This window comes from Saccoglossus kowalevskii, chromosome 11 (assembly GCF_978046115.1).
Source record: "Saccoglossus kowalevskii chromosome 11, keSacKowa6.1, whole genome shotgun sequence".
NCBI classification, from domain to species: Eukaryota; Metazoa; Hemichordata; class Enteropneusta; family Harrimaniidae; genus Saccoglossus; species Saccoglossus kowalevskii.
In genome coordinates, this window is record NC_140651.1 from 31,425,958 (window position 1) to 31,714,315 (window position 288,358).

General features: G+C 34.6%; 4 protein-coding genes and 1 long non-coding RNA gene across 6 annotated transcripts; 3 read left to right on the forward strand and 2 right to left on the reverse strand.

Annotated features, from left to right (window-relative positions):
• The first annotated feature begins 3,850 nt into the window (after window positions 1-3,850).
• Window positions 3,851-60,340, forward strand: LOC100374458 (unconventional myosin-VI-like). The gene is made up of 27 exons (XM_085505116.1): window positions 3,851-3,960; window positions 21,496-21,640; window positions 24,319-24,388; window positions 28,759-28,832; window positions 30,204-30,333; window positions 32,891-32,996; window positions 33,122-33,278; window positions 33,522-33,686; window positions 33,829-33,909; window positions 35,574-35,757; window positions 36,959-37,103; window positions 37,368-37,617; window positions 40,349-40,421; window positions 40,602-40,729; window positions 41,537-41,632; window positions 42,517-42,808; window positions 44,322-44,452; window positions 45,025-45,232; window positions 46,478-46,630; window positions 47,902-47,999; window positions 48,820-49,028; window positions 49,538-49,696; window positions 50,940-51,038; window positions 53,186-53,289; window positions 53,526-53,666; window positions 55,213-55,464; window positions 56,100-60,340. The coding sequence occupies exons 2-27, from the start codon at window positions 21,527-21,529 to the stop codon at window positions 56,285-56,287; spliced, it is 3,807 nt and encodes a 1,268-aa protein (XP_085361242.1). The 5' UTR covers window positions 3,851-3,960; window positions 21,496-21,526; the 3' UTR covers window positions 56,288-60,340.
• A 10,171-nt stretch (window positions 60,341-70,511) lies between these two features.
• LOC100374305 (sestrin-1-like) lies at window positions 70,512-189,564 on the forward strand. 2 transcript variants are annotated; one of them, XM_085505117.1, is made up of 11 exons: window positions 70,512-71,173; window positions 117,546-117,611; window positions 155,001-155,030; window positions 163,693-163,863; window positions 169,626-169,808; window positions 171,584-171,817; window positions 176,142-176,274; window positions 178,468-178,613; window positions 179,346-179,455; window positions 180,363-180,588; window positions 183,344-189,564. In XM_085505117.1, exons 1-11 carry the CDS (start codon window positions 70,886-70,888, stop codon window positions 183,428-183,430), a joined length of 1,674 nt encoding a protein of 557 aa, XP_085361243.1. In that variant the 5' UTR covers window positions 70,512-70,885; the 3' UTR covers window positions 183,431-189,564. The 2 variants fall into 2 exon arrangements, with proteins under 2 accessions (XP_085361243.1, XP_085361244.1); XM_085505118.1 differs by lacking the exons at window positions 70,512-71,173; window positions 117,546-117,611 and adding an exon at window positions 142,215-143,036.
• On the reverse strand, window positions 76,298-81,143 carry LOC146736630 (uncharacterized). Its single transcript, XR_014930971.1, has 2 exons — window positions 81,062-81,143; window positions 76,298-76,581 (listed from the first exon to the last, which is right to left on the reverse strand). It is a non-coding gene; the product is annotated as an uncharacterized LOC146736630 (long non-coding RNA).
• A 39,803-nt stretch (window positions 189,565-229,367) lies between the features above and the next one.
• On the reverse strand, window positions 229,368-230,888 carry LOC100377112 (uncharacterized). Its single transcript, XM_006813636.1, has one exon. It carries the CDS (start codon window positions 230,886-230,888, stop codon window positions 229,368-229,370), a length of 1,521 nt encoding a protein of 506 aa, XP_006813699.1.
• A 406-nt stretch (window positions 230,889-231,294) lies between these two features.
• On the forward strand, window positions 231,295-235,079 carry LOC100368328 (uncharacterized). The gene is made up of 2 exons (XM_085505346.1): window positions 231,295-232,260; window positions 232,506-235,079. Exons 1-2 carry the CDS (start codon window positions 231,295-231,297, stop codon window positions 235,077-235,079), a joined length of 3,540 nt encoding a protein of 1,179 aa, XP_085361472.1.
• The last annotated feature ends 53,279 nt before the right edge of the window (window positions 235,080-288,358 follow it).

Below are 288,358 nucleotides of genomic sequence, written 5' to 3' on the forward strand. Positions count from 1 at the left end.
AGTTTTTTTTTGACCTTTTGAAATAGAGTTTGTAACCTTAGTAACGGAGACAGTGCAGCGAAGGGTTACCTCGGCGAACTGTTTGAGAAAAGTGAGTCGATTGCTAGCCTTTCCCTTGTGTTTTGATTCATAACCGTTGATATTTGCGACTTTATAACCATTGTATTTAGACTTTATAATCATTGTACTTAATTAGTGTGTTTTACTCTTTTTGATTTATTCCTTTTATTAGTATTGTATTTAACCCGTATGACGATGAGTAGAGAACGGTATCTTTGATTTATGAACGTGTTATGCCAAGAGGCATATCTCAGTTTGGGTGAAGGGATGTGTCATGAATTTGTTTTCGCGTATCTGTTGACCGACTTAATTAGCTGATTATTAGCGAATTGCTGTGTTATGTCTGTCATCGTTTAGGTCTATTTGAAGTTTTGGACGGAACTTGGCTCAGTGGTTTGGAACTAATTACAAGATACCGTCGCTATTCTGACATCCGTAGTTATTAATGTAGTGAACGATTAATCAAAAGATATGACGTATTCAGTGCTTAGTTTGATTGGCTTTATGATTGAAGGTTACGCCCTAGAGTCTTTTTACTGCATTGTAATTGGTCAGAGTTTTGAAAATGAATAAAGAGAGTTTGAGTTGGTCTTGGCGAATACTCCACGACAGACGCGGTCCTGGAGAGACTTGGGGCGAGCCTTGACGCAGTCTTGGGCGAGTCTTGGGTCAGCCTTGTGACAGTCTTGGGGATTTTTCCCCAGGGCGCTGTGTCTTATAGAGTGCTCGATTGATCGACTAAGACGAGAGCTGAAACGTATTTCGTTGTGTGTGTCTTATTTGACTGTAAAGTATAAGTGACTTTCCCGATCCCGTACCTCAAGGGGACGAGATAGAGAGACGAGACGAGTTTCCCCCCTGGCAAGTGTGGAGAACCCGAGAGAAAGAGAGGTTTTCCCTCTGATAATATGTTCACATATTGTACATTGAAAAGTAGTCGTACTATAGCGTTTATAACGTAGAAAATGGCAAAATATAGAATGAAGCAGAGCATAATGGCTAATTTATTCTCTAATTAAACCGAGGTTCCGGGTGTATAATAGGAAAGGTGGCCACCAGTTTTCAAATAATAAGAAATGATATGCTGTGGTCTGTTTGTCCGGGCACTTCAGGGGCGTCGTCGATACCCAACGAAGTGTCCGGTCAGAGCGAGTGCGGATGGTGAATGGCTAAGCCACTTAAAAATCTCCTTCCATCGACCATTCAACATAAAATTCGACAATTTTTAACACACATAACACAAAGTATATACATGTAACTTCATTCACAATTCTGATTAAGAATTTCAATGCAAAAAGTTATAATTTGATTGTGTTTAAAGATTGAATTTTAGTTTATTTTCCCTATTAAAATGGGAGTTGTGTTAATGTGTGACCGAGGATAGACAGGAAACCACATTTTCACATTTTGCTGTTTTTTTGGAGTAACTCGCTGTTTTATGTGACTTGTTCGCCTACTACATACCCATACCACCTTTTCAGTACGTGTATAACATATTGTGATGGAAAGTCAAGTTGATGAGAATTTGTAGGGGGCTGTGCACTGATCAAAGGTTCAGTAGTGAATTGTTTGTTCATGGTATTATAATGTTGGGCATTGCAAACAAAATTTAGCAGAATTTGATATTTTTGTATGGAAAATATTTTGCATACAAACACTTTGAATTGAAATCGAAACCGTCATTTAAATATAAGACCGTATGTTATTGGTTTACCGGTTTAATAAAAAATATAACTGACGTAACCATGGAAAATTAAAATCAAAATGACCGGAAGTGCACTTTTTTTTAGGTATACATGTATATATTTCTTAGCAGGCAATGTCTGGCGAGCGGGCGAAGCCGAGCAAGTTTATTGATTTATTAAAAAAATCAACTCGCGTAACCATAGAGCTGAGCGGGATTCAAGATGGCCTCACGCACGATTTGTGTTTTGCCGTGGATCAAAATGAATATCTAATGAGTACAACTGAAGACAGCGTGGTCAGACAGATTGGAGAATACATGTATTTATATAACCCTTTTTTTTTTATAAGAGAGACTGCACTGACTCGTAATCGTTTTTCATTTTAAACTATTTTTTATATTTTTTTATATTACACTTTATAGCTGTACACTGATACAAATGTTATTTCTAAAGATGCAATAAAACGTTATTATACTATTATTATTATTATTAAATTACTTAATTTGAACTATTTTCAGCTTATTGCCAGAAATGACGATGTTTTATCATGAATCAGCTGTTTTCGCTTCCCATATTTTGTGAAACAATAACAAAAATGGCGGCGGCCACTGCACTATTTTCACACTCTTATGGTATACATATATCTTCCATACTCTTATATATACACATGTTATCTATAAACAAACCTGCGCCCCATTCGACTTGCAACAGTTGGGAGCTTTTGGCGGACGAAATGTCAAAGTTCAAGATAACAGGAGAATAGCTAGGAACTTTAAACTTGGAACACATGTTCTCATATAACTCACAGGACACAGCAAATTTCAGAGACAAAGGATCAAGAGAGTTTGTGTATTCGTATTTTGTACTTCGTAATTGGTACACATATTTCCTACTTGATTCACAATACCTACATTTCGTTATATAACTACAGTGGGGAAATTGCCAGGGTCTTAAGACTTGGCAGACATGTTCCGTGTGTGACTCGCAACAGCTAGCTGCATTTTGGGTACAAACATTCCAAGGCCATGGTTCAGTTTGTGTATATGTGTGTTCAGTATTAGACTACAAGGAAGAATAGCTAGGAACTTCAAAGTAGCACACAGGTTCACTATGTAATCCATATGGCATGACAATTTGTTTAAATCTGATACAAGATTAGTCTATTATTCACTCTTAATTACTGACCATACACTATAAATTCATTCATAATTAATTTACCTGGTCACATGATTAGTGATTTGTATATTTAATTTGATTGCATATAATATGCATGTAGCTCTATATGTCCATAATTCTATTTGTGATCGGATAAAAGACTACAGACTTGCAGCCATCTTGCTTTTTTTTTGTTACTAATTGCAATGGGAACTATGTCATTAACAATGACTTGTTAAATGCCATATGCCTGTATTGGTACTGTGCTTCTAATATAATACATACAGTGTTTTTATTTGAACTGAACTTCATGCCTCCTCGCCACATCAGCACATGGGAGTTTTCTTAGATTTTTTCCGCCACTGCATAGCGCCCTCAATTGATGAATTAATTAAACCTGCAAAATGTGTGCGCCGTCAAATGTTTTAGCTTACTAGTATATGTTTAGCAAGGTTTCACTGTCTCACCGCCCAATTTTTGAAAAAAAAACAATTTGACTAGAACCCTAACCCTTCCATTTTTTTTTTTTTAGTTTTTTTCTTTGCAAGGCCTTTTATTTGAATTTGAGTTAAGTTACTAGAGTATAAAAAATCATTAACAACAACACAAATACAATCATATTGGCGAAAGCTTCATGTCAATGTCAATGTTGTGTTAACCTGTCCTCGCCACGCCATCGTTCAGACTGTCGTGACGTCACCAGGTGTATAAAAAGGATGTGAAGTGGTCCAGTATGGCCGCCGTGACACCTGGCCGGCACACGGCACGCCCCATATCCATACGCAAGAGAAAGAAAAAGCTTTATTTCCCCCCAAAAAACAACAAAATTGCAACCACTAAAGTCATCAGAATAAACTTGAACAAATGTATTAAAATTGTTGTTAGTAAATGCATTTAAAAAAGTAATCGTTTATTGCACTATGTTTCATCGCGGAATGATTACTATGAAGAAATGCTGTTGTTAGGCGATACCGGCAAGTGTCATCCGGTTGGGGAGACCCGTCAACCTAGTTAGTTGCTGATATTCCCCAAGGTTGTATGTTTTCTACAAATTTTGCCGGTAAGAGTACAATTTATATATCTTTCATAATATCGTACGCGGTGTTTGTTTACTCGCAACTTTTAACTTCTGTCGACAGAGGCGGAAACTTGATCAGCATGATGTCGAGTATTCGATTGAAATGTCCTATTCACATACACGCCGGTTCAGTCGTACAGTTACACTGTCTCACTTCCTGGTTCAAATCATATTCCAATATTAGCTTGCTATTCCATTGATATTACAGCGGGTAATTCCACGGTAGGTGGCTCTTATGCCGTGACCCGTGTTTATATAACGAGTCAGCGGTGAGTGCGATGGGGGGTGTGCCCCCATCGATCAATAGTCTGCACTGGTGTGCTGTTGATGATCGCACCAAGTGAGGGTTGAGCGTTTTGTTTTGAATAAAAAAAAATATGACTGCATGTGTGTCAAAATATCGGTGTTGTTTTAGCAGATCTATGTTGTTGCGTGACAGACACCGAATATTAATAACTAGTATCACTCCCTTGGAAGATGGCAAACGAATACTACGAATGATGCCGTCACGTATTCAAAAATTGGACTCCCAATGTGTGGCTAAATAATTCATTACAAATTTACATCGGCGGATTTTCAAACCATTAATTTTAACACTCGAAACTTATACGCTTTAGAGGGTGTTCAATTCATTGATAGCTGCCACAGTCGACCTGATAAGCCGACCTGGCAAAGGTCAACTTCGTTTGTCACAAAAGATACATGCATATATACAATGGGCCATACACATGAAATACACACCCTTTTCTTTATTTGATCGCTCATTATTGTCTACATTCTAATTTTTGTTTCTTTGAGTTCAAATCTATGTTCCCTATCACCCCCACCCTATACTATACTATACTATACTATACTATACTATACTATACTATACTATACTATACTATACTATACTATACTATACTATACTATACTATACTATACTATACTATATGATCATAAAATATCACTGTCTCAGTCAACAGTGTGTGCTGTGGAAATAATTATCTGCAAACCTGAAATGCATTTTTCTGAAAAATGCCTCAGTGCTGAATAAAATCTTTATGGATGCTACATAATTGATCAACCTCAATTTTTGTATAAAAGCAACATAAAATGTTTTTGTTTTTTTCCAATAATTCTATAGTTGATTAGGATTTTAATAATCTAAGTGTTGCCATGACAATATGCATTTCAATGATTTAGCATTATCTAATCGAGGACTTGTATTTCAATAATTGATTTCCTGTAACAATATATCACATCTTATTTGGAATACATATATTAGTTGATAATTGCTTCATTAACACATAAGGAGCTAATTTTTTGCCATCTTAATAGGGACCATTGTTACCATAGTTACTAAGGCACTCTTTAAAGGCAAAGACAAGGTTGTCTTTATCACAGGCCTCTAGATTCCGACCATTTTGTTCGGTATGACATTTAAATATAATCAATGGCCATTTCTGTAACATAAAACAGAATATACAGCACACAATTTAACACTTTGCACATTTGCGATTCAACACCTGCCATATTTAATTATTGTTGTTAAATAATGTATAACTATCACTGCATATTGTGCCAGTCCAAGTGATAAACTGTGCAGTTTGCAGCAGAATGATGCGATTGAAATTGGATATCATTCTGTCAGTGAATCAGTATTGGCCAATAATAAAACAAAGGACATCACATCTGAATTTCAATATAATTGCCGTTTTCTATGTAGTACGTCTGTAGTCAAACAGCCACAATTTGAACTTGTTGGCCAATGGCCACTGGCAGAAAAAATTTACCTTGAGGGCTGTTTAATCTGACTGATCTGTTACAACTTTTGGAGATTTCTCGACCTTAAAATTGAAATTAATTATTAATTATGCGAATTGTTCACTGTATCATGTAAATCGTTGTAATATATTGATAGTAAACACTAAGTACGCAAGCTGAACAGATGTTTATGAGTTGACTTTACTGCATATGTATGTACACTGTACACGTACTCTTTACTGCATATGTATGTACACTGTACACGTACTCTTTACTGCATATGTATGTACACTGTACACGTACTCTTTACTGCATATGTATGTACATGTACATGTACACGTACTCTTTACTGCATATGTATGTACACTGTACACGTACTCTTTACTGCATATGTATGTACACTGTACACGTACTCTTTACTGCATATGTATGTACATGTACATGTACACGTACTCTTTACTGCATATGTATGTACACTGTACACGTACTCTTTACTGCATATGTATGTACACTGTACACGTACTCTTTACTGCATATGTATGTACACTGTACACGTACTCTTTACTGCATATGTATGTACACTGTACACGTACTCTTTACTGCATATGTATGTACACTGTACACGTACTCTTTACTGCATATGTATGTACACTGTACACGTACTCTTTACTGCATATGTATGTACACTGTACACGTACTCTTTACTGCATATGTATGTACATGTACACGTACTCTTTACTGCATATGTATGTACACTGTACACGTACTCTTTACTGCATATGTATGTACATGTACACGTACTCTTTACCGCATATGTATGTACATGTACACGTACTCTGCTAGATTTTTAGATATCCTGAGTTCATTTTTAGTTTACCTTGTTCGTTTTAATGATCAGGACTTTCCGTATTTTGTATACATCTAGTTTTTACATGTATGTATGTTGTACATGTATAAACAAAAATACCTTATTTGCTTTATAAGAAATACATCTGTAGATGACAGCTTGCCAACTAAAAGCTGAATTTATTGTATACTTGATCATTAAAATATGACTTGCATGTATTTTGACCAGACACATCTCTGTAATTTACGTAAACCCATACCTTATTCTGGTATTTTGACCAGACACATCTCTGTAACTTGCGTAAACCCATACCTTATTCTGGTATTTTGACCAGACACATCTCTGTAATTTACGTAAACCCATACCTTATTCTGGTATTTTGACCAGACACATCTCTGTAACTTACGTAAACCCATACCTTATTCTGGTATTTTGACCAGACACATCTCTGTAACTTACGTAAACCCATACCTTATTCTGGTATTTTGACCAGACACATCTCTGTAACTTACGTAAACCCATACCTTATTCTGGTATTTTGACCAGACACATCTCTAATTTACGTAAACCCATACCTTATTCTGGTATTTTGACCAGACACATCTCTGTAACTTACGTAAACCCATACCTTATTCTGGTATTTTGACCAGACACATCTCTGTAACTTACGTAAACCCATACCTTATTCTGGTATTTTGACCAGACACATCTCTGTAATTTACGTAAACCCATACCTTATTCTGGTATTTTGACCAGACACATCTCTGTAATTTACGTAAACTAAATATTTTAAGATTTTTGACTAAACGATTTGAGTTTATCACTATAATCATTTTTAGATTTTTGGTAAATTTTAAAATAAATCTCAAAAGTTTATTTATTGACAAGTAAATATGGAATATCTAAATGCTTCTTGTTCTCATTTGCATAATATCAACATTATTTGTGAAAATGACAGGTTGTTAGATTTAGTACGACAATAATTGCATTGACACAGCTGGGAACAATGCTACAAACATAGGTTAATATCAATTTGTATCTATTTTTTTGTAATTCTTCCAATTATCCAGTATATTAACATTTCTGAAAATCTGAGAATAATGCTTCATGTTACTGTCAAAATCTTCTGATTAATTATCTGTGTAGTCTGGTACAAAATATGACTTAAATGAATCATTGACTTCACCTCCAGTCATGTCATCGGACCATGGATTGCCATGGTAATGCTAATTATTGCTACCAGATGTCAGTGATGGCTTTCTTTCCATACCAACAATGTATAGATTAGTTTGCCTTCTAACTAACTTTACACCTAAATTTGAGAACAAATGGTGTTGGTCATCATAAATTTTGAGTTTATTTTCTTGAAAAACTAGTCAAATTTTGAGCAGAATCACACAATTTTGCATCTTGAACTTAGTGAATGAGTACATCATGTACATGTACAATAATGGGAATGAAGGGTACATTTTCTAACCTCTGTAAGACTTGGTTGTATTCAACACAAACTGTAAAATTTTCACCTAGCAGTTTAATTTCTTTAAATTAGTATGAATAATACTGAACAGATGGCATCTTTTTACCATTTATATGACGTAAGATGCTTAGGAACTTTATTTAATTAAACATTAATCTTCTTTTGAGTCTTTCAAGTGATGGTCTTGGTTACAGCAGTGTAACCAGGGTTCTTAGTTAAAGTTGTTAAGCAGATTAAGATTTGTAACTATTTTATAAAAGTTTAAAATTTGTTTGAATTTGTGTGTGCTTCTAAATACTAGTATCGATATGCAAATGTTAATGCAACAGATAGATGGACTTAGTCTGATGTAATTGTGTGTGCTTCTAAATACTAGTATCGATATGCAAATGTTAATACAACAGATAGATGGACTTAGTCTGATGTAATTGTGTGTGCTTCTAAATACTAGTATCGATATGCAAATGTTAATACAACAGATAGATGGACTTAGTCTGATGTAATTGTGTGTGCTTCTAAATACTACCGGTAGTATCGATATGCAAATGTTAATGCAACAGATAGATGGACTTAGTCTGATGTAATTGTGTGTGCTTCTAAATACTAGTATCGATATGCAAATGTTAAGGCAACAGATAGATGGACTTAGTCTGATGTAATTGTGTGTGCTTCTAAATACTAGTATCGATATGCAAATGTTAATACAACAGATAGATGGACTTAGTCTGATGTAATTGTGTGTGCTTCTAAATACTACCGGTAGTATCGATATGCAAATGTTAAGGCAACAGATAGATGGACTTAGTCTGATGTAATTGTGTGTGCTTCTAAATACTACCGGTAGTATCGATATGCAAATGTTAATGCAACAGATAGATGGACTTAGTCTGATGTAATTTAAAAGTCCATTTTGGAAAATTATTCATTTTTAAACTTCCAAAACATTGCATTTTTTACGTTTATTGTATTAACTTTGTGCTTTGTGCTTTACATTTAGTACAAAGTGATCCACCTCTATGAGAAGTCTGCTTCTAATAGAGTAGATTTAGCAGAAAAACAAACTCAATAGCTTGCCTGGAATTCCATATGCCACGTACAGTGCATGTTTTGAAGTTGTTGAAATTCTCTGGTTGCCCTGGTGATTTCATATCATCCAGGTTGTAATACTCATGATGTTAAGACAGGGAACCTAAGAGATATGGTACAATGTCTGTAGAGTTATAATATTTCTGTTCAATTTTCGTAGAAAAAATGCGTAATTGTTGACACATGTCAATATGCCGTGGCTTGTACAAACAATCATTAAAATTAATATTATCCGGGTCAAATGTTATGTAGCTCCATTTATTGTTGACTAGAATAAGTGAAAAATCTGGGATGCAAGTGTAAATACTGGAATTGATTTTCCCTGATGGGATGATTCTGTGAAAATAAAATCCAGCAAACTTACATTTTACATTTAACTCGTCAAAACATCCAAAAAGTCTTTTCTGCGAAAATTAATTCCAGCTAAAATAAATAATTTTACTGTATTGTCACAGGTAACCAAACAGGTACTTTATATGACCTGATAATTGAATAATATAATTTCTATTTTAAAATTCTTACCTAATAGCATAAATGATAATTAACATATTTAAATTATTTTCGCTTCCATATAATAATCAAGCCATATGCGTGATCCTAATGTAAATTCTTCTTGACATGCTAATTTGCATGATTAATTGTTTAATTTCAAAATATATTTCTTAGTGTATTTTATGGTGTGATGACTTGAAAGCTTGTTCATTCTATCAACTATGTATTTATGCATGGATATTTCCTTACTTACTTCCTTATCTAAAATCATACTCGTACACTTCTTCTTTGTGCCAGACATTAAAGGGCGTCCGTCAGCGGGCCGCACATGTGTTACATTTGTGTTGATGTATGTTGATTTTCCCATAATCCAGTGCACTCTTCTAATGAAATAACAGTTACAAATTTTGATAAGGGTGCGGCTTGATATCTTCCAATCGCCAAAGAAATTACCTAATTAAAGCTTGGTAATGTCTCAGTTTGTACTTGTTGGTCTACACAACAGTCAAAGTCGCTATTTTTGTTTATATGAGATCCATATCTTGCTCATGTGTGGTGGAATGAACACCACCCTTTAAACATGAAATGCAAAATTTGCTCTGTACTGTCATCTAGATTGTATTAGTCCCTGTTCAGATGAAAACAAAGACTTGTGGATTGACCTCCATGCATTCGTTTGTGTTTGTGTTCATCTGTTTGTATCCAACATATCTCACACGTGCTTGGGCCGATCAAATTCAAACTTCACATATACATCGGACATTATATTAGAGATATGCATAAGTATTTTATTCATGATCTGATTCAATATGATAGCATCACATTTTTACCATTCCGGAACCAGATCTCAGTCGTGCTTAGGCACATTCTGTTAAAACTTTGTACATACATGTATGTATATGGTACCTTATTATATTTTTCCGATTGGTTTCAAAATGGCTGATTTTGCTTGAAAGAATGCTGTTCCTGATCCATATATTCAACATGCCTGGACCGATCAAATCCAAACACATACATCAGACATATCGGACAAATGCACATGCAATGGCTGACTGCATGGTGGTCATCTTGTTTAAATGAACACAGAGCCACCTCTCAAATTTAATCACATACATCACACATCACACATCAGCTTGTATATACATGTATATTATCTTGTGTGACTTGTTTTTACCCATTTTGCTGATCGCTAAATGTGTTGAATAAAAACTGAATGAATATGCAAGATTAAGAACCTAGTGAATATAGCTGAACATATGAAATCTGCTAAAATTAATACAATATACATTTATGAAAACGGACATTACTGTTTTCTTATTCATTTTATGATAAGTCGACTTTGTCGAGCGGAGCTTATCATACGAGTGATTGTCCGTCGTCTGTGTCCGTCGTCTGTGTCCGTCGTCGTCCACGTCAATGTTTTACATTTTCAACTTTTTCTTGAAAACTACAAGCCTGAATGCTTTAATACTTGGTGTATATGTACCTTGGGTAGCGCATAACCTTTGTACCTAATTTTGATTTAATTTTTTTTTATGTGAATTTTATAAATATTATTTGTCTACTCTATCCACTTTGTCCAAAATTAAAATGAATAATTATATTTACATTGTTTTTCTGTGTAGTCGAACATGTGTCCTATGATATCCCATGGTTCTACCGGTACATACATGTACATATATAAATATAATGTGCAATCTTGAAGCAAGGAATTTTGATTATTGAAAGTTATGCAATAGGATGGTTATTACAGTTGGAGATGCGCATGGCATTCCTGGGCAAACTAAATATATGTCATTGTACTAAATAAACTGGTAGATATTATAGTCTCTCAAGTTTTCTGATATATTTAGACAGAATGTCTAATAATTACAAGTTTAGTCTGGTCTAAAATTAACATAGAAAAACATGTAAAAATTGTATTGGAAATTCAAGTAGTATGGAGAAATGCAGTTCACTAATTGAAAACTTAACACTATAACCTAAGTACAGTTAAATATTAAATAAGTAAACAACATGGCACTATGTATAAAGACAGTCATCAAATATTTACATGTAGTATTGCTGTTCATAGTTGTCACAAACTGATATTTAATTAATTCGCAGTCACTTCAGGATTGAAAATACAAATAAATTGATCAGTACTATTCATTATTACCCAATTTATTATCACTTTTTACTGAACTAAAAAAAAAAATGTTAAATACATCACTGGTGAAATCAATGAATGGTAAATTTTATCAATGATTCGTTTCTTACCTTATAATGTAAATATTCTGATGGCATCTAGAGACGCTTATCAACTACCAAAGTATATTTCAGTCAAAATTTAAACGTTATGGTCAAGTTATTTAAAAGTGTAATGATATACGATACTGTCTTCTCTATTTGTTTTGGATTGTGTTTACAAGAATAAATTCATGGAATTTGGGATTGATGATAATCTGATTGAAGAACTGTAAATCAAAAGATGTAATGAAATGCAGTCAACACTCAGTACAGACATGTATCTGTTAGCATTGCTCTCCAATGTCATCTTGAAAGGGGTGGGACCTAGGTGCATATTAAAGAAGTTCAAGGCCAAAGAAAATATTTTTTTTTTTTTCAGTAAACATGTCAAAATAATATTACAGATGGTCAGTGACACTGACACGCAAATTTGTCACGACATAGCTACATTTACATACATGTATGTTCATTTCCATGCACATTGTTAGCAAGCATTTTAACAAATCAAAATGTAAAATAAAAAGGTCAATTGACTTCCTATAAGAGTGTTCCCCAAAAAAATTTCGGATTTAGGTGCTTGTTTTCAGTAAAATATTAATAACGATTTCACCGATATTCAACATGGTGGCTTACCCAATTGCCTCCTACTTCTGGAAAAATCCGTTTGGAGAATATATATTAAAATAAAATAAAATATCTTGTATTTTGAGGGGGGGGGGGGGTAAATGTCAAATTCAGGGTTTCCTAATTAGGATGTATCTTGAAATATAGTCTTATGTACATGCAAGTTGATCAATATGGTAAATGATTCCTTTTCCCTCCAAGAGGGAAGGTTAAATTTTAGTCAATTTTAATTACATGTAATATCTGACTTTAGCAACAGGCTTTGCACTTTTTATATAAATAAATGTGTTTTCGCTTATTGCTAAATACTATAAACCTTAATCTGTAATTTGTGACACTCACATATTGCAATTTTTGTCTAATTTTTTTGTTTTCAAATTCTCAAAAATGATGATCAACCCAAAAATGTCCAACCCAATTTATAAAGTTTATTTTTTGAAGAACGCGACCATTTTTAATTAACTGTCATAATAATTACATGCTTAATCAAACATCATAGTCTGTTAGTAGTTTAGTATGACAGTCAAATCTAACAACTCTTACATATCCTTGAAATCTGTATTTTACAGACGGTGTTCAATTTTGTCAGACAGATGGAGAGAAGATCTACTAATGCATTGTGTGTTCCCGCAGGCTTTAATACTCTGTACATGCTATTTTCAGATGAAATCTTTTATTCGTTTATGCACATCTGTGTTATTATTTATCTTGTGCTGTTTCAAAAAATTGCTGTTAATCAATGTTAAATAATATTGTTTCCTCAAATGAATCTAAAAAGATTTGTGATTTTTTGTTTCCTCAAATGAATCTAAAAACATTTGTGATTTTTCGCAAAGTTATACATGTTTTCTAACTTGAAGCAGCAGGTGTAATATCACATCACAGCATAAAATTCACCATCCAGAAAAAAATTCATTAATAATGTAATCTTGAAAAAGATACATTTACATGTGTATATCCATAGTTGCAAGTAATTCAAATATTGTCTGTTAGTTACTTTGGCTTCTGTTCATCCATTCAAAGTCAGTGCAGACAACATGAATTGATTTCTTACAAACTTTAGTACAGCTTTGCACATTTCAATGAAACTTGGTACAAAGATCCTATGTGACATTGCACAGACCTGATAAATTTTACATTAAAATCTGCGCTAATTAATTACCTAATTTGCATAATAATTAGTTTCAGCTTTCCCATTGATATCTCAAGTAATAATCGTTATATTTCAATGAATCTTTACTACTTAATAAATGCTGTTTTTGGTTTAAATTTATCAATAATAATTACCTAATTTGCATAATAATTTAATTTTTGGCTTTTCTTTTAGAGTTAATCATCACATTCTAATGAAACTTGGTACATGTTGTAGTTTTGGGTTGAAATCCTTGGATATGACTACTAAAAGATTAATACTGCGGATCATGTTGTTTTCATGTTGTGTATCTCAAATTAGCAGACCATGAAGCTTTTTCTTAGGTTAATCTTAAATTAATCTTAAATTAATCTTAAATTAATCTTAAATATGCCTCCATTACTCTCAGCGCACGAGAGTTCTTTCTAAGCTTTCTTATAATTTGGTCTCTCTGTCCATGCATCTGTGCGTCTGTCCGGAGTCGTATCTCAAAATCCCTTGGACCGATTCCGTTCATTCTTTGCATGTGCCTAGTACTTTATGTGGGACATATGCACATGCAGTGGTTTAGCGATTCGATTCAAAATGGCCGACTGGCAGCCATCTTGTTTTTTGAAAATAGTGTATTTTGGACATGCTTTGGCAGTTTTCTTTCAAACTTGGTACATAGATTATACATGTTAGGATACATGTTCATGACGATTTATTTCATAATTAGATTAAAGATGGCTGACTGGCAGTCATCTTGTTTTTTTGAAAATGTTGTATTTTGGACATGCTTTGTCAGTTTTCATTCAAATTTAGTACATAGATCATACATGTTAGGATACATGTCCCCGGCTGTACGTGAGTTCCTGAGTCTGTCTGTCCGTCCGTGTGTCCGTCCGTGTGTCCGTCCGTGTGTCCGTCTGGCCGTGCGTCAGTCTGTCCAGAGTCATATTTCAGAATCCTGTGGACCGATTCTGTTTATTCTTTGCATGTGCCTAGTACCTTATGTGGGACATATGCACATGCAGTGGTTTAGCGATTCGATTCAAAATGGTCGACTAGCAGCCATCTTGTTTTTTGAAAATGTTGTATTTTGGACATGCTTTGTCAGTTGTCATTCAAATTTGGTACATAGATTATACATGTTAGGATACATGTTCATGACGATTTATTTCGCAATTGGATCAAAGATGGTCAAATGGCAGGCATCTTGTTTTTTGTTTTTTTAATGCGGTATCTCTTTATGCGTGCTCTGTCAGTTTTCATTTAAATTTGGCACATGCATGTACTTTATACATGTTAGGATGCATGTCCATGACAATTTGTTTCAAAATCTGGTCAAGGATGGCCGATTGACAGCCATCTGACTTTTTCGTCTTACTACTATATTTCCACAATTTATGTACCATTTTCATTCGTATTGGCACATACATCATACATATCAGTGTGTTCATAATCAGATCAAAGATGGACGAATAACACGTGTTTTGATGTAAATAAACAATCTGTTGTATACGCCACTTGGAACTAAAGTTTCAAAGACAGGCTCACGACAACCCCTCTGCTTTAATATGACGAGCACAAAGAGAACTTTCCAAAATTTTACGGGGACTGTGTCATTTTCAATGACTTGTTTACTCATAATTGTCTTGATGGTACTGTTTTCTCTGCCATGTATAATGCATACAAATTTAGAGCATGAGACAATTTTATATCTTTTGTGGAGTGTGTCAAATTGAAAGGATACATTCAGTATGTATACATTTTTAGCTCCACTGTCGACTTTGTCGAGCGGAGCTTATCATATGAGTGATTGTCAGTCATCGTCGCCGTTCGTGTCAATGTTTTACTTTTTCGACTTCTTCTTGAAAACTACAAGCCTGAATGCTTTGATACTTGGTGTATATGTACCTTGGGTAGATTTGTTCATTTCATGATGATATCTTCTATGCTCTAATTTTGGTGAATATTTTTGTCATTTTTGGTAAAAAGTGATATTTTTGACCTCGTGTTAAAAACCGTAAGTCCAATTACTTTGATATTACATATATAGGTACTAAATGTGGACCTCTCCCAGATTTGTTCATTTTGTAATGATATCTTTAATTCTCTAAATTTGGTGAATATTTTTGTCATTTTTGGTAAAAAGTGATATTTTCGACCTCGTGTTAAAAACCATAAGTCCAATTGCTTTAATATTACATATATAGGTACTACATGTGGACCACTTACAGATTTGTTCATTTCATGATGATATCTTCAATTCACTAATTTTGCTTAATATTTTTGTCATTTTTGGTAAAAAGTGATATTTTCGACTTCTTGTTGAAAACCGCAAGTCCGATTGTTTTTATATTACGTATATAGGTACCACATGTGGACCTCTTTCAGATTTGTTAATTCCGTGGTGATATCTTCAATTATCTAATTTTGATGATTATTTTTGTCATTTTTGGTGAAAAGTTATATTTTTGAATTCTTGTTGAAAAGTTGTCAGTTTTCGGCGTGACATTGCAAAATTGCTGTCCCCAGTTATGGATTCGCAAGCTGCTACAAAATATTTATAAAGCCAAAATAACGTGATTTCAACCACTCTCCAAGGTACGGGTTGCTACAATATTGCAACATTGTTTTCATTGTCAACGACGCTAAAGCCAAACGAGTGCGACACTTGCTTAGCGGTTCTCTTTATACAATTTGCTTGAATCGTTTCTAAGGAAGCACAAACCAAACGGTCGTCCCTTTTTAGGGCCATGACACATTTTAAAAAAGAGAACTACCGTTTCTGCTTTAATATTTTTTATAGACTTGGTGACTGTTATGATTCTGAAAAAAATCAGCGGTGAACGAGCTGCCCTGAAGGCAGAAAGCTGTCACAGCTAGTTTGCGTTCACCCCTTGTTTTACGCAATTAAGTATTACGACAGACTTCAAGAAAGTCAAATAAGTTAATTAATACAACCACAGTCAACGAATAGAAAATAGTTTTTTTGTTTTGTGTAGAAAAAGACCCCCTGGGCGTGTGCCCGGATATGACCTCAACTTCTTTATTGTGTCAAAAGTGGGGGGTGGGCGTTTGTCCAGGCATGGGCTCTTACCCGGATAAGTACGGTAAATAAAAAATTAGATGTACATATTAGAGAAGCCTGAAAAAAAGTCGTTTTGTATTCTGTTACAAAATATTAAAAATGAAATTATGGTGTTCAATTTTTATTTCGGTTTATGCATTATAGGAGGGCATTGCACATGTATTTAATCATGATGACACTCACTTAAAAGTAACGACAAAAATAGCTCCAACTTCCTCTAGTGGAGTTGTACAGACATCAATAATAATGATAATCAAATCAGTATACGTATTTCCATTCATGTGAGATCTACATTGTGTCTCGTATCAAGTGTGAAACACAGAAAATAAATGTGAAAATAAATGCAAATATAATAATAATAAAGACAGAATATGATATTAATGTACAGTGTTATCTATGAATAATTATCCAGCTTAAAAAATTTGAATCAATAGGTCATCCTGCATCATGCAGTACATGCATGTATGCGTTAAATATTAAATTATCAGTTTGTCAATAAGACTTGTTATGACTTGAATTTACACTGATTAACATGTATGTATGACTGCAAAACTGTGTTTGAACTACAATAATTATTTTCACGGTTGAAGAAAATATCGGTAATATGCATAGTTAATTAATATTCTAGTACATTGTGTTTTGTTCGCTTTTTTTTTTTTAGCAAGAAACGTTTGATGGCGTGGTATAATGAACACTTAATTAATTCATAATTGCCATGCATGTCTCCATGATATATTTACATTTATTTTGTTTGTAACTGTATGATTTATTTAATTGTAACTCCTCCACAGACATTAATTGGAAAGAAAGCAGTCAGCAGGCAATGTGCTATTTATACATGTTTAGATTCAGTTGTACACTACAAAGAGGTCATTGATATCTTGGTGATTGTAAGCATTCCAACCACTAGTCAACAAAGTAACCACATACAATTTATGTACACAGCATCAATGAAAAAGGAATAAGGCAATTTATTTATTTGAATATGCATTAAAATACATTCCATTATTTCTTATGCATATGTGATTTGAACTCATTTTTAAGGAATCTGTCCTGACTGGCTGTTGGTAGATATTTAAGTAACTATTATTTTTCCTATTTCATATTTTTGTCTATAATTTCTTCATTATTGGCTCAAATGGAAATACATGTAATGTCTAATTAGCCAAAGGTTTTAAATGAATAAATAATTCAAATAATAATAATATAGTTGCATCTTTAGAAATGCAAGTTTCTATCAGTATGTACCTATAACATTTTATGAAAGAATAAATACATAAATATTAAAAATAATAATACAATAATAATGTGGGTTTATTTTATGAAAAGTGACAAAAACTGTCTTTGTCGTCATAAAGTTATTCATCAAAATAATGTAAAATGCTTAAAAAATGCAATGGTTGTCATGGTACAGTTTGTGTAAACAAACCATGTATGTGTTGTATACAATGTATATTGTATGGAACTCATATTAAACTTGATGCATCGTGATGATCATCGTCTTTTAATTTTACGAGAAACCAAAAAATGTGAGCATTTTATAGCAGTGAAAGCATGCTGGAAACATTTGCAAAAAATAACAATGAGAATTTAGTGGCCACCAATGTGAGAGAAGACTTCTTTGAGTAATTCAATTTTTTTTAGTAAAGTGAATTTATCTGTGTCTGTATGAAGCTTGAGATTACTTGTATTTGAAAGAAAATCATGCCACGGGGAAATCTGTTGCATGCGTTTATCTCCTGATGAGAAAAAAAGAACATTTATCAAGACTCAAAATGTCAATAGAATTGGAGTGAATTGCATATTTATCCCTTAAATATTATAATATTACTTCATCAAAATTACGGCATGAATATTTTGAAAAGGTTCTATAATTCAATTTCCTTTAGTTCTACTTACACTCTAACAGCTGCCTCAGTTAAAACCACAAAATAATAATACAACATACAGTATTACATGCATTAGACACACATTTTATGTATAGTTTTATAAATGTCATTTCAATGTTTACTTTTGATATTCCTTTTAGTGTTCCTTCATATTAATATCCAAAACTGGATTCGATTAAAATAACGATATTACTTACCTCACTCACTTACTCACTGACTCACTCACTCACAGGAACATTTGTACATAGAACATTATTAGTTTATGTGATTTAATCAAATATGCTCTGAACAGTGTACATAATCTCATCAAATCTGACAAGAACATAGATATAGATAGATATTTTATTTGGCATGATTTAATATTAAGGACAACATCCAATAAATCAATGGTCATGAAATCAGTTCAAAACAAACAAAAAAACAGACATGTACATTATGGCTATTATATGTATACGTGTCTGTGTATAGAATATGCAGCAACTACAACTTATTGTGGAAACAATAATTTAAATTACTTATATGGTGTTTTCATTAAATTTCACTAGTAAATTTAACTATTTAAGTGCTGTATAGGTTTAAGTGATTGGTATTGATTTGTCTACTGTACATAGTTGAACTATGAAAGCAACTGTTTGGGCAAGTGAGAAAACGTTTGATGACCAGTTAAAAAATACATAAATGTAGAAAGCATTATGCTTCCTTATGGCAAAAGGACAAATGGGTGCTCTAGTCTATGTGGGAGTTGGCAGGGGTGTCAGTGATACTGGAAAGGACAAATGGGTGCTCTAGTCTATGTGGGAGTTGGCAGGGGTGTCAGTGATACTGGAAAGAACAAATTGGTGCTCTAGTCTATGTGGGAGTTGGCAGGGGTGTCAGTGATACTGGAAAAGACAAATGGGTGCTCTAGTCTATGTGGGAGTTGGCAGGGGTGTCAGGGATACTGGAAATGACAAGTGGGTGCTCTTGTCTATGTGGTAGTTGGCAGGGTTGTCAGTGATATTGGAAAGCACAAATGGGTGCTCTAGTCTACGTGGGGGTTGGCATGGGTGTTGGTGATACTGGAAAAGACACATGGGTGCTCTAGTTTACGTGACTGGAAAGGACAAATGGGTGCTCTAGTCTATGTGGGAGTTGGCAGGGGTGTCAGTGATACTGGAAAAGACAAATGGGTGCTCTAGTCTATGTGGGAGTTGGCAGGGGTGTAAGTGATGCTGGAAAGGACAAATGGGAGCTCTAGTCTATGTGGGAGTTGGCAGGGGTGTTAGTGATACTGGAAAGAACAAATGGGTGCTCTAGTCTATGTGGGAGTTGGCAGGGGTGTTAGTGATACTGGAAAGGACAAATGGGAGCTCTAGTCTATGTGGGAGTTGGCAGGGGTGTCTGATACTGGAAAGAACAAATGGGTGCTCTAGTCAATGTGGGAGTTGGCAGGGGTGTTAGTGATACTGGAAAGGACAAATGGGTGCTCTAGTCTATGTGAGAGTTGGCAGGGGTGTTAGTGATACTGGAAAGAACAAATGGGTGCTCTAGTCCATGTGGGAGTTGGCAGGGGTGTCAGTGATACTGGAAAAGACAAATGGGTGCTCTAGTCTATGTGGGAGTTGGCAGGGGTGTAAGTGATACTGGAAAGGACAAATGGAAGCTCTAGTCTATGTGGGAGTTGGCAGGGTGTCAGTGATACTGGAAAGAACAAATGGGTGCTCTAGTCTATGTGGGAGTTGGCAGGGGTGTTAGTGATACTGGAAAGAACAAATTGGTGCTCTAGTCTATGTGGGAGTTGGCAGGGGTGTTAGTGATACTGGAAAAGACAAATGGGTGCTCTAGTCTATGTGGGAGTTGGCAGGGGTGTAAGTGATACTGGAAAGAACAAATGGGTGCTCTAGTCTATGTGGGAGTTGGCAGGGGTGTTAGTGATACTGGAAAGGACAAATGGGAGCTCTAGTCTATGTGGGCGTTGGCAGGGGTGTTAGTGATACTGGAAAGAACAAATGGGTGCTCTAGTCCATGTGGGAGTAGGCAGGGTGTCAGTGATACTAGAAAGAACAAATGGGTGCTCTAGTCTATGTGGGAGTTGGCAGGGGTGTCAGTGATACTGAAAAGAACAGATGGATGCTTTTGTCTTTCTTGGGCGTTAGTGATACTGGAAAGGACAAATGGGTGCTCTGGTTTACGTGAGAGTTGGCAGGGTGTCAGTGATACTGGAAAGAACAAATGGGTGCTCTAGTCCATGTGGGAGTTGGCAGGGTGTCAGTGATACTGAAAACAACAGATGGATGTTTTGTCTTTCTTGGGCGTTAGTGATACTGGAAAGGACAGATACATGTATTCTTTTATGGGGGGGGGGGGTGTTGGCAGGGGGGTCAGTGATACAGTATAGGACAGATACATGTATTCTTTTATGGGGGGGTGTTGGCAGGGGGGGTCAGTGATACAGTATAGGACAGATAGATGTAGATGCACTTGTCTTTGTGATGGGTCTTTTAGCATATGTATTTTAGAATAAAGGTCTGTCCATGTTGTCAACATCACAGTAGAATGCCTATACATGTAATTGGCAGGTCAACACAAAACAATATATATACATGTTTCTGCCTTCCTTATTATTCTGCTGTCTTATAATTTACATGTCAAGCCATTCTAGAGTTTAACCTTTTCACCACCAGACTTTCTCATCCAAATTTGTCTGTACTTTTTTCTTATATTTCTGGAAATGAACCCCAATTTTAAGGCTAACAGACAAAATTTGAGTCAATTTTCAGTTTTTACTCAAATAATTTGGCTATTTTTTCCCAACCTTCTTACGTGCAAACTATAAACGGAACTATTTTGTGAATTTGTGAAATGCTTAAATTTTAATTCATTACAAATAGATGTTTGTTAGCATTCGTTAAATGTTTGATCACAATTCTCTCTTTACAGGCTAGGTCTGAATTGAAATATTGAGTTAAAGATGGATGAGAATCAGAAAGTGTGGGCCCCAGACCCCATGGATGGGTTCAAGATGGGAACAATTGTTGACATTGGAAGTGAAACTGTCACTGTGGAATTATTTGAAAATAAGAAGGTAAGGTTAATTGTTTTGTTTGTATCAAGTTTGTACATAGACCCTAGAAATGTGCTTAATCTTTTTGCCACCAGACTTCCTTGCCAAATTTTTCTGCACTTTTTTCTTCTATTCTACAATAAATGTTCTATGTATTCTGCAATGTTCTGTAAATGACGCCTAATTTGAGTCAACAAAATTTTGTTATTTTTGTCCCAACCTTCTCAGTGTTCTCCCCAGGATGTAAACAGCGTGGCAGTGCCGCCACAGTGCTTCGATTTGCCGCCACACCGGTCTGACACCGCCACGGTGATTAGCAAGACCGCCACAGTGCTTTTTTTCATTGGGGATCTCGTCACGCTGGTCGGCCCGACCGGCACTCAAAATTAGCGACCACCACGGAAACGCTTCTGACCAGGACTATTGTCTTTTTGTTATTATACCGACCGACAAGCATCCTGCCAGTCGTGAATAATAATTTGTAAACAATAGACATAGTCGTGCGATGTGGTAGCGGCTTTAAACAATACAAGTCAATTTTGTAAAATTAGCACCTCTTTGTTTGTAAGTAAATATTTTCTGACGATAGACGCAGTCTTTAGATTGAAAGCTAAAATTCTTTCAAAATCAATTCCACCCCGATGTAACATGGGCAAAGCGGAGTTCACGATCAGTTTACGCTACTCAAGAAAAAACGACGTGTTTATTGCGTGATTGGGTAAAATACATTTGAATTGTTATCATCGTGAATCATGTTAAAACTCTTCTTTCAAGACTTATTTTACATGCTAATCACCTCTTTCGAAAACCATCATGCAATTTTCATCTGAAATCCATACCAACACATCGTGCTACAACATCGCTTTACTTCCGCAATGTAATTTTTATGATCACGATCATTCAGAAAACTTTGGGTTCTACCGACATTACCATGCGGCATTCTGATTGGTTAATGGCGTTTTTGACCCACCGGGTCAAAGGACACATGCGGTCAACTAACGCGTTACAGCTATCATGGCGGGTCTGTGTTTTTCACCGAAGTGATCAAGTGATCAAAAATAATTTCTCCCGATAAAACTAGTTCAAATTTTACGTTTTTTTCTTATAAAAAAAAGAAGTGCATGGCATCATAACTGGGTAAGAGGAATTATTGGTATAACTGGTGTATAACATCGCGAAGTAAGTTACCGGTATGTCACGTCGTAACTTTGATGATCGTTTGGAAGTGTTATTTGTTTGTTCATTTACTGTAAATGTGAACGTTGTAGAAGCTGATAGTCGAAATAATAACCAGCAATCTGCCAAATAATTACGTGGTCGGTTTTTTGAAGGAGAATTTTGTAGCAAATAAGATCATGAAAGTCTTGAACATAATCCTGGCTGGAACGTTTCAGATGAGTTTCATTTAACCTTTTACAATTTATTTGTTTCTTTTTAGTCTGCAGCATTTGCATTTCAAGAATGTTTCATTTTTAAATTCAAACTCTTCAAGTTGTGAAACGTAATTTTTTGAATGCAAAAAAAAATATTTGCACTGTGACGGAGCTCATTAATATTACAAAAGTGCCCAAAAAAAGTGTTTATAACACTGTGAAGCAAATAAATATCTGCCACTTTGTTTTTGAAAATATATGATGTTTATTGTGTGGGTGTAAATGTGCTTTGGTGAATTTCTATTATTATGTAAATGTATGCAAATTATATGCAAATTTTGCCGCCACAGTGGTTTAAATTCCTGGGGAGAACACTGCTTCTGAAGGAAAGTGCTGACTATAAACAAAACTATTTTGTGATAAATAGAAGGAACTGGTAATGAAAAGGTTATCGTAAATGTGTCTATGGTCAAAATAAGTTGTATATTAATGAATAAGTATACAATTAATGCAACTGTTGACCTTACATGTACATGCACTGCTGTTGCAGATGCGTTCCTGATAGAACAAATATATGGTATTAAGAAAAAATGTGCAGTTAAAAATTTAGCTGTTATCTTTCATGGCATTTGTCAGTCAATGACTTTTTCTGGGGTCCCAGGGAGCCACAGTGACTTTCACTGGTATCCTAGGGAGCCGTAGTGACTTTCACTGGTGTCCTAGGGAGCCACAGTGACTTTCATTGGTGTCCTAGGGAGCCACAGTGACTTTCACCAGGCTCCTAGTCAGTGTTCTAGGGAGTCATGGTAATTTTCACTGGAGTCTTAGGGAGTCACAGTGATTTTCACTTGATTCTAGGGAGTTATTGTGACTTTTACTAATGTCCTAATGTGTCATAGTGTAATTCACTGGTGTCCTAGTTAGTCCCAGTGACCTTCACTGGGGTCCTTGAGAGTCTCAATGTCTTAGGGACTCACAGTGGCTTTCACTGGGGTCCTTGAGAGTCTCAATGTCTTAGGGACTCACAGTGGCTTTCACTGAAATCTTACAGAGTCAACCCTAGGGAGTCACTGACTGAATGTCATCATTGAATAATTATTGAATCTTGAACATTGATAGCAGTAAAAATAAAATGATTTAAGTGTTCAGTACGAGAGTGAACTTATCATAATTGACACTTCGAATTTGTTTCCCTCCTACTTTGCACCATTTTCACATATTTTTGTAAATATTTTCTGATAATTTTGGACCAAATTGGATATAATTTCCCTATTTTGGAAAAGGTTGGAGGAAGCTATAATAAAAATAATTCTACTTAATTTGTAGCAAGTAACTGCTCTTTATGACAGAGTGTTTCCTGCTGAGGAAGATGAGAACAAATCAGTGGCCGACAACTGTGAGTATGTCTTGCATTTCAAATTAGCTTTCCCACAATACATTGCAATTGATGACACATTGTCTGTTGATTCTGTTTATTTACCACAAAAATAAGCCAATATTTCAGCTTTCTCATTCAATCCAACAATTGCCAAGATAGTGATTTCAAAACTTCAATTCTTGGCAAATGTCTATTGATACCAGAGTCTGTGGTGAATCATTAATCAAAGACAAGTTCCAACTGTGTTCATACATTGACATATATAATCCCTTATTTTGGCTCAGAAAATTCTAAAATGACCTGAAATTGTTTGGTGTTTAGCATACCTTTTAAAAATAATGTTATAAATTACATTGTTACATTTTGTGGAAACGATTGGATTACTTTATGTAAACTATCATGAGAAATCTAATAATAATTTGCACATCAGTGATTCAAATTATACAGTGATACTTTATTATTCCTCTTCTGTGCAGAAGGTAACCACCATTTAGTTAACCACCTGATTTGTGCTAAAATGATATTTTTTATTTTCATTCATGGCAGAAAATGCACACATTCAGATCATTCCATACTTAATAGACTAATTTTTAGTTCCATCATTACCTTAGAAACTTGAGCACTCTGATGCAAAAAATTTAATCTGCATGGAGAATTGATTTTGCTATGGTAACGTTTGCTAGCTTATCAGAACACAGAGAATCAAGGAAACCAGTGAATAAATATTGCATGCTAGAAATCAACCACCAATTGTCTACAATCATGTTATCACTGTCTATACTTCAACCATTTATAAAATGCCATCTCCAAAAATAATCATTTATTTGTGGTTTAATCAATAAAAGACTTACAGTAATGGTAAATGGCATACATGATTTACATTCTGTCTTGAGGGCATGTTGTGATTACTCTGTGCTGACTGTTTTAATCTATGTCTAGCTTCACTGTCATCAACCTGGAGGATGAGCTGCTAGTGTGAATAGACATGTTGTGATTACTCTGTGCTGACTGTTTTAATCTATGTTTAGCTTCACTGTCATCAACCTGGAGGATGAGCTGCTAGTGTGAATAGGCATCATATCACAATTAATTTTAGTGGAAAAGCTATTATTGATAAACTTTCTACAGGCAATAAATCTTTTTTTTTTCTGTACATCAGGTACATGTACTGGTAAATTCTTTAATCAATCAGGGTTCTCCTTCCATTGTAAAATAAAGCCTCAAACCATAAATTTTTATTTATTTTTATGCTATTATGTCATACATGTAATTTTACAAAAATATTACTTTTATTTTGATCCTTTTTTGAGGGGAAAGTCAACCAACAATATTTGCAATATTTTTTTTTGGTAATTTTTTACTATTTTTCTAAATTTCTTTTTGTACCAAATTGACATAATTGATGTCCGTCTTGATCAATTATTTTTGAAAAATATTGTAACTAGAGCCACTAAAATAGATTCATCACCCACCCTCTTTGGTTTTGACACAAATGTTATGAAGTTAATCCCCCTTACTGACTGTTTGAAAGTCTGAACAGAATTTATGATCTATATTTATACTCTAAGATCAATTATGAATTCAAATAGCAGTCAAAGTAAAGTTTCCTTTAAAAATCAGTGTCATTTTCACTATGCAAATGAGTTTGGGGATCTTTTCATTTTCAATGTATATGATGTGACTTGAAAAAAAGATTATGTGGTTTAAATCAAATGTATAACAAAAATATATTATTCCAAGATTCTGTCTGAATTATGATATTTCTGGTTATATTGTAATCCTATTCTCCTACTGGGAAATTTTTTTTTTTAAACTGAAAAATAAATTTGTCTAAAAAAATAATGAAAAAATTCAAAAAAAATAAAATGCGTAAAATATAATAATATAATATTGTTAAAAAATTATTACTTCCCTGAATTTTCCAGATGGGAAATAAAAAATTTGAAATCAATAATTCAGCTTTGTGGCAAACAAACATGATATGTATCAACAATCTGTTGAGATACCTTCTTATATTCCCATCTTTATTGTAAGTTGCCTTTAGGCATGTCATTACTAAACCGACCACACCCAATTTATTTGCGCTCCATGATTTCTTTTTTGAAAGACTACTTTTTTTTTTCTTACTTAAATGAGTACATGTTGAATTGTCTTTTAACTCACTGTTTGAGCAAGACCCAGCAGCCTGTGAAGTGTTCCTTTTTGTGATTTTCACTGGAATCTATATTTAATAATAGTATATTTTCTCTAAAAAAAAAAACAAATTCGAAGCAAATTTTTTATTGGTGTTGAAATATATTGACAATAAGGTACTAAAAGCTTAATAATGTGAACCTGTAGAATTAGTAGATTTTTATCGATAAGCATTTTTTTAAACAAGATTATGTCCCAGCACAACATTGTATTTTTGCATAAATTGTATGACAATCAGGTTGCATTAATGTAGGACAACAGTTTTTTTTTTGGGGGGGGGACTTTGATTTTTTTATATTTATAAAGATCTGTTATTCATGTGAATCAGAACACTAAACTACACATGTATGAAAGGAAAATTGGAAAATGTTATAGCAGTGAGAATTTAAAAATATCTGGAAACAGTTATGATTCATGAAAGGTGACAAAGTAAAGGCACACTAAATATTACTAAATATTTTTATTTATGCAAATATATTTAAATTCTGAAATCATTCCGCTCAACAAATTTGATGTTTTTAAATAAATTTCCCTATTTTCTATAAACATAAATATTCTTTTTCTATCTTTTAATCAATCCAAGTCTACTATATTAATAGTATACTTCATAAAGGTATTGTGCTTGTTCCCATAGTAACCAATAATCCTCACATTCTCTAGTGGCCATTTTGAATTGAAAGATTATGCAATTCAATGCTTATATTAGGCATATAATTAAAGAATCTTCATGAGAGTCACGATTTCTTTTGTATCTATACTTCATAAATAAAATCCTTGCTTCTTCAGTTTTTTATCATCCTCCTGCACAATCCTTTAAAATTGTCTACTTAGGTTTGTACCTTGTGTGTTTTCTGTCAGTCACATGTGCAATCAACTAAAAAGGTTCTTTTATCGTAATTTGCATGAAAATATACAAGTATCCTAGATGATGCAGAGAAGATTCTGTTTCCATGGTGACACTCTAATGATGCAGACAATAGCTGCCTTGACATTGAATCTACTTTTGTATAAATATAAAGCCATATACAGCTTCCTGTGATTTGTCGTTGGCAGCCTGGCAAGCTGACGAATAGGTTGTTCTTTTGTATCTTAGCTGCATTGAAAGTGGTTAAAATTGAATTCTCAAACCATTTGTGAATCGCTCTATTTTTTTCATCCCTCATCACTTAAGTGGTATTGATTACTAAACATATGAAGTTCAATGAAATCATGAACTTGTACCTTGAGTGGCACTCTGATTGTACATCCCTTGATTCTATAGCCTATACATGTATGTGTTAACTATCGGTGTGGCTAAAAATGTACACAGTTTTCAGAGGAGGCACTTTGAGAGAAAATTTACTTCAATGAATGCCAAAATGTAAAAAAGGATTTAGTGATTTTCCTTTTAAACCCCTTTTCTGATTATATAACTTTGATGAGTGATTTAATAAATCCTCATATTTCACTGTTACAAGATAAAACCCCTGTTCATTTTCAGTAATTTACAGCTATGAATATCAAAGTACTGATTTTAGGCCAAATTCGTAATCACGGTAACATTGGTCAAGATTTTCGTAAAAATCTAGTTAGATTCAAGGACAGGAAGAAAAAGTAAAAGTTCCCTGTTAATAAATTCATGTCAGTCTGTTTATATCAGGCTTTTTGTATTTACTTAGTACGTACTGTCTTATTACTTTGACAGCCAGTTAGCACCCAAAATTTGAGTACCCAAACCTTTTTAATTCTTTTGTCAGTGCTTTGCGAAGAACTTCAAGACTCTGGGAATCTCAGATTTTCCAAAAGAAATTATGGTCATTAGTTTTTGCATTATTAAATGAACACATAAAAGAACACTACCATGCATGCATATATGTATATGTATGATATATGTAATAATCTTCATGATTGAAATATATATACATGTTCTCAAGTTTTTACTAGACTGCTCTCATCAAATAATGTTATGCTAGACTGACTGGAATCTAAACAGTATTGTCTGTACCACAAATACATACCATTAGTCATCCTGGCAGATTTTATGTGCATTAATAAGGAAACCATGACATGTGTAATGACCTGGATTGCTTTAATATGTTGAAGGGGAATGTAATAGTGCCCTCTTGTGTTGAATTTTTATTGTCTTTTGTTTTTAGCTAATAAAAGCGACAGGTTACCCTTGTTTATGAGACGTGTGACTATTTTGTTTTTTACAGGTGCCTTAATGTACCTGAATGAAGCTACACTACTCAATAATGTCAAATTAAGATACAAAAAACAAGAAATATATGTGAGTATTAATATGATATGAATATGATAAAGATGAATATAGATGCAGTGACTTACACCAATTTATGAGAATTCCTTCACAAATTTCTTTGTGGGTATGCTTGACTAACTTTGTAAACAATCGTTATCATTGGTTTTAATTGGTCCTGTGTTCATACATGTATAAAGACTAAACTGAGCCGGCATTATCATTGGCTGCTATGTTTTTTTAAAATACTAGCAATGAATGGAACTCCAGAGTGAGGCTGACAATGAGGGCATGCTTTTAAGGCAGCTAACACAAGCTAAAACCGTTTCTGTCAGTACAGGGTGCTGGTTGAGAATTTTCATTTAAGGACATCTTAAACTAAATCGGCATGCACCACCTTATCTTGTTCATGCATGTTTCAACAACGGCTTATCTATAAAGCTGGTCTCCAAACTGGCTTTTTGGCATGCATGTGAACACAGTATGTATCTTTAAACAAGAAATGTCTGATAAATGTTTTTATCATCTGCTCTGCAAGCTGAAAATGATGTTATCCCTAAACAATGCGATATGAAGTTTACATGAGTAAACTGATCTTTTCTGAAGTGCCAAACTCTCTCGATAAAAGATGTTTTTAACTTAGCTGACAATAACAAGTTAAAATAAAGATTAACAATGAATGAAAATTGGTTAACACAAGAAAACAGTTATATGACCAAGCTATCATTGAAAAAAAACAACGACTTGTATTCAGAATATGGAGGCCAATATTGTTTTAGGGTGATGGGAAATGTCAAATTCTGAATAAAACTGTAAATGTGAGTAGACTAAAAAGCAGCAGCAAACAGTTTTGTAGTCAATATTGTCATTCCTCATTCACTTGACAAAACAATGGGAAGTTGACAATTTGAAAACACAATCAAATTTTAATTAGGCTCATATTTTGCTAAATTTCTGTTCTATTCTTAAGATGTTATAAAAGAAAACACCTTTATTAGCTTTTCCTGACAGCCGAATGCAATATTCAACTTCCTCTATATTGGTTTTGAATAAATTCATTATCTATTTATTTTTAGTATTTATTATTATCATCATAATATTTATTATATTTATTATTTGAAAGATCATGTACTAGACTAGTTAAAGAGAACTATTTCAGTGATACTCACCATAATCAGGTCATTTCAGATTTACTTATTTATTCAACTTTATGAAAAAAAAAAATATTTTTTGTTTTTGCTTATGATGAAATAAATTAATTTATGTGGATAGAATCAAATGAAATCACAAAACAATATTACAAAGTATGTTACTACATAGAGTAGTTCCCTGTTGTCCTTGTCTTAAATTTGCCTATATTTATAGCTTAATAGTCAAAGTTGATTAATTGACATTTCTTTTCAGACTTATGTTGCCAATATTCTGATTGCCGTCAACCCATACTGTGAGATGCCACAATTATATTCAAAAGAAACAATTAAAAAATACCAAGGCAAATCACTAGGAGTTTTACCCCCTCATGTATTCGCAATAGGTAAGTTAGTTTCAACTCTTTGATGTATGACTTCATTCATATCTATGTTTTCACTTATTATCAGAAGAAGTTCTATTTTGTATACACTGCTATCATTCTTCATCAATTTGTTCATGGCTATTACAGCTGTTCTGAGAATTATTCGGACAGTCAGTTAGCAAAATGACTTGCAACTTTGCAAAACATTTTGGTCTTTGCCCAAAATAGACTTGTCGGTGCTATTTGAGTGACGGGCGCGTGGTTTGGGATTACTATTTCATAGGGGTTGTCGACTTGGTTAATTGTAAGTATTATCTAGCGTGCGTTCACAGCAACCATTCTTTATTTTTGACTCTCGTGTGCGAAGCACAAAAGGGAGTCTTTGCAGTTACCCTGTCTGTATGTATGTATGTATGTATGTCACTTTTTTTGTTCCACCGTTATCTCAAGAACCACTAATCAAATTTTGGTGAAACTTGGTACATAGATGCTCTGGGATAATGCCCAGAGTTGATTAGGTTTTGGTAAAAATGTATGAATATTAATTACCTAATTTGCATGATACTTAGCTGATTTTTAGCTGTTCCAAGACTGTTCCACTTATGTCTAAAGAACCACTCATTGGATTTTGATGAAATGTGGCACATGGATGCTCTGAACTAGTGCGCAGATTTGATTAGTTTTGGGTAAAAATCTATGAATATTAATTACCTAATTTGCATAATAATTAACTGATTTTAAGCTGTTCTATGACTGTTCCACTGATTTTTTGAAGAACCACTCATTGGATTTCAATGAAACTAATGCACAGATTTGATTAGTTTTGGGTAAAAATCTGTTAATATTATTATTTACATAATGATTAATCAATTTTCGGCTTTTCCACTGATATCTCAAGTACTAATCATAACATTTCAATAAAACTTGGTACATAGGTGTCATATGACACTGCACAGACCTGATAGTTTTTAGGGTAATATCAGTACATATTAATTACCTAATTTGCATAATTAATAAATTTTCAGCTTTTGATATTTCGAGTAGTAATGATCATGTTTCAATGAAACTTGGTACATAGTTACTTGAGGACTGTGCAGAGACGTAATTAGTTTTTGGGTAAATATTTGTGCATATTAATCATCTTATTAGCATAATTAGTTAATTTTCAGCTTTTCACCTGATATCTCAAGTACTAATCATCACATTTCAATGAGACTTGCGATATAGATATTCTAGGACTATGCAGAGACCTGATTAATTTTGGGATAAATAATTGTGCCTATTAATTACCTAATTTGCATAATTAGTTAATTTTTTGCTGTTCTATGGCTGTTGCACTGATGTCTGAAAACCACTCATTGGATTTCAATGAAACTTTTAAAGAGTACCCATCACATTCAATGAACCTAAGACTATGCACCATATTAGTTTTTGGTAAATATTTATGCTTCTTAATCACCTAATTAACATATTTAATTAATACTGATATCTCAAGTATTGATCATCACATTTGAATAAAACTTGGTCCATAAATGCTCTAGGACAATAGACAGCCTGATTAATTTTGGGTTAAAATCTGTTCATATTAATTCTCTAATTAGCATAATAACTAATATTATTTTGGTTCTTATCACATTTCAATGAAACTTGGTACATTGTGCAGACCTTATTAGTTTTACACTTAAATCTGTTCATATTAGTTACCTTATTTGTATAATTAGTTTTCAGCTATTCCATCAATATCTCAAGTATAAGTAATTTTGAATTAATTTTTAATGTGTCTCCAAAACTCTCAGCACACGGGAGTTCTTTCTAAGCTTTCTTTGATTTATAATTATATTGTAATTATTTTCAGCAATTTTGAAAATCACAAGTTGGATGTTGCTTAAATCTGTCGAAAAATGTCAACCCCTCGCTCATTTTAGTCAGTTGGACCTGTTACAAAAATGGACTAGACATAATAACTGTCGTTCAGTTATACCCCGTCATTTTCAAACTGTTGAAAAAGTGATTCGATCAAGGAAGGCACTTTTGATTTGACAAACTCCATCAAACCATTATAATAGAGTTTTCCGTCTGTGTATCCCTGACGTACTCACAGCACCAGTAATGTAAAAACAACTTTTAGTTTGGCCCAAAACTGTCGCGAAACTGCAGCGCGTCCCGCTAAGAAACTTTACTTTGAGCCTTCCCGCCAACGACGAGTTCATTAATACCTGGGGTTACTCAACACTCAGGAGTTGTTTTGTAAATTACGCTATGTCAGGTGGACTCAAATGGTTATAACAATTTAAAATAACACTTTGAATGCATATACAACATATAACCTGTTAATATATGGTAACCAACACGTGTCGTTTTGAAAACAGTGTTTTACCCACATCTTGCAAGATAATGGAATGATTCCAATTGTGGGCATGCCAATACAATGGCGTCATCAAGTCTAGATTGGAAAAGACCCAAGTGTTTTGCAAAGTTCCAACATATATTGCTAACTGACTGTCCGAATGATTCTCAGAACGGCTGTAACAGTGATGCATTTTGTATCCCATAATTCATCTTGTTTTCATCTTTACAGCTGACAAAGCATTCCGTGATATGAAAGTGTTTAAACAAAGTCAGGCCATTATAGTGAGTGGAGAGAGTGGTGCTGGCAAAACAGAATCTACTAAGTATATTCTAAGGTACTGATTTCAACATTTATTGTCTGTCCTGCATTTCTTCCAGCATGCTCGTTTTTAGATGAAGTGAATTTCTGTTATTAGCAATGAAATAATCTATATACTGAAATTCATTGTCTGTTCATCAGGTATTTGACGGAATCTCACGGTTCGGGTGCTGGTGTGATAGAACAACGAATAGTAGAGGCCAATCCACTGTTAGAAGCGTTCGGTAATGCCAAGACGATGCGAAATAATAACAGTAGTAGATTTGGTAAATTTGTAGAAATGCATTTTAGTGACAAGGTGAGTAATTATTTGAGTTCATAAACTGTATATGCTAAGACCCACACTGATGAAAAATAGTCACATTCCGTATTAACTAAACTATAACTGCCCTTACGACATACTTCACTATAACCTTAAATGGTATGTTATAGCGACTGGCTTTTAAGCTAGTTACAAAAGACATCAGCTGATTGGTTCAGTTTGTATGCCTGAGCAACCAATAGGAATTAACTTTATAAATGACTTTTCTTGCACATATAGAATGTAGTAGTTGGTGGATACGTATCCCATTATCTTCTTGAAAAATCTCGTATTGTGATGCAAAGTCAGGAAGAAAGAAACTACCATATTTTCTACAGAATGTGTTCTGGTGCTCCTGACGAACTACGAAAGAAGCTAAAGATCACCACTCCTGATGACTACCATGTAGGTTCAATTATCTTTTGATAGTGCCATCAATGCTAAAGTAACCTCAAATGTCAAGAACTGTCATCTGGCAAAATAGAGGAACTGATTATGTTTCACTGCTTTGCTTTTGACTAAATTTAATTGTCTTTTTTGTTGTCAGTATTTAAAACATGGCTGTACACAGTATTTCACAACTAAAGAGAGCTCTGGCAAGTTGAGTGGAAATCGTACAAGTGCCCAGGTAATGTCAACTATTTTATACATACACATGTTCAGTATTTGCTTTGATATACATGCCATGTTAAATAATATTGGATGATGTCAGATTATTTGCTGATTTGAGTAATAATGGATGTACTCAATCTTTGAGTGCAAGGTTTTCATGGTTTAACTATGTTTTAATTTGCATTTGAGTCTATTTTGCTTACTTTTGATTTGTTCATCTTTCATACCATTCTTGCTTTGATTCATAATTTACCAATTTTGTCATTTTTTCATTATCTGATTATTATTTTCATTTCTTCATAACATTTCTTTTCTTTACCATGAGTACTTACTTTTCTTTTTATTTCCATCACGTAAGTAATTAAGTACTGTCAGAGGTACATTACTTGGGGTTTGCAACGCGCATAGTACTGTATGGTGACATCATGTCAAGATCCCATTCAAGTCTCATCTCGTAGATAGCGAGACTGATGCTACGACCTGCTGACATGAAATAGGCAGTTTGTAATAATCAATAAAAAAATGTATTACCACATTCATAGTGAAAAAATGTGATACATCGAAAATTTACAGAAAATATAGTTATCGTAATCCGTCATATCGTGAGCAGCTATTTTGATCCACCTGGACATCCCAGTATCCTAGTTACCTCGGGCATGCGCATTCACATTTTGAGTTGGAACGCTTCTGCGAGAGCGAGATTGAAACGGGATCTTGGTATCATGTCACCGTAGTTGCAAACCCCAAGTAATGTACCTCTGGTACTGTAGACTTTTATTACAAACATCATATTTGTTTCAATCCCACAGAACAGTATGTCATTAATGTTGTATTTGCAGTAACAAAAACTTGCATGTTGATTTTATTGTGATGTGAAAACTAAATGTTGTCTTTTTACATATCTGTATTTGTGGTAACTGAACATGGTCCCATAGTCTTGTAAGTGGTTGCCTAGATACAAGCAGCCATCTTGGAAGGCTATTTCCTTGATGTCTAGGAACTTGCCAATTTTTTTTTTTCAAAATAATTTTGTGATCGGTGCTTAAAATTGTATGTACCCTAGTGTAAAATACTTTATTTTAGCTGGAGTTTTTGCTGAAAAGACTTTTTGGGTGTTTGAAGTAAAGTTTATTTACACTGATTGTTGAGTGGAATGAAAAATATAGGAAAAAAGGTGGATTTAATTTTCACTGAATCATCTCTAAAGCAAAAATAAATTCCAATTAAAAATAAAATATTTTACAGTATATAGGTTTATTTGACTGTGAAGAATGATGAATGTAACTCAGTTGAACTTGTTACTCATGAAACTTAACTTTTTTAACTTTACATGTGAAACGCAGTCTGGAATTATCTCAAAACAACAGATTCAGAGAGACACAGAGAATCTGTTTAAATTTAGAATTAAACATTCCTGAGATATTAAGCATGAAATAAATATTGTTATATGCACATACATGTATCAAGCTGTGTCTGTCAATATGGACTTTCAGTAATCTGTACATTTCATCTTTAGGTTCAGCAGTGTAATAAGTCAATATTCTATGTAAATGTTTATACACAGGTCAAGATCAATTCATTATGCACTCAATGTATAGGTCTATATCAATGCATGTTACACTGTATCAGGTCATTATCAGTATATATTACTCTCTAATTTTATCTTATCACTCTTTACAGCACAAAAAGCAGGGTGGTTTGGGAGACATCATACTGGATGACCCTAAAGATTTCCTTAAAGTTGACCGTGCTATGGATAAGCTGGGAATATCTAAGGAAGAAAAAATGGACATATACCGTATTGTCGCCGGCGTTCTGCATCTTGGCAATATTAAAATGGAAGAAAGTTCTGAAGATACAAAAGGTTTCTTTTTTTTTCTCAGTTATAAACATTTACAATGACTAATAACTTATTGGTGATTTGTATTGGTTTACAACATAATTTCTAGTGACACCCAGAAAAATGGTATATCTGAGAGACCCGAGACCCCCTGAGTAGACTCATGGGGGGGGGGGTGTCGATCTCTCTGCATTCAAATGATATTTACCAACCTATTTGTGCATAATTTTTATATCCTGCTTTATTTATTCATTGCAATTATTGTTTTCATATTCTTTTCATCATAGCTGCATCCTCAACTATCTCTGCCTTCCAAGGTCTCAATTTATTTTTAATTTCATTCAATATTTGTTATTAATTTTAATCATTTGTATGTGGTCTATCAATATTATTTTCATTGTTTATTTGTGGAAAAATCTGTCATTTTCTAAGTTGCGAGAAACAAGAAAGTAAACGATGTGTTCATTCATGTCAGTTTATTAAAAAATATTATTCGTGGAAATTAATCACAAAGAAGTAGTTTTTAGTTTAGTAAACATAAAGTAAAATGTGATTGGCATGCTTTACCACTTGTATGTAAAAATAATGAGAGCACAAACAAATTTAATTCAATTTCAATCTAAAAATGAAGTTTGTTTTTGTATATTTTATATTAATAAAATTATTTAAATTATTTAAATTTTAAATGATTTATTTAAAATTAATTAATATATTTTATTTTAATATAGCAACTTGTATGAGGTTTATTCAATTTTTATTTCTTTTTTCTCTATAGACAAGATGGATAATGCTGAATTCCTGATTTAAATTTTTTTTTCTTTAAATTTATAATCTCCAAATCAAAGCTGATCAGTATTCTTGTGTATAATTTGCTTTCAGAAAATATCTCTTGAAAATATACAAAAAAACTCAGAAAATGCACATTCTGCACAATGGCAAAAGAACTACGTGAAATATTTTTTTCCTTCACTTAGTTTTTGCTAATTTTTGCTTTCATTGATGAATTTGCTGTATTTTTTTTTTCCTCTGAGTGATATTTTTCTCTGAGAAATAGGTGTGCCGATTTTTTATTTTTTTTTATTGATTTCTGCAGGATTTTTTTTTATGATTTTTTTCTTGTACAGCTTTTGTTTTTCAATTTTGCCTTTGCCCCAGAGTTTTTAATGTTCCACTCCTTAATAAAGTTACATTGTGTACTAACACTTTATGTATCTGTGCACCCTAGGTGGTAGTATGGTGTGCCCCACAGCTGAGGAATCTCTCAAGACAACTGCATCACTACTGATGGTAGCAGCTGATGATCTGCGTGAGAGCTTAACCACTCGTATTATGCAGACAGCTAAAGGTGGCGGTAGAGGCACACTTATCAAGTAAGTTTAACTTGTTTCAGAACAGAATTTATAACTGGGGTTTCTTAAAAATGAACAGGCTTGGTCATTACCAGTATTGCCTTGGATATTTTTGACTAGAATCAAGCATAACAATGATATTATAAAACTTTGACTATTGAAATGAATAAATAAGCTGATAATACTAATATAAAAACTTATTTGTTTAATCGCCTACCTATGATATCATTTTTGTACTTTTCCTAACGAGCAGAAAATTCAGGGTTTTTTTTTCTATGATTACAGAGTACCACTACGAAAAGACCAAGCCTCTCATGCTCGTGACGCCTTGGCTAAGGCCATCTACTCGCATTTATTTGATCACATCGTAGAACGTGTTAACCAGTGTTTTCCTTATAAACAGTCGAATTGTTTTATTGGCGTCCTCGACATTGCTGGATTTGAATACTTTCAGCTCAACAGCTTTGAACAATTCTGCATCAATTACTGTAATGAGAAACTCCAGCAGTTTTTTAACAAACGAGTCCTCAAAGAGGTGGGTGTGTATTAAAAATTGTGTCTGCCATGTGATCCTTGGCAAATATTGCACATTATTATATGCCTAGTAACCTATGTCACTGAGTGCTACAATAAGTTTTGTTATTTTAAACTGCTTGACCTATCCACCTGATCAATGAAAATACAAAGCAAATAATCAGAGTATATACAATATACATGAACTTAAATTCCGGTCTTTTGTTAACCTTATTATTTAACATTATGTTTCAAAGACTCTGCAAAAGAAAAGGTTGGTTAAACTAAAACTTTCGCTTTCAGAACTGATTTGCCTCTAGGCACTGTCGGTGACATAATAATTAAACTTCACTGACACAAAACTTTCCTATGCATTCATAAAAGCTATCAAAACTCTCTAGCAAATGTATTTGTGTAGTCATGTTAGGAATATTTTCAGAAAGTATTATAACATGTAGTATTGACAAGAAGATGTGATCAGCAGCTGGGATATTAACGAACTGACAGAACTTGTAGATAACAACTGCCGACTTTTACTTGTATATAATCAGTGAAAGTTCTGAATGCCTGTTAATCCTGACCATCATGTCCCAGTACCTTGAAACTCAGACTGAGATTGAAGTGGCAGACAACAAGCGGTGTGGGTGATGGTGAATCCAAAGTTTCATTTAAATGTTAATATACAAACTAGTGTATCTCGGGCGCAAACCCAATACTGTATAAACACAACTTTAGATTGTGTTGTTTTGATAGTTTTATCGTTTTAGCCCACAAAAAGAGTATAATATTAATGTCATGCTCAAAATACCTGAATGTTTGTCACGTCCCAGACACCTTATATCTATACCTTCACTATACGATTCACTTGGATGTAAATTCCTGTATTTTGTGAATAACCGTACCATAACTATTTGACAAGATGGTTGGTAATGCATGTACAATTTATATTTCATATTATAATGTGCCAATTTCCTTTTTTCAATATATAAGATTTTAGATTGGTCACATGTGATATATACTGCACATGTGAAATATATTGTTTATGTCAAATTAGAACATACACTGCACTTGAGTAGACTTTTAGAAATGGAAAACAGGCAGGATATTTCTTCAATGATTTCTTTCTGCACAATTTTTTTTTCAATCCTGCTTTTACCTCTTGAGTTTCTAATGGTCCACTCCTTACCTATGTATTCTAATGGTCCACTCCTTACCTATGTATTCTAATGGTCCACTCCTTACTTCTAATGGTCCACTCCTTACCTATGTATTCTAATGGTCCACTCCTTACCTATGTATTCTAATGGTCCACTCCTTACCTATGTATTCTAATGGTCCACTCCTTACCTATGTATTCTAATGGTCCACTCCTTACCTATGTATTCTAATGGTCCACTCCTTACCTATGTATTCTATTTAATGGTCCACTCCTTACCTATGTATTCTATTTAATGGTCCACTCCTTACCTATGTATTCTAATGGTCCACTCCTTACCTATGTATTCTAATGGTCCACTCCTTACCTATGTATTCTAATGGTCCACTCCTTACCTATGTATTCTAATGGTCCACTCCTTACCTATGTATTCTAATGGTCCACTCCTTACCTATGTATTCTAATGGTCCACTCCTTACCTATGTATTCTAATGGTCCACTCCTTACCTATGTATTCTAATGGTCCACTCCTTACCTATGTATTCTAATGGTCCACTCCTTACCTATGTATTCTAATGGTCCACTCCTTACCTATGTATTCTAATGGTCCACTCCTTACCTATGTATTCTAATTAATGGTCCACTCCTTACCTATGTATTCTAATGGTCCACTCCTTACCTATGTATTCTAATGGTCCACTCCTTACCTATGTATTCTAATGGTCCACTCCTTACCTATGTATTCTAATGGTCCACTCCTTACCTATGTATTCTAATGGTCCACTCCTTACCTATGTATTCTAATGGTCCACTCCTTACCTATGTATTCTAATGGTCCACTCCTTACCTATGTATTCTAATGGTCCACTCCTTACCTATGTATTCTAATGGTCCACTCCTTACCTATGTATTCTAATGGTCCACTCCTTACCTATGTATTCTAATGGTCCACTCCTTACCTATGTATTCTAATGGTCCACTCCTTACCTATGTATTCTAATGGTCCACTCCTTACCTATGTATTCTAATGGTCCACTCCTTACCTATGTATTCTAATGGTCCACTCCTTACCTATGTATTCTAATGGTCCACTCCTTACCTATGTATTCTAATGGTCCACTCCTTACCTATGTATTCTAATGGTCCACTCCTTACCTATGTATTCTAATGGTCCACTCCTCACCTATGTATTCTAATGGTCCACTCCTTACCTATGTATTCTAATGGTCCACTGCTTACCTATGTATTCTAATGGTCCACTCCTTACCTATGTATTCTAATTAATGGTCCACTCCTTACCTATGTATTCTAATGGTCCACTCCTTACCTATGTATTCTAATGGTCCACTCCTTACCTATGTATTCTAATTAATGGTCCACTCCTTACCTATGTATTCTAATGGTCCACTCCTTACCTATGTATTCTAATGGTCCACTCCTTACCTATGTATTCTAATGGTCCACTCCTTACCTATGTATTCTAATGGTCCACTCCTTACCTATGTATTCTAATGGTCCACTCCTTACCTATGTATTCTAATGGTCCACTCCTTACCTATGTATTCTAATGGTCCACTCCTTACCTATGTATTCTCAGGAACAAGAATTATACAAGCGAGAAGGTCTGGGTGTGGCGCATGTAAGTTACGTGGACAACCAAGATGTTATAGGTATGTAGTCACCCCACATATAAGTTTCTGAATTTTATGGCACTGTTATTATTGTGAGAATCCTAATGAATTAATCAATTATAATATTTTTGTTATTGTTTGTTTGTTCAATGTGTTCCTTTAATTTCAATTTCTTATCTTTTATTAATTATCATATTTTCTTTTTTCATTTATCTATAGACATGATAGAATTAAAACCAGGTGGTATATTGGACCAGCTGGATGAAGAGAGTAAACTACCCAAAGCAAATCCTAATAACTTTACGGCAGTGGTTCATAAAAAGCATGATAACAACTACAGAATTGATGTAAGTGTCATACTACATGATCTCATCTTTATTTTTAACAAAGATTTGATGGTATCAGTGTTCAGACAAAATCAATTGATTCTCACTTTAAATCTGCAGTACTTTTGCAGTTAAACACATTCCACTCATGGTCAGGTTTAAGCTAAATTCTAAGAGCGTAATAATATGCAGCATAGACCAGATTAATCCAACTTTTTGTGTAAACAAACCACAAAATAAATGTGGGAGTGCAGTAGCTCTGAAACAGAGATAATTTAATTTCATCTCAGTAATGAGTGAATTAACTCATTGTCTCTGAAAAAGAAACATTTCATTTGCCGATTTGATGTCATCAGCAAACCCTCTCGCAGCGTTGATACAAGTACTTGTCTACAAAACGTACTTTACATCTATTCAATACTATATTAGGAAAACAACTGAATTTACAACGTGCATACATGCTTTTAATCATGGAGGTATTCTAATAAACAGCCATAACATAAATACATGCCCAATTAATTGTCGGAGCTCACTATTTTCAAATTTTGCTGTTTAATTTGTAACATTTTTTGAATTTTAAAATAATAATAACCAGCTGCTAATAAACATTGCATTTGTTGATACATGTGATTAGTATCTTCCCCTGTTTAATTGAAGACTGCACCTAAATACTTGGGGTCATAATTAAATGATGACAATTTTATGTCTATTTAACCAAATACATATAATTTATCATTGGTTACAGAGTTACTGTTCCAATCATGTTACAAATTCTCTGACTTGACAAATACAGGTTCAAGTGTAAACTTTTATCTAATTTTATTTCAGATTCCCCGTAAATCAAAACTAACTGCTCACCGAAACCTGAGAGAAGACGAGGGATTTTTGATCCGTCATTTTGCCGGTGCTGTCTGCTACCAAACTGTGAGTTGCTATTTGATTAAATTTATAGATTAAAATTTTGGTAGAAAAAATAGTGACATTCAAAGTGTTCTAGTGACTTCTTGACATTTGAGCAACCCTGTCATTACTGCATATGTGAGTAGGAAAGGCTCACACAACATTAATTGTTTACAATATTGATAGAGACAAGTTTTTAGAGTTCTGCTAAGTCACTTTGCACATTCACAGCCAAGCTAGACAATTCTAAAAATTTTCAAAATTATGTGCCATAATTAAGGTTGTATGTAATGATAAAGGACTACAGTTACGTAACTATGTATGGTATGTAATGTGCACAGAATAGCATAGACTATCCAGAAAAATAGAATGCACACATTTTAAATGTTATTCTGCCAGGTGACAGTTCTGGACATTGAATGTCACTGTTTTTTATGTGCTAGTTACATGACATGTTCACTGTGCAGCTACAATTTAATGTGGACAGTTATGTTTCAAAGTTAATCTATTGAAATTGCAATCAAAGCATTGATTAAGTATGTGAACAATTCATATAGACTTTGAATTCCAATATGTAGATATTCTTAAAAATTGATAGTATATGATCTACCTACCTACCTACCTACCTACCCATAGAGGGCAGTGTTGACGTCTACCCTGTGTAACAGAACTGAGGGCTGTATTACACTAGATAAAAACTTGCATATTTTATATATATCTGTAATTAATTTCTACAGTGAGGGTTTTGTTGCTCTGGTGGTTATTGTAAGTGTCTGCTGGCGTCAAGTCAAAACAAAAGTATTACTATTTGTAATAAAATAGAAGGTTTGCTTCCCATCCACTCCACTCCACTGATTTGGTAATCTTAAAGATGAATATTATTGTGAATATTTATTTTTTATTTACAGTCTCAGTTTATTGATAAAAACAATGACGCTTTACACGCCTCATTAGCGTGCCTTATGCAGGAGAGTAAAGATGGATTCGTCCAAAGGTTGTTCCCGGAAACGCAAGGTTCAAAATCAATACAGAAACTATCCTTCATCAGCGTTGGCAACAAATTCAAGACACAGCTGAGTCTGTTAATGGAAAAACTTGAGGGGAATGGTTCTAACTTCATTCGTTGTATTAAGCCAAATCTAAAGATGGTTGGTAAATTGTTTGAAGGTGGCCAGATTCTCAACCAGTTACAGTGTGCAGGTAAGATTTTTAGTCCCCGTTCGGACGCAGTCCGAAAACGGGGACTTATGTTTTGACCTTCGTGTGTCCGTGCGTGTGTGAGTGCGTCCGGACCTGTATCTTAGAAATGCCTGGACCAATCACAATCAAACTTCACACATACATCATACATGATATTATACATATGCACGTCAATTTGTTTCACGATCTGATTCAAGATGGCCGAATGGCGGCCATTTTTGTGCTAAAAATCATCAAAATCAAGCATTTCTCAGCTGTTTACAGATGGATTTTGTTCAAACTTGGTATATACATTAGACATTATAGGATTTTGATGCACATCATTTTGTTTTACGATCTGATTCAAGATGGCCGAATGGTGGCCATTTTTGTGCTAAAAAATCCTAAAAATCAAGCATTTCTTGGCTGTTTACAGATGAATTTTGTTCAAACTTGGTATATACATTGGACATTATGGGACCTTGATGCAAATAATTTTGTTTTTTAGATAAGATTCAAAATGGCTGACTGGCGGCCATTTTGTTTTAATGAATGTGGTTCTCGTGCCATATCTCTGACTTGCTTTCACTGATTATGTTCAAATTTTAAATATTCATTATACATCATGTCATAGATAAACAGATATATTGGTTTGACTATCCTATTCAAAATGACCAAGCTAAAAAAAATCAAATATCAAGCATTTCTGGCATTTATGGATGGATTTTGTTTAAACTTTTATTTTAAATCGTTTATTTTTCAGATCAAATTCAAAATGGCTGTCTGACGGCCATTTTGTTTTAATGAATGGGCTTCTAGAGCCATATCTCTTAAATGCTTTGACTGATTATATTCAAATTTTATATATTCGTTATATCATGTTATATATATACATGTATTCAAAATGTCTGATTTTGAATGCTGTTCCGGAGCAATATCACTCAGAATGGTCAAGTAATCCCATTCGTGACATGGTTATATTCCAGCTATAATAATACTATAAACAAAACTATATATCTTAAATTTTAAACTAACGGTGACTGTGCCATGCATGGCTTGTTTGTTTAAATTTTATGTTTAATCATTTACTGCCAATCATGCAAATGTCAAAGTGACAAGTACTAAAAAAAAATAATTGGCCTGAGCTCATTTTTATCTGTTGAGCAGTCATATCAGAAAACTTCTTTTTCTATTGTGAGAAAACTACAATACAAGGTACCATATTTCTGCTAATTTAAGTGTTGATGACTCTAATTTTTTCATGAGGCAAGATCGAAATATTAAATAAAAATTTGGTTCAAAAATAGGCACTTCAAATAGTTGACATTTGCAATTCAAAAACAAAAAAAATTTATATTACACATTCATGACTATACTAACAGTAAAATGTTAGTTTGTTACAAAATTCTGGTAAAACTAGTCTTTGTTAGAAAACACTATGTAAAACAATATCTACCATGTTTTTTTTAATGCATGAATTTTCGCCTTATTTAGAATAGTTTCCAGTACACTATTTTGTTTTGTTCACTTTCAGGAATGGTGTCAGTGCTGGATCTCATGCAAGGTGGTTATCCATCACGTACAGTTTTCGCCGAACTCTATAGTCTCTACAAAAGATATATGCCACCTGAATTGGTACGACTTGATCCAAGATTATTCTGTAAGGTAAGTCTATTCACTGGTCACTTACTCTACCTCATTCACTACCTCACTACAGCACTGATTCATTCACTCACTCACTCACTCACTCACTCACTCACTCACTCACTACCTTGCTCCCTCAGTGACCTCGTTCACTAACTGAATTAGTCACTCAACTGACTTGGTCACTTGCTCACTAACCTACTCGCTCACTACCCTACTGACTGACTCTGTTACTAGTCGCTCGCTCACTCACTCACTCGCTCGCTCACTCACTTACTCACTTCATTTTAAAGGTAATTAAGCCACAGTTTATTCTTACTGATTGCTAAATAAGTACATTTCCTATCTGTTTAACCATCTACAACACTCACACATATACTGACCTATCATTGAGCAGTTTGATTGCTAGATAAGTACATTTCCTATCTGTTTAACCATCTACAACACTCACACATATACTGACCTATCATTGAGCAGTTTTAATGGGTTATACCATATTTAATTTTTTTTTTTTTTTCATTATGATGTAATTAAAAAATATTATTATTATTATAATGTACACAAAAAAACTAATCTATTTGTGTCTCTTCTAGGCTCTTTTTAAAGCTCTTGGTCTTGATGACAATGATTACAAGTTTGGTTTAACCAAGGTGTTCTTTAGACCTGGTAAATTTGCGGAATTTGATCAGCTGATGAAGTCAGACCCCGATCACTTGGCCTACTTAGTCAAGAAAGTCAAAAGATGGTTGATATGTACACGGTGGAAGTATGCACAGTTTGGTACTCTGATGGTTATTAAATGTAAGTAATTGTGAATGATATACTTGTTAGAGTTGTATATAGTCTTTTAGGGGCTATCGTTAAAACTGATACACAGAAATTGTAAGTCGTTTGATTTGGGGGGGGGTGAAAGTTTATTGTGTCGAAAAATGGTCTAAATTAACGAAATACATTAGACGTTTGAATTTAAAATTGTCACCAGTCAAACTACACATTGGACAATGATTGTGGATTTGTGTTTGACACAAATCTTAGTGTGTAAATACATACCATCATCAAGCCCCCCTCCGGAATGTTTGACCTACAGGGCCCCCCTTTCCTAACCAATCACCTATCTCTGTATAGAATGTTGCACACGGAGCGTAAGCGTCCTTTCCTTGAAATTCCTTCATTCCCGCTCAGTCATTGTTAAGACTTCATACTGGAAGCTTATACACATTTCGCTATCCCACCGCCATCCCCATCATTCCTCCATGGTCTTCCTTAGTCATCATGGTGGAAACAGTCTCTTCATTACCTTTACCTTCTTGGATGGGCATAGAATAGAAAAAAATAAATATACTGTCAAATCTGCATTAAAAGTTGCTGCTTCTATTAAAATGGTACAATGCAACAAAGGGGATGTGGCTTCTATTAGAGCATCTACACATATGTACACATGTGTACAAATGTTTGGTTCTCAATTGTCCAAAAATAATGGGTGTGACTTATATTAAAGGTGCAGCTTTTAATACAGATTTTACAGTACTAATGCACGATTTATTTTGCAATACTTCCTATTCTCTGCCACAGACTAACGTCACACTTCACCGTGGAATTCTATAGGGCATTCACATGCTGAAGAAAGCACATTGAAACCTGCTTGTAAAACATGAGTAGCTAATTTAGTTTACCTTGTAGTAATGTTGTATATTCAAATTTAAGAACATGGATACAAACACTTGTTTACATTGCAGCATTGTGACCTGAAATTAACATTACCCAGGATTCCGCTCAGTCGAGTATTTTTAAATTGCCAGTAGTTCTACTAGTAAAATTAGTCAGTTAACACTGGCTTAGGTTCATACTGTAAACCGTTTTTGATTCTTGGAATTTTCATTACGCTGTGGGCGCCAGTAAAATTTTTACTGCTACAAAAATTTGTCTGGTGTGGAATTGAAGCAGTTTATAATATATTAGTTTTCATTCACATCCTTGCAATAGTTGCTTGATAATAATACTGGGTACATTGAGTGTATTTTTCATATTTCCTGTTTTATTTCACAGTGAAGAACAAGTTATTGTACCGTAGAGCGGCTTTGATCAAGATACAGAGCTGTATACGTATGTACAATGCGGTGAAGAAACACCGCCCTCGCTACAAGGGATTACGAAAAGTCGGTACTCTACGTACACAGTTGGATAGCATGAGGAAAATAGGTGAGGGTTAAACAATTTGATTTAGAAAAGGGGTCTGTAAAAAAACACCAGTTGTCAATGTAAAGAGTTGCACAATATCAGTACCCTATTTGCTCTATTAGAAGGGCATCTCCAATAGAAGTGCATGTAAACCAAAAATTACATTTGTTGTATACTCAAATATTAAAATATGACTTATTTTGACCATAGACACACCTCTGTAATTTAAGTACATGCCCCACTAATAGAACCAATTCACTACTCTGACCACAGTTGAACAACATAGAAAAATTGGTAAAGGCTCAAACATGTGATATTATGGGAGGGGATGAATATGAACTTATAGGTCCAGTGCTGTAAAAAAAACAGTGTGCTCTCTGCACAATATTACAGAAAGTCAGTATTCTACATACAGTTAGTTGAATTATATGGTGTTGTAACTAAGTATCAACTCACACCTCTGATCATTGGGACGTGATGCTTTAAAGCTACATTACTCACAAGAACAAAAATCTTTCTGTCATGTTTGAACTTTGTAAAAAACATTTTCCTGCTATTTTCTTTGGGGAAAGAATTTCTTTAACATACTAACCCTAGCCCTACCCTCCGACATTCACCCTCCTTACCCTCCGGCATTCACCATGTTTAATTATATATACCTCTCCTAAGGACATTTATAGTTATCTAAAGGGGGTATTTACAATTGAATTAGTGGGCTTGGAATTAGGATTACGGATTGGGGTGCAAAAGGAACTCTTTACCTTACCAAGTTTTATGATCACTTGTTTTACTGATGCCTAAATGATCTAGGTAATGCCATTATAATAGTAAAATAGTGACACATCCCTATCATATGGAATATTGTTTACTGTAAAATACTCCTAGCTGGAATTAATTTTCGCTGATTAGACATTCTGGGGGTTTTGTATGGAATTTATTTTCACTGATTTTTGACAAGTTGAATATAAAATATAGGAAAAAAAGTATATTCACTGGATTGTATTTTCACTGAATCATTCGTTCAGCAAAAATAGCGAAAATAAAGTATTTAGAGTATATGACAACATGAACTATATGTCAAACACAATATACAATGATATACATGTCTGGAATGTTGCCTTGCACAAAAACTTTTTTCAAAAAAAAATCATACATACTGTGTAAAGTTAACATTTGAATTTATTGTTTCTTGATAATTAGTGAATTAAAACTAAGTGAATATTCTTTGCAACATTAAAGATGGTGAATATTTCTTGGTCATCTACTCATTATTTTTAAATTCTACTTTTCAGTGGATGGTATTAAGGGAGATAAGAAAACGAAAGAGAAATTAACGAAAGACGTGAACAGTGTACAACTGAGTATGGACTCCCTGGTTAAGAAGATTAAGGTGAGCTTTGCAATTACTCGTCTCATTTCACTTTTACCCAATCTTGAATGTTCATTTTCAATATCTCTACAGTGAAAAAAACAAAACATGTAGTTTGGGATAAATTAGGAATACTGTTCATTTTTAGCATGCATTAAATATTGAAAATATCGTTCCTTTATTTCCATATTCCAGGATAACTTTTATTTTGTCTGGTGTCAACTTTTCTTGAAAACCACTACATGTACTTTATTTGTTCCATTAGAAGCACACAGATGCCATTTAATGTACTGGATCATTAGACCAAATAAAAAAAATAATGCCAACCTTTTATGACCAAAATTGAAAATAGGTACACCTTTCAGCTGTACTTGAAATTCTTCATTGTTTTAACTAAAATGCCAACCTGTTCATGCAAGATGTGGTGTATTATTAAAAATACTAAGTATAGTCCAAGCAGCATTGCAGAATAATAAATTGAGAATAATTAATTTTCACAGAATACAACAATTATGATAAAATAAACCTGACCTACGTACCCTGCTTTTGTTTTCAATGTTACCAGAAACACACTCTTAATTTTATTTGACCCTCAAAATATAACTTACTGATAGTATGACTATAGACACTCCTATCATTTACATAAATACCCATATTCCTAATACAGCTAATATGGTATTCAGATTGCTTGAATAGTGTGTATTTGCAATATCTGCAATAATCAATTTTTTACTAATATTTTTGTGATTTATTTGTGATTTTTTCTGCTCTGTCATTTCAAAAATGTGCTTGTTAAAAATGAGTTATATTTAATTGTTTTTTCGCAAAATTCCTTTTTCAGACAACTTATATGACCAGACAGCAGATAGACTCTGCCTATTTTGATCTGGCAAGCAAGATGAACAAAGAGTTGGAAACACTGTCAAAGCGAAAAGCTGAGGTGGAAGAAAGAGAAAGACTCCGCAAAATCCAGGAACAGATGGAATTGGAACGTAAGAAAAGGGAAGAAGAGGAACGCATCAGAAAAAAAGAGGAAGAGGAGAGAAGAATGTGAGTTCAGTGAATATATAGTTTGTGTCAGCCATATTGGATTTTCTTTTGACTATTCTTAAATTGACCTCTGATTTAGATTTGACTTTTCAACCTTTTTTTTCATGAAAAACACAGTTCTTAATTGGTACTAAATCAAATTTGTGTTTTTTCAAACTTGTGAATTCAAGTTCTCTATTCAGTAAAGGTAAAAAGTGACTACTTCATTATTTATTTATTTATTTTATATTCAGTAATTTAAAATTGTTGACACCAGTCTTCTTCCAAAACGTTTTAGGGTCGTGAGACCGCTATTCTGTGATTTATGCTGATACTCGTGCAACATGCCCACAACTCTGAAGACATCCTACCTTGAATTATCTGATTTTTATCTTATTAGAAAAAAAGCATTATAGATTCTACTTTGCGGTGAATATTCTGTTAAAACTTTCAAATAAAAGATTCTCAATTTTTAAAGCAAGGTTGAGTTTATGGGTATGGGTAGTAAATAAATGTTTTTGTGTGTACAGCAAAGCGGAGATGGAGGCCAAGAGAAAACGAGAAGAGGAGGAAGCAAAAAGACGCGCAGAAGAAGAACGTAAGAGAAAGGAAGAGGAGAAGAAAAAACTTGACGCTGACCGTAAATTGCAGGCGGAGAAAAAACGACAGATGGAAGAAGAAAAGAAGAGGTAATTAAACAAATCCTAAAACTTGTCGTGACTCTTCGTTGACCCCAAAAGTCACACATCCTGGGACTTTACATAAATATTACCGGATTCTGTTGTAAATTCGTCCATCTGAAAAATCGCCCTGGGCGCTTTCACGGCTGGTGGGCCCTTATTTGGAGTTCAAATTTTCCAACAAATTTTAGGAGGGCTTATATTTTCATTGAAAAATCCACCTACGCCGATTTTCAACACCAGCAGTTGAACCACCCAAAACGAAAGAAACTATTGCAGAAGCTAATCTAAAATACATTTTTTTCTAGCTGGATTAAAAAGTTTAATTAAAAAGTTTCAAATAACAACGAACACAACTGCATTGCTTAGTAGCAAATGATCGCAGTAGCATAATCCGGTCGAGCTGCGTTTTACAAATGTTGATTATTATCTAGTGATGATTATAATAACGTACAAAAAATAAATTCGTTGAATTGTTATGAAATGCAAATAAATTTCAACTTATTCCATCGTAAGTGACTGATTCCGATCGCATTTTCAACACTTGATGCTGTAGAAATGAATATCCGCAATGTTTTGACCTGAAATGGTGTTCTTTGACCTGATAGGTCAAATCGATAATTAATCAATGAAAAAGGATGGATGATGCCAACATGTTAAAATTACCATAGCTCATTTAAATATGTTAATTTATTGAATGCAGCACGGAAGAGATTTGGCGATGTTGTTGTACGATCTTTTGCTTGGATTTTGATGGGAAAGCGGCATGATTTGTTTTTAAATAACAAATATTAGTTGTTTTCAAAAGATAAACTGAGCATTTGAAGAATAATTTAACATTGTTTACAGCGATAACAGCTTATTGTCGAAACGAAGCTAACCCATTCACGCTAGTTGCAATAAACATCAATACTCTTGAATAAGCGTCAATGACTAGGGCGAAACTTTTAGGCATCAGAAAAGATTAAAATAATACCTTAAAACACTGCCGAAAAATCGCCTTGGGTGGTTTCTTGGTCCCATTCTATTTTTTTTAAAAACCCGAACTGCCGTTTAACTGCCCTGGGCGAATTTACGGCAGAATCCGGTACAATGAATCTCATTAATATGACGAAGATATCTGGATGTCTAATGTAGATTTGTTACTGATAAATTTAATAAAATGTATACTAATAATTTAAAATCATAACTGGATCTTGTCATCAAATTCTCTTCATGTATCTCTATAATGTTCACATTTCTTTCGCTTCAGACAAACTCAGTTGGAACAGGAGCGACGTGATTATGAGCTTGCATTGCGTCTTGCACAGGAAAATGAGGCCGAAGTGGTACAAGAAGAGCCCCTGCAAAGGTAGGCAATATGCTAATCAACTACTCTGCAAGAAACTTGTTTTTTTTTGTTGTAGTGCAAAGATAGAATTAAGAAAACAACAAACCAAATATTGTATTAGTAACAACTTTAATACCACTGTAACATCCCTCCTCTGTGCGTACAGCGCCCTCTAAGTTATGTTTACTTTCACTACTTGTATAGCGCCCTCTAGCTTATGATTATAGCATATTGTTAAATAATTTTGTTTTTACCCTTCATTGTTGTCTAACAACTCGCGTAACCTACGGCAACTAACAGAATTGGTCAACAATGTTAACAATTTCAACAACACCTGTCTCTTTGATATTTTTTTGTTATTTATTTATTTTTATTTTTTCATTTTTTCCTATGCCTATGTGTACTTGTACTAACCTGTTCTTGGTATTGCATGTGTCTACCAGCATCTGTTATTTATATCTGATTTAACAAATCTATGAATATTTTTTTTTCTTTGTCTTTGTTTTCACTTTACTTTTCTCCAGCATTACACCAGCGGTGTCTCCCATGCAGCCGATATCTCCAATGCAAGCTATGCAACCAATGCAGGCTTCCCCAAGGTGCTAACAATTCTAACAAACAAATTAAAACAAATTAACTTTCATACTAAATACTCATTATTCATAACAACATTGACCTTTCAACCCCACAATCAACTTTAATCACTTCTTACAAAATAAACCATATTTTTTCAAAAATTTGTATCAAAACTAGTTGACAATTTGAAATTAGGTTTATTTGGTCTATAAGTAACTAAATTGTAGAAAAACACATATAATGTGCAAAATTATATAAAAAATGTTGGTGATATAATGATTGTGTTCACTTCATGTGGTTACATGTAGCATTGTGCCATACGTGTTATGTATAAATACTTAACTGATTATACAATAGAACTTGCTGTTTTACTGTTAAAAATCTGTAAATATGCTGAAACTAACTAATTGGGAAAATTAATGCTCTTACTGTGCATATTATAAAATCATCATAGTAGTAAAAGCAGTAGTAAAATTGATATTTTTTCAATATTTTATATCAAACTATAAATTTAAGTGGGAAAACAATTATAATTATTTCCATGGAAATAACTACTGTAAACTGCTTTCATTTCCTGACAAGTGAAAATCATGCAGTTTACATTATTTTTCTATTCATTCCATCAAGAAAACTCATGATTATATTTTTGATTTTTTTTCGGCAATTTGCAATCTGAAATATAACCTACTATCATTAGATTCCTAAACAAAACTAATATTTTATACTGCCAGCCTTTTTCATACAATCAATGATCACTTAACATAATGATGTTATACAATGTACCACTTTCTAACAAACATATCCATTCTCATTCTAATTTCATTCTATGTCAAATTGTTATCCCTGAGGTCAAAGGTCACCTGTGGAACATTTCATCATGAGTTGTAACGGTTATCATTTCAGGAATCATTGAAGCATAATGTAGTATACACCATTGGAAGTTATGGTGATAGACCTTGTGTTATAATAAATATCATACTTATCATAGAATTCATTATATTTCTGTACGACCAGACCCCAAAATAATACTTGCTTCGTGGATTTTTCAAGAGAAAATCCTAGAGCCGTGAGCAAATTTTGAATTTATGAAGAATAAAAATTGTTATCTCATGAAATGCGCAAGACACTCTAAATGAAATCAGAGACTATTTCTAAATGAAATCAGAGACTATTTCTAAATGAAATCAGAGACTATTTCTAAATGAAATCAGAGACTATTTCTAAAAAAACATATAGAATTAAATCTGGTTGGAAAATCATGGTCTGAAAAAGCTTTGTCGTTTGTATAAACTCAAATCTTGTATTTCCATATCAAGCAACAGGCCTCCAATGACCGAGCAAAACGTCACAAACTTTAAAAAAAATACATATAGAAATTTTAAAACGGCAAATCCCTGGAGCAAGTTGTTTATTGGGTCTGACCTGTTGAAGTTTCAGTGGTACAAATTTTAACCCTTGTCCTGCTATTTCCATGTATTTTTATATGTACATTGAATTGACCAGATAAGGGTTTAATGAATTGATATTTCAATAGCATTTGAGTGATATTGATAACATGTATGTACATTCATGTCTATATTTTCATTACTTAGATCGGAACAGGTGGTTGCTCAAAAGCAAACCAACTTACTGAAGAGATATGACCTTGGTAAATGGAAGTATGCTGAACTTAGAGATGCTATAAATACATCATGTGGTAAGTAACAAGTTGCTTAAAAAAATTGTGTCGCTGTAGCCCAGTGTATTTTGTCTTACGTGTAAATCGTAAATTCACCCATGACATAAACTTGACTAAAAATGTGTAGAAGTAATATTACTTGAGGTCTTCTGTACCATATGTGGATATTTTCAATAAGCTTGTACTGTTTTCATTGGTCAATCACTTGACCCTGTTGGGGTACATTCTGTTAAATATTCACGTTTGTTTTCCAGAGATTGACATGCTTGAATCTTGTCGAGAAGAGTTCCATCGTCGTCTTAAAGTTTACCATGCATGGAAGTCTAAGAACAGAAAACGTAATGTAAAGAACGAAACTGCCGATCAGAGGGCTCCTAAGTCAATTATTGATACTGGTACGTAGTAAATTTAATTGAAAAGTATCTACCATATTTGTTTGACTTTGCTTCCAGCATACTTAGCTTCAAAATTAAGCATCTTGACTAAGCATCCCCCCCTCTCCCCAAAAAAACATGCAAATGACAATTTTACATCACCAAGTGCCAGATTAGAGAGTTTCTTTAGGGAATGAATTCTACAACATGTTTACAATGAAGAAACAGAAATAGTCACAATAAAGATGCACATTTTATTAAAATATTATTTATGTACAAGAATTGCAGAATTTACAATGTAAAAATTATGAATGGGCTGTGGGAAAACAGTAAAAATCAAGATGTTCATCATTATCTTTGTTTTCCCGATACAAAACAATTTCCGCCATGTTTTCATGCACGATTTGACCTGCAATAGCACTTGATAGGTTAAGTCTGTTATAACCAATCAGAATGCTGTGTTGTACCAATGTAGTTTTCCGAGAGTATGGACGCCAATTTGGACGAGTTTGGTGTTAACATAGAACGTTTTTTTCTGAATTTAGAATTGTAAAGTTCATGTTCACCTGTATAATTTTATCAGTAAATCCCTGTTCTGTTTTGTTATGGGACAAACTCTGGATAATCAACAATAATCCTATTACCAACTACAATATAATGTCTACTATGTCTCTGCATATTATAATTGTACCCAATAGTCAAATTAACCATACCATATTTGTGCTGATGTACAAGTCCATATAACATACTGTTGTTTGTATGGTCACAATAAGTCATAGGTAATTTGATGAGTCGATATACAAACCCAATAAGTCATAGGTAATTTGATGAGTCGATATACAAACCCAATAAGTCATAGGTAATTTGATGAGTCGATATACAAACCCAATAAGTCATAGGTAATTTGATGAGTCGATATACAAACCCAATAAGTCATAGGTAATTTGATGAGTCGATATACAAACCCAATAAGTCATAGGTAATTTGATGAGTCGATATACAAACCCAATAAGTCATAGGTAATTTGATGAGTCGATATACAAACCCAATAAGTCATAGGTAATTTGATGAGTCGATATACAAACCCAATAAGTCATAGGTAATTTGATGAGTCGATATACAAACCCAATAAGTCATAGGTAATTTGATGAGTCGATATACAAACCCAATTTTTGGTTTATACTGTAAACTCATTCATTATTTATTGGTTTTTAATTTTGCTATTTTCATTAAAAAAATAAATAATGTAGAATAATAGAACGCATTGTTTCTATGCCAAATTTGTGAACTTAAAACCCAATGAAATTACTCAAAATAGTAAAATTAAATGCCAGCGAGATTTGCTTCTATTAGAGCAAATGTGGTATTATCTGAATAAACTGATATACACACACCATATAATTGATCAGATGTGAGTACCGATAAAACTGTAACTTTAATTTTGCAAGCAACAAAAATTTCAGTGAAAATTATGCAATTTTGTAGCCAAGAAACCTTCTTTGGGTGTATTGTCAATATAGTTTGTATTGAAAGTTAATTCTACACCTTCCCACATTTCGCCTTACAGCAACAGAGCAGCAAGAAATGGGTCCACTCATCCCGATACCATTACCAACACAAGCTGCTCCTGTCAAGAAGCCAGTTGCGCCAGTCAACAATGAACAACGATTTTTCCGTGTGCCATTTGTACGTCCCAGTGACCAGCATAAAGATCCTGAGTTCAAAAAGAAAGGATGGTGGTACGCTCACTTTGACGGACCCTGGATTGCTAGACAAATGGAAGTACATCCTGATAAACAACCAGTATTGCTTGTTGCAGGTAAATTATTATTTGTTATGCATGTTCAGGGCCAGCATATTTATTTGACTGATGGATTCCTGATGGTACCAGTACCTGGAAGATTAATACAGTAAACAGTTTATTATCCATCATCAACTATAGTTTTATCAGCAGTTGTTGAGACTATTTTTTATTCCACTTTCGCTCAACAATAAAAAGGAATACCTTACAGTTGTTTGTATGACGTGTGAAAAAGTCTGTGTGACATGTGTGTACATCCTGGTACTTTCTTCTTGTTTATAGAAAGTCTACACCCAGACATACCAGAATGTGTTTTTTTTTTGGGGGGGGGGGGGGTACATGAAGTACCAGCATGTATGACATTTAGGATGTCTGGCATAAAATACCAGAAATACCAGGATGTGTGACCTTTTGGGGGTCATGCATAAAATATCAGGATGTGTGACCTTTAGGGGGTCATGCATAAAATACCAGGATGTATGACCTTTAGGGGGTCATGCATAAAATACCAGGATGTATGACTTTTACGGGTCATGAATAAAATGCCAGGATGTGTGACCTTTGGTGAGGTCATGCTCTAATTCCATGTTTTACCTTCATGAGCAATATGAGCAAAATTTTATGTGAATAATTATTGTCCCTTCTCCTGCCAGGTAAAGATGACATGCAGATGTGTGAGCTGAGTTTAGATGAGACTGGTCTGACACGTAAACGTGGTGCTGAGATACTGGAGCGAGAGTTTGAACAAGAGTGGGATAAGAATGGTGGACGACAGTATTTACTTCTAGCGGTGCAAAACAAACAAGCCAGGCAGACATACGCCACTCAAAAATTACACTAAGGAAGCCTACACTGTCATCTTATTTACCTGCCATTTTTACTAAAGTTTATATAATACCAATGGTTAGTTTAGGTTGTTTGAATGGTTACTGCTAGTTAAAAAAGTTATTAACTCTAACATATCAAGCATTGCTATTGTGATAACTCAATTCATGCACCCAGTTAATTATCAACAAATATTCATAATGATTCAAAAAATTTTAAAATTGTATTTTTTTAGTCGAGACTATTACTTTTTAGTCCCCGTTTGGACGAAGTCCGAAAACGGGGACTTATAATTCGGTCTCCGTCCGTCCGGAGTCATATCTCAGAATCCCTTGGACCGATTCCGTTCATTCTTTGCATGTGCCTAGTACTTTATGTGGGACATATGCCCCAGTGGTTTAGCGATTCAATTTAAAATGGCCGACTGGCAGCCATTTTGTTTTTCTAAAATGTTGTATTTTGGACATGCTTTGTCAGTTTTCATTCAAACTTGGTACATAGATTATACATGTTAGGATACATGTCCATGACGATTTATTTCGCAATTGGATCATAGATGGTCAACTGGCAGGCATCTTGTTCTTTATTTTTTATGCGGTATCTTGAACGTGCTCTGTCAGTTTTAATTCAAATTTGGCACATACATGTACTTTATACATGATAGGATGCATGTCCATGACAATTTGTTTCAAAATCTGGTCAAGGATGGCCGATTGACAGCCATCTGACATTTTGGCCTCACTACTATATTTCCGCATTTATGTACCATTTTCATTTGTATTTGGCACATACATCATACATGTCAGTGTGTTTCATAATCAGATCAAAGATGACCGAATAACGGCTGTTTTTATTTTTGGCCATATAATACACGGAACACATGTTTTGATGTAAATAAACAATCTGTTGTATACGCCACTTGGAACTCAAGTTTCAAGGACACGCTCGCAACAACCCCTCCGCTTTACTATGACAAGCACAAAGAGAACTTTCAACAATTTAATGGGGACTGTGTCATTTTCAATGACTTGTTATACATAACATGGCACAAATATATTTCATATCAAGAGAATCATGAAAAAATAAAACAGGCTGTTTATTTTTTGACAGGTTCATGTACTTTCTGCAAAGATCTATCGATGTTCATTGTGCTGTGTGTGTGTAAGTTTTTGGCACAGCCTGTCAACGCTATCATGGCAAATGGTCATTATCTTTTTTATCCCCCCCCCCAAAAAAAATGAAAAGCTATTTTAGTGAAAACAATAACAAAAAATCTTTTAATAGCACAGAAGAAAAGAATCAAAGAATTTCTATTTGTATGGTATTAATTCCTACTCTTGAAAACACAATTATTAGTACTGTTTCAATGAGGTCCGAAATACAAGATCTTGTGGATTGTGTATGTGTCTGTCTGTATCCAGGCATTTCTCACTCGTATATGGGCCAATCAAGTTCAAACTTCACATACCGTACATCAGACATTATATCAGACATATCACTTACACATCCATTTGTTTCATGATGTGTTTAAAGATGGCTAAATGGCAGCCATTTTAATGCCAGAAATGCTGTTCCTGAATCAGATCTCACCAGTGTGTGAGTAAACAGGTTTAGTTTAAGCATTGAATTTTACTGGATTTTAGATTTGGCTCAAAATTATTATCTGGTAGCCATTTTGTTTGAAGGAATATAGTTCCTGATCTACATATTCAACATGCCTGGACCGATCAAGTCCAAGCTTCACACATACTTCAGACATATCGGACAAATGAATATGCATTTTTTTCACCATTGAATCCAAAATAGCTGACTGGCAGTCATCTTGTGTAAAAAAAATGCAGTTCCACAGACCCATATTAAACTTCACACATACATCATACATTAGGTCATATATATATATCTCAAATCTATAATACAAACAGGAACTATGTCATTAACAGTGATTTTTTTTTTTTTTTCGGTAATAACTTACAATGCTGATGGGGAGTTATTAATCTTAACTCGTATTAGTACTCTGAAATCTCTTATATTTCAACTGGCAGTTACCAATCATCACCTCATCAACCATGATTAACTAAGCTTAACTATCTCAGTAACTGGCAGTATTTGCAGTATCTACCTACCAAACTGTTGTAACCATTAAGGATGTGTAGAGGTCCTGGTATTTGATTTCACCTTGAACATTATTTTTTTCAGTTCAATATAAATTATTTCAATTTTTTATGAAACCAAATAATAATAATAATGACATGACAGAAAAACTGTATCCTTGAATCCTGTATTTGAAAAATAATAATGTTGACATTTTGTTTAAAATCAAGAGCCCAGAAATCAACACTGTCCTTGCTTTATGTTTGCGTGCAATCAAAAAACGTTTTTGAAAATAGGTTATTAGTTTTCTCTTTTATGTCAGTAAGTTTACTTAAAATTTGAATCATAATTGTTTTGTAATTTTCAATAGCAATTTATTGTGTTAGTTGTTTTTACCCTTTATTTGTTCCAGTGAAACACTGAGGTGTGCGCAATTCAAATTTGAGAAAGATTCACAAATATTCATAGGTTTTTGCCTTAGTAGATAAATCAGGTTTTTTTATTGGTTTAGTAAACAATTTGGAGAGTGGGATGATTATGAATGCACAACACTAGATGGCGCTTTTAGTGGGTTCCCAAATCCACTTATTGTGATACATTATGCCTATAAGAGTTACCTTAAATACCAAATAGTTGCAACATGTTACCCCTAGACAGCGTCCTCTGGTGTTGGTGATTTTTATGAAGTTAGTTTTTTAAAGCCTTACAGGTGTGTAAACTGTATGTATATTTATGATGAAATAATTATAATTCTATTTTCCTGCACTTAGTAATATAATTAAAATATTCAGTATCTCTATTACGGTCGATAAATTGTAATTATGCGAAACAATAATTATATCTAAAGTTTATTGAATATTAAGTACAAGTGGATGTTTCATTTAACTTTGTTTACGATTATTCATTGTAAGACAACTACAAACATTTCGAAATAACTACAAAGGAATTACCAAACCAGTGTGTTATCTGTTGGTTAGTTATTAGTGTCTGCACGATTTGAAACGATTGAACTTAATTTAATTTGAAAATATTGTGTATGGTACTGGTACTTGTTTTTAACAAATTGACCTCTACTGCAGATTCCTCTTTTGATTACAATAGCAATGTATTCATGATTTTATTTGCAAATCCTTTATCCATGAAAAATTGCAGGAAATATATTGTGTATATTTATTACGTTCATTACTGGATTGCAGTTTGCTACAATGTTTTTTGAATACATATTTTGATAAGGAGATTGTAGTATAGTCATAACAACTTTTGTGAAGACCTGAACTTAAGAACTGGATAAAAATACATTCCTGATACTTGTAATTTTAATGTTTTGATAAAATTGGTTTTAAATTTAATGATTAGAATAACTTTAAAGAATAATGCATCACTTGACCTTTGACTGTGACCTGGGTCATAGGTCAATCTTTGGCAGGAATAGGACAGCTAGCTGAAATGTTGCCTGTATGTACTGTAAATGCATTAATTATTCACTGGGTTTTAATTTAACTATTTTTGCTGATAAGTAAAATCTGCTCATCTAAATTTCTGTGAACATTCAACATTCCTTGACAAATTTGCGTAATTTAAACACAGTCAATATGCTCAAAACATCAAAATAGTGATATTAAATGTCAGTGAAAATAAATGGTTTTACAGTAATCCTATAGTAGTGATGGAATGTCTGAGGCAAGTTCATTATTTTCTGGATGTAGAAAGCATAGCATCTATCATAAATTTTTTATTTTTTTTTTCTGGGGGAAAAAAACATCTAAAAAATTTTAAAAAAAAATCTACATTGCTCTGTGTTAAGAGACACATCAGCTGCTCAGAACAAGTCAAGGTGTGCATGGTTTATTAGTTCATATCATGTAAATGGGTTGGAATGAAATGTATTACATTGTAGAAAGAATTTGTGTACAGTATAGAATTTGTGTTGTCATGGCAATAGAAATGTGTATTAAAATGTTGTGATTATTACATATTGGATGGTGTTTTCATAGTTTCTTTATTTTGTTTATAAAGTGTCAAAATCATTACAATATGAACCATGCATCATATGCCATGGTTACTAGATGTGCTGAAGCATTTGTTTTCAGTACACAAACTTGTTTTTGTGTGCATGTTGAAAAGTAGTCACTCTAAATTTTAATATCATTTTAACGAAGTCCGAAAACAGGGACTTTATAATTCGGTCTCCATCCGTCCGTGTGCCCGTCCAGAGTCAAATTTCAGAATCCTGTGGACTGATTCCGTTCATTCTTTGCATGTGTCTAGTACTTTATGTGGGACATATGCACATGCAGTGGTTTAGCGATTGATTCAAAATGGCCGACTGGCAGCCATCTTGTTTTTTGAAAATGTTGTATTTTGGACATGCTTTGTCAGTTGTCATTAAAATTTAGTACATAGATCATACATGTTAGGATACATGTCCCAGACCGTTCGTGAGTTCCTGAGTCTGTCCGTCCGTCCGTGTGTCAGTCTGTCCAAAGTCATATTTCAGAATCCTGTGGGCCGATTCCGTTCATTCTTTGCATGTTCATGACTATTTTATTTCGCAATTGGATCAAAGATGGTCGACTGGCAGGCATCTTGTTTTGTTTTTTTATGAGGTATCTTTGACGTGCTCTGTCAGTTTTCATTCAAATTTGGCACATACATGTACTTTATGCATGTTAGGATGCATGTCCATGACAATTTGTTTCAAAATCTGGTCAAGGATGGCCGATTGACAGCCATCTGACTTTTTGGCCTTACTACTATATTTCCACAATTTATGTACCATTTTCATTCGTATTTGGCACATACATCATACATATTAGTGTGTTTCATAATCAGATCAAAGATGGCCGAATAACGGCTGTTTTTATTTTTGGCCATATTACTACTACACGGAACACGTGTTTTGATGTAAATAAACAATCTGTTGTATACGCCACTTGGAACTCAAGTTTCAAGGACACTCTTGCGACAACCCCTCTGCTTTAATATGACTAGCACAAAGAGAACTTTCAAAAATTTAACGGGGACTGTCATTTTCAATGGCTTGTTTTATTATCACTCGTGTGCCAGATGTAGTTGTATTATGGAACTCCATGATTTTTACTGACATCTCCTAGGTTTTTGTGATCCACGACCTTTGTATGTACACTGGGTCGCAATATATAATATCAATGTCTTTCATTGGTTGAGGCTTGATGTTGTCATACTCAATTTTTTATTATAATGGCAAGTAATTGTTTCAATAACAAGATTAGTTTTAGATGACCTGAGGCCACTATGATTCAGTTCATATTGGTCAATCAAAGCAAATAAATAAATAAATAAATAAATAAATACGAGCATAATTATTTGAAATTTTATAGACTCGACTGTACCTTTAAAATTTATGCAAATCATAAAGTGTAGATGTAATGTGGTCAGATTTTTTTTACAATTGACGAGTCTGGCTGCTGCATTTTGAACAGATTGGAGTTTATCTAGCTGAAATTGAGGGCATCCATAAAATATAATATGTTACAGTGGCCTAATCTTGGCACAAATGCATGGACTATCTTTATCCAATAGAGTCCGAATTTTACTAATGCGGTTTAGAGCAAAGTAAGTTAACAATTAAGAAACTGCTGAATAGAATTGACTATGACCAACTTGTATCTTCAAGTGAGATTCTATTCAGCAGTCAATTCTATTCAAGTGAGATTCTTTCATGCACCAATAAAATTAACAAGAATTTAAATAAATTATTTGAAAAAAAACAGTGGGAAATGAAATCCATATTGACAATAGAAAGCAAATTGAAGCTAAAATCTTCTTGATATCACTAATGTGCGTAGCTAGATTTAGAGTTAGTAATGATTGTCTTAAAACTGGCAAAGATAAACAGATTGTAGTTAATTCTAGAACACGTGACAAAAAGGAGAAATTCATATCAATAATTTTGGAAACAGTATTGAGAATGATAAATGTATTTATCACTTGCTACAGCTCAATTCATTTAAAGCGTCCTGTTTGATATGGGACTCATAGCGACGTATACAACGCGTGTAAAATACATTGTTTATTTACATGAAATTTGAACACGCGCTGCGCGCCGACCACCGCGCTTTAAGACAGCAGACAGTTAGTCTGTTTTAAAATGAGTTTGGAGCTTTGTACTTGTTTTTTTAATTTCAAAAGTAGAACGTTTTTTTACCATCAAACACCCCTGGTGGCAATTGACCACGGGCGCTGGATTGGGATTTTACTTCCAGAACATTGAAAGGGTAGCTGTAGATATCTTTAAATTTCTGTTTTTGTTGTCACATTGATCAACTTACGCCAATGCAAGATAGTTAACTACATTGTATCAACGGTGAGTGTATATAGCCATGGACGTACCAGCCCACTCGGCAACTCGTCTCCCTCGTTGGTCAGCCGAAACATGAACTGCGCCCTCGCCAACGGGCATGTAGTTTTCGGCGACCCAAAACCCCATTCATTGTACTCGCAAATGAAAATGCAGAAATATATAACAGAAACGTTGTATACCAAAACAAACTAAAAACGTGACCAACTTGTCACGTAAGGTAGGGTAGGGAAGGGTGTTGTATACAGCTCAAATCACTTAATTAATTTAAGTTCGTTACCATTCGAAACATTTATTGTCGCATTATCGTAGTTTGAGTATTTTTACATATTTAATATAATGTACGCATAATTTTTGCTCTTAAACCACGTCAATAAATAGACATGATGTTGACGTGAGTGTGAACGTGATAGAAAACATCACTTTATTACGTAACTTCTACAATGTTAGCTTTTGTCCGACTTAGAGGCATTCTCACCTAGGGTTATTCTACCGAGAATATAAATAGGACGCGCAACTATTTTAGCGCCAGTCTTACCGCGTTGTGTTGTTGTGTTTTAGAGTAGTATACTGTTTATGCAAATTTCTGGTAAAGTCTCCAGTATATCAGTGGATATACAGTATATGACGTAATAAACTATTCTACGTGTTTATTACATACGTATACGTTTCTAGTGATTGATATGTTTGCCTATCTTTTCATTTCTTACTTATTTTGGATATAACCCCACATATAGTAATGGACGTAGCACACTATCGCTACTATCACTACTCAGACTCAGGTCTAACAGTATTATATAGGATAAGCAGGCTATCCATTCCATGGAAGTATCAGGGGGGAATTCTTCTCTCTGGGGTTCTCCACACTTGTCAGGGGGGAATCTCGTCTCGTCTCTATATCTCGTCCCCTTGAGGTATGGAATCGGGAAAGTCACTTATACTTTACAGTCAAATAAGACACACACAACGAAATACGTTTCAGCTCTCGTCTTAGTCGGTCAATCGAGCACTCTATAAGACACAGCGCCCTGGGGGAAAAGTCCCCAAGACTATCGCAAGGCTGACCCAAGACTCTCTTAGACTGCGTCAACACTCGTCCCAAGGCTCTCCAGGACTGCACTTGACTGCGTCTATCGTGCTGTGCTTCCCAAGACCAACTCAAACTCTCTTTATTCATTTTCAAAACTCTAACCAATTACAATGCAGTAAAAAGACTCTAGGGCGTAACCTTCAATCATAAAGCCAATCACACTAAGTACTGAATACGTCATAACTTTTGATTAATCGTTCACTACATTAATAACTACGAATACTAACTGTCAGAATGAGTAGTCTGAATAGCGACAGTTATCTCGTAATTAGTTCCAAATCACTGAGCCAAGTTCCGTCCAAAACTTCAAATAGGCCTAAACGATGACAGACATAACACAGCAATTCAGCTAATAATCAACAGATACGCAAAAACAAATTCATGACAGAAGTGCAGAGATAGTGCTCTGCTAAACAGAAGGTGTCTTGTTGTTAAACTAGGCTGCTTATTGGGTTCCATTGATCGTGATTGTGAATGAACTGGAGAATAGTGAAAAGAGTGCAAGTAGCAACCCCTATTTAGACAGAGACAAATCTTTCAAAATGAAATCACAAAAGCCATTAGACTTCTTAAAAGTAACAATGAATTGTTAAAGTATGGTGAACATCACTTATTAGATGCAATACATTCTTTCCGGTCAACAGTTCGGATTCAGGCATGATTGTCGAACTACAGACAATCTTTTCATACTAAAATCCCTGATAAATAAATATCTCTACAGTGGTAAGTCTGAGAGCGCCAATAAACAAAATAACACTAATATTAAAAAATCAAATAATTTTAAAATTATATGCCTGCTTTATTGACCTTAGAAAAGCCTTTGACAGTGTGTGGCATGATGGTCTATTCAAAAAAATAATCAAATATGGTATAACAGGGAAAATGTATAAAACTATGAAAAACATGGACAGTAAAGTAAAATATAAAGTTAAATGTAAAGAAGGTTTAACAAAACAATTTCAGTCCAATATTGGTGTTAAACAGGGATGTAATCTTAGTCAACTCTCTTCAATCTTTTTTTAAATGATCTGCCCACTATTGTCAATCCTAATACCTGTGATCCTCCTTATTTAGAAAACTCGCATGTCAGCTGTCTACTCTATGCCGATGATATTGTGATATATTCTAAAACTAAACAGGGATTACAGACATGTCTTGATAGTTTGGCATTGTATGCTAAAACATGGAAGCTCTCTGTCAACACTGACAAAACCAAAATTTTAATTTTCAATAAATCAAACAGACGTTTGAATAATGAAACATTTTTTCTTGGAGGTATCGAACTTGATACAGTTAAATCTTATAACTATCTGGGACTAGTCATTAGTGCCAATGGTAGGTTTAAGGATGGCCTAAAAAACCTTAAACGTAAGGCTCAAAAAGCTCTGTTTTCAATGAAAGAAAAGCTCAATTCAAAACATAAGTATAAAAGTTTCAATTTCCCTTTTTGACAAACTCATCAGACCTATCCTCGTTTATGGTTGTGATGTTTGGGGTGATGAGTTCTCCACGAAATCACCTTATTATCGTTATTGTCGGTATCTATGTATAGCGAGTTAGGCAGATACCCCCTAGATGTATATATATATATATAACAATTAAGTATTACAGTCGGGCCATGAATTCTAATAAAACTCAAGGAAGTTTTTGTGGTTAACAAAAATATTAAAAGTAAATTATGGTATCTAGAAGTAACATCGTTATTAAACAATATTCAACAATATCATTCAGTTAACAACTGTGATGAAAACATTATTATACCAGTAGCACAGTTCATAAGTAAAAGCTTCGAAGTCAGGAAGCAGGGTCTTACTTGACATCTTAATGCCTGCTGTCAATTTAGTAATTTTATATTAGTTAGTAATTTAGAGATTTTGTATTATTTAGTAATTTAGTGATTGTATTTGTTATTTAGTATATTGTTTTTATATATTTCTTTTCCTTTTTCCTTGTACTTTGTGACCAATAAGTAAATAGATAAGTCAATCACTGACATTGCAATGAAGTTCAATACAAAGAATGAAGCAGGGGTACGGAATCACAATGCCCTGTCAATATTAAGATAGCCTGTACTAAAATTCTGATTCACAACACAACTTGACGAGTTAGTGTAGAAAGACATAATCCGATTTCTAAGCATCTGGTCAAAATTACCGGTTTAAGGACATGTAGAAGGTTTTAGAATTCAATTGCCATATTGAGCCTGGCAGATTTTTGTTTTAGTATACTGCATGATACCTTAAGCCTGATCCAGTCTTTTCAGCTCCATGCTTTGATGAAGGCAGATTGCAGCCTGAGAGTATTTGGTAACGTGATAGGACACCATTTGTAGTGTTTCTGGTTGCAACTGAACTATTTATAAGTAGGCCGTGTTCAATACATTTGAAACGTACTTTCCAATCATGTTCGTACTGCTAGATATGTGTTAGTACGTCCATGTTCCAATCAATGACAGTTACACCCTAAACAGAGGGACTGTGCTTTAACCCATCGCAACCTATAGAATTTCTACTTTCCTGTAGAATATTTGCTTTTCAAAACTTTCGCTAGATCTGTGCAGACTTTTCTCTTCACCCCGATCCCATATTCTATTATTCACCCCTAACTTCACAGTACACTAATATTATTGTTGGCATTGACACGACTGAATACTCATATATCACGTGATATATCATACATGTGACCTAGTTACGGCAACAATCAATGTCAAATCCGGTTGAAACAATGACAATACATGAGTGTGGGCGTGGTCGCATCTACAAAGCAGTGTTTTCTCCACTCGCCGACCATGAAAGTCCAATCAATCAATAGATCAGTCAATCAATAAAGCAATCATTGCATTGAATTGTTTTCCATTTAACATACTGAGTACGTCTAGCAGAGGAAACCATCGGTAGTGATGTTTGATGCCTAAACTATGCAATGCTATTATAGTACAACGCATACGTTCATGGTGAGAATATTGGTATTGTTTAGCATTCTAATAAATATTTAGCATCTACGCAGTGCTTACCAAGCCTGGATTTGAACGAATCTAAAGTTGGTGACGAGATACTGTAAAAAGTTTTAATTATTAACATTTCTGAAGCTGAAGCAATGTTGTCTATGTTCAGTGTTACATGTTCTTTTCTTCAACTTTAAACTATGCCCTCTAGTGGCCTTGCAGACGTTATGTATTACTATTACTATAAGGACAAATATTACAGATATGACAATAAATAACTACCATACAAAGACCAGGATTCCACCTCACATTACCGTTGTACGTTCTTTTTATAGTTTATATGCTGCTCTCCCAGTTTGTGTGGACTGTAGAAAACCTCATCTGACCTTTGACCCCTGTAAGCATTCCCATTTTGTAACAATAATGTTTATTGCGTTCGTTCAAACAAACAAAATGAGAAGGAACAAATAAAATAAAACAAAAGATAAAAAAAAGTGTTTTTCATAATTGTGTCGGTGAAATATTTAGTTTACAAATGCATGTATATGATGATATAGCTTTGTCGCTTTAATTTTTCCTCCCTGGTTTTTCTATTTATATTATTGTTTTCTCATCTTCATTATTTATAAATATTTTTAATAAATGTGGAGGTGATATCCGCTGATAAAGTTTTTTTTTTCTTTCTCCTACGAAAAGTTCCCACGTTAACAAATAAAATGTTCTTCATCCTCTATGGCGCTCTTCTCACAAAATAAACACTTTCTGTCAGATATATCTGTGTTATTATATTTTCATGTTTTTATTTGTAGTCTGAGCACTAATCCTTAATGTTTACATTGATGACCTGTGATGGATGTTTTGAGTACGTCACGGTGTAAGTAGTTTTCAAAGCCAAAGTCTGTTTTCAGTTCAAGTGCGCAATTTATTTTTGTCATTTATTCTATCGTTTTCATTATCTATAATCTGTTTTCCATTTTTTTTCCTAATTTTGTTTTAGTTTTTCTGATATTACATTATCTATAATTACATTGATCGTTTTTTGCATTTTTCCTTCACGCCACAAATGGTCTATATCGAAGTTTTAAAACAGACATCCAGTTGTAGATGCCACAGTTGTCTAGTTCTAAGCCGAGACATGTTGTTTATTCTAGACCAGTATTTGCTCATCTGTTTTATAACTACATATGTATATATCAGGGTACTTGTATACATGTGGAAAACCTCTGGCTGACCCATTCTCACTCTCACGTTTTTTGGGAAAAACGTCTGTTATTCGGGAGTTGTCTCTGACCGTCTTATTTCTCAGCAGATAGTGCCGTACATCATCATCGTATGTCAGTGCGCATGCGTTTTGCAGTACTGAAATCAGACTAACATATTGATCTGGAAGTGAGGAACAGTGGTCATGAAGTTGGTGAGGTCAAAAATAATTCCTAATTTTCGAGTTGTTAGTTTTTTACGGAATTCCGCTAGAGGGCGCATCCAAAATACCCGGATAACGAAACTGAGTGTGGTTGTTTTTATTGAAGTTCTGTATTCTTACATGCGTAAATCAATAGATTGGAAAAGCAAAAAAGTTCCACAACTCCGCAAATTTCTTCAGGATCGTGGTATAACTTGCAGCAATGTTCGTAAAGCTAAACTTTTTGAACTTGTTGAGTTAGCAAACGAGTTAAATGTTCGCCAAGACTCAAACAATCGTCGTCGTACTGTAAAACACAGTGAGTCGACGATAACTCTGGTAGATCCGTGTAACGTAAACACTTGGCAAAAAAAAAAAACCTTCATACTTTGCCTTTGTTTGAAATAGCTGATATGTTCGCATATTTGTTGCATCGAAGTGACTGGACAACAGCCAGACTGAAAGAATATCGACTTGATAATGGTTATTTACTTCATAATTTCCGTAAAGCTTCATCATGTGCAGAATACAGAATTTATTTTCATTATGGCAGAGTGTATTCGGCAATGATCCATGAAGGAAAATCCTTACAAGCCATGGTTTATTATTAAATCAAACTCTAAAATAGTTTCTGGTGTTTGTAACTGTGTAGTGTAAGTTTGATTTAATATTTTATTAACCAGGCGATCAGCAGATGCAGTTACCACACGTTTTTTCCTTCCGTAGTTATTTTAACTTCAACTTCGCAACAAATGCCATCATAAGGATTCTGAACAAGAAGATCGATGAGGGAATCGGTAACGAGCGAATTTTTCATCAAATCCGATTCAATGTTTTCGTTTGCGCTCGTCTCGGGAAGCTGACAGAGTCTTCGTTTTTCAATCGATGTATAACTGCGGTTGAAAGACGGCTGTCTCCAGTTATTGAACTAAAAAAATACTGGCGCAGGATGGAAAATGCCGTGAACAAACTCAGGAATATAGTTTGGCGTCCACTCAGGTTCCCGACGACGCATTCGAATCCACTGGCGTTGAAGTGTTGATTTCTTGGACGAAAGAAATGTATGAAAAGTTACGCCTTTCATCTCAGGATATTTCGCTGTTTTTTTCTTTTTAATCGAACCCCAGGAATAGCCTATGGCATTACAATACCAGTTAACCATTTTAACCAATTCTTGCAAAACGTTTGTAAAAAATAAGATTTCGGCAACAGTAACTACTAGTATATTGCTTACATCAGACGCCGCTCAATTTTCAACCCCACCACGAACGTTGAACGGACTGTCATCCGGGTACTTTGAGAACGCCCTCTATCGAATTTTGTGAGAAAAATAGTAACTCGGAAATTAGGAATTGGGCCCCTCATCCCTACCCATTGTGCTTGAGCCCCAAGTGAAGTGTGAATGTAATTGTATCAACATTAATTAAAACTCATAATTAAATTTGATAAATGATACGAGTATGCAGCTATACAACCTATTTCAGAAAGGGAACAATAAATGTATGCTCGTAATAAAACAAAACAAAACGAAAATCTAATATACCAGAACTTGAAAACGCCGCTTCACGATACCAATTCAGACACAGACGTGGCAAATACAAACGCAGAGGGCAGCAAACACGAGTACTGTGTACTGACGCTGCCGCGTGGATCCATTTGAAATTTGGAACGACAGACGGATTTGGGGGGGGGAAATATTGCATATGGAATGTATATATAAAACAATTGGGAGAACTATCGGAAAAATGGAGTAACCCTCTAAATAGCTATATCACACGAATATAATTTAATTGAAAGCAGGAACGAAATTATTGTCGCGGCGTCCGGCTCCGTGTATGGTATTCCTAGTTAGTTTATGTTTCCATTTTAGTGTACGAGGCCACTTTCTGCAGTTTAAAATAAAATAAGTATTTTTTGTCATCATATTACTACTACGTACGTGTCCAAAACGCATTTGCTGTATTTTATAACCTCCAATTCACGCTGGAAACGCGTGCACATTCCACGAGAATGATATCACTACATGATATTGAAAAAAATCTTTATATTGTAGAAAAAAAATTGATGGTCTCTTTGTAGAAGGAATGGGTATAATTTATTTTAGTTTTATTTATGGAATTGTAAAACACCAACACTGGTATACAGCACTATGCTCGAACTTGTACAACGCAACGTTTCGCAAACATTCATATCTAATATGTGTTTAGAGCTGAGTTCAAGAGTTCCAAAGAGGTTCAGCAATACATATGCAAATATTTAATGTCATCTGATCCGTGTAACCGAATCGTGATTGGCTAATTTCTGGAGGTAAGTCCTAAAGTTAATTTATGCTAATTTTATTAATTTATTCATGAATCCGGATTTTCCATAATGTCGGGCGCTTTCGTATGTTCAAGTATCTCGATGGATATTCGCTGTTAAAAATTCCTGTAAATTGCAGATTTCAGTGACCCGGCGTTTGGTTTCATCGTTCACTGTTTTCTAACTGCTCACTCGACCTGCTGTATTCATCCCTGGTGATTCGAGATTAAACTTTCAGTCATTCAGTAGCGAACATTTGGACTCTTGTCAACGGACGATATTTTTGTGCGCCGAGTCAGCTTAGTCGCTACTTTGTGTGTCTATCACGGTATCCAGGAATTTTGTCACTGGGTAACCCAGACAAATCGGATCTGTGAGACTGTTGTCGTGGGGATTTATCAGTTACATATCAGTGAGACTCTAATTTCGAACTGGTTTAAGTGTTTAATGGCCGAGGAAAATTCAACGCCACCCGAAACGGAAACAGCACGATTATTGACGAACATATCGAGTCGGGAACCCGCCGTCCGATCTCAAGCCTTGGACCAAATCTTTTCGTATATTGAGACTTTATTGGAACCGACGTCCCCTCCAGAAGCCTGTGAAGAAAACCACTCTCCATGTCAAGCTAACAAACACATTGTTTACTCTTTAGCCCAATTATTACGGCTTGCCGTGCAATGTCCTTTTGAGGATGTGCGTGCACGGTGCTCGTCTGTGATCAACGATTTGAAGGTAAGCGTGCCCCCTTCTAATTTCTATACGGTTGAATCCCTGTCCATACATCTACGGTCGACCGTCGTCTCTCGGAGTAAATGCAATAAATGAATTAGGGAATGATTTAATTACTGTATATTTAGTAACATCGATAACATTTAGGTGATTTGGCAGTGCGCATAACAGCAATTTTACTTTGTGCAGCGGTTCTAATAGTTTCTTCATTGAGTAATAACGTGTTTTCACGTGGCTAGTGCCACTTCCGGTGTCTTTATAACACCCATACTCGTTCCACCACTATATTTTATTGCAGTGTGGATCGTTAGTATTGATTTGCATTTAACACAGTTTTAATTTGTTTTGTGGGCTGGTGGGTGAACTGCTTGCTGAGGCCCGGTTCAGGAGGTTTCGAGTTACAGGGCTGTTAGCCTGTAGCAGCTCAGTGTTGTAATATACATGTATGTAACTGTCGATTCAGCTGTAGTGGTGCTGTGTCAGATTGATTTCTTATAGTACGATGCATTGTTATACGCGTTTGTTTGAACAGTAGTAAAACTTGAGTGCGGTGACAATGCGCTCACAAAGACTGATGTGAACTCTTACTACTCACAGTTCTGAATCTAACTTTGAGTTGACTGAGTTTATGTACCACACATACACAAACTGTGACCTCAGTTTGAACTCGATCTCTGTTCTCAGTCATTCTGTCATGGCCTTACCCTTACCTTGTAACACTGCCTATTCCACCCCATTGGTTATCAAGAACAACAAGGCCATGTCACGTCCTTGGTATTTGGTTACTGGATCATCATAGGAAGCTTATGAAAATGACTAAATATAATTATTATTACTGTGTTGATAGTATATGAATGGAGTGCAGGATAATGAAATCTAGGCACATCATAATTATACTTGGCTTTTTCCTTAGTTACATTCTTGGACAGTTTTGCATAATATTATTGCTGTTGGGGGTCTTGACCTCTGATTCAAAAATGTTGGTGTACTCTTGCATAATTTTGGTGCTTGGCAGTATGATCAAATTGATTCCTTGGATCTATCTTGTTCTTTCTTATCTGTTTGTTGCTCTACATAGCAAGTGCCAAAACATTGTTCCGGTGATCTCCAAAAATATGACCATTATTCATAACATTTCCCAGCTGAAAACTGACACACATTTTTATTAATATATTTTAATGTAGCTCCTTTTAAAGGCATTGGTTGCCACACTGCATCATGTTTGATAGACACATACAATGCATGTAAAATGCATTGTTCGTTTAAGTAAGTGAAATTTGAAGACGCGCTGCACGGTGACTACCGTTCTTTAATGAAAAATTGAATAACTGTGTTCAGGAGTGTCGTATTTAGCTCCTAGGTCATTTTCAAAAGCAAGACCTGAATATTTTTTTCCAATGACAATGCAATTCTGGGCAATGATATTTCATATGGAGTTGTTGAGTCCCAATCAACGATAACAGCGCACACAAAAATGCAAAGGCTCATGGGTAAACATTTGTAAACAAAAACACGTCATCGCTGTCTGCCGCATGTGCAGATGACGACTCTCCCTGCTTTAAAATGTGTTTGTGCAATAACCTGTGTCTTGTCCAGTCTTCTTTTATGTCTCAGTTAATAAATTAAATTGGTTTAATGGTTGGTAGCAATTAATTGCTTGTTTTATTCACATACTTCACAAGGCATATTTGTACATTGACAGCCTTGAACGACAATTTCTAAATTTGGCTGTCTACTCTAACCCTTGCATGTCCATGCAGTAACTGTTGTTTTGTCCAATCTAATTATATATACTATTAATCCAATTATTAAATAAATTGTGTGATTGGGGTTTTGGGGTCTTGGGATTATTATGTAAAATATATTTGATGGCCTGAATTTGCTTGCTTTATGGTTAATGTGTACTAAATTTTCATGGTTTTCAATACATCAAAAAAGTGGTGATTTTTTAAAAAACTTTTCGGTTGATTGTGCTAATGCTTTTGTTCCAACGCACATGGATTCTCAAAGCTTCACTTTCGTTCTAAATAACTTCTGCCGACGGCGCCATTTTTCAGAATGAGGGTGTACCTGGATGAATCACCAAATTCTAAACCTGAATGAAGCCCAATAACCCAATACTGCTTTAATACATTTAACATAAACAAATTTACAAAAGCAAAATTAAATTTGTTTACAAATAAACCCAATGGAAAAATAAAATCTAGTACCCCCCCCCCACACACACACCCACACATAAAATTCTTACAATCTGAACAGGAATTGGTGATTATATTCAGCATACCCTGGTTGGGAAATAAAAATATATCTCTGTTTGTACCAAATTGTAGAAAATTAGCAAACATTGCCGACACAAAGTGTTGCTAAACTTATAACTGCATTGTCAATAAAATCTGTATTGTGAGTAGTGACCTAAGGTAATATTTTATAGCTGACAAGAAGAAACTGATAGCTAACAGTTGGATGCTCACCCCATTTTTCACATGCATGGATGCTTCCTCTATTATGTTTTGTGTCCATAACCAACTGTAAGCAGCTTTAAATTTCAGAAGAGACATTTTTTTTGTACCAGTTGACATTTGCACATATTATTAACAGTGACAGTACATGAATGTATCTGGATATCATAGTTACTGTAGTATCCTGTTTTGCTGTAAAATATTTTATTTTCACTATTTTTGCTAAAAGGATGATTCAGTGAAAATAAAATCCAGCCAAAATACATTTTTTCCTATATTTTACTCATAAAAAATCAGTGAAAATAAACTCTATAAGAAACAAATTAATTCCAGCTAAAATACAGTATTTTACAGTAATAACAGGAAACAACATTTGTCTTGTTCTGTTGAAGGTGCACATTCAATGATAAGCTTCCCTAGTCGTCAATGTCAAATTACTTCTTAGATATAATGATTATCAGTTGAAAGTATTGTGTCCTCACTTGAAAAAAGGAAGTCCGAAAACGGGGACTTATAATTCGGTCTCCGTGCATCTGTGCGTCTGTGCGTCCGTCCGGAGTCATATCTCAGACTCTCTTGGACCGATTCCGTTCATTCTTTGCATGTGCCTAGTACTTTATGTGGGACATATGCACATGCAGTGGTTTAGCGATTCGATTCAAAATGGCCGACTGGCAGCCATCTTGTTTTTTGAAAATGTTGTATTTTGAACATGCTTTGTCAGTTTTCATTCAAACTTGGTACATAGATTATACATGTTAGGATACATGTCCATGATGATTTATTTCACAATTGGATCAAAGATGGCCGACTGGCAGCCATCTTGTTTTTTGAAAATGTCGTATTTTGGACATGCTTTGTCAGTTTTGATTCAAATTTAGTACATAGATCATACATGTTAGGATACATGTCCCCGACCATCCATGAGTTCCTGAGTCTGTCCGTCCGACCGTCCGTCTGTCCGTGCGTCAGTCTATCCAACGTCATATTTCAGAATCCCTTAGACCGATTCTGTTCATTCTTTGCATGTGCCTAGTACTTTATGTGGGACATATGCACATGCAGTGGTTTAGCGATTCGATTCAAAATGGCCGACTGGCAGCCATCTTGTTTTTTGAAAATGTTGTATTTTGGACATGCTTTGTCAGTTTTCATCAAATTTGGTACATAGATTATAAATGTTAGGATACATGTCCATGATGATTTATTTCACAATTGGATCAACGATGGCCGACTGGCAGCCATCTTGTTTTTTGAAAATGTCGTATTTTGGACATGCTTTGTCAGTTTTCATTCAAATTTAGTACATAAATCATACATATTAGGATACATGTCCCTGACCGTCCATGAGTTCCTGAGTCTGTCCGTCCGACTGTCCGTGTGTCTGTGCGTCAGTCTATCCAACCTCATATTTCAGAATCCTGTGGACCGATTCCGTTCATTCTTTGCATGTGCCTAGTACTTTATGTGGGACATATGCACATGCAGTGGTTTAGCGATTCGATTCAAAATGGCCGACTGGCAGCCATCTTGTTTTTTGAAAATGTTGTATTTTGGACATGCTTTGTCAGTTGTCATTCAAACTTGGTACATAGATTATACATGTTAGGATACATGTCCATGACGATTTATTTCGCAATTGGATCAAAGATGGTCGACTGGCAGGCATCTTGTTTTTGCTTTTTTATGCGGTATCTTGAACGTGCTGTCAGTTTTCATTCAAATTTGATACATACATGTACTTTATACACATACATCATACATATCAGTGTGTTTCATAATCAGATCAAAGATGGCTGAATAACGGCTGTTTTTATTTTAGCCATATTACTATGACACGAAACACGTGTTTTGATGTAAATAAACAATCTGTTGTATATGCCACTTGGAACTCAAATTTCAAGGACACGCTCGCGACAACCCCTCCGCTTTAATATGACGAGTACAAAGAGAACTTAACGGGGACTGTGTCATTTTCAATGACTTGTTTATTATGGTTCACCATTTGTGTTTGTGATGTGATGTTCCATCCATCTAGTAGCTGTAGTGCTAGGTTTTCAATTGAAAATAAAAAAAAAAAAATCTTAAGGTAGCTACTAGGGAAATACGGAGTTGAACATAAAGAATTCCTGGAGAGCCATGCATAAAGCTATCCCCCATAAAGTATATACTGTATTAGCCCGGGCACGCGCCCAGGGGCCTGAACATACAAAATCGAGAAAAATTGGGGGTGGGCGCTTACCCGAGGACCACCCCAAAAAAAATTTAAAAAAGTTGTTTTTGTGATCGTATGATAAGGTCAAATAAAGGAATGCTTTCGTACACTTTGTACACATACTTATTTCTTGATTTATGCGAGGTTTCAATAAACGTGAGCACTCGGTCAATAACTGTGGGAACACTAAGACACAGGGTAGATTTTCAAGAATAAAACTTGTTTTATGTCAGCGAATGAAGTTGTATTACTCGCTGAAATTGGCTACAAAGTATGGTAAGTATTGTAATCAATGCACGGTTACCTTTTTTAGTAACCGTGATCAGTGCAAGGCGAAACGGCCGGGAAAAACTACCGCTTGTAATCAAAGATGGCGATGATCTCATTAGCATCATTTTGTTCACGCACGTATTGATACATCGCATCGTAATTACTGAAGAATAGCAGACAGGGTTATGAAACAAATAAACCTTTTATTACTGATGCGAATTGTTTACAAACTTTTGTGAATACATAAACATATCCAAATGGCGATACATAAAAAACAGACTGAAAATAAACTCTGGTCGACCTCATTAACATGATTTATTCACGTACCCACACACATGACAAAATTATGATGCAACAAGTTCCCATTGTCGGCATGCCTCATTATGGTTATCGTAATGGACTTGAGGTCGGCAAAATGTTTTTTCTTCAACGACAGAAAAATAATCCACATGACCGTAATGCCATAGCTGTGATGAAGAATGGAAAGAAATTAGCTACTTTACGACGTGATGTCTCAAAAGTGCTAGCCTCCTGTTCACAGTCAGCTGGCATCGGTGTCGCTGGGTGTATATGATAAAGGGAAGTTGTGCAACCAAATTTGCCGAGTTCGCAATTTTTCGCCAATAAAAAAATAACTAAGGCGAAAACTCACGGTTTTTCAGCATTTTTTTAATAAAGACAAATTATTCTCTATCAATAATCCGCCCAAAACAGGAACATTTCTACTAATTCTTGTGTTTTTTCAACGTTTTTTGAAAAACCTGCGATTAGGCTGCGAAAATAGAACATTCCGGAGGGGTGAAACGGAAGAGCCAAACTTAACGCGTAAAAATAAAACGCGTATTTTGACCTCTACGTGGCCAACCAATGGCTGGACACTAATACATTTGCGGTCGTTGCCATAAAGCCCTGCGCCCATCGCCTGGCGATGCTCTTTCGTTTCACCCCCTCCGGAATGTTATTTTTTTATCGGCGAAAAACTGCGAACTCGGCAAATTTGGTTGCACAACTTTCCTTTATCATATACACCCAGCGACACCGATGCCAGCTGACTGTGCTCCCGTTATGGATTCACAGTCAGCGAAGTTTTGAAACCAAAGCTAAGTGCTTCAAACCACTCACCAAGGTATGGATTATTGCAATATTGGATTCATCGTGAATGAAGAGAAAGAAGAACGTGTGCGCCACATGCTGCGTGGTTCATCTTACGTCGTTAAGTTCCAATGAGTTTTTGCGTAAAAACACAAACAAAACGGTCCTTTTCAGGGCCACCACACACTCCCAAAAAAGAACTACCGTAACAAACACACTATTGATAATCCCGCGCTATCTTGAAAACGCTGTGAGATATTCGTCCAAAAATGTGTGAATGAACAAAGTGTGAACTGTTTTCTAAAAGTGCGTCTAGACATTTTTATCGGGTATTATCTCTTTACCATGTGTCCATCCTATTTCCCGTGCAATTATTGAATCTTGACTGACACCTTTCAGGAGTTCTTATTCATGCAAAAAAAAAGATGTGACTAAATCTAGACATACTTTGTTAGATCATGGCCTCAAACATCCGGTGTATAAATTTCAAGACGCTGATGCGAACGCAGAAGATTTGAGGGCTGGACAAATGAGTTGTCCCAGGTCGCACTACCAAGTGGAGAAAAATGCCAAAAACATGTTTGTGACACTTTTTCGCCAATAAAGTCAAAATTTTGGTTCCAAGCCATTTAAAAAATTGGTAATTTGGTGCCCACTACTATATCCTCGTCGACGATATAGTCTCATCAAGGACAATCAAGTGAAAATGGCTAAAATCGATAAAATATAACGATTTGTCGTGGTCTCCCGTTATACAAACTCCATGTGTCAATAGTTGAATAATCGATGTCAAGTATCGAGGGCGTGGCTTAGTTGTTATGTAGATCAATAAACATTGCGGTCTGCTAATACCGAGAGCTTATTTATCCACAATTTAGTTAGAAGTGGTTGAGATAAGACCCGAGAGATAAGAGCAGTATGATGAAGAACACTAGGAAACGAAAAGGTTTGGCAACCGGAGACAACCACGAATCTGAACAACAAAGAAAGAAATGCAAGAGTATCACCTCGAGAGTTTTCGACGAAGCCCAAGAAACAGTCATAAAAGGAAAGATTGGGTAATACGGGATCGATATCTCGTATTTTACTAAATAATATAACAAATTTAATAACATGTAATAAATGCAACGGTAATCGCGAAAACTCGACCAAACTTTCATATCCCAAAAATCTTGGTGATTCGCACCAACCCTGTCTGATTACAGGTTTCTGTACTCCTGTACTCGTCGAGTGTGAGCGAGGTCAGGTTTGCTTCCACGGAATTTGCATGAACTAAAATAACATTTACGTCACTTGTATTTATTGTTATCTCTATGAAATTTATTATTTAATAAAACAACATCAGAGTTTGTATTTGCTTTTGAAAAAATGTCGATTTGAATAACCATCACAGTTTTATTAGTCCCCGTTCGGACGCAGTCCGAAAACGGGGACTTATGTTTTGCCCTGTGTGCGTCCGTGCTTCCGTGCGTCCGTGCGTCCGTGATCACCTGTATCTCGAACATGCATGGACCGATTGAGTTCAAACTTCACTCATACATCACACATTATATGGGACATATGCACATGCATTTTTTTCATGATCCGATTAACGATAGCCGAATAGCGGCCATTTTAAGGCCGAAAATGCATCAAAATCGCACATTTTCACCATTCCGGACCCGGATCTCAGTTATGCATGGACGGATTTTGTTCAAATTTGGTACATACATTAAACATAATAGGACCTTGATGCACGTCATTTTTTTTTTTGGATCGGGTTCGAAATAGCCGACTGGCGGCCATTTTGTTTTAAAGAATTCAGTTCTGGATCCGTATCTGAGACATGCTTGGATTGATCGAGTTCAAACTTCACACACACAAGGTACATCATGTCACAAATATGTATGTGCATTTGTTTCATGATCTCATTAACGATAGCCAAATGGCGGCCGCTTTAAGGCCGAAAATGCATTGAAATCGCACATTTTCACCATTCCGGACCCGGATCTCAGTTATGCATGGACGGATTTCATTCAAATTTGGTACATACATTAAACATAATAGGACCTTGATGCACGTCATTTTTTTTTTCGGATCAAGTTCGAAATAGCCGACTGGCGGCCATTTTGTTTTAAAGAATTCAGTTCTGGATCCGTATCCGAGACATGTCTGGATTGATCAAGTTCAAACTTCACACACACAAGGTACATCATGTCACAAATATGTATGTGTATTTGTTTCATGATCTCATTAACGATAGCCAAATGGCGGCCGCTTTAAGGCCGAAACTGCATTGAAATCGCACATTTTCACCATTCCGGACCCGGATCTCAGTTATGCATGGACGGATTTCATTCAAACTTGGTACATACATTAAACATAATAGGACCTTGATGCACGTCATTTTTTTTTTCGGATCAAGTTCGAAATAGCCGACTGGCGGCCATTTTGTTTTAAAGAATTCAGTTCTGGATCCGTATCCGAGACATGCTTGGATTGATCGACTTCAAACTTCACACACACAAGGTACATCATGTCACAAATATGTATGTGCATTTGTATCATGATCTCATTAACGATAGCCAAATGGCGGCCGCTTTAAGGCCGAAAATGCATTGAAATCGCACATTTTCACCATTCCGGACCCGTATCTCAGTTATGCATGGATGGATTTTGTTCAAATTTGGTACATACATTAAACATAATAGGACCTTGATGCACGTCTTTTTTTTTTTCGGATCAAGTTCGAAATGGCCGACTGGCGGCCATTTTGTTAAAGAATTCAGTTCTGGATCCGTATCCAAGACATGTCTGGATTGATCAAGTTCAAACTTCACACACACATGGTACATCATGTCACAAATAGATATGTGCCTTTGTTTCATGATCTGCTTAACAATAGCGAAATGATGGCCATTTTAAGGCCGAAAATGCATCAAAATCACGTATTTTCACAATTCCAGAACCGGATCTCAGTCATGCATGGATGGATTTTGTTCAGATTTAGCACAATGTGTTGTACATATGCAGGTGCATTTCGGTCATGATCTGCTTTGAATGTATATGTCACTCAAATATGAACGGAACGGGGACGTGTCATTGACAATGACTTGTTTGCTTTTAGGAAGGTCGATCCAGAATAAAACCGGACGCAACATTTTTGCCGGTCATTGAGAGAAACAGTTTGCATATAAAACAAAGAACAGCCCCCATTGCGTGAATCCGGTTCCGTGATTGCTTAGACGCTTGACTTGTGTCACCGTGGAGCCCAGTGAGGTGTTTCTGTGTGACAAGTAGGCCTACAATAAAACAAAATAAGTCAAAATTTACAGACTGGGGCGAGTACAGTATGATTATTACTAGAACGAGTACAGAAGTTACTCAAATGTCTGGGTTTACGTATTACCAAGGACGTACATGTACTAGTCTAGTACGTCCATGGTATTACAGTACCCCGCAGGGAGCTGTAATGAACGGGGGTGCCTTTGTTTCCCGGAGTACGTTTTACATCGGCCAAGCTTCCATGCATTTTTTAAAACAAAGATTGAGTAAATAAATAAATTAATAAGAAACTAAGCTCGCAAGCTCCCAACTTTAACACTTATTTGACTTCCTGGTTTGCGTATTTTTAAGCGACGTAGGCCTATTCGCAGTTTATTTTCCCCATGTAGACACTGCCAAAATCACAATTTCACCGCATTGATTTCCCAAAAGACAGCGTCCAGTAATACCAGTCTCACACATTTGAGACGAAGTGGTACACATTTCGAAGACATTGGTGATGTTGGCGTTGTCAACTTCCTCGTTGTCCTGCTCCGAGTCGCTATCAAACCATTCTATCGGTTGGTTCAAATAGGAGCCCTTATCACTTACTTTTAAAAGACGTTTCTTTTCTTCGCTCATCGGTAAAGATCTCTTTCGTTTTGTCATAATTATGGTGTCCCGTATATAGTTTCGAATTGAATACTAGTAAATGAATGAATGCACTGTTGTTTTACCAAAGTATAAATGCTACAGATTAACGGACATGCTGGTATAAGATTATTTGTCAACAAGGGGTTTTAGTAGGGCGCTGCGCCCTGCATAGGAAGTCGTGCGCCCTGCATAGGTAGTCGTGCGCCCTGCATAGGTAAACGTGCGCCCTGCATCGGTCAACAAGCGCCCTGCATTCACATTTCCCGTCCCGATCAAATACATTGTATTGTTAGTTGAGTATTCAGTGTTCTCCACGAGGGGTTTAAGAGGGGCGAAGCGCCTCTCTTTAATTTATTTGCACCCCTCTTCTATTTGTAGCGCCCCTCTATTTATCTTCAGCACCCTCCTTTGTTTTTGGTGACAGGCTGTTTCACAGTCCCGGATGATGTCCCGACAACGTTATTGAGAGACCTCTTAAAACTGCAGGCGATAAAACAAAGAACTAAGAGATAGATAGTGGCATAGGTGATAACTAGTACAATGGATTGGATGTCTGGGGAAACACTGGCTGAATAAATAAACAAAAAACAATGAATGGATGCGGGAAGTGATTGTCACAAGCATTGCGTTAATCATGCAATGGGATAGTCAAAACAAGTTTTCTCATCATTCCTGAATTAGCTGAGATACTTAAAAACAGGAGAACCAGCAACAATTTATTGGTCCAATTGCTTGTTACTTGCCTTTTATTGGCGAAAAGTAAAAAGAATCATCAAATAAATCACCAAAACAAAACGTCACGGTATCTGATTTGACCTTTGTCCTCAGTACCCACAATGCAATCAACATAATGATTAATTTATTTATAGTCATCGGATTCGATTTTTTCTTTTTCTTTTAAATGGTAATTTTGTTATGTGAAAATATTTTTCTTATTATTACTTGGGGTTTTCAACTATTACAATATCTCAGTGCATTTATAAAATCTATGAAAATGGAAATATTTGAAAGAAAATTTAAAAGAAATAAATGAAAGGCTAGAATTTCACAACTTGTTCCATTACACTTTTACAGAGAATAAAATTGATATTCTTCATTTGTCAAAGTTTATATTTTTTTACACATCAAGTGGTTTAACTTATTCATCAAAATAATTCAAGAACATTAATATGGTACTTGTACACAGTATTTAATTGATGTAAATATAAAAGTGCTAAGAATTTCCTTTGAAATGTTTGATTAGTATACTAATTATATGCAAATTAAATATGCTAATTATATGCAAATTAGCACCCCTCTTTAAATTTTATTTGTGGAGAACACTGATTACCATAACCTAAATCGGCTTTTATGGGCGTTAGGTTGTCACTCACGACTAGTTACACAAATGTCTCAAGTGGATGTTTACAAACACTTTAGACACAGCTAGTTTATTTTCGCTTTTAAAAGTTGATATTTACAGAAACCACGACTGATTTTTACTTTTTAACACATCGGGACGATGTGTATTAGTTAGATGAAACTTCGTGAAAAATATCACAAAAAAGGCCAGAAAATGATATATTTCCCTGATTGCTACCTTAATGGTCATGTGTGTCTCTGGACTGTAGTTTCTATTATTTGCAGAAGACTCAAGAATAATTCAATGAAAATAATTTACATCCAAGAAGTTGATCATTAAAAACTTTGGGGAAGGGATCAGCATATAGAAAAATTTGAAAAAAAATTTGTGCTTTATAAATAGATATCCTCGGGCGAAGCTACGTCACAAGACGTTTCACGTTGCTAAGACGTGCACCACTGTAGCACGTATTTCTATGGGCTCTGCGCGCTGCTGAGGAGCACCAAGCGAAGAGCTGGGGAAAATAAAAACAAACAGGAACTCAACTTTGAAGTAATCCTGAACAATCAATTTTATATGCGTTGCACATGCAGGGGTAATCTTGTTACACTGTTCAGGGGAGTCTCAACAACCATCCCAGGGTACCGTTTTCTGAGAGTTTGTGGTCTTTGTTTTCACCGTGATGGTTGCCATGCGGTGAAAATGCCCGGATGTCCGCCCGCGAGAATAGAAAAATATAGAAAAGCAAAAAAACCTACAGCAACATTGTAAAAAAATCTATTTCTAAACTCTTTAGTAAAGGAAAAAAATTTGCTCAGTAGTACCATCTCCATAAAGTGTTGATATAAAGTATAATAGTAGTACTAAATAATCAGCCTATGTATTTTCCCTATCTGTATACATTTTTGTGGGCAAAACATTCTTTACTTAATTTGTTGGTGATGTTATTTGGAAATCAGGCTGAAATAAAAGTACTGGTAAACCTTTGCTATTCGCAATAATCTATCATTTTAAAATCACGCATACAACCAGTGTCAAAACTGTTTAGAACGACCTTTGCCTGAGCTATAGTCATTGGTGATGTCATTGCGAGAGTGCCTCCAAAAATAGAAGTGAGATATATCTGTCAGAAGTGACAAATTCTGTGCATTCAGACCTAGCGTTTTAGCGTTTGTAAAGTGTATAGTTATGGCATCTTTGCTATGTTTGTCTGACAGTACTGATACACAACTGTGCATGGTAAGAGTGTTTTATTGATTAGTATTTCATGATGTGTCTTCTCTCTCTCATCTTTGTCTGGTATTTCCTGTGCATGAACTGAAAATGGAGGACACTATTGCCCACTTTCACAAGAAGAAAACGGGATGTTTTGTGTAATCAGATTGCATAATTGCTCTTCAGTCAAAATTAATTAATGCATTTTGTGGCATGTCTAAATTGCATTGTTGTTTTGAAGTAACAATTACACATCCATTCCTGTAGTAGATTATTCTATTCTATTGTATTTTATTCTAAAGTGGAGTCTATTATTCTTAAAAGTTTCAGAATTTTAATTCATATTCCAGGCAATCTAGAATACCTATGACTTGTGGAGTAATGGTCTTTGTATGTCTTAGATTGTTGATATTTTACTATACAGAGCCCTCTTATGGTTCTGGTTAGATTGTTATTGGTTAGACGATTATCATGTGTTAAATTCTGCCCTACATGGTATTCCATGCATTGTTGAGTATAGATAGCAATATACCTCACTGCAAGCAAGATACTCTAAACTGCTAATGCAGTCAGCAGAATTGATATAAAAAACAATATACTGCAATCCTTCCAGTTTCATTTGTTTATGAAAGGGGTGTTAATCCACTGGGATTCCAGCTGTGAAATGAAGCAATTCTTTGGTTGTTAGAAAAATACACTGCTGATTATAATGTAGATTACCAGTATACTTGAACATGACTGTGGTGTTTTTGATTGACTGATGCTGAGTCTGTCTAGGCACTGCATTGTTTAATGTGTCACTTTGGCAGTAAATTTTGTCAGTAGCAATTTACTGCAAACTTAACATGGCACTATAGTTTTAACTATCTTAGTGTTGATGGGATGTACTGACCTGGAAGCTATTTATATTGCAATTTATACAAGTTGGTTATGGTGATGGCATGATGCACACAGAATGTTATGTTCAAACAGAAAACAGAATTGGAATATTGGAATGCACCTTCACTATACTTATTACCATGGCAACTTGTACCTGTACTTGTATATATGCCAGGGCTTGAACCTTTAAGGGCATCCAGTTTTAATACCAACAATCTCAACAAATTCTTAGACTGATTGAAATAGTGAAGGAAATATTTGACAGTTCTGATGAGTATCAATGCTTTCAGGGGGGATATCACCTCTGAATATTGAGCTTAGATATTCCATATCCTTGTATTGAAAAATAAGGCCAAGCAAAATTGTTACTCTGATCATTTAGTTGATATTGTATCTGTAAAAAATACAGTGTGTAACAACTCTTAATTCCATAACATTATCCCCTTTATAGCAAAAATGAGAGCTTTGTTTTAAAATACTTGACAAGAACTACAATTCGTACAGTTGTCAAATGTATTGAAAGGTACAGTAAATTGTCAGTATGTATTACTCCCCTCCCCTCCCCCTTACCCCAATAAAAATAACTGCATTACTGCATCAATTTTTGAATTGGGGTGGGGGTAATTTTGTGAGAGCTCAATGTAAGACAGAATTCAATTTATTTTCCTGTTTTAGTACATCCGATACCTTCTGTAGATATTCTATTTCTAAACATTGTTTTGGTATTGTAAATTGACTTTGTTATAATACATGTTCACTTAAATTTTATCACCACGAACAGTCAAATTGTATATAACTTAAATTGTATATAATATCATGAAAGATAAGTTGGGTTATCCCCTTAATTTTATATTCTGTCGTTCTCTACCACCTGATGTTATATAGGTGTATGATGTCATAGCATGCCCATATAAGGAAAGCACTGTATTATACAGACAATTGATAAATTTGATAGTGGCATTACTACTCATAATCACTGATCCAGATAATGGGTTTTTCCGCTGAACGAAAAACTGGTCTTTTTCACATGCATCATAGAACACAATAGTATAAATAACCCAAATTCTGCGTATTACAGTGCTGTGGAAGCCACCAGGCTCTATTTGAATAGTGTGCCCACTGTAATCAATTGCACCATATCCATGTTTTATGTGTTTGATTTTGCATTTTGTAGCTGTGTTAAGCAGTTGATTTATGGTATATTCATACACAGTTTGTTATATTGGTCAGTTTTCAGATTTGTTGGATTTCATAAACATGTATATGTATTTTGAGCATTGTTGCCTTGCTGTTGTTGACTTATTGGTGTGTTTGTTTTACTTTTGATCATTTTTACTGAGTTTTAAATTTTGCAGTCAAACAATTGTAATATTTAGTTTGTACTGAATAATTAAATGAGTAGACTTTGAATTATTAGGTCAATAATTGTGTGTGTGTGTGTGGGAGGGGAGACAATTTGAAAAGTTCTCTGGTGATGTAATTTTCATATCGTACTTGCTCTATTAGAAGTGCATATGCAACATTGTTAGAACTCTTCTTCATGACAGTTTATTTTATATATCTATATGCTTTTCAATCACTTGATTAGCAAAATTGTTGATAAAATGGTTCAGAGGAATTTCTATTGGAGATGCACTTCTGAAAAAATCAATAAATACAAAACAAGAATTGGTGTTCTGTTGATTCCAGTCCCAGATCTACTTTTGGAAAATGAAACCCAGACTTGACAAAAGTCTCGTCTAGGTATGTGATATCAAATGCAAAAGTCATGTACCGGTAGTTTCATCAGGTACCTGCCATGTAAAGTGAGTGGTGGTTGAACCATCCATTTTTTTTACAAGATAGGGATTTTGTGTTTTATCTTCGGACCATAGGGAATTTTTTATCTGTGTCATTTGAAAAAAAAATATTTAAAATATCATAAAATATAGATAAGCGTTTGGTTGTAAAGGACTACATGCAAATACACTTGGAGGTATGCAGTGAAACTCACCCAAAGCAAACAACCAAGAGACTAAACAAATTGTTTGAATTATAGATGTGTTCAGTTTATAGGATCTCTTGGGGACTGTGGAAACAGTGCTAATTTTTGTTAAACTAGTTCATTTCCTTATCTTGGATAATTTTAAAAACCATTAGACATTGTTTTCAGTTGCCTATAGGTCTTGATTGGAAAGGTTAAAGTGGAGATGATGTCAGTTATTTTGCCAAATGGTACATATATTTGATAATAGTATGTAAATAACTAGAAAAAGAATCGTTGTTGGACCAAAAATTCATTTTCAACCATTCTAGGGTGTTTGCATATGCGTATAACTAATCACGCTAATATTTAATATGACATTTAGGTAATTTTAGTTCAGTATTACATGATGATATGAAAGAATTGGCATCTAAACAAATAGCAGTGTGAGATCCCATGTTCTGCCTGAAATTCAATGTAAAAACAGGATGATCGAAGGTCATAGCATTGTAATGTCAAACATTGTGTGGGGAAAAAGTGTAATTATTCTTTGGGTATTTTCACACTTATATACACATACACTTATATACACATTTAATGATGGTCAATTTTAATGAAGTAAGGGTATCTCAAAACACCAGTAATAAGCTGTCCTATTGGCTTTGATTGGGCTTCAAATTAGAAATTATCAAAAGGATTATAGAACATGTATAAACAGTTTAATCCATGTTGTACACATACCTCAAATATTGATCTCAGTGCTTAATTCATCATAGTAGACTAAATATTGATTGTCAATGTCATAATTGGTTGTATCAACAGTCACTGTAAATTGACTCTGATAGTAAAAACACTCAACTGTTCACTCATGTTTGAACATTGCTACTGAATCCTCATTTGGCATGTGTTTCCAGGGCTTTTTTTAACCCATTGAAACCATATTTTTGATCACCTTCATTCTAATGAAACATTTTGAACGTTATACATCTTTGTAATAATATTTTTGTTAATGTTGGTGCAAATAGACCAGGGTTATAGCCAAAAAATAGGATGTACCTGTCTAGTCTGTAGCCATAAACATGCAATCAATTTTTTGTTGATTATTTTGTAATTTGTAGGTAATTTTGAATGTCTGAAATGTGGAGTGTCTGTTGAAAATGATAGGTAGCTAAAAGCCTGTAATGGACATACATAAGTTTTATTGGCTACAGGTCTTGATGAATATTTAAAAAAAAAAAAATAAGAAAAGACAAAAGTTCACTCTGGTTCTCAGTAATGGGAATTAGAGAAACATCCTTATGAATCCATAAACATTGAAAGACTAGAATGTTAAAAATAAATAAAATTTGAACACATAATTGGAATTTGGAATGATTGCCTACATTCTGTCTCAGTGAAAATCACTGAAATTGCTATTTTTATTACGTATTACTTTCAATTTGCACTAATTCAGATCACCACCAAGGCCCAAATAAAATGTTAGAAATTATCTCAAATGCAACTTCAATACAACTAGAGAGTTGGTCATCTATTTTAAGTTGCGATACAATATATTTGGTTGCTATTTTTACAGGGTAAAAACGCTAAATGCTTTAGAACGCTTAAAATGTCAACGTTTTCATTGAATTGAAATGTTTGAGGTCGTGTGTGCTCATTGTGGGAGTTTAGTTTGGGACTTTGTTGTGAAAGGTTAAGAAGTTTATAACAAATAACAGCAGCTGCTAGTCTGTTTTTGGTGTTTGGCTAGACTCTCTTGGGTTAGAATTGTTTTGTTTCACAATTGCTTAGTTCACAAGCTACCGTCAACTGTTGCATATTAGTCCAAAATAAAATCTTAATATAACCCAGAGGATCTTTTAAATATTTTCATTTTTACATAAATACAAGAATTTTAAATATTTTCACTTTTACATAAATACAAGACTGTAAAAGCATTAATTAAGTCTTAAAGCTCAGTTTTTAATCCTATTCAAAATTTAATTTACAATTGAGCAACAACAAGTTCAGTTGTAATTTGATGTATTTATGTTAAATTAATTTAGCTAATTTCACTTTTCAGTGAAAATTATTTGAATTAAAGCCATTGAATAATAAATGAGTTTACAGTACAATGGGAACATTATGTGGTTCAATCATAGAACTTAGAAAAGGTCTATGATTGAATGAAGCTTGGTGTCTATTAGGAGGTATTCAATGGATGTTCAACATGGCAGCTATCACCAAAGTTTTATTGAATTTTTTACCTGTTGATGTATGTAATTGTTTTTGAAAATTCATGTACATGTATATTGACTGAGAAGCAAGTATTCAAAAATATAATAGCCTGAATATCAGCAAATAATGTTAAGGAATTTCTGCCGCTTAGGCACACACTTTGATATTTGTTTGTATAATCCATTCAATTTGCCTTGTTCACATGACAACGTTTTATCTGAACTCAATGACTCCTAGGAATTGTTAAAATGGAATAAACAAATTTAATTGAACATAAGATTCTCTGTAAATTGTGAACTTTTTTAGCAGTGATAATTTCACTGGTGTCTGCCTTGTGAATGACATCTAATTATCAGGTTGTTACATAGCAACTGTAAAACTATAACAGAATACAGTATGATTTTATTGGTTCAATGGATTTTAAGAGTTTTGAGGTTTTGACAGGATTTTCTTGCTTGGTGTTTTGTGTCTGATAAAACCACCTCTGAGTTTATTGTCTACTAAAGCTGTGCTTCAATCAACATATACAAAGGATATTCATTGTTAGGGTCTTAAACCTTGATTTCATGAGTTGTCAAAACAGCACTTTTGTGGGATAATTCAGTATAAAATGATTTTTATGACCAACTTTGACCCTCTTTATTGAGTTATTTATTTAATAGAATAGCTCATCTCAAATACAAGCATATTCAAGACAAAAATATTGTTTTGGTGAGAATACAATTACACTGAACTCACACTGTGTTAATGTAAACTTTAACAGGGCTTTTACTAATAGAACAAATGTGATATGATAAATTTGAATCTAGTTATTTTATTACTACGTTCCCAGGTTACTGTAGTACTTGTTTGTCTTACATACTCTGTATTGGAGTTGTAACATAGTATACAAAGAACAGACCTGCTGAAGTATATCTAATATCCTAAGCCTTCAGGTATCATTGTTATGCTGTAACTGGGTTGTTCTATATTGCAATGAAAAGTAGGTTATCTAGGCACTTCCAGTGTCTAATTCACAATAGAAATTGTAGAATAGTGTTTTATTGACACCAAAGAGAAAAGATTAAAATTTTTTAAAATAAATATCACTAATATAACATACCGTAATATATAATAACTACTTATTAAGCTATAAAGCAGTTATAGAAGTATATCTTTTGTTTATTTCATTGTAAGTATTCTGATGTTCAAACAATTTGAGACTATTGTGAACTGCATTCATCAAAAAGTACAGTAACTTACTGTTCTTTCCAGACTCTTTCAAGCATGACAAACATATTAGTTGAACTTTTTGAAATCCAACTAGAATCAGGTGCGATTGAATACGAAGTGCACAAAATTAAAAGAAGAAGAAATGTTTCTCAAAGAAATTGTGCAAGAAAAGGCTTGAAGGAAACACTGCACTTGTACACATTTTTATTGATTAGATGTTCTGATATTAGTTGCTTTCATGCACTGGTCCTTAGGACGGGCTAAAAGGTAAACAACAAAATATTTGCGTAAATGTCTAGTGCGGTTTAAGAAATGGGTTAAATTTGATCCGTTTATTCTGAGACCTGGTCAAGATCCTTAGGACGGGTTAACAAAGTGTGCACAAATGCTTACGTAGTTTGTGAATGCAATTGGGTCAGACTGATATGCAAATGTTTGAGATTAGCTTAAATTTTAGCCTGTACTGGTGTAGTCTGAACACGACTTATATTTCACAATGTTCATGTATGTATAGACTTTTTACAATGATTTGAGTTATTGTGTTTATATGTAATGCTGCAGTCAGCAGTGTTAAGTCATTTAAACATGTCCCAGTTAAAGTTGGATGTGTGCCAAAAAAGGTGCAAATAATTTACTTATTCCTGGATGTAGAGTTCTCTTTTTAGCTCCATGACAGAACAAAAACTCCATTTATTGTTGATTATTACTGTAACATTACAATGCACAGTTTGAAAGATGCTGTAATTTTTTTTAAACCTGAAAGCCAAGGGGATGAACATTCCGCTTCAAGATTGATTCAATTACCTCAGAGTAATAGGAATATCAAAGGATGTACAGTGAACCTTTTATAAAGAACCTGGTACATTTTTTTCCCACCAGTCTATTCTCTTTGAACTAGCTTACATATATATGCTATAGATGTCCTATTGTTATTGCCTATATTCAGATTCAATAACTTGCACCTCTCTGCCAAGTAAACTGATATCTTGTGAAATCCTCCTTATACCATGAACTTGCCTTGGATGTGACTCATCCTGCAAAATAATCTTGATATTTCCTTCACTGCTTCAAACTATAGCCTAAGGCAGTTTTGGCCTTGAAATTGGATACTAAATCTGAATACTGAAGTTCAATCCCTGTTAACTGAAAAGTTGCAGTCCCTTAGGGCATCCAAGGATATAGTCTCCAACACCTGTAAATTGTAAAGAGTGTATTGATGATCTAAATTGTCATCTCATTCATCTAGATGGCTTGCAGGGTTTGTGTCTATCAGTCTTAATAGGATATCAGACAATCAGTGTTACAAAGTAGGTGTTTTTCTGTCTGCTGCTGCTGCACATGGTTAGAATACATTAGGTGCTCCATGCAGTAGACTACTAACTCATATCAACTAAATGAACACAGGTACTGCTAATGTACTGCTCTCAGAAATTCATATTATTGCTATTGGTGAGCAGTTTAGGAAGCAGAATTAATGGTTATTAGAATCTCTGTTATTAGTTTGTCAGGTTCCCTAACAGTAACTTCAGTAACTGCCAGTTGCATACACTTCAAGGTATGTTTAGCATTAATCTATTCTTACTGGCCATATCTCAGCTAACCAAAATGTTCACTTACTAGTTAAATCATCTTTTGAAGTAGTGATAATGGCCAACTTCTGAAAAAGGGGTTGGCTGTCACTGGCCAGAAAAAAAATATTGTAATCGATCATGGCTACCAGTAATGATAATAATTTTGAATTTCAGTTTTAATTCTTGATATACAGTTGTATTTACTTTTCATTTCTTATTATAGTTCTGTTATATTGATTTGAAGCACCAAACAACACATTGTCTGCTGTTGAGTGGACGCTAAGGTTTTGCGTCAACTGATGATGTTCTAAACAAACATTTAGAATGTGGACTAGTTGTGATCACAGTAAATATTGTATTGCTTTTAAAGTGTAATTTAAAAAGAAATGTCTTATAGCACTACTGTATATGCATATTATCCTTCTGTACTAATATTGTTTTAATTTTTGAATTTGCACATAGAACATGCATGGATTACAGAAAATATAAATAGGCCATACCAAATCTATAAGTTGCTAATCAGTGGTTGAGTTGTCTCAAAATTAACTCAGGACAATTTTTCCGAAGTGGTAACTAGTGTCATGGTACTACTGTTCTAATTATTTGCTATATTTTATGTTTAAAACAGTAAATTTAACAGAAAACATTTCCACCTTTTATCTGAACAACATTAGAACATTTTGACATACCAACAGTTTGCTGATGACCAGTTAGCATCTGAATCACTGCTATTAATCTATACTATGCTGCTGCAACAGAAGACCATTCTTGTACTTTCAATTAGAGATATCAAAAGATTTCATGTTTTCATCAAAAATTCATGTCTCGTTCACAAGATACTTTGATGATTGTAAAGGTGTTTGTACCCAAGAAGTTTTGTGAAAAGTCAATCAGAATGTGTATTCTATGGTCAGTGACCCCAGCGAGTAGTTGCTCTCAATCCTTACAATGATATGATTGATCAGAGTCCTCCAAGTTTTGATTGAAATTTCCTTCTTTACATCTCTTTTGTTTTGTTTTTATTTGACCAAGTAGAACTGTTGCTCATGCTACCCAGACATTCTTGACAGCATTTGTCAGTAATATAAGGTTATTACGAAGATACCTCAAAGTATGCACGAAGACAGTGCAGCGGCAGTATCGACCGACGCGTACTGTCTGAGTGCATACTTTGAGGTATCTTCATAATAACCTTATTATTATACATCTTTTCCTACCAAGGATACAAATGTACATCATGGGAATGTCGAAATTAGCGAACTTCTTTGTATGGAATCCGGTCAAACCCTTGTGGCAGCCATGTTTGTTTTTATTATTAGAAGACGCTTACGCGCGTAATCATTCCATATTTGGAATTAGCATTTCCTAATATGGTAGGATGAAAATACCCCGTAAAATACCGCAAGATTACGGGACGCTGTAACGTATGGCGTTGACAGATGTATAATAACTTTATTCATCAAAAAAAAGTTATACAGTAGTATTTAAAAAAAAAAAAAGGTTAATTTGTGTTTATTTGTATAGTATTTGAGAAAGTAATAGTTATGTTCAGGCTACACCAAGTATGGGCTAAGATTTAATCTAATCTGTTTGCACATCTTTATACCCAATTGTGTTCATGCACAGAAGGAAACAGCAGTTAGCATAGGCTAAGGAGCTCCCAAACTTGTTAAGAATATACAAATCTTTGGTCCTTTTAACTATGATTATCGGTACTCAGTACAATAAGCAGCAATATAAAACAATACCAAAGAAAATTCAGAAAGTGCAAATTGCAGATTAATTAATTTTTTTCTTGAGATCAATGTTGATTTACATATTGCAAATAGCATATCAAAATGAATATATTAGTAAATCTTCCAAATGGTCATTGAATACAATGGTGCTTAGTTGGAGCTAAGCATTCATGCACAATTCGGTAGTCTGTGCTAATGGCTAGATCCGATCTTAAAAATGGGTCAGCTTTAGGTTATACTTATAGTTTCTTAGCCCTTGTTAAGCATTTGCGCGAACACAACTAATATGAATCAGTCTGTATATAAACTGAAAAATAGCCTTTTATGAATATTTACTGTTTGAAATGCGAGTGAAATTGCTTTATCAAATATTTAATTTGTTTGCAATGATGGGTAGAGTGGCAGGATGGAAAATTTGTAATTAAGTTGATGTATTTATTTACATAAATATTATATGAGGATATTATGTTGCAAAAGTGATTTTGTTGCCTTCAATGAAATGTTTACTGATACAATATTTCATGATTTTCTCAGACTCATGAAATTTGCAAAAATTTGTTTCTTTTGATATTAAATAGATTTTATTAAGTAAATGTAAGTTTCAGAATAATAGAAAGTCTGTGTGTTATTTGATGGCACTGCACTCATTAAATTGAGATAGTTCTATTGCTGATCTGTACCTACCATTACTTGCTCTGACTGCCAATAGATTGATTACTTTCATTCAATTTATTGTAAATGTAGAATGCCTACCAATATAAATTGAGATAGTTCTATTGCTGATCTGTACCTACCATTACTTGCTCTGACTGCCAATAGATTGATTACTTTCATTCAATTTATTGTAAATGTAGAATGCCTACCAATATAAATTGAGATAGTTCTATTGCTGATCTGTACCTACCATTACTTGCTCTGACTGCCAATAGATTGATTACTTTCATTCAATTTATTGTAAATGTAGAATGCCTACCAATATAAATTGAGATAGTTCTATTGCTGATCTGTACCTACCATTACTTGCTCTGACTGCCAATAGATTGATTACTTTCATTCAATTTATTGTAAATGTAGAATGCCTACCAATATAAATTGTGATAGTTCTATTGCTGATCTGTACCTACCATTACTTGCTCTGACTGCCAATAGATTGATTACTTTCATTCAATTTATTGTAAATGTAGAATGCCTACCAATATAAATTGTGATAGTTCTATTGCTGATCTGTACCTACCATTACTTGCTCTGACTGCCAATAGATTGATTACTTTCATTCAATTTATTGTAAATGTAGAATGCCTACCAATATAAATTGTGATAGTTCTATTGCTGATCTGTACCTACCATTACTTGCTCTGACTGCCAATAGATTGATTACTTTCATTCAATTTATTGTAAATGTAGAATGCCTACCAATATAAATTGTGATAGTTTTATTACTGATCTGTACCTACCATTACTTGCTCTGACTGCCAATAGATTGATTACTTTCATTCAATTTATTGTAAATGTAGAATGCCTACCAATATAAATTGTGATAGTTCTATTGCTGATCTGTACCTACCATTACTTGCTCTGACTGCCAATAGATTGATTACTTTCATTCAATTTATTGTAAATGTAGAATGCCTACCAATATAAATTGTGATAGTTTTATTACTGATCTGTACCTACCATTACTTGCTCTGACTGCCAATAGATTGATTACTTTCATTCAATTTATTGTAAATGTAGAATACCTACCAATATAAATTGTGATAGTTCTATTGCTGATCTGTACCTACCATTACTTGCTCTGACTGCCAATAGATTGATTACTTTCATTCAATTTATTGTAAATGTAGAATGCCTACCAATATAAATTGTGATAGTTTTATTACTGATCTGTACCTACCATTACTTGCTCTGACTGCCAATAGATTGATTACTTTCATTCAATTTATTGTAAATGTAGAATGCCTACCAATATAAATTGAGATAGTTCTATTGCTGATCTGTACCTACCATTACTTGCTCTGACTGCCAATAGATTGATTACTTTCATTCAATTTATTGTAAATGTAGAATGCCTACCAATATAAATTGAGATAGTTCTATTGCTGATCTGTACCTACCATTACTTGCTCTGACTGCCAATAGATTGATTACTTTCATTCAATTTATTGTAAATGTAGAATGCCTACCAATATAAATTGAGATAGTTCTATTGCTGATCTGTACCTACCATTACTTGCTCTGACTGCCAATAGATTGATTACTTTCATTCAATTTATTGTAAATGTAGAATGCCTACCAATATAAATTGTGATAGTTCTATTGCTGATCTGTACCTACCATTACTTGCTCTGACTGCCAATAGATTGATTACTTTCATTCAATTTATTGTAAATGTAGAATGCCTACCAATATAAATTGTGATAGTTCTATTGCTGATCTGTACCTACCATTACTTGCTCTGACTGCCAATAGATTGATTACTTTCATTCAATTTATTGTAAATGTAGAATGCCTACCAATATAAATTGTGATAGTTCTATTGCTGATCTGTACCTACCATTACTTGCTCTGACTGCCAATAGATTGATTACTTTCATTCAATTTATTGTAAATGTAGAATGCCTACCAATATAAATTGTGATAGTTTTATTACTGATCTGTACCTACCATTACTTGCTCTGACTGCCAATAGATTGATTACTTTCATTCAATTTATTGTAAATGTAGAATGCCTACCAATATAAATTGTGATAGTTCTATTGCTGATCTGTACCTACCATTACTTGCTCTGACTGCCAATAGATTGATTACTTTCATTCAATTTATTGTAAATGTAGAATGCCTACCAATATAAATTGTGATAGTTTTATTACTGATCTGTACCTACCATTACTTGCTCTGACTGCCAATAGATTGATTACTTTCATTCAATTTATTGTAAATGTAGAATGCCTACCAATATAAATTGAGATAGTTCTATTGCTGATCTGTACCTACCATTACTTGCTCTGACTGCCAATAGATTGATTACTTTCATTCAATTTATTGTAAATGTAGAATGCCTACCAATATAAATTGTGATAGTTCTATTGCTGATCTGTACCTACCATTACTTGCTCTGACTGCCAATAGATTGATTACTTTCATTCAATTTATTGTAAATGTAGAATGCCTACCAATTTAAATTGTGATAGTTCTATTGCTGATCTGTACCTACCATTACTTGCTCTGACTGCCAATAGATTGATTACTTTCATTCAATTTATTGTAAATGTAGAATGCCTACCAATATAAATTGTGATAGTTCTATTGCTGATCTGTACCTACCATTACTTGCTCTGACTGCCAATAGATTGATTACTTTCATTCAATTTATTGTAAATGTAGAATACCTACCAATATAAATTGTGATAGTTCTATTGCTGATCTGTACCTACCATTACTTGCTCTGACTGCCAATAGATTGATTACTTTCATTCAATTTATTGTAAATGTAGAATGCCTACCAATATAAATTGTGATAGTTCTATTGCTGATCTGTACCTACCATTACTTGCTCTGACTGCCAATAGATTGATTACTTTCATTCAATTTATTGTAAATGTAGAATGCCTACCAATATAAATTGTGATAGTTCTATTGCTGATCTGTATCTACCATTACTTGCTCTGACTGCCAATAGATTGATTACTTTCATTCAATTTATTGTAAATGTAGAATGCCTACCAATATAAATTGTGATAGTTCTATTGCTGATCTGTACCTACCATTACTTGCTCTGACTGCCAATAGATTGATTACTTTCATTCAATTTATTGTAAATGTAGAATGCCTACCAATATAAATTGTGATAGTTCTATTGCTGATCTGTACCTACCATTACTTGCTCTGACTGCCAATAGATTGATTACTTTCATTCAATTTATTGTAAATGTAGAATACCTACCAATATAAATTGTGATAGTTCTATTGCTGATCTGTACCTACCATTACTTGCTCTGACTGCCAATAGATTGATTACTTTCATTCAATTTATTGTAAATGTAGAATGCCTACCAATATAAATTGTGATAGTTCTATTGCTGATCTGTACCTACCATTACTTGCTCTGACTGCCAATAGATTGATTACTTTCATTCAATTTATTGTAAATGTAGAATGCCTACCAATATAAATTGTGATAGTTCTATTGCTGATCTGTACCTACCATTACTTGCTCTGACTGCCAATAGATTGATTACTTTCATTCAATTTATTGTAAATGTAGAATGCCTACCAATATAAATTGTGATAGTTTTATTACTGATCTGTACCTACCATTACTTGCTCTGACTGCCAATAGATTGATTACTTTCATTCAATTTATTGTAAATGTAGAATGCCTACCAATATAAATTGTGATAGTTCTATTGCTGATCTGTACCTACCATTACTTGCTCTGACTGCCAATAGATTGATTACTTTCATTCAATTTATTGTAAATGTAGAATGCCTACCAATATAAATTGTGATAGTTTTATTACTGATCTGTACCTACCATTACTTGCTCTGACTGCCAATAGATTGATTACTTTCATTCAATTTATTGTAAATGTAGAATGCCTACCAATATAAATTGAGATAGTTCTATTGCTGATCTGTACCTACCATTACTTGCTCTGACTGCCAATAGATTGATTACTTTCATTCAATTTATTGTAAATGTAGAATGCCTACCAATATAAATTGTGATAGTTCTATTGCTGATCTGTACCTACCATTACTTGCTCTGACTGCCAATAGATTGATTACTTTCATTCAATTTATTGTAAATGTAGAATGCCTACCAATTTAAATTGTGATAGTTCTATTGCTGATCTGTACCTACCATTACTTGCTCTGACTGCCAATAGATTGATTACTTTCATTCAATTTATTGTAAATGTAGAATGCCTACCAATATAAATTGTGATAGTTCTATTGCTGATCTGTACCTACCATTACTTGCTCTGACTGCCAATAGATTGATTACTTTCATTCAATTTATTGTAAATGTAGAATACCTACCAATATAAATTGTGATAGTTCTATTGCTGATCTGTACCTACCATTACTTGCTCTGACTGCCAATAGATTGATTACTTTCATTCAATTTATTGTAAATGTAGAATGCCTACCAATATAAATTGTGATAGTTCTATTGCTGATCTGTACCTACCATTACTTGCTCTGACTGCCAATAGATTGATTACTTTCATTCAATTTATTGTAAATGTAGAATGCCTACCAATATAAATTGTGATAGTTCTATTGCTGATCTGTATCTACCATTACTTGCTCTGACTGCCAATAGATTGATTACTTTCATTCAATTTATTGTAAATGTAGAATGCCTACCAATATAAATTGTGATAGTTCTATTGCTGATCTGTACCTACCATTACTTGCTCTGACTGCCAATAGATTGATTACTTTCATTCAATTTATTGTAAATGTAGAATGCCTACCAATATAAATTGTGATAGTTCTATTGCTGATCTGTACCTACCATTACTTGCTCTGACTGCCAATAGATTGATTACTTTCATTCAATTTATTGTAAATGTAGAATACCTACCAATATAAATTGTGATAGTTCTATTGCTGATCTGTACCTACCATTACTTGCTCTGACTGCCAATAGATTGATTACTTTCATTCAATTTATTGTAAATGTAGAATGCCTACCAATATAAATTGTGATAGTTCTATTGCTGATCTGTACCTACCATTACTTGCTCTGACTGCCAATAGATTGATTACTTTCATTCAATTTATTGTAAATGTAGAATGCCTACCAATATAAATTGTGATATATATAGTTCTATTGCTGATCTGTACCATTACTTGCTCTGACTGCCAATAGATTGATTACTTTCATTCAATTTATTGTAAATGTAGAATACCTACCAATATAAATTGTGATAGTTCTATTGCTGATCTGTACCTACCATTACTTGCTCTGACTGCCAATAGATTGATTACTTTCATTCAATTTATTGTAAATGTAGAATGCCTACCAATATAAATTGTGATAGTTCTATTGCTGATCTGTACCTACCATTACTTGCTCTGACTGCCAATAGATTGATTACTTTCATTCAATTTATTGTAAATGTAGAATGCCTACCAATATAAATTGTGATAGTTCTATTGCTGATCTGTACCTACCATTACTTGCTCTGACTGCCAATAGATTGATTACTTTCATTCAATTTATTGTAAATGTAGAATACCTACCAATATAAATTGTGATAGTTCTATTGCTGATCTGTACCTACCATTACTTGCTCTGACTGCCAATAGATTGATTACTTTCATTCAATTTATTGTAAATGTAGAATGCCTACCAATATAAATTGTGATAGTTCTATTGCTGATCTGTACCTACCATTACTTGCTCTGACTGCCAATAGATTGATTACTTTCATTCAATTTATTGTAAATGTAGAATGCCTACCAATATAAATTGTGATAGTTCTATTGCTGATCTGTACCTACCATTACTTGCTCTGACTGCCAATAGATTGATTACTTTCATTCAATTTATTGTAAATGTAGAATGCCTACCAATATAAATTGTGATAGTTCTATTGCTGATCTGTACCTACCATTACTTGCTCTGACTGCCAATAGATTGATTACTTTCATTCAATTTATTGTAAATGTAGAATACCTACCAATATAAATTGTGATAGTTCTATTGCTGATCTGTACCTACCATTACTTGCTCTGACTGCCAATAGATTGATTACTTTCATTCAATTTATTGTAAATGTAGAATGCCTACCAATATAAATTGTGATAGTTCTATTGCTGATCTGTACCTACCATTACTTGCTCTGACTGCCAATAGATTGATTACTTTCATTCAATTTATTGTAAATGTAGAATGCCTACCAATATAAATTGTGATAGTTCTATTGCTGATCTGTACCTACCATTACTTGCTCTGACTGCCAATTGATTGATTACTTTCATTCAATTTATTGTAAATGTAGAATGCCTACCAATATAAATTGTGATAGTTCTATTGCTGATCTGTACCTACCATTACTTGCTCTGACTGTCAATAGATTGATTACTTTCATTCAATTTATTGTAAATGTAGAATGCCTACCAATATAAATTGAGATAGTTCTATTGCTGATCTGTACCTACCATTACTTGCTCTGACTGCCAATAGATTGATTACTTTCATTCAATTTATTGTAAATGTAGAATGCCTACCAATATAAATTGTGATAGTTCTATTGCTGATCTGTACCTACCATTACTTGCTCTGACTGCCAATAGATTGATTACTTTCATTCAATTTATTGTAAATGTAGAATGCCTACCAATATAAATTGTGATAGTTCTATTGCTGATCTGTACCTACCATTACTTGCTCTGACTGCCAATAGATTGATTACTTTCATTCAATTTATTGTAAATGTAGAATGCCTACCAATATAAATTGTGATAGTTCTATTGCTGATCTGTACCTACCATTACTTGCTCTGACTGCCAATAGATTGATTACTTTCATTCAATTTATTGTAAATGTAGAATGCCTACCAATATAAATTGTGATAGTTCTATTGCTGATCTGTACCTACCATTACTTGCTCTGACTGCCAATAGATTGATTACTTTCATTCAATTTATTGTAAATGTAGAATGCCTACCAATATAAATTGTGATAGTTCTATTGCTGATCTGTACCTACCATTACTTGCTCTGACTGCCAATAGATTGATTACTTTCATTCAATTTATTGTAAATGTAGAATGCCTACCAATATAAATTGTGATAGTTCTATTGCTGATCTGTACCTACCATTACTTGCTCTGACTGCCAATAGATTGATTACTTTCATTCAATTTATTGGAAATGTAGAATGCCTACCAATATAAATTGTGATAGTTCTATTGCTGATCTGTACCTACCATTACTTGCTCTGACTGCCAATAGATTGATTACTTTCATTCAATTTATTGTAAATGTAGAATACCTACCAATATAAATTGTGATAGTTCTATTGCTGATCTGTACCTACCATTACTTGCTCTGACTGCCAATAGATTGATTACTTTCATTCAATTTATTGTAAATGTAGAATGCCTACCAATATAAATTGTGATAGTTCTATTGCTGATCTGTACCTACCATTACTTGCTCTGACTGCCAATAGATTGATTACTTTCATTCAATTTATTGTAAATGTAGAATGCCTACCAATATAAATTGTGATATATATAGTTCTATTGCTGATCTGTACCTACCATTACTTGCTCTGACTGCCAATAGATTGATTACTTTCATTCAATTTATTGTAAATGTAGAATGCCTACCAATATAAATTGTGATAGTTCTATTGCTGATCTGTACCTACCATTACTTGCTCTGACTGCCAATAGATTGATTACTTTCATTCAATTTATTGTAAATGTAGAATGCCTACCAATATAAATTGTGATAGTTCTATTGCTGATCTGTACCTACCATTACTTGCTCTGACTGCCAATAGATTGATTACTTTCATTCAATTTATTGTAAATGTAGAATACCTACCAATATAAATTGTGATAGTTCTATTGCTGATCTGTACCTACCATTACTTGCTCTGACTGCCAATAGATTGATTACTTTCATTCAATTTATTGTAAATGTAGAATGCCTACCAATATAAATTGTGATAGTTCTATTGCTGATCTGTACCTACCATTACTTGCTCTGACTGCCAATAGATTGATTGCTTTCATTCAATTTATTGTAAATGTAGAATGCCTACCAATATAAATTGTGATATATATAGTTCTATTGCTGATCTGTACCTACCATTACTTGCTCTGACTGCCAATAGATTGATTACTTTCATTCAATTTATTGTAAATGTAGAATGCCTACCAATATAAATTGTGATAGTTCTATTGCTGATCTGTACCTACCATTACTTGCTCTGACTGCCAATAGATTGATTACTTTCATTCAATTTATTGTAAATGTAGAATGCCTACCAATATAAATTGATTAAGATGAAAAGTTATCAGCTGGAAAAGGTATTTCATTTGTGCAGAAAACTAAGTTCAATTGGATTCTTTCTGTGATTGGATTGCATGTGCATAAACTATGTGCATATAGTTTTAGCGAGAGATTTAATTTTTATTGGTACTTCAATTTCTTTATTTTGAGTTTTGAGCATATTCACTGGGTGCTTAATTTTCAAATTTTCAAGTACAACTGTGATTTTACAGTAATAGATATAAATCATACATGTATCTAGTAAATTCCAGTAAACTGAAAAATTCCAATTTAAAACACAGTGATTAATTAATGCATTTACAGTATTTCTATCAAGTGTATGATGTACATGTACAAGACTCTTGTTAAATAATGAATTACACATTCTGCTATTGTTCAGAACTTGTGTTTATCTACATATAAAATTAATAATAATCAGAATTTGATGAAAAATGAAATATTAAGGTCATAGGTTAAATTGGTTTCTGTTGTCAAAGGTCAACCACTCACATAATGGAGAAATATAATTGAACCGTATGTTATGCTGATGCAATATTCTGCTTATATGTTGCAAGAATTTTAAAACAACCAGACAAATCATTTATATCTGAGATACTCGCAAAGTTTAGAAATGTTGTACGTGTCCTTTGGCTGCATGTAATATTTTAATGGGATCACTACAAATTGTACGGAACCAGGTAAAGAACTACAGTCATTTCAACATCAGTCTTTCAGCACAGTATTTCTTCTGTAAACATTATTACAGTAGAGCCAATTTTTTTGGGGGAATTTTTTTACTCAATCAAATTCTGTAAATATTTCTGTTATATTTGACTTGTCTACGTCTAAGTCTAAGGTTGGACCAGGGTACTGTAAAATACTTGATTTTAATATTTTTGCAAAAGAGATGATTCAGTAGAAATAAAATCTAGCAAATATACTATTTTCCTATATTTTACATTCAACTCATCAAAAATCAGTGAAAATAAACTCCATACAAAACATCTAAAAAGCGTTTTCACCGAAAATTAATTCCAGCCAAATTAAATTATTTTACAGTATATAAGACACCTGAGAGTCTCTGTTAGTCTACGTCTGACGTAGTCTGAAATGGAGACTTGTGTTTTGAGTTTCATTCACCTGTCTGTATAAGTGTGTGTGTCCAACATCATCGTTTCTTGGATATGCCTGTATCATTTTTCTTAAAAAGTGTTACAAGTCCATATATGCACATCAATTTGTTCATCTGTTCATTCACTTTTGACCGACTGGCGACTGCTTTTGTTCAAAGTATAAATATTCTTATGCCACAATATTCAGTTAGTGATATTTGTACTTATTATTGCTGTTCCATTATATTTCATAATATTTTATACATCCTGTTTTCTAATAGGGAAACACATAAATAATGACCACACATACCGGTAATAAAAATGAAATTATGAATTTTGAGTACACTGTAAAATCTGTATTAGAAGCTGCGGCTTCTATTAAAATAGTACAATGCAACAGAGGGGATGCGGCTTCTATTAGAGCATCCACACTTATGAGAAATGATTAATTTTTGATTCTCAATTATTCAAAAAGTTTGGGTGGGACTTCTATTAGAGATACAGCTTCTAATACAGATTTTACGGTACTTCACATCATTTTATACTACATTATCATTAACATTAAAGCTATGATTGTAACTAATGTGTCTGCCAGTAGTTAACAAGTAAAGAATTACACATATGCTTCTTGATGGAAAATTCACAAATTTATTATTTATAATCAGCCATGTGACAGATTTAGTTGCCTGTTAAAAATCCATCTCAGTAGATTATTTCAGTGGTTATTACTAGTACCAATACATGTACTGAAATAATCTTTTGTCTAAATATAGTTTGTAATTATGAGTGATACGTCGCACTACACAGGCACGTAAAATTTTTCACTTGGGATTTCTGCATTAAAAATAAATTTCAATTTAGTCTGTCTTCACCAGATGCCTTTTGTTTTCATAATTATACCCATCATGCATCAGTCAAGTGTCGTCTAAGATCAGGGTAGCCCTACATTATATAGATAAGATGTATTCCTCATTTTTGGAGATTTGTTATTTCCTGGTTTTGTATACTGTAATTATACATTTTGTATACAGTATATATTTCATGAAAGAATTATTCTAGAAGTCAACTTTTCTCTGCAGTACAATGAGTCACAGCAAATTCTTTTCATAAACACCCTTAAATGACCAAATTATAAAAGTTCCTTGGATCCAAAATTAATTGAATTACAGTACATAAGAAGGGAATGTTCACTAAGTCTGATTTTAGCAGATTTGATATTGCCAGGATAATTAGGTTTTTAATCCGCTGGTTTATGAAAGGATCAATGTACTATTCTAAGCTTTGCATATGCACAGAGTTTTATTTTAGGGGTTAACCCATTTGAAATCAGGAGGGGTGGCTGGAAGATTGCATGCAAAGTGTCGGGAACAATCTTTGTCAAAACATTATAAAAAACAATTACACTGGTCACACTCTTCCAGCCATCTCCCATGATTTCAAAGGTCATTGAGCTGTCATAGAGCGAAAATGAAACCTTGCTCATAATTAAGCCTTCTACATAATGTTGCATAGGACTTGTATGAAACTGGAGGTGAAGTGTGACTATTATGCTTTGATCATTGAATCGCAGGAGGGTACAATACAAAGTTTGACCTAATTATATTTTTAGATGATACATGTATAGGGGTATGCATGGATAGTAGTGTAAGGTAAGCAAATAACACCGAATAAACGGCAAGGTAAAGACTATGTCTAATTATAGTAAATACGTACTGCGTGCGTGACTCGAACCGGCGCTCGCGTACGGCACCTAATCGCCTAGCTACACGCCACTACACGTCTTCCCCTCGGCCACCGGGCATCCCCAAAAAAGGATGCTTAATAACCGAGCTTATTACGTGCAGAGAACGTGAAACCCGTCCACGCGATACGCGCCACACAGCATGGCCAGAATGCGGCAAAGGCCTTCAGATCTGGCTGTAGTAGGATGGTGAAAGTAACGGTACAGCATTTTAACAGTGAATAAGTACTGAGAAATAATTTTTAAACTCATAGTTGCTGTCGACATAGGAAGTAAAGTAAGCAAATAACACCGAATAAACGGCAAGGTAAAGACTATGTCTAATTATAGTAAATACGTACTGCGTGCGTGACTCGAACCGGCGCTCGCGTACGGCACCTAATCGCCTAGCTACACGCCACTACACGTCTTCCCCTCGGCCACCGGGCATCCCCAAAAAAGGATGCTTAATAACCGAGCTTATTACGTGCAGAGAACGTGAAACCCGTCCACGCGATACGCGCCACACAGCATGGCCAGAATGCGGCAAAGGCCTTCAGATCTGGCTGTAGTAGGATGGTGAAAGTAACGGTACAGCATTTTAACAGTGAATAAGTACTGAGAAATAATTTTTAAACTCGTAGTTGCTGTCGACATAGGAAGTAAAGTAAGCAAATAACACCGAATAAACGGCAAGGTAAAGACTATGTCTAATTATAGTAAATACGTACTGCGTGCGTGACTCGAACCGGCGCTCGCGTACGGCACCTAATCGCCTAGCTACACGCCACTACACGTCTTCCCCTCGGCCACCGGGCATCCCCAAAAAAGGATGCTTAATAACCGAGCTTATTACGTGCAGAGAACGTGAAACCCGTCCACGCGATACGCGCCACACAGCATGGCCAGAATGCGGCAAAGGCCTTCAGATCTGGCTGTAGTAGGATGGTGAAAGTAACGGTACAGCATTTTAACAGTGAATAAGTACTGAGAAATAATTTTTAAACTCATAGTTGCTGTCGACATAGGAAGTAAAGTAAGCAAATAACACCGAATAAACGGCAAGGTAAAGACTATGTCTAATTATAGTAAATACGTACTGCGTGCGTGACTCGAACCGGCGCTCGCGTACGGCACCTAATCGCCTAGCTACACGCCACTACACGTCTTCCCCTCGGCCACCGGGCATCCCCAAAAAAGGATGCTTAATAACCGAGCTTATTACGTGCAGAGAACGTGAAACCCGTCCACGCGATACGCGCCACACAGCATGGCCAGAATGCGGCAAAGGCCTTCAGATCTGGCTGTAGTAGGATGGTGAAAGTAACGGTACAGCATTTTAACAGTGAATAAGTACTGAGAAATAATTTTTAAACTCGTAGTTGCTGTCGACATAGGAAGTAAAGTAAGCAAATAACACCGAATAAACGGCAAGGTAAAGACTATGTCTAATTATAGTAAATACGTACTGCGTGCGTGACTCGAACCGGCGCTCGCGTACGGCACCTAATCGCCTAGCTACACGCCACTACACGTCTTCCCCTCGGCCACCGGGCATCCCCAAAAAAGGATGCTTAATAACCGAGCTTATTACGTGCAGAGAACGTGAAACCCGTCCACGCGATACGCGCCACACAGCATGGCCAGAATGCGGCAAAGGCCTTCAGATCTGGCTGTAGTAGGATGGTGAAAGTAACGGTACAGCATTTTAACAGTGAATAAGTACTGAGAAATAATTTTTAAACTCATAGTTGCTGTCGACATAGGAAGTAAAGTAAGCAAATAACACCGAATAAACGGCAAGGTAAAGACTATGTCTAATTATAGTAAATACGTACTGCGTGCGTGACTCGAACCGGCGCTCGCGTACGGCACCTAATCGCCTAGCTACACGCCACTACACGTCTTCCCCTCGGCCACCGGGCATCCCCAAAAAAGGATGCTTAATAACCGAGCTTATTACGTGCAGAGAACGTGAAACCCGTCCACGCGATACGCGCCACACAGCATGGCCAGAATGCGGCAAAGGCCTTCAGATCTGGCTGTAGTAGGATGGTGAAAGTAACGGTACAGCATTTTAACAGTGAATAAGTACTGAGAAATAATTTTTAAACTCATAGTTGCTGTCGACATAGGAAGTAAAGTAAGCAAATAACACCGAATAAACGGCAAGGTAAAGACTATGTCTAATTATAGTAAATACGTACTGCGTGCGTGACTCGAACCGGCGCTCGCGTACGGCACCTAATCGCCTAGCTACACGCCACTACACGTCTTCCCCTCGGCCACCGGGCATCCCCAAAAAAGGATGCTTAATAACCTAGCTTATTACGTGCAGAGAACGTGAAACCCGTCCACGCGATACGCGCCACACAGCATGGCCAGAATGCGGCAAAGGCCTTCAGATCTGGCTGTAGTAGGATGGTGAAAGTAACGGTACAGCATTTTAACAGTGAATAAGTACTGAGAAATAATTTTTAAACTCATAGTTGCTGTCGACATAGGAAGTAAAGTAAGCAAATAACACCGAATAAACGGCAAGGTAAAGACTATGTCTAATTATAGTAAATACGTACTGCGTGCGTGACTCGAACCGGCGCTCGCGTACGGCACCTAATCGCCTAGCTACACGCCACTACACGTCTTCCCCTCGGCCACCGGGCATCCCCAAAAAAGGATGCTTAATAACCGAGCTTATTACGTGCAGAGAACGTGAAACCCGTCCACGCGATACGCGCCACACAGCATGGCCAGAATGCGGCAAAGGCCTTCAGATCTGGCTGTAGTAGGATGGTGAAAGTAACGGTACAGCATTTTAACAGTGAATAAGTACTGAGAAATAATTTTTAAAATGTAAGTTAACCAAAATAAGTATTTCCGATGGCTGATATACATAAGAATCTGTTTGTGGTGTGATAAAAATCATCACAAACACCAAATGTCGGTGATACTTCTAGTGGAATTAATATGCAACGTAACAATAGCAATATTTCAATGTTTGCAAGAATTGTGGAAACATGGCAAATTTCCCTTAACAAAAAATGGGAAACTCGTTAAATCCACAACTTTTGACCTTTAACCCACATTTCCTTAATTTTATTCATTTCACATCCTGTAGACACTGTATTAGTTTCCTGTTTTCTCACGTCCATTGTGTAGCATATTCATTCACAGTAGATATAATCCACATGTGTGATTCTTGTATCTTCTGGCCCCGTCTCTCAAAAAATCACAATAAACTGTATTATTTACCCATTTTTGAACTCGACCACAGGAAAAAATAATAATAGGTCTTATGTTCACTCAATGACTGCCTAGGTAGGTACATGTATACACATTCCTACCAGAGATTTTCAAACAGTGATTAAGTGAGAATAATTATCATGTAAATATTACTGAGCTTAAATGCAATGTGGGGGTACTAAATACACCTGCCAGATACATGTACATATTCCAATAGTGTATAAGGTCTTGCTTTTTGGAAATGGCATTAGTAATAACATTAGTAGACCTATGGTATCATAGTATTCAAATCTTTCAAAATATATAGATTAGGAGAGTGGTAATTAGCTCTTTTGGGTCTTCATTTGGAAATGTGAAAAGATAACATGCCTTAGAAACTAAAGTTTGATGTATGTATGTGTGTGTGTGTCTGTGTGTATATTCAAATCTGCAATGATACTAATATATGCTTCTCTTTGTTTAAATACTAATATTAAAAAATAAGTAAAATGTACTCTATATAAACTGTAAATATCCTAATAATTGTAGATGACTTGTCACTTTTACAAGTTTTTTTTCAAGGAATATACCCATATTTCAAGTAGAAATTCGGTGAACCATGCAAGCTGTTACCTTGTCGCATTGCAAGTCAAGTCATATGTACTATACAAAAGCTGATTCTAGTTTTGTTATGATGGTTATAGCGATATGATTGATGTAGGCAACAATAGTCTAGTACTGTGCATACAATATAATAATATCCACTCCTAGGTAACTGAATGTATTGTGTGCTGATTATTCACATTGAATTCTGTAAACCTTTATGTTCAATCCAAATGAATCATTGTAGGAGCAGAAATAGGAATAGAGTTACAGATGAGTTCCCTAGGGATCTCTTAGAATGTAACCTTTACTTTGCTAGAATTCTTATCTTCACATAATGCTAAAATTTGTTTGTGGGAGTGGTTGATGGAAGCTGCTGGGCCCTTCTGTAGGTGAAAAGGGCAAAAAGAAGGTTTTTTTTCTGTTGGTTTGTTATGGTACATGTAGTTCTTCAAATAAGTGAAATGATAGGTTAGGTGAATGGTGAACGAAATTTGGTGGGCAAAATTTTCCCTTGAAACAGATAAAGGCATACCATTTGAACTAAATGAAGGTGGGTGGCTAGAAGAGTCAGTATAAACAAGTCATTGTCAATGACACGTCCCCGTTCCGTTCATATTTGAGTGACATATACATTCAAAGCAGATCATGACCGAAATGCACCTGCATATGTACAACACATTGTACTAAATCTGAACAAAATCCATCCATGCATGACTGAGATCCGGTTCTGGAATTGTGAAAATACGTGATTTTGATGCATTTTTGGCCTTAAAATGGCCATCATTCCGCTATTGTTAAGCAGATCGTGAAACAAATGCACATATCTATTTGTGACATGATGTACCATGTGTGTGTGAAGTTTGAACTTGATCAATCCAGACATGTCTTGGATACGGATCCAGAACTGAATTCTTTAACAAAATGGCCGCCAGTCGGCCATTTCGAACTTGATCCGAAAAAAAAAGACGTGCATCAAGGTCCTATTATGTTTAATGTATGTACCAAATTTGAACAAAATCCATCCATGCATAACTGAGATACGGGTCCGGAATGGTGAAAATGTGCGATTTCAATGCATTTTCGGCCTTAAAGCGGCCCCCATTTGGCTATCGTTAATGAGATCATGAAACAAATGCACATACATATTTGTGACATGATGTACCTTGTGTGTGTGAAGTTTGAACTCGATCAATCCAGACATGTCTCGGATACGGATCCAGAACTGAATTCTTTAAAACAAAATGGCCGCCAGTCGGCTATTTCGAACTTGATCCGGAAAAAAAAATGACGTGCATCAAGGTCCTATTATGTTTAATGTATGTACCAAATTTGAATGAAATCCGTCCATGCATAACTGAGATCTGGGTCCGGAATGTTGAAAATGTGCGATTTCAATGCATTTTCGGCCTTAAAGCGGCCCCCATTTGGCTATCGTTAATGAGATCATGAAACAAATGCACATACATATTTGTGACATGATGTACCTTGTGTGTGTGAAGTTTGAACTTGATCAATCCAGACATGTCTCGGATACGGATCCAGAACTGAATTCTTTAAAACAAAATGGCCGCCAGTCGGCTATTTCGAACTTGATCCGGAAAAAAAAATGACGTGCATCAAGGTCCTATTATGTTTAATGTATGTACCAAATTTGAATGAAATCCGTCCATGCATAACTGAGATCCGGGTCCGGAATGGTGAAAATGTGCGATTTCAATGCATTTTCGGCCTTAAAGTGGCCGCCATTTGGCTATCGTTAATGAGATCATGAAACAAATGCACATACATATTTGTGACATGATGTACCTTGTGTGTGTGAAGTTTGAACTCGATCAATCCAAGCATGTCTCAGATACGGATCCAGAACTGAATTCTTTAAAACAAAATGGCCGCCAGTCGGCCATTTCGAACCCGATCCAAAAAAAAAAATGACGTGCATCAAGGTCCTATTATGTTTAATGTATGTACCAAATTTGAACAAAATCCGTCCATGCATAACTGAGATCCGGGTCCGGAATGGTGAAAATGTGCGATTTTGATGCATTTTCGGCCTTAAAATGGCCACTATTCGACTATCGTTAATCGGATCATGAAAAAAATGCATGTGCATATGTCCCATATAATGTGTGATGTATGAGTGAAGTTTGAACTTAATCGGTCCATGCATGTTCGAGATACAGGTGATCACGGACGCACGGACGCACGGACGGACGCACACAGGGCAAAACATAAGTCCCCTTTTCGGACTGCGTCCGAACGGGGACTAACAAACAGTACCAGATACACTTGTTTTAAAAAAGATTCTCCTTTGATTTCAAATCTGTTTCATGGAAATATTTCCCCCACTATTTATAAGGATTCTTAATAAGATTTAGTGAGCTAAGTTTTACTGACCTATAATCCAACTTCCACTGTTTTCCCTGCCCACTGATTTCATAATGAATATTGAAAATTAAATATAATATTTCATCTGAATTTTAGCAAATAAATTTACATTTATTTAATTTGTCAAACATGGGAGTATTATGTACATCATATAGTAGGAAACCATGTAATGTAGCAAGTATATTAGAGTGTGTTGTGTAAACAAAGGGAGACAAATCTCAATAACATTTATCATGTCATCAAATACATCAAATTGGTTGGAATTGAAAATCAGCATTTAGTTCTCTGCTGTCACTTTGGTCTTAAATGAAGACTAATAATTTCACCTCTGATTGTTTTGTTTTAATGAATGTTTTACCTGAGTCGTATCAGGACATGCATGGTCCGATAATGTTCAAACTCTACACATACATCATCTCGCACTGATTGTTTCATGCTCAAATTCTCCAATTTTCCAAAATATTTATTTCTCAACAGATTATCTAACACCATGTAATTTTGTTTTCAATTTCTGCATCTCAATGGCATGGAATCAAATTTGAAGGAAATAACATTAACTTTTCAATTGCTTGAATCTTTAAAAGGTGGTGTTTACATGTACATGATAAACACACTCAAAAACAATATAAAGTGGCATCAGTATTGAGATAAGTTTTCTATTGCATTTTATTCTCCGCAGAATAAATATATAGAGTTCTTTTGTGTGGGAGTTGAATTGATATTATTTTTATCTTGGAAACATAAATTATAGATACATACATATGTAATTTACACATGTCGACACGTTGACTATGTCATGCTGCAAGGCTTTGATGGAAATCCCTTGTGGTGCCGCATCATTATTGCAACTGATTCATCAAGCTGTCTATTTGTTGCAGAGGCAGCATTTTGTAATTAATTCATCTGATTGATGGCACATTTACTTTGTATGTGTGGGGGGATCTCTGTGATAGTGGATTTAGACTGTAGGACGGGATGAATGTATTTAATAGGTGTGTCCTCATATTTGTTATAGGTCTCACACAACTATCAAACTATTTTTATTATAAATGGAGTGAATACATTTAATTCAGTGTTTTAGATTTACATTCTTAATTAATATTCCTATTTCTGACGCAATCAATTTTGCAGCTAGGTATTGGATGCAAATGCATCTCAAGTCCATATACTTGTTATTCTCTTACGTATCTTTCCAAAAGAACTCATTTTGAAAAGAAATAAAAACTGATGAAGTGAGACGCATCTATTTTTATTATCCAATCTAACATGTATTTTTTTCGCATACTAATGCCTAAGCTTAAACTATTGTCATTTGACTATGATGTACTGTATATTCACAAAGTTTATGCCATGTCTAGACAGTGTGCCCCCTCTACCAGCACTGTAACATTTTTGCTAAAAAAGGCATTTTTAGCTGTTTGGTGTATATCGGTAGTTTATGTTTACTTATTTTTGATGAGTTCAATGTAAATAATAGAAAAAATTTATTTTATTTTTGCTGATTCATCTATTCAGCGTAAATAAATTTCAAGTGAAAAAAAGTATTTTATAGGGATCTTTGAGTCAAAATGTAATTCTAAAATAAATTAAGTCATCTTCAATAAATATTAAAGATTGTATATGGCTACAGGAATGTTTACATTTACCAAATTACAAAGTCCATAACTATAGTAAGGATGTTTTTAACCTTTTCACCACCAGATTTTCCTTCCCCAAATTTGTCTGCACTTTTTTGTTTATATTCTTCAATATTTCTGGAAATGAACCCTAATTTTGGAGCCAAGAGAAAAATTTTTCAGTTTTTATTCAAAAAAGTTGGATATTTTTCCCCCTAATCTTCTGAATAAAAAGTGCAGACTATAAACAGGACTATTTTGTGAATTTGTGATGAAAAGAGGGAACTGGTGGTAAAAGGATTAAAGATCATTAATGTATGATTTTTTGTTGCGTCATTGGTGCACTTGATGAGCATCACGAAAATTGTCTGTGCATCAGTAACATGTCATATTTGCTTAGAGTACACACTGGTTTAGCAATCGTATAGTAATTTGTTTTGTAAAACACAGGAACTCGTTGATTAAGATTAAAATGTCTGAACATGATTAAAGTTGGCTACTTCAAGCATATTGTAATTGGACGATTTCCATCAGTTCAATGACTGTTATATTTTATTCTGAATATATGTTCATGGTTTGCAACCACCTAAATAGAATTGTACGATAATAAATTTGCATATCAAAGTTATTGGTTTTTCTGGAGAACCCTGGGCATACCACAACAGCTGTATCACGGTTACTGTTATCCTTTGTGCAATTATTCTTGTGTTTCGTCCTCTGTTTTTATAGGTTTCACACTATCATTAGACTCTTCATAAATAACAATGTACTTTAGCCTCTGATTTATATGCTAAGAGGTTCAATGTTATTAAAAATCCACATCCATTAGACAGAATAGAGAATAAAAGTGTCTGACCCAATCAATGATGGTACTTACCCCTAGAAACAAGGTCAAATAGACAGAAAAGTGCCAGACTTAAATCTGTATTGAAATGCAATATTTTCTGGTTTGTAGCCATAGACGTTTAATCTATTTTTGCTGATTATTTATTGATAACTATCTAAGTTGTCAAGTTTGTAGTAATTTAGCCTGTCAGATCAACTTTTGTGCTATTAAAAATGTCTAGTGCATGGCAGACAGGTGGCTAGGTAAAAGCCTGCCAAAGCAATATAATTTATGACATATTTGAAGTAAAATTGTTATTCTGGACTCATCAGCACCATTTCCTAAGTCTTAAAAGCTCTGAAAACAATTGTATGCTACTCGTGACTATTTTGTCATTTAGTTGAAACTTGATATCCTTTTTCACCTTTCCACAGTGACAGAAAATTTGTTGATTTATATTTTGTCTATCTCAGGCAGGTAGATGACCTTAAGTTAATTTTACCATCTTTTTTTGACTCCCGTGTGCGAAACACAAAAAGGGAGTCTTTGCAGTTAGTGTGTCTGTGTCTGTGTCTGTGTCTGTCTGTCTGTGTGTGTGTGTGTGTGTGTGTGTGTGTGTGTGTGTGTGTGTGTGGGTGTGTGCGTGTACTTGGATTGCTACATGTTGCGAGGACAAAAATACATATATATAGCTACTTCCGAGGACATACACACCTTCCGAGGACCTTTTTCATAGTCCTCGGAAAACATAATTTATATTAATAGTTAATTAATATTAATATAATTGTACCATACCTTACCCCGATACTAAACCTAAGCTTCGCAAACATTTCTATGTTCAGTCACGGGATATTCAACTCTTGTTTAATTAAACCTAATTAAAATGCAATTCTCCATTGTATTGCATTGTAATTGAGTTTAATTAAACTCCAATTAAAACGCAACCCTATATAGGAACGCGTTTTAATCGAGTTCATATCGCAACTCTAATAAAAGTTAATTCAACTATATTAAAAGTTAATCCAATGAAGTCCTCGGAACATATTGCAATACAAGTCTGTGTGTGTGTGTGTGTGTGTGTCTGTGTCTGTGTCTGTTCCACTGATATCTCAAGAACCATACAATGATTAGGTTTTGGTAAAAATCCATGCATATTAATTACCTAATTTGCATGATAATTAGCTGATTTTTAGCTGTTCATTGGATTTTGATGAAACTTGGCACATAGATGCTCTGATCTAGTGCGCAGATTTGATTAGTTTTGGGTAAAAATCTGTGCAATATTAATTACCTAATTTGCATAATGATTAATCAATTTTCGGCTTTTCCACTGATGTCTCAAGTACTAATCATCACATTTCAATAAAACTTGGTACATAGTTTTTAGGGTAATATCAGTAGATATTAATTACCTAATTTGCATAATTAATTAATTTTCAGCTTTTGCTATTTCAAGTAAAAATCATCACATTTCAATGAAATTTGGTACATAGATGTCATAGTACACTGCACAGACCTGATAGGTTTTAGGGTAATATCAGTATATATTAATTACCTAATTTGCATAATTAATTAATTTTCAGCTTTTGATATTTCAAGTAGTAATCATCACATTTCAATAAAACTTGGTACATAGATATCATAGGACACTGCACAGACCTGATAGTTTTTAGGGTAATATCAGTACATATTAATTACCTAATTTGCATAATTAATTAATTTTCAGCTTTTGATATTTCAAGTAGTAATCATCACATTTCAATGACACTTGGTACATAGATGTCATAGGACACTGCACAGACCTGATAGGTTTTAGGGTAATATCAGTAGATATTAATTCAGTATTTATAGTCAGTGGTAAATTTGGTCTAAAATTAACAAAAAAAATTGTAGAAAAATATGCAAATCAAAAGGTTAAATTTTGCAAAAAAATGAAGCTGAACAGTCCACAACTGATACAAGAATTATTGGATACATTGACCTCTTAACGCTGCTTACTGGAAATGTGTTTCAAAATCAGTTAGTTCTCATGAACACCCTACTAGGTCTAAAACTTACTATTTAATTACTTTTTATTTGTAATTTAATGAAACAGCTTGAAATCTTTTGCAGAAAGTTAAGAATAATTTAAAAATGCATATATGTGACCTTGATGCCACCTGGATACAAGTTCTGATTTTTACCAGTTAATATGAATATCATACTCACTGTATTCACACCATATCTTTTATTAAATAAAACGTGGTACATTTGATCCTTTTCTCTTAGGATGTTTGAAGTGCATTTAGTCAACCAATAGACGTGACTGTGTAGCATTGTGTGCTTGTGTACACATATCTATTTGTAAGTTGAAACCCACATTGTCATAGAGTACTTGCATTGCATTGTGGGTACATGTCAATGAAGAAATGCACTTTTCTATTCAGACGTTATGGTTGTTAATGTCTTATTGACTGTAATGTAGAATGCTTGTTCCTTCTGTCAGTGTGGAAGTGACAGTCGCTTTCAATCCAGGCTGACCTACCAAAAGTGTCTATAATCATTTAAATAAAAGATTGCACTATTTGGAAAATAGTATCTATTGTTGAATCTGTATGTTTTGCAATGGAGGATCTGATTAATAACCGGGTGTGTTTAATCTGTTTAAAATAGACAAAGCTATTGTTCAAAACATGTGCACAAATCAGTTTTTTTTTTTTAGAATAGGTTCAGTATAAATGTTAAATTGGGCCAGGTTTCCGCTAAAACTGAATGGGTAAATTACAGTATGAACCCTGACTACTGATATAAACTTATCGATGGCTGCATGTGAACATTACATTTTCATTATATTTAAGTATGTTTAAGACTATTTTCTGATACCAGCATAAATAAGAATTTGATCATATAATTTTTTATAATAATACGCAATCAAGCACAGCTCGTGAAAAAATATTTGTTTTCTTTCTTTATTTGAAGTTTATTAATTCTGATCACATCTTGGTTCATAAATTTGTTTCAGAATTACTGTGTTTTTCAGTGCTTGCTGTGTTATATTTGAATGAAATGCAAAGATTGATCTAAATATACATCTATTATAGCAACAATTTAATTATCCAGCTTGAATAACTATTGCTTTGATTGGTCTATCATGAACATCAATATTACAAATAATAATAAGATTAGGCCTTTGATGATCATCAATATTAATGTTGGCTATGGAAAGTAATATTGGCTTGTAAATGTGTTACTAGGTATTTGGTCTTTGCACTCACATTATTACTGTGTTATAATTAGATTCTGACACCATCACATTCAGGACAAACTGCAATCTGCTGATTTTAACACGTCAGCTTGTCATACTTGCCAAGTATATTTTTATATTACCCTGGTACAAAATTTAGTTTTACTCTTTTACTGCAAATATATTGATGACAGTTATTCTTTTCATGTTAATTTGTGGAAAATAAATTATTTTATTTGATAGGAAATGTACTCGTATTGCCATAGAGGGCGCTATACTGGGTAGTCATTTGAGGACTATAGTACTTTCTCCATTAGATGTGCACATCTAAGGGATGTATGGAACTGAGAAAATGTGTAATTTGGTTATATTGGAGGGGCTTTATCTGAAAAGTATCAATTTGTTACAGTATGTGTGTGGAACTTTTCAAGATTTTTATTTTTAATGGGTGTTCGCTTCTATTAGGTACACCTAATTTTATTTGTGACATGACATCAAAATTAATATATCTTAATGGTACTATTTGAAAGTGTTTATTTTCCAAATTCTCATATGTATTTTTATTCCTGTAATTTCTAGGAACGTGGTGTGCATGTCCCTCGTAAGGTAGCGGATGGTCCATGTTCTTTTATCCACCCAAGTAAGGTAAGTCATTTCTATATATCAATATATCAAATTTCTGTATCTATCAGTAGTAGTTATGAAAATCTTGCAGTAATTTATATTGTGTCATGTCATAACTACTATTAAGTGATCATTATTAATAATTATTCTTGTTAAGAATTTGCGTGGGTGTGTAGTGTTGTCTGGAGACTTGAAATATCAAACTTTTATAGCAGCTCGATATTTCACTTCCTCATATAGTGTAGCAGTTTAAGTTATGATTTGTCGAAGTAAATCTTTTATGTCTTGACATGTAGTATGTCTACTGCAGTGAAGGCAAATAATATGTGGGTGTAGGCATAATGATACATGCAGAATTCAGTCAGCAAAAAGATCCAATATGGAATTCCTCTAGAGACAAATGACACTTTGAAATAGATGAGATGGGTTAGGGTAGAAGACTCAGCTGCTCTTCAATAAGGCTCTGAACACACTACTATATTGACAACAGAAAGTGTGTACGTTAAAAAAATCCAATTACCACCCTGCTTTTCATGCTGGTCTAATTTAATGTAACTGTGTTTTTTTTAATGTGCATTTTGCATGTTAGAGTGCTGACATATAGTGCTTTCCATGACAGAAATCATATTCTAGTTTGAGACTTTGTTACAGGGCTGTGTGACCATCTTTTTATCATAATGGCATTACGACAATTTAATGTGCTATCCTGGCATTGACCAGGCAGGCTAGGTCAAACACAAGCACCTGCAGACCTTATTCAGGGTTCTCCCAAAGTCGCATTCGTTAGTGGGTTTAGCCTTCCCTTTCAGTCTGTGACACACTCACCCAGGTTAGGGGTTAACCCCTTTTTAATGTTCAATCTCAAGGTAGGTTTTAAACCCTGGTACACTGATCATGAGTCTGTGATACAACCACTATTCTACTGGTGACTGGTTTATGACAAGGATTCTATTTGGTCAAATTTACACCACTTGCAATCTCATAAAATTTTACATAGTTCAGCTTGATTTTTGTATTGAGCAGTATACTTAAGGAATGATGCATTGATTGCTATTTTGTTTGTTCAACAACTACTATCCAAATAATTGCATTTTCTATGCCTTACATTTGATTGATATGAGTATTTTTGATAACACAATCATGTGACATCATGTATGAGTATGAGTATGATTGATTTTTGATGTGTAGCACATGTAATGAGATCATAGTAACCATTTGTGTCAAAGGTCAATCAGGCAACAATTAATTTTGGAAACATTTACCTTCTTATAACAACGTGTGGTGCTGCATTTGAAGACATCAAAAGCGATTGCCTTGATGCCCAATGAGTTTACCTTGGTGCCTTTCAATATTTTGTCAATTGTGGCTTTGAAATTAGGTGTTCTCTCAAATCTGAAGTTCAAGCCCTACAAATATGTGGTGAAATCTAAATTTATCACAAAAAACAAAAAGACCTCCTTTTTGTAATTGTTCATATATGTTGGTGTGAAGTAAATAACTCAAATAGTACAAATATCCCTGACCCAATATATCTGAACCCTTTTAACTTTGCATTGAAATGGGAATCACTTTGATATAATTTTTTTTTTAACATGTCACTTTTCATATTGAGTGCTTTTCATCACTTTACTGGAATGACTGTCCAATATCCCTACAAGACTGATATTCCTCCTATGTGAGGGTGTAAAAATATGAAATATATATGTTCAAGTATTATAGTGATTGTATAGGCCGGCATGTAGCGATTCTGATTCTAGTCAAAATGTAATTGTAGTGGAATATAACAACCTGTAATGTCAGCAAAAAGCATTTGTTCCTGCGCGATCGAGTGACATGATTTAGCTTTAGTCACAGCTACATTGTTGCTTTGTTCAATGTTCAAATTTTTTACTTGAAATGTTTCTTATTATCTATTTTACACAATTGAAAGCCATAGCACCTATACTGGACCATTCCAATAATAGATTACAGTTATGATGAAGTAGTAGTACCCATCGATATTGGACAAAGACCTCTCAGGTGTCGATGGCAGACGTTATTTGTGGATGACTTGCTTCATGTAACATTCATTCGCATTCAAGGCTTAATATTAACTTTTACAAAAATTTGTGTTACGTAAATAGTCCGAATGATGATTTTTCTCATCGCAAGCAATAATATTATTCTTAGTGTTAAGCCCTTCAATAATTTAGAAGTTTTGATGTTGCTGAAATATTCACTAGCTTTTAAATCCACTATTTGTGAAGGGAACAATCTGTGGTTAACTATTTTAATTGACTGCATCTGGAGCAAAATAAATAAAAAACATAACACAGTAAACAATTAAGCCTTTTGCAGTAAATAGGCAAGGTTTCATTAGTTTAACTGTGCTTTTAAAATTGCCAATGGCCAAATTTGGAAAGTACACGATTTCACTTTTACTTCATTGAGTAGACAAGAGTATGCCACCTGTCAATTTTTACAAACCCCCTGCAACTCTGGTCAGTGATATTTTACTGAACAGGAAGAATTCATGTGACCTCCTCATTCCTTCATAGTTGTCAAAGATCAGAGCTATAAGTGTTAGATGACACAGCATGAAAATTGACCAACCTCATGGGGATTCAATGATACATGCTGTCTAATGTCAAGTATTATGCTGTGACAATCATTTATAAAACTATCACTAGCTATTTGACCTTGTATTGAACTGCCATGCAAACACATTACCAGTATATTATATCTTATGTCAGCACTTAATTAAGTCAGAAGTGATAATGTCCGAAACTATCGCCTGGCGCAAAAATATTTAAAAAATGAAACATTGACATCCACATATGATCGCTTTTTAGCTCCGCTGTCGACTTTGTCGAGCGGAGCTTATCATATGAGTGATTGTCCGTCGTCGTCCGTGTCAATGTTTTACTTTTTCGACTTCTTCTTGAAAACTACAAGCCTGAATGCTTTGATACTTGGTGTATATGTACCTTGGGTAGACCTCTCTTCGGTTTGTTCATTTCATGTTGATATCTTCAATTCTCTAATTTTGGTGAATATTTTTGTCATTTTTGGTAAAAAGTGATATTTTCGACTTCTTGTTAAAAACCGCAAGTGCAATTGCTTTGATATTACATATATAGGTACTACATGTGGACCTCTCTCAGATTTGTTCATTTTGTAATGATATCTTTAATTCTCTAATTTTGGTGAATATTTTTGTCATTTTTGGTAAAAAGTGATATTTTCGACTTCTTGTTAAAAACCGCAAGTGCAATTGCTTTGATATTACATATATAGGTACTACATGTGGACCTCTCTCAGATTTGTTCATTTCGTGATGATATCTTCAATTCTCTAATTTTGGTGAATATTTTTGTAATTTTTGGTGAAAAGTGATATTTTCGACTTCTTGTTAAAAACCAATAGTTCAATTGCTTTGATATTACATATTTAGATACTACATGTAGACCTTTCTTAGATTTGTTCATTTCGTGATGATATCGTCAATTCTCTAATTTTGGTGAATATTTTGGTCATTTTTGGTAGAAAGTGATATTTTCGACTTCTTGTTAAAAACTGTAAGTCCGATTGCTTTGATACTATACATATTGTTCATTTTCTAATGATGTCTTCAGTTCTTTAATTGAAATGTGCATTGCTAACAGCGGAGCTATCTCAGCCGATAGGCTGCTTGTTATTTTCATTCTGACACAAACTCAAATACTTATTTTGATTTGGTCAGAATGTCAATTGATATACAGACAAGATGTATTGTTTTACATATTTGTTTTCACTCATCAACTATACATACTATATAGGATTTCTTTCAAGCTTAGTATGAAAATTGCACATGGTGTGTTTACAAATGTACTGATTAGGGCATGTTGTGCTCCATTGTATGATACATACCAAAGTTTGTAGTAACTCAGAACTAAATGTAATTGTGGTAACATGTGCACATTTTATTTTACAATCCCATTTGGTATTTTTTCAAGCATTTCTCTCTTAGGAGACCATCAAATATTCCACATAATTGTCCAATGATGATGGAACAGGCATCTAATAACATATTTGAAATATGTTGTATTATATATTATGCTTGTCATATATTAGTATATTTGATTTCAAAAATGTTTATTTTTTACAATCCATTTTATAAAACACAGTGAATTCTACTATTAACCACTCAATGCTTGTCACTTCATTTGTTTGTGAGTGCATTTTTGAGAAAATTTGCAAAACTTTCCCACATATAATATTGTGTGCTTGATGCCCATTACAGAAGCCAAGACTCCCCACTGAACATTATAGAATAACTAATACTAGAGGCTTATCTTGAATTCCAAGATTTCCCATAGAGAACACATATAAGGTTGTGTGCTTGATGCCCATTACAGAAGCCAAGACTCCCCACTGGACAATATAGAATAACTAATACTAGAAGCTCATTGTTAGTACAATGCTTTCTTTGAATACAATGCACTGCTCTGTATTGTTATCTGAAATAATTGAGTCTAATCTGCATGTGAATGAAAAGTCTACAGGTGTGTGTACAAGTACATGTAGTCATTGATTGATTAATGAGGTGGTGTGACTTTCAGGGGGGAATAACTGTTTGACTGAGCCTTGCCAACACTGGACAACACAATACCTATTGTTAGTATTATGCAAATAATCAGACAAGTTTGTTCCATTGTCTAGTGGCAGTACGGAAAATTAAACAAATTTGAAATTGCAAACAAAATAAAAAACAATAAAGATACCGATCAAGACAACAGCATGATTCCCCACTGGACAATATAGAATAACTAATACTAGAGGCTCATTGTGAAGTCCAAGATTTCCCATAAAGAACACGTTTGGTGTTGGATGTCCATTGCAGAATCCAAGATTCCCCACTGGACAATATAGAATAACTATCGGTAATACTAGAATTCCAATGTTGAGTCCTAGACATTTAGTGCCCAGATTCCCTATTGGACATGCTGGAGGCCGATTGCTGAGGACAAAGTGGCTCATAAGCAATTACACATAGAATCTCTCATAGGTTGAATGCCTTGTGATGTAAAAAGAAGGACCTCTAAGTCACTGAACCCCTTTCTGATGAGATTAATTTGTACTTATGTTCTCTAGTCACGACTACCAACGTGATAATATGAGTAATAACAAACCTAGCTTGATTGAAAATATCATGCATTTCTAGACGTATACAGTAATATGTAAGCCTCAGAGTGCTAATAATAGTTAATCACATTCTTACAAACTATTTATTAAAAATCACACCCTACTAACTATAAATTTAAAGTTGCATTGTTAGCTAAACTTAGATGAAAACTTTCAATTTTGAGTGACTTGGTTGAAAATTACTGTGTTTGAGAGTAACTAAGTATGTAAGCTTGACATAATGTTATTTAGGAAGTTATTTATTGTTTTCTCTACAATAAATCTCACCATGCATTTCTGCTTCAAATCCCGATTTGGGTATGCACTGCTAAATACAACTAACTTAGGGAGTACATGATTGATGTTCAAAGATCACTTGGATGCAGTGGTAGCATGATTGAGTAAATTAATGTTTCTATAAATATTCTAAAGTGGAGACAAGGCTAATGGCTATACAGGAAACTATTCAGGAGTTTTTGCCACAATACAAGGGAATATAGCATGTTTAGGAGTTGACTACTGGTTTTCACTATGATCAAGGATGATACAATTATTTATTTATGTGATCACATTTACTGACTGACTGACATGGAACTTTGAACTCTTGTACCTACTGAGTTAAAAAAGCTTTGAAATATCTAGTTTAACGAAAAAAAAAAAAAAACATACACATAATACCATACTTTGAAGTGTGATGGTATTGTTAGTTATGGGCAAGTTACCAAAAATCATTTAAATCCATGCTTTTTAAATTAAAATGTAAAAGAAATTTGATTTTATTGAGTCAAATATTATGTATAATGGGATATCTTGGAAACAGCCTGAAGAATGCAGTGTTCCTTCATGTGTGTAGAACTTTGACATTTTTTAAATAAGCTAATGAAGAATACAGATGAATAGTTAGCTTTATTTTTCTTAATTCCTTTTCTTAATTTCAAAGTTCATTTACATAATAAATAAAATAAATTGATATTATTTGAAAGAAAAGTTAACAAATTTTGCGGCCTTATAAATTATAAAAGCAATTTCTATCATGGATGACAGAATTGTGGCTAAAACTACGGCTGTGTATAATAGTTAAAAATTTAGAAATCATCAAGTTATTACTAGAATCAAATTATACTTGTAAGTACTCTCTGTCTTGAGAACCCTAGAGAAAAATCATTCCTAGAATCAAAAGTTTTGGATCAATTTTTGTTCTCAATTTCCATACCCAACTCATCAAATCATGAACATTTCTAGTGATGAAAATTCAATGAGGTTCTTTTTTTTTTCATGCTTTCATATTACCGATAATTAATTCCTTCATCATATTGCAATTAAAAAAAAAATATTGATTGGAATCTGAAATATGCAAAATGGTCAAAACTTGCGTTGAACACTGCTTTCTTTGGGGAGATTATTTCTTTATATCTAAAAATTTTGTAGATATGATTGAAACATTCAAATTATGGTTAGTTTCTAGTGTGATAATATCGTAGTTTCCCATAATATGCAATATGAAGTTCTCTCCCATAATACATTGCATGTGCAGTAACATGCTCAGTAGTGAATAATGTGATTTTGGCAAGAATTCCTTTAATGCTTATATCACCACACATTCATCTTTCGTGTTTCATTTGCTGGCTTTATTATTGGAGTCTCCTAACATGAACCGATGAATCAGTTGGCTATTCGTGTATGAATATAATACTGAAATAATTTGAAATCACTCACCATATTTTATAATAATTGAATCAGATGATTGAGTAGACATGAGTCATCATAGAATTATGATACTGTGGTACAGCTGTCAGATGGAGTACAGGTTAAATTTGTTCATGTTTTGAACTGTACAACATGTGATTGCATTTTTGTAATCACTACTGTGATTTCATTATCTGACATGCATGTATGTCAAGAAATATGTTTAAAGTGTAAGCTGTCGTCCTCAGGGATTGGCCACAGTTGCTCATACAGAATACAGAATGATGTGCAGAAGTTAGTGTTCTATGTTCATTTAAATTCTTTCATTGTGTAAATTAGCCGTGACTATTGTAGAGAAGAATTTAATTACTAATGTGAAATAAATGCATACTGTTATTTGCTATAAAACTATTGGATACATAATATAAAGTGCTTTAATTTTTATATATTAATACTAATAATAAACTTTATTTAAACTCAATGACCTGTTTGGCCATCAAGATTGATCTTCCAGTGGGCCGACAGACATCGAAAATTTACAATAAAAAAGTGACAAATAAAGATATGTTTTTTTCAAGACCCTGTAACCTCAGACTAGTAATACAACAGACTCGCAACGCCTATTGTTTAAGGTGTTAATCGGCTTAATTGTATATGCTATGTGTGCCACGCTCGGTAGCATTGGCATAGACACCGTCGAAGTTTACCGAACACTGGATATTCTGCACACTTCGCGCTTCTTCGGAAATTGCGTATTTCTTCGTAAATTGGATCCGGACATTTTTAAAAAAACGAGAGATGCGTTCTGGACATTTTGACCTTTGCAGCTGTGTAAGAATTTTAAGAATCGACCAACAGGAGAGTTACAAGTAACTGAATGTCTTAGTGTTTACCTGAAATAGTTTTTGAATATATAATGAGCAACTTTGAAACGATATTTCTCGCTGTTGCGGATTTTGCAGAAGGTTTCCAATATTTTTTCGGAGAGAGCATATCGCTGCGTTTTGAACGATCATACCTCTTTGTGTGTTACCCGTTTTGTTTTCGTGTTCTCGGATGCCGAAACATGGGATAATTAGTGTCATGTACATGATATCTCTCAGGGTATCAGCGTGATCCGGTAACGGTAAAAACTGGAGGTGTGTAATTTTTGTCGCGTTCGACTTCATCGTATGCGATCTACGCGTTGTTCAGTGACTGTTTCAGTTTTCTATTGTGTGTCAGTATTGTTGCTATTTCGAGTTTGACTGATTTTGTTTGACTTCCGTCATAGTTTTGTATAAAAATAGCCCAGTATATTTCTATTTATTCTTAATTTGGGTTGCCAAGTTCTTCAGAGAAATTGTCATTATCTTCGTCAAAATGTTCTCCTAAAATAGCTTCCCACTCGTAATTATCGTCCTCAGATTTGCCAAATTTTCCCGTAAATGCCATTTTCGGAGTTCACTGACAACTACTATCGTCTATGCCACTTCCTGTCTTTATGTCTCGCGATGCATCGCGATAGTTGATTGTAATATGAATAGATCTCGCGTTATTTTGTGAGATCTAATGAAAATCTTGTTGCTCAGCAACGTTTACTCGTTACGATAAGAACTGATAACCTAAACAAACGTGGCATGCATTACTTCAAAAGAAAACGCAGCGTTGCGAGTCTGTTGTATTACTAGTCTGAGCTGTAACTTAGTACATACAAATAGACAAAAAAACAGAAAGACATCGCCAAACACTATTGACCTGAAGATAATTTTATACAAATATTTTTATATAGAGAATATAGTTTTTTAATCCAAATTATTTCACTTGAAAGCATCTGAGTATACTAGACACCTTCCAAGGAGTTCAGTTCTTATCATAGGTACATTTACCAGGAAAAAGTTGTACAGTGACGAACGAATGTTTAGATATTTAATAGTCTAAATGACTTTCGTAAGTAGTTGTTTAATTTGAAAATTCTATTGTAGATGTGGATTGCAGTATGATAGTTGTTTCTCCAATAGTAACCACTTTGCAATACATCAACCATATAGCCCACTTTTGTAGCTTAAATTCATATTGTTCATCACAATTTCCCCCAACTACACAGCAGTAGTAAAATGATGGCAAGATATAATTTAGCTCACTAAGAATTGGCCATAATTGGCTGCTGCCCTAACATGGAGAAATATCTGCAGAGAATGTGATGATGAATGTTTGATGAAATATGTAGATCATATGTCAGGGTACATCACATTCATTTGTGCATTGCAGACTTGAAACATTAATAAATGATGGTAATAGCTAGAGTGGAAAGAAAACAGATTTATTGAGTGTACTGTAATAGTGGTTTTGTCAAAAACTCAAATTAACCACATTTCTTTGATTTATTATGTCATTATTAATGTCGTCACTGCAGTATCTTGTACAAGATCTTGAGTTAAGTCTTAGCATCTCACACAAAAAAAAAAAAATTGTTTGAATCGTATAATTTATTCATTACATGTCATGTAATCTAAATTGACAATATATAATGTATTTCAGTGTTTTTATGAGACACACTTCTACCTGCTTACTATCCCCGCTTTAGTTATGTGTTAAAGAGCCATTTCATCAACTCCTATGTAGTCGGATGTGCTAAAGTCTTCCTCATTTTAAAAACATTCTGGATAATAAATACAGTTTCATTCAATTTTTTCATGTTTGGCCATAAAAAGTTTAAATATATTTGAAGAATAGGATTATCAGAATGACGCATATTTTTTTATTTGGCCGAATGCTAGAAAGAGCATGTGGTTAATACATTAAAAGATACCTAACTATAGGCAGGCCTATTCCAGCTTAGAGACTAACAATCCAATGCAGTAAATATGCATGTCAATCAGTGCTGCACGACATATTGTCTGAATATAATAAATAGTTTTTCGTAAATATTTTTATTTCCTACTTAAATTTCAATTTGTCTACGGATACCAGATTACAAATTAGATCATTCTACCCCAGATACTGAAGTGATATGTAGTTGGTATGAGAATACTGCAAAAAACATACTTAAACAAAATGACTAAGTATTGTACTACATCAACCAAGCTACAGTCTGACTTCTCATAATAACATGAGGATATGTCTGTGGTGAGGAAATTTATAGAAAAAAATAATATAGAAACACTGCCTAATGCTGCATGTTGTGGCTATTGTGTTAAAGATAAACTTTTTACCGGAGAGGGAGCCATACTTGCATGCATTATGTGAAGTCTGGAACAGAAAACTACCGATTAAAATTTGGTAGGGAGGAGTGGGTGGGCTGGGTTTACAAATACATTTAGCCTCACATGAGTAAAATGTGATATTACTGATACTTCATTGAATAAAGTTTGAAGTGCAGTGGTCATATCGCTGCACATTTGTGTTGATAAACATTGATTTTCTCACAATCCAAGTCACTTTTCAAATGGAAATCACAAGTACGAGGTTTGACCATGGGTGCGACTTGCACTGAATACTGCCAATTACTATTATGATACCTTCCAATCACCTAAAATTACCTAATTAAAGTTTGGAAAAGTCTTAGTTTGTACTCATTGATCTGCGCAATGGTCAAAGTTGCCATCTTTGTTTATATGAGACCCATATATCTCGTGCATGCCTGGTGTGACAACTACCAGCCTTTAAATTAAAAATAGAATGATATGCTATACAGGTGATGATGAATCACTCATCAAGTTTATTTTTCAGTTGCAGCTGATCTACTTAGAGTAGCATTCCAAGCAATCTTTTTGTTCACCCTTATCATGAGGCCAGCTACACATATGAATGATTCATGTATTTATTATCATCCAATCTGGCTAATGAAGCTAGTATCTTCTAAATAATCTGAGAGTTGTTTTGACCACCCAAGTACAAGTGATGAGACAATGTGAAAATTTTGTTTTCAGTATTTCCCTGAGAGTAGGCTGAAAGTCAAGATCTAGTTAATGCTAAAGTTGAAATCCTTGAATCTCTCTAATTTATTATAGCATGTATAAATTATTCAGAGTACTGTAAAATCTGTATAAGAAGATGTGGCTTCTATTAAAATGGTACAATGCAACAGAAAGAATGCAGCGTCTATTAAAGCATCCACACATGAGAGATAATGAATTTTTGGTTCTCAATTTATTAAAAAGAATGGGTATGGCTTCTATTAGGGATGCGACTTTAAATACAGATTTTACGGTATATACTTCCTTGATTACCATAAAATTAGCTGTCTTTTTATGTGGCCGCTTACCCTCAACAATAATAAATCTAAAAATTGTTCATGAAAGCTTTGCCAAATTCCCATACAAGCACCGTAATCGCACCCATTTATAGCTGCTTGGTATATAAAGATGTATTAAATGTATTGTATTTACATTGTAAACGTGGCACATGTAAGATTACTTCAGTGAAAATTTGCTAACAGGAATCAAACCAAGCCTTCGGTGATTAATTACATCAGAAACAGAAGCCAAATACAGCTGAGCATCCTGTCTAGACAAGACACAAACCTGTAAAACAAACACCCTATTCATTTGACCTAATTAGTAGCTCTTCTTGCCTAAATGTGTATCATATTAAATACAGCTAGAGCTTTGTATCTAGGAGAGCCTATATTTGACAGATTTTACTGCCAGAGTAGATTGCTTTACCTGAGTGTAGATAATCGTTATTTTGTGCACAAGAATGAATGTTTTACAACTTTAATGATTATAAATTTCCCATGAGAAAATAATTAATAAGTGTTTACCTATGTTATAAATAACATACATTATATCACTGGAAAACAATGAACTAATAGTCAAGGGGTGAAGGGGTGATGAACTATGATATTTTAGTGATGAATGGCTGGTATTATAAATATAAATAACAATAATAATAATATATTTGCTATATTAAGCCTTTGATCATTGAAGTCAGCTTTTGTAATTTTCACAAGACAAATTTGAATAATTTTTTCCAGATCGTTTTGATCAAGATCTTATAGACAATGTGAAATCATGTCCATTACTGTTATGTTCAAAATTAACAAAATTATTAGTAGCATTGAAAAATAATATTTTTGTGGTACATTGCAAATATATTCATTATACTAATCAGAACAGTGCATTTGAACATGTGACATCATGGCATATAATATAAAAGACTAACAATATGAGGTTATTATGAGGATACCTCAAAGTATGCACAAAGACAGTACACTGTTGCATCGACCTTCGCTGCGCATCGGTCGATACTCCTGCTGTACTGTCTTCGTTTATACTTCTTTTCCTTCCAAGGATACATCATGAGAATGCCGAAATCTAAAAAGCTTAGAACAGAATCAAACCCTTGTGGAAGCCATGTTTGTTTTTATTATTAGATGAAGCTTATGCATGTAATCACTCCATATTTGGAATTCACAATTCCTTATATGGCAGGATGAAAATACCCCATAAAATACCACAAAAATACGGCACACTGTACCTTATGGCGTTACGATGACAGATGTATAATAATAGTCATCAAAATTAATGCTCATTGTTAAAATAACATGAGGATATGTCTGTGGTAATGACATTTTAGAAACAAGTCATTGTTAATGGTATGTATATAGTAGTCTGTAAAGTGTCAATGTAAATTGAAAGGAAAATTCTATAAAATCAGTCATCAAATATGCAAAAAGTCAATTGTCAATAATGAATGAATGTCAATAATTTATCAAATGGGTTTTCATTGGATGTAGATTATTAACCAACTTTACCCATTACTTCCAGACCTTCTTTCAATTCCATCCATGCATGCTAATTTACATGTCATCCATCTAAAAATAGCAATACTTTTTTCCAGAGCTAGGGTAATATTAGTTACTGTAAAATACTTTATTTACTTTATCTCTCAAAAAGACATTTGGAGTTTTTGTATTTCATTGATTTTTTTATGAGTTGAATGTTAAAAGGTACATTCTCTGATTTTATTGTCACTGAATTGTTTCTTCAGTAAAAATAGTGAAAATAAATTCTGAGCGCAAATAAATGTATTTTACAGTATTGAATAGGAGTATTGAATAGTGTTGATAGCTATAGATTGTGTTTCGAGTCGTACATGTATAAATTTGTTTACAAGCTATTAATTTGTTGTGTTCAATATTCACAGTCAATTGCTTCCTTTGAATTTGAGTTAATAAGAATAGGAAATAATGAAAGTAAATAATTATAAACTGTGTTACTTTTTAATTTCAATTTGATGTTCTTCGTTCATGTAACACACTCTCCATTTCTCTATTTTGCCTCAAGAGGGCGCCATACTTTAAATAAATAGCATGCATAATACATCTGTAAGTACCTATAATTTGCATCCAGGTCTCCTTGCTCATAAAAAATAATTACCTTATTAATTATATTTATGACTGGACTACTTATTCTACCAGGGACTAGTAGACCATTAAAAACTCACCTAAGGTTAACCAGTTTTCCCTAGGTCTAAAAAATGGTTCTAGAGAAAATGTGAAATTATTTTTGCAAAAAAGATGCCCAGAATGGTATACTTACGAGTAAAAAATGAACCCGTTATTCACGAGTACACACTCAAAATATAAATAAGTGACAAAGTATTTTTTAGTAATACATTTATTTGCTAAAAGCAGCAGAAAAAATTGTTTATTTTTCATCTGAATTTTTTTTTTTAAATTACTGATTGTCATTAAATTAGTTGTAGGGTCTAATTAGTTGTGGACTTGCGTGTAATTATAAAAAGCCTGCTAGTAAAGCACACATAAAACATTTTCTGGTAACTCAAGAGCTGAATGCTACCATTGTAAATTTTTATTGTGCACAATATATCATTTATGCATTATTGTATGTAAATTTCAACACCAACAATTGATTATGGTGACTCATTTATCCCAAAATATACCAGTACATTTTTCTCACTGATTTGGTAGCCAAGCAATGTGTTGTAATATAAAATTTTTAAAATATAATTTTTGTTATTTGCTAATCTTACACTGTCACATACTCAAAAAAGAGACACAAGTTAGTTAGTGGTAATTCTAATTAAAATGCAGAGCAATTTTCCTCTCTTTGTTTTGTTGATTTGTTGCCTTAAAAACTTTGGTTAACATTGGTTAAAATTCGATAAAAAATTCATTTGTTAATATCTTAAATGTTAGTTAGATACAATTTTCCATTATACTGCATAACAATTTGTGGCAAGATAGAATAGGCAAGTCACTAGTATGCAGCCACGCCAGCACTTCACAAACACTGTTTATGAAAATATTCTAACAAATTGTGTTTGACAATAACAAAATATTGGCTTGACATATGATACATGTTACATATGGATAGGTTCACAGCTTATACTAAACCATTTTGACCATGAACCCTGTATTGGTGGTTCATAGGAGTATTTCATCATCTCATAGGAATGGTGTCAGTGGGATGTGCATTCTGTTAATCAGATGTAAATTGTCAATTTATCAACACAAGAAAGCACTGTTAATTCATTAATGGACAGTGTGCATTGTGTAAAAATGTTAATGATGATCTACTGGATCCATTCAATTGTAATTTCATTAAATTAGTTATAAACGATCTAAGACTGACTGTATCAACTGTCTTCTTATCTTATAATTTTAGAGTCTCTGAGTGAAGCTGTAAAAGAAATATCACCCAAAGCTTGCTATAATTGATTAGATATGCATGTGGGTGGGATATTCTGATATTCAACTCTGACACATCACATGATTAGCAGGAGTAATGAAATAAAGAAATAATTATTTGTATATTTGGTAAACTCAAGATTGCATTAATTTGAGCATAATATAATGTTTTGTATCTCATAACAAAATTGCTTTCCTGATCCTATTTCCTGCTATGGTAGATGACAATCTGTTTTTTTTTCTGACTGAAGTTTGTTGGCAAATTGGCTATCATCTTCAGACTACTAATATTTCATCTGGATAGCTAGATCAGTGATGGATTTTGCTAAATTTAAAGACAGGTAAAGTAAAATATATTGCTGGAGACATGTATGTTACAAGCATGTTGGCAATCAGCAATTTGGTTATTTACAGTGAAACTATTTAGTAACATTTTTCATTCTCCGCCTTTTTTAAATACATGAAGAATAACTGCTTTGTTGAAACTGAAATAAATAATATGGGGGGTCAATGAAAGGATAGCAAGTGCGTGAAGAATATCTTCACCAGTTTTGGTGGATTATTAGTTAAAATGTTCACATGTACATGTACTTTAGACACTTCTGTAAATGGAATTTTCCAAAAAATAATAAAAGAAACCTGGGTGGTCGTGTGTAAAAATATCAATGAGTTAGGGAGTTTATTAGTACTTGGTGAAGTGAGCAACTGGTCACTGTACTATAATATATGATCCTATAAATACATATTTGCTTCAAGTAACTCTTATAATATAAAAGATAAAGATAACAAAAAATGCTTTATTCCAACCGTTTGGAAAAGTTGAAATTCCTGTTTTAGTTATATCTTAAATAATGTTAATAAAATACAATGAAACGTTTCAAACTTCACAAATTTGTTGTTTATTTTGAATAATCTACAGTTTTTCAAATGGTCTTCAAATTCTATCTTTTGTCTATATCTATGTGTATATATATCAATATGGTCTGTCTGTCTATATGGTCGTTTGAACAGTGCCACTGCACATAAACTTTTAGTTTGTTATTGGGTTTCTATCAATGACATTTTGAATTAAAAGCAGATTTTCATATTTTGTATGTGTTAAGTGAAAAGCTTCCTGTTTGAATTCTATGAGAGTGACACAGGAAATGAACAATGATGTAATTTGTAAGTACAATTTCTCTCTCAAAAAATAATTAGCATTGTGTATTGTTTTCTGCTCCCACTGTTTAAAATAAGATGTCCCTTCAACTGGATACCAAATTATACATCACTACAATTTCAAAAATAAAATGTAATGTTTCTTTCACAAGTACATATAGTAAATTGTGCTATGCTCTATTACTGTTCCATCTCAGATGCTTGGAAGGAGCAATAATATTTTACGATTTTGTTGCTTTATGATCATCAACCATGTCTGTGACCTACAAAACATGTACTGTGCATTGAACTCTGCTTGCACCCCTCCTGAACATTGCAATTTTAGATAGACTTGTTGTTGACTACCGTAGTCTCAGCTGCAGCATCTGAAATTGTCAACAGGGAAGTCTTGTTTATTTGCGGTTGGTCTTTTGTCATTTTGTCGTGTTTTTACCTTGCCCGTACCATCAAAGATGGAAGGGAAAGGTATATTAAGGGAAAAATTTTGTCCGGCGTTGTCGTCGTCGTTGTCGTCGTCGTCGTTAATAATTGTTATTGTGTGCATAATAACTTTACTAATTCTATTCCAAACTTTATCAAACTTGGTCACCTTATTCATCAGTATAAAGTCTTCCCTGAGTTTGAACAACATATGTCCTGTATGAAAATATCATGCAAAAATTGAGAAAATATGATAAAATATTTTGACTGTTTCTACTTGACTGATCACTGGTGATACACATCAAAGGTCACTGATCTCAGTGGAAATGTGCATTGTTGTATGTGTTCAATGAAGCAAATGACTTATCTTGTAATAATATCCTTGGTAATGTATCTCAGAATCCCATACTGGGTTTCAAAACCAACTCATGGAGAGATTGCACAGTCTGATACACATTTGCAAACCTACCAATAAAATCTTTACAGAAAACAAGATGTCAGAAAATCAATATAAGCACTCCTATGAACTGGGTGCCTAACTTTGATCAAGATCTGAAGCTAATAGAAAATCTGTTTAGTTCAAAGTTATCAAATCAAAAACAATACATAAAAAATACATTAAAAGCAAAACATTTCATCCACATTTTAAAAAGAAAATTATTCTAAAATATATGTATTCTGTATTTGACAAACAGTTCATTCGACAAATGAAAACCCACAGGAATATGTTTCAGCTATTAGAACAGAATGATAGAGTTTTTATAATACTAGTTTAAAAACGCACTTCAAAGATTGCAGTGTTTGAAGATGTAGATTCTCAGGAGGCAACAGTACTGTTGACTTCTCCCTCCACTGGACACCAACTATTTACTGTGGAATACTTTATTTTCGCTGGAATAAATTTTCGCTGAAAAGGCTTTTTAGGCGTTTTGTGTAGAATTTATTTTCACTGATTTTTGATGAGTTTAATGTGAAATATAGGGAAAAAAGTATATTTGCTGGATTTTATTTTCACGGAAACATCCCTTCAGCGAAAATAAATTCCAAGCGAAAATAAAGTATTCTATAGTAAGTTGATTTGCATACAAAGCAGAGCTTGCAACATGATAGCTATTCATAAAGGGAGTTTTTTTTTTTACTTTTCATATAATACAGTAGTCACACAATGAGGCAGTTCATATTTGTCTCAGTGAATCATTAATTTTTGACAGACGCCTGTACAAAATACTTGGACTAAAGCCAGCTAAATTTTTCTGTTATCTTGCATGTTTTATGAATCTATTCACATCTAAATGCAGCACTTTTTTTTTTGCAATGAGACATTTGTTTTTATTCTAAAATATCTGAATTACTTTGAATAAAGCTGGAAATTATGTTCCTTAAAATAATTAAACAAATAAGGCATGTTTTTGTAAGATATTTACATCTTTTAAGGACATTCGGTAGACTGATTCCCCACTGTTGGTTCAACCCCAAAACTTGTTTGTATTCAAAATTAATTATGACAATGCATATTTATATTGAAACAAACTATGATAAAGGGAATTATATTATATAACAAAGGGCAAGGTCACCAGAGTTCAACTATGTTTTTTTATTGTCATTGTCTAGAATTTTAGCCTGGAATCCATCCATTCGAAGTGCAATCAAGAATGGTCTGGTGAATTGCTTCATAAATGTGTAGAAGGCACAGTACTCTGTGTCATCACTGATTGGGTGTCGCCAGAACCTCAGTATTTTACTGTGCAAACTTGTATGTGCAGACTGGTCCACATGTAAAGCCCACCCACTTCCCCCTGACTGATCCGCAAGTCTATAAACATGGCATATGGTTTCAGAGACATGCACTGTCACACCAGGGAATTGTTACCTTGCATAGTGTATTTATAAATGAGGTCCTCTATTTGCTTTTTTTGAAGCTCATGTAAACCAACATATATTAGATAATAGATTATTTGAAACATGATATATTTTGCCATAACTGTCATTTACGTAAGTGTATGTACTACTAGTAGAGAAAATACAGTAATGCCAATTTTCTTGTGGAAAATATCCACACCATAGCTATAATAAAATGATTGCATGATTTTGAAAAAATTTACAAAATATGAAACAAATCGATGTATGGTTAATCATCAAATATCAAATTAGTAGCATAGTTTCAGGCTAATAAACCTGGTACATTGTATAATCCATGATTTCTAGAACAAAGTTAATCATGGTTATCTTATCCATATCTCCAGACATGTTCAGATTGACCTATTTTAAGCGATGTCTCATAGTTTCAGTAGGTTATTGAAAATATCACCCCACTGGAGTGATTTATTCTGTAAATAAAGTAGTTGTCATGGTGATAAGATACAAATCTTTGGACATGTCTGTCGTTCACCAGGTGATTGTTAGGTGAACAAGTCACCATTGTACTATAAATGAAGATATAGTTAATGCACCAAAATGTTTAGGCCTGAGGTACATTACATAGGAAAATGTCATCAGTAATTAAAAAATCCTTTGGCTTTACGTATGCCCATAGTCAGGTCCTTCCGAAGTAATGATTTATTCCACACCTATTTTCTGTGGCCACCAGACATAGTAGTGAAATTAAATACTAGATTAGATTAGAGGTGGTGATAGGTAGATACTTGTTGAGATTTCACTCTAAGGTGGTAATATGTATAGTGATTAACATTTTAGCATCCTAGATGTGTGGCACATGCTCGGACAACATTAACCTTTGCACTACAGGTTCCCTCTTTTCATTACAATTTTACAAAATAGTTCTGTTAATAGTGTGTAATTTCCTTCAGAAGATTGGGAGAAAAATAACCAAATTTTTTGAGTGAAAATTGACTCAAATTTTGTCTGTTGGCTTTGAAATTAGGGTTCAGTTCTAGAAATGTTGATAACATTTTTTTGCAAAGTCTGGTGTTGAAAGGGTTAAGGAGATTACAGGTTTGACTCAAGGGGTTGCCTGCACACTCAGTGGATTGCCAGTACAGGATATCTGGAACTTCCTCTTCTGTGATCACCTGTTGTATTGGTGTTTGTCACCTGTTCTGTTTGCTTTAAAACAATACAACCACATTGCAAAAGCATGTGTAAATAATAAATCAATACATAACAGTGGATATGATGTCGCACTTTACCCACAATCCTTTGCTGGTAAATCAAGTTGGCGGACTACATAATACTAATTAAAAGTTTTATATCTAGAGAATGAAAAGTGATATAAAAAAACTTTAAATTGCATTCGCCCACATTTGTGGAGGTCTTTCTTTAGAGAGTTTCACGTTGTTTGGCTTAACGTCCACTTTAATGTTAATTGTTCTGTTTTGGTTCAGTTTATTTTTGTCCTCTCTGCTCAAAGTGGCTAATATAATTCTGTTTAATAATTTCTAATTTAGCATTTATTTAACGGTATAAATTATGGCTATTTCTGTCATTCTGGAGGCGAATCGTGGTCGTGTATGAGTGGATTTTGTTTAAGCTTTGAACATACATTGATATACATTTTTTTTTTCTCAAATCAAATTCAAAACTGTCAGGTCATTGGTTTGAACATACTCTTCAGAAGCCATTACTCTGACATGCCTTGACTAATTATGTTCAAACTTTATATACAAATCATACATGATGTCACACATATGCCCATTTATTTGTTTGACGATCAGATTCAATATGGCTGAATGGTGGCCATTTTAATGTTAAAATTTATCAAAATCAAGCATTTCTGCCATTCTTGACCCAGATCTTGATTATACATGGACAGCTATTGTCCATCTTGGTACATGCAATAAACAAATATATATAAATAATGGGACCATAATTTTCCAGATCTGAAGCAAATGCTGTCATTTCTCTGGCATACATTAATCGCAATCAAATTTTTCATTTCTTACTCTCATGTAATTTGTTTCATGTTCTGATTCAAAATGGCTGATTCATTTCAGTTTTGTTTTACAGTATTTACATGACTTGTTTTCATATGTTCCTTGCCAAAGACTCGGAACATATAAAAATTATACTTGTTTAATAAATCTGATATCATGTCCTCTTTAAATATAATGAATTCTGTAGTTGGAGAAAATAACAATGTACAGTGTGTAAGATAATCTCACCTCCCTCGAACTTACAAGAATTAAGCGAGAGAGTTTATCCAGTCTGACTGGCAATCTACAATGAATTTATTAGTTCAAGTGTCTATTGTTTTCCTCCGGGTTATATTGCAGTCGGCTGGCCAGTTGGCGGCCTATTGCTATCAGCTTGTTGTTTAGCTCACATGAACCCTAGATATAATTCAAGGAGCAACACCCCCTCATACCTATCACATATAGATCACTATCATAGTTTAAATTTACTTAGCTAAGATATATGATATTTTGCAATAAACAGACAGGGTTGGGTGATATCCAGTTTTGACTGAGCAGCAGTGCTCTGTAGTAGAATTACAAAATTTAATTTCATTTAATCTAAAACTACATTTGTTCCTAGATTCAGTCTTGAAATTGGGTGACTTTGAAACATGCATTCATGATTGTATGAAAAGCCTTGCCACAAAAAAAATGGAATTGTATAAAAATATGGCATGAATACATTTGTATCCAGTATTGTACTGGTACAGACTATGGTTTACTATATACATACAATTAACAGTTTGTAAATATGACTTTTAGTATGCTTATTAAAGTTACTTTGGTAACAGTTTGTAAATATAATAACTTTTAGTATGCTTAGGCCAGACTTTTATTATCCCTTGTTTCGCGAGCCCGCCGAATGAACAGAAGCCGAAAATGAAATAAAAATTAAATTTTATTTCAGCGTAATTTCTCGCGCCCGCTGACTTGTAAGTGCAAAAAATTGCTAAAAAAACTTATTTTTATCTTAATTTTTTCCCCGCCTGCCACATAACTAATCCAAGTTGCATTTTCGTGGGAGTATCATGATCAAAGTATCAAAGTACCGAAGTCTCGCGCAGATGAGAAACAAGGTTATACATGGAATAAAATTATATTTCATTTCTTCTCTCCGATCAATGATCTCACTTACAATTCTTTGAGAATAACACAAATCTAATGGAAAAAAAGAATTAATTTTATGTTTTTTCCTACCCTCCTCTAAAAAATTGCCTTATAAAAACTCAAGAAACAAGGAATAAAAAAGTCTGGCCTTATTAAAGTTACTGTGGTACTCACAACAACTGTGTGCTTTTGAAATCAAATACTAGTATACATATTGTTGTAATTTGACTAAGGCATGAAATAGAATCTATGCACATTTTTGGACAGCCAGATCTACCTAGGGTGAATGGTTGAATTCATCAAATGCATTCAAACATCATATATGGGCTGGCTTCACTATAACTCGAGGAAGTGGAATACTCCGCGTTCATTTGTCAGTTTTAATGCTACATGCGGGGAATCCCCTAACTCATGTCATCGCCCAAATATTGTAATCTTCACTCAGTTTGGTTTTCAAAGCAATAATGATGCACACCTATAGCAATTACCGGGGGGTAATTAATATTAATTTTCTGATTTGCATAATTAGTTTCCAGCTTTTCCATCAATATCTCAAGTACAATTAATTTCGAATTATATTTAATATTTCTCCAATACTCTCAGCACATGGGAGTTCTTTCTAAGCTTTCTCTTATACTGTGTATTAGTATCCAGGTTGCAATTTTAAAAAAAAGCCACCTCCCATGATTTCAAATGGTCGAGCCCTCACAAGTAGTCCAAACTAGGATGTATTCTAGTAGAGATATGCTTATGATATGGTGTTAGAATAACCATTTCATCTCTGCTCATAATAACACTTAAGAATTGTGCAGGTTGACATTAAACTTTATTAGCAATATACTAAAAAACCACCTGTTGTTAGTCTGAATAAAACACTGCATGCATAGCCCCTGTTTGAACTGCCCCTGTGTCTTACTGGTAACTTTGCATATATTGGCAAATCATGCTATTAAAACATGGCTTTTACCTTTAAATTAAACAACTCAAATGCTTTCTATCCAATACTTATGCCCCATTGTGTAGCTTTGTTACAAAGTAATCACAAACTTTCTCTGACCTTCTGTGCCCTCTTTCTTGCACTGGAATCATTTAACTACAAACAATAGCACAATTGTAATCAATACTGGTTTGGAAGGACAGTAAGTTGATTGTTCTCTGTTAAGAAATGAAAACTTGTCATTGTGAGTAATGAGGTGTCAACTGCTCATGAGTTGTTCCTTTCATAGATTATTTTCTCTCCTGGAATTAAAGCTCATTATTTTTGTGATTACATACAATAAGTGTCTAGGTGTGTGATTATGATTATATTTCATGCTGACAGTTCAGTTCATTGTTGTCTGTTTCTGATACATGTATATACATGCAAATCACTTGGCAGGTTGTTCACTCTTTAAATTTTCTAAAATTTGTCTCAAAATTTGAGAGGAAGTACAAAGATAAAATGTAGAGAAAATAATGTTCCCTTTAAGCCTTATTCTTGTTAGCCAGTGTAAATCTAAATTTAAGTTTGTCTATTGGACCAGCCTATAGAATTTTTTATAGGGATGTTGAACTATTTTCATAAGGGACATTCAGTTCAATTCCTGTATATACAGCAGATGAGTAACTGTACCAATATCTGCCTATGTGTTTTTGCATTACAGAGAGTTTCTGGTTAGTGTTGGGTTAGGTTGGTCAGCAAAAATGTTGCGTCTTGTAAAATTAAAGTGATTAATTTGTAGACATACATGTAAGAAAGTACACCCCTCTTCCTTACATGTTGTGAGGAGAATGATGGTAACTACAGTCTCGTAAATACCTAAGGCAAGTTTGGAATTACTGTAAGGGCATAATTTATTTGTTGGGTTTTATTTGTGCTTATTGCACTGATAATGTGCCATATAAACCAATTGAATATGCAATTTACAATAAAAACTATTACTAGTAGTTCCTTCAAAAACCAGTGGATTTAAAACCTAATGAGTATCCCTTCAAAATCAAATCTACTAAAAACCAGCCCAGTGAATATTTCTCCTATTTCAGTTTACTATTAAACACCAAGTTGCATGATAGCACCATGGACCATACCGTAGTCATTGGTAGCCATGATTAGATGCGCCTGGACCCCTATGTCATTTCATATGCTAATACATATATGAGAATGAATGGTACGTGGGTTGGTTAGATAATCTCGAAAAATAGCTGCCTGGTTACCACAGTGGTCTTTTGAGCAGTGTTGGCGTTGTGTTTTACTACAGTCCCTCTATACTATGGTTTTACCAACAGGTCTACTCTACTACTTTTTAGTTGCAAAAAAAATAAATATCTTGTATTTTATACTAAGTAGGTAGTCGTTTTGACTGGCTGATTTCCACATAACTGAGCATCTTGCATGTTCTTGATTCACTCACTCTATTTCTTGGTCATTCACCTGAATACATTATTTTCCCAGTTCACATAGTTAATATGGATGTAGCATTACATGGGTGTAATTAAAATTCAAAATGCATGTGAATTCTAAGTTGTTTTGCAAAACTAATTAAAAATTTGTTGCATTTTAATTATGATTGATGAATGCAGTTTGTGAGAATGTTAAACTGGTGCATACTAGACTTTATCAGGATATTGTCACAGAGATGTAACAAGGCCAGGGGGTCCTGTAATTTATGCTGTCTAACAAGGTATAGTATGTATCAAGCTAAGGGGTCTTATTATGTCATTGTAGTATTGTTATACTAAGTTATTAACACTCCAGTACATATCCACTAATTCAACCAATCTTGTATACGTAATTTCAGCTCACTTCAATTTTATGATGACTTGTTTTAATGGTAGCATCTGATCTGGTAATAATGTTGCTTTAAAGTTCCCATGCATGCTGTATCAGATATTTTTCTTGAGGTTGAATGATCCCTGCAATAATGTATGTATCTATGACCTTTAAAGGTTGTTGTGTGAAAGTCTAAAAACTGAATTCATTTTATTCACATTTTAGCACAATTTCAATGACTTGATAATTCGTTTCGGCTACTTGAGTAAATTGTTTTTGTTGGGAACAAAAAACAAATTTAAATGCCCCAATTGTGTATTTTTGTGATGCTGTCATATCAACAAAATGACCAGGATGTGTGACCTTCAGGGGTCATGAAAGTGTTCTGTTATGTAGGCAATTGAATCTGAAAATCATGCTGTTCTACAGAGTATCATAATCACCAGTCTAAGGGGCCTTAATGATGTCATTGTAGTAATGTTATTCTAAGTTATTAACACTCCCAGTACACACCCACCAATTCAACCAATGTTGTGGATGTAAATGCAGATCACCTCAGCTGGAAGCTCACTGATTAGTCAGTTTCACTCTTCTGGTTTTAATCTGTGGTAACAGCCCATGCCACATGTCATCTCTCCCCTGTTGTGTTGAATTGCTAGGGGTTTTAGTGAGATTCGTTTTGAAACTACACTGAGTTAGATACAAGGATACATCTTAATTTACCTGGAACTGTAAACTGTAATATTTGTCTCACTGGCTGACTGGTCAACGTGAATCAGAATACCGTGTTTGGTTGAAAATTGGGGCAAGTAGCAGAGTGCATTGTACAGTAGAGCATGTCCCAGCTGGTCTGACTATTATCTTGTATGATGTTGCTGTATATGTCATTTTATTCTGTGCATCTTAACTGAAACATTTAAATCTCTCAGTCTATTGTCAGATTTGAACTGCTCATTCCGTACCATTACGGAACAACTTGGTAAACAGCTCAAGTGTTCACTTGATGTTGACTTGAATCTGAAAAATATTTTTCTGCTAAATAGATTTAAATCTGCTCATGATCCATCCTATTGGCTTGTCACAATCAGCTGATGTTTGTGCCACCAAGTTAATGTTCAACCATTTTCGTCATAAGACCAGCCGGTGTTTTCCATTTAACTGCCACCACTGCCGAGGTGCGACATATATTCTAATTCAGGTGAAATTGTGAAGGGTTTCACTACATGAAGATCTGTGTTACTGGACTTGTATTCCTTCTGGTAATGATGTGACTAAAGCTGGGGACAAACTTAAACACAACTCTAAATTCAAGCATCATCATCTTTTTAAATCTGAGTTGAAGACAGATCTTATTTATGCTGTCAACGTAAGCACTTATGTCGTAAACGTGCTACAAAACTGCCAATAACTGAAGCTGCATGTTTATAAGTGAATTTAAACACTGTATGGGTGCTGTCGTACAATATAAAGTGCAATATTTACATAATTGACTGAGAATATATACTAAAATTTACATGAAAATGGCTGTTTATTGTGATGGACCAGTTAACGCATTTGATCATCACTACTTTGAGTACTTAAAAGAAGAGGTTACCAGGAACTATATATGGGATGATCCAGAGTGCAACGATAACCAGGTATTCATTCTTGTATCTCTCAGAATAATATCACATGTACATGTAGTACTTATTATATTTGTCATACTAGTAGCATTCAGACTTGCAAGACTATGAGGGTAGTGGTAGTAATATCATGTCATACCACTCACTATTCTATCATTAGATAGAGATTCAGATGATCCCCGAACTTATTCAATTCTTTCAGACAAAGGGTCGAAGTGTTTCCAGTTAAATCTACTGTTTTACACCCAAAATATGGCAAATAATTAGAAATGTCCATTGACACCCATTGCCATTGTGATAAAATGTCCTAAGCTATCGGCAATTGATTGTTTTTCCCTACAGAAGTCACAAGCCAAGATTAATTTTTAAACTTTAGATCAAAATGTTCATTAAATTATTCACCCAACATTATCTGTACAGAAATATTTACTTGAGAAAACTCAATTGTTTATCAGGAAAACTTGACCAAAATCCTCACTTCTGAATCCAAATTCTTTTTAAGCATTATATGAATATTTCAATTTGTGTGAAAGTTGAAATTCATTTGTCGCAAGAACTGTCACATAACTGACTTAGATTCAGCAGTCATTTACTTGTCTACCTTACCTTACACATCTCCGTAACTGCTGTAGATGCACATCCTGCTGAAAGCCTCCACAGAAATAATTGAGAGATATCAGTATCAGCAGTCTATATGTGTTAACTATTTAATGTTGAATGACACTGTGCTCTTAGATATTAGAAACTGTGCCCCAATGAAATGTTAACTGCTACAAAATTTGTAGTGAATCACAGATGTCACTTATCAGTGAAAAAAACGAAATTAAGGCTCAGTGAATAATTGATGCATTTAATACAGTGCTTCACTGTCGACTAGTGTCAGTGTCTTGTATGTAGAACATGATTTAATGTATGTTACTAGGTCAGTGCCCTCCCGTAATGCTATTCAGTCACTGTACGTCTTCTTACATTGGCACTTTGTTTGTAACTTCACTGCTTGAAAGTGTGCAAGTAATTTTATCTCCACAACGGCATCATTCAAATCTGACATCATTGCTGTGAATCAGGTATATATTTTGTAGCTTATTTTTGATGAATGTCACTATAGTTTTCAATATTATTTTGTGATTTATGTGACAATTGGCGTACCGGTTTCTCATTTTTCGCTGCTGACTCTGTGATAACAGATTCGTGTCTGTTGTGTGGCCGGGATTTGAAGTCAGTGCTTCAGATCTATAGGTGGTATTCTGAAATTCTGAGTTTTTCACATTGCATACTGTTTGCATGTGCACTGGAACTGTATTTGTTGTAAACACTTGATTTATATTTCGTCTTCTATTGAAGTTTTAATCCTGTAAAATGATTAAACCTGCAACTACAAAGTTTATGGAATTTTTTCATTTACATTCTTTGATGTCAAAATGAAATAATGCTCATTATTCTACAAACTTGGCTTGTTTTTGCACGTGCACATACATGTAGGAGGCTGAGGCTATTTAAACCAAGACTGGTACTGGTAAAATAAATAAATCACTGGTGCCATTAGCCTGCACTAGTGCAATATTTTAAGCCCAGAAAATAATATTATGTTAACTTTTTCCAAAACACTCAAATTTCAATGACAGTTGAATCCATCGAGAGCACAGTGCGCATTAATGTCATTTGAAAATATTCCAATATTATTCAAACAGCCAATAAAAACCTATCACTGCACTTTGAACTGTGAAATTTATAAATATTTATAAAGATGAATGCATGCCTTTGTTGCACTAAGAGTATGCATGTACATTCATCACATACTGGTAGATGGCTGACCTCTTTATTTTCAGAGTGCAATAACCATTGATGGTCTTTGCCATAGATTCGGCAGAGTCAACAAAACAATTAACTGCTCTGTAACACGATGGTACCTCTGCTTAAATTGTAAGTGTTGTGACAACACTAGCAGTACATGTATATATGACAAAGGTTACTGATATCACAAATTTTCAAATCACACTGCAACTCAAAGAAGATAATCACTGAGTTTATCTATTTTCTAAGGGTCCAAGGTGAGAGTGATTTGCAGCTTTGATATTTCAACATAACTTATTATACTTAGTACCTCATTCAGATTGGGTATCCTAGGCAATGGTATTCAGGAATTTCATTCCCTGGATTGTTGCTTTTAATAAGAACCAACAAAAGTCTGTTTTTGCCTTCTGGTAGAATGTGATGGCTCTGTTTTTGCCTTCTGGTGGAATATGATGGCTCTGTTTTTGCCTTCTGGTGGAATATGATGGCTCTGTTTTTGCCTTCTGGTGGAATATGATGGCTCTGTTTTTGCCTTCTGGTGGAATATGATGGCTCTGTTTTTGGCCCCTGGTGGAATATGATGGCACTGTTTTTGCCTTCTGGTGGAATATGATGGCTCTGTTTTTGCCTTCTGGTAGAGTGTGATGGCTCTGTTTTTGCCTTCTGGTGGAATATGATGGCTCTGTTTTTGCCTTCTGGTGGAATATGATGGCTCTGTTTTTGCCTTCTGGTAGAGTGTGATGGCTCTGTTTTTGCCTTCTGGTGGAATATGATGGCTCTGTTTTTGCCTTCTGGTAGAGTGTGATGGCTCTGTTTTTGCCTTCTGGTAGAGTGTGATGGCTCTGTTTTTGCCTTCTGGTAGAATATGATGGCTCTGTTTTTGCCTTCTGGTGGAATATGATGGCTCTGTTTTTGGCCCCTGGTGGAATATGATGGCTCTGTTTTTGCCTTCTGGTGGAATATGATGGCTCTGTTTTTGCCTTCTGGTGGAATATGATGGCTCTGTTTTTGCCTTCTGGTGGAATATGATGGCTCTGTTTTTGCCTTCTGTTGGAATATGATGGCTCTGTTTTTGCCTTCTGGTAGAGTGTGATGGCTCTGTTTTTGCCTTCTGGTGGAATATGATGGCTCTGTTTTTGCCTTCTGGTAGAATATGATGGCTCTGTTTTTGCCTTCTGGTAGAGTGTGATGGCTCTGTTTTTGCCTTCTGGTGGAATATGATGGCTCTGTTTTTGCCTTCTGGTAGAGTGTGATGGCTCTGTTTTTGCCTTCTGGTGGAATATGATGGCTCTGTTTTTGGCCCCTGGTGGAATATGATGGCTCTGTTTTTGCCTTCTGGTGGAGTGTGATGGCTCTGTTTTTGGCCCCTGGTGGAATATGATAGCTCTGTTTTTCCCTTCTGGTGGAATATGATGGCTCTGTTTTTGCCTTCTGGTGGAGTGTGATGGCTCTGTTTTTGGCCCCTGGTGGAATATGATGGCTCTGTTTTTGCCTTCTGGTGGAGTGTGATGGCTCTGTTTTTGGCCCCTGGTGGAATGTGATGGCTGTTTTTGGTCCTTGGTGGAATGTGTTGGCTGTTTTTACCTCCTGGTCGAATATGATCGCTCTGTTTTTGCCTTCTGGTGGAATATGATGGCTCTGTTTTTACCTTCTGGTGGAATATGATGGCTCTGTTTTTGCATTCTGGTGGAATATGATGGTTCTGTTTTTACCCTCTGAGGAAATGTGGTGGTCGTCTGAATCTTGAAATTACATGAATTACCAAATGAGTTCCCAGAAAATTATAGTAGGTGTACTGAAAATAATAATAATAAAGCCTAGATCGTCAAATCTGTCCTTTCTTTCTTTCCTTCTTTCTTTCTTTTGAAATAAGTAAATGAAGAGCACATGCATATTATCCAAGGCTGCTGCACTTTAGAACCATGCTTTGAAATTACATATATACTAGGACATTTTTTGATTTCAGTAAATTTTTTCAGTTTTCTGAAATTGAGTATGGCATTGGAAATCCAAAAGAATTGTGCCAATTCCAGACTAAACTTATTCATTATTATAGTTGCAGCTTATAGCTGTGACTATCAGTTTTGCTTAGTGTTTTCAGCCTACAGTCATGTATGCCTTATTGGTATATTCAGCCAAGGTTCAAGTCAACCTTTTTTAGTGTAGAATTTTAATTTGACACTTATCCAGGGTTTTCAGTAGTGTAGGGAGATCAATTTAGTAACGTAAGTCTATATTCCAATTATCAATTAAAATTTCAAATTACTTGGAAAATGGTTTAACTAGCCTGGGAAATTTGGCTGCTTATGCTTCTTATGAATAGCCTTGCAAACAACCATGGGCAGTATCGGTAGGTAGGTGGGGGGGGGGGGTTAAATACTAGCTGTGCAATAACATGTTTGTCCCTTTTGCTGTAAGGAACAATGATATATGTTACTGTATTGTCTATTGTGATCAGGCCACTATCAATTACAATCCACAGATTGTCTAAGTAAACTAGGTCATTGGACTGTTCAAGTTCAATAGCTTGCTATACAGGATGACCCTTACTTGTTTATCTTTTAGACAAAATGGGAACGTGGGATCACACATTGAACTTCAAAAAGTGGCATCAAAACTTTAATGCAATCCCTTTCCACATACTTGTGACAAACTTGAAACTAGCCTGTGATAAAAAGCAAGTGCAATTTTCATGTGTTTTAGATGCAAATTTATGACAAATACACTACAAAACTTTGATTTCATATTCAACTTAATGAGCTATTCTTATAAACCCATCTGTCAGCTCATCATGTACATTTGTACATGTAATTTAACCTTCATTGCATCTTGGCATGAACAGTAATGTTGTTTCCAATAAACTCCAGTGAAATCTGTTTTTCCTATGATTTAGAATATCCGAAAAATCCTGAAACTAAATTACAATTTACACATCTCAACCCAAATTCTGTTCAAGTGTTCCATCATAGTCTGTCATTTTTAGGGGTGTAATGACAAAGCTTATTGTACATGTGACCAATCACACATCATATCATGTTGCCTGACACTTGTTTCATTGTTTGAAATTATGGCTAGAATTACAATAAGAATACAGCTGTCAGCATGTCACCAGCTGATAACTCTGTATATACATGTTGATATGCACGTATTAAAAGGCATAACGTCATCTGTACTCTGTGCTCGCTGGTCAAATCAGTTAAGTTTGGCTCTCATCAATCTGCATCATTTCTTTTCTTTTTGTCATATTTTCTATATCATGCAAAGTGACCCATAGACATTTTGTTCAAAAATACAAATAGCCTGAATTTATTCATTTTGCAATAAATTGGCATCTTGGGAAATATAAGGATTTGACTTTAAAAATAGTTGGGGGTCACCAGCCGAATTTTCAGAAAAATGTAATTATTCTAAACAAAGTGATTACATAAAAGGCCAGTTAATTACTGAAATGTTATAGGTGATACAATGTATCTTTACCTGACGCCTCTAGTTTAAGGTCTAGAATGTTTTACTGGTACCAGCATTTTTGCTTTTTTACCTTGCCCGTACCATCAAAGATGGAAGGAAAAGGTATATTAAGGGAAAAATTTTGTCCGGCGTTGGCGTTGGCGTTGTTGTTGTTGTCATTGTCGTCGTCGTCGTTAATAATTGTTATTGTGTGCATAATAACTTTACTAATTCTATTCCAAACTTTATCAAACTTGGTCACCTTATTCATCAGTATAATGTCTTCCCTGAGTTTGAACAACAGATGTCCTGTATGAAAATATCATGCAAAAATTGAGAAAATCTGATAAAATATTTTGACTGTTTCTACTTGACTGATCACTGGTGATACACATCAAAGGTCACTGATCTCAGTGGAAATATGCATTGTTGTATGTGTTCAATGAAGCAAATGATTTATCTTGTAATAATATCCTTGGTAATGTATCTCAGAATCCCATACTGGGTTTCAAAACCAACTCATGGAGAGATTGCACAGTCTGATACACATTTGCAACAATGGTATATCATGTTGGCTGTCAGTGATTGGTGTCACAAGCATCACACCATATTCCCATATAGTGATGATGTCACCAGTGAGTCAGCGACATTTCAATGTCCATCCCACCTGTTGATCAAACAACAAAAGATTTGTAAAGCATTTGATACTCCACTATTGTTTCATAATTATAGTTTTGCATTAAATTTGAAATTATTTGTATATGTCTAAACTTCAGGGATAGCTACGTGTTCTATGTAATTTATATCTCCGTTAATACAAGTCTGTGTAATAGTGCATGTCAAGATTTTTTTTTATAGAAATACAGTGAATAATAAAAGACAAATCTAAATTACACAAAGCACAAACAGGGCTTAGGCTCAATGGGACACCCATATTCAATGCTAAATTTGCTAAAATAGCCTTAGCATCAAGGCAAACTTTTGGGGCATCAAGGCAAATTCTTTTGTTGGCTTTATTCATAGCTTGCACATGAACTTGTAACATCATCTTTCTAATTTCTTAATTTTGTTATAAGACTGATTGAGAGCCAAGCGAGTTGTTCAATGCTAAGTATATGAATTTCATGAATTGTTTATATAAATATCCTTGTGATACTTTGACACGTGTCTGTGATCTGGTATTGTGATCAATATCTGATCGTGTGATGAAATGTGACCTCAGGCATCAAATATTCTTTATAGATTGTCAACTTAAAATATATTGATCTGTCCAAACGTGAGATTTGACTTTTGTGGCTGTTTAGCTACTGACTATATGATAGTGTTGGTTTTATTGGATTATGACCATTCCTGTATAAAACCATTGCTTGTTGTGTGTTTTATGTGGCTGTTTTCATGCATACATTCATGTATGTGAATGTATGGATGAACCCAGGTATTAAAATCAATATGTGCAACTGACTGAATATATTTCTTGCAGTGCTTGGACTTTGAAGTTGAGAGGGCAACCATTTCATGCAAAGCCAAAAATTGATAAAATTTGCCCAAGCATATATGAATAATATAGGAAATATTGAGCTGCGCCAAGGCAAGTTCAAACCACACTCTTGTTAGGAACATTTGGCAGCTACATGTACACTCTCTCTTGAAGTGAGCAGTAAAAGACTGCAGAACTGCACATTTCTGATGACAGAAAGTATATATAATAACCCCTCTTCACTTACCAATACTGTTGCAGACATGGTAACCTAGCAACTGGGGAACCAGAAACTTCTATTTTTATGGGTCAGATGAGTGCCTGACCGCCACCCTATGTTAAAACTTTGATAACAGTGAATGGAGTTGCTGTCATTTTATAAATGTCTTATATCAGCCAAGTAAAATGGCCTTTCATCAGAGATGTATTGATTTTCCTTTTAACCTTTCTCTTAGAGGAATTTCCTTTGTATTCATTCTTGAGTATCAGACCATTCATCCATCCAAGGATAAACTGATTCTCAAAGACAACATTATCTTTCTTGTTTACTGAACAAAAAAGATGTAAGATTTGACTTGAAGACTTCAATAAATGTTTTATCTTCAGTATCTTGTACTGTATGTGGCCTTTTCATAGTCTGTGTTAATAATATCATGTATTTACATGCCTGCTGCTCATACTCCGGAATGCCTCTGGAATGCAACTTAGTTGGGGAGGGGGTTGCTGTCTGATGTACAAATGGAACATAATAGCTTAGCTGTCAGCAAACTAAATTCATTCACAGTTAATCTACTTCAGCTCTGGTTCAGGAGGGTTTTAGGGCAAGGGAAATAAACAATTTTATGCTGACATGTTTCATACCAAATTTGTCAAATACATTTACATGTGTTGCGATTAAAAAATAATGCTTCATAAAATATTCAAAGATTATTCATCTAAATTAGTGACAGTGTTTTTATCACTTTAATAAATTATTAATTATGACTTTACATAACCGAGAAAGATGATTGATTACCATTAAATCTGAAAAATAAAAAAATATCTTTTTTTGTTATCTCCGTACATCTAGCTTAGCTGAAATTATTTTTGAATGAAAACCACAATTTGGGGTTGATTAACGCATTTATTTTAGAAGCACACATAAATTAATTTAAATTTGCATTTATTGTATGCTGGATGATTAGAATATGGCTTACTATTTTGAAAATAGACACATCTTTGTCATTTATGTATAAAGCATAGTCACTACTAATAGAGCAAATAGGGTAATGTATTGTTTATTTTAATAATCTACACTGCATTAATAGTTAGTGTCATTGGGTATATTTCAAGTGGGAAGTTAAGACACACAAGGGAAGAAATTAGACGGTGGGTATAAATGTACTTGTCTGTAGAGGCAGTATTTTTATGAGCAATTTATAGCTTTTCCACTGTATCCGGCCATTATGGTTTAGCACCAAAATAATCCGAAATTTTCTACATTGATCTAATGATGCTTAAACTCATGGTTGATTGCATCATATTGATTCAAAACATGAATTTACTCAAGTTATTTCACTTGAATACTTCCTGTATAGAATATTGATGATTATTCATGTTTTCCCATCAGTAATCACAGTTTAATTAATTGATATGATTTGAAAGTGAAATAATTTTGTCTCATTAAAAATTTGAAAAATGCTTTCAATGCACTGTAGTTGTTCTGCTACACATGTTAGTATTTACTCATGTTGTATATGTTGCATGGGTCCCATATTGAAGATACCACACAGTGTGAAGACTTGACACTAGATTTTAGTGATTAGTTACCATATTTGCTCTATTTGAAGCACATAAACCTTAAATTACCTGGGGTATGTGTCTTTATCATATCATACAACTTATTTTGACTGTAGACACACCTCTGCCATTTTCATAAACACATTAGCCACTAATAGAGCAAATACAGTACTGTATTATAAGTAATACATTGAACCAAAAATTTTCAGTGCCAGAAATGATCACAATTAATAATTGAAGGGTTTTCTTGATTAATAGTTGGTTTCCATATTTCAACGTAATTTTGACTGCTACAAAATTTTGTAATTCTCACTAAAACTGACTGACCAGAATAAATAAGTTCTCAGTAATGTACATGTATTACCAAGTTTGTTGTGTGTTATGCCTGTGTTGTGTGTTATACCCGTGTTGTGTAATGATTGAATATATTTTAAACTTACTCGCAAATACAATGTATCTGTAATATGGCTGAGTCGTTTCAAACATTTAGAAATCACAATGTCTATTCTCTATAGAGATTAGAATGTGAACGTTGTCATTTGGAGTTAATGCATGAAATTGCCTGACATTTTGTTCTGTTATTCTTTTTATGTTACTTTGATTATATGTAAATTTCACTGATACATGTACTAAAAATAACAGCATCATCGCCAAAATGTAACTTCATAAACAATTGATTATACACCTGTCTATGATTGCAGGCATGTTAGAAGTTAGTTAGAACATGGTACACCTTATCTATGCACAAGTGAATTCAGTTAGAACATGGTACACCCTATCTATGCACAAGTGAATTCAGTTAGAACATGGTACACCCTATCTATGCACAAGTGAATTCAGTTAGAACATGGTACACCCTATCCTATGCACAGGTGAATTCAGTTAGAACATGGTACACCCTATCTACATACTGTATGCACAAGTGAATTCAGTTAGAACATGGTACACCCTATCTATGCACAAGTGAATTCAGTTAGAACATGGTACACCCTATCTATGCACAAGTGAATTCAGTTAGAACATGGTACACCCTATCTATACACAAGTGAATTCAGTTAGAACATGGTACACCCTATCTATGCACAAGTGAATTCAGTTAGAACATGGTACACCCTATCTATGCACAAGTGAATTCAGTTAGAACATGGTACACCCTATCTATGCACAAGTGAATTCAGAAATATGTAGAAAGGACATTTCATGCTATAGCCTTTATGTACAATTTACTGTACCAATACTAAATTATTTTTGACTCTACTACATTTTCTTCCAGCAAAAATGTTGTTGAATATTAATAATAATTTGAGTACTGTATTTGTTGCATTGAAATGCATACATGTACATACCGTATTTATCCAGGTATAAGCCCAGGGTCTTGAACATGGAAAATTGCCAAAAAGAAGGGGTGAGCGTTTTTCTGGATATCCCTGGCAAAAAAAAACCGAAAAATCGCGAAAATTGGCAACACGCAGATCGAACTGCGACAGGTAGAAAAACGGCAAATAAAAACATGCAACAAAAATAAATGAACAATATGCAGCATTAGAAGTGTAACAAGAACTAATTTATTGCTTAGAATGTGACAAATATTAAAACCAAAAATAATAAAAATCGACAGTGAAGATTCATTTGAATTAGAATATCCCCGTCGACAAACACGCCACCCCATACGTGTGAATTATTTCCGGCCATACAAGATCAATAATAATTTACGCAGTAAAATTACGAAAGTTCATAGTTGTTAGAAAACAAAACCTTCTAAGATCTCTATTTGTACGTTCATTGCTATCTTCATAAAAGTCAAAACCCTGAAATTCCAAGTCGGCGCCACTGTCGCGATTGAACTAAAATCCCTATAGCTTCGTCTTGAAGTTTGTCGATGTCGTCCCACACAGTTTGGACTTAGCACATTTAATCCACGGATTTCGCTGTCTGGTAGCTTGGCACTTTTAATTCACGTTTAATCAGAATAAAGAGACAAGAAAAATGGGGTTGCGGCAAACGACTCACACGATGCTTTTGTTTACCGTCTGGCAATCATCTTTGACCTTTACGCATCCGCTTTACCGATTGGCTAAGAATGACATCACTACTTGTGTTTCGTCATGGAGGTAAATTCAACATCGCTTTTTTATCAGACTAGGCGTTCGTTCATCAATCGCAAATATTTAATAAAGCCAAAACAACGTGCTTTAAACCACACTCCCAGGTACGGGTTGCTACAATATTGCAACATTGGTTTCATTGTCGGCGATGCTAACTACGTAAACAGTGGTGAACGCGCTGCTCTATTTATGTCACAGCTATTTCGCGTTCACTTCTCGTTTTACGCAATTGACATTTATTAGTCCCCGTTCGGATGAAGTCCGAAAACGGGGACTTATAATTCGGTCTCCGTCCGTCCGTGTGTCCGTCCGGAGTCATATCTCAGACTCCCTTGGACCGATTCCGTTCATTCTTTGCATGTGCCTAGTACTTTATGTGGGACATATGCACATGCAGTGGTTTAGCGATTCGATTCAAAATGGCCGACTGGCAGCCATCTTGTTTTTTGAAAATGTTGTATTTTGGACATGCTTTGTCAGTTGTCATTCAAACTTGGTACATAGATTATACATGTCAGGATACATGTCCATGACGATTTATTTCGCAATTGGATCAAAGATGGTCGACTGGCAGGCATCTTGTTTTTGTTTTTTTATGCGGTATCTTGGACGTGCTCTGTCAGTTTTCATTCAAATTTGGCACATACATGTACTTTATACATGTTAGGATGCATGTCCATGACAATTTGTTTCAAAATCTGGTCAAGGATGGCCGATTGACAGCCATCTGACTTTTTGGCCTTACTACTATATTTCCACAATTTATGTACCATTTTCATTCGTATTTGGCACATACATCATACATATCAGTGTGTTTCATAATCAGATCAAAGATGGCTGAATAACGACTGTTTTTATTTTAGCCATATTACTATGACACGAAACACGTGTTTTGATGTAAATAAACAATCTGTTGTATACGCCACTTGGAACTCAAATTTCAAGGACACGCTCGCGACAATCCCTCCGCTTTACTATGACTAGCACAAAGAGAACTTAACGGAGACTGTGTCATTTTCAATGACTTGTTTTTCAAATTTTGTTATCAGAATCAAAACAAACTGCAAGAAAGTACTCTGTTAATACAACGAACAAAAATAGGTTTTTGTTTTTTTAATTTTATTACAGGTGTAGAAAAAACACCCCTGGGCCTTTGCTAGGATATGACCTCAACTCCTTTATTTTATCAAAAGTGGGGGGTGGGCGTTTGTCCGGGCATGGGCTCTTAGCCGGATAAATACGGTATATTAAATTTATAAACAAAATTAGTGTGGTTTAGCAAACATAGTGTACTTGTTCTGTATGCTTTCCTTGCTGAAAAAGTGCATGTTTTGTCCAATTAGTAATATTTTTTTTTTTCTTATTTTTATGTCACAGGTGGTGCCAGTGGAAACTAAAGATGAAGTGGTAAGTTTTCTAAATATCTAAATGTTTTATTTCTACTTTCAAATTTATGTGATTTCAGCCATTCTTATCATTTGGAATGGCTGACTCCCAGTTGTTTTGTAATAATAGGAGGATCTTGCAATTGTTTGTGGAAAATGTTAAGGATTAGACTTGTTAGATAGTTTTACCTCACTATAGGTGTGAAGAAACCCTTCAACTTTCTAGCGATAACAATTTCAAAGGTCTAGGTCTGTCTGGGTGATCAGGCGTTTCCATTCACTGGCTCTTTTGAGCAACAGTCTCCAGAATTGTTTAATCTGGTTTTGTGTGTTACCGTTAACAAACAATGCATTAAACTTATTCCTTATTGTGTTTCTTTATTGGATTGTCCATTACATGTGTATATGTCTTTTCTTTATAAAAGCGCAGAAGTTTATTGTTTTGCTGTTTAAAATTTGTTTTTCTGTACATAATGAACCTTTATGTTCTAATCACCTATAAAGTACACTGTCCTTTCTTAGTTGTCGTCTCAAATCATTGTACCACTTCTTTCTACGTACTTTATGTACCGGTATGTCACCAAACAAACATTGATTGTCCAATGAGTAACTTATTGGGTACCAGCCAACCCTATTATGAAGAGAACTTAGATATACTCTGTACCTGTCAGCTGTGAGCATAATATTTTGGTTTGGGCTGTTGAGAAATAGCAAAGCAATGGTATTTTATACCTATTTTACTTCATTTTAATTTGAAAACATAGCGTAACTGCAGAGCAATTGGAATTGTACTGTAAAATACAGTATTTTCGTTTGGAGATAATTGTCGCTCTTTTCGCTGAAGGGATTCAACGAATATACCATTTTTTCCATATACAATGTATTACATTCAACTCATCAAAAATCAGTGAAAATGAATTCCATACAAAACACCCAAAAAGTCTTTTCTGGGAAAATGAATTCCAAACTAAACATTCTCACAAACATTCTCACTAAAACTAAAAAGTACCACAGTTTACTCTGAATGGTGCATTCATGGATTTTAGGCACACAAAATTCAATAAACTGGCCACTATTGTTATATTTGATGACCTAATTTGGGTTTTTAGAAAATTTGTGATTGAAGTGCCACTGTTGTTGTGCATTTACATTTGTTGTATGTTGCTTTGACTACCATCAGTCTACTTTTTCACTTCTCAGTGAAATGGAAGTAGAAAATCTTGATGTAAATGTATCTCATAACTCCTGCCATTCAATCAACCTAATGAGAAACATGCAATTGATTTATGCCATCTGTACCTTGTTTTATCTTTTGATGACCTCGCACTTCTTGTCACCTAAGTTCTATAAATATATACTTTGTTTAATATTATAAGATTTATCATTTTTCTATCTGATAATGATGTCATTATTTGTACAGTAACTTATAAATTGGTGATAATTTCAATGCAAGGGTTAAATTCATTGCCTGTTATGCTTCTCCAGATAGAGACAAATTTTAGCCATAAGGTGAAACCTCATTGATGGTGAGTGATGTGGCATTCATCACCCTGGTATTCTGTGTTGTCTGGTTGCTATGACAATCCTAAAAAAGGCAGAGTAAGGATATTGATAACACTTGGTTGTCTTATAAAACCAATATACATGATCCTTTAGATTAATTTCATAGGTCACTATGACTAAATACTGTTGCAAATATTCACATTTTACTTTGATTCGCCTTAGCTAGTATCACTAGTATATCTGATGTAACAATTTAACCACACATTTTTGCAAATATTTAAGCGTGATTATTTTAAAATTGTTTCAGTGTTGCTCAAATTGTGTAAATAGTTATCATTTGGGGATATAGACATGTCATTTCTTTATGTCTCTGAGTGTTTACTGTGTACGATATCTGAATAAAAACATGTCTAGTAGGGTGGTCTCAGGTAACTATATATAATAAAATTACAAGTGTCAGTTTTCGGGTCAGTACCAATGGCAACGAGTTAAGTGTAATCTTTAGTAAACTTCCTCTTGTTTCAATCAGACTTTAGTTTTTGTATTGTGTTTTTTGTATCCACTACCTCTTCCAAGTCAACCCCCCCCCCCCCCCCAATTCCACAGATACAAACAGTTATTGCATTATCTTTCAATTTCTTGCTGGATTGGTAGGAAAAAAATAATTTTATTAGAAATTAGGTGGCCTGACTAATACCGGGTAGAATGATTGTGGTTGTCGTATCCATTGCACAGATAATGGAGTTAAAAAATACTACTAAGAACGCATTTGCTAATTATTGTTAGCACATACATTTATGTAAATAATTTTTAAATGAATCAGTATGCAACAAATGCAATTTTTTGTTCTTTATCTGCTTTTATTGGAGGTACACTTCTAATAGAACAAATATGGTATAACTAAGGAATCAACTTTATCCTTCGAAAAACCTCTAACATCAAAGAATTGTCACTGTCTTTTTTAGCTCCAATACACAAACCAACTGATGCTCTAATCAGTACTACCAGTATGTGGTCTGTAGCTATTGAACTTTGTCCTAACAAACCTTTGCTTCTAAGATCATGTATATTTAGATTCAAAACGGTCTTTGGTTATGTACATCAATTACTGGCCGTCACATGCATAGACAGTTTAGTGTAAAGTTCACACACCTTTCCTGACCTCACGAAATCTAGCAATGTACTGCATTCTGTACTTGATTAGGAGTGTTTACATGAGTTACATGTACGTCAAAGCAGGGTTATAACCAGAAAATAGAACATGCAAGTTTAAAACCTTTATTGAAATGAAAGACAGCAGTCTCTAGTATGTAACCACAGATTTACAATAGTTTTGTTGTTGATTATTTTATGGTTATTTTGTAATTCACTGGTAATTTTGCATGTCAAATGAAATTTTGTACTTTGTAAAATGTGGAGTGACTGTCTAAAATGACTGGTAGACAGTGGCTGGCTAAAAGCCTGCGTCCAATGTATGTTGTGAACATTTTTTACCAATGAGTTTTTTTTTTGTATTTAAAGCACCACACTCTGTGGTAGTTCAAATTATGTGTAAAAAATGCATTTGTCTGTAAACAGGAAAATATTCCCTTGGTTTTATTTTTTAGTGGATTTAATGTTGCCAGATATCACTGTGTTTCAAATTTCTATTGTTGAGTTTAATATGCACTAAATTAAGCTTTTAAAAAACTGTTAATAATTAATCCAAAAACAGTACTACACATAAGATGCATATGAAACATGGAACTTGAAATTCATACCTTCCTTGGATTCTGTGCACACTACTGGTGATGTGCTTTAAATAGAATACATATTGAGTTTGCCCAATATCACATTAAAACATTTTATAACCAGGTGAAGTGCACAGTATTTGTTTAGTGCATATTATACTATTAAATTGACACCCCCAACAAGACCCCTAGAGGATAAGATAGTTGATGTTATATAAACCCTTGTAATCCTTGGAATCTGATAACTTTTTGACATTTCCCCTGCATTTTGTCTAAAGTATCGGTATATATGACCAGTCTGATCAAACAGTGTGTGTCTCTCGTCTTAACTACCTAATAATATTGTTGCCATGTGTTGTGTTATCAGTAATATATTAAAGGTATGATTTTGTACATTACCGCAAGTGGGTGCTGTTGAATCTGAGAGGTGGTGTTGAAATTCCTGTTCCTGTTTAACAGATAACTTCATGCTTGGATAACTTCACTGATATGAAATTAAGTTCAAGACAATAAAAAAGGGTGGATTGCACAAGTTTATGAGGCAGTCTTACTCAGCATGGATAATCTACTGAATTTATATTTGCATCAATTGACCCAGCTTATTTTTACACATGGAAAATATGAGGAATAACTTGACCATGATTCTAAATTGTATATATTCTCTTTTTTCTGCCTGCTTAGTATTTCTGTAAGGGTATTCCACCTGATATCACTTTACTACTTGTTGTAGTTCTAGATTCACATGTAAAATTGACAGGATATCATATTTTTGCGTGACAGAACAACTTCTAAATAATGTTCTGAATGTACCAGGCACCACAAATGGTAGTATTCCAAGCTTCTTGTTTGTTCCCATCTTTTGGTTATATATCAGATCGTATGACTAGAAAACAAAACAGGATGTTACCTAGCAGCTGTGATGAGTCAATAATTTAAATAAAAGATGATGAAACATCTGAATTTCATTGTCTGCCACGTTCCATACTCCACGAAGTAAGTTGGACCAAACTAGTCCAGCTGACGTCTGTCGCTTTGCTTGACTGCTGTGTGGCCTGATATCTTAGTAACAAAAGGGTTTCATTAAACCAAGAAATAGAGAAACAGAAAACAAAACAAAAAACATTCCAAAGAAACATATCCTAATGAAAAAATAAAGCATACATGTATTACCACTATGCAGTATGCTTCACTGTTACATCCTTGCTGACCCAATTGTATATAGCTACCATAAAAACTGTATGTGTTTACTTGTTTTATGTAGCTGCAATCGTATGTCTATATCCCCAAATGATAACTATTTAAGTTATTTTAGCAACACTGAAACAGTTTGTACCAGGGATACCCCTAATTTTTGACTCCCGTGTGCAAGGCACACAATGGGAGTCTTTGCAGTTACCCTGTCTGCGTGTGCGTGTGCGTGTGCGTGTGCGTGTGCGTGTGCGTGTGCGTGTGCGTGTGCGTGTGCGTGTGCGTGTGCGTGTGCGTGTGCGTGTGCGTGTGCGTGTGTGTGTGTGTGTGCGTGTGTGCGTGTGTGTGTGTGCGCGCGTGCGCGAGTCTGTTCCACTGATATCTCGTAACCGTATATTGGTTTTTAATGAAACTTGGTGCATAGATGCTTATTTATGATGCATTTGATTAGGTTTTGGTTGAAACTATGCAAATTAATTACTAATTTGCATGATAATTAGCTGTTCCATAACTGTTCCACTGATATCTAAAGAGCCATTTGTTGGATTTTGATGAAACTTGTTACATAGATGCTCTAGACTAATGTACATATTTGATTAGTTTTGGGTAAAAATCCATGCATATAATTAACCTAATTTGCATAATGAACAGTCAATATTTCGTCTTTTCCACTGATATCTCAGGTACTAGTCATCACATTTGAATGAAACGTAAAAAGATACATAGGACAATGCACAGACAGATACGTGAAATATTAATTACCTAATTTGCATAATTATATGTATTACTTCATTACTTTTCAATAAAACTTGGTACATAGATGCTCTAGAACAATTTAGAGACCTAATTAATTTTGGGTAATAATGTGTTCATAATTAGCCAATTTTCAGCTTTTACACTATCACATGTACTAATTATTCCATTTCAATGAAACTTGATACATTGATGCTCTAGAACAATGCACATCCCTGCTCAGTTTTCAGATCATATTAATTACCTAATTTGCATAATAATAATAATAATTCATATTTGTTTGGCGCCCTCAAACAATATGCAGACCTAAATCTATGCATAATAATTGCTTAATTTGTATAATAATTCATTTGGTTCATTGAGGTAATCCACAGCGGACATTATTAGTTTAATGTTGATAAACACGCATATTGATTATCTATTATTAGCCAATTTCTGATATATAAAAAAATCAGATTTAAATTGAATTCATCACAGAGATGCTCTGGAATTAGACTAAAAACCATGGATGAAAATTCAAATGTATTTTCTGTATGTATTATACATTTTGATACTGTGAATCACATTGTTTTCAAGTTCAAGTTCTCATTTGAAAAGCAAATCTTAAATTTTGAATCAGTTTCAATGTGTCTCCAATACTTTTCAGCACACAGGAGTTCTTTCTAAGCTTTCTTGTGGATAATTGTTTTGATACAATCAAAACAGGCCTTGCATGCTTTAGTCAATAGTTAGCAACAGGGGATAATATGCTCTGTATAATCAACACAATAGTATGGTAATAATTAATCTTAGTGTGTAACCTTTATTTGATCACTGGTGTTCAATTTGGCTGAAATGCATCCCACTTCATATTGAATTTCAGACTTGTTTTCGTCCTGTCAATTATTGGAATGCACCATGGTATTTCGTAGAAAGCATGATTATTAATTTGTAAAGTAAATTGTCAGTGAGATTATTAAATGAACAACAGGTGATGAGAGTGTTGGAAATTAAGGTAGTTTGGGACAAATTCAAATTAACATATATGCAGTGCATTCTGGGAGATAAAATCTCATTGTATATATTGGATAAACTTGTATTACCCTAAATGATTTCACATTCTTCTTCGTCTGTCAATTTTTCGTATGCTTAACTGAGGGTATATGGTCTTGCTTTAAACCTGTGCTATTTTAAAATTGTTCAAGGAGTTTAGATAAATTTTGTACTACGTGTCAGTTGTCATATACATTGTTATTAGCATAAGAAACAAACACTCCCAGATACCACTTCCCCCCTTATCATTGTTTTTCAGTACACAACTCTGTTGAACGTGACTGAGATTATTCAGAACTTCCTGTAAAACCTGTCCATACCCGATTTTGTCCATTGAGATTTCATCATCTTTCAGGAGTGTTTTTTCAGTCCTGACCTTTATAGCTGTTGAAATTGCATCATCTTTTGGAAGTTGTTTTCCAAACATGGTGTGGTGTGATGGACCAAGTCAATAAATCGTACTAATATCTCTCAAAATAAGTCATGCATTTTGCAATTTAAAATTATATTTTTATCTTCAACCACCTCCATTAGTTTTATTAACATGTTCACTGTATTCTAGAATGTTCCATCAGAAGGTGTTATTAATTTCAATTGCTTTTATTGGAATCCTATAATAGCTCATGAGGAAACTAGAACAGCTATTGTAATGTATGTTAATGTTGTTTAACTGAAAGTGAGATAATTTGGGTCAGCTATCCCAGGTTTCTAATATCTGGGACAGGGAATACATGTGATCAGCTTCTACTAGTCTGGTGGAGATAGTAACAGTACTAATTTTTAGCTCCGCTGTCGACTTTGTCGAGCGGAGCTTATCATATGAGTGATTGTCCGTGTCAATGTTTTACTTTTTCGACTTCTTCTTGAAAACTACAAGCCTGAATGCTTTGATACTTGGTGTATATGTACCTTGGGTAGACCTCTCTCAGATTTGTTCATTTCATGATGATATCTTCTATTCTCTAATTTTGGTGAATATTTTTGTCATTTTTGCTAAAAAGTGATATTTTCGACTTCTTGTTGAAAACTGCAAGTCCAATTGCTTTGATATTATATATATAGCTTCTACACGTGGACCTCTCTCAGATTTGTTCATTTCATAATGATATCTTCAATTCTCTAATTTTGGTGAATATTTTTGTAATTTTTGGTAAAAAGTGATATTTTCAACTTCTTGTTGAAAACCGCAAGTTCAATTGCTTTGATATTACATATATAGGTACTACATGTGGAACTCGCTCAGATTTGTTCATTTTCTAATGATATCTTCTGTTCTTTAACTGCCATGTGCATTGCTAACAGCGGAGCTATCTCAGCCGACAGGCTGCTTGTGTATTTTAGTTGCATTGAGTCACAATTTGTATGCTCCAGCCACAAGGAGTTGGGAGTTTGGGATCCAGTTAGGGGTACTACAAATATTTTGGAACCAGTGAAAGAAAGCTCAGACATGTACAAATTGTTGTAAATTCAAAACAAGACAGGAGTACAATGTTCGACGGGAGATAGAAAATGAGAGAAATGATGATGAGGATAAAGCTAGTGATAGGTCTGTTGAAAGTATTTGTGCAGAAAAAAAGATCTCTTGTGATGTAGAGAGCCAAGTTAGGAACATCACCCTCCCCTCTATTTTGATCACTGCCTGCCACCAGCATTATCAAATCCATACTTGGTACCAGCCAGCTGTGCACTGATAGTCCCTGGACCAACTTATGTTTTGTGTTATTTAATCAGGATGAATAATGCATGGCAATTCATATAATTGCATCTCATTTTAATATAAATAATGAAAATAAAACATTCCATTGTATGCTAATTATAATTGTATGTGTGTCAAGGCACTTAAATCTCTCCCTGACTTTGATGGTTTTAATTTATTACATTCAATGTGTCTTCATCTAAAGACGACAATTTTGTAGATGCATTTCAAGTTTCATTAATCATGCTTTATTCTTTCTGTTGCTAGTGGTTTTACCTAATTAACAAATAAATATAATTTTAATGTTCTTGTGAGTTCACCTTCCTGTCTGTCCCGCGAGTGAAAAGAGTTCAATACTTTTCACATAATTATAATTTTTATAAATTAAAGCCATTTTCTAAAAAGGGCAAATACAGTCTGTGTCACTTCAGCTCATAAATGACACATTGTTCTCATTCTGTTCCCCTCATTTTTAGACCCTGCCCACCCCTTTCATAAATAGTGGTATTATCTACTTATTCATGCTCACATCAGCTGATGTTTTTTATGTTCATAAATCGGTTCTAGCTAGGGCAGCCACTTAGAAAGTATTGGCGTCTGTGAATGTTTCGTAAAAGGTGCATGTAATCAAGAAGGGGTAAAACCCTCAGTTAAACATTGTAAAAACTCCAGCGGATGGACGTACTTGGCAGCAGCTTGGATTTGTTTCTTTCCTTGTATATTCCCAGACAGGCATTTCTTGTTCAAAATTCTAAATGTGTCAATGTTCTCAATTTAAACAGAAGAACAAGATGTTCATCGATGTCTTCCTACAGACCAGTCGGTTGGATCATATCACCCAAGTGATGGGATTCCATCCACAGTATCTTGAACATTTTTTTAGAACACAGAATTTCATGCTGCGTGGAGATGGTCCTCTACCATATGACTATAGACATTACATTGCTATTATGGTAAGTATGTTTTTCTTCTTCTGCTTTACTGACAGTGAGTACTCGCTTCACCTTTTCACCTCGCACAATTGATACGTCTCACTGGATTTAAAAGCCCATTACATTTTTGTTAATTTGTTTATTGTTTATTGTGTATTGTTTACTACATATTTAATCACATAATGACAAAGTTGGCAAAAAAAATGTGTCCCCTTTTAAAATCTTATATAGAATTTAAATTAATTGATGTTTAAAACATCGTAAAAGTGAGTGAGATATTCAAAGCTCAATAAAACAGTCTTTATCGTGTTTAGCCAGCCAGTGTACATGCTTAACCACTTTCCCAAGCATTTGATCAATTCAGCCGTGTGTTATTGATGACAGTGACAACTCATACCGCTGACATTACTGCAGAGAGTGAAAAATTCACTGGGTTTAATTTTAGATTTAATGTTGCAGGCACTAGGTTTAAATATTCTGATGCTGCATGGATATTCTCTAAGCTTTAAATTCACTGGTTCATGAAGAAAACATACTATGGTTAACTTTTAATTTAGCACGTTTTTACTTTATCTATATAGCCAAAAATAAAATACAGTGAATAAATAAGCTTTCATATGTTAAATATACAGTCGTTGCACAGTGTCATGTTGTTATGGGTCCCATAGCGAAGTATACAATGCGTGTAAAATACTTTGCTTGCTTACTCGAAATCATAACACTTGCGACGTGATGACTGTAGCACTTCAACTGCTATCACACAGTCAATTACTGTAAAGTTAGTGTTTACATCAACAAAAATAAAATCGTGTGAAAGTACAGTTGTCGACAAATTATTATGAACATAATTTGTGTCTTTCAGCAAAAAACAATTCCCAGCTAGAATACCCATAGTATTACCATAGTTTCACGGATTTGTCTCAATGTACATCAAATAAGCAATATGCTTCAGCAGATTTTTAGACAGGTAATTAGAAATCAGTGAATAGGCGTTTTTTTTTTTTATAAGCTCAGTGTGTTCTAGGATATATTTAGTTCATATTAGCATGGTTTAAGTGGCTTTGTGCCTGCAAAATATACCATAATGTACCCCGCACTATGCCGCTGCTTATATCTCTGGGGAGAAAAAACAAAAATTTAATACTGAAAATATTACACAGAGAATATTAGAACACCTATAAATCCCTACCAATTTAGTCTGTTTTTTTCCTCCTGAGAACTGAATTATCCTTCAAATAAACCTGATTGATTCATACATGTATATGTATATTAGATGAAGACCACAGCAATTTACACCTGCATAATGCATTGCTTGAAGTAATTTGCTGATTTAGCATTATTGGGCTTTAGGGACAAACCAATGACATGAAATGAAGATTCTGTGTCATAAGTAAGGAAATCTGAAATAACTCTTTGTTATACCAATTATTTAAGATGCAATCTCAGATGTTGCGTCTGCAATGCACACAGACAAAACAAATTGGCATTCGTTTTCTATTTTAATATTAATAATATATTTTATGTCAAACTAATAAAAGTAAATATTATAAAAATAGAATCCTTTTGTAATTGTTCCTAAACATGTATATGTGCATGCATGAATTTTTAGCTCCGCTGTCGACTTTGTCGAGCGGAGCTTATCATATGAGTGATTGTCCGTCGTCGTCCGTGTCAATGTTTTACTTTTTCGACTTCTTCTTGAAAACTACAAGCCTGAATGCTTTGATACTTGGTGTATATGTACCTTGGGTAGACCTCTCTTAGGTTTGTTCATTTCATGTTGATATCTTCAATTCTCTAGTTTTGGTGAATATTTTTGTCATTTTTGGTAAAAAGTGATATTTTCGACTCCTTGTTAAAAACCGCAAGTGCAATTGCTTTGATATTACATATATAGGTACTACATGTGGACCTCTCTCAGATTTGTTCATTTTGTAATGATATCTTTAATTCTCTAATTTTGGTGAATATTTTTGTCATTTTTGGTAAAAAGTGATATTTTCGACTTCTTGTTAAAAACCGCAAGTGCAATTGCTTTGATATTACATATATAGATACTACATGTGGACCTCTCTCAGATTTGTTCATTTTGTAATGATATCTTTAATTCTCTAATTTTGGTGAATATTTTTGTCATTTTTGGTAAAAAGTGATATTTTCGACTTCTTGTTAAAAACCGCAAGTGCAATTGCTTTGATATTACATATATAGGTACTACATGTGGACCTCTCTCAGATTTGTTCATTTTGTGATGATATCTTCAATTCTCTAATTTTGGTGAATATTTTTGTAATTTTTGGTAAAAAGTGATATTTTCGACTTGTTAAAAACCGCAAGTGCAATTGCTTTGATATTACATATATAGGTACTACATGTGGACCTCTCTCAGATTTGTTCATTTTGTGATGATGTCTTCAATTCTCTAATTTTCGTGAATATTTTTGTAATTTTTGGTAAAAAGTGATATTTTCGACTTCTTGTTAAAAACCAATAGTTCAATTGCTTTGATATTACATATTTAGATACTACATGTAGACCTTTCTCAGATTTGTTCATTTCGTGATGATATCTTGTATTCTATAATTTTGGTGAATATTTTTGTAATTTTTGGTAAAAAGTGATATTTTCGACTTCTTGTTAAAAACCAATAGTTCAATTGCTTTGATATTACATATTTAGATACTACATGTAGACCTTTCTCAGATTTGTTCATTTCGTGATGGTATCTTAGATTCTATAATTTTGGTGAATATTTTTGTTATTTTTGGTAAAAAGTGATATTTTCGACTTCTTGTAAAAAACCAATAGTCTGATTGCTTTGATATTACATATATAGGTACTACATGTAGACCATCCTCAAATTTGTTCATTTCGTGATGATATCTTCAATTCTCTAATTTTGGTGAATATTTTTGTAATTTTTGGTAAAAAGTGATATTTTCGACTTCTTGTTAAAAACCAATAGTTCAATTGCTTCGATATTACTATATAGATACTACATGTAGACCTTTCTTAGATTTGTTCATTTCGTGATGATATCCTCAATTCTCTAATTTTGGTGAATATTTTTGTCATTTTTCGTAGAAAGTGATATTTTCGACTTCTTGTTAAAAACTGTAAGTCCGATTGCTTTGATACTATACATATTGTTCATTTTCTAATGATGTCTTCAGTTCTTTAATTGAAATGTGCATTGCTAACAGCGGAGCTATCTCAGCCGATAGGCTGCTTGTTAAATATTATCATATGTTCATTAGTCCCCGTTCGGACAAAGTCCGAAAACAGGGACTTATAATTTGGTCTCCGTTCGTGCGTCCGTCCGGAGTCATATCTCAGAATCCCTTGGACCGATTCCGTTCATTCTTTGCATGTGCCTAGTACTTTATGTGGGACATATGCCCCAGTGGTTTAGCGATTCAATTTAAAATGGCCGACTGGCAGCCATTTTGTTTTTCTAAAATGTTGTATTTTGGACATGCTTTGTCAGTTTCATTCAAACTTGGTACATAGATTATACATGTTAGGATACATGTCCATGACGATTTATTTCACAATTGGATCAAAGATGGCCAACTGGCAGCCATCTTGTTTTTTGAAAATGTCGTATTTTGGACATGCTTTGTCAGTTTTTATTCAAATTTAGTACATAGATGATACATGTTAGGATACATGTCCCAGACCGTCTGTGAGTTCCTGAGTCTGTCCGTCCGTGTGTCCGTCCGTCAGTGCGTCAGTCTGTCCAGAGTCATATTTCAGAATCCTGTGGACCGATTCCGTTCATTCTTTGCATGTGCCTAGTACCTTATGTGGGACATATGCACATGCAGTGGTTCAGCGATTCAATTCAAAATGGCCGACTGGCAGCCATCATGTTTTTTTTATGCGGTATCTTGGACGTGCTCTGTCAGTTTTCATTCAAATTTGGCACATACATGTACTTTATACATGTTAGGATGCATGTCCATGACAATTTGTTTCAAAATCTGGTCAAGGATGGCCGATTGACAGCCATCTGACTTTTTGCCTTACTACTATATTTTCACAATTTATGTACCATTTTCATTCGTATTTGGCAAATACATCATACCATAGACCCTAGAGGGTCTATGATCATACATATCAGTGTGTTTCATAATCAGATCAAAGATGGCCGAGTAACGGCTGTTTTTATTTTTGGCCATATTACTACTACACGGAACACGTGTTTTGATGTAAATAAACAATCTGTTGTATACATCACTTGGAACTCAAGTTTCAAGGACACGCTCGCGACAACCCCTCTGCTTTAATATGACGAGCACAAAGAGAACTTAATTTAACGGGAACTGTGTCATTTTCAATGACTTGTTTTTATGTTGTTTTTTCTCTGATCTGTGTAACTATGTAACTAACATTATTGTATCTATAAACTCTTTCTTGTGCTTGACATCAATCAATATACATGTAATTATGGCCTCATTATTGAATTGATCTGCTTTAATTGCTAATTGTGATTAAAGCACAAGGCAGTAGGTTATATTTTCTCTATAGAACAGCTAATACAGTGAATACTTAACTCAGAAATGAGATTTTCTCTTGTATTTAAACATTGGGGGGGGGGGGGGTTGACTGTGCCAGCCTAAGCCTGTACATCATTGCAAAAAGCTGTTTTTATGATGAAGATATTCACTTTGATAATTTATATAGAAGCAGTTATGTCCAGAAAGCTTTACCTTGACCATGATTTGAAGGTTGATATGGATCTTGTATGTGCTTGTCACATAAAGGTATTATTTATTTAGACAAAACTGGATCATGTGTGCGTAGTGTGTGACCACTACCTATTTATTACTGTTAATCCTCAAAGTCACTGTATACAAAACAACAATGCTGACTTGAAAGTATGCCAATGTCAATAATACAATCACTAGGTGAGATGGCAGAGTTACAGTTGCATGTATATTGTCACATTAAATGCCATCATTTTTTTCGCTAAACATTAGTGCATCTTTTTTTAAATTTTTTGAAAGGTGACTTTGTCTTTCAAAGGGTTTGTGATTTTAACGAAAAGTTTTATTTTTCTTACATAAACACTTAAGTTCTATAAAAGTGGTTATGGTATTTTTCTGTCATCAGTAAAAGTCAGTCACCATGTCCTTACAAATCCACAGTTATATAATCATTAAATTTGACATTTTGTAGCTGTAAAAACACTCTGACTTTGGAACAATTATTCCCTGTGAAAGTAGTGTTTGACGTCATACTGTGTCATTCTGTTAAAACTCAATTTACTGTGTAATTTAACCATTCATTTGCTGTCACTATAACTTGATAATCAGTACTATGCTAAACAATCTTTTCTGTAAGGGGGCACCAAGCAAAGTCTTGGGCATTAAGGCAATGACCTTTGATGCCTCTGAAGTTCAAGCCTTGTCCTACTTACTTTATTACTTGCACATGTGCTTATGTAATGTGTTTCTATGATCAAAATAATTAATATTTTAATTATTCTTATACAACAAATACAAGTTTGTTTTTATATATGCTTCTATTATGGAACGCTTTTGTAGTGAAGCAACTAACATGGAATTTCAGACATAACATCACCTATATTAAGATTTCTTATGACTTTTCCATATATTGTCAAAAGCCATTTGTAGCAAAACAAGCTACATTTTATATTTTAAAACATTGAAATAATAGAAATTTGAAAATCGAACAGGTTCACTTGTTTGAGATACTAGAAATTCAGGCATCATAAGGGGCAATGCATATTGACTATTTGAGTAATACTTTATTTGTAGGCTGCAGCGAGACATCGGTGCTTGTATATAGTGCGACTTCAAGAGACTGAATATCTGCTGCAAGGTGGAGATCCAGAATGGTTAAAAGGAATTCATCATGTGCCGCATAAACTGAGGCATCTTAATGATCTCAACAAAAAGTTAGCTCATCGGCCGTGGCTTGTGACGAAAGATGACATCCAGGTAAGTTTATGTCAATTGTACAAAGACGGAAAACAACAGTATTTTGGATCCCTTCTATGCATGTATATTGTCGCGCGCAGTTATCTAACATGAACAAATTTTACTTTCTGTATGATGTTCTCCAAGCTAGTTTGTAATTTCAGACATTGTTTTGATAACCACGAGTTGAGTCCTGAGAGACTAGATCGGTTTCTGTAGCAACCGTGACGCTATATCCAAACGTTCGCTACATTGTTTCCCATTGCGTTCTCGCGGTATTTGTCTGTTTACCGCCCAAAATTCCCACCAAAGTTCTGCCTCGTGTTAGTCGCGTGTCACTCCTAATATGGAATGACAGCGCTATGTTTCGTTTGTATGCGCCAATCATTAGCGTTGTTTTATTTTCGGAACGTTTTGGCATGATATATTCTAGAGTACAAACACGTGTTTGGCTCTTCTCCGATTAGCTGTCACCGAGACAAATGCCGCTCTAACGTTGACAATTACATTAACCAGGCAAAGCGCTGTCGTGAGAAGTCCGATTCCGGCCGTCGCTGTAATTCCTTCTATGGTAGCTTCGCAACTTGATGCTCGTTATGCACACCCTCCTTTCTATGCTCTCTACGATGCCAACTCCTCATGGAGCTATTATTTAGCGATCTATATTTTATACCAAGAAGTATTTGCTGTACAACGTATTGATGTTCATGTTGAGTACAAATAAACCAATTTGAATTATATCTCACGTCTGTTCAACTCAAGAAAACACAACGCAATCGATGTCCGTTTCAATAACAATTCCGCATGATTAGTCAGTTCGTTTTATGTGACGAAAAGAACACCCCAACGCCTAGTTTTGCGATATAAACTTATCCACCACATATATATTAATTCCACTTAAACTTGGCACATTGACATAGACTAAAAATTAACATGTTTATTTAAGATGTTCCTGATCATACAAATAAAACAAATCTTGCTTTCTATATCTCATTGAATTTTTATTCAATTAAAAGCATCTCAGTTTTTGCACTGTGTTGTGTTAAATATGGGTCTCATGCAACATATACAACATATTTGAAATGTCTTATTTACAAAAAGTTTGAATACTTGCTGCACTGTGTGGCTGTATGCTATTTTCATGGCATATACTAAGATGCAAATCATTCTGTTCCTTCCATAGAACCAAATGAGAGAAAGCAATAATACACCCACACTTACTCCCACACAAATACACACACATACATGTATACCCAGTGTATACAGAACGGTTTTACCGTGAGCTTCTAGTTTCAGTCATAATTAAATGTTACTTCTAAATTATTGATTTGTTGAAGGAAGCAGAATAACTGACTCTTTCAAGTAATTACAATAATGTTTAGGTTAGAGTAATCCTATATTTGCAATTCAATGGTAATTTCACCATTCTGTAATGGATCATACTATTTTATGTGGGTGGTGACAGTATTGTTTGCTCTAATAATTAAATGGATTCTTCCAAATAAAGCAGATAAAAAAAATTATTATTTAAAATAACCACATTCATTGCGGTGCCAGTTTAATATGATGCTGGATAAATTTACCTTAGTTTGATTAAATTGAAGCCTACAACCTAGAAAACACCAAAATCCAATACAGTATCAACATAGTGATCTATAATTAATTTTCTCTGTGATTGACAATTTACACCTCAGTAGAAAATAAAACGTGACAAACCAGACACATTAAAAATCTTGAATAGTTATGGTTAGCACAATTATATCTTTTATTTTCATTATTCCTTTTTGTTTTAACAGAAACTACTCCGAGGTGAAGACAATTGGTCAGTATCTGAATTGGTGCATGCTATTACATTATTAACACACTTCCACAGTCTCTGTAGCTATGTCTACGGATGCGGAATACATCCAGAAATCGATATGGAAGGGGGACATACCATGAAGCCGCCCTCAGTCACTGAAGTTACAAACACCAAAGATCATCACATGTCTAACTGTCAAAACTCTGCCGATGCTAACCATGTCCAATCGGTGAGTCCAATATTCTTTTTTTAATATTTTGCTCCTGCATCTAAGCAGAACTTGTGCAAGAAATGATTGCTACTGGCTGCACATCCAGGAATTTTCCCCACCGGGCAACCACCACCAGCGTAAACAAAAGCCAAAAACTCTTAAAAAAAACTGTACTTTGGGCTAGCTGTTGAGACTCTCCTGAACACTGTAAAAAGATTATCCCTACTTGGGCAACATATATCAATTTGGTTGCTTGGAATTACCTCAAGATTGAGTTTGTGCTTTTTCTTGACTTTAGCTGTTTTCACTTGCCTCATCGCCTGTTCACACAAAGCCCATAGAAATACATGGTACAGTTGTGCACATCCTAGAACATTCTGTGATGTAGCTCCGCCCCCCAAAAATGTTCAAATAATAAGCATTATACTGTAAGGTACATGTAATAGCAAAGTACCTTTGCCGGTATGACTACCAACTAACTTTTATTGGCAGCCATTTTCTGAGCAGTAAATATGTAAATACTGTGGATAAATTTAATTTCACTAATTTGTTGGATAATATTCATGTAAATCATTATTGCAAAGTATATTTCACTTGATTTTATTCTCGCTGAATTTACCTGTTCATTGAAAATAAATTACAAGTCTTTTACAGTAATTATTAAAATGTTTATTTAAATTGTAAAATATGTTTAATGAATGTTCTCGCATAAAAGTCTTTCAGTGTCATAAATGTGTATGCTCGGTTCACTTTTTATGATCACCTCAAGAATTGCCTAGCTTACTTGATTTTGGAGTTCATGACTTGTGTAATATAAGATGCCTCCAAAGGAGATTACGAACATGATTTTCTTGGTCCTAATATCACTGGCTTGCCTGGCATGTCTGTCAGTGGTATGGCTGGAACTCACTAGGATTTTACTCCCCACACATTGTGATTTTAATCCACCACAATGACAGAGTCTTAGGAAACTGTGTATTCTTGTACATTGAACATATAATATAAGGTGACATGGGCGATGGTACAGTTGTTTGCATGTTTGCCTTGTACCAGGGAGGTTCTGGGTTCGATTCTCAGAGCCGACTGTTCACTAAGCAGTTTAAACTTGATTTTGACAGCAGTTACTTGAATGTCCGGAAATCAACTTGTTTTTTCCCAGTGAGTTGTCCTCACATTAAACTGAGCCTCAGCTGTGCTGGTACATGTTGGTAACATACCAACTTTGTACTTGTAATGTAAAAACAGCCGATACATCAACCTCAACACAGACAAATATTAAATTAATTGACATTTATACCATTTCTGAAAATTGGGAAAAAAAAACATTAGCAATAAATTCCACTTTTGATTTAAGTATCTGATACTTAAATTCTGCACTGCATTTTAAAAGGTACTACTACTCAGATTTGGTGCTGCATTTTGAAACGTAATTGTTCTTACGCTATTACTTCCAGTGATTTAGGAGTGTAGATGTGTGATTTAGGTGTTGCTTCACAAGCCTTGCAGAGAAACTATTTCTTGATATAGCTGGAGGGCCGAAAAGCGTTTTTTTCACCCAACATTGAGTGCCTATTAATCATGTGTTGTGGCTGCAATGTAACAATACATTTGCATGTCTGAGAGGTTTTTACTGTCATTAGTTATAGCAGTATGAAAGACACTTGTATCTGGAAGTATAGAGGAACAATCTTTGTTTTAAAGATGACCATTAAATTTTATGCTGCCAACGTTTTTGTACAATATGATAGCTTAACATAGGGATTATCAGTTATCTATAATAAGCCTCTGTGAAAATTATTCCTGTTCCAAAATTATCACTATTTTTCCTATGATCCAACTCTCGCAAAATCAGGCCAGTTAAAGCACTTTAAATATTGACGTATATCAGGAAAGCTACATTTCAACGAAACAGTGATAGGGGTATGATTTTTAGAACATGATTGCTGAATGAAAACAAATAAAATGTTAATGTAGTAGAGTATTATAACATTTTAAAGAACATGTGATACTGTAATTTGTGTATAAATTTACCTTTAAACATTACCTGCACCTCTGCCAGAGATTAAGGTATATCAAACTGATGTACCTAGAGTGAATATTTCTAGAAAGGCTATTGTACATGCTCACCTATGAATACTGTAATACCTTTGTCTGAAGGGAAACATGATTAATGATGCAATTACACATGACTGCAAAACAGTATTGGAATGGATCAATCAACCATTGTACTCAAGCTGTAGAAATTGGATTGTATATGTGCAGATTGACATAACGCTGTAATTACAGTCATTTTGATGTGAGTCCCATGTGATGTATATAACATAAATTGATCACATGCTGTTTGACGACTGTTTTTTTTTAAAATACAGAGTTCAAGATTTGATACACATGTTTCTGAATAATAAAATTAAATGGAATGCGGTTATGCGAACCTTACAGGTGTTCTCTACTAAATCTCACTTTATTAAAAACCCTATGGTAACTTAAATAACACTGTTTCAAATTGACCTCTGTGACCTCCCTGATATTAAAAATACTGATTCATTCTTCAAGAGTGTCCGTATGAACTTGTACAAATCTGGCTGATTCTAATAATAGAATTTAATAGTATGACACTAAATGTGTTTTCACATTCTATATTTAATAGCATTTGCTGTCATATAGCTTCAAATTTAAGATGTGTGCAGCTCTTGAACTTTGAGGTCTCCTCAGCAGCTATGTTGATGTATGTAAAGTAGAGTAAAAGCAATTTACAGTAAAACATATTGGTAGCAATAAATAGTACTTCTTTGCTAGTGTGAAATTCACCACCTGTGTAACTCGTAAATAAATACCCGGTGACTCTTGCATGAACTTGGGTATCTTCTAACAAAATAAATAGTAGTAATGAGATTAAACAAATTTTAAACACACACACACTGACTGAAGACTACTTGATACTATGAATGGATCCCCTGTTTCCATCCAAGTATTGGTTTCATTCAGTCTTGTTTGATCTTCTGAATAAGAATTAGTTTGTCAGGACTCAATACAGTTGGTACGTTTTCTGCTTGCAAATAGGTTGATTTCCCACATGAAGCTAAGCTTCTTGAATGAATAGTAAAACTGGTATTAATTTTTGCTGACTTAGCAAAAAATATAATCTGAAGAAAACACCTTTATCTCTGTATTTAGAATGTAATATCAATCACTGAACAAAACAAACTACCCGGGGTATGTCCCAAAATGCTGTTATTAGTGAAAATGTGTTCCAGTGAAAATGAGTTCTTTAGTACATAGCTGGATTATTCTCAGGACCGAATGTCCAGGTATTTTCACTACTTGGCAATCATCACCAGTGAAATCAAAAGAACTTTCAGAAAACTGTACTTTGTGATAGTTGTTGACTTTCCTGAACAGTGTAACAAGACTACCCTAATATGTGAAACATATATAAATTTGGTTGCTCAGGATTTTGTTGCGTTTTCACTGACTCTTTGACCTGCATTCCACAGCAACGTGCACAAAGGCCATAGAAATACTTGGTACAGTTGTGTGCATCTAAGAAACATAAAATGTTCTGCAACGTAGCTCCACCTCCGTGAATTTATTGACTTTTGACGAGACAAACTAAATGCTGAGAGATTTGAGGGTCTGTAATTATAGACTGGGGTTGGTACAATGAAAATACATGTAGCTACAGGGTGGACTGAAAATAAAATCACCAACCTGTTATGGATTTGGGAAGGGGGTAGCCTTAGCCTGACCAAATGGATCTTAAATTTCACCAAACAAATTTCTAACTTATTTGTTGTATCTCTGGACATGTAAAACACTAAAACTTGATTAGAAATCAGGTATGCAAAAGTACAAATTTCCATTTACAAGTTCATCCTCAGTTCACTGAACGCTGCTTTTGAATAAAGTAAGTCAATGACCTGGTTGCACAGCCTGATTCAGGTCTCTTTCTCAAAGGTTGATGAAAAGCTGCACACATGCAGTCAACTGTCATGTTGCTACATTACTGAAATAATATTGATATTTGATCATTATTGTTCTGTGCTGGAGAATGTATGAACATGTACACAATAGTTGCCTAGCTGCCTGTTCACGGTATACCTGAACTTCCGAACTGTGAGAACACTTTTTTCTTTCTTTCTTTTTTATTTGGACGCAAAAAATTTGAAAATGTCTTGATCGCCTTGAAACTATATAAAGAAAATTAGTCAGGTACAACATCAAGAAAACTTCCTTCCTGTTGTTTTTGCGTGTGAAAGAGGAACTGAGACTACTGGTTGTTTCTGGTGTACAAATTTAATATTTTTTCTATACTAGCTTCATAACAGTGATTTCTTAATAACAGGATCCTGAAACTGGTGAGGGAGTTGAGGAATTGATGCAACGGATGAGGAGATTAGAGGAGTCTGAAGCTGAGGAACCCACACAGGAAGAAAGGGTCAAGAGGTTTGAAAAAGTAGAAAAACAGAGTGTTGAATGTAAGTATCACTATCATAGGATGATAATGGATATGTTGCTAGAAAAAAAAATTTGAGAAGATCACTGTAACTCCCTTTCTAAATGGCTGCAATAAAATTTTTACTGCTTTTTCAAAATTTTTCAACTTGCAAAATTCATGAAAATGTAAGTGGTTTACTGTATACCATATTTGTGCTATTACCGGGGGGTAATATGCATTTAACTGGATCATTAAGTTTAAATTAAATCATTAAATCACCTTTTTTAACCATGGAAACATGCACTACTGCTAAAGTAAATACTGTATCACTTCTTGCTTAATTTTGTTTTCATTGATAAATGCTTTTTATACAATTTACAAATGTAGAAACCATTTGTAAATTCAAATGTTATTTTTATGTTATTGGCCTTAAATATTTATATCGGGTGTCATTCGATGTAGTCTCATCTCATATTCAAATAAAATACACTGACCTAAAACTGGAAATTAAATCTTCGCATTCCTGTAGGATTCTATTTATCATGCCATCAAGATAAATAAAAAAATATTTTGTCTACATTTTAACTACGGGTATGCATTGATGCATATCTAATACCACATATTGTAGAGTTTGTAAAGCCTGCTTGTGAAGTAGAAAATAATGACTTGCAGTATACTAGCATGTTTTCCTGAACCCCAGATAAACCCCTCTATATCTAGGCCCCGGCAACTTAATAAGGTTCATGATTTTATTCATTATTATTTAATGCAGCTAAAATGTCTTTTACTCCTCCTGTGAATAGTTAATAGATTTTCACTGGTATGTGCATTTAATTCAAAGATTCCAGTCAAACAAGTTTTATTGTAAATTCATATTTATATGGATTTAATTTTAATGAAATTCACTTACCAGCAGCAATAAAAGCCAGTGAATAACTATTAACTCTTATCTCAAGTTAATGTACATTGTAAAAGTGCATGGGGCTGGCAGGATAAGGGTTAAATACACTCATAGTATCTGCCATCGATCATCTATGGCTGAGTCAACTTCTTTAGATCAGTAGAAACAGTGTTTTAGAATAATTAGTACCTAAGTTGACAATGGAGCCAATAATATCCCCATTTGTAACTTGTGAATGCTGCTGTTATTTTAAGATTTCTGATCAATTTCTCCAGCTAATCTTAGTTAACAAGCATGCCACTGGGAATTTTTGTACAAGTTAATGATTTCCCTAGACTATAGTGACATATAAATTAAAACGTACTCCTATTTTGAGATATTTTCTTCTAGCAACAAAATGCCTCTCTGGGGTAAAGGGTGTAAGTAAGACCATTGACGCATTGACATTGTTTCAAAAGTCTGTCAAAATAAAGTATTCTTAATAATAAACGAATACACATGCAAACACAGTTGACAGTTGTCACTTTGACTAATATTGATTTTATTTTTACATTGCCAGAACAATGTTCTCACTAGATATAGTGGGACGCAATTGTTCCATCTGTTTAGAAAGTATGAGACAATTACACATCCATGTGAAACCAAAGACAAAAATGAAGTATTTTGTTCCCCTTATATTGGAGTGCAGACAGTGTTCTCAAATGTTTGTTTCAATTTTATTCTGCACCTATTAATTTTCGCTTGTATTTTCTTATTTTTTTGTGAGACAATTTGTCTCATGGGAGTAAAAAACCTAGGACAAAAAGCGATAAAATCATCATGCAGCGCAAGCGTAACCAATTAATGTAATATAAATGCACGGTTTATGTTGCTATGAGTCCCATAACAGTACAACACTGTATTGCTTTAAAATATATTTTAAATTCTGGTAAATAAACCTATTTTGGGAATAATTTTCTAATTTTGCATAGTCAAATCTGGACCTGCATTCAAATCTGGAATACTATGCAGTTCTAGTCTATATGCTGGATTTATGGCTGGGATGGGGGATCTTTACAAGAACATCACTAAAAAAAAGGCTCATGCATCAGTAACAAAGGCTTTCAGTATTAGCATAATTTTAGTGTAAAATACTTAAAAATGGCTACCTGTCATTTTAGCAAATTTTGCTTAAAGGCAAAAATTAACATACATGTATCGCTTGCTAATGCTGTTTTCACATTCATTTTAACTGTTTGTGGAATTATAGATTAGCTAAAGCAAAATTGTAACAAAAAGAGATGTTTTACAGGAATTATTCACAATGCACATGTAATCAATTTTGTTTTTCAGTGTTGCCACATCCGGAGGAACATGTGGATGTGGATGTGGATGTTTTGAAAGCTGGTCTGTCAAAATACATTGAAGATCCAGACTTCTCTTATGAAGATTTTGCCAAGAGAGGGTCAATGTCGAGTATACCTACTTTCAGAGTACAGGTGAGTTAGCTTCAAACAGTATAAGGACATCTTTGTTGTTGGTGTGTCACTGATTCGCAATCAAAACACACTAGACTGTTCAGGTGGAATTTCATGTCTGGATACATGTTATTTTGATCCATAAGCTGTCATATTCAACACTCTCTTTTTGATGCCAGAAGTGTGCATTTAAACTAACTATATGGTGCTGGTTATATGTAAAGCAAAAACTAATCTCAGTTGTCTTCATAAGTATATTGAGCAACTGTAAAAGTGCAACTGTATTTTAGCTAATTTAGCTAAACCTTAATTTTGCTAATTCAAGATAAAATCTATATTCTCACAATAGGATTGTTGTCACTTTAACCAAATTAATATTCTGTAATTCATGCATTTAGTCAAATTTACTAAAATGGCATTTTGCTATTTTAACATGTGTTAGTCATTCTGTAAACTCAGGATCTAGCTCATGTACATGGTGTATACTTTATTGGAATAGAACAAAAAACAATCAAATAATACATTTTTCCTAGTAGTACCTGTGTATGTTATTGTCATAACTTAGTCAGACTTGTGCATCTATAACTTCATAATGAGTTTATTAGATGTAAACTGAAAAATGCAAGTATCCTTAAAACTCATAACGTAATTGGTTTATGACGCATGTGGTTCTGTGTAAAAGTAACTTTAGGACAATATGTGCCATTTATCTTTCAATGTGTAGGTCAATGAGTTTCTATTTGTGTTTTCTAGGATTATTCTTGGGAAGACCATGGTTTCTCCTTAGTGAATAGACTGTATTCTGATATTGGTCCAATCCTGGATGATAAGTTCCATGCGGCATATGAGCTTACCTATAATACGTGAGTATATCAGTCTTATATTTATAACAACAACAGCAAACAAGGCAGTTATTTTACCATTAGATTAGACATTGTACACATGCAAAAACCATTAACCAGGTTGTCATTGTATACTGTGTAATACTGTGTGACGTTTTAATTAGCACCCTTGATATACATTATATATAATTGTGCCTTTTATATGTTTACAAATTTTATAAATTGATTAGAGATATTAACTGTTCTATTGAGTCTGCAAGTGTGGGGTTCAGAAATCAACACATGTATGGAATATTCAGTTTGGGTAGAACATTTAAAAAAACCTGGGTACACGACATCTACTGATTATTGGGTTAGGTGTGTAACATTTCGATACAAAAAAATCTACTGATTAGGTAAGGAATGGGCCATTTAAAATTCTGGGGATTTGATGCAATAATTTTTAACCTGACTATCCTGAATAAACAGGATTAATAGCTGTCTTATGTTTTAAACTTGAATTTCATTTTTATAGCTCAATGCCGAAAATCTGAAATACGGTGTTGAGATTTCTTTGTCATCAAAATTGATCATCAAATGTGTATAGCAATTTATCAGTGTGAAAATGCTTCTTAAATACATGAAGTTTCATATTTGGTGAATCCCACATGATTTTGTTAACATCACTACGACGCTATGACCTTTGTTCGATTTCACACATATTGGATCTGGCAGTGAACGAAAAACATCAGATTGAGAAAAAAAATATCTCTGTTTTTCGTTTCTGTGCGTATCATTTTGAACTATGCGTCTCAAACACATTTTTTTCTTTCACAGCATTCCTAAAAAAAAATCGCCTCACCGCCTCATTTTAAAATTTCCATGAGTTTTTTTTTTTTCTGGCCATACAGTATAATTAAGTTGAATGCTTCATCTCACTTTGTTGTAGTATGGGTATGAAGAGGAATGTGGATACGTCAACTTTGAGAAGAGCAATTTGGAACTATATTCATTGTATGTATGGAATTAGACATGATGATTATGACTATGGTGAGGTTAATCACCTACTGGAAAGGAACTTGAAAGCTTACATTAAAACAGTCGCCTGTTTTCCAGAAAGGACCACCAAGAAAGATTTTGATGCTTTCTGGAGAGGCTTTGAATACTCTGAAAAGGTGTGTATTTTTACTGTGCATCAATGTGGTACAATTGTTCTAGTAGTACACATTTTATTAGCATTAGACAACAAGTCCCGAGAATGACCTCAAATTGTCATCAATATAAGTTATTCCTACAGAGCTTACTTCAGATCAACACTGAGGGCGCTATCCAGAAAACAGAAAACTGTGAATGCCCTAAAAAGTTACTAGTAGTTAACACTCATACAAACCAGAATATGATTGGTTGCCAAACTTAGCCAACATCCAACGTTTGCCATGGGTTTTTTTAGCTCCGCTGTCGACTTTGTCGAGCAGAGCTTATCATATGAGTGATTGTCCGTCGTCGTCCGTGTCAATGTTTTACTTTTTCGACTTCTTCTTGAAAACTACAAGCCTGAATGCTTTGATACTTGGTGTATATGTACCTTGGGTAGACCTCTCTTAGGTTTGTTCATTTCATGTTGATATCTTCAATTCTCTAATTTTGGTGAATATTTTTGTCATTTTTGGTAAAAAGTGATATTTTCGACTTCTTGTTAAAAACCACAAGTGCAATTGCTTTGATATTACATATGTAGGTACTACATGTGGACCTCTCTCAGATTTGTTCATTTTGTAATGATATCTTTAATTCTCTAATTTTGGTGAATATTTTTGTCATTTTTGGTAAAAAAGTGATATTTTCGACTTCTTGTTAAAAACCAATAGTTCAATTGCTTTGATATTACATATATAGATACTACATGTAGACCATCCTCAGATTTGTTCATTTTGTAATGATATCTTTAATTCTCTAATTTTGGTGAATATTTTTGTCATTTTTGGTAAAAAAGTGATATTTTCGACTTCTTGTTAAAAACCAATAGTTCAATTGCTTTGATATTACATATATAGATACTACATGTAGACCATCCTCAGATTTGTTCATTTTGTGATGATATCCTCAATTCTCTAATTTTGGTGAATATTTTTGTCATTTTTCGTAGAAAGTGATGTTTTCGACTTCTTGTTAAAAACTGTAAGTCCGATTGCTTTGATACTATACATATTGTTCATTTTCTAATGATGTCTTCAGTTCTTTAATTGTGATGTGCATTGCTAACAGCGGAGCTATCTCAGCCGATAGGCTGCTTGTTTTTTTATATTTGAAAAATTAGAATTTGACAATTTGTCCCTTTTTAGAGTTCAACTGCAAGTATGATTTGAACATGTGATCTACCAATCCACAGTCAGCCGGCGCACACGTGATAATAAAATAAATACGACATTTACTACATGGGGGCCGCCATCTTGAATGACGCATAAAACTAAATAAGAGACAAGTTGTGAAACGCGTTTTTCAGATTCCTACAAATCAGGACAAAAATACTAATCTTTCACAAAAATACGATCCGTTGGGGTTATATTAAGCCAACCGATAACAAAATTCGGCCGAATTCGTCGTTTTTGTGTGGAAAAATCCCTTGCATACGAACACCTAATTACGCAAAGAACATAGAACACTATGCCGGGGTATTTGAAACTAAAAATTGGCATTCCAGCACAGCAGCCAATCAGCGACGGCCTAACTCTTAGATGACAATTTCGGTTTCAAATACCCCGACTTAGTGTTCCAGGTTCTTCGCGTAATTAGGTGTTCGTATGCAAGGGATTTTTCCACACATAAACGATGAATTCGGCTGAATTTTGTTATCGGTTGGCTTAATATAACACCAACGGACCGTATTTTTGTGAAATATTGATATTTTTGTCCTGATTTGTAGGAATCTGAAAAACACGTTTCACAACTTGTCTCTTATTTAGTTTTATGCGTCATTCCAGATGGCGGCCCCCATATAGTAAATATCGCATTTATTTTATTATATCAGATGTGCGCCAGCTGACTGTGTACCAATCATGGGACTACGTGACAACCACTATGCTGTTGGTGATCCATGTGTGATCCAACTCATTAACAGGCCTTGAAGTCAGGTTGTGTGTCAGTCATTAGGCTGTTACAGTTTGAATTGTAGATGTTTATCAGTTGTTTATCAATGCAATGAATCATACAAACCAACATTAATCTACTGTGTCCTTGACTGATTGTACAAATACTCCATCAGAGCATTTTGGTACTGAAGTACTTTGCTATAGAGTTTTGATATTTGTTGATGGTTCTAGGTGTGACCTGATATTGGCCTTCACTGGTGTTACAATGAAGGACAACTTAAAACAACTTTAGTTACACCATTCAAATGACCCCCCCCCCCCCCCCCCCACACACACACACACGCACAAGAGGCAACAAGCACAAGACCCACTAAATGTCACACTCTTGACATACCCCTGCCCCTTAGGCATTGTTCCAATTCTTAAACATGGCTCTTGGGTAAAATCAAGATCTCCTGTAGTACATTACCCTGGCCTCAGTTCCGGGGTTGGGGGGGTTGGGGGGGGGGGGGTGGTTCTGAATTTCAATTGACTGGTTCATCATGGCCATGCACATCTGTCACAAGTACATGCCTTACACATTAATAGAACAAGTATAGTACCTTTTTTGATCTATCAGAAGTGTTTGTAAACCAAATCTTACATTTGTTATATACTAAAATATCACTCATTTTGATCACTGACACATTTATGACAACAGACACACTTCAGTCATTGACCACAATTTGTTATTGTTAGCAGTATGGTATTAACTTTTATCACTTTGTCTTGAGAAAGTGTACAGCATCATTCCACTCTCTGAATTACATTGTTTTTTTCTCTGATTATCTTCACTATTCAGGTGCATGTAAATTTGATGGTATTGGAGGCACGTATGCAAGCAGAGCTTCTCTACGCACTAAGAGCGATCATGAGGTACATGATATGAAATCCTGATGATGATCATGCTCACCGTTACTAGGTTACTGCATCATGGCCTCCCCACCGGAGATGATGACAAGCGCTGTGCTTGACCAATGCAGCATAATTGTAAACTTGTTGTACAGTTGCAGTTTCTTCATTTCATATTGCAATAATTCTGGCCACAGATGTGTGTGCTTCCAAAGAAACAAACTGAAGTCAGAAATCCCCAAGACGTACCCTCATGTATTATTCTATGCTGCTTTCTTATTATATTGCTGTGTTATTATTATTTATATTTATAATAATTGAATTAATATTTTCCCCCTTAAAAGACAAATATAAAAAATAATATGAGTATGAATAAATCTATAAGATTACCCAACTTTTCCAAAAATAAAAAAAAAAAGACCTTAAAACTACTACATGATGGTGCATGCATTACATAAATAGAGATTGTAAATTCAGTTAAAAACAAATTCCAGGACTCTTGGTTTAATACAGTATCTTTAGTAATAGATTAAAACAATACTTTATTAAGTATGCCTTTCCAAGAAATAGACATATAAAATTTTATTCCTCTAGCAGGAATACTTTCAGGAGCTCTTATTGAAAATAATTTGGTTTCTTGTGTCATATTTGACAGTTTCTGCATTTGGACAGTGCTTTCAGGATTGCCCAATACTGAAAGGCTTTCTGGAAAAAAGTTCTCCCCCTGAAGATATTATTTTGGGGGTATGTTTGGCAATGCATTTCATGTGGAATATAACTTCAGTTATTTCCTGAATAAGTATCATAGGCTGACATGCTATTGAGCATATTTTTTCTTTTGTTCCAAAATTAGACTATGTATGGTTTGGGGTTTGCAGTTTATCATTCTACTTTGCAATGCAAATGACCAAGGAACACCTTGATTGATTGGTTTTGAACATTCTTGCCTTATAAGAAAAACCTCATCTCTGAATTCAAATTAGATGCCGCTCAGCACTAGTTGACTGGTGTTTGTTGACAAATGTAATTTGCAATGCCAATAAGCAAGGAACACCTTGATTGATTGGTTTTGAACATTCTTGCCTTATAAGGCAAATCTCATCTCTGAATTCAAATTAGCTCAGCACTAGTTTGATTGGTGTTTGTTGACAAATGTAATTTGCAATGCAAATGAGCAAGGAACACCTTGATTGATTGGTTTTGGAACGTCCTTGCCTTATAAGACAAATCTAATCTCTGAATTCAAATTAGATGAAGCTCAGCATCAATCTGATTGGCGTTCTGCTCACAAATGTAATTTGCAATGCAAATCAATCACCTAGAGCAGCCAATGGTGTTGTTTTTCTTATCTATGTACCCACCTTCAGAATGTTACTATTTCATAAGCACTGACTGCTGCTTAATATAAGTTAATATCTGTCAAATACTATGTATAAGTAAGCCATATTTTGTATCCTTTGCTTTAATTATGTATATTTTGTGTTGTTAGATACTACGTGATAGAAGTTATTTTTCTTCATATATATATAGTCTTATGACCCAGCATTATGTTATTTTATTAATAATAGAATGAAGTAAAATTTACAGTAATTCAGAGAAAAATGTCTTTGTAAATTTTCAAAATGTGAGCTATAACTCAATATAAAATACTTAAGATGTTAAGGTGAAGAGTCTCAAAGATGTACAGCTATGCTTCTTAAGGTGAAAGCTGAAGGACCTTAAGATGGAAGCCTACTCATAAATGAAAATGCCCAGAAACGTTACCATAAATTGTACTCACAGCCAATGTCAGGATGGTGATTTGAGTCACCTGTCTATGTTTTGGACAATGGTTGATAATTCATGGAAAGGTGGTCATCTTATCATTATTAGAACACTTTTACCATTAGTTTCCATGGTGGAGATGTATCTTATTACGAATTGTTGGTTGCTGAGCAAATTATATATAATGTGACTAATGGTATACTTTTTGTTTATCCTAAGTTATTTTTAAAAAAATCTGGGTTTTAAAAAGTGATATAAAAAAAAAATTGTGTTCTATGGTACGTACTATAACACACATCTTAATGTTGTTTCATGTTACCATTAGACAATAGTTAAATTACTGTACATAATAAATCAATGAACATTGCCACATCATTTATATTTATATAACAATTTTTTTCTAAAATTATGAGTAGCTTCTGTCTTGAGGTATAAAGCTGAAGAGCCTTTTATTACAATATTTTGCATTATGGGTCTTTTTTCATCTATTTTCTTCTCAGTCAACTTAGCACATTGATGATCACTTCACATGTGAGTGTGTTGGGCACTAATGTGTTTTCCCTGCTTCATATTTAGTCCCCGTTCGGACGTAGTCCGAAAACGGGGACTTATGCTTTGCCCTGTGTGCGTCCGTGCGTGCGTCCGTGATCACCTGTATCTCGAACATGCATGGACCAATTAAGTTCAAACTTCACTCATACATCACACATTATATGGGACATATGCACATGCATTTTTTTCATGATCCGATTAACGATAGCCGAATAGCGGCCATTTTAAGGCCGAAAATGCATCAAAATCACACATTTTCACCATTCCGGACCCGGATCTCAGTTATGCATGGACGGATTTCGTTCAAATTTGGTACATACATTAAACATAATAGGACCTTGATGCACGTCATTTTTTGTGTGGATCGGGTTTGAAATGGCCGACTGGCGGCCATTTTGTTTTAAAGAATTCAGTTCTGGATCCGTATCTGAGACATGCTTGGATTGACCGAGTTCAAACTTCACACACACAAGGTACATCATGTCACAAATATGTGTGTGCATTTGTTTCATGATCTCAATAACGATAGCCAAATGGCGGCCGCTTTAAGGCCGAAAATGCATTGAAATCGCACATTTTCACCATTTCGGACCCGGATCTCAGTTATGCATGGACGGATTTCAGTCAAATTTGGTACATACATTAAACATAATAGGACCTTGATGCATGTTATTTTTTTTTTTTTCGGATCAAGTTCGAAATGGCCGACTGGCGGCCATTTTGTTTTAAAGAATTCAGTTCTGGATCCGTATCCGAGACATGTCTGGATTGATCGAGTTCAAACTTCACACACACAAGGTACATCATGTTACAAATATGTATGTGCATTTGTTTCATGATTTCATTAACAATAGCCAAATGGCGGCCTCTTTAAGGTCGAAAATGCATTGAAATCGCACATTTTCACCATTCCAAACCGGGATCTCAGTTATGCATTGACGGATTTTGTTCAAATTTAGTACATACATTAAACATAATAGGACCTTGATGCACGTCATTTTTTTTTCCGGATCAAGTTCGAAATGGCCGACTGGCGGCCATTTTGTTTTAATAAATTCAGTTCTGGATCCGTATCCAAGACATGTCTGGATTGATCAAGTTCGAACTTCACACACACATGGTACATCATGTCACAAATAGATATGTGCATTTGTTTCATGATCCGCTTAATAATAGCTGAATGATGGCCATTTTAAGGCCGAAAATGCATCAAAATCACGTATTTTCACAATTCCGGAACCTGATCTCAGTCATGCATGGATGGATTTTGTTCAGATTTAGAACAATGTGTTGTACATATGCAGGTGCATTTCGGTCATGATCTGCTTTGAATGTATATGTCACTCAAATATGAACGGAACGGGGACGTGTCATTGACAATGACTTGTCATCCTGAATATCATTGGAGGAAAGCAGAAAATTAGATTAGTTTTGATTTGATGGTGCAAAAGCTGAAGCCACTAGCTGTCACTGCCCTATTGAGTTGAGTTGCTGACTGGTTTTCAATGTGCATCTCAAGATCTTTATGATTAGATCAAACCATTTTCACAAAGGTGTGCTGTTTGACTAAATGCACATGTTTACTATGCCACACACTAAACACAATGACTGTGTTGTGACATGTAAGACTGCCTCAGTACATAAATTTTGTCATTGTCATACAGCAATTGATATTATTGGATGAAATAAATTGAAAGTTACTTGCATCTTCTATTTATATTCAGTAAGTCCTTACTATTACTTTGATGTTTAGGTTGGTTTGACCCAACCCAATGGTGCTGTTTTGGCAATGATAGTAAACTACATGTATATACTATAAATGCATTAGTAAGTAAAAATCTGCTAAATTAAATATATGTGAACGTGTAAAATAACAATAAAACTCATTGTTCCTTGTGAAAATAAATGATTTTACACGTATTCCATCTTTACCATACCAAATCAAAGAATGGGTTTTGTCACATTGTGTCCAGTCGAATTTTCTGTAAATCCTCCAATGAAAAATAATTGGTATTAGTGCCACAAATATCAACAGTATTTAAAAGTTTTATAAATCATCTAGTTTATGATTCACTGCCCATGTGTCTTGACACTATACATGCATGTATATTCAGGTCAATGTCCAGTAGAACTGACTTTGAACAAAAAAAGTAACTTTCCAAAGTATTTTGTGTGACATTTCAGTGAGAGTCCTCAATAATAAGATATATAAGGTTGTCTCTCTCTATATATATATGCCATTGTTGATATTTACCTGATATTCAATTACATGTTTATATACATTTTAGGGATGTCTAGTGTTAGTATGCCAGCAACTCTCACACACATACAAGTACATCATTGCTAATATAGAGATTAGAACAAAAATAAGATAAATAACAAAACAGGGCCAATACTTCCTGTTTTTGTTTGTTGTAGTGCTATGGCTGACAGAAAATTTTCAATATCAGAGATATTTGCTGCAAAAGTGTTTGAATTATAAACTAGTCTCAAAAGTTTCTAAAACTAAGACTGGAGTGGGTTCTGGACCTAATAAGTTTCACCAACCCCACTCACTTTTGGCACACTATCCTATAAAATCCCTGGGACTTACATCAGTGTTGATTTTTGTTTCTTGTATAAGGAACCAGGCAAGGCTCATTATTTACAGGTGTTTTGCTATTGCGTGATGCTCTGTTGTATATTGGTAAACTAGATGATAACATGTAAATGAAGCAATACTTCATTGTTTTTTCCCAAAAAAAAGGTTAAATCATTGAATTACATGTACTTTTTTTTTTATTTTTGTGGGTTATTATTTATAATTGCATTAAAGGTCAACTTCAAGCAACTTCCAATTATTCACTTTTTTGTGAGTATCCGGTGTATTAAAGCCCTTCCACTGAAGGGATATGAACTGTTTGTCTTTAAACATGCACCAACACATGTCTTTAATGGTATAATATTGATTTAAACATGTACGTTTTAATATTATTGTTTGTATACTGTTGATCATAATGGAAAATGATGTTTGTGAGACACGCAACAGTATTTATTAGATAAACTATCAAACCCACTAATTTACAGCTGCAGTGATTGTTGCACAAAAGCAACTAATTCACATGCCTTTAAATTTACGTGTTCTTGTCCTTATTACATCTTTATTAATCAAATAGAAAATGTTGTTGCGTTATTGGGTTCTTGTGAACATTGTGGGGGGGGGGGGGTTCATGTACTTTTTCAGGCAATGTCCCAGTGTAAAATCATGTGATATATATATTTTTTTTACCTGTAAAGTTATTATACACAGCAAACATGTAGATTAGTGTTTCCATGGATAAATAACATTAATACTGCTGTGTCATCCAAACAGAAAAATTTTACCATTGATATTATTGATATATTCCAGCTGGAGCCTGCATATACATATCATATGATCTATGCATGCTCCACTACTGTTTATTGATCCCAAAGATTTGCCCTTACTTAGGGATACTTTTTTGGAGAATGCTAGGGAGTGTACAGTTTGCAATGATCACCTGCAGTTTCCCAGAAAACATAGCCCAATATCACATGATACCAACATGCTCTTTGATACATGTAACTATTGCTGTTTTTTACTGAATGGACTAAAATGATACTTGGCTGTATGTACCATTTTGTGCTGTTATCTTTGTTACCATGGCAATAGTAGATGGGTCAGAAATATCGGCATGTATTGCACTATATACAAAAGACTTGTAAATATAACATAGTAGGGTCACTATGATGTAGGTTTCTATATTGATGTACAGGATGCTTGCTGTGTTTAAAATATTCCCTGCATTGGTGGGATGCTGATTAAAATAGGCAATGTGCCTTGTTTTTTTTTTTGTACATTGGTGGTTTTCTTGTGTTTTTGCTTTTATTTTTCTGTGTTCTTCATTTATACCTAGCTTTTTAACCAAGGTGAAGCTTCTTCAAATGACTTGCAACCTGACCAGAGAAAAAAAGCATGCGTTTCTGTTGATTCCTGCATCCCTGAATGAAATTCTTAATGGTGTCGTTATTGCAATTGACTTGTTACATATACACTCTAAAGCCACTCAATATCTCTTCATATGTCATAAGAAGTAATTCTAGAATGATCGTCAATGTACAAAAAACTTATCAAACTTTTGACCCATGTAAAGTGCCATTGTCAGACCCAGGAGTAACTTGTCTTGTACAGATACACGTAGATACACCCACCAAGATCGTCATCCAAACTCTCAACTTTACATCCATATACCTTCTGGTCCTAAGGGTCATTTTATGTCTTTGATTAAATTATTTAGATTATCTAAATCAGGGTTATGGTTTGATTAACCGAAAAACTATAGATTTCAGGTCAAATAATTTCCGGAGGTCTTTCGGAAGTGGCGCCCTCTACTAGCCAATCTTGTAGGGCACCCTGGGTGTTCTACAACCATAGAAGTCACTAGAATGCGGTGCAAATACACTCCTGCTTTGTCATGGCGGAAAATACCAACATGTCAGTATGTTGATAGTCGATAGAAGGGAATTTTATTTTTGCAACGTCGAAGCACAGTATCACGCGTGCAAGTTTACGTTCTACCCGAAAACTCCATGCGCGCCCATGCGAAATTCCGTATCTTCGACTTCCGGGAAGTTGTTTATTATTATTAGTTTGCCCTATTTCCATGTTGAGAAACCTCACCTGAATGGCCAGAAAAGGCAAGCATCCTCGTACTTTCTAACCCTAAAAAGTCAAATCATGGACGTACGTCCATGCTCAAATAAAGGACACTCCTCCAAAATCTGTCTGAAGGTATAAGTTCACTAAAAAAATATTTTTTTTTTCAAGGAATAAATTTAAGGTGCACTATAATATTATGTATTGTGCAACTTTATCTTCACAATTAAAGAGCGATAGTCGTCGCACCACGCATGCGCGAAATTGGTCTCATCGTGGAGGTACCTCCATAGTCTCATTCAAACAAAGATGGCAACTTTGACTGTTGCGCAGATCAACAGAGTACAAACTGAGACGTTACCAAGCTTTAATTAGGTATTTTTCAGGTGATTGGTAGGTATCGAAGGTGTCACCGGTGGTAATGAGTGCAAGTCGCACCCAGGTCAAACCTCATACTTGGGATTTCCATTAGAAGAGTGCATTGGATTATGGGAAAATCAATGTTTATCAACACAAATGTAGCACATGTGCAGCGGGACGACCACCGCCCTTTAACATTGACCCGTTTTATTATACTGGTCATCCAATCATCGTGACACGTGCCAACACCCATTACCTGCATCCCCGGATGCTGACGTCACAATTTATCACCGTCTATTACACCAATTACACCAATTACGACAAGACAGTAAAAAAAAGTATAAACGGAAGGGGAAATAAATAAAATGACTGATAAACTAAACATTTTCACATTAAATGCGAGGGATTTGAACGCAAGTATGAAACGAAGGAATGCGTTTCACTGGCTTAAACATCAAGTATATCTTGTAATTTTACAAAATGTTCACGGAGATGTAATTGATGAAGCGCAATGAGAGCGCGAATGGGGAGGTAAAATTATTTTCTCGACGAGGTCGACTTACGATAGAGGGTATGCCATATGCTTTGATAAGAATCAAGAGAATCGTGATTGTAAATGGTTTATACAATGGCACATGAATACAGCATCAAAGACAGTCATTCTTTTGAAGTATAATATATATCATTCATGATTAAAAAAAAACAAAAACATTTTTGTAGGTGGAGATTTGTTTGAACAAGCAATTAAATAGTAAGTCTAACAGAAAACACTGCAATGATAAATCAATTTAAATTTACGCATGCAAAGGTAATTTTGCAGAAAAATGACAGGGCTTGAATTTTGAAATTCAAAAGGAATTTACCTAATAAACGCGACTATATGTAGAATGTGTGTGTAGGAAAATATACACTTGCTAGTGTTTAACTTAGTTGGAAAATAAGAAAATTAAAACAAAATAATATTGATTACACCGCTGTGCAAACAAGAATAAGATATATGCTTATCCCAAACTTAGAAAAAACAGTTACAAACTGCTGAAAAAGACATGCTAAGTGACTCAATATTAAATATTATGGGGTTATATGGGGAATCAAACAAACGCTAAAAGTCAGTTTTATGGCGGAGGGAGAACTAATACGATCAAGGGGTGCATGGGTGAAAAGGGTGAAAAAAGTACCAAGTCAATAATCAAAGAAAGCTTAGAAAGAACTCATGTGCTGAGAGTATTGGAGACACATTAAATATAATTTGAAATTACTTAGCTGAAAACTAATTATGCAAATCAGAAAATTAACATGAACAGATTTGATTGTAAAACTTATGAGGTCTGCGCAATGTAACAAAAACTCTATGGACCAAGTTTAATTGAAATGTGATCAGAACCAAAAAATTATGAATTATTATGCTAATTAGGGAAATAATATGAACAGAGTTTTACCCCAAACTAATTAGGTTTGTACATTGTCCTAGAGCATCTTTGTACTAAGTTTCATTAAAATGGAAATTAGTACTTTAGATATCAGTGTGAAAGCTTAAAATTGGTTAATTATGCAAATTGGGTAATTAATATGTACAGATTTTAACCCACAATTATCCAGGTCTGTCTATTGTCCTACAGCATCCATGTATAAACATTCATTGATATGTGATGATTAGTACCTGAGATATCAGTGTGAAAGTTGGAAATTGGTTAATTATGCAAATTAGGTGATTAATATGAACAAATATTTACCAAAAACTAATTGGGGATCTGCATAATTCTAGATTCATTAAAATGCGATGATTAGTATTTGAGATACCCGTGGAATAGCTGAAAATTAACTAATTATGCAAATTAGGTGATTAATATGCACAAATATTTATCCGAAACAATCAATCTCTGCATAGTCCTTGAGTATGTAAGTACCAAGTTTCATTGAAATGTAATGCTCACTACTTATATCAAAAGCTGAAAATTAATTAATTATGCAAATTAGGAAATTATATGTACTGATATTACCATAAAAACTATCAGGTCTGTGCAGTGTCATATAACATCTATGTACCAAGTTTCATTGAAATGTGATGATTAGTACTTGAGATATCAGTGGAAAAACCGAAAATTGACTAATCATTATGCAAATTAGGTAATTAGTATCCACGGATTATTACCAAAAACTAATCAAAACCTAGCATTAGTTCAGAGCATCTATGTACCAAGTTTCATCAAAATCCAATGAGTGGTTCTTTAGATATCAGTGGAACAGTCATAGAACAGCTAAAAATTAGCTAATTATCATGCAAATTAGGTAATTAACGAGCATGGATTTTTACCAAAACCTAATCAAATCTGCGCATTGGCCCAGAGCATCTATGCACCAAGTTTCATCAAAAACCGATGTATGGTTCTTGAGATAGCAGTGGAACAGTCGGACACACATACACACACACACACACACACATACAGACACACTAACTGCAAAGACTCCCATTTTGTGCTTTGCACATGGGAGTCAAAAACAGTAGAATGTAATACAGAATGCAGGAAGAGGGAATTCTTAGTGAAAAGAAACATTTTTACACGGAATTATACAAAGCGAAAATATTTATTTTAAGTTCAAGATAATATTAATGAGATATGGAACAGAGAGGGCGCGGTAAGGGCGTGCTATCTTATCAGTGTGTTGAATACATGGTATAGAGTAAACAATGATGTCTCTGACTGTTGTATATCATGCGTCTGGTCTTAAACCTACCAAATATCCTTTTACAATACTTCAAACTAAATGTTGCTATAAATAGGTCAACAGATTCGATAAGACAGTTGTTATACACAAAACTCCTTCAAGGCAATTCACCCAGCACTGATACCGTAACAAACTTGATAAACGGTTCAACAAAATAAATATTATTCCATCAGACGTACATTTAGTGACAACATGTGGAATAAGAATTATAATGTAACAATCGAGATGAAGATAAGAGAATTTCAATGAATTTGTTTACATCGCTTTATTCTATCTGTATTTACAGAAGATGATTCACTCGCTGTAGTGTTCACTTTGTTAAACAGAAGACTCATTAGTGCACAGTTCTTATACTGCCAAATTACTATGAAATGCTGGGATTTGGCGGGTGATAAAACAATCAATTTTATTGGTAGGGACACCACAGTCACAATTTTTTGACCGTAGAATGATCCAATTTCTTACCTTACTGGGAAATGGGGGTATTCATAAGTAATTAAATTATTATTTATTAACTTCAAATCTACAGTAAAACAAATTTTAAATAGTGCAGCAATTCTGTAAATCTGACATCGAGGTCTTATAATTCTAGTTTACTTCCTCATCTCCATCCCATAATAATACCCACACCTACAATCAAGTATAGCCTGGACGCCTGTCCCAGCTGAATAATTAGTTTGAGCATAATTACTTATTCTCTGTGTTAAAGAGCGGTGGTCGTCACGTCGCGCATGTGCGAGATATGGGTTTCATATAAACAAAGATGGAGACTTTGACAATTACAAACTGAGACGTTGCCAAGCTTTATTTTACTATTTTTTTAGGTGATTGGAAGGTATCGAAGGAGTCGCCAAGTCACGCCTAGGTAATAACTCATACATGTTATTTCCGTTAGACGAGCGCACTGGATTGTGGGAAAATCAACATAAATATCGCACATGCATAATCGCACATGCATAGTTACAATAGAAATTATATTCTGTATTCATTTTTTTCATTGAAATTCCCAATCTTTAGATTATAAAGATAAAACGTGATGACCACATTTGGTTGCAGTAGCATTACATGTATAAGAGGTATAGCAACTGGAAATAGTGTCATCAGTAACTGAAACTGGAAGAAAAGTGAATGTGTTTAACATGGCTAGTCAGTATGACATTTTTTCAGAAAATCACGGACAAATGAACACATCTGTGTCAAAGCGCCCTCTATAGACAATTCTCCAAATTTATGTGATACATGTTGACAAAGCTGTCGGGCATAGCGTGAAATCAGCTGAACCAGTCGACCACCACTCTCGATGAAAATTCTGAATTAAATCAGTGAATTTGTTGTGAAACTGTAACTTGAAAAGAAGATCGGTGACCCCGGCCAATGAAATTTGCAACCTCATTTGCATTGTTTGAAACTGCTCGCTGATTGGCATTACACAGGGGTCAAGACCCTGAATTTTGAAAATTACATCTTGAGAGAAACGAATACGATGAAATGTAATGTCGATTTCATGGTGTGTATGATCAATTATGTTCTGATTGTATTATTGAATGATGTTTTTTTTTTTTTAAATATAATGTTTTGTTTTACAGCAAGTCTCAGAAGTATTGGGGCAGCCAATTTAAGACTCGCTAGCGAAATGTCCAATGCTTCAGTGCTTGGTTTTAGTTCAGACTGCTACATGTATATTAGTCTGAGGGTTTAGCTGTGGATCCATAGATCTTCTTGTGTGGCGTTTTACTCATTTCTGATATACTTTGTGTCATTAAAGTTGTTAAATTTGGATACTGAAATGTTATCGACAAAGACAGTTTCTCCCATGCACTTGTGTATTAAACACAACGTGCGACGCCAAATGACATCCCAAATAAAAGTACACCATTTCTTCATGTATTGTACCCTAAGTGATTGATGTATCGCCGAAAGCTCCCGACGGCAGTCGAAGTTCCGATCCTTGAACATCGGGAACTTAGGCCAGTCCGACCTTATGATCGCGCATCAAAACTATCACCAATGTATTAAACACTCGCCAGCACGAAAACCTAATTGTTTGAGTTACAAAGATGACCACGCCCATATTTTGAAAACCACGCCCACTTTTGATTGAGAAATCCATGTCGAACTGTTTCATTTAACAGTTAACAGAACTTCGAGTTCCCCCTTTTCATCACAAATTTTTTGAGTCTCAAATTTTCCTCCAAATTTAGGGTTCATTTCCAGAAATATTGAGGAATATAAGAAATGTATCGAACAGGATGCAGTGCGACAACCACCGCTTAAAATAGTCTGCCACATCTTTAGATGTTATTGAATTATTTTTTTTCCCTCTTCAACTTTCTGGCAATACTTCCTCTTAACTTTGTGTGAAAGGGTGGATGTATTTTACTTTAAGTCGTCTTTTATGTACATGTAATAATTCTCGGTACTCAAATACAAACGTGGACGTTTTCACATTGACATAGTGAACATTTGCAAAACACAATCGAATAACTGAATGACTTTCTTCAGAGTGTGTTTTATCAGGTATAAACTTGTTAGAGGTTGTCCAAAATATGTTGAAATATTTGAGTGAGTTCCATGGTCTGAACTTGGTCCCATAACTGAACAGGCACATTATAAAACAGGATGGTGAATAAAAACGTATATTTACCCGAAAAAATTACAGTTCATATGAGCAAATAGTTCCTATTTTGGATTCCTAAGTCTACTGGTATGTTTTAGGACTTACTAGTGTTTTGTTTTGACATTGATATTACTCACTTGTGTATTACTAGTACATTTTGTTTTAAAGTTGTCCTGTATGGAGTGGTCGTATTTTTAGAATTTGCATATTCAGATTAGTAGCATGCTATATTTATCAGCCAATCAATGGCCGTGGAGACATTTTGTCATTTGTGGAGGGTGGGTAATCATCTGAGTAGATAGGGTAAATCAGACTGATAATATGAAGTGATTTCAACTTGAACTATTATCATGGAGTAGCTGGCTAATTGCTAGTCACAAAAATAATCAGAATTGTAAATTTTCGCAGAGCACAGAATACTAAGTTTCATTGAAAACCAATTAGTGATTCTCAAGATGGCAGTGAAATTGGAACACACAAAAACATGCATACACAGACAGACTGCATAAAGACTCAGTCTTGTGCCTTTACACCGTCACTAAAAAACCCTGATGCAGAATGCAACTATTTTCCATAATGCAATGCAGTTTATTGATAACATAATGTACATTTCTGTATAAATTTAGATATTCTTAGTTAATAGTAAATAAGTCAATGAATACAAATCATGATAATGGAAGAGTTTACTCTAGCAGGAAAACAGTTATTTTGTTTTCTGAAAATGAAATACTGTGAATGTATCAACACTAATTACAAGTCTGAGACAAAACAATTTTTTTAAACCAAGTACAATACTGAGCCAACTAACTGAGCACTCATACTAATATAATTGAAAACATGAAAATAGCTGGGGAAAAATTAGAATGTCATGATTTTATTCCTCGATATGTACCTGATGTATGCTGTCCAATGAGCATTTTTTCAAACATTCTCATTGCTTTCAAGGTTGTATATATGTGGGACATGCTTAACTTTACCAATTGTTCATGTAATAAATAGAAACACATATAAACCAAAACTTGTATACTGAATCATTAACATATTAATTATTTTAACCAATGTTATATAGAAACACTTCTGTAATATGCATAAGTACATATGTTACTAACAGAGTAAATACAGTATAATGATTTGAAAATATGGTATTTTTTTTTCATTGTAGACATTACAGTATACAAAAACACTATCTGCAGCCAACACAAACATGGCCAATATTCAGCAAATCTCATTTGAAGAGCAAGTCTAAAACAAAGTAAACTTCTACCAGTTTTATATTACATCAAGTTTAGTGTCACAGCAATGTGTTTAACTATTTTTCTACTTTTTTATGGACATTCATGTGAGCCAGTATTAAATGCTAAAGGTTGTCACAATATTGAATGTGTTTTTTTCACACATGAGGAATGCAACATCTCAACCAACAAATGAAGAGGAAGCTAAGGAGTCACCAAAAAAGGAAGATATCTAGTTTTACCCATGAGGCCCGGCAAGTTCAGTCTAAAAACGTCAAGAGGTAATTTATGTTGTTGTTCAGATTAAGATGATTTCAGGTTCATTGGTATTATCAATGTTGACTGGTAAAGGAATGTAGAAAGACTTTTCCACAATTTGAATGACTAACAATGTTCACCAAAATGATGTTCATGTTTTTTCATCTTGTAGAGTGCTTATCACTGGTTGATATGTATAAAGATATTAAACATGAGGCCAGTCTAAAACTCATTGCAGACGAGAACTCTGATGACGACACAGATGGTTGTAAGTTGATTTTTTTAATTTCATAGCCAAAAATCTTATTAAATATAACAATATACTATATGTAGCCGCCGTATAGTTATATGTTTATCGTATGTTTTACTTTTTATATTGTGGGTATAATATTTCACACTCCAATTTACATTCTTTTTCTGGAACATTTAGACAGAAAAGTCAGTTCACCGTTACCACTCAACGGAGATAGACAAGACGGATAGAAAACGGAAAACATGTAACTGAGGATAGTTACTCCTTAGAGAATTAGTAATAATGTGTGATGTAGCAAAGTACCAACTATTGTAATTCAGTTTAGAAGTATTGGAAGAATATATTTGTATTGCTGAGGTGAGACCGCTTTCGTGTGTCAATGTCTTTCCTACTTCAAGATACTGATGGTTGAGCTATGTGAGGGACGAGTAACAACGATTAGCATCTAATTAGAAAGCTATACTTTAATCCACGAAGAAAAACATAATTTGATACTGCATGCTGATGCCAATTTATTTATAATTTTAAACCTGTAGTTTATGTTGGTTTTGCTCACTGTATATTATTCATATTTAAAATAGTATCATTAAACAAAAGCAACATGGAATCCAAATGAATATAATTGTCAAAGCAACTGCAGAGAAATACATCTATGTAGTATGAATATACTTTGTTGCATACGTTTGCAGACAGATTTGCTTCATAAAAAAAGTAAAAGAGAATTACTATGCTAGATTGAGATCTTACACAATGTCATGATCGTTTAGCTTTAGAATACTTTTTAATCTTGTATTCTTGTTTTTTGCAGAATCTGTCACCAAGGACAAGGATTTGTAAACTGAAGATCTGTATTTACAAGATATATTACATAATATATAATTTGATATTGAATAACTGATTAAAAGTTATTCATATGTATGGAAAAATTAGATTTGTTTATTCAGTGTGAAACTCGCCCAGCTCATACATAACAGTATTCTAATCGGATCAAGACAAACTTACACAACTATGTTATACCTATGTATCAATATATATCAAAGAAATTTGTGAAAGTGCATTTTATGAGAAAGAAAAAGTAGAATCCATAAAAAACTTGCTCCTTGGCCATTTTGAATTATATTGCAAAAATAATTGACCATTCAGTCCCTATTCCGTACCCAGGAGTGTGCATGTACTTTTCTTGGTTTCATAGTGATGTGATTAGGCATTGTTCAGCTGGTAATGAAAATATACTGTTATGTAATGTGCCAAGCATACTTGGTTAAATTTCATATAAAACAATCATACTAAATGTAAACAAGTTATCCCAAGTGTATTCACAAAGACCATCTTTGATTGGATTGGATTGTACCAAGTTTGAACCTAACTAGACACAAAGAAGACACAAATTTAAGATTTTGGTGAATCAAAATAGCTAACAGTCATCCATCTTGGATTGTAACACAAATCACTTTTTGTTGTGCTAGAACACAGTTGTCTGTAAACCAAATTTAGATGTAATTGTACAAAATGGCTGCTAGTCAGCTATATTTTCACACAATATTGACAAAAGTCAACTTGTATCCTAATGAAATAATATACTGCTTTTGTAACAAAACTGAATAAACTTACCGGGGTAGTATTTGTATTCTCAAGTTTTGTATTTGAAAGCACAAAAAAAAATCTGGGGCAAAAGTATCTTGGATTGTGTCCAGCTGGAGGCTAAAAATGGGATACAAGTATTAGTCTCAGTTTTAAACATAACTTTCATGAAACAATTGGGTCTTATACTGGGGTAATGACTTGCTATTGTATTATGACTTTTCAGTGCACAATACACAATGAAACAGTATGCAAACTAGCAACCTAATATGCATGGACATGGCCCCAAAGCTAATTATGTCTATATTTCCAAAGGTACCATGTACTAAATTTAATCATAATTCGATAGAAGTTTTTGAGATTGTGCTTGCACAGCAAGGTGAAATGAAATAATTAATATGCAAATGAGGCACTTATTGTGCATGGCTTTGGCTCTAAAACTAATCATGTCTGCACATTACAAGCTACGAAATTTGATAATCAAAGAAAGCTTAGAAAGAACTCCCATGTGCTGAGAGTATTGGAGACACATTAAATATAATTCGAAATTACTTAGCTGAAAACTAATTATGCAAATCAGAAAATTAATATGACCAGATTTGAGTGTAAAACTAATGAGGTCTGCGCAATGTAACAGAAAATCTATGTCTCTAAGTTTAATTGAAATGTGATTAGAACCAAAAAAATATGAATTATTATGCTTATTAGGGAATTAACATGAACAGATTTTTACCCCAAACTAATAAGGTTTGTACATCTAAAAATTCGACCGCCTATTTATTTGCCGGGTTTCGGTGTTTTATTTGCCTCCAAATTTTCGACTCCACTAAAAATTGCCGACTCATTCTTATTCGAAAATTGCGACCAGTTTTAGTTTTCCCTCAAACGAAAAAAAAACCGATGTGAGCGTTCAAACGGGACCTTCCTCGAAGGCATGAATCCGGGTTTCTGATTGACTGAGAGATTTTTATTTTATTGGTAACGAAAATATATTCTAAATAAACGAAGTTTCAAATAAAAACGAACACAAAAATCTCGGCATGCTGCGTTTCTGAATTGTTGATTATTACTGTACTCAGTAGTGATTATAATAATGTACACAAAATAAATTTGTTGAATGGTTATGAAATACAAATAAAAGTCAACTTATTTTCATCGTAAGCGAATGATTCCGGTCTCGTATAAACGTTTGATGCTGTAGGATATCCGCCATGTTCTCTTAGGTCAAATAGGTCAAATCACTAATTAACCAATCAAAAAGCTGGATGATGCCAACGTGTTCAAATTACCATAGCTCATTTAAATATGTTAATGTTATTGAACGCAATGCGGAAGAGATTGATGTTGTAGTACGATATTTTGGCTTGGATTTTGATGCGAAAACGGCATGATTTTTTTTAAATAAAAAAATTAGTTGTTTTTAAAAAATAAACTGGTCATCTGAAGAATAATTTAACATTGTTCACAGTGATAACATCTCATTCTCGAAAGGAAGCTTACCCGCTCACGCTAGTCACGATAAAAATCATACACATGTACTCTTGAATAGACAGACGTCAATGACTACGGTAAAACTTAGACTCTATTTTAGCCGGCAGGATTGATTGAAATGTCCGAAAAATGACGCCAAAATACACCTTAAAAGTCCCATTTTATTTTCTTAAATCCCATTTTATTTTTTAATCCAGGGGCGAATTTACGGCAGAATTTGGTCCCTCAAATAAGGGACACGTGAGCTTTGATTCTAACCGGATACATTGCACTGGGTCGGGGAGATCGTTTGCTAAACTTCCATGTATCTTTTGTCCAATGGGTACTGTACTTCGAACATTCGCAAGTTTTCCTAGGTAGTGCGAGACAGCTTTGTCTTTTGACCTATTAGTTTTGTGCTGACCTCTTCTCCGCGTCTTGATGTTTTGTTTTGCTTGTCATAATACTGATTGATGACTTTGTTTAGATTTTGAGTTACAACTCGGCCACGATCTTTGCTTTTACCGTGAAACATGAGGAAGTTTACGTCAATTGACGGACATTGCATTTTTTAAAAACTAATGAAGCACACTGTCTATCATCCCCATTTTTTCATTTGCTGATTTCTATTCTGAAAAATTCGACCGTCCGAAAATGCACCTTAATTTTGACTCTAAAAACACGTCACATTTCTAACACCAATTATTTAAAACCGGTCGAAATTTCGGAGTTTTTACGTTACTTTAGATATCAGTGTGAAAGCTTAAAATTGGTTAATTATGCAAATTAGGTAATTAATATGTACAGATTTTAACCCACAATTATTCAGGTCTGTCTATTGTCCTACAGCATCCATGTACATTCATTGATATGTGATGTATAGTACCTGAGATATCAGTGTGAAAGTTGGTTAATTATGCAAATTAAGTGATTAATATGCACAAATATTTACCGGAAACTAATTGGGACTGCATAATTCTAGATTCATTGAAATGTGATGATTAGTACTTTAGATATCAGTAGAAAAGCTGAAAATTAATTATGCAAATTAGGTAATTAATATGCACAATTATTTACCCTAAAAACTAATCAGGTCTCTGCATAGTCCTAAAGGATCTATGTACCAAGTTTCATTGAAATGCGATGATTAGTACTTGAGATACCCGTGGAAAAGCTGAAAATTAACTAATTATGCAAATTAGGTGATTAATATGCACAAATATTTATCGAAAACAATCAATCTCTGCATAGTCCTTGAGTATGTAAGTACCAAGTTTCATTGAAATGTAATGCTAACTACTTATATCAAATGCTGAAAATTAATTAATTATGCAAATTAGGTAATTAATATGTACTGATATTACCATAAAAACTATCAGGACTGTGCAGTGTCGTATGACATCTATGTACCAAGTTTCATTGAAATGTGATGATTAGTACTTGAGATATCAGTGGAAAAACCGAAAATTGACTAATCATTATGCAAATTAGGTAATTAGTATCCACGGATTATTACCAAAAACTAATCAAAACCTAGCATTAGTTCAGAGCATCTATGTACCAAGTTTCATCAAAATCCAATGAGTGGTTGTTTAGATATCAGTGGAACAGTCATAGAACCACTAAAAAATAGCTAATTATCATGCAAATTAGGTAATTAATATGCACGAATTTTTACCAAAAATTAATCAAATCTGTGCATATGTTCAGAGCATCTATGTACCAAGTTTCATCAAAATCCAATGAGTGGTTCTTTAGATATCAGTGGAACAGTCATAGAACAGCTAAAAATTAGCTAATTATCATGCAAATTAGGTAATTAACGAGCATGGATTTTTACCAAAACCTAATCAAATCTGCGCATATGTTCAGAGCATCTATGCACCAAGTTTCATCAAAATCCAATGAGTGGTTCTTTAGATATCAGTGGAACAGTCATAGAACAGCTAAAAATTAGCTAATTATCATGCAAATTAGGTAATTAACGAGCATGGATTTTTACCAAAACCTAATCAAATCTGCGCATTGGCCCAGAGCATCTATGCACCAAGTTTCATCAAAAACCGATGTATGGTTCTTGAGATAGCAGTGGAACAGTCGGACACACATACACACACACATACACACATACACACATACACACATACACACATACAGACACACTAACTGCAAAGACTCCCATTTTGTGCTTCGCACATGGGAGTCAAAAATTCACTAAGAAGTTTCTGTTCACACAAACAGGCGTAGCAAACTTGTAGATGGAAAATTGAACTACATAGGATAGGGAAGATCACACAGAATAGGGTTGTGTGATGTTGAAGCTGTGACGCAAGTTTAGCCATTTACATATAGAAATATGTTATGTGGAAAATCTTCTGAAGTTCAACGTCTAGATCTCTATTACCCAGTTTGTTATTCTTCTGCATTTGGTGACCACATGGCTCTACACTGAGAAATCAGCTCTCGGTTCACAGTCGAGAAGATCATCTACGCATGCGGATTAACCATATATACAAGTTTGGTAGTAATCACCTAATTAAAATGTAGAAAAAAATATGGAAGTTATTAATAGTGACTCTTAAAGAAATATTTTAAAAGAATTCAAAAGCAGGAGTAATGTAGAGTGTGCATTCTGTACAGAAACAAAAATGTTGAAGTTATCCATGTTGTTAATTTACGATGTATGACCTGGGCCTATTGTTAATATATTTATTGTGAACATCAACAAAATTCTAAACAACCTGATTAGTTAAATTGATAGAAATCATGATTGCACATCCTATTTAGCTGGTTTAGCCATAGACCCTCCAGTAGAGGAATACGAAACTGCCGGCAAACATCAAAGGAAATTACGAGCTACTTTTGCATAAATTAGTTTTGTCCCGTTATGCTCCAATGTGGATAACTTCCTGTGACGTCACAGCGCAAACATAAACACATTCAGTTTTGTCTACCCGGCGCTTGCTTGCAGCACGGTTACTAAAAAAGACGGTTAGGAAACGCTATTGTTAAAAGGTGTGAATCTGCCTAATTCCTCAAGGATGCGTGTCGCGCTGTGTACGCCCCCTATTGCTTGAGATTTCAAGGCCCACCATTTTGTTTCATTTTTGTGTCGATCATTTGATGTTCCGCAAATTTGAAATTTTAAGCTCGTTTTCAATAGAATATCCACGTTTAGTGCACAAGCTCTACGAAGAACTACACATACATTTCGGATGAGTACTTTTTGTGACTGTGAAAACATTCAGAATCGAGAATCGTCATTTATCGTTTTCACTATTGTCATTAGAGTAAGCTTGGGTCCCAGTAGAAAAAGTGACAAAAATTCTAACCCTTAAGTCACTATTTTAAAATACATTATATTATAAAAAATACTACCAAATGAATTTTTAGTATACTACTGTGCGTACTTATGAAGGTTGTGTGTGATTTGGAGGCTTATTGGAGTAAATTTTATCGTTTTGCTTTCGCGTCACTGTATCAGCCATTTTGTTTAAAGTCTTAACACTTTTTTTTGTAGACGCCGTAGAAATCGTTGAAAATGTATTCAACATTTTCCGCCAGTTTTATAAAATGCCTGTTTAATTGTTCTTGTCTGTCCTTGTTTCAGTTTTTTGTCAAATTTTTCATATTGCAATATTCAGCGTGCCGTTAAATGCGGTTTTAGTCAACGCTACAATTTTTGAACACATTGAATTGTCGGTACAACTTTCTCAGTCTCTTCGCCAAATCAATTTTTCGAACCCTTTTTAACCGTTCTTAATTTCATTGGAACTGCCTGTTGTTGCATATTTGGTCTGCTTACATGCATTTTGTAGAGCATGGGCGGGTCATTTCAGTTATCTTATCGCATATTTTGTTTATTTCCAACAAAATGTATGTGGTATCATGGCTCCTCATTAAAACTTTCGCCTGGCTGAAATATAAACACTTGTATGGTTTCTTTGATGTCTTTTTTCTGATCATGTTTTGTTGTTTTTTTTTAATTCAGTTTTCTGCCGATCTTGTTCTTTAGAAACGAAAATGTCATACAAGACAGGCAAATTTGTATTGAGTTTAAACTGAGCGACAGGTTTTGTCAGGATTCACTGGAACAACTTACACTTTAGTATTACTGAAAGTATCGACAGAGACACAATAAAATGGTGTGCAGTGGTTGATTGCAATGAACTCTGGGGAAAATGACGTCATGTTTGCGTGATTTCCTGTCTACATTTTATGTTAATGATTTATCACAGATTAGTACGTCTTTTGTTTCAAATGTTTACCCGCGAATCGCTACGAGGCGCGGAATGTAAATTAATTATTTTGTGTATACTAGAAGAAAACGTACTAATAATTCAAAATTACGTATGTATTGGAGGCCGTGGCGTGTGTGTTTTAAAATGATGTGTGCATTTTAAAAAAACAGCGTGACTGTGCGTTTTAATTGTACGTGCTTTAAAAATCATGTGTGTATATTAAATGGCGTGTGTGTTTTACAATTGTGTGTATTTAAAAAACGTGTGTGTTTAAAAATGACATGCGTATTTTAAAAACAATGTGTGTTTAAAAACATAACGTGTGTGTAAAAACGATGCGTGTGTTTAAAAACGACATGTGTGTTTTAAAACGACGTGTATGTTTAAAAATGACCTGTGTGTATTTAAAAATTGCGTGTGTTTAAAAACGACGTGCGTGTTAAAAAAATGACGTGTGTGGTTAAAGATAACGCGTGTTTTTAAAAACGACGCGTGTGATTAGAAAAATGGCGTGTGTGTTTTTAAAAATGGCGTGTGTTTAAAAATGACGTGTGTGTTTTTAAAAATGGCGTGTGTTTAAAAATGACGTGTGTGTTTTTAAAAATGGCGTGTGTGAGGTCGAATGAAAATTTCGTGTGTGTAAAAAGAAAAAAAAAACGCGTGCATTAACTTATTTACGCCTGTGGGGGCGCTGTTTTAAATGATTTTTTTCGTGTGTACGTTAACTTTTCTACGCCTGTGGGGGCGCTATTTGAGAGATTGTTTTCGTGTGTGTGTTAAAAAAATCGCGTGCATTAACCTATTCATGCCTGTGGAGGCGTTGTCTCAAGTGGTAGCCATTTTCGTTTGTGGATTTCTATAACGTCAATAAGGAACTTGTCCAGTACGAACCTTTTATTCATTCTGCCCTATAAATTTACCGACACTGTGTATACCTCAGAGACCTGGTGATTAATTCGTGTGGTTGGTTGCTGAAGACAATGCGTGGACGTCTGGTACAATAGGGCAGAACAAAGTACTCATACTGGTCTCACAGGCGCTCGGAACGTTTCTTGGATAATAAAAAATGACCTAAAGTAGGGTCGGCATAGTTAATCAGTCGCGGGTACATTCGCCTACCACTCATATGATAACACAAGGTAGGAAACTACACAAATTTACTCCATTTAGGAATTCCTAACGGTTTGCCCGAACGCATGGCATAGTTGGAGGTGTGGCCTGTTCAGCATTTGTCAACAACCAATCACAAGACTGGTTACGAACCACATCGAGGTCACGACTTGGTTAGCCTTGCTCAACTGGTTCGTAACCAGTCTTGTGATTGGTTGTTGACAAATGCTGACCAGGCCACGCCTCCAACGGTGTCGTGCGTTCGGACTAACCGTTAGGAATTCCTAAATGGAGTAAATTTGTGTAGTTTTCTTGATTTATTCTGCAGATATCGGTAAAATGTAGGTAAGGCTTTGGCGAAATTCGAAGGAGCAACTAATATTCTTCAACCTGGTATTTTTTTTAGATTTTATTTTTTATTTTTTTCGTCTGTTTTTTCGAGTTTAAAAAATGTGAGCTGGCTGGAGCCTTCATCCCTTGTCTATTTCTTACACTAGATACCAGCCGATACCCCCCCCCCCCCCCCCCCCGCTCATAGAGACTGCGTATTACAGTTGATTATAGTCCCTGGGCTCCCTGTGATTGTAGATATAACATTCTCGTGGATTTCATTCTACCATTTAACATCAAATAATAGTTGATGGCAGGTACCCTGGCAAACAACAGAACATAGTAGGGTCTTTTCAAAATACAATTTTCACAAAGAAATATTAGTATGTGACAAAATATATTTGCGAACGATAAAATGTTCAGCATCGAAATTACCATTTAGGATGAATTGTAATAAAAACAATTAAGGCACAATCAATAAATATCCCGACAAAATGTAGATTCGATATGGATGGTTACATTACATGTACGATTACAATGGATTGTAAACAGACAACGGAAAAGTCTTACCTATCTGATAACGGAACATAGCTGGGTCAAAGGTTACACTCTCAAAAAGAAAGCGACCAGAGAGGACGCTATTTCGCTGTTTGGAAAAATACGTACTAGTATTTCGACGTGCATAAACCCCCTTTAATTTATAAACAAATGTCAAATAAAATAACAGATTGAACTTTTGAAATATGAATATCTGTCACATTGCAAATGAGTCATTACATTTACAACACTACTTAGTTCCTATAGGTTGCCTTAACAGTCGGTTACTTAGCAACACTTGGAGGTTGTATGTCAGTGTAGACAAAACCGTCAGCGATATGTTGTTTTTTGAGAAAACAAAATAGGTGACAGCTGATTTGTCAGCGAGTCAAAATGGAATCCCGAATTAAAGTTGAGTCAGCGTGAGCTGGTGGTGGTGGTGGTGGGGGGGGGGGTTGTTCTTCTGCCCTAGTGAAGGTGTTATCCATTCGAAGTAGTTGTGAATAATTGTCTGGGAAACTAAGTCTTGACCATAAATACAATTCCCCATTTATTTGTAAACTTAGTCTTGTTTATTGTATTGAATTTTATGGAGAACGAATATTGAAACTTTATTTATTTATTAATTTATTAATTAATTAATTAATTTATTTATTTATTTATTTATTTATTTATTTATTTATTTATTTATTTATTTATTTATTTATTTATTTATTTATTTATTTATTTATTTATTTATTTATTTATTCAAAAACACATTCAATTCCAACACATTTCTAAGATCTTACGAAAAGGAAAACACAACACAAACACCATATAAGGAAATTATAATAGTTTATACATTACATGTTGTTTTATACGTGTATTTGTCTGAAATCTTATTAGAATAAAGATTACTGAGTGAAAAAACGTGCTTTAATGTCATTACAGAACATACGTTGTATTACGTTTTATCACATCTGCTAAGTTCGTATCATAATCATGGGAAAACGTGACACTTATCATACATTATGAGATTTCACACAACACAATATTTTAAAAAGTTTAAAAACTAATAAAAAAATACTTTTCACAACAATAACATTGTTGTCTTTGTTAACGTCAGCGCATTCAATTTGATTACCAAATGGAACAACTGTCATTGTTCGCTTTGATTATTCCCATTTGGATTGTACTCCAAAACACGGCGGCGTTGCTAAAGAAAGACCCGGAACATTGTGACGAACAGTGGACGGTGACATCAGCAATGGTCAATGCACGATTTCTTCTATATATTCAACACAAACACATATTTACTTCATTGCGTATTTGGGAACTTCTTTGATAAGACGTGTTCTACAAACTATCCGTATATATTTACACTTATCTACTGTATTCGTTCTTTTCATAGTGACTATGTCACTAGAGTCGCTCTCCTCTGTGAGGAGGGGACGTATGTTGTCAAAGGACACTTCATTCGGTAAGTCTGAATACCGCTAGATTTAATTACATGGCCACGTGTCAGATCTAGTGTAAGATACCACACAGAGCAAGTATCAAACGTCAGTACACTGATACGCGCTAGCGTTCGATACGCGCTTCTCTAGAAATCCGCGTTCTTGCAGCGCGCTTTCTTTGACGCTGGAATACTTGCAGCAAATACTGAAACATACATTCACATTTGAATTTACATTTTGACCATCGGTGAAGCATTTTGCCACTTAACTAGTCGGTTTTACTGCAGGAGGAACACAAATGTCAGAGATAAAGTTCATATATCGCGTAAATAAACACCGTGGTGGCGTTCGGAACTTCTGGACGTTCTAATCCACGAAGCGCGGCGATCCCCAAGTATGTGACACACGCCTACTCTGTAGAAATGACACAAAAGTATGCAATCTGGAATACCATAAGTTGTAGAAATCTGACTACTAAACATGGTATTAATATTAATGATCCCAAGTATGGCTTTGAAATCGATTTTTTATTAGCCTCACTCTTGTGGAACCAGCGGACGCATCGCACGCGTTCAAATGTTGCGTGAACAATGTATTGTTTTTGTGGGAACGACATTTACATGTATCGTCTTTGGCAGTTTTATTGATAAACTATATGAGTTTTATTTCTAAATCTTTGCTTTTCTATGTTGTGTGATGCATGAGAGTAATAAGCCCAGGCATGTGGGTGTGTGTAAACAAAGCGCTGCTCTTTAGCTGGATTGTCGGGTATGACGTCATAAGCGCTCTCAGGCCGTCATCGCACTGTTGTTGTCGCGTCGTACATTTAACATAATCGACAAATACAATTTGAACTGTCTCTAAGATGAAGAAAAGTAACCGAGTAAGTTGCTTAGTTTATACAGAAGCGTAAAATAGCTTAATTATTTATCCAGAGAAATTTTACATACGCGACCGAATACACGAGTGCACTTTAGCCATGATATTCGCTTACTGTACTCACTAATACATACACAATTGTCCAATATATTATATGATGCATTTACCGTTGTTCATATTAAACGGGCAGTATTCACCGTCAGCGGAGTGCGCTTAGCATTCACAGGCAATGTGCCTGAATATACTCAGCAACTACACTAGTGTATCACAACTAAGTTGCCGTATAAAACGACGTTATTGATCTCCACATAAATTAAGCCATATGAATAAAATAATGTTGTAGTTGTGATTCGCTGAATTTACGACGACAGAGATGACGCTCTTCTCTTCAATTTGTAATAATTGTAATACTATGCATACTACAACCTATATACACTTATTTTCAAGTCAAGTAAGTGTATGTGATAACAATTCTAATAATCCCAAGAAACTCACGTGTGACGAGACAAGAAAATTCGATGAAATAATTCAATTGTTTGAAATAAACATATCATTGTCTTTGTTGTTGTTTATTTATTATTATACGTTACTAATATGACGCCATTGTTACTACGTCATCTTTATTTTCAATCCTGTGATTGTCACACAGAAATTAAAAGCGTTGAAAGCAAGGTCACTACCTTGCTTTCAACGCTTTTAATTTCTGTGTGAGTGGTCCAGAACTGGAAAACACGAAAGGTGAGTGAACTTATGACGTGTTTTTCTTTAATAGTCATTTGCACATAGTTTTTTTTTCATTTTCAACACAATATTATGCATTCCTACTATTGTTGTCTCGCGTTAGTGACTTCTAAACATACAATATGTTATTTTAATCCAATGCTACTATACAGCAAAGGGATCGAAATTAACACGATTATTTGGACGAAAGAACAGAAGCAGGAAAGGAAAACGAAGAGATGATGACACCGCAAAAGCACGTGAGTAAAACACTATATATTGACACCGTGGAAAACCGGAGGTTACTAACCGGGAAAAGTAGTTAGGCTAGCACCGATGCCTTTTTCAGACAGCCAAAATGTGAAAAATTATACTTTCTTTTAAACGAGTACGTGGTAAACTACACGAGCAATCATTCTACCAAAAAATATGCATTGAGTGAAGTATTTGAGTTGTGTTTCATATTTCTAATGTTGATGATGAATGATGTAATTGTAGACAAACCCCTTTTCTGACATTTTAAATTGAACCCCATTCCAGATACTTTATTGCCGAGATAGATATGATGGCATTTACTTATTATACTGGGATTTCAATCTATATATGAGCCTGTGAGCCGCCCCAGCGGTCTTTGTTTGAAACCTATTGTTTTTGTTTGAACCTCAGCAAAAGTCAAAAACCATTGGAAGTGGACATCGTGTTTTTGCATTGGTGACAGTGAGCCTACTGCGCATACTGCGGATATATGTGAGTGTTATTATTGTGATCTTATTGTAAGAATAATACAATAGAAGACCAGACAAACAGACAGACAAATAAATCTTGCTTACAGCCAAGTAACGAAGTGATGGCAAGCGATATTCTTTTCTATTTATTATCTATAGCTACTGTAGTTATTTTGACTTGCTGTAATTGAAATAATAAATTTAAATTAAATATTGGTCTATAAACATCAGATTTTGAAATATTGTCTGTAATTATAACATTTATTTTATAGACACAGTCACGCCATTGGACAAGTTTGAAGAAGAAGTGGATAGTGATGTTTCTCAGAAGGAAGGTACATAACACAAATAATTTAATTATTAGATGTTTTTAACTTTAATGTATACTATATCCCTCAGAGTATCATGTAATGGGCAGATGCGAGAGGAAATATAAAAAGTGCCAACACTATGGAACCCATTCTAATAATAGAATGTCTTTTAAGACGTATATATGCCTACTTCACTACTTTGTCACATACTTAACTTATACTGTATATATCAGAAAATATGGTATAACGTTATTTTTTTTTATTTTGTAGACATCTCACTTGATCTCTCTATAATGGAGACACAAGTCGATGAAAACAAACTTAATGATGATGTACAGTTGTCCGAGAAGGAAGGTATGTCAGGAGAGGGTACCTTCATCCCTAAAAATCTGATAATATGTAAGATAAAACATGATTATCTTTGGTTCGACCTCTGCATGTACCAGTGAGAAGAAATTATTTTTTTAAACTGATTTTGAAAAGAAACAATTGCGTTAGTGTGGTTTGATTAAGCAATTTTTCATAGCATTCAAAACGCTTTTAATACATGTCACCAATTCCATCATACCTCGATAAAATATGTGTATAGCATAGTTCTTGTCATGTATTCCGTTCAACAGCTCTGAGGTGAGATACAAAACGTAGCAAAAACTAACAATTCTAAAAAGTGCTCTCTTGTGAAGTGAATTTCATTTTTGTGACTGTATATACACCAGACAACAAATACACGTATACTGAGCCCCATAGCCCTGACTCATGTGGTTCTTTGAATATTGGTGAAACAAGAGTTGACACAGTAATACCATTGCTTTCCGTTTGCTTTTTTACAAATTGTTCACACTAAGGTAGCCATTCAATTAATGGAATACTTATGGTATTCACAATTTCTTTTCGCGAACCATTGTGAATTACCTAAAATTATTTCATACTTTTGTATTTCAACGCTGATTCTTCTGACATAATTATCATAATTATCTATTATCACTTACTCCAAATACATTGATTGATTGTATCTTTGATTTTTGTAGACTGGATCTCACTGGATCTCTCTATTAAAAAGACAAAAACTGAGCAGAAAAAACTTAAAGAGGCTTTTCAATTGTTGGATCTTTCCATCAAAGAGACAAAGAATGATCAGAACAAACTTAAAGAGGCTATACAATTGTACAAGAAGGAAGGTAAGTATTAAAATTTATTTTGATTGTTCGTGTATACCTTGGTGCTTTCTATATCGCCAACAGTATCATGTTAGTAGATGTTAGGAGGGATTGGTACTAACGTTGAGTTTCAACACGCATTTAGAACATTCTATTATCACTTTTTCAGAATACATTGATTGATTGTATCTTTGATTTTTGTAGACATCTCACTGGATCTCTCTATCAACAAACTTAAAGAGGCTATACAATTGTCTAAGAAGGAAGGTAAGTATTAAAATCTATTTTGATTGTTCGTGTATACCTTGGTGCTTTCTATATCGCCAACAGTATCATGTTAGTAGATGTTAGGAGGGATTGGTACTAACGCAGGGTTTCAACACGCATTTAGAACATTCTATTATCACTTGCTCCGAATACATTGATTGATTGTATCTTTCATCTTGTTTTCATTCGATCTCTCTATAACAGAGACAAAAACTGACGAGAACAAACCTAGATATTGGTGAAACAAGAGTTGACACATACTAGTACAGTGATACTGTTTCTTTCCGTTTGCTCTTTTACAAAGTGTTCATACTAACTATAGTAGCCATTCAATTAATGGAATACTTATGGAATTCACAATTTCTTTTGGCGAACCATTGTGAATTATCTGAAATTATTTCATACTTTTGTATTTCAACTCTGATTCTGCTGACATAACTCTCAGGCAAATGGAATTGTTTTGTTTTCATTTTATCAAGAACCTGTTTTACTGACGAATACTTCGATAGCCTTTTCTTATCTTCGACCAATTAAAAAACTGTCTAATTGTTTTGTTTACGTTCTTCGCGAGCGGTTCAGGGCTGAGGCAGTTCTCTCATGATACGTTCGCATCGTATTTGGTCTTGTGTTCACCTCTCCTTTGATGTTTGTTTTTTCTCAGCGACTAAACTATCATATTTAGTTCGCTTAAGAGTGAAATAAACCCACACAATACTTGTTACACAAAACTACCCAGTCTTCTCATTTCTTGCATACTTATGAAACATTTCTAATTAACAATTCTAAGCTTGTATACATGCCTACTTTACTACTTTGTCACATGATATACTTATAGTGAATATTATCTATTCTGTAGACATCTCACTGGATCTCTCTATTAGAGAGACAAAAACTAGCGAGGAGAAACTTAAAGAGGCTATACAATTGTCTAAGAAGGAAGGTAAGTATTAAAATCTATTTTGATTGTTCGTGTATACCTTGGCGCTTTCTATATCGCCAACAGTATCATTCATGTCAGTAGATGTTAGGAGGGGTTGATACTAACGTAGGGTTTCAACATGCATTTAGAACATTCTATCACTCTATCACTTGCTCTGAATACACTGATTGAATGAATATTATCTATTCTCTAGACATCTCACTGGATCTCTCTATTAGAGAGACAAAAACTAGCGAGGAGAAACTTAAAGAGGCTATACAATTGTCTAAGAAGGAAGGTAAGTATTAAAATCTATTTTGATTGTTCGTGTATACCTTGGTGCTTTCTATATCGCCAACAGTATCATGTTAGTAGATTTTAGGAGGGGTTGATACTAAAACATGCATGCATGTTTCAACATGCATTTAGAACATTCTATTATCACTTGCTCTGAATACACTGATTGAATGAATATTATCTATTCTGTAGACATCTCACTGGATCTCTCTCTAGCAGAGGCAAAAAATGGCCAGAACAAACTTAAAGAGGCTATACAATTGTCTAAGAAAGAAGGTAAGAAACATACCTATGTCTAATGTGAATGTACATTTGTCAGTTTGAATTCGTTTTGTCTGTCCATTTATATTTTTAGTTTTAAATATGCATATGGATCAGTTGTTTGTGCAGTAATGTAAGTTTCTACTATTACATATCCAACTCGTGTATATACGTGTATTATAACGTGTTTTAATGAGCACAACGTGGCAATTGAGTCTGGTACTTATGTAAAGTCATCTTTGATTCATAATTTGGTTATCAATGTCTTTTCTGAAAGCTCATCTATGTTATGCTGGCCGATAAAATAAGAATAAAGGTTTCTAAGGTAAAATCCTGTTTATACAAAGTGCTCACACAGTGAGGCCAATTCTGTCTTTTCTATTGTTGTATACATGTGTAACTTGGTTCTTAAGATATGATTACATTCTAGACTACCGACAATAATATATCGCATTTTTCTACGCTGTAGACATCACATTGGACACCGAAGGAACTGAGACAACAAGTGATGGTCCAAAACTGTTAGACAATCTGCAGGAGCTAGGTACGAAACGCATTTACTTTCATGAAATCTGTATGTGGGTCAATTGTATACACCTGTACATGATAGTAAACCCATGTTGTTTCTACTTCTAGCTATTTAGGAAATAGGAAAGTGTTTTTAAGCACTGAATATGAAATATAACAGTTATTTGAAATGTTCACACTTGGCGAGAAAATATGAGGAGAAAGTTTAAATAAAATTCGTTTAAGGACATTTCTATCTATACATACTACTTATATACACATATTATTGTAACTGTACATATATTATTTTTATGTCCAGTAGCAGAAAAAGTTAAATGGCCAATCTTCAGCGAATCTGATTTAAAGAGTAAGTTAAAAACGAAGTAAACATCTATTACATATATTACAAGTTATGTTGTAACATCCATGAGATTCAAATAGTTATATATTGTCTGTTTTTCGTGGATATATATGAATATTAATTCTTATATGTTGTCTGAACATTATATTGTTTATTTGTCAGAACTAAAGTACGCGACATCTCGCCCGACAAATGAAGACATGCTCAAGGAGTCACTAGGGATGGAAGATAGTGTCACTGAGATATCAGAGGATGAGTATTGCCGGTTACCCGAGAGGTCCGGCAAGTTCAGTTTAAAAACGTCAAGAGGTAATTTATGTAGTTGTTGTTGTTCAGATTAGGATGATTTCACGTTCCTTGATTAATGGTATTATCGATGTTGACTGGTAGAGAAGTGCAGAAAGGCTTCTTTTCCACAATTTGAATGACTAACAACGTTCACCAAAATGATGTTCACATTTTATCTTGTAGAATGCTTATCACTGGTTGATATTTATAAAGATGCTAAACATGAGGCCAGTCTAAAACTGATCGCAGAGGAGAACTCTGATGACGGCACAGATGGTTGTAAGTTATTTTTTTATTGAGCAATAACAACAATCTTACTAAACAATATGCTTGCAAATAATATTATAATGACACTTCTTGCATTCTCTATTTTAATTTTTCTCCCACAAACAAGTTATCTTTATCTTTAAAAGTGAGTTATATTTTGTCACTATAGCATGCTATTAATATACACGTCTTTTTTCAATCACAGCTCAATCTGATGTCCAGTTGTCTGTCTGTGACGAGACAAGTCCTTCCAGACTAGAATCTCCCTCAGGTAAGATACAAACAAACATGACATACGTTTACCTTGGTTAGTAATATACTGCACAGTATGTGCTTCTTTGCACGAACAATTTGCACAGGAAAACAAGTCAAGAGTGTATAACAAACAGACTGCCTTAATCAATATATTCAGCCAAATCTACTGACACATTATAATTTACTGTGCATATCTTTTTCTTAATTGTGACAGCAAAGATCACATGGCCAGTGTTTAGTGAATTGGATTTAAAGAGTGAGTAATTCAAAATAAACGTTCAACAATTACGTAGTATATTGATTGTGAATATATTAATCTTTAAATATTTCTCCGTGGTCTTCTTTTTATGGATATTCACACTGGCCTGTATTAAACCAAAATGTTGTCACAATATTGTATTATTTTCACCAGAACTTAGGTATGCCACATGCAAGCCAACACATGAAGGAGGCCAAGAGACAAAGAAGGAAAGTAAGAAAGGTAATGCTACAAGTGACGCTGAAAATGAGTAGTGACGATTACCAAGCCCAGTAGATTCAGATTTATATCAATTGATGGTACAAACTATTGATTAAATATTTATTGCAATGACTGAGAATGTTCATCAAAATAATGTGTGTGTGTTTTAACTAATAGAATGCTTATCACTTTTAGACAGTGAGGCTGTACTCGCACTGGATGTGGCAGACGACGATGACGATAGTAATGATTGTAAGTTGAATTATTATCATTAATGAGCAATAACAACAATTATTATACGTCTGTCACTGTAACGCCATATGTTACAGCGTCCCGTAATTTTGCGGTATTTCACCGGGTATTTTCATCCTACCATATAAAGAAATCCGAATATGGAATGAATACGCGCGTAAGCGACCTATAATAATAAAAACATGGCTGCATCGGAGTTTGACCGGACTCAACACATCGAAGTTCGCTGATTCTGTTCAAAACTTTTTGGATTTCGGCATTCCAATGATGTATCATTGCAGGAAAAGATGTATGTTAACTCAGACAGTACTACTGCGCATCGGTTGATACTCCAGCTGTACTGTCTTCGTGCATACTTTGAGGTATTCTTGTAATAACCTCATAGTATTAATATAATATATGGAATATCATGCCCTCCCTTCATACTACAGTATATATTCTTTAACCATTAGACACTCGGAACGATGGCAGAGCTAACAAAATTAATTTACACAAGAAAAAACAACATGTAAACAAATCTAACAGGCATCAATAACAGAAACGAATCTGTATGCCTAAAAATAAAAAAAGATTGCCCAAAACTAAGTTTTTTTGATGGTCCATTCCTTACACTCAAGTTTATTTTAATGCTCTAACATCACAGTTTTGATTTGTTAACAAGTATGCAATGCGTAATTATATGCACATTGTTTATAACAAATAGATTGTAGAAAAAATACATACATAATCTGGTAGGAAGCGTTATGGTCGACAAAAGGTTCATCATTGTTGTCATTTTATTACGTTCAGAAGGGGTCCCATGCAACTTATATATTGTGTATAAAATACGTTGTTTGTTACAAGCGTTGTTGATGTTAGTTGCAAATCCAGTGGCATGAATGACATTACAGAAATTGTCACTACAGAATGTGATTATTTTATACAATATGTTATTTTTCAACTGCAGATCAATCCAATGGTACCCGGTTACGTGTGTATAATCACACACAAATCATCTGATGACCTCAGAGCATCTTCAGGTGAGATACTGTAAATATAAACATACAATACATATGTACACTTGTACTTATCATTGTCATTAGATACTGTAATAGATAGGTAACACTGATATGTAAATATTACTTGATTCCAATGAATATAAAAACAAACAAACATGCAATACAATACAATACAATTGTTGCTACAATACAATATATGGTATGTTTCCACTTTGCACTTGTGGCATTGAATGTGTAAAAAAACAATCTTTCAGAGAAAAGATTTCTAATTGCAATGTTTGTATAATGCAGGATCCCTGTTCTTCACTAGAATTGACACAGTCGAAGGACAGGAGGATGATTGTGAGTATTTACACATACAAAGAAAATGAACAATAACATTCAAAGTGTTGCCATGTACAAATGTTATAAACATTGTATACTGTTTGGTTACAGTCTGTAGTTGTCACAAGAAACATATGAATCGGTTTATTAATCCATACATTATTTTTTCAAAATTACAGTGCGTCCTCTCATCAAGGAAAATGGTAGTGGACCGGCCACCATGGAGAAAACCAATAAAAAACAGCCCATGGGCCTGTAGCATCAGTGGGTGTGAATAATACAAACAGTAAGTTGCAAATAAGTGGTAGTAACTATTTCCGTTATTAATAAATAAATAATTCCTTGGAACAATATATTGTGGTTAAAGAGCGTTTTTTTCTTTAATTTGTCATGAAGCATTCAGTATTCATTGGCATGATAACAGGGAATTGTCAATACTACCATTAGTAGGATGCTAAACCAGGGGAGTAGTCTGTCGCAGTCTGTGTAATGTAATGTCTGCCGAATATGGTAGTCTGCCGCATCTACAGGTAACTACTACCTGTACATGCGGCTGAGGACCCTACATAGCATAGCTTCGTTTACATAGAAGCGTCGTCTACCGATGTTTCTTTTGCGGTTTTATCGTGCATCGCATAATGTACACATCTCTCTTGGTCAATTCTTGTACAATTATGAACAATGTGTCTATTTATTCTAATTATTGTACATTAATTATTGTTTTTATGATTTCAGTGTTTTCCACAGATACACCCAGTGAAGGAATGGAATCTGCCAGCATGATCAATGCCAAAAACGGTAAGTTTTTCAAAATAAAAAGAGTTTATTATATTACATGTTTAGAGCCTACATTGCAAAATTTATATTATTCATATTTAAACAAGCCATGCATGGCACAGTCCCCGTTAGTTATCAAATTTAAGATATATAGTTTTGTTCATAGTAATATAGCTGGAATATAACCATGTCAGGAATATGATTTGTTAACATTAAAATGATTGACATTTGTATCTGATCGTCAAACAAGTACTTGTCCATATTAAGAGATATTGCTCTGGAACAACATTCAAAATCAGCCATGTTGAATACATGTATATATATATATATATCATGATGTATAACGAATATATAAAATATGAATATAATCAGTCAAAGCATTTAAGAGATATGGCTCTAGAAGCCAAATCATTAAAACAAAATGGCCGCCTGTCAGCCATTTTGAATCCAATCTGAAAAATAAAATGACGTGCACCAGGAACCCGTAATGTCTAATGTATGTACCAAGTTTGAACGAAATCCATCCATAAATGCCAGAAATGCTTGATATTTGATGATTTTTTGGTACAAAAATGACCAATATCACTTGTCTATCTATGACATGATGTATACCGGTAATGAATATTTAAAATTTGAACATAATCAGTGAAAGCACGTCAGAGCATATCTCTGACGTGCTTTCACTGATTATGTTCAAATTTTAAATATTCGAGAGAACCACATTCATTAAAACAAAATGGCCGCATTTTGAATCTTATCTGAAAAACAAAATTATTTGCATCAAGGTCCCATAATGTCTAATGTATATACCAAGTTTGAACAAAATCCATCTGTAAACAGCCGAGAAATGCTTGATTTTTAGGATTTTTTAGCACAAAAATGGCCGCTATTCGGCCATCTTGAATCAGATCGTAAAACAAAATGATGTGCATCATTGGACATTATAGGTAATGTCCAACGTATATGTTATATTGTACAAGGTTTGAACAAAATCCATCTGTAAACAGCCGGGAAATGCTTGATTTTGATGATTTTGTAGCACAAAAATGACCACCATTTGGCCATTTTTAATAGGATCGTCAAACCAATATATCTAGATGTATATCTATGATATGATATATAATGAATATTTACAATTTGAACATAATCAGTCAAAGCAAGTCATAGATATGGCACTAGAACCACATTCATTAAAACAAAATGGCCGCCAGTTGGCCATTTTTAATCCTATCTGAAAAACAAAATGATGTGCATTAACAAGGTCCTATAATGTCTAACGAATATACCAATTTTGAACTGCGTCCGAACGGGAACTAATCAAATAGTATCATTAAACAAAAGCAACAAGAACCCGAATGAATAAACAGCTTTCAAAGCAACAGCAAAGAAATACATCTATGTAGTATGAATATACTTTTTAAGATTAAGACAAATTTGCTTTATGACAAAAAATTTAAGGGTATATTACTATGCTAGGTTGAAATGCCATGATCATGGCATTCTAAAGCTCAATTAGAATACTTTTAATTTTGTATTCTCGTTCTTTGCAGGTGACACTGGCGTTCAGCTTAAGAGAATGATGTAAATTTACCCCTATCAAGCAGAAATTTGACAATAATCTGTAAAATTAATCTGTTTATATCTGCAATAACATGCAATATCTTCAATAAAGCACTGAATATCTCTGTCTATAATAGTGTTCAGATATGGTATTCATGTATTTTAATGAATTCACATATATGGTGAATAAATATGTTGAACAGATCTAATGTGTATTGTATTGTCTTCAATATAACACTGCTTGCATGTAGAAACATCTATCTGTCATTGCAGATAGAAATCTGCAATAGTGTTCCTGTTATGTCTGGGGACGTTGTTCGACATTAAAACAAAAATAAACTACAGATACCGATGGAAAGAAGAGTTTTACATTGATTTCAGAGCCAATTTGAAATGTGGGAGAATAGTCATAATACGAATGAATACAAGAAACAAATGAGGACAATATCTGATCATAACAAATACATTATATTACGACTAATGAAACATTTGTTAAAAGTTAAAACAGTTCCACAATAATGTAAACTGTGTGCTACTTGTGGCTTTCAACACTCTAATAACATGGCGGCTCCATAGAGTTTTGAAAGCTGGTAGCCGGTAGTTGAAACCTCCCAGTCTACAGTTTAGTGACTGTAGACTGGGAGGTTTCAACTAATGTCTGCATCAGTTGAACCCTCCCATTCTACAACTACAACTCCGGACCACCAATCAGCGTTCAACCATCAGTTAGTTCCAAATCCATAGCTCCACCTACCTTAGTAGAACAATCAACACTGAACGCACTTGCAAATCAGGGTAAGTTCACCCTGAATTCCGACAACCACCGACCAAACTATGCCCCACCGATTTCTACATTGAATTGGACCCAGACAACCCAGTACTTATTCACTGTTATAATGCTGTACCATTACTTTCACCATCCTAACACGCTAGGAAGCCAGCTGGCTGTCTGTCTGCATTTGGATCATTTGCAGCCTATCGTGCCTGCAAGAAGCATAGTGCACCTCATCAATTTATATTCAATTCATTGACGAGAAATCAGACATCTACAAACCTGAAGCATGGCTTGCATATGATAAGGCTTTTCGTGAAGACGTATCAGGATACCTCAATGTCAGCAATTGGAGCGTACCTGACTATACCTACTTTCAGCGGCACCCACATCTACTACTAACCACTCTGCTATGAGTGTATGCAACGAGGCCACACTAGACAAGAATGTCCAGCACTACAAGGCAAAACAACCAGCACCCAAAACAATAATTCAATTCAGCCACAAAACCATGGCCAACTTTTCAATAAAGACCACCTCTGCAAAAAATTCAGGGGAGTCTCATGCACAACACAGACGTCAACATATCTGCAGCACCTGTGGCGGGTCAGATGATTATCTGACCCGCCACCCTGCATCACTCCATCGGCCAACAACAGCACAGCTCAACCATCTCTCACAAGACCAAACAGCAGGCTGGCCTTGCCCTATCGAACAAATGACAATATCCCACCAATGTGATAAATACCATGTTTCCAACAACACCACTCAACTTCAAGAATTTTGCTGACATATAACTAACTGCATCACTACTACCCCGACAAACACTTTGTCTCCGCAAACCTTGGCTTGCCATCATCCACTGATGATGATGGTGATGTACTCGCAATGCTAAAACTGCAACATCCAATCTATCAGTTATAGTTATAACTGATAGATTGGATGAAGCAATCATGAAGGAAATCAAGCTAGGACATGTTTCACGCATCATGCATGTTTCATTGTGACAATTCATCCGTCATCAGTATTTGGGAGAAGGGTAATCTAATCACATTGCGTACACATATTATGACTGTAAACTGAGAACAGACTGACCAAGTGAGTTGAAGTGAGTTGGTGACCAAATCCGAGAGGAGAATAAATAACGCACTGCTTGCTTCAGTTTACAAAATGTCTCACAGTCTTCAGTCCATTTTACTTGAACACTTTTTCTTTGTTATATAATAATAACATAAATTAAAAAGCAATTTCAGAGAGGTTAGGAATGAATTTACGATAATATCCCACCAAACCCAAAAAAGCTCTAACATCTTGCTTAGTCTTGGGTCTTGGAAAATTATTAACAGCTTGCACCTTGTCCAGCATAGCCTCTTATTACTCCACTACCTGCCACAAGTGTCCTACTTGTGGCCGACCAATATAACACATGCCCTAGGCTTGACAGGTTGACTAGTTAGTACCTTGCATTTCGCAATCGCTCATATATGGATGATATAGAGGTACATGGTGTTGTAAACAGCATTTATTACATTTGTAGGCGGTACTTGAGGATACTCACTTGTATCATGCAATATTTGATTTATTAACCTGTGTAGGGGTTGCTGGACCATTTTTCATGCTAAAAAGCACTGTAAATTCAAAGAGACCAAAATGAGTTATGAAAGCAGATTTCGCACAGGAAGATTCACTTTTGCCTGTATTTGTCTGTATGTATATGGTTTCTGACGTAAGGGAAAGAAAGTCTTCACAAGTAACCACTTCATGTTCCACCAATCCAGTCAGCCATGGTGTATCTGTAAACACATAACCATTGTAGTAACTGCAATAATACTTCTGCCTGCTGCTCTTCTGTCTGATTTTCATCTTTCCAGCTTTATTTACTTTTTTTAGGGGTAACCACTGTGTCTAACACACCATTTTCTTCATTGACCACATCTACTATATCGACGAAACATGCAATCTCTTTCCTCTCCTTCCAAGGCCTCAACATATTAATATGGTACACTTGACAAGTTTTCCTTCGACTTTCAACATTCACCTCATAATCTTCTACAGCTGTCATTTTCCTTGTAACTTGAAATGATCCTTGCTATTTTCTGCCTGTAACTTCTAACTTCTTGACAGGAGGAGTAACACCAGCACATTTTTCACCAAGATCTTTTGATCACAGCTTTTCACATTTTTTCTGTTTAGCCTGTGTGACCACCATATTCTGTTTCACTCATCTCTCCAATTCTATCCCTCATGTTAATTACACATATTCAGCTAATATTTCCTCTTCTGGAATATCTCCAGTCCACTCTTCTTTTAACACAGCCAGAGGTCCTCACATGTCTTCCATATAATAACTCAAATTGAGCAAATCCTGTGCTTGCTTGTGAAACTTCTCGGTAAGATAACAACAAGTACATTACCATGGTTAATAGGTATCTCACCACACCTTTGGGTTTTCTGCTGTATAGTGGCGCAACATACATTTAAGCACACAGAGTTTCCAGGGACCATCTCCCGCTTTGCATACTCCAGGGCATCAAGAAACAAATTGGTGACCCGATTACCGATAACCATTCAATTAATGAGAACAATAAAAAATAAGTTGCGCTGTTGCGTCAATATGGCTGCAATAGACATATTGATGTTATGGGCCGCATTCACCATATCCTTCTCAGATTTTTACAAATAAACGAATTTGCCTCTCCAACGAAAACAACCTTTGACCGTGATCGCATGTTTCTCCGATCCGACGTTAATCTTGGTAGTACAATCAAAGTCAACACCAAGGCCGCCAAGAATGACCCACCTCGGTTGCCGTACACAACCCTTCATAAAGTGCCAAGGATCCTCGCCAACCACACCAAACCTCGGAACTAAGCCTGGTTGACCAACTCACAATGTTTTTTTGAACAAAGCTATTCTTTTGCTGGTTCTGCTTGTATTTCACTCGCTATCCGCACTAGTCAATTTCACATTTACCAATCATCTCCGATCGATATTGTATACAGATATTTCGCGTCAATCGTTATTCACTCGCAATTTTAATTTGTAATTTGATTGCATTGTAATTCCTACTCTTTAACCATGTGCTCTTAACCCGCAAAAATACTGACTGGGGTGTGTAGCTGGTTGTTTGAAACCTCTACCCCTTATCAGACAGAAATAAACTCAAATTGCCCACCCCTTTTTCAGAAAAAAACAGTTGATATTTGACACCCCTTTTCAGACAGTAAGCATAAATGGTACCAAGGGAAAAGCAGGTGGGCTTGAAAGAAAAAAATGCAAAATGCTTTGATGATCGGAATGAAGTAACAGAAAGCAAAAAATCAGCTTCATTCTCCTGATTGTTGGATCAGGTAGCATGCGTCGCCACCTCATAATGACACTCAGTGGTTTTGAAGGTCATGAGGTGACACGTGACGACGCCTTTACTTCCCCACTTCAAAAGGCAATCCTGTCTCATGTGTCATTTCTTAGCATTAATGGGTTTTGTATGTATTTGTAAAGTTTACATATATTGTATTGATCTTAAATGTTGTTTTCAGAAAGAATCGTGGCAGCACAATGTTTTCAAAAAAATAGTTTCCATGTTTTATAGTAATAGTTTATAAGAAATTTATAGAATGTTCCATTGAAATCCAATTGAGACTACTGATCTGTAATAATAGAATTTTACCCCTAGTCGTTATGGTGTTTTACAGTATTATGTTTTTTATATTCGAATAGTATTTCATTTTTCATACTTTGTTCAATTAGAGTATTTGAGCTGCGCAACATTTTTCGTTTTTTCATATTGTATTTATATTTATTTTTATATTTACTGTGTGCCACCTTATTCGTTCGATTATCTATCTGCTCAACCGGCCGGCCCGGAGTGTCGGAACATGTGTAATGTTTTTGACGGCCAAGATAAGATGCCTTACCATATGTAGTTTTTACGACTTTAGTATTATGACATTATTATCCTGCTACCCTACAATGCTATACAAATATTGACCTGTAACAATATTTAGTTGCTTAGTTTTCATGATTAAATCAGTTGCTGCTTTGTGTTCATACTAGACACACCTCGTCCTAGTCTCTTCTATTCCACGACCCAAACCCCTTTCCTACAATGTAATGTGTTCGATTGATTTCTATACTAGAGCGGAATAATTATGTTATAACATCTATAAACACGTATTTTATTTATTAAATTGGAACAAATCACACAGGTCTATAAATATATAGAAATTGTCAACATTAAAACATAACATATTATTTCGTTGAGGGCACTGTGAAAAGATTGTGGTCGTATCAGCGACCGAGATACGATATACAAAAACAATTGAATCGTTGGCAAATAAAACCAACAAAATATTCATAAATGAAAAAACAACAATATTAAATGTATATATGGAAATTGAAAAAAAAAAGTAATAAAAAATGGAGTTTATACCAACAACGGATTTTATTCAGATTGGAGTCGATAAACTATAAAAAATAGATTACCAGTGATTATGAAGAAAAATATCCCATGCAATCATGCTTGAACTCAATGTTACAAATTTATTTGTGAGTTGTAGGTGAATACAATGGTCCAAATGGTGTGCTTCAAATCAATATAGAAACTATCACTCTCTAAGTATTTACTTTGTTCGTCGTTGGTTGGTGACATGTTCACAAGACCACAAATCAGTCTCCAATATAGGTGTCGGAGTAATTTCTGAATCATTTATCTGTGAAGCATTGTAATTGAAACATGCAATATTTGTTAATCGCTTTATTCATTTCGTTTTATACAAGTTCAATAATACTGTATTCTGACTTATACATTGTTGCAAAATACGGATTCTGAAGTGAGACGACGACATGAATGCGAACGTGGTAGAAACCACCGCAGTGTGTTCTTTTGTTTCAATTTTTATATTCATCCAATTAGAAGTTTTCCCACTAATTTTCTTACACGGTAAAGAGTTTATCGATGTATATCAAGGGCATACTGCCAATTCTGTATCATTCTTACAATTTGTGTTATATCGTTGATATCGAGTTGTAAGTCTCCGGATTTCCAGTGGGTTTTCCGTTAGTGAATAAATTCTGAGTTTTCATTAAGTCGTTCTTCTGTGGTGATTGGTGCTGATTGTGTATCAGATAATTTTGCATACTATATTTCGTTACATTTCCATATCCGCAACGTATCGCGCCCCACATTTTGGTGCCGAGACCAGGATATATTGCGGATTTTGTGACAGCTATCGCGTACACCCCTTATAGTATTGCAAAATGACGTCTGTTTCAAACACTTCAGCCCAATCACAATCTACAACCAAAACCGAAAATGTAGCTTCGCTTCGCTCGGCAAGGAAGGTACAACGTGGTTTGGTTACAAGGAACACTAATCGATTGGAAATCTGTTGGGTTCTTGGGTGCAGTGAAGGCCGTAACAGGCTAAAGAATACAAGCTCGGTATAAACAACACAACTGGTTTATTACAGTAATGGCGGCGTTCTGATTACGCATGTGCAGATGACGTAATAAAGTACATGTCATTAAATACGACCCAAGCTCAATATACTACATCCCTCCCCATCTAAGTGAATCTCACTCTAGCAGTCTATATTGGGATTTAATATATAATGTTCTTTTCTGGATCAGTTCATTCTGCATGCACTTGTACTGAATACTGTAAAACTCAACTAAACTACAATGTGGGTGGCGCTAGGCTCACACCCTAGTGCAGGCTTTATTCTGGCCTATCATATGCACTGTTTCAAAATGTAACTAAACATACATATCATATTTATCTGGAAATTTCCTCTGACGACTAGATCTACGCACTTCTGGCACCGAGGCAGAAGTTTCTGAAGATTGTTCATTTATAGGATCTGTTGTCTCATCTTTCAATGTAGTAGATTTGTTAGTAGTTGGAGGTGATACATTCTCTACAAGTTCTTCCGGTTTCAATGATGACGAATCCTGTTTAGGAACTGGCACTGATGGCGAGATAGAAGGCATCCGTATTGGTACAGGTACCATATTCGGTTTACTCTGAGTTTGGTCACTTTGCGTAATTTCCTCTGATGGCAATCTAGATCTAAGCTGATCTTGATGTCTTTTCCAAACTCTTCCATCCTGAAGTCTAACTAGGAATGTTAGTGATCCCCACTTCTCTTCAATTACTCCAGGTATCCATTTTGGTTTTCCTGCATAATTCATAGCAAATACCGAATCCCCAAGGAAGTAGGTGTAATCCCTTGTTTTTGTATCGTAATTCTCTTTCATCTTTCCCTGGTTATGCAATACTCGTGTCTGAAGTGATGGTTGCACAAGATCAAGTCTTGATCTTGGATGTCTATGCATAAGTAATGCTGCAGGAATCTGTCCTGTGGTAGTCTGTGGCGTGATTCTGTATCTTGCCAAAAACCGATACAATCTGGACTCTAAACATCCTGAAGACTTTCTGAGACCTCCCTTGACTGTTTGTACAGCTCTTTCAGCTAACCCGTTACTGGCAGGATGGTAAGGAGCTGTTGTGATGTGCTTTATTCCATTTGTTTTACAAAAGGATCTAAACTCTTCGCTGGTGAAACAAGTACCATTGTCTGATACTATCACGTGCGGTAGACCATGCGTAGCAAATGTTTGGTACAATTTGTTGATTGTTGCTGTGGATGTTGCTGTCGGCATAACGTGAGCTTCTATATATTTACTATGAGCATCAACAATGATTAATATCATTTTACCTTCATATGGACCTGCAAAATCTATGTGCAGTCGGAACCATGGCTGGTTAGGCCATTCCCAAGCATGTAATGGTGCTTTAGTTGGGGATTTCGTAGAATCCTGGCATGCTGTACAACTGCGAACTCTGTCATCGATTTCAGCATCTAACCCTGGCCACCATAGGTAATTTCGGGCCAAAGCTTTCATGCGCACTATACCAGGATGACCTTCATGAAGTTCCTCTAAGATAGCTTCACGAGCCCGAGCTGGAATTATTACCCGCGACCCCCACAAAATACATCCTTGCTGAACTGAGAGTTCTTGTTTGCGTCTAAAATACGGTCGCAGTTGTTCCTCCACCTGCTCAGGCCAACCTTGGGTTACCCACTTTAAGATGTGTGATAATACTGGATCTCTTGCTGTCCAGTTTGCTACAAGCTCAGCCGTTACTGGTGATCCATCTAGTGTTGATAATGTAAGAACCACCTCTTCAGGGACAGGTACACTGCCTGGTTGTTCCTTTATGGGTAAGCGACTTAATCCATCTGCATTTCCCATATTAGATCCTGGTTTATACTCTAACTGGTATTGATAATTGGCTAGTGTAAGTGCCCAACGCTGAATTCTGGCACTTGCCAACTGTGATATAGCTTTATCTTCCTTTAACAGACCAAGTAATGGCTTATGATCTGTTTTGATGCTAAATTCACGCCCATATAGGTACTTATGAAATTTGGTAACACCAAACACAATTGCTAGTCCTTCACGTTCTATCTGGGCATATCGCTTCTCTGCAGGTGCTAGTGTGCGAGAGGCAAAAGCTATGGGCTGTTCCATTCCATTTGGCATTCTATGGGAAAGTACTGCTCCAATGCCATATGGAGAAGCATCACAATCCAAGGTTAGTTTCAAACCACTATCATAGTGTACTAACAGTTGAGACGACTGTAATAGTTCCTTTGATTTGCTGAATGCTTCCTGCTGACTTTTCCCCCACTGCCACTTGGTGTTCTGTTGTCCAAGTTGATACAGTGGTGCCAAAACAGTGCTAAGATTCTTCAAGAACCTATGATAGTAATTTAAGAGACCTAAATAACTTTTAAGCTCTTCTCTGTTCTGAGGCACTGGAGCTTTCTGTATGGCTGCCACCTTTTCTTCTGTAGGACGAATACCAGTAGCATCAATGCAATGTCCTAGGTAAGTGACTGATGGTTTCTTAAACACACACTTGTCTCGTTTTAGTTTGAGTCCAGCTTTGTCTAAGCGATCCAAAACTTCATCTAAATTCTCTTCATGCTCTTTTTCGGTAAGTCCAGAAACCAGTATATCATCGATATAAACTGCTGTCATTGATATGCCTTGGACTGTCTGTTCCATGGTTCTCTGGAAAATACCTGGTGCTGCTGATATACCGTAGGGTAAACGTGTGTATGCATATATACCTTTGTTAGTATTGATGGCTGTCAAGTTCTGTGACTCCTCATCCAATAGCAATTGCTGATAAGCATGACTCAAATCTAACTTAGTGAAGAATTTACCCCCAGCAAGCTTTGCATACAAATCTTCAACATTGGGTATTGGGTATCTGTCAACACATAAGGCTTTGTTTAAAGTTTGTTTGTAGTCACCACATATGCGAACTTCACCTGTTGCTTTAAGTACTGGTACAACTGGTGAAGCCCAATCTGAGTAAGATACAGGTCTAATGACTCCTTCCTTTTCTAAGCGATCAATCTCTTTATCTACTTTATCTCGGAGGGCAAATGGTACAGTACGTGCTTTCATATATCTCGGTGTTATCTCAGGATTAACATGCAGCTTGATGGTAGTGTTTGTTTGTAGTCACCACATATGCGAACTTCACCTGTTGCTTTAAGTACTGGTACAACTGGTGAAGCCCAATCTGAGTAAGATACAGGTCTAATGACTCCTTCCTTTTCTAAGCGATCAATCTCTTTATCTACTTTATCTCGGAGGGCAAATGGTACAGTACGTGCTTTCATATATCTCGGTGTTATCTCAGGATTAACATGCAGCTTGATGGTAGTGTCTTTCAGGGTTCCCAATCCTGGTTCGAACAATTTTGGATGTTTACTAATCCATGACTCTCCATCAAGATGAAAAACTTGTGGCCAGTCTAGTTTTATTATTTCTAACCAGTCTCTGCCTATCAAGTTTGGACCATTACCTGGTACAACCAATACTTTTAATTTATGTATGGTATCTGCTTCACGTGCCTCCAGTTCTGTCTTACCTAAGGGGTTAATGCAATTTCCTGCATATGTTCTCAATCTGGGTAGTCCCTCAGTGTGTAGTTGTAATGCTTGCTGACCAACTTTCAGTTTCTTAAACTGCTGCTCACTTATCAAACTTACTGCTGCCCCCGTATCAATTTCCATGGTTGTCGGTACCCCATTCAGTTGAAGGTTGTATCTATATGGCTGTGTTTTGGAAATACTTAATGCAGTTCTATACAGGTCAACGTTATATGTTTCCTGCCCATATGAGTAGACTGTGGTTGGTTCAGTAGAAATAAAATTATTTTCTGTTCTCCCTTGTGACTTGCAATATTTAGCAAAATGATTCTGCTTATGACATTTTCTGCATTCTTTTCCCCAAGCTGGACATTTCTCCTTTTTGTCATGAGGCCATTTACCACCACAACCCCAGCATGACTGTTTTTTATCACCATTACCAGGCCCCCTAGGCTTGTGTGATTTCTTCGGTTTGTAATGGGTCATTCTGTGTACTGTGGGTACATTGCTAGGTGCTTCAGCCCCTGCATTGACTGTAGACATATTATGTGCCTGAGCTGTAGTGGCTTCTAGTGAACGACCATATTTCAATAAATCATCAAGGGAAAAATTCAGCTCTCTTAATCCTTTTTCTCTTATTTTCGGATTTATGCATTTCTGTATGATCTGAGATTTTATTTCTCTCTCTTTCTCATGAAATTCACAGTTATTGGCTAGCTGTCGTAATCTAGCAGCAAATTTATCAAGTGTTTCTGATGGTAACTGACTTGCCTGGCGAAACACATACACTTCATACTCTACATTTCGTTTTGGCGCGAAGTACTCACTCAGTTTTGTCTTCAACTGTGCGTACGTTTCGTCTTCCGCCTGCTCCAATCCGAGGTGAATTTCAAAAACTTCTTCCCCCGCTAGGTGAAGTAGGAGAGCTCTTTTCCTCGCATCCTGTGTAATATTCTTGGCTACAAGATAATTATCGAATCTTGCTATCCACCTTTCCCAGCGCACTGTAGCTGTCTCTGGCGGAATTGGGTTGAACGGTTTCAAAGCATCCTTGCCGTCCATTGTGACGCTGATTTGTTTTGTCTTCAAAACAGGCTCAAAAATAATTTGTACTCACTTCACTTGTTCTGACGGTTTTCTGTACGTCAAAGTTACTCCTCGTCGCCAAATTGTTGGGTTCTTGGGTGCAGTGAAGGCGGTAACAGGCTAAAGAATACAAGCTCGGTATAAACAACACAACTGGTTTATTACAGTAATGGCGGCGTTCTGATTACGCATGTGCAGATGACGTAATAAAGTACATGTCATTAAATACGACCCAAGCTCAATATACTACAAAATCCTACTCTCTGATTTTGACAACAACCACGACAAGGTGTTAGCTTTCAACGAGATCGCCGATCTGAATGAACTTATCAACGAACGACGCGCCAAACTGCAAGCCGTCGACGAGGACTTACGTCTCGCTATGCATCACGAGGGTGAAGAAGAGTCAACTATCGAAAAAGAAATGGAGGAAAGCTACGATTATACTGATGAACTATCCATGAAATCACGTAGAAGGCAGCGACGCATCGACGCCATTGACCCACGCAGACAAGCACCGAACACAGGCTCCAGCGCCGGTTCAACTCCACGCAGCAACCCATCAGCTAGTACGCACAGAACTGTGAATTTGCCGAAAATTGAATTACCAACATTTTCGGGCAATGTATTGGAATGGATCACATTCTATGACACGTACAGGTCTACAATTCACGATGATAAAACACTCGGAGACATTCAACGATTCGCATATCTCAAGGGGGTATTACGAGGAGAAGCCCTACTCTTGATTTCAAGTTTACCGCTCACAGAAGTGAATTACGCCCAAGCGCTCGCACTTCTCAACGAACGTTACGGACAGAAACATATGATTATTTCCGCTCACATGGAAGCTCTTTGGCAGCTGCAGTCGCCCATCGACGATGTTACGAGTTTACTACGCTTCAATGACACGCTAGAGTCTCATATCCGCGGACTGCAAGCCCTGGGAAAAGATGAATCCACGTACGGCGAGCTACTAGTTCCCATGATACTACGTAAGTTGCCTAATAACATTTGCACACAAATTGCTAGAATCCACGGCAACAAAGCCTGGAATATTGTCGACCTGAGAAAAGCTATTACTGCCGAAATACATGCTTTACAGACGGGCCTGACAGATGTCAACAATGAAGGTCAGACTCTTGGGGGTCAAATGTCACGACTCTCAATAACCGCTTTTCACGCGCCTACTTCTAGGTATCGTAAACAACGACATGCAGTGAGACAATGCTTATTTTGCAAAGGTTTACATAACCCCAGCGATTGCACAACAATCACCGATCCAAAAAAGAGACTTGACATAGTGAAGAGGGACAAATTATGCTACAACTGCCTTGCAAATCACTTGGTAAGCAACTGCACTTCGAAATTTAGTTGTAAACATTGCGGACTTTCCGTCCATTCTTCGCTTCATTTCAATGATCGCCCAGCTCAAATATGTGTGTGAGCACTCCAGCCAGCGACAGAAACACAACGCAAGCACAGAGCAATGAACATTCGGCAAATGGATTAACCACTACACGCGCAAATGACACACACGTTCATCTTTCAACTTCACAATTTCGCCAACCTACCGGACCTGTCCTATTAAAGACAGCCGTGGTTCCTGTTACTGCCAAAGATGCCATAGATGGGAACATTATTCATGCCAATGTATTATTTGATGAAGGGGCTACAAGGTCATTCGCTACTACCAGATTTGCAGAGAAAATCAGCATGAAGCCCACCCATCGAGAGACTGTCAACCTATCAACATTGGGTCATCAGGACAAGTACTCAAGAACACTATTTAAAGGTGAGATCCATATGCATACCCTGACTGGTGACATTGTATCTATAGAACCTCTTGTTATACCTGACATATCTAACAATCTGACTCACCATGTGACACCTGACTTACTTGATTTGCCATATTTACGTCATCTAAACTTGGCTCACCCTGTATCAATCGATCAGTCATTTGATATAGATATTCTAATTGGCTTAGATTATTTTTGGGAGATGGTCGGAGACCGTGTCATTCGAGGATCTGGACCAGTTGCTGTGAATTCTATTTTTGGGTATATTTTGTCTGGGCCTAAAAATAATGGCCAACCTAACTCAAATGCTCAAGTTTTGCATGTAATCACAGATACTCAGTATGAGGAGAAAGCTATAGCCTCATATTGGGACCTGGAAACTATTGGCATATCAGCTGACGATTGTAAACAAAACAATGTTGACAAACACATTGACTATGAAACATACAAAACCACACACTTACGACGTGATGGTGGTCATTATGTAGCTAAGTTGCCATGGAGACAAGAACATGATGAACTACCTGTCAACTATGAGGTCACTCTGAACCGCACACGCAACATGGTACGACGCCTACCTAGTGACATACTTCCTGTGTATGATAGACTAATTCGTGAGCAAGAATCAAATGACTTTATTGAGAAACTACCTACCTGTGACAAAGGTGAAGGTCACTTCCTACCACACCATCCAGTGGCTAAACAGAGCTCCACCACACCAATTCGCATTGTGTATGATTGTAGTTGTAGAAAGTCAGCTAAATCACCCAGTCTAAACGACTGCCTGGATAAAGGCCCTCCCATGTTGAATGACTTGACATCCATATTGATTAAATTTCGTTCAAACCCTGTTGCTATCACTAGCGACATAGAAAAAGCCTTCCTACAGGTGAAACTAGAACCTGAGGAGAGGAAATTCACCAAGTTTTTGTGGCTCTCAGATTCAGGCGATACAGAGAGTGAGTTCGATACATATCAGTTTAAATCTGTTCTTTTTGGGGCGACACCCTCCCCCTTTATTCTTAATGCTGTTGTAAGAGCTCATTTGGATACTTACAACACTTCGGCCATTGCCAGGGATTTACAAAACAATATTTATGTTGACGATGTCATTTCTGGCGTTAACAACACCAATGAGGCTATTGATTACTATACACATGCAAATGAAATGATGACGTCAGGTGGTTTCAATTTGAGAAGTTGGTCAACCAATGACAACACACTAAGAGAGATTGCCACCAGCGACAACAAACATTCTGAAGATGTAGAAGTGGGAATACTTGGTATGAGATGGAATACTGAGACTGATGTACTTTCATATAAACACGTAGATATGCCACCTTTGAATCAATTACTTACGAAGAGAGATGTTGTAAGTGCCACAGCCAGCATTTATGACCTCATTGGTTTGCTTTCAACAGTTCACATTCAGGCAAAATTGTTTATTCAATCTATTTGGCGATCCGAAATTGAATGGGATACACCTCTTGATGATACTTACCTTACTAAGTGGAAAGGTATTGCTAGTGAACTGCATCACCTGACTGACATTACTATAAATAGAAGTTATTTTGGTGGAAACTCCATGGATGTAAACAAGCAAACCTATCAACTACACTCATTTGCTGATGCCAGTACATCTGCATATGGAGCTGTGATATATATTCGATGTATGGAAACTGGAGAAACTGGTATAGTTGCTTCTAAGAACCGTGTATCACCCACCACAGAGATCACCTTGCCTCGACTTGAACTTTTAGCATGCTTGATTGGTACAAGACTATGCAAATTTGTTTACAATCATTTGAAGCCAAAACTGAACATTGATTCGTGTACATTATGGAGTGACAGTCAGATAGCTCTGTCATGGATCGCAAGTGACAAACCACAACCTGTTTTCATCCGAAACAGAACCAAGGAGATAAATGAGTTTAACCAAAGTTACAGATACGTGCCTACAAAGCAGAACCCGGCTGACCTACTGACTAGAGGAATATCAACGAAAGAGCTGAAGTCCAGCAGAAAGTGGTGGAATGGTCCTGATTTCCTGGCAAATACTGCAGATTGGCCACAAATCACATACAACATGCATTCTAATGTTACAAATACTGAAAACACACTTCTACCTATTTCTGACATTGATGGAGCAGTTAACAACAACATACCTGACTTTGATACAAATACCACTACATCCATTAACAATGTAAACAAACCATTAACTAGATCAGACAAGCAGACACTGTGTGACCATAGCATTCCCTACCCACATACTGATGACGCCCTAACACAACAACAGAGTCCATTGATCTCTGACTATGACACAACTTGTATGCATATGGGTCTGGGAAAATTGATGCATCCAACCTGAGGAAGGCTGTCGTAGCAGCACGTGACAAGATCAAGGATTTTGCCAAAAGTCTGTTGTAATCACATTCTGAGCCAGACTGTGTATTTTGTATATGTGTTATGAACATTACAACTTTTGATAACTTTTATATGGGACAATAATTTCTAATCATAGATGATGTATCAATTTGACTCATTACATCGTGGGCGGCAAGTATGTCGGAGTAATTTCTGAATCATTTATCTGTGAAGCATTGTAATTGAAACATGCAATATTTGTTAATCGCTTTATTCATTTCGTTTTATACAAGTTCAATAATACTGTATTCTGACTTATACATTGTTGCAAAATACGGATTCTGAAGTGAAACGACGACATGAATGCGAACGTGGTAGAAACCACCGCAGTGTGTTCTTTTGTTTCAATTTTTATATTCATCCAATTAGAAGTTTTCCCACTAATTTTCTTACACGGTCAAGAGTTTATCGATGTATATCAAGGGCATACTGCCAATTCTGTATCATTCTTACAATTTGTGTTATATCGTTGATATCGAGTTGTAAGTCTCCGGATTTCCAGCGGGTTTTCCGTTAGTGAATAAATTCTGAGTTTTCATTAAGTCGTTCTTCTGTGGTGATTGGTGCTGATTGTGTAGCAGATAATTTTGCATACTATATTTCGTTACATTTCCATATCCGCAACGTATCGCGCCCCACAATAGGCGACATGTTAAACCAATTTTTTTATATATATGATGGCCCTTTCCAAACAAATTTCTCTGCGCAATGTCCCTTTCTCACAGCCCGTTCTCCACACAATTAGATTACACTCCGCGAAGCGGAATACTATACCCCAACCCGTCGTAGATGGCGGCACCACTTTGACATTGTTAATTAGTGCTGCAGCAAGGGCCTAAAAAGGCCATTATTTTGGTAGTTGGTGGCACCCAAAGTGCCACATTTGTACTCATGCATAAATTTGAAGTTTAATATGTCTAGAGTATGAAACAGCCTGAGGACATTTTAGGAAATGCTGGCGAGCTGAGAAATTGATAATGTAGAACCGCCAAAACAGACGCTAGCGGTATTATAAAATGGGGTAGGGGAAACGTAAACCCACATATATTTTCTGCTAATTACCCTATTTTAAAAACCTATACCCCGTTTTAAAGCTAGTGCAATGGTCTTTTAAGCCATGTAAGATATTTGGTCAGAGGCCAGAGACAAAGGTCACTTGAGGTCAAAAGGTCACATGACAAATGTATTAAATGCATTTTCAGGAACATACAGTTGTTTGTGCACTGATAATTGGCTTTTATTGTCTCTAGGCATATCATGGTTCAGAAATATGGTTATACTTTATGCTTAGATGATGGCAGTTGTAGTGATAATCGCCAAAAATATGTTTATAAATAATTAATATCATTTGAAAAGGTCATAATTTGCTATATATTATAGTATACATTTATGAATCGGTCATGTGTATATGCACACACTCTTCAATGATATGATTTTTATATGATTCCCATTCATGCATACATACATACATAAATTAATCCAAATGTTTAGCTTCAGCAGAAATTTCCCTGAAGAATTTATTGCAGATATCAATGCATGTGTAAGATATGTGCTACATGAAAGAATGTATTTTGATATCTAAACATGTTTTCTTATCATGATTACATCAGTATTGCAACTGTTTGGTTGATGACACCCTGCAGCAGAAAGTAATCTAATAGACTGAGAAACTACTAATATTTTACAATATGGTATTGACTGTTAGAGTAACTTATCTCGTGATTGTATAATACCAGGTATTAAATCATTTGTGTGAGAGGAGTGTTTTTGGATACAGACATGTGTATCCCGGCCCATTCAAAATAAACGTTAGAGGAATAATGGCAATCATCAAAATCTGCTCTGTGTGTAATTAGTCATCTCCATCAGTATCTGTGTCACTGTCATCGATATATAGTGCTGCTATTGTTAGAGGGTTGGTGCATTCACCTTCGTTGCCCTCTAAACGAAGTTGTGCTTCGCAGAAACATGCCGCTGTACATGGCTGGTTGTTGTCGAGACATGTACAGTTTGTGAGGCAAGAATTGTCTTTGCATGTACACAACAAATCATTCATGAGTTCCGGTGCTGCTGGTTCCTAATCCATCATGCATGGCTGTAAGGAATTGTCAGCTTCCCTAAAGTATCCATACTCTGTTGGTTCTGGGATATCAGGGATAGTGACATCTGCTTGCCTCCATATCATCAATTGATATGTAGTGCGTAGAATATGCTGTTGGAAGCTGTTTTCAGTTGGGGGAAGTTTCTTAGGTGCAATCCGCTTTGCTGCTTTTTCACATCGCAAAGTATCGAGCGAGACACATCCGGCCTGGCCATACAAAGCACCTACAAATGCAGTACAAGCAGCCCTCTGCTGTCTGGATATCTGCTATTCTTCCCCAAGATTGGTAAGTGGCTGGAACAGATTCGCTTTCTGCATCATAATTCTGAAGGCTGTGCGTTTTCCGTGTCCATGGAATGCAGTGTCACACCCAGTAAGGCAGTATACAGCAAGGAGAATATTGCGCTGCTCTTGGTTGAGCTATTCAAATATGGTATGCACAGGGATATATCTAGTAAGTGTGACGTGTTTACCTTCACGACCAGTGAGGAAGAATATTGTTCTGGCATGAATAGCTGGCCGATGATGCACAAGCAAAACAAGGACATCTGTGTCTGGGCTGTGGACAACAATCTGCTATGCACCTTCATTGGCTGCGAGTACAGCATGAAGCACAATCCGTGTGTCAGCTTCTTCCTGTGGTGATGCCAGTGATGGACAGGGCAGGGATTGCTGACTATCTATTCGTAGAGCCCCATCGATCTGACCCCTACTGATATACAGTACCTGGTTCTCCCCAAGAATATGACCCCCATGATCAGTCATGTAGTCACTATAACACCTGGCAAGCTGAGCTTTGTTTTGTCCTCTGCTGAGAAATGCACGCCATACTTTTGGTGTCTGCATGTCCAAACTTACATGATATTCATGCCCTTGGGTTGATGCCGTTCTTTTCTCTCTAGTCTGGTTTTTGATGCTGTCCTTATCGTATCTGTCAAATGCAATGTGAATGGAAGTGCTGCCATGTTTGTTGCTTTTCTGGATAATGTATTGCATGAAGTCAGCTGCCATATCCCTGAAGGTGACATTTGGCAAAGTAGAAGATGGAGGAAGCATCTGAATGATGGCATGTCCATCGAAGATAATGGCATCACAATGACCCACAGTGCTCTCATCACCGGGCAGGAGGTCTTCAAGTTTGTGCAAGAAATCAGACTTTGCACAAGACAAAGGTGTACCATCATCTGAGAATAAACTCAATGGAACTGAGGCATTTTCGAAAGCCATCACTCTCTGGAGAGGTACTCGTTTTACAGCATTCACTGCCAGTAGCCTTAGGTACATCACTTCTCCCGAAATTGACACATCTTTGCACGAACCCTGACAGACTTGTTCATGTCAGACATAGTCTTAATGTTTGATCTGGGTAATGCATCGTATAAGCTCTTTTGAGGTGCATCCTGGCTTTTTGCAGGTACCAATCTCTCGCTTATGAATCGGGATGCAAGGGCCGCTCCTTTTTGAAGTGCTGTTGTCAAACATTGTTCAACCTGTGCAGAAGCAACACAGCCAGTTGCAAAGTTTATGAGGTTAGGAGGTGGCTCTCTCAGATTGAATGGGTCTGCAAAGGTTCAAACATACTCTTCATCTTTGTGACATCTGTATTCCAGCGTTGGATCTCTGCATTGGTTGTATGGCCTCCTTGTGCAGACTCTCGATTATGACTGATAATCTGGGTGAAACGACAGGAATATATTCCAGTTGTGGGTCTGGCAAGAAACCACCGGGCTAGTGCTGAGCCTTTCAGGGTCAGGTCGATGATTCCCCCTGTGCCCTTTAGGGCTTTGTTTTCTGTCGCTGTAATCCAGCCAAACTCGGTTGAACTTTCCATCAGTCAACTTTGGAACAAAGGTTCCCTCATTAAATTCAGCTTTCACATCCTCAGGAATTCGCAACATCATCAGCAGCATTACTGGCAAATATCTTGCATAATTTGTGCGGTTGCTGGCAAAGAGAAGAGGGAGAAGCTGCACTTTGGCTGCTTGATACACAGACCACTTTGCCTCTCTTGTCGCAGCAAGGAAGATTTTGAAGGGCACCATGACATTACAGAGAAAGTCGTTCCAGAATCTGAATGTGGGTGAGAGTTCACGTCCTTCATCCCTATACTGTTGCATCAATGGAAGAAGTTGTGCATCAGTACACTCTTGAAGTTGTGTAAGAATATCTGTCGCTGTGTCGGAGGGACCTGGTTCATTGATAGAGGCACACAGATCGCCAAGTAAGTTGTTGAATTGCTCAGGTAAGTGTAGCTCCTTTTCCTCACACCACTGATGGAACTGTAGCAGAAACTATAATGCAGTACTTCGTCAACAAGTTTCATGGCATACACTCCTCTGTCAAAGTCTTTGCCTGAGAGAATTTGTTGTGATGACCCTGCAGCAAACACCCCAGAGTCATGTAGAAGTTGCTTGAGGCCAGCATCACCATAGAGAAATCCGATCCCTGAGAACACGGACATTAGCAAGTGCATCCCACCATCAACAGGAATGACACCGGGCAGCTCATTTTGATGTGACCAAACAATCTCCAGCGCTTTGGTTAGTATACCCATGTCAAAACATACTGGGATGTGTGAGTGGCCAAGTGTTGAAGATGCCTCCTGTAGTCGCACCAGAGTAGTGTAGATAGTTGCAGGATCATTTGGCGGAGACATAAGGATAGGGTTGAATGCAACAATAGACACACCCTGTGCTTGATCACTGGACAGTTTCACATGATATTGTCTCCAGGGAGGAATAACTGTCTCTTGTGTATTGTGGAATATGCCAGATCTGGCCATATTGTATATCAGTTCAGTTGTACGGGCATCTGCAACATCTCTGATACTTGAAAGTTCTTCAAGCTCTTCTGAGGTTGGAGCTGGCTGAAGGACAGGTTCTGGTCGTTTCATTGGTTTTCTATATGGAAGAATCCAGGAGAGGTCACCACCTGAAATCATATACGTGTAAATATATATTAAACAGCCTATAAATAGGTATGGATATGCTTCTTTCCAATGCTGCATGGCATTGTGATAATCTATGGTTTACAAATTTTAAACTCATCACACATGCAAATAAGTGGACACTTCAATACATCTACAAACCTAAACTAGTAAGTCATTTAGGCAAGTGGATCTAATGATACACATGCATACTTCTATAAGCAATGTTTAGTGAGCCAGCATTAATTAAATCAAGCACTAATAGGATTTATACACTACCTTGCACAAGAGATACATCTAGACATCTATCAGGAGCACGTGGAATGGGAGGGAAATGAATGTCACCCTGCACTGTCTGGGTCACTAGGATGCTAGTCATGGCGTGAGTAGTTCGCTTGCCATCCACTGTACGCTCGTTGTGATCCCAGTTGTCTCCCACACCGATGACCATTTTGCCACCACTTTCCTTGGACAATACTTGGGGTGGAACGAATGAGCCATGCTGTGCTGTCTGTGTTGCGCTAACCTGAAGCGCTGCTGATGTAAGGAAGCGACGCAGTTCTGAATAGGATACTGAATAGCCCAATGAAAACATGTGTTCCACAAGCTTCCTGCTCCCAAATTCATGATGAAGGTGGATGGCCAGCCCCAGATGCTTTGATGACATTTGTGAAGAGGCCAAAGTGGTTATATCACATGCAATGTTCAAACACTGGATCTGGTCATTATCAGCAATATCCGCTGCCTGGGAAAACAGGTCTTTGTTTGTTAGCCACCCTATAGCCTTGTAGAAAAGAGGGTACACAAAGTCTTTCAATGAGGCCATTGTCATGTCATCAGGAGAGAAGTAATTCTGTGGCGGAGCTGTTGATTTTCTTAAGCGTTGGCGTAGGATACCGACAGCTTTATGTACAATGACAGCTTCATCAGTTTCATCCTCAGGTGACTCTGTATCATCTAGCTGCTCCATCTCTTCAGATGTGCCCTTTAGTGTTTTCACCAAGTCACTTAATTTACACAGAGCATCACCCACTGAGATTTCACTTGAGCATACAAGGTCTGACATGCCAGGTTGAGGAACAAATGCAATGTCAGGGCATTCTTGCATCAGCTTCCGTTTCAAACGAAAAGACCTGTACTTCTCAGGGTTCTCAACACCAGCTTCAGTTGCAAGCTCTTGAAAGCGAGATCGTAGTGTTGAAAGGGTGAAGACTTGTTTTTCGTTTATGATGGCGGGTCGGAATTCATTACTAAGGGCCTTCAGTGCAGTTTGGTATGCATTTTCAGTGGCTGCTTCCTTTCGATGTGCTGCAATGTGTCTATCACTTATGTAGCTCGGGTAGCACCAATTTTGTCTATGGTACCGTGCTTCAACAGCTACGAGATCCCCGTTTGCAACACCATAAAGTCGTGCCAACATGGTCTGATCACTTCGTTTAGCAGCAGCTAACATTTTTGTGTACATATTCTCTGTGTCAGGCACATTTTCGATAGAAGCCTCTACCATGGACCAGCCGTATCTGTGTTTTGGATTGCAATTTCCCCCACAGATAAAGCAGTTGTTTTTCCAGTCAAATGCAGATGTTGATATTCTAGACCGGGTTAATGTTGCACTAACATCAAGCAAAGCATTCCCACCACCAGCATCTACACTACTAGTACTGCTACAACTACGCTTACTTACCACTCGTTTGATGTGTACACGACTGCAGTATGTTGCTCTACAGTTCCTGTGATACTGGATACTTATTTCCCCAAGGGAAATTTCTTTCTCAAATGCAAGTAGTTTACAGCCAATGTCATCTTGACGTTCATGACATGCTGCAAATAAGGAAGCAATTTTGGACAGTTCTGGGTTTCGTGCAGCATTTTTGGGAGAGAAGCCTTGTGAACAGAATATGCATGTACCACTGTCAAATATTTCACATTTTCGTTTCTTCGAGGTGTTCGCAAGACTGAAATCTGCTGACATCTTGATGAATTACTTTAGGCTGTCTTGATTTGTAATCTTACTGTTCTGAAAGAAACAACAAAACCATTAGAAAGTGGCATTTCCAACGTGTGTGTGTGTTAGGGAGAAAAAAGCAAAATTGTGTGCAAAGCTATTGCACATGTATAGAAAGTACAAACACTTTTCAAGAAGAATAAGAATGTTTCTATCCACATGTTGATTTGTCAACATGACTCCTATGGTCAAACAGAAACTGTAATTATCTAAATGAAATGGTATTTTACTAAGCATAATTTGATCAATATCAATTAAGTGAACCATGAATATGCTAAACGGTGAAAATATGTGTGATACCATTGGTCACGTTGTAGAGTATGCATTATGCAAATGAGTTCACATCTCATTGACCTCTGTATTTGACCTTTATGTTGTATTGTATTCACTACCTGAGCCATGGTGTGATGGCTGCACCTATAGTTGTGTGTAATAAACCAATCCTGTGTAATCCTCTACCTGGTCTAACCATCCTTGATTCTACATGGTGTCAGAAGTGGGATCCTGCTATTCACAACATTACTACACGTATATTTATTATGTATGGTGTAAAGAAAATCTGTTTTGACTGACAGGTAACAAACAAAGACATTCTGGTAAGATACTGCTAAATTTCTTTGTAGAATTTCAAGAAGTCTTCCAGTGAGTATTATGGCCGATTCATTTCGAAAACCAAACATCTTAATATTTGAAGGGGATGTAGCTGAAAATTGGAGGATTTTTGAACAGGAATATGACATTTTCATAAGTGCAGCTCATGGTAATAAAACTCCCAAGACAAAAGCATTCATCTTGTTGAATCTTGCGGGTAGTGAAGCTATAGAAAGGGAGAGGTCATTTGTGTATGCTGCTGCTATACGTGCAGATGATGGTTCTGTCATAACTGCTGCAGAAACCAGGGAGGACCCAGAGTGTCTGAAACGCAAGTTTAGGGAAGTATGCAACCCTCAGTCTAATGTCACTATGGAAAGGCATAAATTCAATACTCGTAATCAGAAACAGGGTGAAACTGTCCAGGCATACGTGAGCGATCTTCGAAATAAAGCGAAAAGCTGCAAGTTTGATGCATTACAAGACGAGCTAATTCGTGATAGACTGGTTTGTGGCATTGCCAATGAGAGTGTTAGACGACTCCTTCTTCGAGAAAGTGATTTAACATTAATTAAAGCCATCAGCATCTGTCAAATACATGAAATAAGTGAACAGCATTCAAAAACATTGCAGTGCAGATCAAACATAGATGCAGTACAAAGGGGTACACGTCCTAAGCAGCGACCAATTCCAAATTATAAGGCTAACTCTTCATCAGATCAAAACCAGAAATATACTAGTAAACAAATTAAGAATTGTCGAAACTGTGGAAACGCTCATCCTGTTAGGAAATGTCCAGCATTTGGTAAATCATGTCATGGTTGCCATAAAATGAACCATTTTCAGAAATGCTGTCGATCTAGTGGAAACAATCGTGGGTTCAACAGAGCAATTCATGAAGTTGAAGAATATGATGATGACATGTATCAGTTTGTGATTGAAGATTTTGACATATAAACTATTGGTATGAATTCTGCTGCAAACAAAGATGAAATCCATAGTTGTGTATATATTAATGACAGACGTGTTGACTTTAAAGTTGACACAGGTGCTAAATGTAATGTCTTGCCCATGAGAGTATATCAGCATGTGTGTGCAGGACATAAAGAACAAATTGATACACGTAAAAGAGTACAATTAATTGCATATGGAGGTGATAGTATGAACACTGTAGGAACCACAAATTTGACATGTTGCAGTGGTAACCATACTTACAATTTGGAATTCCACATTGTTGACAAGAATGTCAAACCACTACTTGGCTTGCGGGACTGCCTACGAATGCATTTAATCTCACTTGGCCAAGAAGTTCATCAAATAGAAACTGTACAATCATTCTCCGAATCTATTCTCAAAGATTATTCTGACCTTTTCAATGATGATCTTGGTAAATTGCCTTGTGTTTACAAAATGAAAGTCGACCCTAGTGTACCTCCAGTGGTTAAACCTGCTCGAAGAATTCCTAAAGCAATGAATGACCAGGTCAAAGCAGAGTTGAGTAGAATGACTAACATAGGTGTAATCACTCCTGTAACAGAACCTACTGAATGGGTGTCGTCAATGGTTGCCGCCAAAAAAAAGAGTAGCAATGAAATAAGAATATGCTTAGACCCTCGAGATCTTAATAAGGCAATTCAGCGTCCACACTATCCTATGCGCACTGTGGAAGAGGTAGCAGCAAATATGGCAAATGCTACCGTGTTTTCGAAATTGGATGCAAAATGTGCATTTTGGCAAATACCACTAGATACAGAATCCTCATTGCGTACTACTTTTAGTACACCATACGGAAGGTACAGATTTCTTCGAATGCCGTATGGTATAAATTCAGCATCTGAGGTCTATCAATGTTCAATGGAACAGATATTTGCTGGATATCCATGCGAAATAATTGTAGATGATATATTTGTAGCAGGCAATGGTAATGATGAGCATGATGATAACTTAAAGCAAGTATTGGATCGGGCTAGACAAGTCTCCTTAAAGCTGAATCCTGATAAATGCAAGTTCCGATTGAAACAAGTCAGCTATGTAGGAAATCTTTTCACAGATCAAGGCTTGAAACCAGATCCCGAGAAGGTAAGGGCGATCAAGGAAATGCCTGTTCCAGATGGTGCAGCTGCCCTGCATCGTTTCTTAGGTATGATCAATTATCTATCAAGGTTCATCAATAACCTTAGTGAAATTGCAGCACCATTGTACGAGTTGATACACAATGATGTAACATGGTGTTGGCTTGATCAGCATCAGAAAGCATATGAACAACTGAAACAATCTATAACTAGCCCAGCAACTCTTAAGTACTATGATGTTTGTAAGCCAGTGACGTTAACATGTGACGCTTCACAATTTGGATTGGGAGCAGCATGCTTACAAAATGGAGAGCCAATAGCTTTTGCCTCCCGAATGATGACTCCAACGGAACGAAACTATGCTCAAATTGAAAAAGAATTGTTGGCTGTTGTATTTTCATGTTGCAAGTTCTATGATTATGTCTACGGGAAAGAAATAACAGTTGAGACTGATCATAAGCCACTAATTTCCATAATGAGCAAACCACTTCATTCAGCACCAGCTCGCCTACAGCGAATGATGTTACTGCTACAAAAGTTCAACATAACACTGGTGTATAAACAAGGTGAAGAATTATACTTAGCCGATACATTGTCCAGAGCTCCATGCAGTAACACTGTGCAATGTGATTCAGAAGACATGAAATTTGATGTAATGACCATCATGCCAATATCAGATGAAAGATTAGCTGAATTAAAAATTGAGACAAGTACTGATAGCACTCTAAGAAAGCTAACTAATGTAATTCAGCACGGATGGCCAATGTACAAGAAGCTTTCGCCTGAAATTCGATCTTACCATGCGTTCCGTGATGAACTCACAATTGATGACGGTCTTGTAATGAAAGGACTTAGATTAGTTATACCGACATCATTACGAGCCAAATACATAGCTCTACTACATGGAGGACATCCGGGAGTTGAAGCAACTAAGCGCAGAGCCCGAGATATTGTCTTTTGGCCATGCATGTCTGACGACATTGACAAGGCATTGTCTTCCTGTGCTTGAGAGCACACCAACAGAAAGAGCCACTAAAATCCTATCCTATACCAGATCTACCATGGTCAACAGTAGCAACAGATATATTTCAATGGAATGGTCTACATTATCTTGTGCTTGTGGACTCATACTCGGGATGGTTTGAAATGGACACGCTACGTAATATGACATCCAGGACTGTGATAAGTAAAATCAAGAGACATTTCACAGTACATGGTATACCTCACACTATTATTTCAGATAACGCAGGACAATTTGCAAGTATAGAATTTAAACAGTTTTCAAAGGAATGGAATTTTAACCATATAACAAGTAGCCCTGAATATCCGCAGTCAAATGGTCTTGCAGAAAGAGCAGTACAGAGCGCTAAGAAACTTCTAGAGAAAACAGAGCGAGAAGGATCCGATTTGTATCTCAATTTATTGAATCTTCGCAATGTGCCTAGTGATAATACATTAGGATCTCCAGCTCAACGATTAATATCAAGAAGAACGCGCACTTCAGTACCGATCAGCAAACCACTACTAAATCCACACATTAAGAATTCAAGAAAGATTTCATCACAACTTAGCAAGAAGCGTGGACAAAAGAAGAAGCATTTTGACAAATCAGCTAAAGCACTAACACCACTTAAGCCAAACCAAACAGTACGGTTACAAACCCCAAATGGCTATAATCGCTTAGGATTAGTCAAACATATTTCCAACAATCCACGATCCTACATTGTTGAAGTAGGAAACTCAGAACTGAGAAGAAATCGTCGTCACGTACTACCAGTCGCTGAACCTTCACCTAAACAAGAATTTCATGAGAGTGAATTACCTGATGAAATCCGCATACCAAATAAAAAACCCATTACTACATCAGCTGAGAACACAATCCATACAGAAGACAATGAACATGTTCAAAATGATATACCTACATCACCTGGCCGAGCAATTACACCAATTAGATCTCCAGTCAAGACACGTTACGGTCGTACTGTCAGACCAAATCCCAAGTACAGAGATTATGTTGTATAGGATATTACAATTTTTCACTCGTTTAGATCAAGCTTAAAAAGCTTAGGAGGCAGAATAAACCTCAGCTTTTTGGCTTGGAGGAAGAGCAGTCCACCTCTTCTCCATAAAAAAAAAAAAAAAAAAAAATAAAAATAAAATAAAATAAAAATGTGTATTTATGATAATCTATTTGTTAAACAAAAAAAACAAACAAAACAATATATAAATAACAAAATCGATTATCACAGGATTCTCATATTTATGTGCTTATTATTATGAAGTCAATGAACTTGAGCAATGAACTCTTTAACAAATATGAACTGAACTTGAAAAGATTTTAAATTCACAATTGTATGAACTTCGACATATCTTGAAAGGGAGGATGTAGAGTATGCATTATGCAAATGAGTTCACATCTCATTGACCTCTGTATTTGACCTTTATGTTGTATTGTATTCACTACCTGAGCCATGGTGTGATGGCTGCACCTATAGTTGTGTGTAATAAACCAATCCTGTGTAATCCTCTACCTGGTCTAACCATCCTTGATTCTACAACGTGATCATTTGACCTCTGGTGACCTTTGCTTCAGACCTATGAACATATAACTTACAGAGTCTGAAAAGCTATTAATATAGCTTTACAATGGTATACAGGGTTTTAAGATAGAGTAATTAGAGGGAATTATATTAGGATTTATGTTTCCCCTACCCCCATTTCATAGTACCGCTAGCATCTGTTTTGCGGGTTCTACATTACCAAATTCAAACCTCAATTTCTCAGCTCGCCAGCATTTCCCAAGATGTCCTCAGGCTGTTTTATACTCTAGACATATTGTCCTTCAAACTTATGCATGAGGACAAATGTGGCACTTTGGGTGCCACTACCCCCTCTCAGAGGTGGCCTCTGCTGCAGCACTACCTGGTGTGGTTCTAATTTAGCAATATTTGATTTTCCCGTTATTGAAAGGCGCGGACCGAATGTCTGCTGCTAATAATCGCCCGATTGGATTTTGGATTTAAATTTAGAGGGAAAATATTGCGTAGAGATACTCTTACTTCACCTAAATTGGCTATCCTTTACTGTGTATAGCACATTATTAAGCGTGGAAAATACCTCGAAAAAAAAAATCGGGTTTGTCGTATCTCACGGAATGCTTTAAAACGGGGGAGTCACCTGCGCATGCGTCAGATGGCCATAGCGTGTCTTTGTCTACAATAAAGCGTCTACCCATAAGCCTTTGCGCAGGTGACGACCCTCTAGCTTTAACGTCATTACGACGCTAGCACCTTTGTGTGTTTGTTGTGCTTTTATACATAACGCGAGATCTCGCAGAGAACGACAATGGTCTATTAGTCCATGGAGGTATAAACCTCCATGATTAGTTCAATTGTAAAATACAAATATTTTACACAAAATAGAAATTTTAAATTATTGACCAATAATCTACCCTTGCCACACAGAACTTTGTCATCGCAACCATCAAGTTATCAACATAATAGACTGTTTTATGACATGGATTTAGACTTTATAAAGTTGAAAAAAACCGCGTAAAATTCGTTCAGGCCAATATTTATATTAGTTGACAGGTTTTACATGGCTAATATGTACGTCGATGAGGGGAGCCATACTATTTTGCGTTTCACCATGAAGTGTTTAATGACACACTTTTTAATAAAAAATAAAAGGTCTTCACTTTACACAACACAACTGCAATATATGGCTAATTATCAACAGCTGTGTAAGATGGATAGCTAAAACAAGCTTAATGAGTAACCCTAGGCTTTGTGGACAGAAGAATAAAATAACACAGAAAACCATAATCTGTTTTATTATATATGTTTTGCACGTTTATGCGTGCACAGTGATTCGTTGGCAAGGTATTTCATTTGCATAGAATAGAATAGAATAGAATAGAATAGAATAGAATAGAATAGAATAGAATAGAATAGAATAGAATAGAATAGAATAGAATAGAATAGAATAGAATTTAACATAGTAACCATGTTACCATCCTGGAACAATTATGCAAAGTACATTTTCCGTTCACCATGCTATGAGAAATATTAGAATAGAATACTTTATTGTCACCGTAAAAATATTTTGATAATTTTGGTGTATAAATGATAATTATTTTGTTGAAAAAAACACAACTATAAATGTCAGCAGAAATGTCGGGAATATGGCTTAATGAAATAAAACATTTGCCATGAATTTCAATAGTTACAAAAAACACACACTGTTATTGTTTTTCAAAGGCAGCATAAGTGTAGTTAATTACTAATATAACAAGTTGTGTGTCATTGCTGATCATGATGATGAAAATATACGTGTATGTGTTCCTGTTAATTAGACAAAAGGAAGTAGGAAAATATATTATCATAAAATACAGTGTGTTATAATATACTCCTCCTGTATAATGGACTTTTCACGTTGCCAATGGCATTCTCCGCCCCTTTACGGAATGAAATGCTCCACTCGTCACCATTTACGTCGTAAACATCACTATGCACTGTCAATACCAGTGGGAACAAGCATTATTATAAAAGAGGGGTAGATAAAAGACAAATTATATATTATATGTTTTCTACTTCCTGTGATCAGACATTCGCATGCATGCACAATGACAAAACAAATGACGTCACAGAGTAGCAGCCTGCACAAACAACATGAGCATGACATTTCCGGCATTTCGCACGTAATTTGGAAATGTAGTCATATTTTTTGCTCAAGAAGAGAGAGTAAATATGAAATACGATATCCTATTCCAGACAAATATAATGTAAACAATATATATATCAGCGTAAAATCTGCAATTGTTATTTTTCATCAGGTAATATCACTATTTCCTTACGTAATAGTTCACGTGGAACGTGTGAAATCACACCCACCAGCAGCGATAAACTCAGAAACCTCTCCACTAAAACTTTCGTGGCTCACATATAAATATACAACAATGCAATTCGGTAATGACATCATTGAAAATTGCGCTCATAAGACATCGTTCTTGAATTGTGACGTGTTACATGACGTCGTATTTATTGCGCCGCTTGTTTCTAGATTACCCATAACCCATTTCGATATATCAAAAATTAGAGGGGTGATTTTGTACTTTGTTGACAGGTGTCATCGGCCTAGTTATGATTGCTGGCAGAGATCCAAATGCGAACACTTAACAATGTTGTTGGATATTCGCTTTATTGCTACTTATTTTGATATGTTTGTCGATTGTATTATCTGTGGGCATACTATTTTTGACAACGTCTTCACCGGCTGCTGAGTATGGAAATAACTGTCTGAGTGGAGATTACTGTCGGAAAGAAATACATAATAATCAATCGTGCGAAACAGCGCATTGACGTAGGCTGAAAAAAATCGTAATAGAAAAAAAAAAACATTTTCGATTTTACAGCATTTTATAATTGAATATTCATAAAACCAATATTTAATAATATAAAACGTGTTTTCAATGACAACGCAGTTGCATATCATAGAATAAACTTGAAACCACATTAATTGGTACGAGATTTTACATACAGGTACCAGCTTTATGGGGGTCATAGAGGGGGTCATAGAGGGGGTCATAGAGTTATGACATAATCGAGTTTCACGGCAAATGCTCAACATGTTTTTTACACTGTTTTTTTTCAATGGGGATTTTATTTTTTTATATCATCTTTCCCGATGACGTAGAATGAAAAAGTCATATTATTATTATTGATATGAATCCGAATATTTCTGATACATTAAAAGAACAATACGTTCAATTCATTATGTTTCAAGCGTAAAACAGTTCTTTCCCATAGTGCATTGCACTCATGTACAGTAACATGTACTTGGAGTGTAACATTTTAAATTTGGTTCGGAACAACTTTGAAACAAAATCATATGAGGCAATCTAACTAATGAAACAATAAACCAAATTACTGATTATTTAATCAAAGAATTACACCCAAAAGACCACGTATTATCACTAAGTCTACTCCGACGTAACCTCCCTCGTTCGATGCCATTTCACCTAATTCATCACTAGAGGGCAGTCTAAATGCTTAGTTGAAATACAAACGCTTCTGTATATAGCATGTATATCTTAGTGGTCTGCGCATTAACAATGCCAAAGTAGCAATAGTCACGATATAGGTTATGTAACTATAAACATACCTGGAAATTGTTCAGAGCCGTGACGTACTTTTAACTCAAATGAATACACCCATTTTAGAGGTAACTCTGAATACAGCATACAATGCTATAGGTTCGATCTCAATTCCGATCTCAATTCTACTTTATTACATCTGTAAACCCGTGTTTTTTAAATCTGTAAACCCGTATTTTTTAAATCTGTAAACCCGTATATTTTAAATCTGTAAACCCGTATTTTTTAAATCTGTAAACCCGTATTTTTTAAATCTGTAAACCCGTATTTTTTTAAATCTGTAAACCCGTATTTTTTAAATCTGTAAACCCGTGTTTTTTTTAAATCTGTAAACCGGTATTTTTTAAATCTGTAAACCCGTGTTTTTTAAATCTGTAAACCCGTATTTTTTAAATCTGTAAACCCGTATTTTTTAAATCTGTAAACCCGTATTTTTTAAATCTGTAAACCGGTATTTTTTAAATCTGTAAACCCGTGTTTTTTAAATCTGTAAACCCGTGTTTTTTAAATCTGTAAACCGGTATTTTTTAAATCTGTAAACCCGTGTTTTTTAAATCTGTAAACCCGTGTTTTTTAAACCCGTATTTTTTAAATCTGTAAACCCGTGTTTTTTAAATCTGTAAACCCGTGTTATTTAAATCTGTAAACCCGTGTTTTTTAAATCCGTAAACCCGTGTTTTTTAAATCTGTAAACCGGTATTTTTTAAATCTGTAAACCCGTGTTTTTTAAATCTGTAAACCCGTATTTTTTAAATCTGTAAACCCGTGTTTTTTAAATCTGTAGCCAAAATGACGTATATGAATGAAGTCGTTCAAATCAAAAACTGTGTTTGGTTGTGCAGTCATTTTTCATTTAGAATATGGTAAAATATCTCAACAATATAGTCTTTATTGATAGACGAATACAGATGAAAACGACATCAATGATTTGAACGGCGTTGAATTGTGTCACCCACAGTCCCTCTATAGAGGGACTGTGTGTCACCGAATACAAATAAAGTCGACTAGTTCATTAGTCGGCTTGTCAGAGAATTCGACCAGATTGAAGTCGGCTTGTCGGTGAAATCGGCCACTTCAAGGAAAGAGAAAGCTGCAATTCATAGATGTTGCAATGTTCATTTCATATATTAGCACGGCCATGTTCATTCCCTATATTAAAATGAGATTGTTCATAGGTTAAATGAGATAGTATAGTTAAAGTGTAGCGATGTTCATATCAAAATTATGCACCTCGTTTAGAAGTTCAATCAATGTTTTCTATTTCTGCTACTTACAAACAGTACGCATTTCTATGTTAATTTCACAGTAGGGACACGAATAGCCCCAGACTTGCTGGTATAATAGTACTTAGAGGTCAATTGCTGATATAATAGTACTTAGAGGTCAATTGCTGATATAATAGTACTTAGAGGTCAATTGCCGATATAATAGTACTTAGAGGTCAATTGCTGATATAATAGTACTTAGAGGTCAATTGCTGATATAATAGTACTTAGAGGTCAATTGCTGATATAATAGTACTTAGAGGTCAATTGCTGATATAATAGTACTTAGAGGTCAATTGCTGATATAGTAGTACTTAGAGGTCAATTGCTGATATAGCAGTACTTAGAGGTCAATTGCTGATATAGTAGTACTTAGAGGTCAATTGCTGATATAATAGTACTTAGAGGTCAATTGCTGATATAATAGTACTTAGAGGTCAATTGCCGATATAATAGTACTTAGAGGTCAATTGCTGATATAATAGTACTTAGAGGTCAATTGCTGATATAATAGTACTTAGAGGTCAATTGCCGATATAATAGTACTTAGAGGTCAATTGCTGATATAATAGTACTTAGAGGTCAATTGCCGATATAATAGTACTTAGAGGTCAATTGCTGATATAATAGTACTTAGAGGTCAATTGCTGATATAATAGTACTTAGAGGTCAATTGCTGATATAATAGTACTTAGAGGTCAATTGCTGATATAATAGTACTTAGCAGTCAATTGCTGATATAATAGTACTTAGAGGTCAATTGCTGATATAATAGTACTTAGCGGTCAATTGCTGATATAATAGTACTTAGAGGTCAATTGCTGATATAATAGTACTTAGAGGTCAATTGCTGATATAATAGTACTTAGAGGTCAATTGCTGATATAATAGTACTTAGCGGTCAATTGCCGATATAATAGTACTTAGAGGTCAATTGCTGATATAATAGTACTTAGAGGTCAATTGCCGATTTAATAGTACTTAGAGGTCTATTGCTGATATAATAGTACTTAGAGGTCAATTGCCGATATAATAGTACTTAGAGGTCAATTGCCGATATAATAGTACTTAGAGATCAATTGCTGATATAATAGTACTTAGAGGTCAATTGCTGATATAATAGTACTTAGAGGTCAATTGCCGATATAATAGTACTTAGAGGTCAATTGCCGATATAATAGTACTTAGAGGTCAATTGCCGATATAATAGTACTTAGAGGTCAATTGCCGATATAATAGTACTTAGAGGTCAATTGCTGATATAATAGTACTTAGAGGTCAATTGCCAATATAATATTACTTAGAGGTCAATTGCCGATATAATAGTACTTAGAGGTCAATTGCTGATATAATAGTACTTAGAGGTCAATTGCTGATATAATAGTACTTAGAGGTCTATTGCTGATATAATAGTACTTAGAGGTCAATTGCTGATATAATAGTACTTAGAGGTCTATTGTTGATATAATAGTACTTAGAGGTCAATTGCCGATATAATAGTACTTAGAGGTCAATTGCCGATATAATAGTACTTAGAGGTCAATTGCCGATATAATAGTACTTAGAGGTCTATTGCTGATATAATAGTACTTAGAGGTGAATTGCTGATATAATAGTACTTAGCGGTCAATTGCTGATATAATAGTACTTAGAGGTCAATTGCTGTTATAATAGTACTTAGAGGTCAATTGCCGATATAATAGTACTTAGAGGTGAATTGCTGATATAATAGTACTTAGAGGTCTATTGCTTATATAATAGTACTTAGAGGTGAATTGCTGATATAATAGTACTTAGCGGTCAATTGCTGATATAATAGTACTTAGAGGTCAATTGCTGTTATAATAGTACTTAGAGGTCAATTGCCGATATAATAGTACTTAGAGGTCAATTGCTGATATAATAGTACTTAGAGGTCAATTGCCGATATAATAGTACTTAGAGGTCAATTGCTGATATAATAGTACTTAGAGGTCAATTGCTGATATAATGGTACTTAGCGGTCTATTGCTGATATAATAGTACTTAGAGGTCAATTGCTGATATAATAGTACTTAGAGGTCAATTGCTGATATACTAGTACTTAGAGGTCAATTGCTGATATAATAGTACTTAGAGGTGAATTGTCGATATAATAGTACTTAGAGGTCAATTGCTGATATAATAGTACTTAGAGGTCAATTGCTGTTATAATAGTACTTAGAGGTCAATTGCCGATATAATAGTACTTAGAGGTCAATTGCTGATATAATAGTACTTAGAGGTCAATTGCTGATATAATAGTACTTAGAGATTAATTGCTGATATAATAGTACTTAGAGGTCAATTGCCGATATAATAGTACTTAGAGGTCAATTGCCGATATAATAGTACTTAGAGGTCAATTGCTGATATAATAGTACTTAGAGGTCAATTGCTGATATAATAGTACTTAGAGGTCAATTGCTGTTATAATAGTACTTAGAGGTCAATTGCCGATATAATAGTACTTAGAGGACAATTGCTGATATAATAGTACTTAGAGGTCAATTGCCGATATAATAGTACTTAGAGGTTAATTGCTGATATAATAGTACTTAGAGGTCAATTGCCGATATAATAGTACTTAGAGGTTAATTGCTGATATAATAGTTCTTAGAGGTCAATTGCTGATATAATAGTACTTAGAGGTCAATTGCTGTTATATTAGTACTTAGAGGTCAATTGCCGATATAATAGTACTTAGAGGTCAATTGCTGATATAATAGTACTTAGAGGTCAATTGCCGATATAATAGTACTTAGAGGTTAATTGCTGATATACTAGTAATTAGAGGTCAATTGCTGATATAATAGTACTTAGAGGTCAATTGCAGATATACTAGTACTTAGAGGTCAATTGACGATATAATAGTACTTAGAGGTCAATTACTGGTATAATAGTACTTAGAGGTCAATTGCTGATATAATAGTACTTAGAGGTGAATTGCTGATATAATAGTACTTAGAGGTCAATTGCTGATATAATAGTACTTAGAGGTGAATTGCTGATATAATAGTACTTAGAGGTCAATTGCCGATATAATAGTACTTAGAGGTCAATTGCTGGTATAATAGTACTTGGAGGTCAATTGCTGATATAATAGTACTTAGAGGTGAATTGCTGATATAATAGTACTTAGAGGTAAATTGCCGATATAATAGTACTTAGAGGTCAATTGCTGGTATAATAGTACTTAGAGGTCAATTGCCGATATAATAGTACTTAGAGGTGAATTGCTGATATAATAGTACTTAGAGGTGAATTGCCGATATAATAGTACTTAGAGGTCAATTGCTGATATAATAGTACTTAGAGGTCAATTGCTGATATAATAGTACTTAGAGGTCAATTGCTGGTATAATAGTACTTAGAGGTCAATTGCTGATATAATAGTACTTAGAGGTCAATTGCTGATATACTAGTAATTAGAGGTCAATTGCTGATATAATAGTACTTAGAGGTCAATTGCTGATATAATAGTACTTAGAGGTCAATTGCTGATATAATAGTACTTAGAGGTCAATTGCTGATATAATAGTACTTAGCGGTCAATTGCCGATATAATAGTACTTAGAGGTCAATTGCTGATATAATAGTACTTAGAGGTCAATTGCCGATTTAATAGTACTTAGAGGTCTATTGCTGATATAATAGTACTTAGAGGTCAATTGCCGATATAATAGTACTTAGAGGTCAATTGCCGATATAATAGTACTTAGAGATCAATTGCTGATATAATAGTACTTAGAGGTCAATTGCTGATATAATAGTACTTAGAGGTCAATTGCCGATATAATAGTACTTAGAGGTCAATTGCCGATATAATAGTACTTAGAGGTCAATTGCCGATATAATAGTACTTAGAGGTCAATTGCCGATATAATAGTACTTAGAGGTCAATTGCCGATATAATAGTACTTAGAGGTCAATTGCCGATATAATAGTACTTAGTGGTCAATTGCCGATATAATAGTACTTAGAGGTCAATTGCTGATATAATAGTACTTAGAGGTCAATTGCTGATATAATAGTACTTAGAGGTCTATTGCTGATATAATAGTACTTAGAGGTCAATTGCTGATATAATAGTACTTAGAGGTCTATTGTTGATATAATAGTACTTAGAGGTCAATTGCCGATATAATAGTACTTAGAGGTCAATTGCCGATATAATAGTACTTAGAGGTCAATTGCCGATATAATAGTACTTAGAGGTCAATTGCCGATATAATAGTACTTAGAGGTCTATTGCTGATATAATAGTACTTAGAGGTGAATTGCTGATATAATAGTACTTAGCGGTCAATTGCTGATATAATAGTACTTAGAGGTCAATTGCTGTTATAATAGTACTTAGAGGTCAATTGCCGATGTAATAGTACTTAGAGGTGAATTGCTGATATAATAGTACTTAGAGGTCTATTGCTGATATAATAGTACTTAGAGGTGAATTGCTGATATAATAGTACTTAGCGGTCAATTGCTGATATAATAGTACTTAGAGGTCAATTGCTGTTATAATAGTACTTAGAGGTCAATTGCCGATATAATAGTACTTAGAGGTCAATTGCTGATATAATAGTACTTAGAGGTCAATTGCCGATATAATAGTACTTAGAGGTCAATTGCTGATATAATAGTACTTAGAGGTCAATTGCTGATATAATGGTACTTAGCGGTCTATTGCTGATATAATAGTACTTAGAGGTCAATTGCTGATATAATAGTACTTAGAGGTCAATTGCTGATATACTAGTACTTAGAGGTCAATTGCTGATATAATAGTACTTAGAGGTGAATTGCCGATATAATAGTACTTAGAGGTCAATTGCTGATATAATAGTACTTAGAGGTCAATTGCTGTTATAATAGTACTTAGAGGTCAATTGCCGATATAATAGTACTTAGAGGTCAATTGCTGATATAATAGTACTTAGAGGTCAATTGCCGATATAATAGTACTTAGAGGTCAATTGCTGATATAATAGTACTTAGAGGTTAATTGCTGATATAATAGTACTTAGAGGTCAATTGCCGATATAATAGTACTTAGAGGTCAATTGCCGATATAATAGTACTTAGAGGTCAATTGCTGATATAATAGTACTTAGAGGTCAATTGCTGTTATAATAGTACTTAGAGGTCAATTGCCGATATAATAGTACTTAGAGGTCAATTGCTGATATAATAGTACTTAGAGGTCAATTGCCGATATAATAGTACTTAGAGGTTAATTGCTGATATACTAGTAATTAGAGGTCAATTGCTGATATAATAGTACTTAGAGGTCAATTGCAGATATACTAGTACTTAGAGGTCAATTGACGATATAATAGTACTTAGAGGTCAATTACTGGTATAATAGTACTTAGAGGTCAATTGCTGATATAATAGTACTTAGAGGTGAATTGCTGATATAATAGTACTTAGAGGTCAATTGCTGATATAATAGTACTTAGAGGTCAATTGCTGATATAATAGTACTTAGAGGTCAATTGCTGTTATAATAGTACTTAGAGGTCAATTGCCGATATAATAGTACTTAGAGGTCAATTGCTGATATAATAGTACTTAGAGGTCAATTGCCGATATAATAGTACTTAGAGGTTAATTGCTGATATAATAGTACTTAGAGGTCAATTGCTGATATAATAGTACTTAGAGGTCAATTGCTGTTATAATAGTACTTAGAGGTCAATTGCCGATATAATAGTACTTAGAGGTCAATTGCTGATATAATAGTACTTAGAGGTCAATTGCCGATATAATAGTACTTAGAGGTTAATTGCTGATATACTAGTAATTAGAGGTCAATTGCTGATATAATAGTACTTAGAGGTCAATTGCAGATATACTAGTACTTAGAGGTCAATTGCCGATATAATAGTAGTTAGAGGTCAATTGTTGGTATAATAGTACTTAGAGGTCAATTGCTGATATAATAGTACTTAGAGGTGAATTGCTGATATAATAGTACTTAGAGGTCAATTGCTGATATAATAGTACTTAGAGGTGAATTGCTGATATAATAGTACTTAGAGGTCAATTGCCGATATAATAGTACTTAGAGGTCAATTGCTGGTATAATAGTACTTAGAGGTCAATTGCTGATATAATAGTACTTAGAGGTGAATTGCTGATATAATAGTACTTAGAGGTCAATTGCCGATATAATAGTACTTAGAGGTCAATTGCTGGTATAATAGTACTTAGAGGTCAATTGCCGATATAATAGTTCTTAGAGGTGAATTGCTGATATAATAGTACTTAGAGGTGAATTGCCGATATAATAGTACTTAGAGGTCAATTGCTGATATAATAGTACTTAGAGGTCAATTGCCGATATAATATTACTTAGAGGTCAATTGCCGATATAATAGTACTTAGAGGTCAATTGCTGATATAATAGTACTTAGAGGTGAATTGCTGATATAATAGTACTTAGAGGTCTATTGCTGATATAATAGTACTTAGAGGTGAATTGCTGATATAATAGTACTTAGAGGTCTATTGTTGATATAATAGTACTTAGAGGTCAATTGCCGATATAATAGTACTTAGAGGTCAATTGCCGATATAATAGTACTTAGAGGTCAATTGCCGATATAATAGTACTTAGAGGTCAATTGCCGATATAATAGTACTTAGAGGTCTATTGCTGATATAATAGTACTTAGAGGTGAATTGCTGATATAATAGTACTTAGCGGTCAATTGCTGATATAATAGTACTTAGAGGTCAATTGCTGTTATAATAGTACTTAGAGGTCAATTGCCGATATAATAGTACTTAGAGGTGAATTGCTGATATAATAGTACTTAGAGGTCTATTGCTGATATAATAGTACTTAGAGGTGAATTGCTGATATAATAGTACTTAGCGGTCAATTGCTGATATAATAGTACTTAGAGGTCAATTGCCGATATAGTAGTACTTAGAGGTCAATTGCTGATATAATAGTACTTAGAGGTCAATTGCCGATATAATAGTACTTAGAGGTCAATTGCTGATATAATAGTACTTAGAGGTCAATTGTTGATATAATGGTACTTAGCGGTCTATTGCTGATATAATAGTACTTAGAGGTCAATTGCTGATATAATAGTACTTAGAGGTCAATTGCTGATATACTAGTACTTAGAGGTCAATTGCTGATATAATAGTACTTAGAGGTCAATTGCCGATATAATAGTACTTAGAGGTCAATTGCTGATATAATAGTACTTAGAGGTCAATTGCTGTTATAATAGTACTTAGAGGTCAATTGCCGATATAATAGTACTTAGAGGTCAATTGCTGATATAATAGTACTTAGAGGTCAATTGCTGATATAATAGTACTTAGAGGTTAATTGCTGATATAATAGTACTTAGAGGTTAATTGCCGATATAATAGTACTTAGAGGTCAATTGCCGATATATTAGTACTTAGAGGTCAATTGCTGATATAATAGTACTTAGAGGTCAATTGCTGATATAATAGTACTTAGAGGTGAATTGCTGTTATAATAGTACTTAGAGGTGAATTGCCGATATAATAGTACTTAGAGGTCAATTGCTGATATAATAGTACTTAGAGGTCAATTGCCGATATAATAGTACTTAGAGGTTAATTGCTGATATAATAGTACTTAGAGGTCAATTGCTGATATAATAGTACTTAGAGGTCAATTGCTGATATACTAGTACTTAGAGGTCAATTGCTGATATAATAGTACTTAGAGGTGAATTGCCGATATAATAGTACTTAGAGGTCAATTGCTGATATAATAGTACTTAGAGGTCAATTGCTGTTATAATAGTACTTAGAGGTCAATTGCCGATATAATAGTACTTAGAGGTCAATTGCTGATATAATAGTACTTAGAGGTCAATTGCTGATATAATAGTACTTAGAGGTCAATTGCTGATATACTAGTACTTAGAGGTCAATTGCTGTTATAATAGTACTTAGAGGTCAATTGCCGATATAATAGTACTTAGAGGTCAATTGCTGATATAATAGTACTTAGAGGTCAATTGCCGATATAATAGTACTTAAAGGTTAATTGCTGATATAATAGTACTTAGAGGTCAATTGCTGATATAATAGTACTTAGAGGTCAATTGCTGTTATAATAGTACTTAGAGGTCAATTGCCGATATAATAGTACTTAGAGGTTAATTGCTGATATACTAGTAATTAGAGGTCAATTGCTGATATAATAGTACTTAGAAGTCAATTGCCGATATAATAGTACTTAGAGGTCAATTGCTGGTATAATAGTACTTAGAGGTCAATTGCTGATATAATAGTACTTAGAGGTCAATTGCTGATATAATAGGACTTAGAGGTCAATTGCCGATATAATATTACTTAGAGGTCAATTGCCGATATAATAGTACTTAGAGGTCAATTGCTGATATAATAGTACTTAGAGGTCAATTGCTGATATAATAGTACTTAGAGGTCTATTGCTGATATAATAGTACTTAGAGGTCAATTGCTGATATAATAGTACTTAGAGGTCTATTGTTGATATAATAGTACTTAGAGGTCAATTGCCAATATAATAGTACTTAGAGGTCAATTGCCGATATAATAGTACTTAGAGGTCAATTGCCGATATAATAGTACTTAGAGGTCAATTGCCGATATAATAGTACTTAGAGGTCTATTGCTGATATAATAGTACTTAGAGGTGAATTGCTGATATAATAGTACTTAGCGGTCAATTGCTGATATAATAGTACTTAGAGGTCAATTGCTGTTATAATAGTACTTAGAGGTCAATTGCCGATATAATAGTACTTAGAGGTGAATTGCTGATATAATAGTACTTAGAGGTCTATTGCTGATATAATAGTACTTAGAGGTGAATTGCTGATATAATAGTACTTAGCGGTCAATTGCTGATATAATAGTACTTAGAGGTCAATTGCTGTTATAATAGTACTTAGAGGTCAATTGCCGATATAATAGTACTTAGAGGTGAATTGCTGATATAATAGTACTTAGAGGTCAATTGCTGATATAATAGTACTTAGAGGTGAATTGCTGATATAATAGTACTTAGAAGTCAATTGCCGATATAATAGTACTTAGAGGTCAATTGCTGGTATAATAGTACTTAGAGGTCAATTGCTGATATAATAGTACTTAGAGGTCAATTGCCGATATAATAGTACTTAGAGGTCAATTGCTGATATAATAGTACTTAGAGGTCAATTGCTGATATAATGGTACTTAGCGGTCTATTGCTGATATAATAGTACTTTGAGGTCAATTGCTGATATAATAGTACTTAGAGGTCAATTGCTGATATACTAGTACTTAGAGGTCAATTGCTGATATAATAGTACTTAGAGGTGAATTGCCGATATAATAGTACTTAGAGGTCAATTGCTGATATAATAGTACTTAGAGGTCAATTGCTGATATAATAGTACTTAGAGGTGAATTGCTGATATAATAGTACTTAGAGGTCAATTGCTGATATAATAGTACTTAGAGGTGAATTGCTGATATAATAGTACTTAGAGGTCAATTGCCGATATAATAGTACTTAGAGGTCAATTGCTGGTATAATAGTACTTAGAGGTCAATTGCTGATATAATAGTACTTAGAGGTGAATTGCTGATATAATAGTACTTAGAGGTCAATTGCCGATATAATAGTACTTAGAGGTCAATTGCTGGTATAATAGTACTTAGAGGTCAATTGCCGATATAATAGTTCTTAGAGGTGAATTGCTGATATAATAGTACTTAGAGATCAATTGCCGATATAATAGTACTTAGAGGTCAATTGCTGATATAATAGTACTTAGAGGTCAATTGCCGATATAATATTACTTAGAGGTCAATTGCCGATATAATAGTACTTAGAGGTCAATTGCTGATATAATAGTACTTAGAGGTCAATTGCTGATATAATAGTACTTAGAGGTCTATTGCTGATATAATAGTACTTAGAGGTCAATTGCTGATATAATAGTACTTAGAGGTCTATTGTTGATATAATAGTACTTAGAGGTCAATTGCCGATATAATAGTACTTAGAGGTCAATTGCCGATATAATAGTACTTAGAGGTCAATTGCCGATATAATAGTACTTAGAGGTCTATTGCTGATATAATAGTACTTAGAGGTGAATTGCTGATATAATAGTACTTAGCGGTCAATTGCTGATATAATAGTACTTAGAGGTCAATTGCTGTTATAATAGTACTTAGAGGTCAATTGCCGATATAATAGTACTTAGAGGTGAATTGCTGATATAATAGTACTTAGAGGTCTATTGCTGATATAATAGTACTTAGAGGTGAATTGCTGATATAATAGTACTTAGCGGTCAATTGCTGATATAATAGTACTTAGAGGTCAATTGCCGATATAGTAGTACTTAGAGGTCAATTGCTGATATAATAGTACTTAGAGGTCAATTGCCGATATAATAGTACTTAGAGGTCAATTGCTGATATAATAGTACTTAGAGGTCAATTGCTGATATAATGGTACTTAGCGGTCTATTGCTGATATAATAGTACTTAGAGGTCAATTGCTGATATAATAGTACTTAGAGGTCAATTGCTGATATACTAGTACTTAGAGGTCAATTGCTGATATAATAGTACTTAGAGGTCAATTGCCGATATAATAGTACTTAGAGGTCAATTGCTGATATAATAGTACTTAGAGGTCAATTGCTGTTATAATAGTACTTAGAGGTCAATTGCCGATATAATAGTACTTAGAGGTCAATTGCTGATATAATAGTACTTAGAGGTTAATTGCTGATATAATAGTACTTAGAGGTTAATTGCCGATATAATAGTACTTAGAGGTCAATTGCCGATATATTAGTACTTAGAGGTCAATTGCTGATATAATAGTACTTAGAGGTCAATTGCTGATATAATAGTACTTAGAGGTGAATTGCTGTTATAATAGTACTTAGAGGTCAATTGCCGATATAATAGTACTTAGAGGTCAATTGCTGATATAATAGTACTTAGAGGTCAATTGCTGATATAATAGTACTTAGAGGTTAATTGCTGATATAATAGTACTTAGAGGTTAATTGCCGATATAATAGTACTTAGAGGTCAATTGCCGATATATTAGTACTTAGAGGTCAATTGCTGATATAATAGTACTTAGAGGTCAATTGCTGATATAATAGTACTTAGAGGTGAATTGCTGTTATAATAGTACTTAGAGGTCAATTGCCGATATAATAGTACTTAGAGGTCAATTGCTGATATAATAGTACTTAGAGGTCAATTGCCGATATAATAGTACTTAGAGGTTAATTGCTGATATAATAGTACTTAGAGGTCAATTGCTGATATAATAGTACTTAGAGGTCAATTGCTGATATACTAGTACTTAGAGGTCAATTGCTGATATAATAGTACTTAGAGGTGAATTGCCGATATAATAGTACTTAGAGGTCAATTGCTGATATAATAGTACTTAGAGGTCAATTGCTGATATAATAGTACTTAGAGGTCTATTGTTGATATAATAGTACTTAGAGGTCAATTGCCGATATAATAGTACTTAGAGGTCAATTGCCGATATAATAGTACTTAGAGGTCAATTGCCGATATAATAGTACTTAGAGGTCTATTGCTGATATAATAGTACTTAGAGGTGAATTGCTGATATAATAGTACTTAGCGGTCAATTGCTGATATAATAGTACTTAGAGGTCAATTGCTGTTATAATAGTACTTAGAGGTCAATTGCCGATATAATAGTACTTAGAGGTGAATTGCTGATATAATAGTACTTAGAGGTCTATTGCTGATATAATAGTACTTAGAGGTGAATTGCTGATATAATAGTACTTAGCGGTCAATTGCTGATATAATAGTACTTAGAGGTCAATTGCCGATATAGTAGTACTTAGAGGTCAATTGCTGATATAATAGTACTTAGAGGTCAATTGCCGATATAATAGTACTTAGAGGTCAATTGCTGATATAATAGTACTTAGAGGTCAATTGCTGATATAATGGTACTTAGCGGTCTATTGCTGATATAATAGTACTTAGAGGTCAATTGCTGATATAATAGTACTTAGAGGTCAATTGCTGATATACTAGTACTTAGAGGTCAATTGCTGATATAATAGTACTTAGAGGTCAATTGCCGATATAATAGTACTTAGAGGTCAATTGCTGATATAATAGTACTTAGAGGTCAATTGCTGTTATAATAGTACTTAGAGGTCAATTGCCGATATAATAGTACTTAGAGGTCAATTGCTGATATAATAGTACTTAGAGGTTAATTGCTGATATAATAGTACTTAGAGGTTAATTGCCGATATAATAGTACTTAGAGGTCAATTGCCGATATATTAGTACTTAGAGGTCAATTGCTGATATAATAGTACTTAGAGGTCAATTGCTGATATAATAGTACTTAGAGGTGAATTGCTGTTATAATAGTACTTAGAGGTCAATTGCCGATATAATAGTACTTAGAGGTCAATTGCTGATATAATAGTACTTAGAGGTCAATTGCTGATATAATAGTACTTAGAGGTTAATTGCTGATATAATAGTACTTAGAGGTTAATTGCCGATATAATAGTACTTAGAGGTCAATTGCCGATATATTAGTACTTAGAGGTCAATTGCTGATATAATAGTACTTAGAGGTCAATTGCTGATATAATAGTACTTAGAGGTGAATTGCTGTTATAATAGTACTTAGAGGTCAATTGCCGATATAATAGTACTTAGAGGTCAATTGCTGATATAATAGTACTTAGAGGTCAATTGCCGATATAATAGTACTTAGAGGTTAATTGCTGATATAATAGTACTTAGAGGTCAATTGCTGATATAATAGTACTTAGAGGTCAATTGCTGATATACTAGTACTTAGAGGTCAATTGCTGATATAATAGTACTTAGAGGTGAATTGCCGATATAATAGTACTTAGAGGTCAATTGCTGATATAATAGTACTTAGAGGTCAATTGCTGTTATAATAGTACTTAGAGGTCAATTGCCGATATAATAGTACTTAGAGGTCAATTGCTGATATAATAGTACTTAGAGGTCAATTGCTGATATAATAGTACTTAGAGGTCAATTGCTGATATACTAGTACTTAGAGGTCAATTGCTGTTATAATAGTACTTAGAGGTCAATTGCCGATATAATAGTACTTAGAGGTCAATTGCTGATATAATAGTACTTAGAGGTCAATTGCCGATATAATAGTACTTAAAGGTTAATTGCTGATATAATAGTACTTAGAGGTCAATTGCTGATATAATAGTACTTAGAGGTCAATTGCTGTTATAATAGTACTTAGAGGTCAATTGCCGATATAATAGTACTTAGAGGTCAATTGCTGATATAATAGTACTTAGAGGTCAATTGCCGATATAATAGTACTTAGAGGTTAATTGCTGATATACTAGTAATTAGAGGTCAATTGCTGATATAATAGTACTTAGAAGTCAATTGCCGATATAATAGTACTTAGAGGTCAATTGCTGGTATAATAGTACTTAGAGGTCAATTGCTGATATAATAGTACTTAGAGGTCAATTGCTGATATAATAGGACTTAGAGGTCAATTGCCGATATAATAGTACTTAGAGGTCAATTGCCGATATAATAGTACTTAGAGGTCAATTGCTGATATAATAGTACTTAGAGGTCTATTGCTGATATAATAGTACTTAGAGGTCAATTGCTGATATAATAGTACTTAGAGGTCTATTGTTGATATAATAGTACTTAGAGGTCAATTGCCGATATAATAGTACTTAGAGGTCAATTGCCGATATAATAGTACTTAGAGGTCAATTGCCGATATAATAGTACTTAGAGGTCAATTGCCGATATAATAGTACTTAGAGGTCTATTGCTGATATAATAATACTTAGAGGTGAATTGCTGATATAATAGTACTTAGCGGTCAATTGCTGATATAATAGTACTTAGAGGTCAATTGCTGTTATAATAGTACTTAGAGGTCAATTGCCGATATAATAGTACTTAGAGGTGAATTGCTGATATAATAGTACTTAGAGGTCTATTGCTGATATAATAGTACTTAGAGGTGAATTGCTGATATAATAGTACTTAGCGGTCAATTGCTGATATAATAGTACTTAGAGGTCAATTGCTGTTATAATAGTACTTAGAGGTCAATTGCCGATATAATAGTACTTAGAGGTGAATTGCTGATATAATAGTACTTAGAGGTCAATTGCTGATATAATAGTACTTAGAGGTGAATTGCTGATATAATAGTACTTAGAAGTCAATTGCCGATATAATAGTACTTAGAGGTCAATTGCTGGTATAATAGTACTTAGAGGTCAATTGCTGATATAATAGTACTTAGAGGTCAATTGCCGATATAATAGTACTTAGAGGTCAATTGCTGATATAATAGTACTTAGAGGTCAATTGCTGATATAATGGTACTTAGCGGTCTATTGCTGATATAATAGTACTTTGAGGTCAATTGCTGATATAATAGTACTTAGAGGTCAATTGCTGATATACTAGTACTTAGAGGTCAATTGCTGATATAATAGTACTTAGAGGTGAATTGCCGATATAATAGTACTTAGAGGTCAATTGCTGATATAATAGTACTTAGAGGTCAATTGCTGATATAATAGTACTTAGAGGTGAATTGCTGATATAATAGTACTTAGAGGTCAATTGCTGATATAATAGTACTTAGAGGTGAATTGCTGATATAATAGTACTTAGAGGTCAATTGCCGATATAATAGTACTTAGAGGTCAATTGCTGGTATAATAGTACTTAGAGGTCAATTGCTGATATAATAGTACTTAGAGGTGAATTGCTGATATAATAGTACTTAGAGGTCAATTGCCGATATAATAGTACTTAGAGGTCAATTGCTGGTATAATAGTACTTAGAGGTCAATTGCCGATATAATAGTTCTTAGAGGTGAATTGCTGATATAATAGTACTTAGAGATCAATTGCCGATATAATAGTACTTAGAGGTCAATTGCTGATATAATAGTACTTAGAGGTCAATTGCCGATATAATATTACTTAGAGGTCAATTGCCGATATAATAGTACTTAGAGGTCAATTGCTGATATAATAGTACTTAGAGGTCAATTGCTGATATAATAGTACTTAGAGGTCTATTGCTGATATAATAGTACTTAGAGGTCAATTGCTGATATAATAGTACTTAGAGGTCTATTGTTGATATAATAGTACTTAGAGGTCAATTGCCGATATAATAGTACTTAGAGGTCAATTGCCGATATAATAGTACTTAGAGGTCAATTGCCGATATAATAGTACTTAGAGGTCTATTGCTGATATAATAGTACTTAGAGGTGAATTGCTGATATAATAGTACTTAGCGGTCAATTGCTGATATAATAGTACTTAGAGGTCAATTGCTGTTATAATAGTACTTAGAGGTCAATTGCTGATATAATAGTACTTAGAGGTCAATTGCCGATATAATAGTACTTAGAGGTCAATTGCTGATATAATAGTACTTAGAGGTCAATTGCTGATATAATGGTACTTAGCGGTCTATTGCTGATATAATAGTACTTTGAGGTCAATTGCTGATATAATAGTACTTAGAGGTCAATTGCTGATATACTAGTACTTAGAGGTCAATTGCTGATATAATAGTACTTAGAGGTGAATTGCCGATATAATAGTACTTAGAGGTCAATTGCTGATATAATAGTACTTAGAGGTCAATTGCTGATATAATAGTACTTAGAGGTGAATTGCTGATATAATAGTACTTAGAGGTCAATTGCTGATATAATAGTACTTAGAGGTGAATTGCTGATATAATAGTACTTAGAGGTCAATTGCCGATATAATAGTACTTAGAGGTCAATTGCTGGTATAATAGTACTTAGAGGTCAATTGCTGATATAATAGTACTTAGAGGTGAATTGCTGATATAATAGTACTTAGAGGTCAATTGCCGATATAATAGTACTTAGAGGTCAATTGCTGGTATAATAGTACTTAGAGGTCAATTGCCGATATAATAGTTCTTAGAGGTGAATTGCTGATATAATAGTACTTAGAGATCAATTGCCGATATAATAGTACTTAGAGGTCAATTGCTGATATAATAGTACTTAGAGGTCAATTGCCGATATAATATTACTTAGAGGTCAATTGCCGATATAATAGTACTTAGAGGTCAATTGCTGATATAATAGTACTTAGAGGTCAATTGCTGATATAATAGTACTTAGAGGTCTATTGCTGATATAATAGTACTTAGAGGTCAATTGCTGATATAATAGTACTTAGAGGTCTATTGTTGATATAATAGTACTTAGAGGTCAATTGCCGATATAATAGTACTTAGAGGTCAATTGCCGATATAATAGTACTTAGAGGTCAATTGCCGATATAATAGTACTTAGAGGTCTATTGCTGATATAATAGTACTTAGAGGTGAATTGCTGATATAATAGTACTTAGCGGTCAATTGCTGATATAATAGTACTTAGAGGTCAATTGCTGTTATAATAGTACTTAGAGGTCAATTGCCGATATAATAGTACTTAGAGGTGAATTGCTGATATAATAGTACTTAGAGGTCTATTGCTGATATAATAGTACTTAGAGGTGAATTGCTGATATAATAGTACTTAGCGGTCAATTGCTGATATAATAGTACTTAGAGGTCAATTGCCGATATAGTAGTACTTAGAGGTCAATTGCTGATATAATAGTACTTAGAGGTCAATTGCCGATATAATAGTACTTAGAGGTCAATTGCTGATATAATAGTACTTAGAGGTCAATTGCTGATATAATGGTACTTAGCGGTCTATTGCTGATATAATAGTACTTAGAGGTCAATTGCTGATATAATAGTACTTAGAGGTCAATTGCTGATATACTAGTACTTAGAGGTCAATTGCTGTTATAATAGTACTTAGAGGTCAATTGCCGATATAACAGTACTTAGAGGTCAATTGCTGATATAATAGTACTTAGAGGTTAATTGGTGATATAATAGTACTTAGAGGTTAATTGCCGATATAATAGTACTTAGAGGTCAATTGCCGATATATTAGTACTTAGAGGTCAATTGCTGATATAATAGTACTTAGAGGTCAATTGCTGATATAATAGTACTTAGAGGTGAATTGCTGTTATAATAGTACTTAGAGGTCAATTGCCGATATACTAGTAATAGTACTTAGAGGTCAATTGCTGATATAATAGTACTTAGAGGTCAATTGCCGATATAATAGTACTTAGAGGTTAATTGCTGATATAATAGTACTTAGAGGTCAATTGCTGATATAATAGTACTTAGAGATCAATTGCTGATATACTAGTACATAGAGGTCAATTGCTGATATAATAGTACTTAGAGGTGAATTGCCGATATAATAGTACTTAGAGGTCAATTGCTGATATAATAGTACTTAGAGGTCAATTGCTGTTATAATAGTACTTAGAGGTCAATTGCCGATATAATAGTACTTAGAGGTCAATTGCTGATATAATAGTACTTAGAGGTCAATTGCCGATATAATAGTACTTAAAGGTTAATTGCTGATATAATAGTACTTAGAGGTCAATTGCTGATATAATAGTACTTAGAGGTCAATTGCTGTTATAATAGTACTTAGAGGTCAATTGCCGATATAATAGTACTTAGAGGTCAATTGCTGATATAATAGTACTTAGAGGTCAATTGCCGATATAATAGTACTTAGAGGTTAATTGCTGATATACTAGTAATTAGAGGTCAATTGCTGATATAATAGTACTTAGAAGTCAATTGCCGATATAGTAGTACTTAGAGGTCAATTGCTGGTATAATAGTACTTAGAGGTCAATTGCTGATATAATAGTACTTAGAGGTCAATTGCTGATATAATAGGACTTAGAGGTCAATTGCCGATATAATATTACTTAGAGGTCAATTGCCGATATAATAGTACTTAGAGGTCAATTGCTGATATAATAGTACTTAGAGGTCAATTGCTGATATAATAGTACTTAGAGGTCTATTGCTGATATAATAGTACTTAGAGGTCAATTGCTGATATAATAGTACTTAGAGGTCTATTGTTGATATAATAGTACTTAGAGGTCAATTGCCGATATAATAGTACTTAGAGGTCAATTGCCGATATAATAGTACTTAGAGGTCAATTGCCGATATAATAGTACTTAGAGGTCAATTGCCGATATAATAGTACTTAGAGGTCTATTGCTGATATAATAGTACTTAGAGGTGAATTGCTGATATAATAGTACTTAGCGGTCAATTGCTGATATAATAGTACTTAGAGGTCAATTGCTGTTATAATAGTACTTAGAGGTCAATTGCCGATATAATAGTACTTAGAGGTGAATTGCTGATATAATAGTACTTAGAGGTCTATTGCTGATATAATAGTACTTAGAGGTGAATTGCTGATATAATAGTACTTAGCGGTCAATTGCTGATATAATAGTACTTAGAGGTCAATTGCTGTTATAATAGTACTTAGAGGTCAATTGCCGATATGATAGTACTTAGAGGTGAATTGCTGATATAATAGTACTTAGAGGTGAATTGCTGATATAATAGTACTTAGAGGTGAATTGCTGATATAATAGTACATAGAAGTCAATTGCCGATATAATAGTACTTAGAGGTCAATTGCTGGTATAATAGTACTTAGAGGTCAATTGCTGATATAATAGTACTTAGAGGTCAATTGCCGATATAATAGTACTTAGAGGTCAATTGCTGATATAATAGTACTTAGAGGTCAATTGCTGATATAATGGTACTTAGCGGTCTATTGCTGATATAATAGTACTTTGAGGTCAATTGCTGATATAATAGTACTTAGAGGTCAATTGCTGATATACTAGTACTTAGAGGTCAATTGCTGATATAATAGTACTTAGAGGTGAATTGCCGATATAATAGTACTTAGAGGTCAATTGCTGTTATAATAGTACTTAGAGGTCAATTGCTGTTATAATAGTACTTAGAGGTCAATTGCCGATATAATAGTACTTAGAGGTCAATTGCTGATATAATAGTACTTAGAGGTCAATTGCTGATATAATAGTACTTAGAGGTCAATTGCTGGTATAATAGTACTTAGAGGTCAATTGCTGATATAATAGTACTTAGAGGTCAATTGCTGATATACTAGTAATTAGAGGTTAATTGCTGATATAATAGTACTTAGAGGTCAATTGCCGATATAATAGTACTTAGAGGTCAATTGCCGATATAATAGTACTTAGAGGTCAATTGCTGATATAATAGTACTTAGAGGTCAATTGCCGTTATAATAGTACTTAGAGGTCAATTGCCGATATAATAGTACTTAGAGATCAATTGCTGATATAATAGTACTTAGAGGTCAATTGCTGATATAATAGTACTTAGAGGTCAATTGCCGATATAATAGTACTTAGAGGTGAATTGCTGATATAATAGTACTTAGAGGTCTATTGCTGATATAATAGTACTTAGAGGTGAATTGCTGATATAATAGTACTTAGCGGTCAATTGCTGATATAATAGTACTTAGAGGTCAATTGCCGATATAGTAGTACTTAGAGGTCAATTGCTGATATAATAGTACTTAGAGGTCAATTGCCGATATAATAGTACTTAGAGGTCAATTGCTGATATAATAGTACTTAGAGGTCAATTGCTGATATAATGGTACTTAGCGGTCTATTGCTGATATAATAGTACTTAGAGGTCAATTGCTGATATAATAGTACTTAGAGGTCAATTGCTGATATACTAGTACTTAGAGGTCAATTGCTGATATAATAGTACTTAGAGGTCAATTGCCGATATAATAGTACTTAGAGGTCAATTGCTGATATAATAGTACTTAGAGGTCAATTGCTGTTATAATAGTACTTAGAGGTCAATTGCCGATATAACAGTACTTAGAGGTCAATTGCTGATATAATAGTACTTAGAGGTTAATTGGTGATATAATAGTACTTAGAGGTTAATTGCCGATATAATAGTACTTAGAGGTCAATTGCCGATATATTAGTACTTAGAGGTCAATTGCTGATATAATAGTACTTAGAGGTCAATTGCTGATATAATAGTACTTAGAGGTGAATTGCTGTTATAATAGTACTTAGAGGTCAATTGCCGATATACTAGTAATAGTACTTAGAGGTCAATTGCTGATATAATAGTACTTAGAGGTCAATTGCCGATATAATAGTACTTAGAGGTTAATTGCTGATATAATAGTACTTAGAGGTCAATTGCTGATATAATAGTACTTAGAGATCAATTGCTGATATACTAGTACGTAGAGGTCAATTGCTGATATAATAGTACTTAGAGGTGAATTGCCGATATAATAGTACTTAGAGGTCAATTGCTGATATAATAGTACTTAGAGGTCAATTGCTGTTATAATAGTACTTAGAGGTCAATTGCCGATATAATAGTACTTAGAGGTCAATTGCTGATATAATAGTACTTAGAGGTCAATTGCCGATATAATAGTACTTAAAGGTTAATTGCTGATATAATAGTACTTAGAGGTCAATTGCTGATATAATAGTACTTAGAGGTCAATTGCTGTTATAATAGTACTTAGAGGTCAATTGCCGATATAATAGTACTTAGAGGTCAATTGCTGATATAATAGTACTTAGAGGTCAATTGCCGATATAATAGTACTTAGAGGTTAATTGCTGATATACTAGTAATTAGAGGTCAATTGCTGATATAATAGTACTTAGAAGTCAATTGCCGATATAGTAGTACTTAGAGGTCAATTGCTGGTATAATAGTACTTAGAGGTCAATTGCTGATATAATAGTACTTAGAGGTCAATTGCTGATATAATAGGACTTAGAGGTCAATTGCCGATATAATATTACTTAGAGGTCAATTGCCGATATAATAGTACTTAGAGGTCAATTGCTGATATAATAGTACTTAGAGGTCAATTGCTGATATAATAGTACTTAGAGGTCTATTGCTGATATAATAGTACTTAGAGGTCAATTGCTGATATAATAGTACTTAGAGGTCTATTGTTGATATAATAGTACTTAGAGGTCAATTGCCGATATAATAGTACTTAGAGGTCAATTGCCGATATAATAGTACTTAGAGGTCAATTGCCGATATAATAGTACTTAGAGGTCAATTGCCGATATAATAGTACTTAGAGGTCTATTGCTGATATAATAGTACTTAGAGGTGAATTGCTGATATAATAGTACTTAGCGGTCAATTGCTGATATAATAGTACTTAGAGGTCAATTGCTGTTATAATAGTACTTAGAGGTCAATTGCCGATATAATAGTACTTAGAGGTGAATTGCTGATATAATAGTACTTAGAGGTCTATTGCTGATATAATAGTACTTAGAGGTGAATTGCTGATATAATAGTACTTAGCGGTCAATTGCTGATATAATAGTACTTAGAGGTCAATTGCTGTTATAATAGTACTTAGAGGTCAATTGCCGATATGATAGTACTTAGAGGTGAATTGCTGATATAATAGTACTTAGAGGTGAATTGCTGATATAATAGTACTTAGAGGTGAATTGCTGATATAATAGTACATAGAAGTCAATTGCCGATATAATAGTACTTAGAGGTCAATTGCTGGTATAATAGTACTTAGAGGTCAATTGCTGATATAATAGTACTTAGAGGTCAATTGCCGATATAATAGTACTTAGAGGTCAATTGCTGATATAATAGTACTTAGAGGTCAATTGCTGATATAATGGTACTTAGCGGTCTATTGCTGATATAATAGTACTTTGAGGTCAATTGCTGATATAATAGTACTTAGAGGTCAATTGCTGATATACTAGTACTTAGAGGTCAATTGCTGATATAATAGTACTTAGAGGTGAATTGCCGATATAATAGTACTTAGAGGTCAATTGCTGTTATAATAGTACTTAGAGGTCAATTGCTGTTATAATAGTACTTAGAGGTCAATTGCCGATATAATAGTACTTAGAGGTCAATTGCTGATATAATAGTACTTAGAGGTCAATTGCTGATATAATAGTACTTAGAGGTCAATTGCTGGTATAATAGTACTTAGAGGTCAATTGCTGATATAATAGTACTTAGAGGTCAATTGCTGATATACTAGTAATTAGAGGTTAATTGCTGATATAATAGTACTTAGAGGTCAATTGCCGATATAATAGTACTTAGAGGTCAATTGCCGATATAATAGTACTTAGAGGTCAATTGCTGATATAATAGTACTTAGAGGTCAATTGCCGTTATAATAGTACTTAGAGGTCAATTGCCGATATAATAGTACTTAGAGGTCAATTGCTGATATAATAGTACTTAGAGGTCAATTGCCGATATAATAGTACTTAGAGGTTAATTGCTGATATAATAGTACTTAGAGGTCAATTGCTGATATAATAGTACTTAGAGGTCAATTGCTGTTATAATAGTACTTAGAGGTCAATTGCCGATATAATAGTACTTAGAGGTCAATTGCTGATATAATAGTACTTAGAGGTCAATTGCCGATATAATAGTACTTAGAGGTTAATTGCTGATATACTAGTAATTAGAGGTCAATTGCTGATATAATAGTACTTAGAGGTCAATTGCAGATATACTAGTACTTAGAGGTCAATTGCCGATATAATAGTACTTAGAGGTCAATTGCTGGTATAATAGTACTTAGAGGTCAATTGCTGATATAATAGTACTTAGAGGTGAATTGCTGATATAATAGTACTTAGAGGTCAATTGCTGATATAATAGTACTTAGAGGTGAATTGCTGATATAATAGTACTTAGAGGTCAATTGCCGATATAATAGTACTTAGAGGTCAATTGCTGGTATAATAGTACTTAGAGGTCAATTGCTGATATAATAGTACTTAGAAGTGAATTGCTGATATAATAGTACTTAGAGGTCAATTGCCGATATAATAGTACTTAGAGGTCAATTGCTGGTATAATAGTACTTAGAGGTCAATTGCCGATATAATAGTACTTAGAGGTGAATTGCTGATATAATAGTACTTAGAGGTGAATTGCCGATATAATAGTACTTAGAGGTCAATTGCTGATATAATAGTACTTAGAGGTCAACTGCTGATATAATAGTACTTAGAGGTCAATTGCTGGTATAATAGTACTTAGAGGTCAATTGCTGATATAATAGTACTTAGAGGTCAATTGCTGATATACTAGTAATTAGAGGTCAATTGCTGATATACTAGTAATTAGAGGTCAATTGCTGATATAATAGTACTTAGAGGTCAATTGCTGATATAATAGTACTTAGAGGTCAATTGCTGATATAATAGTACTTAGAGGTCAATTGCCGATATAATAGTACTTAGAGGTCTATTGCTGATATAATAGTACTTAGAGGTCAATTGCTGATATAATATTACTTAGAGGTCAATTGCCGATATAATAGTACTTAGAGGTTAATTGCTGATATAATAGTACTTAGAGGTCAATTGCTGATATAATAGTACTTAGAGGTCAATTGCTGATATACTAGTACTTAGAGGTCAATTGCTGATATAATAGTACTTAGAGGTGAATTGCCGATATAATAGTACTTAGAGGTCAATTGCTGATATAATAGTACTTAGAGGTCAATTGCTGTTATAATAGTACTTAGAGGTCAATTGCCGATATAATAGTACTTAGAGGTCAATTGCTGATATAATAGTACTTAGAGGTCAATTGCTGATATAATAGTATTTAGAGGTTAATTGCTGATATAATAGTACTTAGAGGTCAATTGCCGATATAATAGTACTTAGAGGTCAATTGCCGATATATTAGTACTTAGAGGTCAATTGCTGATATAATAGTACTTAGAGGTCAATTGCTGATATACTAGTACTTAGAGGTCAATTGCTGTTATAATAGTACTTAGAGGTCAATTGCCGATATAATAGTACTTAGAGGTCAATTGCTGATATAATAGTACTTAGAGGTCAATTGCCGATATAATAGTACTTAGAGGTTAATTGCTGATATAATAGTACTTAGAGGTCAATTGCTGATATAATAGTACTTAGAGGTCAATTGCTGTTATAATAGTACTTAGAGGTCAATTGCCGATATAATAGTACTTAGAGGTCAATTGCTGATATAATAGTACTTAGAGGTCAATTGCCGATATAATAGTACTTAGAGGTTAATTGCTGATATACTAGTAATTAGAGGTCAATTGCTGATATAATAGTACTTAGAGGTCAATTGCAGATATACTAGTACTTAGAGGTCAATTGCCGATATAATAGTACTTAGAGGTCAATTGCTGGTATAATAGTACTTAGAGGTCAATTGCTGATATAATAGTACTTAGAGGTGAATTGCTGATATAATAGTACTTAGAGGTCAATTGCTGATATAATAGTACTTAGAGGTGAATTGCTGATATAATAGTACTTAGAAGTCAATTGCCGATATAATAGTACTTAGAGGTTAATTGCTGGTATAATAGTACTTAGAGGTCAATTGCTGATATAATAGTACTTAGAGGTCAATTGCCGATATAATAGTACTTAGAGGTCAATTGCTGATATAATAGTACTTAGAGGTCAATTGCTGATATAATGGTACTTAGTGGTCTATTGCTGATATAATAGTACTTAGAGGTCAATTGCTGATATAATAGTACTTAGAGGTCAATTGCAGATATACTAGTACTTAGAGGTCAATTGCTGATATAATAGTACTTAGAGGTGAATTGCCGATATAATAGTACTTAGAGGTCAATTGCTGATATAATAGTACTTAGAGGTCAATTGCCGATATAATAGTACTTAGAGGTCAATTGCCGATATAATAGTACTTAGAGGTCAATTGCCGATATAATAGTACTTAGAGGTCTATTGCTGATATAATAGTACTTAGAGGTGAATTGCTGATATAATAGTACTTAGCGGTCAATTGCTGATATAATAGTACTTAGAGGTCAATTGCTGTTATAATAGTACTTAGAGGTCAATTGCCGATATAATAGTACTTAGAGGTGAATTGCTGATATAATAGTACTTAGAGGTCTATTGCTGATATAATAGTACTTAGAGGTGAATTGCTGATATAATAGTACTTAGCGGTCAATTGCTGATATAATAGTACTTAGAGGTCAATTGCTGTTATAATAGTACTTAGAGGTCAATTGCCGATATGATAGTACTTAGAGGTGAATTGCTGATATAATAGTACTTAGAGGTGAATTGCTGATATAATAGTACTTAGAGGTGAATTGCTGATATAATAGTACATAGAAGTCAATTGCCGATATAATAGTACTTAGAGGTCAATTGCTGGTATAATAGTACTTAGAGGTCAATTGCTGATATAATAGTACTTAGAGGTCAATTGCCGATATAATAGTACTTAGAGGTCAATTGCTGATATAATAGTACTTAGAGGTCAATTGCTGATATAATGGTACTTAGCGGTCTATTGCTGATATAATAGTACTTTGAGGTCAATTGCTGATATAATAGTACTTAGAGGTCAATTGCTGATATACTAGTACTTAGAGGTCAATTGCTGATATAATAGTACTTAGAGGTGAATTGCCGATATAATAGTACTTAGAGGTCAATTGCTGTTATAATAGTACTTAGAGGTCAATTGCTGTTATAATAGTACTTAGAGGTCAATTGCCGATATAATAGTACTTAGAGGTCAATTGCTGATATAATAGTACTTAGAGGTCAATTGCTGATATAATAGTACTTAGAGGTCAATTGCTGGTATAATAGTACTTAGAGGTCAATTGCTGATATAATAGTACTTAGAGGTCAATTGCTGATATACTAGTAATTAGAGGTTAATTGCTGATATAATAGTACTTAGAGGTCAATTGCCGATATAATAGTACTTAGAGGTCAATTGCCGATATAATAGTACTTAGAGGTCAATTGCTGATATAATAGTACTTAGAGGTCAATTGCCGTTATAATAGTACTTAGAGGTCAATTGCCGATATAATAGTACTTAGAGGTCAATTGCTGATATAATAGTACTTAGAGGTCAATTGCCGATATAATAGTACTTAGAGGTTAATTGCTGATATAATAGTACTTAGAGGTCAATTGCTGATATAATAGTACTTAGAGGTCAATTGCTGTTATAATAGTACTTAGAGGTCAATTGCCGATATAATAGTACTTAGAGGTCAATTGCTGATATAATAGTACTTAGAGGTCAATTGCCGATATAATAGTACTTAGAGGTTAATTGCTGATATACTAGTAATTAGAGGTCAATTGCTGATATAATAGTACTTAGAGGTCAATTGCAGATATACTAGTACTTAGAGGTCAATTGCCGATATAATAGTACTTAGAGGTCAATTGCTGGTATAATAGTACTTAGAGGTCAATTGCTGATATAATAGTACTTAGAGGTGAATTGCTGATATAATAGTACTTAGAGGTCAATTGCTGATATAATAGTACTTAGAGGTGAATTGCTGATATAATAGTACTTAGAGGTCAATTGCCGATATAATAGTACTTAGAGGTCAATTGCTGGTATAATAGTACTTAGAGGTCAATTGCTGATATAATAGTACTTAGAAGTGAATTGCTGATATAATAGTACTTAGAGGTCAATTGCCGATATAATAGTACTTAGAGGTCAATTGCTGGTATAATAGTACTTAGAGGTCAATTGCCGATATAATAGTACTTAGAGGTGAATTGCTGATATAATAGTACTTAGAGGTGAATTGCCGATATAATAGTACTTAGAGGTCAATTGCTGATATAATAGTACTTAGAGGTCAACTGCTGATATAATAGTACTTAGAGGTCAATTGCTGGTATAATAGTACTTAGAGGTCAATTGCTGATATAATAGTACTTAGAGGTCAATTGCTGATATACTAGTAATTAGAGGTCAATTGCTGATATACTAGTAATTAGAGGTCAATTGCTGATATAATAGTACTTAGAGGTCAATTGCTGATATAATAGTACTTAGAGGTCAATTGCTGATATAATAGTACTTAGAGGTCAATTGCCGATATAATAGTACTTAGAGGTCTATTGCTGATATAATAGTACTTAGAGGTCAATTGCTGATATAATATTACTTAGAGGTCAATTGCCGATATAATAGTACTTAGAGGTTAATTGCTGATATAATAGTACTTAGAGGTCAATTGCTGATATAATAGTACTTAGAGGTCAATTGCTGATATACTAGTACTTAGAGGTCAATTGCTGATATAATAGTACTTAGAGGTGAATTGCCGATATAATAGTACTTAGAGGTCAATTGCTGATATAATAGTACTTAGAGGTCAATTGCTGTTATAATAGTACTTAGAGGTCAATTGCCGATATAATAGTACTTAGAGGTCAATTGCTGATATAATAGTATTTAGAGGTTAATTGCTGATATAATAGTACTTAGAGGTCAATTGCCGATATAATAGTACTTAGAGGTCAATTGCTGATATAATAGTACTTAGAGGTCAATTGCCGATATAATAGTACTTAGAGGTCAATTGCTGATATAATAGTACTTAGAGGTCAATTGCCGATATAATAGTACTTAGAGGTTAATTGCTGATATACTAGTAATTAGAGGTCAATTGCTGATATAATAGTACTTAGAGGTCAATTGCAGATATACTAGTACTTAGAGGTCAATTGCCGATATAATAGTACTTAGAGGTCAATTGCTGGTATAATAGTACTTAGAGGTCAATTGCTGATATAATAGTACTTAGAGGTGAATTGCTGATATAATAGTACTTAGAGGTCAATTGCTGATATAATAGTACTTAGAGGTGAATTGCTGATATAATAGTACTTAGAAGTCAATTGCCGATATAATAGTACTTAGAGGTTAATTGCTGGTATAATAGTACTTAGAGGTCAATTGCTGATATAATAGTACTTAGAGGTCAATTGCCGATATAATAGTACTTAGAGGTCAATTGCTGATATAATAGTACTTAGAGGTCAATTGCTGATATAATGGTACTTAGTGGTCTATTGCTGATATAATAGTACTTAGAGGTCAATTGCTGATATAATAGTACTTAGAGGTCAATTGCTGATATACTAGTACTTAGAGGTCAATTGCTGATATAATAGTACTTAGAGGTGAATTGCCGATATAATAGTACTTAGAGGTCAATTGCTGATATAATAGTACTTAGAGGTCAATTGCTGTTATAATAGTACTTAGAGGTCAATTGCTGATATAATAGTACTTAGAGGTCAATTGCTGATATAATAGTACTTAGAGGTCAATTGCTGGTATAATAGTACTTAGAGGTCAATTGCTGATATAATAGTACTTAGAGGTCAATTGCTGATATACTAGTAATTAGAGGTTAATTGCTGATATAATAGTACTTAGAGGTCAATTGCCGATATAATAGTACTTAGAGGTCAATTGCCGATATAATAGTACTTAGAGGTCAATTGCTGATATAATAGTACTTAGAGGTCAATTGCCGTTATAATAGTACTTAGAGGTCAATTGCCGATATAATAGTACTTAGAGTTCAATTGCTGATATAATAGTACTTAGAGGTTAATTGCCGATATAATAGTACTTAGAGGTTAATTGCCGATATAATAGTACTTAGAGGTCAATTGCTGGTATAATAGTACTTAGAGGTCAATTGCTGATATAATAGTACTTAGAGGTGAATTGCTGATATAATAGTACTTAGAGGTCAAATGCTGATATAATAGTACTTAGAGGTGAATTGCTGATATAATAGTACTTAGAGGTGAATTGCTGATATAATAGTACTTAGAGGTCAATTGCTGATATAATAGTACTTAGAGGTCAATTGCTGATATAATAGTACTTAGAGGTGAATTGCTGATATAATAGTACTTAGAGGTCAATTGCTGATATAATAGTACTTAGAGGTGAATTGCTGATATAATAGTACTTAGAAGTCAATTGCCGATATAATAGTACTTAGAGGTTAATTGCTGGTATAATAGTACTTAGAGGTCAATTGCTGATATAATAGTACTTAGAGGTCAATTGCCGATATAATAGTACTTAGAGGTCAATTGCTGATATAATAGTACTTAGAGGTCAATTGCTGATATAATGGTACTTAGTGGTCTATTGCTGATATAATAGTACTTAGAGGTCAATTGCTGATATAATAGTACTTAGAGGTCAATTGCTGATATACTAGTACTTAGAGGTCAATTGCTGATATAATAGTACTTAGAGGTGAATTGCCGATATAATAGTACTTAGAGGTCAATTGCTGATATAATAGTACTTAGAGGTCAATTGCCGATATAATAGTACTTAGAGGTCAATTGCCGATATAATAGTACTTAGAGGTCAATTGCCGATATAATAGTACTTAGAGGTCTATTGCTGATATAATAGTACTTAGAGGTGAATTGCTGATATAATAGTACTTAGCGGTCAATTGCTGATATAATAGTACTTAGAGGTCAATTGCTGTTATAATAGTACTTAGAGGTCAATTGCCGATATAATAGTACTTAGAGGTGAATTGCTGATATAATAGTACTTAGAGGTCTATTGCTGATATAATAGTACTTAGAGGTGAATTGCTGATATAATAGTACTTAGCGGTCAATTGCTGATATAATAGTACTTAGAGGTCAATTGCTGTTATAATAGTACTTAGAGGTCAATTGCCGATATGATAGTACTTAGAGGTGAATTGCTGATATAATAGTACTTAGAGGTGAATTGCTGATATAATAGTACTTAGAGGTGAATTGCTGATATAATAGTACATAGAAGTCAATTGCCGATATAATAGTACTTAGAGGTCAATTGCTGGTATAATAGTACTTAGAGGTCAATTGCTGATATAATAGTACTTAGAGGTCAATTGCCGATATAATAGTACTTAGAGGTCAATTGCTGATATAATAGTACTTAGAGGTCAATTGCTGATATAATGGTACTTAGCGGTCTATTGCTGATATAATAGTACTTTGAGGTCAATTGCTGATATAATAGTACTTAGAGGTCAATTGCTGATATACTAGTACTTAGAGGTCAATTGCTGATATAATAGTACTTAGAGGTGAATTGCCGATATAATAGTACTTAGAGGTCAATTGCTGTTATAATAGTACTTAGAGGTCAATTGCTGTTATAATAGTACTTAGAGGTCAATTGCCGATATAATAGTACTTAGAGGTCAATTGCTGATATAATAGTACTTAGAGGTCAATTGCTGATATAATAGTACTTAGAGGTCAATTGCTGGTATAATAGTACTTAGAGGTCAATTGCTGATATAATAGTACTTAGAGGTCAATTGCTGATATACTAGTAATTAGAGGTTAATTGCTGATATAATAGTACTTAGAGGTCAATTGCCGATATAATAGTACTTAGAGGTCAATTGCCGATATAATAGTACTTAGAGGTCAATTGCTGATATAATAGTACTTAGAGGTCAATTGCCGTTATAATAGTACTTAGAGGTCAATTGCCGATATAATAGTACTTAGAGGTCAATTGCTGATATAATAGTACTTAGAGGTCAATTGCCGATATAATAGTACTTAGAGGTTAATTGCTGATATAATAGTACTTAGAGGTCAATTGCTGATATAATAGTACTTAGAGGTCAATTGCTGTTATAATAGTACTTAGAGGTCAATTGCCGATATAATAGTACTTAGAGGTCAATTGCTGATATAATAGTACTTAGAGGTCAATTGCCGATATAATAGTACTTAGAGGTTAATTGCTGATATACTAGTAATTAGAGGTCAATTGCTGATATAATAGTACTTAGAGGTCAATTGCAGATATACTAGTACTTAGAGGTCAATTGCCGATATAATAGTACTTAGAGGTCAATTGCTGGTATAATAGTACTTAGAGGTCAATTGCTGATATAATAGTACTTAGAGGTGAATTGCTGATATAATAGTACTTAGAGGTCAATTGCTGATATAATAGTACTTAGAGGTGAATTGCTGATATAATAGTACTTAGAGGTCAATTGCCGATATAATAGTACTTAGAGGTCAATTGCTGGTATAATAGTACTTAGAGGTCAATTGCTGATATAATAGTACTTAGAAGTGAATTGCTGATATAATAGTACTTAGAGGTCAATTGCCGATATAATAGTACTTAGAGGTCAATTGCTGGTATAATAGTACTTAGAGGTCAATTGCCGATATAATAGTACTTAGAGGTGAATTGCTGATATAATAGTACTTAGAGGTGAATTGCCGATATAATAGTACTTAGAGGTCAATTGCTGATATAATAGTACTTAGAGGTCAACTGCTGATATAATAGTACTTAGAGGTCAATTGCTGGTATAATAGTACTTAGAGGTCAATTGCTGATATAATAGTACTTAGAGGTCAATTGCTGATATACTAGTAATTAGAGGTCAATTGCTGATATACTAGTAATTAGAGGTCAATTGCTGATATAATAGTACTTAGAGGTCAATTGCTGATATAATAGTACTTAGAGGTCAATTGCTGATATAATAGTACTTAGAGGTCAATTGCCGATATAATAGTACTTAGAGGTCTATTGCTGATATAATAGTACTTAGAGGTCAATTGCTGATATAATATTACTTAGAGGTCAATTGCCGATATAATAGTACTTAGAGGTTAATTGCTGATATAATAGTACTTAGAGGTCAATTGCTGATATAATAGTACTTAGAGGTCAATTGCTGATATACTAGTACTTAGAGGTCAATTGCTGATATAATAGTACTTAGAGGTGAATTGCCGATATAATAGTACTTAGAGGTCAATTGCTGATATAATAGTACTTAGAGGTCAATTGCTGTTATAATAGTACTTAGAGGTCAATTGCCGATATAATAGTACTTAGAGGTCAATTGCTGATATAATAGTATTTAGAGGTTAATTGCTGATATAATAGTACTTAGAGGTCAATTGCCGATATAATAGTACTTAGAGGTCAATTGCTGATATAATAGTACTTAGAGGTCAATTGCCGATATAATAGTACTTAGAGGTCAATTGCTGATATAATAGTACTTAGAGGTCAATTGCCGATATAATAGTACTTAGAGGTTAATTGCTGATATACTAGTAATTAGAGGTCAATTGCTGATATAATAGTACTTAGAGGTCAATTGCAGATATACTAGTACTTAGAGGTCAATTGCCGATATAATAGTACTTAGAGGTCAATTGCTGGTATAATAGTACTTAGAGGTCAATTGCTGATATAATAGTACTTAGAGGTGAATTGCTGATATAATAGTACTTAGAGGTGAATTGCTGATATAATAGTACTTAGAGGTGAATTGCTGATATAATAGTACTTAGAAGTCAATTGCCGATATAATAGTACTTAGAGGTTAATTGCTGGTATAATAGTACTTAGAGGTCAATTGCTGATATAATAGTACTTAGAGGTCAATTGCCGATATAATAGTACTTAGAGGTCAATTGCTGATATAATAGTACTTAGAGGTCAATTGCTGATATAATGGTACTTAGTGGTCTATTGCTGATATAATAGTACTTAGATGTCAATTGCTGATATAATAGTACTTAGAGGTCAATTGCTGATATACTAGTACTTAGAGGTCAATTGCTGATATAATAGTACTTAGAGGTGAATTGCCGATATAATAGTACTTAGAGGTCAATTGCTGATATAATAGTACTTAGAGGTCAATTGCTGTTATAATAGTACTTAGAGGTCAATTGCTGATATAATAGTACTTAGAGGTCAATTGCTGATATAATAGTACTTAGAGGTCAATTGCTGGTATAATAGTACTTAGAGGTCAATTGCTGATATAATAGTACTTAGAGGTCAATTGCTGATATACTAGTAATTAGAGGTTAATTGCTGATATAATAGTACTTAGAGGTCAATTGCCGATATAATAGTACTTAGAGGTCAATTGCCGATATAATAGTACTTAGAGGTCAATTGCTGATATAATAGTACTTAGAGGTCAATTGCCGTTATAATAGTACTTAGAGGTCAATTGCCGATATAATAGTACTTAGAGTTCAATTGCTGATATAATAGTACTTAGAGGTTAATTGCCGATATAATAGTACTTAGAGGTTAATTGCCGATATAATAGTACTTAGAGGTCAATTGCTGGTATAATAGTACTTAGAGGTCAATTGCTGATATAATAGTACTTAGAGGTGAATTGCTGATATAATAGTACTTAGAGGTCAAATGCTGATATAATAGTACTTAGAGGTGAATTGCTGATATAATAGTACTTAGAGGTCAATTGCCGATATAATAGTACTTAGAGGTCAATTGCTGGTATAATAGTACTTAGAGGTCAATTGCTGATATAATAGTACTTAGAGGTGAATTGCTGATATAATAGTACTTAGAGGTCAATTGCCGATATAATAGTACTTAGAGGTCAATTGCTGGTATAATAGTACTTAGAGGTCAATTGCCGATATAATAGTACTTAGAGGTGAATTGCTGATATAATAGTACTTAGAGGTGAATTGCCGATATAATAGTACTTAGAGGTCAATTGCTGATATAATAGTACTTAGAGGTCAATTGCTGATATAATAGTACTTAGAGGTCAATTGCTGGTATAATAGTACTTAGAGGTCAATTGCTGATATAATAGTACTTAGAGGTCAATTGCTGATATACTAGTAATTAGAGGTCAATTGCTGATATACTAGTAATTAGAGGTCAATTGCTGATATAATAGTACTTAGAGGTCAATTGCTGATATAATAGTACTTAGAGGTCAATTGCCGATATAATAGTACTTAGAGGTCTATTGCTGATATAATAGTACTTAGAGGTCAATTGCTGATATAATATTACTTAGAGGTCAATTGCTGATATAATAGTACTTAGAGGTCAATTGCTGATATAGTAGCATTTCGAGGGCAGTCGTCGATATACTAGTACTTCAACATCCGATATACTATTACTCGCCACTCAAATACCCACGAGTGATAGAAGCGACTATATTGGACTAAGTACATATTCTTTAGCTCTTTTTTATTATTGCAGAATAGTGCCGATAACCTGTGACCGAGTGCACGGACAATCATGGACAACGAAGTAGTTTTATCATGCATGGCACATGAATGATGACGACGTAACTAAAATGTTGAATATGTATAATAATAATTGTTTCAATCTTACGAAAACAGGAGCGAATTGAACAATATGCACTAACAAGCGTTCATTGTATTTACTGTGACACTAACACGACGATGAAAGCTTGCAACCAAATGGTTTTGTGACGTACCATGTCACAGATGTACGTAGATGCACATACAAATAAAATAACTGTCCAAAAATTAGGAAAGGCTAATTAAAGAATCAAGAATCAACGAATCAAGATTCAAGAATCAACGAATCAGCGAATCACGAATTGTGCAATAACTATTTTTAATTGCTATTTTATTTGCAAGAAATAGCGTTTTTTTGTTTTTCAAAAATTAAGAATTAGAATATCCAAGAAATGTCATTCATGCATGCTAGCCTCAGCTCTCACACTTTTTCGTCGATAAAAAATAACTAAGGCAAAAACTGTGTTTCTGTGTTTTAACTATTTATAAAGATAAAAGAATGGAAGAAATATGTAAATAAGGGAAATGTGAATAAAATATTTCCGCAAAAACGAAAGTCACCTAAATTTTAAATGGGTGACACCTACCACCATTGATAGTAACATCAACCTGGTCAATGTACTCATCACTTATCGATGCCACACTCACCTTATAAGTAATGTATTTTACATCGCTAACAAATTGTTGATATTAAATTAAACATAAACACAGTAATGTTATTTTTGCAGCAATTAGTCACATATGCTGTCTCTTAATTCTGTTGCAAAACATTAACTATTCCATTTACCGTCCACCCCCACTTGCATATGGTATGTATCTCAGGTGAAACAAAGAATCAAACTAGCCGACTCAAGTCTTTTTTCGTGTTAATTTGCTCACAGGACATTTTATTGAATGTAAATTTGTCTGATAAACACTCGCTCAGAACTATACGTTTTCTGGTCAAGGGTTACGCATCACACAAGCCTTACCATTTTCGTACAGGTCATAAAAGGTGAATGTCATTGCCACTGTACGTGGGGTGTCGGTATATATAGAAACTGCTAATAGTTTCTGACTACAGAAGGTCAACGCAGCTGGGTAAATTCCCAGCAACAACGACTATGGACTCTGTCGCATAGAAGCAATAGTTGACGAACAAATTGAAGATGGAAATCGTGTTTCGAGTTTGTCTCATTTTAGCAGGTGGGTATTCACACGACACGTGATACCGCTATTTCCCACATAGTGTTTACAATTACACGTGACCTCACCAATCCCCTCATAGGGTCTATGGTAACACGTGACATCGCCTGTCCGCACACAGGGTTTACTATAACAAGTGACTCCACCAGTTCCCACAAAGAATTCATGATAACACGTGACACCACCAGTCCCCACATAGGGTTAACGATAACATGTGACTCCACCAGTTCCCACATAGGGTTTATGTTGACACGTGACACCACCAGTCCCCACATAGGGTTTACGATGACACGTGACATCACCAGTCCCCACATATGGTTTACAGTGATACGTGACTCCACCATTCCCCACATAGGGTTTACGATGACACCACCATTTCCCACATAGGGTTTACGATGACACGTGACTCCACCAGTTCCCACATAGGGTTTACGATAACACGTGACTCCACCAGTTCCCACATAGGGTTTATGATGACATGTGGCACCACCAGTCCCCACATATGGTTTACCATGACACGTGACACCACCAGTCCCCACATAAGGTTTACGATAACACATGACTCCACCAGTTCCCACATAGGGTTTATGATGACACGTGACACCACCAGACCCCACATAGGGTTACGATGACACGTGACACCACCAGTTTCAACATAGGGTTTACGATAACACGTGACATCACCAGTTTCCACATAGGTTTTACGATAACACGTGACATCACCAGTTCCCACATATGGTTTACGATGACACGTGACACCACAAGTTTCCACATAGGGTTACGATGATACGTGACACCACCAGTTCCGACATAGAGT

Bases quoted from the DNA above. Each gene is read 5' to 3' on its own strand.
- LOC100374458 (XM_085505116.1), top strand. From the start codon at position 21,527: ATGGATGAGAATCAGAAAGTGTGGGCCCCAGACCCCATGGATGGGTTC. The intron at 40,730-41,536 runs GTAAGTGTCATA...ATTTTATTTCAG, and splicing joins ATAACAACTACAGAATTGAT to ATTCCCCGTAAATCAAAACT. The intron at 55,465-56,099 runs GTAAATTATTAT...TTCTCCTGCCAG, and splicing joins ACCAGTATTGCTTGTTGCAG to GTAAAGATGACATGCAGATG.
- LOC100374305 (XM_085505117.1), top strand. From the start codon at position 70,886: ATGGCCGAGGAAAATTCAACGCCACCCGAAACGGAAACAGCACGATTA. The intron at 163,864-169,625 runs GTAAGTATGTTT...CTTTATTTGTAG, and splicing joins GACATTACATTGCTATTATG to GCTGCAGCGAGACATCGGTG. The intron at 179,456-180,362 runs GTGAGTATATCA...ACTTTGTTGTAG, and splicing joins TATGAGCTTACCTATAATAC to TATGGGTATGAAGAGGAATG.
- LOC100377112 (XM_006813636.1), bottom strand. From the start codon at position 230,888: ATGGACGGCAAGGATGCTTTGAAACCGTTCAACCCAATTCCGCCAGAG.
- LOC100368328 (XM_085505346.1), top strand. From the start codon at position 231,295: ATGCATCACGAGGGTGAAGAAGAGTCAACTATCGAAAAAGAAATGGAG. The intron at 232,261-232,505 runs GTAAGCAACTGC...GTCCTATTAAAG, and splicing joins ACTGCCTTGCAAATCACTTG to ACAGCCGTGGTTCCTGTTAC.